Source organism: Lissotriton vulgaris, unplaced genomic scaffold (assembly GCF_964263255.1).
Source record: "Lissotriton vulgaris unplaced genomic scaffold, aLisVul1.2 SCAFFOLD_439, whole genome shotgun sequence".
In the NCBI taxonomy this organism is placed as follows: domain Eukaryota; kingdom Metazoa; phylum Chordata; class Amphibia; order Caudata; family Salamandridae; genus Lissotriton; species Lissotriton vulgaris.
In genome coordinates this window covers 1,156,572-1,385,684 of record NW_028252890.1, presented here as the reverse complement: position 1 = coordinate 1,385,684, position 229,113 = coordinate 1,156,572, and the positions used below count along the sequence as shown (strand labels likewise).

The 229,113-nt window shown below is 47.3% G+C and overlaps 1 protein-coding gene across 1 annotated transcript; it reads left to right on the top strand.

The window, feature by feature from the left end:
- The first annotated feature begins 21,884 nt into the window (after window positions 1-21,884).
- LOC147661221 (nuclear protein localization protein 4 homolog) lies at window positions 21,885-198,505 on the top strand. The gene is made up of 8 exons (XM_086951227.1): window positions 21,885-24,872; window positions 51,540-51,666; window positions 95,026-95,186; window positions 142,843-142,914; window positions 143,670-143,765; window positions 165,428-165,544; window positions 192,424-192,526; window positions 197,858-198,505. Exons 3-8 carry the CDS (start codon window positions 95,079-95,081, stop codon window positions 198,013-198,015), a joined length of 654 nt encoding a protein of 217 aa, XP_086807353.1. The 5' UTR covers window positions 21,885-24,872; window positions 51,540-51,666; window positions 95,026-95,078; the 3' UTR covers window positions 198,016-198,505.
- The last annotated feature ends 30,608 nt before the right edge of the window (window positions 198,506-229,113 follow it).

Here is a 229,113-nt window from a genome sequence, read left to right as displayed (position 1 = left end):
CCTTCTCTCTCTCCTTCTCTCTCTCTCCTTCTCTCTCTCTCCTTCTCTCTCTCTCCTTCTCTCTCTCTCCTTCTCCTTCTCTCCTTCTCTCTCTCCTCTCTCCTTCTCTCTCTCCTCTCTCCTTCTCTCCTCTCACCTCCTCTCTCTCACCTCCTCTCTCTCACCTTCTCTCTCTCACCTTCTCTCTCTCACCTTCTCTCTCTCTCTCTCTCTCTCTCTCTCTCTCTCCAGCTCTCCTTCTCCTTCTCTCCTTCCTTCTCTCCTTCTCTCTCTCTCACCTTCTCTCTCACCTTCTCTCTCACCTTCTCTCTCTCCTTCTCTCCTTCTCTCCTTCTCTCTCTCTCCTTCTCTCCTTCTCTCCTTCTCTCTCTCACCTTCTCTCACTCCTTCTCTCCTTCTCTCCTTCTCCTCTCCTCTCTCTCCTTCTCTCTCTCACCTCCTCTCTCTCACCTCCTCTCTCTCACCTTCTCTCTCTCACCTTCTCTCTCACCTTCTCTCTCTCTCTCTCTCTCTCTCTCTCCTTCTCTCTCTCTCCAGCTCTCCTTCTCCTTCTCTCCTTCCTTCTCTCCTTCTCTCTCTCTCACCTTCTCTCTCACCTTCTCTCTCTCCTTCTCCTTCTCTCTCTCCTTCTCTCCTTCTCTCCTTCTCTCCTTCTCTCCTTCTCTCTCTCCTTCTCTCTCTCCTTCTCTCCTTCTCTCTTTCTCCTCTCCTCTCTCTCCTTCTCTCTCTCCTCTCTCTCTCCTTCTCCCCTTCTCCCCTTCTCCCCTTCTCTCTCTCCTTCTCTCCTTCCTTCTGTCTCTCCTTCTCGCCTCTCTCCTTCTCTCTCTCTCTCAGGGGGTTAGAGGCGGCAGACCGGAAGCTGAGATCGGCCCTGGACCAGGGTTCAATTCCCCGCCTCGGCGGGTCTTGGGCTCGAAATTGCACGGACTTGACAATTCTCGCTCCGGTGCCTACTCGACTCACGGGTTCACACTCTGCGACTCTGGGCAATAGCTTGCTTAATCTCCACAACGGCCCCTCGCGGTGGGATGCCTGGCTTTCACCTTGTGGATACCCTGCCGGGGCTATCTCACAGGGGAATACCAGGACGGGTTCCCTAAGCAAGCGCATAGATACCGGGTCGGTGATTTGCGCTATATAAATACATGTACATCTCTCTCTCTCTCTCACCTTCTCTCTCTCTCTCTCTCTCTCTCACCTTCTCTCTCTCTCACCTTCTCTCTCTCACCTTCTCTCTCTCTCTCACCTTCTCTCTCTCTCACCTTCTCTCTTCTCTCTCACCTTCTCTCTCTCTCACCTTCTCTCTCTATCTCTCTCTCTCTCACCTTCTCTCTCTCTCTCTCTCTCTCACCTCTCTCTCTATCTCTCTCTCTCTCACCTTCTCTCTCTCTCACCTTCTCTCTCTCTCTCCTTCACTCTCTCACACCTTCTCTCTCACCTTCTCTCTCTCCTTCTCTCTCTCCCTCACACTCTCACCTTCTCTCCTTCCTTCTCTCATTCTCTCTCATTCTCTCTCATTCTCTCTTTCTCTCTCTCTCCTTCTCTCTCTCTCTTCTCTCTCCTTCTCTCACCTCTCTCTCCTCTCTCTCCTTCTCTCTCTCTTCTCTCCTTCTATCTTTCTCTCTCTCCTCTCTTTCTCCTCTCTTTCTCTCCTTCTCTCTCTCTCTCTCCTCTCTCTCCTTCTCTCTCCTTCTCTCTCTCCTTCTCTCTCTCCTTCTCTCTCTCCTTCTCTCTCTCCTTCTCTCTCTCCTTCTCTCTCTCTCCTTCTCTCTCTCTCCTTCTCTCCTTCTCTCTCTCCTTCTCTCTCTCCTTCTCTCCTCTCTCTCCTTCTCACTCTCACCTTCTCTCTCTCACCTTCTCTCTCTCTCTCCCCCTTCTCTCTCTCCTTCTCTCTCTCCTTCTCTATCCTCCCTCTCTCTCCTTCTCTCTCTCCTTCTTTCTCTCATTCTCTCTCATTCTCTCATTCTCTCTCTCTCTCTCTCTCTCTCTCCTTCTCTCTCTCCTTCTCTCTCTCCTTCTCTCTCTCTCTCCTTCTCTCTCTCCTTCTCTCTCTCCTTCTCTCTCTCTCTCTCACCTTCTCTCTCCCCTTCTCACTCTCTCCTTTCACTCTCCTTCTCTGTCTCTCTTTCTGTCTCTCCTTCTCTCTCTTTCTCTCCTTCTCCTCTTTCTCTCTTTCTCTCTCTCTCTCCTCTCTCTCCTCTCTCTCTTTCTCTCCTTCTCTTTCTCTCTCTCTCTCCTCTCTCCTTCCCTCTCTCCTTCTCTCTCTCTCCTTCTCCTTCTCTCTCTCTTCTCTCTCTCTCCTCTCTCTCTCCTCTCTCCTTCTCTCTCCTTCTCTCTCCTTCTCTCTCTCTCTCCTTCCCTCTCTCCTTCTCTCTCTCTCTCTCCCCTTCTCTCTCCCCTTCTCTCTCCCCTTCTCTCTCCCCTTCTCTCTCCCCTTCTCACTCTCTCCTTTTCACTCCCCTTCTCTCTCTCTCTTTCTGTCTCTCTCTCTCTCTCCTTCCCTCTCTCCTCTCTCTCTCTCTCTCTCTGTCCTTCACTCTCCTTCTCTCTCTCTCTCCTTCTCTCTCTCTCCTTCTCCTTCTCTCTCTCCCCTTCTCCTTCTCTCTCTCCTTCTCTCTCTCCTTCTCTCTCTCCTTCTCTCTCTCTCCTTCTCTCCTTCTCTCCTTCTCCTTCTCTCCTTCTCCTTCTCTCCTTCTCTCTCTCTCCTTCTCTCTCTCCTTCTCTCTCTCTCTCCTTCTCTCTCTCCTTCTCTCTCTCTCCTTCTCTCTCTCTCTCCTTCTCCTTCTCTCCCTCTCCTTCTCTCTCTCCTTCTCTCCCTCTCCTTCTCTCTCTCCTTCTCTCTCTCTCTCCTTCTCCTTCTCTCCTTCTCTCTCTCTCCTTCTCCTTCTCTCTCTCTCCTCTCTCTCCTTCTCCTTCTCTCCTTCCTTCTCTCTCTCCTCTCTCCTTCCTTCTCTCTCTCCTTCTCCTTCTCTCCTCTCTCCTTCTCTCTCACCTTCTCTCTCTCACCTTCTCTCTCTCACCTTCTCTCTCTCTCTCTCCTCTCCTCTCCTCTCCTCTCCTTCTCCTTCTCTCCTTCTCTCTCTCTCACCTTCTCTCTCCTTCTCTATCTTTCTCTCTCTCACCTTCTCTCTCTCCTTCTCCTTCTCTCCTTCTCTCCTTCTCCTTCTCTCCTTCTCTCCTTCTCTCCTTCTCTCCTTCTCCCTCTCTCCTTCTCCTTCTCTCCTCTCTCCTTCTCTCTCTCTCTCTTTCTCTCCCTCCTTCTCTCTCTCTCTCCTTCTCCTTCTCTCTCTCCTTCTCTCCTTCCTTCTCTCTCTCCTTCTCGCCTCTCTTCTTCTCTCTCTCTCTCAGGGGGTTAGAGGCGGCAGACCCGGAAGCTGAGATCAGCCCTGGACCAGGGTTCAATTCCCCGCCTCGGCGGGTCTTGGGCTCGAAATTCCACGGACTTGACAATTCTCGCTCCGGTGCCTACTCGACTCACGGGTTCACACTCTGCGACTCTGGGCAATAGCTTGCTTAATCTCCACAACGACCCCTTGCGGTGGGATGCCTGGCTTTCACCTTGTGGATACCCTGCCGGGGCTATCTCACAGGGGAATACCAGGACGGGTTCCCTAAGCAAGCGCATAGATACCGGGTCGGTGATTTGCGCTATATAAATACATGTACATCTCTCTCTCTCACCTTCTCTCTCTCTCTCACCTTCTCTCTCTCTCTCTCTCTCTCACCTTCTCTCTCTCTCACCTTCTCTCTCTCTCTCTCTCTCACCTTCTCTCTCTCTCTCTCTCTCTCACCTTCTCTCTCACCTTCTCTCTCTCTCTCTCTCTTTCTCTCTCTCTCTCACCTTCTCTCTATCTCTCACCTTCTCTCTCTCCTTCTCTCTATCTCTCACCTTCTCTCTCTCCTTCTCTCTCTCTCTTCTTCTCTCTCTCTCACCTTCTCTCCTTCTCTCTCTCATTCTCTCTCTCCTTCTCTCTCTCTTCTCTCTCTTCTCTCTCCTCTCTCTCCTCTCTCTCCTTCTCTTTCTTTCTCTCCTTCTCTTTCTCTCTCTCTCCTCTCTCATTCTCTCTCTCTCTCCTTCTCTCTCTCTCTCCTTCTCTCTCTCTCTCCTTCTCTCTCTCTCTCCTCTCTCTCTCTCCTTCTCTCTCTCTTTCTCTCTCTCTTTCTCTCTCTCCTCTCTCTCTCCTTCTCTCTCTCTCACCTTCTCTCTCACCTTCTCTCTCTCTCCCCCTTCTCTCTCTCTCTTTCTCTCTCCTCCTCTCTCTCCTTCTCTCCCTCCTTCTCTCTCTCCTTCTTTCTCTCATTCTCTCTCCTTCTCTCCTTCTCTCCTTCTCTCTCCTTCTCTCCTCTCTCCTCTCTCTCCTTTTCTCTCCTTCTCTCTCCTTCTCTCTCCTCTCTCTCCTTCTCTCTCCTCTCTCTCCTTCTCTCTCCTCTCTCTCCTTCTCTCTCTCCTTCTCTCTCTCTCTCCTTCTCTCTCTCTCTCTCCCCTTCTCTCTCCCCTTCTCACTCTCTCCTTTTCAGTCTCCTTCTCTCTCTCTTTCTGTCTCTCCTGTTCTCTCTCCTTCTCTCTCTCCTTCTCTCTCTCCTTCTCACTCTCTCTCTCTCCGCTCTCTCTCTCTCTTTCCTTCTCTCTACTCTCCTTCTCTCTCTCTCTCCTTCTCCTTCTCTCTCTCTCCTTCTCTCTTACTCCTTCTCCTTCTCTCTCTCCTTCTCTCCTCTCTCCTCTCTCTCACCTTCACTCTCCTTCTCTCTCTCTCTCCCCTTCTCTCTCTCTCTCGCCTTCTCTCTCTCGCCTTCTCCTTCTCTCTCTCCTTCTCTCCTCTCTCCTCTCTCTCACCTTCACTCTCCTTCTCTCTCTCTCTCCCCTTCTCTCTCTCTCCCCTTCTCTCTCTCTCCTTTTCACTCTCCTTCTCTCTCTCTTTCTGTCTCTCCTTCTCTCTCTCCTCTCTCTCCTTCTCTCTCTCTCTCTCTCCTCTTTCTCCTTCTCTCTCTCTCTCTCTCCTCTTTCTCTCTCTCTCCTCTCTCTCGCCTTTCTGTCCTCTCTCCTTCTCTCTCTCTCTCTCTCCTCTCTCTCTCGCCTTCTCTCTCTCTCACCTTCTCTCTCTCTCTCCTTCTCTCTCTCCCTCCTTCTCTCTCTCCCTCCTTCTCTCTCTCCTCTCCTTCCTTCTCTCCTTCTCTCTCTCCTTCTCTCTCCTTCTCTCTCCTTCTCTCCTCTCTCCTTCTCCTTCTCTCTCTCTCTGTCTCTCTCTCTCTCTCCTTCTCTACTTCTCTCTCTCCTTCTCTCTCCTTCTCTCTCCTTCTCTCTCCTTCTCTCTCCTTCTCTCTCTCTCTCTCTCTCCTTCTCTCTCCCTCCTTCTCTCCCTCTCTCTCCTTCTCTCCCTCTCTCTCCTTCTCTCTCTCTCTCTCCTTCTCTCTCTCTCCTTCTCTCTCTCTCCTTCTCTCTCCCCTTCTCTCTCCCCTTCTCTCTCTCCCCTTCTCTCTCTCCTTCTCTCTCCCCTTCTCTCTCTCCTTCTCTCTCTCTCTCTCCCCTTCTCTCTCTCCTTCTCTCTCTCCTTCTCTCTCCCCTTCTCTCTCCCCTTCTCTCTCTCCTCCTCTCTCTCTCCTCCTCTCTCTCTCTCTCTCTCTCTCTCTCTCTCTCTCTCTCTCTCTCCTTCTGTCTCTCCTTCTCACTCTCCTCTCTCTCTCTCTCTCTCCTTTCTGTCCTTCACTCTCCTTCTCTCTCTCTCCCCATCTCCTCTCTCTCTCTCTCCTTTCTGTCCTTCACTCTCCTTCTCTCGCTCTCTCCTTCTCTCGCTCTCTCTCCTTCTCTCTCGCCTTCTCTCTCTCTCTCTCGCCTTCTCTCTCTCTCCATCTCCTTCTCTCTCTCTCTCCCTCCTACTCTCTCTCGCTCTCCTTCTCTCTCTCTCCTTCTCTCTCTCTCCTCTCCTTCTCTCTCTCTCCTCTCCTTCTCTCTCTCCTTCTCTCCTCTCTCTCTCTCTCTCTCTCTCTCTCTCTCTCTCTCTCTCTCTCTCTCCTTCTCTCTCCTCTCTCTCCTTCTCTCTCTCCTTCTCTCTCTCTCTCCTTCTCTCTCTCTCTCTCTCCCCTTCTCTCTCCCCTTCTCACTCTCTCCTTTTCAGTCTCCTTCTCTCTCTCTTTCTGTCTCTCCTGTTCTCTCTCCTTCTCTCTCTCCTTCTCTCTCTCCTTCTCACTCTCTCTCTCTCTCCGCTCTCTCTCTCTCTCTCTTTCCTTCTCTCTACTCTCCTTCTCTCTCTCTCTCCTTCTCCTTCTCTCTCTCTCCTTCTCTCTTACTCCTTCTCCTTCTCTCTCTCCTTCTCTCCTCTCTCCTCTCTCACCTTCACTCTCCTTCTCTCTCTCTCTCCCCTTCTCTCTCTCTCACCTTCTCTCTCTCGCCTTCTCCCTCTCGCCTTCTCCTTCTCTCTCTCCTTCTCTCCTCTCTCCTCTCTCTCACCTTCACTCTCCTTCTCTCTCTCTCTCCCCTTCTCTCTCTCTCCCCTTCTCTCTCTCTCCTTTTCACTCTCCTTCTCTCTCTTTCTGTCTCTCCTTCTCTCTCTCCTCTCTCTCCTTCTCTCTCTCTCCTCTTTCTCTCTCTCTCCTCTCTCTCGCCTTTCTGTCCTCTCTCCTTCTCTCTCTCTCTCTCTCCTCTCTCTCTCGCCTTCTCTCTCTCTCACCTTCTCTCTCTCTCTCCTTCTCTCTCTCCCTCCTTCTCTTTCTCCCTCCTTCTCTTTCTCCCTCCTTCTCTCTCTCCTTCTCTCTCTCTCCTTCTCTCTCCTTCTCTCCTCTCTCCTTCTCTCTCTCTCTGTCTCTCTCTCTCTCTCCTTCTCTACTTCTCTCTCTCCTTCTCTCTCCTTCTCTCTCCTTCTCTCTCCTTCTCTCTCTCTCCTTCTCTCTCTCTCTCTCCTTTTCTCCCTCTCTCCTTCTCTCCCTCTCTCTCCTTCTCTCCTTCTCTCTCTCCTTCTCTCTCTCCTTCTCTCTCTCCTTCTCTCTCTCCTTCTCTCTCTCCCCTTCTCTCTCCCCTTCTCTCTCTCCTTCTCTCTCTCCTTCTCTCTCTCCCCTTCTCTCTCTCCTTCTCTCTCTCTCTCTCCCCTTCTCTCTCTCCTTCTCTCTCCCCTTCTCTCTCCCCTTCTCTCTCCCCTTCTCTCTCTCCTTCTCTCTCTCTCCCTCTCTCTCTCTCTCTCTCTCTCTCTCTCTCTCTCTCCTTCTGTCTCTCCTTCTCACTCTCCTCTCTCTCTCTCTCTCTCCTTTCTGTCCTTCACTCTCCTTCTCTCTCTCTCCCCATCTCCTCTCTCTCTCTCCTTTCTGTCCTTCACTCTCCTTCTCTCGCTCTCTCCTTCTCTCGCTCTCTCTCCTTCTCTCTCTCCTTCTCTCTCGCCTTCTCTCTCTCTCTCGCCTTCTCTCTCTCTCCATCTCCTTCTCTCTCTCTCTCCCTCCTACTCTCTCTCGCTCTCCTTCTCTCTCTCGCCTTCTCTCTCTCTCCTCTCCTTCTCTCTCTCCTTCTCTCTCTCTCTCTCTCTCTCTCTCTCTCTCTCTCTTCTCTCCACTTCTCTCCTTCTCTCTCTCCTTCTCTCTCTCTCTCTCTCTCTCTCTCTCTCTCTCTCTTCTCTCCACTTCTCTCCTTCTCTCTCTCTCTCTCCTTCTCTCCTTTCTCTCCCTCTCTCTCCCTCTCTTTCTCTCCCTCTCTCCCTCTCTCTCTCCTTCTCTCTTTCTACTTCTCTCTCTCTCTCTCTCTCTCCTTCTCTCTCTCTCCTGCTCTCTCTCTCCCCTCCGTTTTGTTGTGGTGGCTCCGCGATGTGGCGTGGAAACATTCTCCGGAGGAAACTGATGTCAGCTCGCCCGAGTGGGGCTTATGCGACCTTGCTGAAGTCACGCCCGCGGAGGACGACGGGCGTAGTCGCATGGCACCGCCCCCCCCCCGCCCCCCCCCCCCCCCCCCACCCCCCTCCTGGCGCGCAGGGATGCTGGGCAAGAAAGTTTTCCAGGTCCAGTCTCACGCCTGGGGAATATTCTACGTTAAGGAATCTGCTGCTAGAATTGTCTCTACCAGATACATCTTTACCGAAGGTAAGTAACTAGTACTACAAATCTGGAAACAATAAATGATGTTCAAAATCTATGAGTGGCTACAGGAAGCTTTTGATATCCTGATACCTCTCAAAACCACACAAAAGAACAAAAGAAAAAAAGCGCCTTGGAGAAACAGAGAAATAAAAGACATAAAAAAAACAATTTAGAAAGCTGCAACTCACCTGGCTCAACATAAACGCCAAACCAGACAAACTTCACCTAAGAAAATTAACAGATTATACAAGGCGGCTATCAAAAAAAGCTAAGAAAAGGTACTATTCAGCTAGAATTCAAAATGCTAAATGTGCAAATAAAGAATTATATAAAATACTCAATGAATTTTGCAAACCAAATTCCCTAGAAGGAACTACTCCTGTTACTCAAGATTTCACTGACAAACTGGCATGTCATTACACGGATAAAGCAGACACATTGAACTCGTACTTAAAATAGAAACAAAGCACCAGCACTAACTCTTGCACAGAACAACAATCCAAGAATACTCTAACTCAGCCTCTCCGTTCCTTCCACCACATCTCACACAATGAATTTATGGACCTGATCAAAGCAAGCAGGCCTGCCGGCAGCCATTTTGACCCCTGTCCACCATAAACTTTCAAGACCATTCTTTTAACAACCTCTGCTGCCAGGCCAGTAAGAAGAATCATCAACGATTCCTTAACTACCGGAATATTTCCAGAAGAACTCAAAAAGTCACACATACGCCCTTTACTGAAGAAAACAAACTTGGACCCGCTGAACCCTGACAATTACAGACCCATTACAAATGGACCTTTCCTGGGCAAACTGATAGAAAGAGCAGCGTTCGCCCAGATGTCACAATTCATTGAAGAGAATGACATACTTTCAGACTTCCAAACAGGATTCAGTCCGAGAAGAGGCACTGAATCTGCCCTCCTTGCCAACGGGGATGACCTGAAGAATACAGTAGACCGCAACGCGGTTTCAGCGCTACTACTCTTGAACCTCATGGCTGCCTTTGACTCGCTTGACCATGACTCTCTGAAACAAAGACACTATGAAGCGGGCATAGAGGGATCTGCTCTAGACTGGATCGCGTACTACCTTTGAAACAGTACTGTCATCCATAACCCACCTTTCTCGTCCAAACCATACTCCACAAAAGCAGGGGTCCCTCAAGGGGTCCCTCAAGGCTCTATCATCTCGCCCATGCTTTTTAACATCTACATGAAGTCATTACCAGAACTGATCAATCAATTTCACCTCACGTGCTATAACTATGCTGATGACACGCAAATACTCCTTCAACTGGAATACCCCAAAGCCATTGGAAATTTCCCAATTTTCAGTTCTCAGAGCCGTGGATCACTTGGAGCCATCTCTAATTAAATGCTTCCAAAACGGAAATACTCTTGTGCGGCGATTGGAAACATTATGACCTGCTTGCCGCCTGGCATGATTAACTTGTATCACTGCCTAAAGTATCGAAGGAAGTAAGAAACCTCGGAATGACCATGGACTACAAGCTGTCGATGAATGCCCAAGTGGACAAACTAGCAAGATCAAGCTTTGTCACTATAAAAACGCTGCAACTAATTTTCCCTCATTTGGGATTTCCGCAAAAAGTCTAAGCTACCATCTCCCTTGTTCTGTCCAAACTCGATTACGCCAATAGCCTCTACCACGGATCACCTTTAGCGACCATGAAAAGACCACAATGTACTCAGAACTCGGCTGCCGGACTACTCTTGCATATCAAACCACGAGACCACATCTCACCTACCTTGAAAGCCCTGCATTGGTTACCGGTGGCCAGAAGATCCACGTTCAAGCTACTTTGGATCACCCACAAAGCAATACATGGAATGGGACCGCTCTTCATCAGTATTAAAATCATTAAACAAAGGAATCTCCACTCTAGAGGGGCATCTTGCCTCAAAATCCCAAGATACAAGAATAAAACCATGGGTGGCACATCCTTCTCTGTTCAAGCAGCCAACATAAGATCCACCGACAACCACCTGATCTTTAGAAAACGACTCAAGAATTGGCTCTTCCCCACATAAGCACCATACACAAACAGAAATGTACAGCACATCCCTCTGTATATAAACATTTATTTTCACTATAGATATGTACCTAACTTTGAGTATTGCTTTGTATAAACATGTAGAATAATTGTTGTTAAAAAAAATAATTCATCTTTGGTATACATGTACTTGCTTCCATTGTGCATCTATGTACCTCCATGTACTTGGATCTGTGTGTCTGTTACTTTTCTCCTGAAAAAGCATATCCAATGCACTACCCTATTTCTTATCCTGTACATCTATCAATATATCGCCTAGTCCAACTTTCAGACTCATCTCAAACTTCTTTCTGCTACTCTTTCCAACGCACTACCCTATCTCTCACCCTAAGCATCTATCAATATATCCTGTACATCCACTCTCTCATTTATCCCAAACCCCATACCACTACTGTGATCCCCAAAATAACCCTTTCTAGACACTCTCCTACTCCCTTCATGCATCATCTGACATTACTATACTGATGCCCAAAAACAAACCTTTCTTAACTCTTCTCTCTTAACTCTTCCCCTCCAAAAACCGTTTTTACTCATCCAATAGCCTTTTTCTACTGCTATGACCTAAAAAATAAAATAAAGATAAATAAGCAACCAAATCCTTCACTCTTCTATCCCTTCACTATCCTTTTCAATCAAAATAACAGACTAGCATGTACACTTCTCAAATTCCATATTCCACTATACTAATTAATCACTAATTCTTTATGGGTTCCAGAGTAGCGTGCTACTCGCCAATAAAGCGTTTCAACACCCCATCAAGGTTACAAGCGCTATGTAAATGCAAACCTTTTTCCCTTTTCTACCCCTCCCAAACCCTTCTCAATCCAAATAACCGACTAAAATATCCACCACTCAAATTAATTTAATGTTTCACCATACTAATTCAACACTAATCCCTATGGGTTCTGGAGTAGCGTGCTACTTGCCAAAAAAGCGCTTCAAAACCCCATCAGAGGTAGCCAGCGCTAATATAAATACAAACCTCTTTCCCTCTTCTGTCCCGCCACCTACCCTTCTCTATTCAAATAACTGAATAACATATCCACCACTCAAATGATTTCATGTTTCACTATACTAATTTTCAACACTAATCCTTTGTAGGTTCCGGAGTAGCATGCTACTCACCAGAAAAGCGTTTCAACACCCATCAGGGGTAACAGGTGCTATATGGATGCATACCTTTCTTCCCCTTCTATCCCTCCGCTATCCTTCTCACTCCAAATAACTGACTAATTTCCACCACTCAAATTACTTTCATATTTCACTATACTAATTCACCACTAATCCTTTACGGCTTTCCTGAGAAGCGTGCTTAAAAACCCCATCAGGGGTAACAAGCGCTATATAAAAACATACCTTTTTTCCTCCTCTATCCTTCTGCTATCCTTCCAAATCCAAATAACTGACTAACCTATCCACCATTTAAAAGTTACTTGCATGTTTCACTGTACTAATTCAACACTAATCCTCTATGGCTCCCGGAGCTGCGTGCTACTCGCCGTAAAAGTACTTTGACGCCTTGTCGGGGGTAGTAAGCGATATACAAATGCAATTACAATACAATACAATGAAGGGATTTCTGGTAATGTTGAGAGGTGGGGTACTGAAACATTTGTTGACCACAAAGCCAGTCTTGGAATTTGCCACCAGTTGGCTCAATGTCATTTGCAATTTGATGAAAAAGGAAATTGGACTCTAGAGATTTCAAAATAACAATACACCCCTAAACGTTGCTTTCTCTGTGAACACTTCTAGTCAATAACGCCTGCTGTCATATAGACCATAAGTAAAATTAGGAGGCTTTTTCCATAAGGAAACCTGCTGCAGACCTTCTCATTCTCATGGAAACCTGGCTAGTTCCAACTTACTAGATCGTTAGATAATACCGTCAGCACAAGCCCTGAAGTCGAATCACCATCATATTCAAAGATTCAATCAGTTCACCACCTACACGAACAAGCCCACCAGCTACATGGAATACCTCACGTTCAAAATATGCATCATAGCCAACATCTCCCTCGTATACAGACAACGAGGACCCCATACCAGTTTTGTCAATGACATCGCTGACTTCTGTGCACCGCTCATCCCCACCACCTTCATCCTCTTTGGAGACCTTGGGTTTCACCTAAAAGACTGCACCAACCCAAAACTCTATGGCCCTTCTTGAAAACCAATGAAACCATGGCCTTCAACAGCAGGTTACTGAACCCACCCACACCGCTGGACACTTATTGGACCTGATTTTCTCCCTAATCAATAGCATCACAGCCGCCAAGCCAGCAACTATGATCTGGACAGACCACGCCTTGTCAGTTTCAGCATATCCATGCTGCACCATCTCAGATCTACCATCACTGGAACCACCTGCCACAGCTGGTAAAGCATCTGAGAAGAGGAGTGGGCTTTTTCCCTCTCCGATCAGCGTCCCGAGCACCCAGGCAAGTTTTTCAAAGCCATCAAAAACCTCAACAGTTGGATCACCTCATGCACAGACAGTCTGGCTCCCTAAAGTGCAACCTAATGGCAAGATCCTGACCACTGGCTAACTAGTACGCAGAGGAACTCCAGCTAACAGAATGCCACTGCAAGCAACTGGAGTGCGAAAGGAGAACAAGTCTTCAAATCAACCCTAAAACGCTATCACCAGCATATATGTAACACCAAGCTTGAAGCTCTTTGAGATCGCAACAACCTCAGTACTACCAGCCGCAAGTAAAACTTTGCCATCATCAAAGACTTCACTACGCCTCCTCCAGCGACATCACCCCCCACAAGACCTTTACAACAAGCACTCATAAATCTTCTGTAACAAAAACACCTTTATATAAGCAACTTCGACCCTAAACCGGACCGAGTCACCATAGCCACTCAAGTTCCCATAGCAGTTGATGAATGAGCCCTGACCTCATGGCCTGCCATCACCAATGTTGAAATCTCTGCTAACATGAAGACCATCCACCCCGGGGTCTCCTTCTTACCTTGCCCCTACTACTCCTTCACCAAAGTACTCCTACTGATCAGTGAAGCACCATCACCCGTCCTCAACACCTCCTTCAACTCAGACACATTCCTGCAAACATGCCATCATCATGCCCATGCTCAAGAAATTATGGGCTCACCCAGCTGTGCTTTCCAACTACAGACCCATCTCCCTCCTACCATACTTTGCAAAGTTCTTAGAGATGCAAATGTGACGACACCTCATGGACCACCTCAGCAACAACCAGCTCCTCTGCACTATGCAGCCTGGATTCATGCCCAATCACAGTACAAAAAGAGCACTCCTCACTGCCACAGACGAATTCCGCATGATCCTTGACAGTGGAGACACGGCAGCCCTCATTATCCTGGATCTCTCTGCAGCATTTGACACCGTCTCACACCCCATCCTCATCAGGCACCTGCTCAATATTGGCATCCAAGGACCTGCTCTCTGCTAGATCTGCTCCTTCTTAATGGATAGAACACAAGCTGTCATCCTGTCACCTTACTTCTTGGAAGCCCTGCAAAATTAGAAAGGCTGTCACTCTTTGCACTGGTCGCCAGCAGGTTTGACTTTGGGTACACCCTCTATGCCAGACTCACCAAGCAACTCAACTCACTAGAAGACTACAAACTAGCCAGAACTCGGCAGCCAGGTTCATCCTCAACCTCCCACACAGAACTCCTGTTACACCCCTTCTCGGGGAACTACAGTGGCTCCCAATACACAAGCATGCTCAATTCAAACTTCTCACTTTCACATTTAAGGCACTACACAACTCGGGCCACACCTATGTGAACAGTCCCATCTCTTTTCACAAAGTATCCAGACTCTTGATATGATTCCTACTTGCACACTATCCATGCATATACAGAACTAGATCAGGAGGACTGCCATCCTCTTACATCATCCCTTAAGCAACCTACCTTAGGCGGGGCTAGGCGCACACAGCTTCTCAGCGGCACGATACCCTTGTGGGTAATAGTGCACTTTACAAATACACATAACGTTCCAAAGTAATGTTTGCAAAGACAGTCCTTCTGGTGCTCCACCTGAAACTTAGAAAGCAACCAACTCGATATTTTGGGGAAAAGGTTGCTCCTTGGATACAAATGCATTGAATGTGACCGCTGCCATTTTAATTAAGTTAGACATGCGTAACTGAGATAACATAGGTCCGTTTTTTTAATACATCCTAGAGGCTATAGATGCTATCACTGGTTGTTGAGGGTCATTCCATTTTAATTCGACCAACAACAATATCAGAGGGTTCTTCAGGAGATCTCATTTTTGGTTTCTATATGCAGAGGGATCTACAAAGGTTCCCATGTTAGTGGTCCTGGAGCAGATATCACATATTGCCTTTGTATGTTTCTGATAAAACGCCTCTCTGACTCGGTTTCAACGGTTCCAATGGCCTAGGTGCAGGCAACATCATCCCTGTTACAAACCTACTTCGGTATCCAGTTCAACAGTTCGAGAAATAACCGCTACCTCTGCTGCCTCTAAACTAACATAGATGCTAAGCAGTGACTTTATTTAGCAACTCTCTTCACTCAGGGAAGGAAATATTGCCTTTCAGCTTAGAAATAAATTACAGCTGGCTGTAAAGTGATAGAAATGTGCAACCGCTTCTGTTAGAGGATATATTAGAATAGCTTCACCTTCAGTATTACAGGAAATAGGTGATCAAGGCATATGGGCTGCAGACCAAACACTGTTGCATTAGATCACCATCTGGTGGTTGGCCCGGATGATTACACTTTGTTGTTGTCTTGTAAGAGTCTTTGTCTGCTAGGTAACTCCTCCCTTAGACCGTAGTGCGCATGGGCATCGACTCCATCCTCAGATTCTTTTTTTCTGCCATAGGACTCTGTTGTGTTCATCGTTCGGTCCCGTTACCGATCTCTTTTTGAATCCATAAATCAATCTACAACATCTATATCGTCTTCGACACTGATTCCGGTCGCCTGCATCGAAGAAAGGATCCACTTCTCCATTCCAGCGCTCGTCGGGGCCGTTGGATCCAACTGCGCCAATAGGACTTTGGCTCATGGAATGAACACCGTTCAAGAAGTGCCCTCAGCGTGAACACAAGTTTCTCCACACTGATCTGCATGAGGTTTGCAACTTGTATCTGTCCCCAGGGCACGAGAGTTGAGACTGAGAGGCCTGCGCGTCGTTCCTGTCCGAGAAAACAATCAGGGACCGCTGAGCTCGAAGAGCCATGGAGCAGTCTTCATCGTCGACACCAGACCTTGTCATAGACGAAGCGCCAATCTCGATTGACTTCGAAGAGCAGCAAGAAAATATCGCTTCCGAAGCTGAGGACTCTGCTTCAGGAGCCGAGGATCGATCGGAAGATGACTACCTTATTCCAGCTGGTCAACAGGTCGTAAGTAAGAGCATCGACCCTGTTCACCCCCCTCCATACTGGTACAGGCTTCGGTTCCACCCCCATCTTCGGGTCCGGGTGCACACCGATCGAAACCTTCCGACGCCCCGCCTTCAGGCTAGGCAGCAAAAAGTATTATAAAGCCTCCAGTCGACTCGGGCTCGAGTCAGTCTGTCGGTCCCAAAGTTAACACTGGCACCGAAACACTCATCGATACTGAGTTACCGAACCAAAACCAAGTTCGGCACCAAAAGAGGTTCCGAAACCAAGTTCGGCACCAGAAGAAGTTACCAAGGTTACCGAAACAAAGACAGCTCCGGTAACTAAAAAAGCGGGCCCAAAAGCAGTTTCCATACCGAAACACACTTCGGCACCAAAGGCAGACGAGCCTAAATACTCGGCAGCAAAAACTTCGGATCCAAAAAGCACAGATCCAAAGAAAAAGCAAGAAAAGTCTTTGAAACCAAAACCAAGACCTGTTCCAAAGATAATAGGCACTGTGAAACCTAAACCTGTCGGCTCCAAACAAGGGAAATCGGCGCCGAAAACAAATTTACCAATAGAAGAGCTTTTCTAACCTGATGTAAGGCAAAAGACTCTAAAAATTCATCCAAAGACTGTAGCTGTGTACACAGTGCCTGAAAAAAGGAAAATGGAATGTCCTAAACCATCACATGTTCCTCCAAAGAAGCATGTTCAAACTTCCCCTATAAGACTTCCTTCACCAGAAGTAGAAATAACAGCAGATATTTCTCCTGTACATTCACCAGCTAGAGCACATAGCTTTATACCACAGGAGGGGGATTATGGGGATACATACTCACAGCAGAGTTCTAATCAAATAGATGATATTAATGACCCAGATGATATAGCTGGGCCATCAAGTGACCCAAGGGAAGATTACAATGCGCCAGATATACCACAAGATAAGGCATACCCGTCTAGGCCATCCCCACCAGATGATACCATTGGGTTCACACAACTCATCCATAGAGCAGCCACTTTCCATGGAGTAGATTTGCATACAGATCCAATAGAAGATTTTCTTATGGATACACTGTTACCGTCACATACAACCACAACCACACTTCTAATACTTAGTGGAGTGGTAAGACATGCACCAGAAATATTTAAAGACCCAGTCAGAGCCAGAGTAATTAACCCTAGACTGGAAAAGAAATACAAAGCGGCTCCCTTGGATCCAGCGTATATTAAGGGACAACTACCACTAGACTCACTGGTAGTGTCAAATGCGAGGAAAAGAGCCAACTCGCAAACATCAGGGGATGCTCCACCCCCTGACAAAGAATCTAAGCTTTTAGATACGTCAGGGAAACGCACACTCTTACAAGCTGCTAATATATGAAGGATTGCTAACACTCAAACTCTGTTAGCAAGTTATGACAGAGCTCATTATGATGAGTTAGAGTCACTCATGCAACACTTGCCAGAACAATATAAGGCTAGGGCTGCTGACTTGATACAAGAGGGCAAGGTTATAACTAATACCTCCTTAAGATGCACGCTAGACACTGCAGACACAGCATCTCGAGCAGTGAATACAAGGGTACTGTTGCGCAGACATGCATGGCTACGAATCTCTGGGTTCAAACCAGAGGTACAAGCCAGTATATTAAACCAGCCATTTGACCGACAACATCTTTTCGGTCCATATGTAGACCGTGCACTCGAAAAAATGAAGAAGGATACTGATACCGCAAAATCAATTGGAGCTTTACAAACGCAAGCCCAGCTTCCGTTCGTCGTTCCTCGTATGGGGCGCCTCTAAAGGTTTCCAAACTGACAGCACCTCCTCTGCTTACAAACCGCCCAACCAGACCTTGTCCAGTAAGGGATATTATATAGGAGGGTATAGAGGGAACAACAATAAGGGCAGAGGCAATAACAATCGCAAAGCCTCTACTCCCAAACAGACTTCCCTTCCATCCCTTCCATCCCCCCAGACCATTCCACTCCGGTCGGGGGAAGATTACATCAGTTCCTACCTGTCTGGAACTCCATCACTACAGACAGGTGGGTGAGACAAATAATTCAGTCAGGTTAGTGCTTGGAGCTCACTTCCAACCCTCCAACAATACCACCAAGACAACATCCCATGTCACAGGAACACCTCTTACTATTAAAACAAGAGGTGGAATCACTACTGCAAAAGAATGCAATAGAACCGGTACCAAAAGAACATCAGAACACAGGGCTTTACTCCCTTTATTTTCTCATACCCAAAAAGGATGGGTCTCTCAGACCAATTCTAGATCTACGACCCCTAAACATGTACATACATTCAGACCATTTTCATATGGTCACATTACAACAGGTTCTACCGTTGTTAGAGAAAGGCGACTTCCTTGCCACATTAGACCTCAAGGACGCCTACTTTCACATTCCCATTCATCAGTCTCACAGAAAGTACCTAAGGTTCGTACTAGAAGGTCAGCACTACCAATTCAAGTTGCTCCCCTTCGGAGTAACAACAGCACCTCGAGTGTTCACAAAGTGTCTAGCAGTAGTAGCATCACACTTAAGAAGGGACAACATTCATGTCTTCCCATATCTCGACGACTGGTTAATAAAATCCAAGTCATACAACCAATGTGTACAGCACACACACAGACAATCTGCCTGCAGCACAAGTTGGGGTTTACAGTAAATCAAAAGAAGTCATATTTACAACCGTCCCTATCTCAGCAGTATCTAGGTGCCACAATATATACTTCCAAAGCAATAGCGTACCCCAATTTAGTAAGAATACAAGCTATGCAGAATCTCATCACAAAATTTCAGCCACAACACTCACTACAAGCATGCAGCTAATAGGAATGATGGCATCTTGCATTTTGATAGTGCCATACGCAAGACTACAAATGCGCCCCATACAAGAATGCTTAGCAGGTCAGTGGAATCAGGCTCAACAAGAGATAACCGATCTGGTGGTGGTAGACGACCGGACGCATCGCTCTCTGCAGTGGTGGAACACCAAAAACATTTCCAAGGGCCGGCCGTTTATAGAACCGGTTCCACAAATCATACTGACCACAGACTCATCTCTCACTGGATGGGGAGCGCATTTACTAAGTCACACAGTGCCAGGTATGTGGACAATGGAACAAAAAGTACTCCAGATACATTATCTGGAGTTACTAGCAATCTTTCAAGCTCTAAAATCGTTCTAACATTACATAGCAAACAAAGCTGTACTAGTCCGGACGGACAATATGACAGCAATGTATTAGATTCAAAAGCAAGGAGGGAGACACTCCCTACAGCTCTCCCGGCTGGCGCAGAGCATTTGGAGATGGGCCATCCCTCAAAAAAAAAATTGGTTAGCAGAACATCTACCAGGAGTTAACAATCAATTAGCAGATCTGTTAAGTCGTCAGAGACAACAGATACACGAATGGGAGCTTCATCCTCAAGTTCTTCAGCCATTTTTTCAACGGTGGGGACAGCCAGGGATAGATTTGTTTGCCACACACCACAGCTACAAATGCCCAAGCTTCGCCGCCAGATACCCACACCCATTATCCAAAGGCAATGTGGTCTGGATGAACTGGTCAAACAAATTTGCGTACGCTTTTCCACCTCTCTCACTAATTCCATTAGTGGTACGCAAACTAAGGCAACATTCTCTCACATTAATTCTCATATCACCAACGTGGGCCAGACAACCATAGTACACAACGCTATTACAGCTCTCTGTAGTACCACATCAAAAACTAAAACTCTCCCCACATCTACTAACACAGAACCATGGAGAGATGATGCATCCAGACCCAATGCAGCTCAATCTAGTGATATGGCTCCTGAGGTCTTAGAGTTTGGATATCTGAATTTACCTCCTGATTGTATGGATGCCATTAAGGAAACAAGACGTCCTACCACTAGAGCATGCTATGCAGCAAAGTGGAAAAGATTTGTTGTCTATTGCACAAATAACAACGTTAACCCATTAGATGTTTCTATACAAAACATCATATGCTATCTTTTACGTCTACAAAGATCTAATTTGGCGTTCTCCTCATTCAGATTACATCTTGCTGCTATAGCAGCATATCTTCAAAACAGACAATATTTGTCATTGTTTAGAGTACCAGCAATCAAAGCGTTTATGGAAGGGCTTAAACAAATAATTCCTCCCAGAATACCACCTTCTCCAGTATGGAATTTAAATATTGTTCTCACAAGACTTATGGGTCCACCCATTGAACCATTGCATAAGTGTGAGTCACAGTTTCTTACATGGAAAGTTGCTTTTTTAGTAGCAGTTACCTCACTAAGGAGAGTGAGTGAGGTCCAAGCATTAACAATTCAAGAACCATTTATACAACTTCATCATAAGAAAGTGGTTCTTAAAACAAAGCCAAAGTTTCTGCCAAAGGTCATTTCAACGTTCCATCTTAACCAATCAATTGAGTTGTCAGTATTTTTTCCACAACCCCAAACTGTTGCGGAAAGAGCTCTACACACATTAGATGTAAAAAGAGCAATTCTATACTACATTGATAGGACAAAACGTTTTCGTAAGACTAAACAACTGTTGGTGTCCATTTCACCCCCACATAAAGACAATCCTATTTCTAAATCAGTCATTGCTAGATGGATTATTACGTGTATTCAAATGTGTTACCAAAAAGCAAAACGCACTCTATCCATTCCTTCTAGGGCTCACTTTACCCGTAAGTTAGGAGCATCTATGGCATTCTTAGGAAACATACCATTAGATGATATCTGCAAAGCAGCTACATGTTCTACTAAGCACACATTTACAAAACACTATTGTGTAGATGTGCAGGCAAAACGACAAGCAAGTGTGGGCCAGGCTGTACTTAAAGCATTATTTCAAACTACTGCAACAGATGTAGGCGACCGCCGCTAAGGGAGAAACTGCTGTGCAAGCTATGCAACAGTGTGTGGTCTGCAGCCCATATGCCTCGAACGGAAAATGCTACTTACCAGTATGCATCTGTTCTTGGCATGTAGGGCTGCAGAACCACACACGCCCACCCGCCTCCCCGGCAACCTATATCTGTTCCAGTATTATTTATTTATTTATTTTGAAAGTTTTATAGAGTGCGAACAAGATCCTTGCGGATATCAGAGCGCTTTACACACATAGAGGTTATACAAATCCCTAACAATTTCCCCCACCACAGCTTCCTACATGTATCTGTCCAGTCCCCTCCCACCAGAGTTGCAGTCTTCACCTTCCTCCCTCTGGCCATCATCAGACACTGATGTGGGGTGTCTCAACATACCCCCTCCTGTGGAACGCATCTAGCCAGGTGCACTTCTCCCCCGCCTCCGGCAGTATCGAATACCCACAGAAGGAGAAATAGTTCTTAACAATAATATCTGAATTGATGAACAAGGGCGTAGTGGAGGAGACATGTGGCAATATCTGTAACAGTCCCATTATTCCGGTTCTTAAAAAGACCAATGGAGATGCCCTCTCCCCTAAAATTTACAGATTCGTGATTGACCTGAGAGCCCTTAACAAAATAACAATCTCCCAATACCCTGTTGTCCCCGACATTACAGCCCTATTAACGATGGTCCATTCTGAGGCCACGCATTTCTCTGTCATTGACCTGAAAAATGCCTTTTTCAGTATTCCTATACATCCTGACAGCAGACATTTGTTTTGGTTTCTCCCTTGGTGGACGGAGCTTTAGATTTTGCCGCGCCCCTCAAGGTTTCACTGAGACCCCCAGTATCTATAGTCAAGCCCTAAAAAAGTCAACTAGATTCCTTGGAACTCCCTGATAATTCTACACTATTACAATATGTTGATGACCTCCTCATTGCTGCAAATTCTGCCCCAACATGTAAAAAAGCTACTCTGTTTGTTACGCCACTTTGCCCTACATAAACACAAAGTCTCTTTGAAAAAGCTTCAGTTTTGTCAAGAGACCTATTTAGGTCATCTCCTCGCGAAGGAGGGAAGGCAGTTCACCGCTGATCGTGTAGCCATTATCAATGCTATGACAGCCCCACGAACACAAAAGCAGGTGCGAGCCTTCATAGACCTAACCTCATACTGTAGACAGTGGAATTCCAATTTTTCGGCCATGGTCAAACCTCTTCTTGCCCTCACCACTAAAAACATATCAGACAATTCCTTTCCATGGACTAGAGAGCATCCGCAAGCCTTCCAAGATTACACATCAGCCACCTATTCCTTCACGACATTGGGGTTGGAAAGGTACAGTTGGTACACCCTCAGCGGCACAGGGGCAGCTGGGTGCAGAGATAGTTAGGCCCAATGTTATCCAATGAGAGGCAGGGGGCCTTCGGGTGGTGGCTGCTGGCTAGCAGGCCACGCGGCTGTGGGAGCTGGGCTCCTGGTCACTTGCTCAGGGCAAATGGGGAAGTAGAATCTTATTTAGATACACAATCCATGGTCATCCTTATCTGTACTGATACAACTCCATCATTTGCCCAATGGCGAAAACAATCTGAGGATGGAGTCGATGCCCATGCGCACTACGGTCTAAGGGAGGAGTCACCTAGCAGACAAAGACTCTTCCAAGACAACAACAAAGTGTAATCATCCGGGCCCACCACCAGATGGTGATCTAATACAACAGTGTGTGGTTCTGCAGCCCTACATGCCAAGAACAGATGCATACTGGTAAGTAGTATTTTCCTTTCTGCTGCCTCATTCTTGTAAACCAGAATGGATCAGACCTTCATAAAAGAGCCACCTTGATGTATTGAGACAAATTATTGTGGAAAGTGGTTTCTTCCAGTTTCTTTCTTGAATGGAGTTAATTTTATGATTTCTCTAGATCTCCAGGATGATACATTTTCAAATACTTTTTAGACGAACACAAAAGCATTCATATATTTCATGGTTGAGTTTAAAAGAATTAACAGTTCAGGGAACTTTTTGAGATTAAAGTATCCTCTGAGAGTTTAATCTATTTAATTCATTTAAATGTACTCTAAATGTTAGCCCCACTGGAAATCCCTGCCTTTCTCTTCATGGAATGGCCATCACTTCCCTGAGCAAGGACGGCAGTCTGAATGTCTACCTTGCTTGCAAATAGGGGGCATTTCTGATTGGTGGAAGGGTGATCAGTCAGACTGTTTTCCAGTCTTGTTGGTTGCAGTACTACTGATCAGTTAAGGATAATCTGATTGGCCATATTATTTATTATTATTATTATTATTATTATTTGTGTATTTTATAGAGCGCGCAGCTACCCCAACGGGGTGTCCCGGCGCTATTGCTCAGACTACTAGATTGTACCAGAGGAAGCAAATTAACAAAAGAGGAAGGTTTTCAGGGATTTACGGAATGCTGGTTCATCTTGCATTTGGCGTAGGGAGAGCAGTAGTTTATTCCACCGGTAGGAAGCACACACTTGGAATGTCTTTCCACCCGTGCGCACTTTTTTGAATCTTGGGATGACAAGGAGCAGCTTGAAATTGGAGCTCAGAGTTCGGGAGCTATAGTAGGGTCGGAGACTCGATGAGATGTAGGCTGAGCCGATACCTTTTGTTGCCCGTTAAGCCAATGTCATGGCTTTAAACTCGACCCTTTTGTGGACCGGAAGCCAATGTAACTTTGGCAAATAGGGAGAAATATGTTCTCCGAGTGAGATGCCACAGACTTGCCGAGCTGCAGCATTTTGAACTATCTGAAGTCTGTGGCACAAGCCTGATGGTAAACCAAGGTACAGGCCGTTGGCATAGTCCAGGTGAGATGTAATAAGAGCCTGGACTATTGTTTTCCTGGTGCTACTAGGCAAATAATTGATAAAAAATTTTATCATTCTGATTTTTGAGAAACAAGCTGCCGAGACTGTGTGGATTTGGTTATGGAAGGAGAGACACTTGTCCCATCTGACACCCAGATTTCTAACTGAATCCTTGGGGAGTGGGGAGGGGCTCAGGTCTACCGGCCACCAGAGGTTCGAATCCAAAGGGGAGGGTTGATTGAAAAAGAGAACCTCGGTCTTTCCCGCATTCAATCTCAAAAAATTGAGGTCCATCCAGTTTGCAATATCTCTGAGACAGTTTTTCAGTGGGTCAAAGGTGGCCAGATTGGAATCGTCGTAAGAGAAAAGGAGCTGGATGTCGTCCGCATATGATGTCATCTTAATTCCCGTCTGGGATATCAATTCAGCCAGGGGGGTAAAATAAACATTAAAGAGAAGCAGGCTCAGTGAAGAGCCCTGCGGCACTCCCCATTTAAGTGGGCGACTAGAAAAAGTGTAGGGAGGAGTATACACTTGTTGTGTACGGTTAGTCAGAAAGGAGGCGATCCATTTAAGCGCTGTGCCCTGAAGGCCTATGGCTCGAAGGCGGTTGAGAAGGATCGGGTGAGAGACGGTGTTGAATGCTGCCGAAAGATCCAGCAGCACCAACACCGCCCTCAATCCCCGGTCCAAGGTCCACCGCACGGAGTCTGCCATTGTTGATCTGTGAGTCCCAAGTCACTTACTAGAGAAACGTCCTATACTTCAATGCATGGCATGGGCCTTAGCATAGTTCTTAGCTCCACTCCTACCTTTGATGCAGTGCCAGAGTTGAAAAAATCGAGTAAAGGTAGTTTATTGCCTCATAACAAAAGTACTCCAGTAAGGGTAGCCTATCCATACACATAATTGACTCTCCCTTCATTAAATGCTCACTATATAATTGCATAGTAAGGAAAGAAGAATTGATTTAAACAGTTTCCTGGCTGTCATGATTTCGGAGCACTTAGTAGAAATAAATCTTTTTAGAGGCATAGGCACTCAAGACACCTGATGCTACCATTTTAAATACAGAAATAGTTAAAAAAAAAATAAGGTGTTTCTAGGGTCCAGTCTGTAGATCGATAATTACTCTGAGGTTTCGAATCTGAGGAAAGTACTTAATAGAGCATTATTAATTTATGTAAGGAGCTTTTGACTAATTCATGAACATAGATCCCTATTAGCCTATCTTTTGTAAACATGTAATTGTATTTCTTTTTGTTTTGTGAAAGATCTAAAACAGTATCACGCTTATCACATTCTCTACTTTTTGATCCTAGAAATTGTTCTTCATGCACTTAACAAATGTGTGTGTATCTTTGAACTGATGGTTGTTTCCATCATATGTTTACACAATTGAAGTTGTCCATGGTTCGGAAAGCATGCAATATTTCCATTGGTCCTCTTGTATTGTGGTCTTTTACCTACATTCAGTTTGAATCCTATTCAATGTTTTGATGCATTAAAGCTGCTGGCAATTTGAAATTTACTCCTTATAATAAAGTCTTATTTGATTTGTTTGCACAGGTTGGTTGGATATTTACTGATCTTGTCTCAGAAGATACTCGAATAGGTACTGTTAAATACAGCAGAAACAAGGTAAGTAAAGGATTTTATTGGACTGATCTGTAGTGTGCATACCATACAGAACTTCTTAGTAAAAAAAGAAAAATTTATTTCTTCCGTGCATCCTCAGAAAAGCAGTTTGTTAACCTTGTGGCATATGAAGGGATGAAAAATGGGCTTTTACTGAAGCCAACCACCCAGACAAAATGCTATACTAGAGTATCTATGTAAACTCCCAATGGCACATATTTTCTGTTCTTCTCACGCTCCTCCTGTTCAAGACTCTCATAGGACTGTCAGTGTGTTAACCTCTCTTATGCATTTCAGGTTTTTTCACCATTGTCTAGCAGGTCAGTAGAACGTTCAGTGTTGGGTTGTGGACCCAGTGTTGTAAAGTGGGCTCAGCGACTAGGGACCTTCAAAGTGAGAGTGGATGCTTTGATCCTCCTCTGTCTTCTCAGATTGTGACCTTGTGTGGATCTCTTTGTCATGTCCCAGAACTCGACACAGCCGCTGAGAGAGAGTCAGAACCTCCATCCGTACCGCTCGGCTAAAACTATAGATGCGACGGGCCAAAGAGCCATACAAGATCAATCTGAGGAACCCCTGCTTTGATCTTGAAACTGTCCTTCCCATCCTGTCTTGAGAAAGACCCGCCGCGACCACCCACAGGGGCGCACTAGGGTCGAAACGTCGACGCATACATAGGTTCAGAATCACCAGGATCCCCACAGAATCCCTGGTTGAGATCAAACCATCTTCTGGCCAAACTTGAACTGTACTTGTATATACACCTGTATAGATTTATTTACCCACACTGTATATACTATCACGTTCACTGAGCACTTCTTCACAAAAAAGTCACAAATTTGCACACTTGTATGATGGTCTTAACATGTATTCAAAATCTATCCATGAATGAAGTAATTCGGATTTGTATGGAAGCAATTAATACGTATAATACAATGCTTTGACCTTATGACTTTGTTTTTTGGTGTTTGAGCATTGATTTCTCACTAAACACAAGTCCTTGTATCAGAGAGCTGATTTGTTTTCATCTGCATCTATGAGCAATGTTCAAATAATCTGTCTTACCCAACAGAACCAATTTCTTGTTTAACTGTTAAATACCCAGGTTCTGAGGGACACCGGGTCACCCCTTTTTTGTAAACCAGAACAGGATGTGTCCTCAATTGTGTGCCATACACTTCCCTTCGAATGGATTCCTGCCTTCAAGTTTATGCACAGTTGATTGGGATTCCCCAGTCTGGGCTAGGAGGATTTGATAGGTTGATCATGTGGCAATCTGCATTCAGCTCCCTTTTCCTCCACAAATGCTGCTGCGTGCACTGAGAGTAAGCGGTGGCAACTAGAGTACTCCTTCTTGGCATCTGAAGTGGTAGATCTAATCTCAGCTGCCAAAACAACTGGCATAAAATCCATTTATGTGGGTTGCAGGAAAAAGTTTGTTCAGCCGTACGAGTTGGAAGCCCACCTTTCTGATGTTTTGCTTTTTGCACTGCCTGTAACCCAACAGGGCTAGCAGTGGCTAATTTTCAAGGTTATTTAGCCACTCTCTCCACCTTTGTTTCTTCATGACTTGTGTTCTCTGTTTTAGTCACCAGTAGTGGTGCTTTTTCTTAAAGGTCTACTGTATTTGTTTCATCCCACTCTGACAACTGTTGTTGGTGCCTATGACTTCAGCTCAGTGTCAGAACTTCCTTCCCTCTCAGTTTGTTCACTATTCATTGTAGGCAGGCATTAACTCTCCCATCTTTCTTCCCACCCCTCCTTCTCATCAAGGAAGAGAAACAGCTGCCTGTATAAACCAGACCACATGCATGTGGTAACCCTATTTCCTCAATCACACTCAACAACACAGAATGGACGAACTTCTCTTTGTGGTATTTGCCAAAGCCAAGAAGGGCAAGGTGGGGACGAAATGCACCATTTTGTGTTTGGTTATTCTCTGTATCAAGAGATGCTGTGCATTGGCCAGGAAAAATCTTCCATCATGCCCATTCGATCTAGAACATACAGCTTCCACTACTCTTACCAGAGGTGTTCTGATAGTTAACATCTGTTGACCGGCCACTTTTTCACTTTTGCATCCTTTTTTTGTTTATTGATTTTCTTCACATAAGGTACAGAACCAGTCAACACATGGAAAATTTATAGTGCAGTAAAATCATACAGATTAGTGGTCATTATCATGTGTGTTAGGTAGAGGCCATCACAGGTTCGCATCAGCACCACATCATGTTAGAAATGTACCCGTAGGGGTCCTCCCACAGTACAGTTCTTAATGGCAGGCTAGAAGTAGAAATACAGTGTCAGTATCGTTTGTGCCGTTACAGCATACAACATCAAATCAGCATTGAAGAACTGTAAATGATCGGAAGAAACCGCTAGTGCATGTAGTAAGGACACAGCATGTCGCAAGCGCGTCAGTCATGTGTGTTAAGCATTAGTCTGTGTAATCATGTATACTTTGTGGCCCGACACAACCACGCCGAATCACCCCGTCCAGTCTCAAAAGTCATGCCGGGCTCTATAAAGCGGTCTCTGAGGAAACAACATGGCAATAGTCTAAGGAGTGTCTGTGTCAGTGCGTGAAGTTAAATAGCACGTAATGGGTGCCCAAATATCTGTTGGTCTCGAGGTGGGTGGCAGCAGCTCAGCGTAAGTCCCCAATTGTTCCTGACAGTAGACTAGGTCATTTAACCAATCCTTAAATTTAGGCGCCCTTCCTCTACCCCATCTACATGCTACACGCCTTTTGGCCAGGAGCAGCGCGAGTGCGGTGTATTTGCGGTGTACTGCTTGGATGGGTTCCACATATCCCAGGAGTTCTAGAACTGGCAAGGGAGCAATCTCTTCATTATTCATGTCAGATAGCGCAAAGACATGCACCCAGTAGTTCTGCACCCCCTCACAGGCCCATGCTAAGTGTAAAAAATCAGCACCCGGCGCATGATATCTATCGCAAGTGTCCGAGTCTCTTAGGCGATGCCTATGCATGCGTGCAGGAGTAAAGTACAGCATGTGAAGGAACTTATAGTGGATAATTCTGAGCCTGCTGCTTGCCGATATGCGCTCTGTTTGTTGTGTGCAAAAGTTCCATCGCCTGTCCGATAGGTCAACCCCCAATTCTTGGTTCCAGTTTGCCCAAGCTCTTGGAGGGTCAAATTCCGGTAGCCCATGGACTGTTTTGTAAATCGTCAACACCAACTTCTTGGCTGTTCCCACCAGCAGAATCCTATGTAGTGGCATAAAAATCGGAGGTTCATTGGGAAAGTCCGCCGTAAGCGCGCGGAGCCCTTGCCGTAGTCTAATATATAAGAATATATCTAACGGAGTATGTGGTGTACCCATGACCAGTTGCTCACGGGATCTAAACGCACCTTCATTATAAAGATCCCCCCAGGTCTTGATCTTGGTGCGTTCCAGCAGTCTGTGAAAGAGCACCTCCTGCAGTAGTGGAATGGAGGGGTGGTAGATAGTGTAAGAAGGTTGTGTCAAGCATGTCACCCATACGTGACCAGGCGGAGGTACTTATTACAGTGGACAATGTTCTGTCCCTACCCAGTAGTGGGAGAAACAGTGCGCCCTCTATGGGGATTGGGTGCGCTAGCCAGTGCTCCGTGGCTATTTGAGGCATATACCGGGGTTGATATATCCCAAAAAATGCGTAGTGCGCTTGCGCGCTATAGTAATAGAGCTCAAAGTCGGGATTCCAAACCCTCCCTGCGCATATGGCCATGTCAGTCCCTCCCATTTCAATCTCGGGTTTCTGCCACCCCAAACTAGTCGAATCAACTCCGACTTCAAGCCTTGAAAGAAGTATCTTCCAGGATAAAAGGGAATGTTAAGGAATAAGTATAACAGCTTGGGTAGCAGTACCATTTTTATCAGTGCCGCTCTGCCTGCCATAGAAAGAGGTAAAGTAATCCAGCGAGTAATTGAGTCTGAAATGTGGGCCATAGTCGTCCCATAATTTGCTCGCATCAGTTCCTCTCTATCCTTGGTAATACGGATCCCCAAGTATTTAAACTCATCCGTACTCCAGGGGATGAGGTAACCCATAGGGAATTTAGCCGTCGCCGTTGTGAGGGGGAAGCAGCACGATTTGCTCCAATTAATTTGAACTCCAGAGAGTCTGCCAAATGTAATGAATCCCTGTGAATGGGATTCATGTTCTGTTGGGGGTTGAGAATATATAAAGTAAGGTCGTCAGCATACATGGAGACTAGTATTTGTCGGAGATTGCACTGCAGGGCTTTATCATTATGGCGTTGTCTCAGTTTTGACGCTAGTGGTTCCACTGCGATCGCAAAGAGTAGGGGAGATAGTGGACACCCCTGTCTGGTGCCTCTCGTTATGGGTATGTCCTGCGATAATTTGCCATTAATAGCCACTTCTGCCACGGGGGCGTCATACAATAGCCAGATCCATGCAAGAAAGATAGGGGGGGAACCCCATCCGATTCATGACAGCAAACACATAGTCCACTTTTGCATCCTTTGATAAACATTGCTGCCTCACAGCCAAGCGCACATTGACAGGTGATTTGACTTTGCTGTGCTGCATGATTTCCTTGGTTAACCTGCACTACTAGGAGTCATTAATTCATATAGTGAGGATTCTGCTGCTGTTTATACATCAGACGCACCTGAGGTTTGTAGTGTAAAATATTGTCAATTGTCCGACCTCCCTTTTGGGAACAAGTTGGCTTTGAAAATTTTCACCAAAGCCTTTTTGATGTGGCCACCACTTTGTTGCCAGTCTATTAATTTGCACCCATGTTTGAAAAATTGGTTGGTTAAGGGGACCACATTCCGTTGGTTCCAGGTTTAAACCAAGGCAAACATAGTTTTTCATTGACCTTAAGCACACTGTATTTTTCGCAATGTAACCCTAAATTCCAAGGTATTTATTTCATGGTTTTGAATCATGATGGCTTATTACCAGGAGAAACTTTGTAGTTATTAGTCCACCTTATATTTCTTTCCAAGAGCATCAGATGCTGGAGAAGTACTAGTGCAAGGAATCTTTATATCCTAATATTCTGGCTCCAGAAAATGTTGAACTTCATTTAGTGTGGCAGTCATGTACCTCTTAGGACTTGTGGGGTGTGCTCCCAATGATGTCAGTCAGGGAAAAGAAGGCCTCCATGTAGAGGCTGGTTTTCAATTGTATTTTGAAAACTGCTGGGTCTTCTTGGTTCCTCGGATCTACACACAGAGTTTTGTAGCAAGTTCTTCCGCCCATTTGAATATTATGGCTATGTCACCATGTGTGAGTACAGGTTCCTTCTGCAAAAACTACAGTCAGTCCTCCTGTACTGGCTGCACCAGCTGCAGAAATTGGTCTTGGGAGGAACTAGTGCTGAACAGACTGTTTGATGACCCACTATTGCGTGCCCATAATGGACACGAATTCCCCATTTTTCGAGCGTTCATGTGCACACTCTTATCTGTAAAGAGTGTCTTCAAGGTGATTGACATTGATGCTGGCAGTATAATAGGCATTACACAAGATTGATTTGCACAAGCATTATGGTGAAAGTTTGTTGTCTGCCCAGGTGTCAGAGAGTTTTGGACATTTGCCTCCGAATTCCATATAAAACACTTGTATATCCTATCAGAGTGGAGTTTGGTAGATATAGTAAGCAGAAATCACTGTGTTATGCATGGGTGGAAGATGACTCGCGCTTTAAAGAGGTACATCAACATGTGTGGCACACCATCTATACATCTGTTTGCCATAAGAAAAACTGCAAAATGCCAGAGCTTCACCTCCAGGTGTCTAATGCAGATGTGCTATAGATACATTGATTAGTGAAATTTGTGTATGGATTTCCCTAATGCTTATCATGATGGGCACAGCACTTCTAATGAAAATGTCTAACACTTCAGAAAACTCCCCGTCAGAACCCTATGCCGAAAGCCACTGGGCAAGTAGGAGCTATTGAGCCCAACGGTGGAGGTTGAGTCATTTTACTCCTGATGTCCCGGGGCCTGTCCTACAATGGGTCCTGAGCAACTGAGCCAAGTACCCCTTCAGCGGTTGACTCTTAGGAAAGGCGTGGTCCAAGCAGCCCAATACCCCTCGGGGAAGAGATGGATACAGGGGAATGAACACAAGCTCACAACTCAAAATACGTGCAGCAGAAGTAAATTATTGTCCAGCTAAATACTTACTTTTATGGTAAAATAAGTATTTTATTTTAAAGCGATCCGCACGAAGGGAAATGCGACATACACAAACAACTGCACAGTCCCCCTGAGCTCTAGTATTTCATAGGTTGTTCCCTGACCCCCACTCCCTCCTTGCTCTAGCGATAGTAGTTATTCCCCATTCACTATAGGCAATATCCAGGGCAAGCTCCACTAGTAATCCGAGTGTCACTCCGACTTTATCTTAAAGTCAAAAATGTTGCTGCACCGCAGTGCTGTCTAGCAAGCAAGTTCCCCCAGTGCCAACCGTTCCAAATTCAGTCTTTCTCGCACCTGCAGTATACGAGTGTTTGGAGTTCCTGATCTCGTCCCCTCTGCAGAAGCTAGAACAGCAGCGGCTGGTTCTTGTGAGTTCACTCCACATTGCCCAGGCAGGCTGCAGTCTGTGATCCCTGAGTAACTCAAACCTGGTTGCACTCCCACAGCAACCAAAAGTTTCTTGCAGCCCCCCTGATAGAGTAAGTCTTTTAGTTTCTCCCTTGAAGGAGAGAAGGTGGCGCAAACTTCCTGCTGCCCAATGTAGGTGCGTGTGGGATCCCACAACTATCTCACTCCTCCGGCGACTCTCCCTGTCAGGTTACACTTTTTGCTCGTTCTGGTGATGCACTCTGGCATATGGGATCCTCCTACTTATATTGTACACGGGCACCAACATGCACAGCAGCTCCTCCTGGACTACAGGGTTGCAGGCTGTTCACTGCATAAGGCTACAGCTCACTCAACTCTGCAATCCATCCATAGTGACCTCTCTAGGCATACGGCATCACTGAGCCCTCACAGCACATGGGCTCCAGGCCGAACGGGACAGGAATACTTTGCGGCGGCCCTTCCTGCATAACGACTTGCGGACGCCTCACAGCACATGGCTCTGGCCCGATGGGTACAACAAAGTTCATGGCTCACTCCACTGGGGCCCTCCCCTAGCATACAGAGGTCCACAAATTTGTTCTGCCGCACGGTCCACGACCCAATAGGTGCAGCAACTGTTCCTAACACCTCGCTATGAGGATCCATCCGACAGGATTCCCCACTGGACCTTGCCCCTTAAACGCTCTCCTCTTCACAGGGCACACTACTGGTCCTGGCAAGCAGACAGGCACTGGTGCTCCAAGCTCCAGGACTGGTGTCCTTTGATTTCCTGAGTGATGTCACTTCACGCACCAGGGAGACTAGCAGGCAATGGACCACCAGTCCTGGTCTCAAACACTGAAGTCTTGCAGAGCTTCTCTTCCTCTCACAGTCTGACTGGCTGCTTGACAGTTGACAGTTTTTGAGGTCTCATGATCTCCTTCTTAATGTCCAATTCCAGACACCAAATGTGATTTAGAGTCAGAGTCCTTTGACGTTTATGTTGGGGGCCTGTTTCCTTTTGAAGGTTCCACTCCTTTACCCTCTCTTCCTCTTGAAAGCAATCTGTCACAGAAGGAGTGACTCCAAAGCTGATAGCCCCACAACACAGGCCATGGGAGTAAATAGTCACACCTGAATGTCGGCCACAGTGATACATGTATCAAAAGGTGCACAACACTGTATCCTTCATGAACTGATCAAAAACTAGTTGTTAACCTCTCCACTAGGACCCCGACCAAGGATGAAAAGTAGCTTCTCCAGAAAGGCCTGGGATTTGTACCTGTCCAACTTGAAGAACCCTTTTGTTTGACCAGTGATCTTCACCAGTTCTATCGCAAAATCCACCTACAAGTTTTTTTAAAGACAAAACCACCCCTGATCACAAAGTCTCCGGATTACGCAATCCATCCAAGTTCACACCAACCATGGCAATGACTCTGAGTGAAGTTCTCACTTTTGAAAAAGCCATGCTGAAAGATGTTGCAAAAACAACAAGTGATGGACCGAATGTGGATCAATGTCACACATTCCCCCAGTCAAAAGATCTGGGCCCAAATCCATCGTTTTTTTGCACTCCACACCACCCTGGGTTAGACAATGGCGATATGCAAATCAGCTCTGACCCTGTTGCCCCATGGGAACAGTCCAGTCCGAACTACAAAAGCCATGTCCTTCCCAGAACGGAATCAAGCATCCGAGGACCGGACCGGTTTCGAGGTAACACCTCTCATCAGCCCGGCTAGCTTGACTCCAAGTGGTGTGGAGTGCCTGGGACCCACGTCTGGGCATCCCCAGCGCACTTAGGGCGGCAATTGCAAAAACAACAAGTGATGGACCGAATGTGGATCAATGTCACACATTCCCCCAGTCAAAAGATCTGGGCCCAAATCCATCGTTTTTTTGCACTCCACACCACCCTGGGTTAGACAATGGCGATATGCAAATCAGCTCTGACCCTGTTGCCCCATGGGAACAGTCCAGTCCGAACTACAAAAGCCATGTCCTTCCCAGAACGGAATCAAGCATCCGAGGACCGGACCGGTTTCGAGGTAACACCTCTCATCAGCCCGGCTAGCTTGACTCCAAGTGGTGTGGAGTGCCTGGGACCCACGTCTGGGCATCCCCAGCGCACTTAGGGCGGCAATTGCAAAAACAACAAGTGATGGACCGAATGTGGATCAATGTCACACATTCCCCCAGTCAAAAGATCTGGGCCCAAATCCATCGTTTTTTTGCACTCCACACCACCCTGGGTTAGACAATGGCGATATGCAAATCAGCTCTGACCCTGTTGCCCCATGGGAACAGTCCAGTCCGAACTACAAAAGCCATGTCCTTCCCAGAACGGAATCAAGCATCCGAGGACCGGACCGGTTTCGAGGTAACACCTCTCATCAGCCCGGCTAGCTTGACTCCAAGTGGTGTGGAGTGCCTGGGACCCACGTCTGGGCATCCCCAGCGCACTTAGGGCGGCAATTGCAAAAACAACAAGTGATGGACCGAATGTGGATCAATGTCACACATTCCCCCAGTCAAAAGATCTGGGCCCAAATCCATCGTTTTTTTGCACTCCACACCACCCTGGGTTAGACAATGGCGATATGCAAATCAGCTCTGACCCTGTTGCCCCATGGGAACAGTCCAGTCCGAACTACAAAAGCCATGTCCTTCCCAGAACGGAATCAAGCATCCGAGGACCGGACCGGTTTCGAGGTAACACCTCTCATCAGCCCGGCTAGCTTGACTCCAAGTGGTGTGGAGTGCCTGGGACCCACGTCTGGGCATCCCCAGCGCACTTAGGGCGGCAATTGCAAAAACAACAAGTGATGGACCGAATGTGGATCAATGTCACACATTCCCCCAGTCAAAAGATCTGGGCCCAAATCCATCGTTTTTTTGCACTCCACACCACCCTGGGTTAGACAATGGCGATATGCAAATCAGCTCTGACCCTGTTGCCCCATGGGAACAGTCCAGTCCGAACTACAAAAGCCATGTCCTTCCCAGAACGGAATCAAGCATCCGAGGACCGGACCGGTTTCGAGGTAACACCTCTCATCAGCCCGGCTAGCTTGACTCCAAGTGGTGTGGAGTGCCTGGGACCCACGTCTGGGCATCCCCAGCGCACTTAGGGCGGCAATTGCAAAAACAACAAGTGATGGACCGAATGTGGATCAATGTCACACATTCCCCCAGTCAAAAGATCTGGGCCCAAATCCATCGTTTTTTTGCACTCCACACCACCCTGGGTTAGACAATGGCGATATGCAAATCAGCTCTGACCCTGTTGCCCCATGGGAACAGTCCAGTCCGAACTACAAAAGCCATGTCCTTCCCAGAACGGAATCAAGCATCCGAGGACCGGACCGGTTTCGAGGTAACACCTCTCATCAGCCCGGCTAGCTTGACTCCAAGTGGTGTGGAGTGCCTGGGACCCACGTCTGGGCATCCCCAGCGCACTTAGGGCGGCAATTGCAAAAACAACAAGTGATGGACCGAATGTGGATCAATGTCACACATTCCCCCAGTCAAAAGATCTGGGCCCAAATCCATCGTTTTTTTGCACTCCACACCACCCTGGGTTAGACAATGGCGATATGCAAATCAGCTCTGACCCTGTTGCCCCATGGGAACAGTCCAGTCCGAACTACAAAAGCCATGTCCTTCCCAGAACGGAATCAAGCATCCGAGGACCGGACCGGTTTCGAGGTAACACCTCTCATCAGCCCGGCAACAGGGTCAGAGCTGATTTGCATATCGCCATTGTCTAACCCAGGGTGGTGTGGAGTGCAAAAAAACGATGGATTTGGGCCCAGATCTTTTGACTGGGGGAGTGTGTGACATTGATCCACATTCAGTCCATCACTTGTTGTTTTTGCAATTGCCGCCCTAAGTGCGCTGGGGATGCCCAGACGTGGGTCCCAGGCACTCCACACCACTTGGAGTCAAGCTAGCCGGGCTGATGAGAGGTGTTACCTCGAAACCGGTCCGGTCCTCGGATGCTTGATTCCGTTCTGGGAAGGACATGGCTTTTGTAGTTCGGACTGGACTGTTCCCATGGGGCAACAGGGTCAGAGCTGATTTGCATATCGCCATTGTCTAACCCAGGGTGGTGTGGAGTGCAAAAAAACGATGGATTTGGGCCCAGATCTTTTGACTGGGGGAGTGTGTGACATTGATCCACATTCAGTCCATCACTTGTTGTTTTTGCAATGCTGAAAGATGTGGCACATATGTGGACCCCTCAAATCTAAGACTTGTCATTCAGACAGCACCAAACTTAGGGCCCTCACTGAAGAATTTAGGGTGACTATCAAACCGGCAGATAAAGGCGGGGCATTTTGCTCTTAAACACTACAGGCTATGACCAAGAATGCCTACGACAGTTGGCGGATGGAAGATCCTACCACCCAATTGAATCCAACGCTGCGGAGAAACTCTCATCTAGGATTCGATCATTAGTGATAGCTGTAGAAGCCCTGGACTGGATCACCAAACATTAAGTAGACGTATTGGTTAATCCATCTCCACGGATACCTTACTTTTATGTCTTACCCAAGATACACAAGGGGGTTCAACCCCGCCCCCCAGGAAACCTATTGAGGCTGTGCTAGGCCCCCTATTGGAGCAAATAAGCAGATTCTTCTTACAGCCATTGGTCAATAAGACTACATCATTCTTGAAAGACACGAGGGATGTCTCAAACCTGATTGCAGATACCAACCGTCAATAAGACATCGACCTATTTGTCACACTTGTCGTGGAGTCGCTCTAAACCAACATTCTCAAAGATGTCACCATTGAGGTAATTGAGGTAAACTTACAAGCTGAGGTTTGGACTTCAGCCACCCCCATTGACTTCGTCAAATGTGCATCTATTGCACTGAAGAACAATTTCTTCAAGTTCAAAAGTCAACTCTACCACCAGATTTTAGGGACGTCCATGGGAAGCACCTTTGCCACAAGTCTAGCCTGTCTGTATATGGCTAGTTTTGAAGGAGACCACATGTACACAGACAGAAGTCCCTACAAGGCAAACATCCTGTCATGGCGACACTACATTGACAATTTATTTATTTTATTTATTTAAATTTGTATAGCAGCGCACAGCTACCCCAAGGGTTTCCCAGCACCAACAGAGAACAACAAAGGGAGAGCGGGCCTATTGGCTGAAAAGCCATGTTTTAAGGGATCTGCGGAAAGACAAAAGATCGGGTTGTAGGCGGAGAGACAATGGAAGAGCATTCCATAAAGTGGGGCCAAGATGAGAAAAGGAGCGCCCTCCCATGCGAGGAAGTCTAATTTGCGGAACGCAGAATTTCTCTTGAGTAGAGGATCTGAGAGTGCGTGAGGGAACATAGGGGCAGGCCAGCTGTTGCACATAGTCTGGGGCCTTAGCATGCTTAATCCGGAACATGTACATGAGGGCCTTAAACTTGACCCCCTTCTCTATTGAGAGCCAGTGGAGATCGAGCAGCGACCTGGATGTGGATGCCATTTTGGGGATTCGACATAGTAGTCTAGGGGTAGAATTTTGTACTCGCTGCAGTTTACGTGTGACCTCTTTGACACCCAGAAAAAGAATATTCCCGCAATCCAGCCTAGAGGTCACCAAGGCCTAGACCACGGTTAGCTGGGCATGTAATGGAAGCATCCACACAATCTTCCTTAACCACTTCAAAATGACGAAGCAGGTGGCAGCAACCTTGGTCGCTTGCTGACGCATGGAGAGAGAATCATCCATAATGAAACCAAGGTTGCGCACCTGAGTGGAAGGCTGAGGTAGCATACCCATTTCTGGTGGCCAATATTGAGGGCCCCAGAGAACACAGTCCTTGCCAAGGATCAGAACCTCCGTCTTATCACTGTTAAGTTTAAAAAAGTTGGCATTCATCCAAGCCAAGACTTTACTAAGGCCAGATCTAAGTGCCGAGGGCTCAGATTGTTTGCCAGCTGAAAGAGAGAAGAGGATCTGGGTGTCATCAGCATATGAAAAAAGCGACAACCCCGATTCCTCCACTAAAGCTGCCAGTGGTCTGATGTAGATATTAAATAATAGAGGACTAAGGGTTGAACCCTGGGGAACCCCATATGGCAAGTGATGAGGTTTGGTTTTGGAGGTAGATGAAAAAACCCGAAAAACGCAATCGCCAAGGAACGAGCTAAGCCAGCTCAAGGAAGTCCCAGTGACGTCTGCGTGACGGAGGGCCTTTGAAAGTACGGTATGAGAGACCGTATCTAAGGCTGCGCTCAGGTCAAGTAACACCAGGGCCATGGTCTTGCCCTCATCAATGTTGTGTCTGAGCGCTTCTGTGACCCCAAGCAGCGTAGACTCGGTAGAGTAGCCTGGCCTGAAATCGGATTGGGTAGGATGTAACAGCCCATTTATCTCAATAAATTTGGACAGATGTCCATTAATGTGTCTCTAGTGAATCTTTGAGAGAGCAGGTAAGAGAGAGATTGGGCGAAAATTAGAGGGAAGAGAAGGATCAGCATTAGTTTTTTTTAACAATGGGACTACCATAGCGTGCTTCCAACTCAGCGGAACAGTGGAGGTTGTTAGAGAAGTATTGAGCAATTGGAGAACATAATTCAGAGAGGAAGGGTAAATTTGTCGCAAAACTGAAATGGGCAGAAGATTGCAGGGAGATCCCGATTTAATCTGGCTGAGATGATGTGTAAGTGCCCTATGTCCAAAAGTGGCCAGGATTCGAGGGTGGGCACATTTAGCAAGTCAGTGCAATTTTCATAAGAGGCGGCAGAGCAATCGACCGCCATAGTGGATAAAAGGGAGGAAGAAGGGGTGGAGCTGACCAGTGAGGAATAGATGGTTTCCACTTCATGGTAAAGACTAGATCCAGAATTCAGTTGATACTAAAACAAAACTATCTGGACTTTACCCCATGCCACGTGTCATTAACCGTGGGATACTTGTGGGGTTTGCCATTTGACCAAGTGTACCAACAAGATCCAGCTGAACCAAGGACGGCCTTGGACGCAAAGGCACCACACTAACTACAATACGCAAAATTGTGTCCATCTTATAACATGCTCACGTGACCTACAATATGTGTGCATGACTACGAGACCAGATAAAAGTAGGAGAATGAAACACGCAACAATATCCACTGTAAGCACAACAGAACAAAAGTGTCTGCCCACTTTTGGGATCTCAATCACACACCTGATGACTTAAGGCGGACCATTTTCGAAGCTAACAATTTATGGAGTAACACAACACTTTTTAAAAGATAACAACAGTGGGTGTTCCGACTGTCCACCAACATCTTAGGTCTGAACGATGATATACCATGGTGCGAAGTGTAACTATGTGTAAATCTTTTACATCTACAAACCATCCCTCAGAAGAGGTTTTGACCTATTGATTATCGCCCCATTAACATTCATCAGTAATGTTACTGCCCCCCTTTCTCACTATAATGTGTGTTGGATTATATTAGTGCAACATCTTCAGATACTACTCTGAGAACATACACATACTTGTGAGCCTTCCCTTACCGCTGCCTTGGACATACCTTAGCTCTGAATATGCATGATTTTGAAATATTACACACCAGACTGTGTGTTGCACCTTCCTGTCCTCTCCAATATGGTGGCAGTATCCGGACCTTTGTGTCTGTTTCTCAGTATGTTTCAGGGTACTTACATGGGATATACCCATTGACCAATAAGGTATTCCTGCCTGAATAGAAGACCTATTGCATTAATCACTCAAGATACCTGAACCTCCATACCCCGAGTTTCCACCACAACTGTAACCTGGGCAATTGTACCCCCACATAAGCGTAAATTGGGCCCTGATTCTGTTGAAGTTTTTTCTTTTTCAGAGGAACAACTTGAGTTTCCGTTGTGAATTTTCCTCTCAGTGAGTCTTAGATTGCTTGCCTATAGCACCCGGCAAGTCCAAAATGGTCGTCCAATTGCAAGTATTTTCAGACCGCATACGCATATCCACACATGCAGTGATCGAGCTCCTCTTGCATCAGTGCATTAGAGGACGACGATTGGTCCAGGTTATGACGCTCACCATCCACCTGACAGCAATTGTCAGGGTTATTACTTTGACCAGCTTACGATGACTGTGTGAATTGGCTCAGCCTTCTTGACCTCTCACTCGCCTGCTTTATTACCGTTCCAGGCAAGTAGGTGAAGGGTAGGCCACATGAGTACTGACACTAATTTTGTACTTTTTAAAGATGTGCTTTTCCATTGTACCGAAGTACCTCCCACACCTACATGCTGAGACTTCCTTACCGAGCCTTTCAGTTGTATAACAGTGCTACCCTCTGCTTTTGACCTAAGGGTCTACAGATGAATTCCTATGGGTAAGATCCCTACTTTCACATATGGGGATTTCACTGTCCCATATTTATTTACTTTTCATGTTGTACTGTTGCAAGAATTCTGCTCTGGAACAAAATTATGATTGGTACCATAGAACAAAAGTATGTAGGGACTGAGTCACTAAACAACCTCCGTATCCATGAGTCCGACCACGTATAGTGCCACACTTGCCCTCCTAACCTACCCGGCGAATCAAGTGAATTGGCACCCCAAAACACAACACACAGGGATCGTGGTAAAAGGACTCGCCCTTTCTCCCTCTCATTCGTACTGTCCACAATAAAATAACCAGGAGACACAAAGGAAGTTTAGAATATTTAAACTATCGGGCTCTGAAATGCAGTATACGTGCCACAACGAGAAAACAAATTAATACAAAAAATACAGTTAGTATGGTTAATAAACCATATAGCATGAAAAGCCCTGTCTTTTATAAGACAGACTAACTTAAACCCCCATCCCTTTGCTAATGAAGCTAAATAATTATGTATCCAAGATTACTGGCAGACCCCATACCTTAGCATACACAGATGGATGTTCTACATCTCAGAAGACCCAGTGCTCTTGTCTCAGAACTCTTGTTCGATGTGTCTGATTTTTGCTCATGTGCTCATTTATATGATAGGGCATGTGGGCTCACAAACATCCGCTGCACTCTTGTATGATGTCTAGGTGCTAGTGCTTGGCCAGAAAGAATAACATGGGACATTGTTGTTTGACCTGGTCTATGGTGTTCAGACTAAATCCCAGGAAAAGAACGAGAAAACATATGCAAGTTCCATGTGAAAGTACAATGTGGCGCAAAGGTGATTATAACGTAATGTGTTCAAAGGAAAATTAGGCCTAAACGTGCTTAGTTAGGCTAGCATAGGGAAAACTAAAATGGGCCGTACAAGAAACATACAAGAGTAAGTCTTTTTCTTGTTGTGTGTTTTTACACGTGTGGTCACTTGCCTTCTGTATGTGGGCATACTTATCATTTAAAGGCGACTTTTAGCGCCCTCTTTAAGCAGGAGTATGTCTACCATGAGGGGACTGGAGCAATGCACCACATTAAGCAATGCATATCTACTAATGCTAAATACACCTGTTCTATTATGTTTTCTGCTTTCCATCTAGGTTGGACAATCATACATTGAGGTTGTTTCTTAGTAGGGGAGTACCTAACATTACACACTCTTTCTAAAGTGTAGGGTAGGGATCTTTTAGGTCCTGAAGAAATTCCACAGACCCAGATGGACATCTAGGCTTTAAACATGTCTACAGCATCTACACATTAGGATATCTTATTCCATTGAGCACTTATGATAGCCGCCTTCTTTTTTTTTATCTCTGCCAGTGGTGCCATATTAAAACTTTTTGGTATCCCTTTGACTGTTTTAATCTAGCTTATTTTTCACTGTAGCCACAATCACTCCACCCTACCCTCCTCTCTCCCTCTCTTGTTATTACGATGGAAAATGAAAAAAAGATTTCCGATAGAGCCCTCTTGCGGTGCCCATAGGGCATTGCAGCATCAGCCCGACGAGGAGCACACCCTATGATAGAGCATGAAATCCATTTGGATGTGGGGGGGGGACCAAGTAATAATCTTAATCATTCCTCTAGGTTCTAACCGTGTGCCCTTTTCTCTCTCTTATGAACAGCATCTCCTAGATTTATTTATCAAAAGGTTAGCCCAGGGCCCCAGCCATACTCTTTATGATTCTCTTATCAGCCTTATCTTTCCAAAAAAGGAACCCATAGCCTGCCATGTTTGTATCACAGGCATTCATACAAATAGTACATGCATTTAATATTCGCACAATGCACAGCACTGTATCCTTCATGTACCATACTAATCACAGGCACACATACACCCAGCGCATGCATTTAGTAAGCACGACCTGCAGAACTTCAGAGACTCAGTTTAAAAAGGAACTGTTCACTCCTATTGATCACTACAGGGTATGCTGCCACCACCGTCCTGCCTAATTCCTGGTATAGGCAGTAGCCTTTAACCACTTTTAAGGCAGTGTTTTGGGCACCACTCCCTGGCCACCAAGGCTACAATCGGTGAGGCAGGCTTATGTCATGGCGCACATTTATGATCTGTGTTTGCCTAAGACAGCAAAAATTTGTATTAAGGATCCAGAAATCTGTACACTTGGGGAACTCAGGGCAGGGTTGCACATACTTTACCATGCATAGGATTTTTCCATCTCAACACTCCCTCTGCGTTTCAGGTTGCTTGACCAACAAGCAGGCAATAACTTGCATCCCAAACAATAGTGGCTCAATTTAACAGTTGAAATCCCAAGATTTGGGTATCTTAAACTGCCGAGTGTATGGCCATAATGAAACTACAAATGTATAATGTGGAAATTCTGTGCTACTCGGTGCAATTCTAGATGTATTCACCCACTTCAATGTTCAGAAAATGCATTTTTCAATATTTAACTGTTACTTATACAGTTCGGGCTAACTTACCATTAGCATATCTTTTTTGCAATAAACAAAAGTCAGTTTGTGAATCATAAGTCATTTTGTGACCAGTTCTGAATCACCGATAGGATCAGTTGTAAATCCTGTCTTCATCCTATTTGAAAGTAAAGATGGTATGTATAAGTGGTTTGCAGCAACAGTTCATTGATAGTGGACACAAACCATTTATCAGTTTTAGACTGTATGTAGTTGATGTTGGCTTCAGGGTAGCAAGTGGGATCCATTGAATGCTCTCCCAATGTTTTCTGTGCCTGGAAAGATTTTTTTAAACCATCATCTATGCCTGAACTGTTTTCAGACAGACAGTGTAAACGTTGGGGTGGTGGTCCGCTGTTCCTTACAGGCCCCCATACCTGCATTTGCAGCCAGTTTGCCATGGGTCTCAAAATGCCTCCTGCCTTACTAACAGTTATGAGACAGAAGGTTTTAGGGACTCCAGCAAATCTACTTCTTGCAACATTAGTTGCATTTCAAAATGCAGCCCCGTTCACAATCCAGTTGTGGTACATCTTCTGGTTTGAGAGTAGGGCTTAGAATATTCACATGTGATCTCTTTTCGAGAGCCCATTAATGAGTGGCATGTCAACATTCATTCATTCATTCATTCATTTATTTATTTATTTATTTATTTATTTATTTATTTATAAAACTTATAAAGCGCACTATCACCTTGCAGGCATCCTGGCGCTGGTGGCTACATGAGAGAGGCAGAGTGTATATCGGGTGAGCACAGGAGACTAGGACATTTTCTAAATGGGAGAAGTTCACTGATTTGCCTGATCTCCAATGGAAGGCTGTTCCACAGTTTAGCAGCTGCCACCCTAAAAGATCTTCCCCCTGACCTAGCTTTCCTAAACCTAGGTACTCTCACCAATCTAGCGGATGAAGAGCGGAGCACTCTAGTGGGAGAGTACCAGACACATTTTGATTGCATAGCTAGGGCTCCTAGCCCGTGGAGAGCTTTGAAAACAAGGCAGAGGGACTTTAATTGTACTCTCCGCCTAAGGGGGAGCCAATGAAGTTCAGCCAAAGCAGCTGATGCGGACGATCTTCTAGGCAGCCCTTATACTAACCTAGCTGCGGCTGATTGAATTCTTTGAAGCCTATCCAACAGGAAGCTGGGGGAAGCAAGTAAGAGGGCGTTACAGTAATCGAGCCTGCTCAAGATTGTGCATCTCGTCACCAGAGCGCGCGCATGAGTGGGTAATAGGGGCAGAATCTTCCAAAGGGACTTAATGATAGCAAAGCAACAAGTTGTTTTTTAGCAACCTGAGCTTCCATGGTGAGTCTATTATTCAGCATAATGCTCAAGTTACATACAGTTTCAACTGGTCGGACAGTGACCGATGTTTCAGGGGGCCAGAAATCGCCAGGAAAGTGGCGAGGAATCCTGCTCCATGCACAGAAGAGCACCTAGGTCTTAGCAACGTTAAATTGAAGAGAGTTGTTCTGTAGCCAGCCGGCCATATCCCGCAGACACTCATGAAAAACCTCCAACGATCCGTAATCAAGGGTTTTAGATACAGATTGATCAAAATAGGGCTAATTGCCGAACCTTGAGGGACCACATACGGCACAGGGGAGAAAGCGGATTGGAAAGGGGGGAGGGACACCGCCTGCTGTCTACCCTGCAAAAAGGATCAAAACCAACGCAAGGCGCAGCCTCTTACCCCTGCCTCACTCCATCTACGCAATAGGATTTCGTGGTAAACCGCATCAAAGGCGGCAGACAGGTCGAGCAGGATCAGGGCAACTGCCTGTCCCCTGTTTGCGCGCCTTTGAAGCTCGTCCATAGCGGTCACCAAGGCTGTCTCGGTCCCATGGGCCGCCCGAAATCCAAATTGCACCTCCTCCAGCAACTGATGCTGCTCCAGATGTTTAGAAAGGGATACGCTAACCATGCATTCAACAAGTTTGGCAGGAAAAGGTAGTAGGGAAATAGGCCTGTCATTTTTTTCACATTCCGGATCCAAGGATGTTTTTTTTCAGCAGCGGGGATACCAGGGCCTGCTTCATTGGTATAGCCTATCAGTGACAAATGGTCTGTCTTCTCACCTTGGTGAGATGTAATCTGGACGATTTACTTTAAAGATATCTTTTTTGTTGATAGTTATAGGAGTCTTAAGTTTGTTGGGTATTACCAGAGGTTGAGTTGTGGTGTTAACAGAGTCATTTTGCTTGCGTCTGTGTTTATGTATATCAACTGAAGATATTGGCAGGTACAGCAGAACCCTGATAGCCATCTACTTCCTTTTCTGGATTTTTTAAAGAATTGTATAAAGTGTTCTATTGCATACAGGTGTGGGCGAGTGATGTCGGCATATTGGTAACTATGAAAGTGGTGCATCTGTTCAGTGTTTAGCATTTGTTGTATTGTCTTGTAGGATTCTGTATGTTATTTAGTAGTAAGTGCTACTGCAAACACATTGACTCCCAACTATGTGGCCTGTTTGTGCTGTTGCTTGTACACAGTTCAGTCTGATGTGCTCCGCAAAGAATACACTGATACTAATTACTATTGAGGCGTTGTGTTAGCCCTCTGAAGCATATCTAATCTGATATGTGTTGTGCAATTTTGTGTCTGTAATAATGTTTTCAGTGTACTGTGTGGCTGTGCTATTGAGTATCACAAAGAAAAATTCTGATGCTCTTAATAGTTGATTTTGATAGGTTATTAGAGCAATAATGAGAACTATGGGCCAGATGTAGGTAAAAAACATTTACCGATTTTAAAATACCGAATTGTACCGATTCGGTATTTCAAAATCGGTAAATGGTATGTAGGTCCCAACATCTGGATTCGTTACCGAATCCTTAACAATTCTTTAATTACCGATTCGGTAAATACCGAGTCGGTAATGCCCATTCATTCCTATGGGCTTTGAAGCCCATAGGAATGATTAGGCATTACCAATTCGGTATTTACCGAATCGGTAATTAAAGAATTCACAAGGGTGCAGGGGGTGTCACTTTGACACCCTCTGGCACCCCCAAAACAGGCACAGGTGCCATGTGGCAGGCATACCTGCCCTAAGGGCAGGTCTGCCTGTCACATGACATAGGTGTGCATGCACACATGTGCATGCACACCGGAATCGGTATTTTACCATGAAGTTGGATTTCATGGTAAAATACCAATTCGTTTAGGCCTTTGGGACTCAAGAGTCCCACCTACATATGGTATTTTACCGATTCTGTAAATGTAGATTTACCTTCATGTGGCCTTGGATTTAGGCCCCTACATACCGATTGGCCATTTACCGGTCGGTAAATGGCCTGCAACGGCCACCTACATCGGGCCCTATATGTTCAAGGCATATGAGCTGCAGATTTTGTGCTGAAAAGTTCTTTGGAAGTCACGAAATGGGTGACTCCTCCTCTGGACCATACTGCGCATGGACATCGGCTCCATCCTCAGATTGTTTTTTTCCGCCATCGGGCTCGGATGTGTTTCCTGCGCTTCGGTTTGGAACCGAATTTCCTTTGGCGCGCAATCCTCACGCAGGTCGACGGTATTGTTTCGATCGCACTCCACATCAATGCAATTCTTCACCACTTCGAAGTCTTTGATTCCGGTCATCAACCAAGGCCTTCGGGCCTACGCAGGCCTTACTCTCTGGCTCATGGAAAGGACGTCATTCAAGAAGTGTCCTCAATGTGCATCTCACCGGAGCACAAGGCCAAAGACTGTTCCGCCTGTGCCTCTTTTCGCTCCAAAAAGACGAATCGGGACCGACGAGCTCGAAGAACAATGGCTCGCTCGTCAGCGTCGATTCCCGATGACATCTTCGAAGAAGGCGCTGACGTACCAGAACATCAGCAAGCCGAAGAAAGTGCCAGCTCTTCTGATGCCGAAGACTCAGATGTCGAGGACATCACTCCAGCTTAACGGGTCTTAAGTAAGACCGTCGACCCCAACCCTTCCGCGACACCGTCAAAAAGGCTTCGGTCACACCCTCACCTTCGGGCCCGGGTGCACACCGAGAGACTGCTTCCCACGCCCTGACTTCGGGCTCGGCAAAGAAGCCTATTAAGCCTTCAGGCGGCTCTGGCTCGAGTCAGCCTATTCCCGGTGCCGATCCTATACCGACACCGAAAAGAAGCCATCTTCCTCAACCACCCCGACCACTGCTTTGCACCTAAGCACTCGGTGCCGAAGACTGGCACGGCTCATCGATGCCGCAACCGCACTCGGAGCCGAGTAAAAAAACACCTGAAGGTCCAGACTCTCAGGCTTCGGAGCCGAAAAAATACCTGGAACCAAAAAAACACGTTCCGGTAAAAGACATTTCAAAAGGTTATACTTCTAAGCCAAAAGACTTTAGACCAGCTACCGAGTCAGTGCCGAAGAAACCTCCGGATCTGAAAACTTTGACGCTGAAGGATTTTCCAGATCCTACTCAAAAGACTGTTATAAAGGATCCTAAGACTGGAAAACTAGCTCTTAGCTCCAAGAAGAGACCAGTAGAGGCACCTGCATCTCCTCCTCCCCCAAAGAAGAGAGACATTGCAACCTCTCCATTAAGGGTCCCTTCTCCACCACCTACCCATACTGTTCCTCCTCCTACACCTCCTCCACCACATCATTCGCCTACACCATCCACTAACCCAGATGATGATTTAGATACAGACTCTGATGACATTGGTGGGGGTGCACCTCAGTCATCTAACCCAAGGGATGATTATAACACCCCTGATGTGCCTTACGTCCCCCAAGACGATGTATATCCTTCCAGGCCTTCCCCACCAGAGGATACTATAGGTTTTAACCCCTTCCACGCTGATGACGAGCTGGGCTCGTCATGGCGTAGCCTCCTCGCACGCTGATGACGAGCCCAGCTCGTCACGTAAAGTGCGTTTTCGCAAATCCCAGCGTGCGAGCGGAATTCCGCTAGCGCGAATGGTGTTAACCTACTTGTCCAAAGAGCTGCCCAGTACCATTGGGTTGACTTACAAACCGAAACTGTTGAGGAAGATTTCCTATTGGACACTTTTGATAACACACAAAGGTCCACTGCCATTTTGCCAATGCTTAAAGGGGTCATGACGCAACAGAGGTATTTTAAGATCCTGTCAGGGCTCGGGTCCTCAACCCTCGCATTGAGAAAAAATACAAAGCTGCCCCTACAGACCCAGTTTACATTAGAGGTCGAGCACCATTAGATTCTTTAGTAGTATCCAATGCACGTAAACGTGCTAATTCACAGACATCAGGTGAGGCCTCACCACCAGATAAGGAATCTAAACTCCTTAACGCCTCTGGTAAGCGCACTGCGTCACAGGCAGCTAACATATGGCGAATTGCCAATACTCAAGCGTTGTTGGCAAGATACGACGGGGCACATTATGATGAACTAGAATCCATAATGCATCATCTACCAGACAAGTATAAAAATAGGGCCAATGAAGGTAACAATATTACTAATACTTCAATTCGTTGTACCCTAGATGGTGCAGACACTGCCTCAAGGGAAATTAATACTATTACCCTTTTGGGTAGACAAGCATGGCTACGTATTTCGGGTTTTAAACCTGAGGTACAAAATTCAATACTCAGTCAGCCATTTGATGAAAAACATTTATTTGGCCCTAATGTCGGTGTCTTCAGAGAAAATGAAAAAAGACACTGACACAGCAAAATCTATGGGAGCCTTCCAGCTGCAAGCTCCCAGATGTTCTTTTCGTCGCTCATCATATCGAGGCAACGGAAGAGGCTACTCCTCCGAAAGCCCTTCCACTTTTTACAAGACTCCTAGCCAATCCACATTCACTAGGGGCTACCAGAAAGGGGGTGCCTCCACCCCTACCCAATGACTTTCCTCCGCTTCCCCCCCAACATTCCACTCCTGTGGGGGTAAGACTAAAACAATTCCTTTCTGCCTGGATCAACATCACATCAGACCGGTGGGTGCGACAAATTATTCAGTCAGGTTACTGGCTAGAACTAACATCTACCCCCCCAAACATACCACCCAAACAGCGCCGAATGTCACAAGAACATCTATCACTGTTAAAGCAAGAAATAATATGTTTGCTAAAGAAAATTACATTAGAACCAGTTCCTCTGCACCAACAAAACAAGGGGGTTTCCTCCCTATACTTTCTTATCCCAAAGAAGGACGGCCCTCTTAGGCCTATTCTGGACCTCAGACCGCTAAACATATACATCCAGTCAGACCATTTTCACATGGTCACACTCCAACAAGTCCTTCCTCTCCTATTACAAAACGGCTTCCTTGCTACTCTAGATCTCAAGGGCGCATTCTTCCACATTCCCATTCACAAAGCTCACAGGAAGTATCTCAGATTTGTAATAGACGGGCAGCACTATCAATTCAAAGTACTCCCATTCGGAGTCACTACAGCACCAAGAGTATTCACCAAGTCCCTAGTAGTAGTGGCAGCACATTTACGAAGACAGCACATTCACGTCTTCCCGTACCTCGACGACTGGCTCATAAAAGCCAGCTCATGCAACCTGTGTGTAGAACACACCCATGCCACAATTCAACAGCTCCACAACTTGGGGTTCACAATAAACCACACCAAGTCTCATCTGCAACCATCCAAAGTACAACAGTACCTCGGTGCTTCAATAAACACCTCAACAGTGCTAGCTTATCCCACTCCAATAAGGATAGCCAGCATGCAAACTCTTCTCACAAAGTTTCAGCCACAACACTCCCTTCCAGTACGAGTGTTTATGCAGCTTATAGGGATGATGGCCTCTTGCATTTTCATAGTGCCCCATGCAAGACTTAAAATGCGTCCTCTCCAAGAGTGCTTATCACGTCAATGGAACCAGGCTCAAGGTCAATTAACAGACCTAGTGTTGGTAGACGGTCAGACTCATCGCTCTCTGCAGTGGTGGAACACCAAAATCCTTTCCAAGGGACAACTGTTCCTAGAGCCAGTTCCTCAAATAATCTTGACAGCGGACGCATCGCTCTCCGGCTGGGGGGCCCACCTACTGCAACACACCACGCAAGGCAGGTGGACAAAAGTTACTCCACATCAATTATCTGGAGTTACTAGCTATATTCCTGGCACTGAAAGCTTTTCAACAGCAAGTATCAAACAAAGCTGTGTTAGTCCGCACGGACAACATGACAGCCATGTATTACATTCAGAAACAGGGAGGAACACACTCCCTGCAACTCTATCAGCTAGCACAGAACATATGGCGGTGGGCTATACCTCAAAACATATTCCACTTAGCCCAGCATGTCCCAGGAGTTCACAGATCCACGAGTGGGAACTTCATCCGAAAGTTCTTCAACCATTCTTTCAGATGTGGGGACAACCTCAGATTGACCTCTTTGCCACCCACGAAAACGCCAAATGCCCAAGCTTCGCCACCAGATATCCACACCCACTGTCCAAAGGCAATGCGATATGGATCAACAGGTCAAACAAATTTGCGTACGCTTTTGCACCTCTACCACTCATGCCACTAGTAGTACGCAAACTACAGCAGCATTCTCTGACCCTCATCCTAGTTGCTCCAACGTGGGCCAGACAGCCGTGGTACACCATACTGCTAAAACTGTCTGTAGTGCCACACAAAAACTATACCTGTCTCCACGCCTTTTAACACAGAACCGTGGAGAGATCAGGCACCCGGACCAAGCTCAGCTGAACCTTGCGATCTGGCTCCTGAAATCCTAGAATTCTGATATCTTAACCTTCCTCCATACTGCATGAATGTTATAAAAAAAAGCTAGACGCCCAACCACTAGAGCATGCTATGTAGCTAAGTGGAAACGTTTTGTAATATATTGTCACAACAACAATGTTCATCCTTTAGACGTGTCTATTCAACACATCATAGGATACTTACTGCACCTCCAAAAATTTAATTTAGCCTACACATCTATTAGACTACATCTTGCAGCCATAGCAGCATATCTTCAAAACAGACAGCATCTATCTCTCTTCAGAGTGCCTGCTATTAAAGCCTTTATGGAAGGCCTTAAGAGAATAATTCCTCCCAGAATACCACCTTCACCAGTGTGGAATTTAAACATTGTTCTCACACTGCTAATGGGACCTCCCTTCGAACCTTTACGTAAATGTGAACTACAATTTTTAACATGGAAGGTTGCGTTCCTAGTAGCTATTACTTCTCTACGGAGAGTTAGTGAACTACAAGCACTAACCATTTAAGAACATTTCTTGCAAATGCATCAGAATAAGGTTGTTCTCCGTACTAATCCAAAATTCCTACCCAAAGTAATTTCTCCCTTCCACCTCAATCAATCTGTGAAACTGCCAGTTTTCTTCTCGCAGCCACAAACAGTAGCAGAAGAGCTCTTCATACCCTAGATGTCAAAAGAGCATTGCTATACTACATTGAGAGAACACAACCGTTTCGTAAAACCAAACAACTTTTTGTGTCTTTCTCACCACCACACAAGGGTAATCCCATATCAAAATCTGGGATAGCTAGATGGATTATCAAATGCATACACATTTGTTACCACAAAGCTAAACAAACGTTATCTGTTCCTCCCAAAGCCCATTCTACAAGAAAAATAGGGGCTTCAATGGCATTTTTAGGCAACATTCCCCCAGATGACATCTGCAGAGCAGCTATATGGTCTACACGCACACATTCACAAAACACTATTGTGTAGATGTGCTAACCAAGAAACAAGTTAATGTGGGCCAGGCTGTTCTCAAAACATTATTTCAAACTACTGCAACAGATGGGGGTGGTCGCCGCTAACGGTGGGTACTGCTATACAATCTATGCACAGTGTGCAATCTGCAGCTCATATGCCTAGAATGGAAAATGCTACTTACCAGTATGCATCTGTTCTTGGCATGTAGAGCTGCAGAGTTGCACACGCCCACCTGCCTCCCCGGCTACCCTTGTCTGTTCCAGTATTATCTTAATTAGATACAGTTTACACAGACATCCTTCCTTTTCTTGCAAAACGTCGTCCTTTCCCTAATGGCGCTGCCATGCGCAGTATGGTCCAGAGGAGGAGTCACCCATCTCGTGACTTTCAAAGAACTTTTCAGGACAAAAACAAACTGCAAACATCCAGGCCCAACACTAGGTGGCGATCTATGCACAGTGTGCAACCTATCCGCTCTACATGCCAAGAACGAATGCATATTGGTAAGTAGCATTTTCCATTACATTCCACATGTTAACTTTTTGAGTCAGATTAGTATGATCAGTATTCCTTAAAGATCAGTGGTGATCTATTACTCTGAATGCTTCTTACATTTATTATTCCTTTCTTTCTTCCAGGATGCCTATTTTCTCAGTGCTGAAGAGTGCATCACTGCAGGATATTTGCAAAATAAGCACCCAAACTTCTGCCGGCTCTCACCTGATGGCCACTTTGGATCTAAATTTGTGTCTGTGGTGGCAACAGGTAAGCCCTGAATGCAAGTATCTGGCTCATTCACTTTGTCCTCAAGTGCGGTTACAGACCTGCAGAAGCACTGCAGGAAGCTCTGACATGGTCCAGATTTCAGAGGGAACTGTGAAAGGTCTGCAGCAGTGGCTGATGAACTATGATTGGGCCTGTGGAAAACACCTCTCCCTTCCCTAACCAGAGACAACTGTGGGGTGGAGATCAGAGGACTCTGTTATTTGGTAGAGTCCAGGCTCTGCAGCAACTTATGGCGCTCTAGGCAATTTGCTTGGCAGTGAAAGTCTTTCTTCCTTCGATCAAGGGGAGGCTGGTGCTGTCGTTCCTTGACAACACCACCGCCTTGTGGTATTACAATAATAAACGGGGTTGGATGGGGTTGTGGAACATGTGTCAAGATGAACAATTCAAAACAAAGGTAACCAGGTATAGATTCAGGCGCACAGCATTATTACAGGCAAAGTAATCCTATAAATGTTTCAGGTATATATAGGTGCTTCCAAGCGAGAAGGATAGGTTCCCAATCTATCCCACAGGACCCAAAAAACACCCGGGTTACAACAAAAATCACAAAATTCTCTCTGAGCACTCCACAGTAAAATAATTTTTTTCTTATTTAGAGTATACAATTTAGTTGTAACGTCAAAGTCCAAATACAGGGATTATGACCATCTGATTGTTCTTGTCGAGATAATATCCACTCGATTAGTTTCCTGAAGTGAAAAGACACCGGGGCTCAAAAGTTCAATCCTGGTAATATATCCAAACGATATTTATTGATTATTCTCCTAATGAAATTTATTATTTTCAGCCCATGCATCATTGACTTCCTCAGGGCCCTAGAATTAATCCATGTGTCATATTAATACATATGGTCACTGGTAGAATAAAGGAAACCTACGTTTATTAACGAATATGCTACTTACCAGTATGCATCTGTTCTTGGCATGTAGGGCTGCTGACATTCATATCTGTGCATAGATTGCCGTTTAGTGTTGGGTCCGGATGATTGCACATTGTTGTCCTGGAAGAGTCTTCGAAGTATCACGAGATAGGTGGCTCCTCCCCTGGACTACAGTGCGCATGGGCATCCTCTCCATCCTCAGATTGTTTTTCGACATTGTGGCAGAGATGGAGTGCAATACAGTGAGCGATGTCCATGCTAGATAGTAATTCTGAATGCTACAGCTGCTACAGGCGCCGGGGAGGAGGGTGGGCGATATGAATGTCAGCAGCCCTACATGCCAAGAACAGATGCATACTGGTAAGTAGCATGTTCGGTTCGAGGCATGTGGGCTGCTGAATTCATATCTGTACATAGATTACATAGCAGTCCCCCCTGTTAGCGGCGGCTGCCCGTGCCAGCTGCAGCAGTCTGAAAAAGAGAACAGCCTGTCCTACAGCTGCCTGCTGTTTAGAATGCACATCTACGCAGTAGTGTTTCGTAAATGTATGTGTAGTGGACCAAGTGGCTGCCTTACATATCTCTTCTAAAGGAATATTCCCCAGGAAAGCCATGGACGCTCCTAACTTACGTGTGGAGTGTGCTCGTGGTGGAATGGTTAGTGTGCGTTTAGCCTTGGCATAGCAAATCTGTATATATTTAACGATCCACCTGGCTATCCCTGCTTTGGAAATGGGGTTGCCTTTGTGTTGTGGAGAAAAGGCAACGAAAAGCTGTTTTGTTTTTCTGAAATCCTTCATTCTGTCTATATAGTACATTAGAGCCTTTTTGACATCCAACGTGTGTAGGGATCTCTCTGCAACATTTTCCGGATTGGGAAAGAAAACTGGCAGTTCTATGGTCTGGTTCATGTGGAACTGCGAAATCACTTTAGGCATAAATGTAGGGTTAGTGCGTAATACCACCCTATTTGCGTGGACCTGGATGAATGGTCTTGGATGGTGAGTGCCTGGAGTTCACTAACTCTCCTCAGTGAGGTAATGGCCACTAGGAAATCAACTTTCCAAGTCAGAAATTGAAGCTCACAAGAGTGTAGAGGTTCAAAAGGTGGTCCCATTAGCCTGGTGAGGACTACATTCAGGTTCCAGACTGGCGACGGTGGGTGTCTGGGAGGGATCACTCTTTTAAGTCCCCCCAGAAAAGCTTTAATGGCAGGCACTCTGAATAAGGAGAGGTGCTGCCTGTTCTGAAGATAGACTGCTATGGTGGATAAATGTATGCGAATGGAACTGTACACTAGATTACATCTGTATAAATGCAACAAATAACAGATGATGTTTTGAATAGATGCATCCAGTGGGTTAATGTCATTGTTGGTACAATATATGACAAACCTTTTCCATTTAGCCGCATAGCATGCTCTGGTTGTGGGCCGTATTGCCTCCTTGATGATATTCATACATTCCGGCGGCAAGTTGAGGTAGCCAAATTCTAGGACTTCAGGAGCCAGATCGCCAGGTTGAGCTGTTGCGGATCTGGATGCTTAATGTCTCCATAATCTCTGTATTTGGACTTTGATGTTACAACTAAATTGTATACTCTAAATAAGAAAAATATTTTTTTACTGTGAAGTGCTCAGGGAGAATCTTGTGATATGTGTCAAGATGATATGAGTCTCTGGACATGGCTGGAACACTAGGGCATTTCCCTGGTGGTTCAACACATGGCAGAGTCTCTAAACGACAGGGCAGACAAACTCAACCTAAGGTGCCTAGCGGAGCACGAATGGTATCTCCATCTGGAGGAGGTGCAAGACTATGTTATTTAAGTCACCTTTTCGTGTTTAGGTTTCTTGAAGGCTTGCAGCACATGTTCCCCCCCCCCTGCAATCCGTCATGCCCCGGTGGATTCTGAATCTGGTTCTCTCTCTCTTTCAAGATACTTTATTTCGATTAAAAACTTTCAAAAGCTGTACATAGATCAAAAAAAGCATTCAGTATCACACATATATATTGTTATAATAGCCGCAAAGTGCATCAAAGCATGGGAGGACAGGAGGAAAAAGAAGTTCAGCAGAGATTTTGAATCAAGCATAGGCCAATGACAAAAACCTAGAAAACAGTCTACGTTGTTATTGGACTATGCTAAAGATCTACCGGTAGAACTTATGGACCTGATGTCATAAAGAATACCCTCCTCGTACCCAACATGAGTGTGTGACGATCGATCAGTAATAATGCAACAAACTGTACAAAGCACAACTGACACAAATAACATACAATAAAAAATATCACAAGGTGCATGCGTTATATAAAGTAATATGTAATGTATATACTAATATGTACATATTAAAAGATAGTATAATTACTGTCAATAAAACATCAATTCAAAGACCTCCGCATATGCTAAAACGAATTAGAACATTTGAATTTTGGGAGCTCCATTGAAAACAATGGAGTGCTCCCGGTTTTTAGATCCCTTGCTCACTTTGCCACTGGATTCAAGCAAGCCGGGCTGAAGACGGCTAGAATGCCAGAAACCGGTCCTCGGAAGCTTGTTTCCGGTCCAGGGAAGACATGGCTTGGCAGTTCGGGCTGGACTGTTCCCATGAGGCACAGGGTCAGACTGATTTGCATATAGCCATGTCTGAACTGGGGTGGCAGAGTGGGCTAAAGAGCGGTGATGGATTAAACCCAGATCTTTTGACTGGGTGTGAGTGTTTGATTGATTCAGATGCTCCGTTCATCACCACCCCCCTTTCGTAACGCTTTTGGCGGCCATAAGTGTGGCAGGGTATGCCCAGACGTGAGTCCCTTGCTCACTTTGACACTGGATTCAAGCAAGCCGGGCTGAAGACGGCTGGAATGCCAGAAAGCGGTCCTGGAAAGCTTGTTTACGGTCCAGGGAAGACATGGCTTGGCAGTTCGGGCTGGACTGTTCCCATGAGGCACAGGGTCAGACTGATTTGCATATAGCCATGTCTGAACTTGGGTGGCAGACTGGGCTAAAGAACGGTGATGGATTAAACCCAGATCTTTTGACTGGGTGTGAGTGTTTGATTCAGATGTTCTGTCCATCACCACCCCCTTTTGTACCGTTTCAAATAAAGACATCACTCCATTGGGCAAAGGCGGGTGCATGTCCCGCCTTTGCTCCGCCCATGGCCTATTGGTGTCTGTTATCCGCACAGGCCACATCTGATTTCAATTATCGTGCCCAGACACGGGCGAGATAATTGCAAACAGATCGCTCGCTGTTGCGCGCATGTGCGCACTACTCATTTTCATTGAATGTATAGTGCGCAGGGAGACAGATGGGAGCGATACTTCATCTATATGTTTTTCATGTGGATGTAAACGATTCCTTTGGGGATCAAAAAAAGGGGCAAAAAGTTGGCAGTGGCAGGGAACTTTTCTTGTGTTTCTGTACTTTCCTGAAAGGGGCTGATGCGATAATAAAAGGCAGGCATTATTGTCAAAAAGTAGTCTTTCTTTCTGTTTTATGACGCACCAGAATGGTACACCCATCTGCCCTGGGCTGGCATAAGGGAGCGACTCGCAGTGCCCCGGATTCCTGTGATAGTGCCCTTACTAAGGGGTAAATTTGCCGGGGTGGTAGAATGAAAAAAAATATATATATATATATTTATTTTTTATACCGCTGCTAAGGTACGTGTGCGCCAGTGAGGTGCTAAGTAACTGTGTCTATACATGTTGTGATAGGGAAGCGCCTGGCCGCACGTGGGCTCTGCAGAAGCCATCAGGGTTGGCACTGCCCAGTCTCTGCTGTCTGTGCCCTCTGACCCGCGCGGGGGGGGGGGGGGGCTGCAGAGACGTGTTTATAACATGGCACCGTCTCCCTGCCAGGGAGCTGCGCAGGCACCACAGGTCAGCTTGGCCAGTGTGCCTTATCGCTTGTTTATCACGGGGGTGGGAGCTACACTTTTCAGAACATGCTTTTTGCTGTTTTATGCGCCAGCTTGGCATGTGTCTCCTTCGCGTGGCTTTGATGGAGACACTGGGTGGCACTCTTTGGGCACTTTTGTGATGATCTTGGGCTCATCACACGCTACTGCCAAGGTGGGCCCCTTTTTGTCAGTTGTCTTTCTTTTGTGTCTAGAAAGCGTGCTCCTCACCTCCTCCGCAAAATATATATTTTAGGGTGGCACTGCCAATGCGCACAGTCCCTCGTGGTGTGGGCATGGCCTTTGCAGACCGACTCCACGTGTGTCTGCCTAATGGCACTACTTGCTTCACCCTGGCTGTTCATACGAGGACAACTATTGGCACTGCCAGGGCACACATGACGGAAACGTGCATTTTATTTGGGGTGCTGCTGAGGGGTAATACTTCCAGAATGTGGTGCATGTCTGGCACGCGTGTTTCAGCCATCTCTCTTGGTCTGCGGGGCAGGTCCGTTCAGGTTGGCAGTGCAACCGCATTTTGGGAAACGTGCGTGTGCACTTTGTGTGCAGTACGTGGGCACTGCCCATCTAGCTCGTCTGTGCCCGCCAACTAGTCAACCCTCCCCTTCGCGGCCACCACTGCAGCCTGGCAGTGCCAACCAAACTTTTTAAACACTTTATTTCAGTAAAATATATTTTGGGGGAGTTTATTCCAGATTTATGGCGTTTTGTTTTATGTGTTCTCACCCTCGGACCGTTGGCCATAACACTGCCATGCCCCTTGGCACCACAGCTGCACTTGTATTTTTGGCTTTTTATTTAGGAATACTGTTGTTTAGGAGAGGCGTTTTATTTTATTTTGCGGCCCTTTTGCCCGCACTCCTTTCCTATACGTTGTGAAGTGTATAACGCTCTGGGCACTGCCAGTGTCCGCAGTTTATTTATTACCTAAGCATTGCCCGCCTCCGTCCGCCATTCAACAGGCCTCGGGGTGTTGTGTGGAACCGAAGGTTTCGATTTTTGAGGCATCGCTCTGTGGTCACACACTGTGCCCTTGACAGTGAATTCTGCCAGTCAGTTGGCACCGCTGTCACCTGATCTTTAACAGTAGTGGTGGTGCGGGTTTTTGAGGGTACACAGCGGGTTATTTGCTGAAACTGTGCCCACTTCCTGTATGGCGGCTGATGTTTCTTTCACGAGCACTCTGTCTACAGTAACCCTCTGCCCATGGGCACCGAATCCTGCAGAGAGACTGGCACACCATGGCACTTGCTTGTTTTGGCCGATATTATATTTTTGCAAAAGGGATGGGGTGGTTTAAGAAAGTGGATGTATGAAGTGCGATGCCCCCACAAGCTTCTGAAACGCACTCACTACACTATATGACGCCGCCCGTCTCCTCTTTTAGTGTTTCTCGGTGTTGAATTGTTTGGGGGGAAGCGATGCTAAGTCTTTAGATAAGTTGTCTTCAATATGCCATGTGCTAGTTACCTTCCACCCTGCTCAAACCCTCCCCATGTGGGTTTTATAGCGCCTGGTCGCCCACAGCGCTAGAATATATATCTGGTTCTAATTGTGATTTCTATTGTACAAAAACGCAATGCACACAAGCCCCACGCCCTGTCTGCCACTGTTCAGAGTTGGCACAAGTGTAGGGGGAATGTGTCTTTTTAGGGGCAGTGCGTTCTTTTGATATATAATGCATTTTTTCACCTATGTTTTTGCTACCCAACCCTTCCTTCATTATCTGCCCAGCCGCACTTGAATCCTCCCCACACACCCACGCCTCGCAGTCCGACGGGGCTGGCACAGGCCTGAGGGAAGGTCAGCGTTGCCCAAGGCCCCGTGAAATGCCCGGTATGTGGTGGTTTTATTTCACTGTAGCCCCCCCACCCCCTTCCAGTACCTGTTCTGCATGGCACAGGTAAACTGACACCGCCAAAGTGCCTCCTTACATTTGGCCTGGGTAGTTTCTATGGATAAACTGTTGTGCTTTTTGAATGGCACCTTTCCCGGCTCTTTTTTTTTTTTTAATCCTGTAGTCGTGGGCACACAGCCCACCGCAGCCCAGGCACACTGTGTCCACGTGGAACAGTTTTAATTTTTGTGGTTTACATTTCACCTTCACCCTCTTGCTACCTACCCCAGGTCTGTACGGTGGTTTATTAGCCCCCCACACACAGATTGCAGTGCGAAGGTGCAGGGGGCCTGAAAAGCTTATGTCGGATTTCACCCGTGGGGAAACAGCTGGGATCGGAGTAGGGGCCTGCTCAAGGCAGCAGAGATTATATTCACTGAAAAAACCATAGGTTTCAGGGGCGTTATAGTTAGCTGGACATTTCTCTTGTTCAAAACCATAGAAATTCCCCTGTTATAGTTAGTTCAGCTAACTATACCTCGCACGCCCGCAATGCATTGCTGATGACATCACATATTACATCACTCATGACCTGGTCACTGATTTCACTGATGACATCTCAAATGACATCACTGATGACATCATCCATTGAATGTGTGTTTTTCTGAAAATTAAATATGTTTCATATATGTATATCTCAAGCTCGATGGACAAATAAATGGGTATGTAAGTGTCTAAATGGATGATTTTTTTAACGTAAAATTTTTTGTATAACTGACTGATTAAGTGTATCTTTGTGAATACATGGGTTTGTTAGTAATGTTTAAATATGTACATATCTGTATCAGTTTCTCACTTTGTGTACAAGTGGCTGCATGGGTTGGTGAGTAGCTACATGAGTGTCTATATGGGTTATTAGTTTTTTTTTTAGTACAGTATGAGTGTCTGTATGGTTCTGTGGGGGGTATTACTCAGAGCATAGATGCATGAATGAGTGACTCATTGTTTGTATGTGTTGAAGACAGCATCTGTGTTATGTTGAAGACAGCATCTGTGCAGGACTGTACGTGGTGGATGTGTGTGTACTTTTCACGACGCTTCTGTTCTGTATACTACAACCAGCGCCAAGACGCCTCGGCATTTGAGCGCTTAACAAAAAACAAATCTCATCATCATTATTTATGAGTGTGTTAGTGAGTGAATGACTGTCTCAATAGTGTCTTTATGAGTAACTACATATGTTTTAAACTAGTATATGTCAATATTTTTGTATATGTGAGTATATGTGAGAGTGAGGGATTGGAGGAGTTCCTGTATAAATAAGTATGTTTTTTAATAAGTGATGGTTTAAGAGAGTAAGTATGTGTAAGTTTCTGTAGAAGTGTGGTGTGTGTATAACTGTATATGCAAGTAAATTGATGTTTGATACTTTGCATGTGTGACTGTGTGTGAGTAACTCTATGGATGAGTGTCGGTGTGTAACAGGGTGTATAGGTGTATGAGTACATATGATGAGTGAGTACATGTATGAGTGACTGTATAGGACTGTTGGTGAATGAGTGGATGTGTGTGTAGAATTATTGAATAGGTCTGTTGTAAGTGGTATTGGTATGTCCATGGTTTTGAAAATGTTCGTTTCTATTTTTGAGTGTGTGAACTAAAGGTTATATTAGGGTGAGAGTAGGTCTACCACTTTATCACAAGGATGATGTCATCGGAGATGTCATTTAAGATGTCATCAGTGATGTCATGAGTGATGTCACTGACCATGTCATGAGTGTTGTAATATGTGACGTCATCAGTAGTGCATTGCGGGCGCGCGAGTTATAGTTAGCTGAACTAACTATAACAGGGGAATTTCTATGGTGTTGTACGAGAGAAATGTCCAGCTAACTATAACATGCCTGAAACCTATGTTTTTTTCAGTGAATTTCGAAGGTTTTTTAAATGCTAATTTCTAATTATGCCTACAGATGTAGGAAACATACAAAAGAAAAAAAGGAAATGCAGAAAGAAGCAACAGAAGTCCACAAAGACAAAGAAAAGTGCAGGAAGAAGAAGAGATGTACAGAAAGAACCAACAGATGAGCAGAAAGTCCTCCTGTAACCACAACCTATGTTTTTTCAGTGAATTTCAAAGGTTTTTTAAATGCAAATTTCTAACTATAACATGCCAGAAACCTATGTTTTTTTCAGTGAATTTCAAAAGTTTTTTAAATGCTAGTTTCTAATTATGCCTACAGAGGTAGGACATGTGCAGAAAGGAAAAATCGCACCTAAAGAAAAAAAAGAAGCAACAGAAGTCCACAAAGATGAAGAAAAGTGCAGGAAGAAGAAGATATGTACAGAAAGAACCAACAGATGAGCAGAAAATCCTCCTGTAACCACAACTTTTCAATATGGGTACTGATGGTAACTGAATCTGACTAACCAGGCCTAGAGCCAGTGCCATGCTAAAAGACACTTATAATACAGTGAAAACACCTACATACACTAGGGAAGACTATGCGTTGGGGTACCTCTATGATTACCATGTCCTCCTCTGTAAGACCCTAGTACATAATAGGGCAGGGGGATTAAAACTACCTCTTAAATTCGCCACAGGGCGCATTTGCACACTGGTGAAGGGAGGGGGTGCCTTTGGTGACTTGTGCGAACACGCCCTGTGGCCGGTTCGGGATGAATTCCCCCTGAATCATGAGGGTCCCTAGGGTACAACTTACCCACTAGGTACCTCCAGTAAGTCCCACAGAGCTGCGTTGCAGAGAGGTGTAAATGGGGGAACGGCCTGGACCCCCTCTCTGCAACACAGCAGGGACCCTCAGGATTTTAAGGGGAATTATTTCCCCAACTTAAAACACGCCACAGGGCGTGTTTGCACACGTCACCTCAGGCCCAGTCCCCTCCCTTCACCACCATGTAAACACACCCAGTGGCCGTATCTGAAAGAAACAGGTTTGTGTTAGATTCCTTACCTTAGAATATTCCCAGGCTTCAGACTGGCTCCGGAAAGTTTTGCGTAGCAGTACCCCTGCGCGTCGGTAGGCATAGTCTGCGGCTCCGCATTCGGCATTGAGGTCGCCGGGATGACATCGTCGGAGTACTTAGATGCCGTCCTCGCGCGCTGACGTCAGATCTTCTTCTTTTTTCCGCGCCATCCAGTGCAGATCCGGGAAGAGCAGTACTCCTAGTCAATTTTTTACTAACTTTTTCGATCTCTTTTGGATCTTCTCGAGTCGATTCTCGACTCCGGTGCCGATCCGGATGCCCGGGTTCAAACCCTACGACGACTGTAACCGCATGATATCGGTTACCGACGGCCACCGTCGGTGCCTTTATTGCCTCAGGCCGACCACGATGACAATTCGTGCCCCGACTGCCGGGCCTTGACGTCGAAGGCTAGGCGTGTGCAGGCCCGTAAGCGCCTCGAGATCCGGCAGTCGGCCCGCGCCGCTCGAGGTCCCGGTCCAGGAGGAGGTCGAGGGACTGGTCGCGGGGCCACAGTCATCACAGCTCGGTGAGTCAACACCACTCGTCGGGCTCCAAGTCCTCCGGTAAGTCGAGGCACAAGAAGTCGAAGAAGCTCTTCTGACTCCACGCGCGACACGGCCGGGGTTCGGACGGCTCCGCCGGAGCAGCAAGCGCCGCGTCCAACTCCATACCCGCCGGTCCCTGGGCAGCACGCGACACCGGGGGAGATCAGCTCCTTCCTCACGGCCATGAAGTTGCGCTTTCCTCCGTGGGGTCCCGCCGAGGTGCCTTCGGTCCCCGTGGGTCCGTCTGGGAGCCCATGCGGGCCAGCAGCTCCGGCACCGGCGCTGCCGACAGGTTCCTCAGGATCCAGGCCTGGATCTGTGAAGATGCTGGTCGACCTCACGACCCCTCCACCGGCGCCGTCACCAAGGGTGTCGCAGCCGACGCAGTCCCTGCACGGCGCGTTCCCGATCCCCACCCCGGTCCGGATCTGGAGTCGGACCGGCGCCGTCATACCCGCCGGTCCCTGGGCAGCACGCGACACCGGGGGAGATCAGCTCCTTCCTCACGGCCATGAAGTTGCGCTTTCCTCCGTGGGGTCCCGCCGAGGTGCCTTCGGTCCCCGTGGGTCCGTCTGGGAGCCCATGCGGGCCAGCAGCTCCGGCACCGGCGCTGCCGACAGGTTCCTCAGGATCCAGGCCTGGATCTGTGAAGATGCTGGTCGACCTCACGACCCCTCCACCGGCGCCGTCACCAAGGGTGTCGCAGCCGACGCAGTCCCTGCACGGCGCGTTCCCGATCCCCACCCCGGTCCGGATCTGGAGTCGGACCGGCGCCGTCTTAAACGCCGATTGATGAGCCCTTCACCGACGACCCGGCTCCATCATTTATCCCTGACTTTCAGGAGATGGTTGACGAGGGGGATTGGGAGGGGTCTGAGGACCCTCTGCCACTGCAGTGCCAGTTGAGCCAAGACTTGGCAGACGAAGTGGGGGAAGCCAGTGGTCTGGACACTTCGACAGACACTGGATTTGTCTCTCCTCCTACCGGGGCTACGGAGGAGGGGGCTTCTTACAGTGTGGTGTTGACTAGGGCAGCCAAGGCCTTGGCTCTTGAGCTCCCGGTCACGGCCGTGAGGACTAACCCCCTCACTGAGGTGCTCAAGCTCCTCTGAGCCTCTCCTGCCGTTCAACGAAGCTCTCACTGACGCTCTGTTGGGCACCTGGTCCAAGCTCTCTACAGGCCTCCCTGTAGATCGGAACGTGGCCCGATGCCACCACCCGGCTATGGGCGACCCCACCCCTGAGAGCCTGGTGATCCAGGCCTCAACCTCCCAGACAGCATTCCCGACCAGCCCTCCGGACTGGAATCGGAAACGGGTGATTCTGCAGTTGGTATAAAAGGCGGGGGAGCACCACCATTTTAAAAATTGCCAATCTCCCAAACAGCGTCAAAGGCATGCGAGACCAGGACTTAATATCTGCCTGCACCCTTTTCCACACAGGTACTACATTACGCTCCCAGGCCACTGTTGGTACCTCCGAGAGCACTACCCCCAGGTACTTCAATCCCCCGGCCACAGACTGAAACTTGGACGCCCACGAACCCAACCACGTCCGCCCGCCCAGAACCCATAGTGAGGATTTACGGGGGTTCATATAGAGACCCGATGCCTCCCCAAAAATCTGCATATTACGCAGCAGCTGTGGACCCGTTCTATCCATAGCCGTTAAAAAGAAGAGAACGTCGTCGGCGTATAGAGCTAGTCTATCAGAGAGACCCGTGGCCCACTCAAACCAATGCACCTGTGCATCTATGCGCACCCAAGCTGCCAGGGGCTCCATATCCAGGGCAAACAGGTATGGTGACAGGGGGCAGCCCTGCCCCGTACCCCTCTGAATCGCAAAAGTGGAGGAGGCCGCGCCTGCTACCCTGACTGACGCTGTTAGGCTGGTGTATAATAACTTTATGTAAGAAAGAAATTGCGGGCCCAGGTTGAGCCTAGGCAGCAGGGCAAACAGGTAGACCCAGCTCAGGGAATCAAACGCCCTATCCATATCGGCTAAAAATAAAGCCGCCGGATCGCCGCAACCGCCACCTGTGCACTTCAGATGTTGTGTCGAGTAGCCCGCTGGGGCATAAATCCCGCCTGGTCTGGGTGTACCAGCGATGCTATGTGTGGCAGCAGCTGATTGGCCAGTGCCTTTGCCAGAACCTTAGCTTCTACATTTAAGAGGGAAATGAGGCGGCAGGATGCATGGCTCTCCGGTGGGCACCCGGGCTTATGGAACACCACCACCTCCGCGTGTCTCCAATCCGGGGGAAGCACCCCCTCGTCCCGCGCCTCCTCCACCACAGCCCGGTAATGGCGAGCCAGCTGCAAGTTGTAGCGACGGAGAAATTAGCTCGGGAACCCGTTAGGTCCAGGCGTTTTCCCGGGATTCAGTGCTCCCAGGGCCGCTCCCAGTTCCTCCTCCGATAGGGGGACCTCCAGCTGGTCTCGCTGGTCGCCCGACAACGCCTTGGGCGGCAGATCAGCAATGAACTTAACCGTGGCCGCCTCTAGGCACTCCCGAGGAGCGTAGAGATCGGCGAAGTACTCGGCAAAACTCTCCGCTATGGCCGAGGGGTCTGTAATGGGATCTCCAGCCGAATCCAGAATTCCCGGTAGAGCCTGAGCATGTAGGGTGCCCTTGCACAGACGGTGCAACGACTTGTCACCCCATTGGTACACCCTACTGCGCGTTGCCAGCCAGGCGTGATGCGCCTCTTCCATTAGCAGGGCAGCACATTCCTGTCAGGCCAGAAACAATGGTCTCACTCCCAGCTCGCTCCCTGACTCTCGATTCTGCCTCTCAAGTCTATCTATGTTCGCCTCTGCACGGGTCAGTTCCTCTCTTCATTACCTGCGAGCCGTTGCACACCAGAATATATCCACCCCCGCAAAGTGGGCTTCAGCTCCTCCCACAGCGTGGCCGCGTTTGACACAGTGCTCACATTCTCCGTCAGATACTGGGCAATGGATTCCCCCATATGAGTGGTATATTCTGCATTTTGAAGATTCCACACCGCTAGACGCCAATGGAACGGCTGCCTATTCCGCCCAGTGTCTAACTTTATAAATATAGGGGAGTGGTCCGAGAGACCTCGTGGCAGTATCCCCGCCGTCACTACCCTGCCCGCCCTAGTCCTGGGGACAAATATATAGTCTAGCCTGGAAAAGAACTTTTGAACTGCTGAAAGGTATGTGTATCCCCGAGCCGCATCATGCGCCCGGCGCCATGTGTCAACCCAATCCATTCCCGTCACAAATGCATACAATTTCGTGGGCAGACGCCCTCTAACGCCGCTGCCGATCCCTGACCTATCCTGCACCGTCTGCATGACATCATTCCAGTCCCCACCCAATACTGACATGACATCTGGCATATCCGCCCGCAGCGACCTCAGCTTTTCAATGAGATTCCATTGCAGTGGGGGTGGAGCATACACACTACCCAATATCAGAGGGTCCCCACCAATCCCGCCCCGGATAACCACATAGCGCCCCTGTAAGTCGGACCATTGTTGTTCATGTGTATATGAAACCCTTCGATGCACCAGTATGGCCACTCCCTGTGATCCCCTAAGAAAGCTTGCGTGAAAGACCTGTTGGAAGCCATAGCGCTGCAAGCACAGGGCCCTCGTGCCCATGAGGTGTGTCTCCTGTAACAGAAGAACATCTGCCCACGAGCGCTTCGTGTGCTGAAGTATTGCCCCCGCTTGACCTTGTCTAGCGCCCCTCGGACATTCCAACTTAGGATACGAAGACCACCCTGCAGACCATGTCGTCCCCCCCCGGAAGGGCTAGCCATTGGGGAGTCCCTTGCCATGAAACGCGGATATTAAGCCTCAATGGTGTGTGTGTGTGGACCATGTCGGGCCTGTGGTAAAAGTGCGAACTTTGAACCAAAACTTCCCCAATCCAACCAACCCCAACTCTGAAGCATCTGTCGCGGTGGGGCTGATCCCCAGCCCCCAACATGGGGATGGGTTCCGCCCCAACCAATGGATCCACAACTCACAGCCCATAAACATTCAACAGGGCTCTCGCCAGTTCACTCCTATCTGAAAGAGACATGTTAGTGATAGATTCCTTACCTTAGAATATCCCCAGGCGTCAGACTGGATCCGGAAACCTTTGTGTAGCACTACCATTGCGCGTCGGTAGGCGTCGTCTGCGGCTCATCCGTCCGTCGTGGGCGCCGTGATGACGTCGTCGGAGTACTTAGACGCCGCCTCCGCGTGCTGACGTCAGTTCTTCTTTTTTCCGCGCCAGCCAGCGCAGATCTGGAAAAAGCAGTAACCCTAGTCAATTTTTGACTAACTTTTTGGGATAATTTTTGATCATTCTTCAAAGTCTTGCGACTCCGATCGGTGCCGTAGGGATACCTGGTTTCAAGCACTGCGAGGATTGCGACCGCACGATCTCGGTCACGGATCCTCACCACCTGTGCCTAACTTGTCTAGGCGTCGACCACGACGACAAGGCCTGCTCCGACTGCCGGGCTCTCTCTTCGAAAGCCAGGCGGAAGCGGTCCCGCAGGCGACTCGAACTCCGGCAGTCGGCCCCGCCCCGCGTGAGGTCTCAGTCCCACGGGAGGTCGAGGGACAGGTCGCGGGGACGGAGCCACCACAGCTCCGTGAGTCGGCACCACTCCTCCGGGTCGAAGTCGTGGTCAGGTAAGAAGCACAAGAAGTCGAAGAGGCGTCATCGCTCTTCTGACTCCCCCCGACGCTCGCGCGATGCAGCCGGGGGTTCGGGTGACACTGCCCACGGGGGTCCTTCGGAGTCGCGGGCGTCGCGACCCGCCCCACACCCTCTGGTCCCTGGGCGAGATGCGACGCCGGAGGAGATCGAGCGCTTCCTCATGGCCATGAGGTCCCTTTCTCCTCCGACGGGCTCCGCAGCGCTTTCGGGCCCAGCGGACCCGTCTGGGGCCCCTAGCGGGTCGGGTGCTTCGGCCCCGGCGCCGCAAGGTCAAGCGGTCCCGGCGCCTTCGGCCCCGGTGTCGCAGGACCCCACTGGACCTTAGTCGGGCTCTGGATCGTCACCGGCGGACCTTACAACCCCCCTGATGTCGGTCCGTATGGTGTCACCCCCGGCGCCGGCCCCGATGCCTCCCTTGCTCCTGTTCCGGCCCCGCTTTGGACGCCGTATGGAGATTTTCACTTCTACGAACAGGCCCCATTGATTGACAACCCTGAGTATCAGGAGATAGGTGATGAGGAGGATTGGGAGGGGTCTGAGGACCCTCTGACCAAGGAGTGTCAGTCTTATGAGGACTGGGCAGGAGACCTTGGGGAAGCCAGTGGCCTGGACACCTCTCCAGACACTGGTCTTTTCTCCCCTCCTACCGTGGCTTCGGAGGAGGGGGCAACGTATAGTGTGGTGTTGACGAGGGCTGCCAAGGCCTTGGGCCTTGAGCTCCCCGTCGCGGCCGCGAGGACTAACCTCCTCACTGAGGTCCTTAAACCGCAGTCAAGCTCGACCGAGCCTCTGCTGCCCTTTAATGAGGCCTTGACGGACGTTCTTTTGGGCACTTGGTCCAGGCCCGCTACGGGTTCGTCCATAGATCGGAACGTGGCCAGACGCCACCGCCCGGCCCCTGGCGACCCATGTTACTGTCCGCCCACCCCACCCCCGAAAGTCTGGTCATCCAGGCCTCCAATTCCCAGACCGCATTCCCGTCGGCTCCGCCTGACAGGGAATCCAAGAGGTATGAGAATTATGGAAAGAAAATGTTCTCCTCCCTTCGCTTGGGATTGTGTCTTCCAACACCGCATGCCTCTTGGGACGCTACACCCACTCTCTGTGGGAGACGGTGGCGGAAGTGCTGCCAGAGTGTCCGTTGGAGGTACGGGCCAAACTCGGCCAAGCCCTTGTGGAAGGCCGACACGCAGCCAAATATTCTATCTGGTGTGGGCTGGACACCACCGACTCGCTAGGCAGAGCGAGGGCAACGACGGTGGCGGTGAAACGCCACGCCTGGCTGAGGTCCGCCAACTTTTCGGCAGATGTCCAGAACACTCTGATGGACATGCCGTTCGATGGCCGTCGCCTATTTGGCGACAAGGCAGACCATGCGCTTGAGCGCTTTAAGGTCTCCAGGGCTACGGCCAAGTCCTTGGGCCTCTCGGCCCCGCGCCAGCAAATGGGTGCCTTTCGCTCCTTTCGTGGCCAAGGAAGGGGCGCCCCCACACGTGCTGCCAGCCGCAGACTAACATCCAGCGCGGTGGCGACCGTGGAAATCGCCGTGGAGGCAGACGGGGACAACGGCGAGGCCAGTCCACACCTTCCCCCGCAGCATCCGCCTCTAAACCCTCCTAGTCCGTGCTTCTCGGACCATGTGACGCCAGTGGGGGGCAGGGTTCGCCATCACCTCTCTCACTGGCGCACTGTCACTTCGGACAGGTGGGTGCTGCAGATTGTCCGGAGGGGCTACTCCCTCCCTTTCGAGACGACCCCTCAAGCCATGCCACCGCAATACCACAGCGTATCGGGGGATCACTTGCGGCTTCTGCAGGAGGAAGTTTCGGCCCTCTTGGCCAAGGGGGCCATCAAGCACGTTCCTGGGCCAGAAGTAGGACGTGGTTGCTACTCCCACTACTTTCTGGTACCCAAGAAGGGCAAAGGGGGCCTACGCCCTATCTTGGACCTGCGGAACGTCAACGGCTTCCTCCGGAAGGAGAAGTTCAAGATGCTGACTCTGTCTCAGTTCTTAGCTGCCCTGGACCCAGGAGACTGGATGGTAGCGTTGGACTTGCAGGACGCCTATTTCCACATCCCCGTCCTGCCAGCCCACCGGCGTTACCTGCGGTTCACGGTAGGCCACGAGCACTTTCAGTTTACCTCGCTCCCCTTCGGCCTTACTAGCGCCCCACGGGTGTTCACGAAAGTGATGGCAGTGGTCGCAGCTCATCTGCGCAGGTTAGGGGTTTCAGTCTTTCCCTACCTCGACGACTGGTTGTTGAAGGCGGGCTCGCCCCAGACAGTCGTCAGCCACCTCCAGACGACGGCAGACCTCTTGCACCAGCTGGGGTTCTCCATCAATGTGCCAAAGTCACACCTGTGCCCCTCTCAGATGCTCCTTTTCATCGGAGCGGTTGTCGACTCGGCGCAGTTTCGGGTTTACCCAGCCGAGCAGCAGGTTCCGGATATACAGGCTCTGATTCCAATCTTCCAGCCTTTATCCCGGGTTTCGGTCAGGTTGACACTGCGGCTTCTGGGGCTGATGGCTTCCTGCATCCTTCTGGTGCATCACGCCCGGGGGCGGATGCGGGCTCTGCAGTGGGACCTTAAGTTTCAGTGGGCCCAGCATCAGGGCAACCTGTCCGACCATGTCCTGATCTCGGAGGGCACTGCGAGACAGCTTCAGTGGTGGCTCACGGACCGCGATTGGGTCAGCGGCATATCCCTCTCCCTTCCCCAACCAGAGCACGTAGTTGTGACGGACGCGTCCCTCCAGGGCTGGGGAGGCCACATGGGAGAGGCGGAGATCAGAAGCCTCTGGTCTCCTGCGGAGTCCCGGCTCCATATCAACCTGTTGGCGCTACGGGCGATTCATCTAGCACTGAAGGCATTCCTCCCCTCTGTTCGGGGGAGTGTATTGCACTTGTCGACGGACAACACCACCGCCATGTGGTACTGCAACAAACAGGGCGGGGAGGGGTCGGGGACCCTCTGCCAGGAGGCTCTGCGCCTCTGGCAATGGCTGGAACATCAGGGCGTGACTCTGGTGGTTCAACACCTGGCAGGTTCTCTGAACGTCGGGCGGACGAACTCAGCCGCCGGTGCATGGTGGATCACGAATGGCGTCTGAACTCGGACGTGGCACAAGGTCTCTTTCAGCAGTGGGTAGAGCCTTGGTTAGATCTATTCGCCACCGAAGAGAACGCGCAATGTCATCAGTTCTGCGCGTTGGAATTTCCAAGGCGGCACTCGCTCAGAGACGCTTTTCGTCGCGAGTGGAGTTGCAGTCTGTTGTACGCCTTTCCGCCTATACCACTTCTGCCCAGAGTGCTGAAGAAGATCAGGCTCGACCGGGCACAAGTTATCCTTGTGGCTCCGGACTGGGCATGAAGGTACTGGTATCCCGAGCTACTCAGTATGTCAGTCGATCCCCCGGTTCGTCTGCCTCTTCAGGAGAACCTTCTGTTGCAGCAGCAGGGGACGGTCTCCACCCGAACCTGTCCATTCTCCACCTCCATGCATGGAGATTGAGCGGCAACAGTTGAGGCCATTTGACTTGCCTCCTGAAGTTTGTAACATCATTCTGGCAGCCAGGCGTCCCTCCACAAAGTCGGTATACGCCTGTCACAATCTATCACTTTGCCCACCTTCTTTCCGCCTCCGCATCCCGAGAGAGAGAGAGGAAGAAAGGCTCCACCGTCTGGACCCAAAACGTACGCTCTCATTTTATTTGGATCGCACACGCCAGTTCCGGGTGGATGACCAACTCTTTGTTGGTTACGTGGGCACTAAGAAAGGGAAAGCGGTGCACAAGCGGACCATCTCGCGGTGGATTATCTTGTGCATCCATGCGTGTTACTCCTTGGCTAAGATGGAACCCCCTGTGGGGCTGAGGGCTCATTCCACTCGAGCCACAGCGACTACAACTGCCTTGGGCCGAGGTGTGCCCTTGCAGGACATTTGCCAGGCGGCTACGTGGGCCTCACTGCACACGTTTGCACGACATTATTGCCTGGACAGTCAAGTCCGGAGGGATGGCTTCTTTGGCCGTTCCGTCCTCCAGGACTTTCTGGTGTGATTATTGGTTCGCAGACCCACCACCACGGGGTTGGTATTGCTGGGGTATCTATTCTAAGGTAAGGAATCTATCACTAACGTGTCTCTTTCAGATGCACAAGTTACTACTTGTGTAACAATATATCTGTAAGAGACATTAGTTAGTGATAGATTCCTTACCGACCCACCCATCCTCCCCGTTCTGCGGACCGATATCTAGGGTTAAGGTCATCCCCTTTCAGGGCCCTAGTTTCATGGCACCAGGGTTGGTTTTTGGTATAGCTCTGCGTTTCTGGCGCGGAAAAGCTGTGTCTAAGAACTGACGTCAGCACGCGGAGGCGGGGTCTAAGTACTCCGACGACGTCATCACAGCGCCCACGACGGCGAGCCGGACGCGGAGCCGCAGACGACGCCTACCGACGCGCAAGGGTACTGCTACGCAAAAGTTTCCGGATCCAGTCTGACGCCTGGGGATATTCTAAGGTAAGGAATCTATCACTAACTAATGTCTCTTACAGATATATCGTTACACAAGTAGTAACTTGTGCGACGGTAACTCAAGCCCAATTCAGGACAATCTGGTATCTGTCAAGTGAAGCTCTGCGTCACAACCTCGGCACCCCCTGCTATGGCTCCATAGTCTGTTCTTCCATGGCCGGCCCCTCTCGGGAGGCCGTATCACTGGACTGGTAATACCTCCTGGACCTTGACCGCCGATCACCGCTTCTCCGCCGACCACTGGGACCCCCCGGGCCAAATCCCTCGCGGAGGGGTCAGAGTCTCTTCGCGGTGGGGTGTAGGGCCTCACCCGCACTGTCTCATCCGTCCATCGAAAAACCTCTTCGGGACTGTCAAAGAAGTGGGTGCGCGACTGAAAAACCACCTGGAGGCGCGCAGGAAACAACAGGGCGAAGGGGAGTTTAAGCGCCCTCAACCTCGCCTTAGCGGGCATAAATGATTGACGTTACTGCTGAACTTGCCACGTGTAGTCAGGAAAAATCAGGATACGAGCGTTGTTATATAGCAGCGGTTCTTTGACCCGGGCCTGCTTCAAGATCATGTCCCTGTCCATGTAGTTTAGTAGCTTGGCGATGACAGGCCGTAGGCGGGCCCCCACCGGAGGCTTCTGCAGGAGTGCTTGATGGGCCCGCTCCACTACAAAACACCTAGACAAAGACCCAGGCGGCAGCCAGCTCTCTAGCCAAGTGGTGAGGAAGCGCTCCATGTTCCCCTCCTCAAAGCCCTCCAGAAACTCAACAAAGCGGAGATAATTGCGTCGGACCCGTCCCTCCGCGTCCTCCACCTTCCGCTTAAGTTCCGTAACATCATCCTCCACTCCCGATATGCGGGTCTCAGCCTCGGTAATGCGGGATACTGCTTTGCGCAGGTCCTGACGCAATAACATTGCGTCCGCTCCTACAGCCCCTATCTTTGCGTCCAGCATGTCCCTGGCCTGGGTGATGGCGGCCATGAGGGCCGCATTGTCCGGCACCACCCCCTGCTGACCCCCAGATGCTCCAGGCCCTGCTCCCGGACCAGTGTACTTATCTATAGGCCCTTGTTTAGTCGAGCCGCGGCCTCCTTTGTCTCTGGTCATGGCCTCTCCACTGGCCCGCAGGCCCGATCCAGCTCTTCCCCCACCTGACCGGGCACTGCCACCCCTCCGCACCTAGTCAAACCACACTGTCTCGCTCAGGGCCCCTGTGTCTCCCGGGTGTACCAGTCGGCCCGCGCTACCCGGCAAGGTCCCCACGCCGTCCCCACCAGTCCTTAGACAAGGCCGAACTCCTGCCTCACACCCAGTCCAACAAGCCCCGGCTATCACGAAGGGTTGCCCCAGGACGTGTAACGCAATGCGGGCCAGCAATCCTACCTTCAGGGCCTGGCTTCTGAGCTCAGCAACGCCCTGCTCTCACTGCTGCTCCTAAGCCTCACCAGGCCCAGACAGTATCTCCGGAGTGGGTGCCTTGGCCCGCACCCCCCACGTTGCCAACAACACAGTCCATGGGGTGGGAAAAACCAGGCTGCAGACTGCAACTCACAGGCCCAGCGGAGATGGCTCTCGCGCACAGGGAGGGGCCGCACAGCTGCCACAGTCACATGGGCCCTCACTCGGCCCGACCAGACCCCCAGACGCCTCCGATACCAGCCCGGGGGGAGGGGAGGGGCAGGGGGCCCTCCTCGCCGCAACCGGACCCCCAGGGGTGCCACCAAACTCTCCAGTCAGCTAGGAGAGGAGTGCAGAGACAAGACCACCAATTAGTACCCCCAAGGGCCCCACCCGCAGCCTGACAGCGCCGCAGATCCCCACAGCCACCCCAAGGGGAGACTCTCTCGGGAAGCCAGGCCTGCCAGCCCTCTCGCCGGCTGCCCGGTCCCGCTCACCTCACCCGCCCTCTCTGAGCTCCCGGGCAGCTCCAGACGCAGCTCCACACCGCCGCGGTCCGATGTGACCGCCGGGCCTCCGGCCACTTCGCAGCTCGCCCGATCTAGACTCCGGGTTCCCCCAGGGCATGGAACCACCGGACAGTCAGCTAGCCCCCCCGGCACCACTCCGGACCGCACACCACCTGCCGGAGCGTCCGACAGCCCGGCCCGGCACCGCACTTCACTCCGGATCAGGCGCAGCCTCGCCACCTCTCTCTCACTCTGAGCCTTAACTCTTTGCCAGGCCGCACGTCCGCCTCCACCAGATCTCCGCTCCACGGCGTTCCCTGCTGCCAGGAAGGGTGCCAATCTCAACGGGGGAGCCAGCGGTGCACGCAGATCTGTAGTATTGCAGTTTTAGCAATACCAGATTGCCAGGATGATCGTCGGATGTTCAAAGGGCTGGATGGAGCTGGCTCAGAACACGTCCGCCAAGTTGGCTACCAAGCCAGAATGCCCCAATATTTTTTAATGATTTTTTGGATTCTGTTAGTCAGAGGTGAGTGTCGTAACACCCGTGAGGGTGTCTGTAGTGCTTCTTTGGTTCTGCTCTAGCAGTGCCTCTCTGTTGTTGTTGTTGTTGTTGTTGTTGCATGCCTGCTTTTTTGGTATGTTGATGCTGTGCGAAGGGTAATCATGTAGCCTCAAATTGTGTGCCAGCTGGTCAGCCTTGATGTCGTAATCACGTAATCAGAGACAGTTCTACAGTTATGTTGTAGCCGCAGAAACTGTCCGAATGGTAGGTTGACTCTTAGTGCTTTGGGGTGGTGACTACTGTATAGATGAAGTCTATTGCAGTCAGAATAATACCACCTAGAGTTCCACCTGCACCTGTTTAGAATCTTAACATTGTTTTGACAAGGCTTATGGTTCCACCCTTTGAACCATTACATAGTTGCCAGTTACAATTTCTTTCATGGACAGTTGCCTTCTTAATCGCCATCACTACACTCTGCGCTTTGGTGAGTTAGCGGAATTAACATTCGAAGAACCCTTCTTTCAGTTACACAAAGATAGTGGTTCTTCGTACAAATCGTAAATTCTTACCAAAAGTAGTTTCTGCTTGTCATATTAATCAGTCAGTGGATTGAGTTAACTGTGTTCATTCCTCAGCCTGATTCAGTAGCAGAACGGGCATCTACAAACGCTTGATGTTAAAAGAGCACCACTATACTATATCGACCGGACAAAGAGTTTTCATAAACAAAACAGCTTTTTGTGCGTTTACTCCACCTCATAAAGGAAATCCAGTTTCAAAATCTGGCATATCTAGGTGGATAATTAAATGCATTCAAACTTGTTAAGTTAAAGCTAAAATAACGTTAACTATTCCTCCTAGATCGCATTCTTCTCACAAAATAGGAGCATCTGTGGCATTTTTAGGTAACATTCCCATAGATAACATATGTAAAGCAGCTACATGGTCACACCACACACATTTACAAAATATTGTGTGGATTTCTTAGCACGTAAACAAGCTAATGTAGGGCAGGCAGTGCTAAAGACACTTTCAGATAACTGCAACATCCACTGGTTAGCCACCACTTTGAGGAATACTGTTATTTAGTCTATGCAACGCATGTGTATCTACAGCACAGATTCCTCAAACTGATTATGTTACTTACCCTATAAGCATCTGTTCATGGCATGTAGAGCATTAGATTAACATGCGCCCTCCTTCGTCCCCGGACACCTGTGGTTGGTGCAGTTCCTACTATTCACAATACATAAGCATGGGCATCTATATAGTACACCTAATTACTCCCTTCCCATCCGCTTGCGGGAAAATAATATTAATAATGGAGTCGATGCCCATGCAAAGTATCACCGAAAGGAGGAGTCATCTTACCTCGTGACTAGGAAAGACTTTGTCGAAGAAAAACAACTTGCAAACATCCGAACCCAACACTACATGGCAGGAGTATGCAAAGCTTGTGAATCTACATGCCAAAAACAGATGTTTAGAGGGTAAGTAACATAATCCTTCTAGCGGTTATAAATTCATCCAGGAAGGATTACAGGAGCTCTTGGCACACCCTCCATACACCACCTTCTACCCAGACAAGTTGGTTCTCCGTACACATGCCTCCTTCCTTCCGAAGGTTGTGATTCCTTTCCATGTAGGCCAACACATCACTCTGTCTACCTTCTTTACCCTGCCTCATCCCTCTAGAGAACACGAGAGACTCCATCCTCAGGATCCAAAACGAGTGGTGTAGTTCTACTTAGACCAGTGGACAATCAACTCTTCGTGGGGTATGTAAGAGCTAAGAAAGGGAAGGCTGTTCAGAAACTGTCCATCGCAGGATGGATAGTGATCTGCATTAAAATCTTCTGTGCACTGGCTAAGAAGCAACCACTTGATGGTTTGCGTGCTCCTTCCACCAAAGCTAAGGCTGCAGCCCCTGTGGTAGCCCAGTGGGTTCCTGTCCTGGAGATCTGTCGGGCAGCAAGGTGGACATACTTTTACCAAACTCTACTGCATGGACACTCACCTGTTCGGTCATACAGGACTTTTTAATTTAGAATTGGCTTCACAGACTCACCAATGGGGAAGGCAAAGCTTGGGGTATCTATTCTAAGGTAAGGAATTTGCAGCTAGAAGTCGCTATCAGATGAACAAGTTACTTACCTTTGGCATCACCTTCTCTGGTAGAGACTCTATCTAGCCATAGATTCCTTACCGACCCTCCTAACCACCCCGCTCTGCCAGTTGATAGTAGTATCTGGGACACCCTTCACAAAGTCTTTGTTTTGCCACACCAGTGGCAAGTTCCTATCATAGCTCCTCACTCCTGGGATTGAAAGTAGTGAAAGTAGCGTGTCAGCGCACCTGGTCGGCGCTTATATAGGTACAGTGTGTGTCCCTTCCAGCGCAGCCGACGCTGAGCCAAATGATGCCACCTACCGGCACGCCCGGGTACTGCTCAAAAATTTCTGGATCCTGTCTGACGCCTTGGGATATTCTAAGGTAAGGAATCTGCGACTAGGTAATCTCTACCAGATAGGGCATTACAGAAAGTAAGTAACTTATTCTACAGCACTGCATGTCATGTTATGTTATATTATGTTACAATGGGTTTTATAAAGCACTCATCTACTCAGGCAGAGTGTCCCGGCGCTATCAGACCTAGAGGGCACAGATCAAGAAGACCTGATGAGATTATTGTCCAAACAGCCATGTTTTAAGTTATTTCCTAAGGCAAGGAGGCTATCTGTCTTCCGTAGTGACAGAGGCAATTTGTACCAGAGCTGGGGTGCCAAACGTTTGAAAGAACACCCCCCAATGCGGGCTCGCCTAATTACCAGAACCGTCGCCAGAGCTAATGATGCATAACGTAATGATCTAGAAGGGAGGTAAAAACCTATTCTGTTCGAGGCATGTGGGCTGCGGAATTCATATTTGTGCATAGATCGCCGCCTAGTGTTGGGTCCGGATGATTGCACATTGTTGTCCTGGAAGAGTCTTCGAAGTATCACGAGATAGGTGGCTCCTCCCCTGGACTACAGTGTGCATGGGCATCCTCTCCATCTTCCGATTGTTTTTTTCTGCCATTGGGTTTGGATGTTACTATCTTAGCTCAAGTTAGGAAAACTTTCTACAAAGCCAAAAGGCTTTCGATAGCGTCGGTATCGTTTCGTTCGGTATCGGTGCCTTTCTTTCTAGAGGACATCGAGGACTCAACAAGTTTTCTTTCCATACTCGACCCGATCTTCGATCTCAAATGGAAAGGAGTCCATTCAAGAGGTGTCCCCTTTGCAACGCAAAATACCCGCACATCGATGTCCACCCGGTGTGCAACAAGTGCCTCTCCTCAGACCACAACGAGGCCAACTGTATGGCCTGTGCCCGGTTCAGGTCGAAGAAAACTCTCAAGATTCGACGCGCTGTCGATTGGAGTCGAAGCAGTCAGCGCCTGTTCCAGAAAACATCTTCGGGACCGAAGACGAAGAGGTCGTTGATCTGGGGGATCAGGAACACTGCTCCGATCCGGCTTCGGGCCATGACTCCGAGTATGACGCCGAAGACGAGAAGGTGCAGGACGAAGAAGAAAACATCGTCAATGAGGTAGGAGACAACGTGGAGGCCCTTGGGGCCGTGGAAGATAGCTATGGCGAAGAGCTAGGCCAAACCGGCTATACGGGGGCCGAAGATGACGCACTCAATAAGGCTCAGGCCGAGGGATCGCGACTAGGCCTTACCCAAGATCTACAATCTCGTTCTACAGCCCCACATAAAGGCCCGGCTTCGAACATTACTAAAGAGCCTTCGGTTTCGAAACCGCCATCGGTCGATACAAAGAAATCGAAACCAACAGCATCTTTGCCGAAACCGAAAGTGCAAGTGACTCTAGTCGGTTCCAAGGCCTCAAACCCCTCGGAGCCGAAGAAAAACAAAATGGCCGTCTATGCCGGGAAGCTCAAGAAGGTCGTCGAGCCGATGGTTGATGCGCCGAAGACCAAGGTCAAGGCAGTCGAACCACCAAAGCCGGCGCCGAAGGGAGTCGATTCGCGCAAAAGGCTCGAACCGAAAGACGGGATCGATCCTCGGTCGAGGCCTACGGACAAGTCGAAGACTGGCTGCAAGGACCCTGTCGAGTCGACGCGCCCCAGTCCGTTCGTAGCCAAAGAAGTGTCGGAGTCGCTCCAACGCATCAAGGAAAAGGCTACATCGGTCGGACCGAAGAAAGCCCCGAAGCCGAAGCTGGTCGGGCAAGTTCAGACTACGTCGACACCTATCAAATTCGGGTTACCACCCTCGGTGCGTCCGAAGATGTTCGAGCCGAAACAGTCTATCGGCGCCAATAAACATGGGTCGACGGAAATGGAGGCTGCAGAAGAGCCTAAAGACCAGGGGCCGAGACAATTCATCGACTCAGACACTGGTAGACTGTCCATATACAAACGAAAATTAATGCCAGAAACTTCCAGGGAATCATACAAGATTCCCTTGAAGAAGAAGAGAGTTTCTACAACTTCTCCAGCTCTTGTGGAACCCCTCCATCACTATGGACAGGAACCTCAAAATTTTTCCCCAACATACTCGGATGTGGAGGCAGGGGATCATGAACATGAGGATGACCTCTATCATGTGGACACTGATCCTGATGATCAAGACCAACAATGGACGGACCCTGCTGACTCAAGGGATCCGCAGACTGGCCCGGACACTCATGTCTACAGTGTGAAAACGTCTCCTACTGAGGACACTACTGCCTTTAATGCCCTTATTGAAAGGGCAGCCAGTAATCATGACGTCGAGCTCCATGCTGACCCTGTGGATGAAGACTTTCTGGTCGACACTTTTTCACCTTCAGAAAGGGCAGTCAAAACCCTACCCATGCTCAAAGGGGTCCTCAAGCATGCTGGTGACATTTTTTAAAGACACCACTAGAGCCAGGGTGTTAAACCCAAGGATTGAGAAGAAATATAGGCTGGCCCCTGTGGACCCTCCTTATATAAGGGGACAGTTGCCATTGGACTCATTGGTTGTTTCTAATGCACGTAAGAGAGCAAACTCCCAGACTACAGGTGATGCTCCTCCTCCGGACAAAGAGTCAAAAGTTATGGAAACTTCAGGAAAGAGAGTAGCTGCGCAGGCGGCTAACATCAGGCGCATTGCCAACACTCAGGCACTCTTGGCCAGATATGACAGGTCACATTATGATACCCTTGAGATACTGTTGCAACACCTACCTGATCAGTACAAGGAGGGGGCAGAACTTCTCATCCAGGAGGGGAAACTAATAACCAATGCTTCCATCAAGTGCGCTCTAGACTCAGCTGACACTGCAGCCAGGGCCATCAACACTAGCGTTATGTTAAGGAGACACGCCTGGTTGAGAATTTCAGGATTCAAACCTGAAATTCAAACTTCTATCCTCAATCAGCCAGTTAACCCAGACTTCTTATTCGGACCTGAGGTTGACACCACCCTTGAAAAACTTAAAGACACAGAGACTGCAAAGTCTATGGGGGCTCTGCAGTCACAGCAGTTTCGGGGTGGCTCCTTTCGTCGCTCCAATACTAGGGGCTCCTCAAGAGGCCAGTCAACACAACAGACACAATACAATAAGGGAGGTACACAATCCACCTACAATAAGAACAACCGGGGTAGATATCGTGGAAACAACATCAAGGGCAGAGGCAGAGCAAACACCAGTTCCAGATCCTCTGCCAATACCAAACAGTGACGCCCTGTCACTCCCCTCGACCATATAACACCTGTCGGGGGGAGACTACAACAGTTCCTGCCGGTCCTGAAGTCCATCACCACAGACAGGTGGGTGAGAGACATTGTACAGTACGGGTATTGTCTGGAATGAACGTCCACTCCACCCAACATCCCACCAAGACACCGTCCTATGTCCGCAGAGCACTTACACTTATTGCAGCAGGAGGTCGTCAGCATGCTGCAAAAAGGGGCCATAGAGCTCGTGCCTGTAGAAGACCAAGGGTCAGGGGTGTACTCTCTGTACTTTTTAATACACAAAAAGGACGGGTCTCTCAGACCTATGCTGGACCTCAGACCTCTAAACAGTTACATTCTGTCAGAGCATTTTCATATGCTCACCTTACAGCAGGTTCTGCCGCTACTCAGTCAGGGAGACTTCCTCGCAACACTGGATCTAAAAGATGCCTATTTCCATATACCCATTCACCCATCACACAGACAGTATCTCAGGTTCACTATTCAACATCAACATTATCAGTTCAAAGTCCTCCCTTTCGGAGTAACAACGGCACTCAGGGTGTTCACAAAGTGCCTGGCAACAGTAGCAGCACACCTCAGGAGACAGCACATACATGTCTACCCTTATCTGGACGACTGGCTTATTCAAGCAAAGACGGCCCAGCAGTGTGCCAGCCACATGTCCCACACCATTCATCTTCTTCACAGTCTGGGATTCTCACTGAATTATCCAAAGTCACATCTTCAACCCGCCCACGTGCAACAGTACCTGGGCGCGACTATAAACACTCTGGCAGCCAAAGCTCAGCGAGAATAAACACCATGCAATTGCTGATACAAAAATTCAGACCTCAACACTCGCTTCCAGCGAAAGTGTTCATGCAGTTGATAGGCATGATGGCCTCCTGCATTTTCATAGTCCCGCACGTGAGACTACACATGTGTCCGCTTCAGGAGTGCTTAGCACGTCAGTGGAATCCGGCTCAAGGACAGTTAAAAGACCTAGTGTTGGTGAGCGGTCGGGCATTCAACTCTGCATTGGTGGAACCCACGAAACCTTTGCAAGGGCCAACCGTTCCAAGAGCCTGTGCCACAAATTGTACTGACGGCGGACGTGTCTCTCCAGGGATGGGGAGCTCATGTACTCCACTACACAGTGCAGGGACTATGGACAGCACAGCAAAAGAAGATGCACATCAACCTCCTGGAACTGATGGCAATCTTCATGGCTATCAAAACTTTCAAGCTACACTTGTGCAACAAGGTCGTGTTGATCCGGATGGACAACATGACTGCCATGTACTACATACAGAAGCAGGGAGGAACACACTCTCCACAGTTGTCTCATCTGGCTCAGAGCATGTGGAAGTGGGCCATTCAGAGGAACATCTTCCTCATGGCGGAACACCTCCCGGGCAAGGACAACCAGATGGCGGATCTGCTCAGCAGACACAGCCACCAGATGCACGAGTGGGAGATACATCCATCAGTGCTCCAACCGTACTTCCGAAGGGTATACTCCGATGTGAGTCCCTAGCTCATTGCACCATCAGGAATCAAGCAAGCCGGGCCGAAGACGGCTGAAATGCCAGAAACCGGTCCCCGGTAGCTTGTTTCCTTCCCAGTATAAGAATTGCCTTGGTAGTTTGGTCTGCACTGTTCCCATGATGCACTGGGCCAGGGTCAGACTAATTTGCATATAGCCAAGTTCTGAGCTGGGATGGTGCAGTGAGCTAAAAAACGGTGATGGATCAAGCCCTGATCTTTGGACTGGGTAAGAGTGGTCTGCTTAATTCAGACACTCTGTTCATCACCACCCCCTTTTCTGAATCATTTTTGTCCACCATAAGCGTGGAAGGGTATACTCAGATGTGAGTCCCTAGCTCATTGCACCATCAGGAATCAAGCAAGCCGGGCCGAAGACGGCTGAAATGCCAGAAACCGGTCCCCGGTAGCTTGTTTCCTTCCCACTATAAGAATTGGCTCGGTAGTTTGGTCTGCCCTGTTCCCATGATGCACTGGGCCAGGGTCAGACTAATTTGCATATAGCCAAGTTCTGAGCTGGGATGGTGCAGTGAGCTAAAAAACGGTGATGGATCAAGCCCTGATCTTTGGACTGGGTAAGAGTGGTCTGCTTAATTCAGACACTCTGTTCATCACCACCCCCTTTTCTGAACCAACCGTACTTCCAGCAGTGGGGTCATCCACAGATAGACCTGTTCGCCACAAGGGAAAACGCAAAATGCCAAAGCTTCGCAAGCAGGTTCCCACATCCACAGTCGCAGGGCAATGTGATATGGATGAACTGGTCAGGCAAATTTGCGTACGCTTTTCCCCCAGCACCTTTGATACCGCTGGTGGCGCGCAAACTACGGCAACACTTGATGACCCTCATCCTGGTTGCTCCAATGTGGGCACGCCAACCATGGTACACCACGTTTCTAGAACTATCCGTGGTACCGCATCAAAGGCTACGCCTCACACCCATGCTTTTGACGCAGAGCCATGGCGACATTCAGCATCCAGATCCGCAACAGCTCAACCTGGCGATCTGGCTCCTGAAGTCCTAGAATTTGGCTACCTCAACTTGCCGCCAGAATGTATGAATATCATCAAGGAGGCAAGACGGCCCACAACCAGAGCATGCTATGCGGCTAAATGGAAAAGGTTTGTCATATAATGTGCCAACAATGACATTAACCCACTGGATGCATCTATTCAAAACATTATCTGTTATTTGTTGCACTTATACAGATGTAATCTAGCGTACAGTTCCATTCGTATACATTTATCCGCCATAGCAGCCTATCTTCAGAACAGGCAGCACCTCTCATTATTCAGAGTGCCTGCCATTAAAGCTTTTCTAGAAGGACTTAAAAGAGTAATCCCTCCCAGATACCCACCGTCACCAGTCTGGAACCTGAATGTGGTCCTCACCAGATTGATGGGACCACCTTTTGAACCTCTACACTCTTGTGAGATTCAATTTCTGACCTGGAAAGTTGCTTTTCTAGTAGCCATTACCTCACTGAGGAGAGTTAGTGAACTCCAGGCACTAACCATTCAAGAGCCGTTCATACAGGTCTACTCAAATAGGGTCGTATTACGCACCAACCCTACCTTTATGCCTAAGGTGATTTCGCAGTTCCACATGAACCAGACCATAGAACTGCCAGTTTTCTTTCCTAATCCAGAAAATGTTGCGGAGAGATCCCTACACACGTTAGATGTCAAAAGGGCTCTAATGTACTATATAGACAGAACAAAGGATTTCAGAAAAACTAAACAGCTTTTTGTTGCCCTTTCCCCACAACACAAAGGCAACCCCATTTCCAAAGCAGGAATAGCCCGGTGGATCGTTAAGTGTATACAGATTTTCTATGCTAAGGCTAAACGCACACTGACCATTCCACCACGAGCACACTCCACACGTAAGTTAGGAGCGTCCATGGCTTTCCTGGGGAATATTCCTTTAGAAGAGATATGTATGGCAGCCACTTGGTCCACCACACATACATTTACGAAACACTACTGCGTAGATGTGCATTCTAAACAGCAGGCAGCTGTAGGACAGGCTGTTCTCAAAACTCTTTTTCAGACTGCTGCAGCTGGCACGGGCAGCCGCCGCTAACAGGAGGGACTGCTATGTAATCTATGCACAGATATGAATTCTGCAGCCCACATGCCTCGAACCGAATATGCTACTTACCAGTATGCATCTGTTCTTGGCATGTAGGGCTGCTGACATTCATATCGCCCACCCTCCTCCCCGGCGCCTGTAGCAGCTGTAGCGTTCAGAATTATTATGTAGCATGGACATCACTCACTGTATTACACTCCATCTCTGCCACAATGGCGGAAAACAATCTGAAGATGGAGAGGATGCCCATGCGCACTGTAGTCCAGGGGAGGAGCCACCTATCTCGTAATACTTCGAAGACTCTTCCAGGACAACAATGTGCAATCATCCGGACCCAACACTAGGCGGCGATCTATGCACAGATATGAATGTCAGCAGCCCTACATGCCAAGAACAGATGCATACTGGTAAGTAGCATATTCGTTTGCTAAGAGAGCGGGCGCCCGTACCATGGAGAGCCTTAAATGCCATGGTTAGGGTCTTAAAGGAAATGCGTTTGCGTACAGGCAGCCAATGGAGAGATTTAAGAAAGGCTGCGATGTTGGACCTCCGGCTACGGCCGAAGATGGCTCGCGCGGCGGAATTTTGAACCGCCTGAAGGCGTGAAAGAAGATATTCTGGAAGGCCAAGATACATTACGTTGGCATAGTCCAGCCGTGAACCTATCAGGGCCTGGACCATGGCCCTCCTGTGAGCAAGAGACAGAAGTGGGAGAAATTTCCTCAGCATTTTTAGAAGGCCAAAACACTGCCCCACTAAACCTAGGATCTGAGATTTAAAAGTAAGTCCATTGTCCACTTTTACTCCTAGCTTCTTTGCCACAGAAGTGGCAGAGGAGGGAGGAAACATAGCCGCCGGCCACCAGGATTTCCAACAAGCGTCCTGGGGGCAGCCAAAAAAGAGGACCTCAGATTTGTCTGAGTTACATTTAAAGTGATTCAGTTGGAACCAGGAGAAGACGGCTCCTAAACAGTTCTTAATACTCTCTCCATTAAAATCAGCATTCTCTTCACATGTGAAAAGAAGCTGTGTGTCGTCGGCGTACGATACAATCCGGGCGCCATGGGACTCCGCCAGTGCCGCCAACGGGGACATGTAAATATTAAAAAGAGTGGGGCTTAGGATCGACCCCTGAGGAACTCCCACCTCCAGTGGCGGCACTAGGGCTGAGTACGGAGGGGCCCAGATTGTTTGTTGCCGGTCAGATAGAAAAGACTCGAACCAACTAAAAGCCGTCCCCCCTCAAACCAATCTCATAGAGTCTTGAAAGGAGACGGTTGTGGGGGACGGTATCGAAAGCTGCCGAAAGATCAAGCAACACCAGCATCGCCTTTCCTCCAGCATCCAAGTCCTCCCTAATGGATTCCGATACCTCCAGCAGCGCTGTTTCCGTGCTCATGTTTGCACAGAACCCTGACTGGGTATGGTGGAGGATATCGTGTGTCTCTAAAAAATTAGAGAGGGAGGAATGAACGTGTTTTTCCACAACCTTAGCAAAAGCCGGGAGAAGAGAAATAGGTCTGTAGTTATAATGGATGCTGGGGTCAAGGTTAGGTTTTTTCAGGAGAGGAAGAATGAGAGCCTGCTTCCAAGCATGAGGAACAACTCCAGTATTGAGGGATTGATTTAAAACCGGGTTAATTAAAGGATTAAACATGTGCTATTTTAGCAAGAAACTTGGCAGGGCAAGGATCCATCGGTGAACCCGATTTAAGTTTGGAAAGAAGATCCAGCGAGGCCAGTGGGGAAAGGGACGGGAAATTCGAGAGCGAGTGCCCCTCAGGGACAGAGGAAGGTGAGAGGAGAATAGAATTAGAAACCAGGACCGAATCTGACGGCAAAAAGGACGCCTGAATGTTTTTGATTTTACTGGCAAAAAAGTCTGCCAGTTGCATAACCCAAGGTTCAGAATGAGAGCACTTGGATATAATGGATGAGGGCGAAGTAAATTCCTTCACTATGGCAAAGATTTCCTTACTGGTGTTGACAGCAGCTTCAATTCTCTTGGCAAAATAAGCTTTTTTCCCAGAATGATATCTTTGTGATACATCTTAGTGCACTCCCATCATAGTTTCGCCGCCATGCCCTCTCTGCTGTCTTACATAGCCTTCGACTTGCATTGAGTGCAGGCGTGAACCAGGGAGCTGATGCACGTGTAATGTTTTTGCGGGCAGACGGGGGAGGTGCCAACTCGTCAAGGCGCTGCGCGAGCCAAGTCTGAAAAAGATCTAGATCAGTTTCTAAAACGCCTGTGAGCAGGCAAGGATGTAGCGTCAGAGACTGTACTAGCATGTCGGATGACACGCAATGAAAGGCACGCGAAGCCGGAGACTGACAACTAGAACCAGTAATTGTCGATCGGGTTACCCGTAAAATATAAAAATTCAACAAATAATGGTCTGACCACAACACTGGAACAGGTGTGGCAACGACGATGGGGGAAGTGGAGAAAATTTGGTCCAAGGTGTGGCCCTTGTTGTGAGTAGGGGTGGCAAGATAGGGGATCAGGCCCAGAGGATTAGTGATGTCCAGAAGCTTGATAGTATCAGCAGCATCTGCCGCATCCATGTGAATGTTGAAATCGCCCAAAAGCAAGCAGTGTTTGAGATTCATGCTTAGAGATAACAGTATGAAGCTCCTCATGAGATGAGCCAATCGAACCGGGGGGGCCTATAAACCAAGAGTCCAGCACAGGAGTGGTGAGGCGAAAATGACAAGCAGAAGCCCAGGGACTCTGCCCCCTGGATATCTTCCGTAGGAACAATAGAGCAGGTGAAACGTTTGTCAATCACCAGTGCAACACCGCCCCCCTTGCCCACTACACAATCCTTCCTTATCATGAAGTAGTTTTGGGGGAGGGCAATGGCTACGTCGGGACCCGAAAACTCACCGAGCCAGGTCTCGGTCAGGAAAAGACATGCAGGTTTAGACTCAAGAAGAAAATTAAAAAGATCTGAAGCATGTTTACTTAAAGACCGTGTGTTAAGGAGCATACAGGTAATATTATTTTGCGAATTCCCCACGAACGGATCCTGATTGAGGAGCTTCTCTGCTCGGGAGAAGCCTTCCTAGTAGAACCGCTGGCCAGTGTCCAGCCACAACTGGGGCAGCAACTGTTGCCCTTAGAGTTAATGGGAAAAACTGGGCAGCAGCTCTTAATGTTACCGCTAAGTGCTGTTAGCTGTGCGGATGCATACTTGAGCACCTTACCGGGGGAAAGAGAGGAAAGGTCTTCCACCCGTCCGCCTCCGGGACGCTGACGGGCGCAGACGGGCTTTCCTTAGGCGCGTGGGTGGCGCGATTGCTGTTCGCGTCCGCTGCGCGGAGCCATGACCGTCTAGATTTATAGCGTCAAAGCGCGTGCCAGCAGGACTAGTCCGCCAACCAGCGAGCCTGCCTCCCCCAAGATGGCGGCCGCTGAACTTGCAGGCAGCCTCCTTGTCCCAACGTACAACTCAGCTCCTATTCGACTGAGATGGGGCAGAGGCGGCGAAAATGTGGTGCGAGTTTTAAAAAGGTATCAGAAAATTTACAGTTCACAATTTACAGTTAAAAATCTCTACAAGTGCAAACTAGGAACTCCCGGCTTTCCGCCTCAGGAGTAGTGCAAAAAGTGCAAGGTCTGATGCAAGCAGCTCCAAGACACTAGATTTATAGCGTCACAGCGCGCGCCAGCAAGCCTAGTCCGCCAACCAGCGAGCCTGCCTCCCCCAAGATGGCCGCTGAACTTGCAGGCAGCCTCCTTGTCCCAACGTACAACTCCGCTCCTATTCGGCTGAGATGGGGCATAGGCGGAGAAAATGCCATAAGTTCCTTCATGTCATTATGCCAGAGTGAGACATTTGCGTACAGTGTTGCCAGCTAATTACTCGTGTCTCTTTGAATAACAGACCAACATACCTGACTTTTTTTGTTGTTTTTAGATCGAGCCTAGCGGCAGCGCTCATGCTCTGCTCGCTCTGCAAGGCATGCTGTATTAGGGTGTGCAATAGCAGCCCAGCCCACTCTTTGCTCATATTTCTCATTGGCTTTGTTTCATTGTCCTTCTTAAATGGTGGCTTCTGATTCATAAATGGGCTTTTTAGTCCCGCCTTGCTTTATTTGGCTTGTTACATGGCCTGCTTTGTCTAGAGGGTGAGCCCTATTTTTGTTATTGTCACTGATGGGTACAATGGCGCCAGTTTTTTTTTGAGAATTTGCATAATGATTGCGGTACCCCCTTCAGGCGCACAGGGATTATTTTCAATTTTAATTTTATTTATCTTTCATGTTGAGCGTCCACTATTGGGAAGTGGGAGGGATCGCTGGACCCTGAAGAATACCAACCTTATGACTCCTTGGACTGGTGTGCAGATATGGGTGAAGCCAGCGAATTGGATACTTCTACTGGCATTCTTTCTTCCCCTACCGCGGCTACGGAGGAGGGAGCGTCATTCGCAGTGGTGATGCGGAGGGCGGCTGAGGCCCTGGACCTTGTCTTGCCCTCGGTGGCAGTCGAGGCTAATGTTTTGATGGAAGTGCTGCTGCCAGGAGTGACCCCTTCTGAATCGCTTCTCCCATTTATTGAAGCACTTAACTGATGTTCTTCTTTGCACCAGGTCCAAACCCAGCACAGTGGCTACTGTGAACAGGATTATTGCCTGTCGCCAACGCCCCGCTCCAGGGGACCCCAACTTTCTTACAAAACACCCTACCCTGAAGAGCTTGGTGGTCCAAGCCTCCACTTCTAATGTAAATCCTGGCACATTCCAAACCTCCACTCCGGATCATTAACTCAATAGGCTGGACAATTAAGACAAGGAATGTTTTCTTCCACCAGCCTGACATTGCAATCGATGAACACCGCATGCCTTTTGGGCTGCTATTCCCATGCCCTGTGGGATACGGTTGCACAGGTGCTGCCAATGGTCTCGGAGGAGGCTGGGCCATACTCTCCCTGGCGGTTGCCGACAGGAGGGATGCAGCTAAGTTCACCATTAACTGTGGACTAGACACCATTGACTCACTAGGCAGAGCGATTTTCTCGACAGTGGCCCTGCGAATCCGCGCCTGGTTGAGGACTACTGGCTTTTCTGGGGTTGTCCGGACATCACTCATGGACATGCCCTTTGATGACTCCCATCTCTTCGAAGACAAGGCAGATATGGCACTTGATCGCTTTAAGGACAGCAGGGTTACAGCCAGGTGCTCTGCCTTTCTATGACCCCTCATCACCCTAAGTCCACCTTTTGCTCCTTTCATGGCCACGAAAGGACATACACACCAGTCCTTATCTGCCCAGCCACAGCGGTGCACAAGCTTTCTTGCCTCTGCGTGGCGGCGGTACCTACCTGCCCCATGGGTTAGATGGCCAGAGTTCACGTCAGTCCACCACCCCCCAGCAGCCTCAGTCTCCAAACCCTCCCTTTTACTATCAAGCAACCAGTGGGCAGAAGGATGCGCCTTCAGCTGCCCCTCTGGCAATCCATAATATCGGACAGGTGCGTTTTGCAGATTGTCCAAAGGGACTACTCCCTCCCCTTTGAGACTAGCCTTTCCTCTATACCATCTACTTAAGACAGGTTGACTATGGACTGCCTATTTCTTCTCCACCAGGAAGTGATGGCTCTTTTTGCCAAAGGAGCCATAGAGAGAGGGCTGACGCCAGAAGTAGGTCGTGGTTGTTCTTCCTGTTACTTTCTGGTGCCCAAGAAGGATGGTGGCCTTCATCCTATCCTAGATCAACTTCTTCCTCAAGAAGGAAAAGTTCAAAATGCTCTTTCTAGCTCCGGTCCTCTTTGCCGTCGACTCAGGAGACTGGATGGTAGAGTTGGACTTGCAAGACATGTATTTCCACATTCCCGTCCTGCCTGCCCACAGGCTTTACCTGCAGTTCACAGTGGGCCAGCAGCACTTTCAGTTCGCTGTTCCCCCCCCCCTTTTTGCCTCACCAGCGCCCCTCGGGTGTTCCACAGGTGATGGCAGTGGCAGCAATTTATCTGCAGAGATCAGGTGTGCCAGTCTTCCCCATCTCGCCAACTGTTGAAGGCGGGTTCGCCCCAGGTTGTTGTCTCTTACCTCCAGACTTTGGCGGAACTAGTGCATTTGCTGGGGCTCACTATCAACGTGCCAAAGTCACACCTGGCTCCCTATCAGACACTCCCCTTCACTGGACCCAGTTCCATTTTTGGGTCTATCCTCTAGCTTGGCGAGTTTGGCATATTCAGGCTATGATGCCGATGCTTCAGCCTCTGTGCTGGATTTCGCTGCGACAGACGGAGACTGCTGGTCCTCATGGCCTCCTGCATCCTGCTGGTGACACATGCCAGTGACATATGCGGACTCTGCAGGGGTATCTGAAGGTCTAGTGGGAGCAGCATCATGGGAATCTCTCCAACATGGTCCATATCGCAGAGGAAACCGCAAAAGATATACAGTGGTGCTTAACGAAACGTGATTCTGTCAGCAGTAGACCCAGCTCCCTTCCCCAACCAGATCTCACAGTAGTGACAGATGTGTCAATCCTGGGATCGGGTGGCCATCTGAGAGAAGAGGAGATCTAAGGACTCTTGTCTCCGGTGGAATCTGGACACCACATCAACCTGTTGGAGCTTCGGGTGATTTGATTGGTATTGAAAGCTTTTCTACCCTCCACCTGGAAAGGCTAGTTCAAGTGTTCACGGAAAACACCACCGCCATGTGGTACTGCAACAAACTGGGTGGGTTCGTGGACCTTTTGTCAAGAGGCCCTGTGTCTCTGGGTACGACTGGACCAGCATGACATACATATCCTTGGTGGTTCAACATCTGCGGACGAACTCTGCAGAAGATGCCTCACAGATCAAAAATGGCTTCTCCCTCTGAAGGTGGTGCAATGTCTTTTTACGCAGTGGGGAGAGCATTGGTTAGATCTGTTTGTCACTGATGAGAATGTGCAATATCAGCAGTTCTGCATGATGAAGTTTCCAAGGCGAGACTCGCTCTGAGACTCTTTTTGTCTCGAGTGGATCTCAGGACTCCTGTGTGGCTCCCCGCCAATTCCACTTCTGCCCAGAGTTCTCTAGAACATCAGGAACGACCAGGCCCAGGTCATACTTGTGGCTCCGAATTGGGCACGGAAAGTTTGGTATCTCGAGCGGTTAGCGTGGTCATCGGTCCCTCGATCAGGCTGCCCCTTTGGGAGAATCTTCTTTCGCAGCAGCAGGGGAGGGTCCTCCACCCCAACCTGTCAACACTCTGCCTTCTTGTGTGGGGATTGAGCAGCGGTGGTTGACCGCTTTCGACCTTCCTTCCAAAGTCTGTAATGTTATCTTGGCAGCAAGACGTCTCTCTACTGAGACTGTTATTCCTGCTGTTGGGCAAAATCTGTGGCATGGTATACAGAAAGACAAATTGATCCCCTTGCTGCCCCCCTTTCTGCCCCCCTTTCTCAAGTTCTCCTGTTCTTCATTTCTCTTGCCCAGCAGGGCTCTACTCTGGGCACTGTTAAGGGATATCTTTCTTCAATCTCTGCTTTACTTAGGTTGCCTGACCAACCTTCCCCTTTTTGCAATCCCCTATTGTACATATGTTTTTGAAAGTTTTACAATATGTTTCCTCCCTCTCCTTTCATTATGCCTCATTGGAACCTTAATCTGATCCTGACGTTCCTGATGTGCGCTCCGTTTGAGCCCTTACATAACTGTTCTCTCAAGCTCCTTACCATCAAGATGGCCTTTATAACAGCAATAACATCTACTCGGAGAGTCAGTGATCTTCAGGTCTTGTCATCCAAGCCTCCTTATCTTAATATTTACCCAGAGATACGGGTGCTTCATACGAGAGCTTCCTTTCTTCCAAAAGTGGTCACTCCATTTCAGGTAGATCAAAACATGACTAAGCCTACTTTTTACGCTCTGCCTCATCGCTACAAGGAAGAGGAGTGACTTCACTGTCAGGACCCAAAAAGAGCATTGTCATTCTACCTTACTGCACACGAGTTCCGGGTGGACAACCAACTCTTCGTGGGGTATGTCGGAGTGAAGAAAGGACGGGCAATATAGAAGAGGACCATCTCACAATACATACTTCTCTGTATAAAAATCTGCTGCACCTTGGATAAGAAGCAACCCCCTGAGGGCTTGTGTTCTCATTCCACCAGAGCTAAAGGTGCCACAGCTGCATTAGATCGCAGAGCTCTGGTCCTGGACATCTGTCGGGCAACAGCGTGGGCTTCCCTGCACTCGTTTACCAAACACTACTGTCTGGACAGTCAGATCCATAGGATGGGCACTTTGCCCGTTCGGTCCTGCAGGAGTTTATTGTGTGAAATTAGTCTGTAGACCCACGTCTGGGAAGATATTGCTTGAGCATCTATTCTAAAGTAAGGAATCTAGGGCTAGAAGTCTCCATCAGATGAACAAGTTACTTGCTTTCTGTAATGCCTTATCTGGTAGAGACTATCTAGCTGCAGATTCCTTACCAACCCACCCATCCTCCCTGCTTTGTGAATGGATTTCTAGGGACAGAGCTTTTCCCTTTCTGTGTCTTGTTTTTCCATACCAGTGGTTAGTGTACTTCGTGGTTCTGTGCTTCAGGCAAGGAAAGTTGCGAAAAGTAACTGACGTCAGTGCACCTAGGTGGCGCCTTTACAGACACCGGAAACGTCCCTTCCAATGCGGACAATGCCAACAACGTCAGGCGCAGGCGGAAAAAATCCTGATTCAGTCTTACGCTTGGTGATAAATCTAAGGTAAGGAATCTGTAGCTATATAAAGTCTTTTCCAGATAAGGCGTTACAAAAGATAAGTAACTTGTTCTTTGGGTTGAGGTTTTGGACATACCCTACCCGAGATGTGTTGGTACAAAATATGCGATTCACAATATGGAGTCCGCATTCTCCTACTATGACTCAACCACCTTTTCATATAAGACCCTGCCAACATGAAAACATTGTTCTTCCCTCTGTGTTATTACTAGATCATCAGTATGCTATTGTATCCTCTCTCTCCTTTTATTCTCTCTGTGCCCCTCGATAGTCACAAAATGAATTTTATTTCTTCTTTTAATGGCTGGCAAATTTCAAGATTGTGAAACTCAACTAAACATTTTTTGTGCTTTTTCCCCGGCTTATTTGGGTTATTTTTCAAACTTTTTTTTCTAGCCATGGTTATTCATGACTACTGTACTCCTTTCTATTTCTATTGAGTTTATAGGGTTTCACTCTTGTGGTTATATTTCTAGCTGGGTTTTTTTTTAACAAGCAAAGTCACTTAATTGTGACTCTATTAATTGTCATTACTATTTTTTTTTTTGCAACTTGTTGCCGAGTCCTAAACATCTAATTCCTTCCCATTACACTTATGACCCTTTGAGGGGCCATGCCAGGAATTAGACTGAATCTATGGTTTCCACTGGGACTCTTCTTGTTTATGGTGCACTGGCACCTCTTGGTTGTCCTCAATGAAATGCTTCTTCAAAGTCACCCTGGAGAAACGAGCTCATTTGTGGATGTGTACTACTCTGCTTCATTGGGGCCTTCCATTTAGTCTAGGCCCTCTGAGATGGGCGGGTGTCACCTTTTCAAGAGCAATTAAACAAGTGAACAGTTTTCTGGCGAACGGTGGTTAGGTAATTCACAAGCCGTGTTTTGCTTCTTTGGTCCTCAATTTGTGTGCATAATTTCACAAATGATTGTGTGAGGAATGCTGTCAGGTTTTGCAGGACAATTATTCAGACAACTTTTGTGTTGTCTACCTTCATCCCCCTCCCACCCCTCAAATAGTCTTTGGGTATCACAAAAACTTTGCATAACCATAGGTTAAAGGGAAGACTGTGTTACTTTTCTGTAACTAAAAGTGTACATTCATAAGCATTTTTAAGTTGTCTTGTATTGAGACATTTTGTTACGTTATAGCGGGTTTGGAGCCTACTACTTACTTACCATTGCTTGGCATCATTGTCACTCATTTGCTTGATCTAATTTGTTAGCTTATGTAGGCTTTCCTTCCCCTTCGTATGTGTGCCTTCACCCTGGAGCATGAACGCATTACTGTGTAGTCCACTGCTCACTTTTTCAGGTAATACTTTGTTCTTTTTATTTAAGCACCCTGCAAGAAGTCATGTATTTTCTAGCTCTCTCTCTCCTGTCTACATCTACCCATTATGTGCTCCTCCCCTAATCTCCTCCTGCCCACCCTCCGTTGTCCATGTACTTGCTCCAGACCCTCCAGTCTACCCTTTATTGTTTGTGTGCTTACCCAAGCTCCTCCCTATCGTGTGCTTGCCCCAGTTTCTTCCACCCACCCTTTGTTGTACATGCGCTTGCTCTAATCCTTGCCTCCCACCCACCTTGGGTGCAAATCATTTTATTAACCTTTTGCCTTTTTTGTGAAGTTCCAAACACTATTTTGTAAACCGATGTTTGGGTCTTGATAGCTTGTCTTGTACCGCATAATGATGAAATTTGTGCATAAAGTAGTTATTCTGTGCGAGATTCAAGAGTGATCATCTGCATATGCAACAAAGGTTGCAGTTTCCAGCCAACATGGGTGTGCCTATTGTTATGTTAAATCCATTTGTAAAGTGCATCTTTGAGAGTGGCTTTTTGCTGCAGAACTCGCAGAAATAAAGATCACTTTGGCGCCATTGTTTGAGTGACTGTCTGAATTGACTGAAATTGGTCTAATGAAACAGAGCTCACTGGACAGAGTTTCAAGGTCTAGTATTTAGTGGAAAGCTATATCTGACTCGGCCAACACTCAAGCAAACGTATACTTAATATTAGCAATGCAAAGTTTGCAGATTGAACCACTATGGGCATTATCTCTTAGCCAAGCAGCTTTCAACAAGGCTTGAGCTCAGTGGTTAAAAGATATTCCATGCTGATGGTTAAGGAGCTGCTTTCGAAAAGATCAAATGCCTGGATGACGATTGGACCTTACAGTTTCCTAAAACCACAGGACTAGCTGGGAGAACCTTTTGAGCTCAAGACAAAGTTGCAACTACTGGGCTCCTTCACCACTCTGGGAAATTCCCCAATTTGGTTAAGACCATTCACCGAGTCTGCTTTTGCAAATACGTAAGACAGGACATAAACCACATCTTATGAATATGCCCAGTGTTGAAAACGGCTATTGAAGTATTATTTCATTAGAAAAGACGTGGGTACTTTTTACGTTCATGGGCTTAATTGATAACACAAATGACTAACAGCACAGCCTCTGCTAATGCAGATGGTCTAACGGCATGCACATTTGACGAACTTTAAAGATGTTTTTTTAGTTTACAGTTGCAAACAGTGAGGCTGAACAGGCGAACTTCAATCAATCAGGGTTTTATAAAGCGCGCTACTCACCCGTAAGGGTCGCAAGGCTTGAGGAAGGAAAAGATGCATTTTAAACTTTCTGAGCGCATAACTTGTTGTTTCTTGTCCCCAATTAGCACTGTGGTTTTTTTTAACTTTGAAAATAGGCGCAACTCAATTTTAGAAGGCTCACACTTGTAGTTACTCTTTTGAAATTGCACTTTTTTATACATAATAAGCACTTGAAAACTGCAAGCACTTTTAAAATCTTTTGAAATCTGGTACTTAAGTGTCATCTCATGGCGTATTTGCGCAGGTTATGTTTAACACCAACACATCTGCTGTTCACACTGTTGCGTGTCAATAAACGTAATTCGTCGTTACTAGTATTTGATGTACTGAATGCTGATGTTTCAAGGTGGATTTACTCATGACTTGTTTTTAAGACGTCCTTTTATTGTTTGCATTGTCTTTCGCCGAAAAACATGTTTTGATGTCAATAACTTGTGATGTAACAATGGTACTCTTAAAGAACAATAAACTGAATAGCGGTTTTTATCTGAAGGAGAAGCTGTACATGTTTTTAAATTGTAAAAGTTTGAATCCATTGACCAATAAAGTTATTCATTAATTCATTCCAAGGTCTGCAAGAAAAAAAAACACATTTCAATCCTTTTATTTCACTCTGTTAAATTAGAAAACAATTAGCAGGATCTCTGTGGTACTATATGGAGTTCTTGGTAGAATGTATTTTAAAATGACCGGTAATGAAAGCAGAGGCTTGTACATAGAGCGTTTGATGGACTGTATAAAGAATTAAAGAGAAGACATGCAGATATAATCATGATAGAGAGGCTGCAATGAAAGATGTCTTGGAAACTAGTTTAACAATTTCCTTTGCTTCTCAGGTGGACCAGATAATCAGGTGCATTTTGAGGGTTACCAAGTCTCCAACCAGTGCATGGCATTAGTGCGTGATGAGTGTTTGCTGCCCTGTCGTGATGTGCCAGAGCTGGGCTATGCCAAGGAATCCAGCAGTGAGCAGTATGTGCCTGATGTTTTTTACAAGGTGAGCAACAAATCCCAGTGCTGCCCACTGAATCAGTGCCATCATCGCCATGATGAGTCCCCTGGGAGGCAGTTTATTGGGACAGTACCCATTTAAACATTTCACGAAGGTATGCAGTGCAAAGAAGTTGTGTTGCAGGCTATTTGACACTGAAGAATGTTAATGGTTGAATCAAAGTTTCGTTATAACCGGTGTATTCAGCATGTTTCTTTACAGCTGGTGTATTCAAAGATAAGGTGGGGTGCAGGTCGCGATGGCTTTATGATTGGTGCAGCTGAATTTGTGTAGCCAAGAAGTCTCCATCAGGTTGGGGGTGATGTGATCATATTTTTTCAGGCCTTGGATGACATGATGCTGTGTGGTTGCCCTTAATCAGACCTCCCCTGGATATAGCGGCATGGATTCGCAAATTTAGCGGCACAAAAATGGAAATTTAGCGGCACAAATATGAAAATTTAGCGGCAATTTTGTGGCATTTTATTTGGCCATATTTCCTACAACAAAAACAGATATCTTAGCTTTTTTAGTTATTTAACAACATGAAGCTATGTATATTTGGTTTAATTACAATGTAGACACTTTGTTTCCCTCGAAAAGCATGTACAGATATTCGAGTGTATCTCTGGATATGGTTGGGAATTCTCAACGTGTGAAATCCTGGTGCTGGTCGTGGGGAAATGAAGTGGTGAAGTATTCCAGGGGCGTGACGTCATTGGACAGTCCGCACCATTGGTCTCTTGAAGTGTGTGCTCTGCTTGTTGTCGAACCAGACCTGGAGTAGGTGATGGCGTGACCGAGCGAGATGTCAAATGCAGAGTTCACCCGAGTCCACAGTGATGCACACCCTTTGCCTCACGGCCCTACTTATGCCTCATCGTGATGCACGGTGCACTTTCGGTTCTCTGCAGCTATATGTGTACTGTGAATGCCTCTCCTTTTTTTGGTATTTTAATATGCTTCCTGCGTCTCGGACAGGGACATTTTGGCGCTATGTAATACATACAGATAAATATAAACAGGAAACCTGATTGCCACAGGGCCTAGGCCAGCTCAATGTGCCTGGACTAGGCCTCTGTGGTTCCATTTCTTCCTGCGCTTTCGTGTGTACCCTCTTCATTCATATAAAATGGAGAAAGAATAAAGAGAAAAGTAGGAAAGAAGTCACAAGATGGCAAAGAAGGGGTGAAAAAGAACATTTAAGAGTTAGATAAAGAGAGAAAGTGTAGGGTGGCGGAAGAAAGAGGCATTGATTTATTGAAGACTAGACACCCTTAGTATTCTTCAGAAAAACAGACAGGAAGTGTAGGGGTGGAAGAAAAAGGCATGAGGTGGAATCAAGACCAGGCAGCCTCAGTATTCATGAGATAAAGAGACAGAAAGTGCAGGGCGGTGGAATGAAGAGGCACGAGGTGGAATCAAGATCAGGCAGCTTTGGTATTCTCCAACACTGGCAGCAGGCTACATAAAACAATTTTGGGCCCTTGCACTGGTTTATTTATTTTTTTACAAATTAAATAAATGCTACCCTTATCCTTGACCTGAACCCTAATCCTAATATCATTCCTTGCAGCTCCCCTTATGCCTCCCTCTGCACTTACGCTGGCTGATTCCCTGACCTTACTTAACCTTAATGAACTCTCTAACCCTGTCCTCCACCTTGACAAATACCTCACCTTTCCTATTTTGAGACGAGACCTTTTGTGGCACAATGTTTTTTTGTGTGTTTTTTTTACTGTGAAATGAATGGTCATGAGGCCTCTGTTCAGGATGTGTCACCACCTCATACCTGCTAAGTTTTCATTGTCCTTGCTGTGAGGTGCACGTAAGATGTTGTTTCTGTGCTCCATCAGTCCCACCCCCGCACCCTCCCCTCCGAGACTCCTGCATCCTGCCTGTGCACACGGGCACCTGCTCCCCACAGCCTTGTTTCTCGCTTCCATTAGACTCTCACACCTCTGCCTGGCTGCTGGGCCCCTCCCCCGCCCTCCGTGGTGTAACATCTATGAGGGGGTGCTAATGAGTCGTCAAGTAACAATTGTTCTTCCCAGGCGTCGGCTGCTGCCCCTCAGTCAGACCCCCCAGGATGTGGCATGGATTAGCTTTTGTAAAAATACAGCGATTTCTACAAAAGTGCCGATTTCGCGGGCACTTTTGTAAAAATCGCGGCATTTTTATAAAAGTGCCGATTTCGCGGCAAATCGCGATATCCTGGAGGGTCTGCTTAAAAAGGGGTAGGATGAGGCAGTATGGAGTCTTCGGAGGCCATGGAGCAGGGTGTTTTAACCATCCAGATGTGAGACTATGACAGTGTGAACAGCAGTTCTGAAGTTGATTTCTGGGTGGAACAGTATCACTTTTTTTCAGTAGAGAAATGTGGTACCAGGCCATTTGTCTTTTCTTGGTAATGTTCATATTCTCTAGTCGTTTAAGCTAACAGAAGAGCTGCAGGTCTTTCGTCGACAGAATGGTAAAAGGAGCACCTCCACAGCTAATGAACTCACTAGACCATTCACACCTACATGCAAATAGTAGCTTCAAATATAACCCAGCAAAGATTGTTTTTTATGCCATGCTTGGAATGTTATTCTGATAGAAATATCTTTCCCCAAATTACTCACCTTATGAATTATTCTTCCAGGTACAAAAACATTTCTCAATCAGTAGCGCTGCCTGGTGGTATCATGTGGCGCTAGCCGCAGCTCCGCCTTCAGACTCAACAACACCATACCTTATTAGGTGCCAAACAGAGCTCTGGTGTCAGCTCCATTTTTTCTGAGCCACATCAATGCTGGTCTGGATCTCTGTTTTGGTATTTCACCAACAAACTTCTTCAGCATTAGACAGCGACTGGATCCGATATCTCCTCCAAAACTTTCAAACTTTATGCTCCGTTGCAGATGTTAGTGATGAGATTTATAGAGCGCTCAGCTACTCACAAGTGTACTGGTGCTATACAGTCAAAGAAACGGAGGAAGATGACAATTACTGTGAAATGAGCCAGGTCTTTAGCTTTTTCTTAAAAATAGATTCAGCCTTAGTTTGACAAAAGTCTAAAGGGAGGTTGTTCCAACCAACTGGACACAAAAAAGAGAATGAGCGAACGCCTGCTGTAGCCAGGTGAGCTCTAGAATTTTGACCTGATAATTATTGGATGAACGTAGCACTCTCGCTGGGCTGTAGAAAGCAACCCTGGAAGATATATAATCAGGTCCTGACTGATGGAGCGCTCTATGCATTAAGAAAGCGGAATTTTAAAAAAATTTGTTTTTCAATGGGGGGCCAGCGCAGATTGTGCAAATGCCTAGAGATGTGTTCATGTCTTATGAGACAAAGAACCAATTGAGCTGCAGCATTCTGAACAGTCTGTAGTAAATTGAAAAGATTCTTTGTCAGGCCTGCATATAATGCGTTGGCGTAGTGCATTCTAGATATGGCCACGGCTAATACAACTGTGATCTTGTTGTAAATGAGAGGAGGTGCTGAATTCTTTTTCCCAAGCGTAGAATGGCAAAACACACAACAACCACCGAGATGATTTGATTGTGGAATGACATTTTATTATCAAATTTAAACCCTACATTTTTTTACAGAATCAGCTTTGGTGTCTGATTGGGGCTCCCATGCAGGCCAGTAAACATCCAAGTTCAAAGCAAAGCTATGTCGAAAGCTAAGCACCACAGTCTTCTCAGTGTTACACTTCAAATGATTTTGAGACATCTATTTTAAAACAGCCGTGAAACAGTGTTGAATGGCATCCAGATCAGTAGGCACCCCTTTGCTAAAAGCAAAGAAGATCTGGGTGTCATCCACATAAGAAATAATCTGCACCCAAAATGACTCCACCTCCTTGGCTAGGGGGGTCATATAGATATTGAACGTAGTGGGGTTAAGTGCTGAAACCTGAGGGACTCCAACCGAAACCCTTCGGCTGACAGAGGAATAAGGAAGTTGCCAGACTTCTTGACTCCTATCCTCAAGAAAGGACATCCACCGTTTCCAGGCATTATCTCTAATGCCTATCTCAAGGAAGTGTGCAAGCAGCCTGGCATGTGGGACCGTGTCGAAGACTGCAGACTGGTCCAACAACACCAAGACTGCCCTACCACCTGCATCAACAGTACTTCTAATAATATCAGAGACATCCATCAAGGCAGTCTCAGTATTATTCCTAAGTCTGAATTCTTATTGGCTCGGATGAAGAAGCCTATTGACCTCTAAATAATTATAGAGCTGATGATTCACAGATTATTCAGCTAACTTAGCAAGCGCAGGAAGGAGGGAGATAGGCCTATAATTGCCTGGTGCATCCGGATCTGCACTTGGCTTTTTTTTAGTAGAGGGAGGATTTTGATTCTCTTCTAGCATAAGTGAACTGTGGCAGTGGTTAAAGACTTGTTGAGCACCTCATTCAGAGTGAGGTTGATAACATCCATACCTAATGCTAAGATGGAAGCCCTATGTCGCAAGATGTTCTCAGTGGAGCCACATGATCTAGGTATTTAGTTCCTGGATCAGAGTTCAACACGTCTGCCTGCAGTTTTTTACTTCTGAAATTCAAGCTAAGGAATACTGTGGCTTGACGGTTGTTAAGGAAATTGTATAAGCTATAGACCCTTGGCTGTAATCATCAGCCCTGGGGCGCTCTTTACCTGTTTTTTTCCTTCCCTGTTTGTAGGCCTGGCACGATTGTCAGGCATTTGGACTGTATAATGGCCATGTTCTTTTTAGGTCTTGCATAGCGTCGCAGCGCATGCGCTGGTCGCTTGCGAGATCGATTGTCGTCGATTTTGCTTCGGAAGCGGGGTGGAAGCTCCACCCATGCTTTTCATTGGCACGCATCAAAAATGCTCGCTTTTGATTGCAAGAGAGGCATGTTTGTTCCCTCCCTGTCTCCTGTTTGCCGAGCACACCATGACAGGAGTTTGTGTACGCGCACTGCGTCTCTTCCGCCTTGTTAAACGTCCGATGATTCAGTTTGCTTCCTGCCCGGCGTTCCGGTTGACCAGGTGATTTCTGCTGTGTTGAGTTGCATGGCATTTGGTTTTTGGGCTATATGAACTTTTGGAATTCTGTTGCTACTTAACAAAGCAGGTGAAAGCTACAGATGGACGCAACGGGAATTCTCGACAGAGGAGTTTCAGTTGTTCCTCTTAAGTCATGGTGCTAACGACTGAATAAGGGAAAACACACTTTTCCACTTGCGCTATCTGTTCAGTTGTTTCCAGGAAACACACATTGTGTTCGCCCACCCTCTGTGACTCCTAGCCCCTACGTGTTAGCAGAAAACTAGAGATAAAAGCACTGCTGGGAATTTGCTATAACATGATGCAATGAGTGGCGATATTTTTAATGTCCTTGCCTAGGTACCTTCACTCGTGTCTTGGCAACAGTCTATATATATATTGTCCACTCCAGTGCGACTGTCTGATTTCTGCCACACTAGCTTTTAATAACAAGCATTGAAAATGCAATAGGTCTCGCCTTTGATTAAGTTAAAGCCATTTGCTTTGCTAATGGTATTGTATAGCAAAGCAAATGGCTTTAACTTAATGAAAGGCAAGACCTATAGCATTTTTAATGCTTGTTTTTTTTCTGCAGTTGAATCTGTGGCTCAATGTCGTAGTTTTACAAGCTTTAAAAGGCACAGGGTGTCCGATCTATGACCTGGAAGCTAGAACCGACAATTCATATTATGAACTTACACTTATGTTTATGTGTGAAACAGTCCCCTTATACTGAGGCCACACACGAATCATGACTAGGTACCCAAGGGCGACCAAACACAACCTAATGCCACTCAACCAACCAAGTTTAAAAACACTCTCCAAACTCTATCCACAAGAGGATTTTATTCGATCAACCTCCTGAATTTCAACGTGGTGGAAACAGATGATGTTATCATTAGCTGAACGGCCAACAGTGTAATTAGACCAGCGCGTTATAACCAATAAAATATAATAATAAAAAATTAAATGACAGTGCTTCAACCACATCAGAATTCTCTTCTGTACCATGCGAACCCTATCGAACAGTCTTGGCATTACATGTTTGTGCTTTCAAAATGTCTCAAATGTTACCAGCGCTATAATAACATAACGCTGTTTCCCCCCCCCAAGATGAAGTATATCAAAATAAAAAACACTATTATTAAGACCTTTTTTCCAACGACATATGGATCTTCGCATTTTAAATGCCTTCTGGTGTTAGAGTGGTAACAACACGAGTGTGTCTGCAGTCGGAAATTAAAACACAAAGGGGCCCAGATCTGGTGTTTGAGCCTTTTATTCTAATGCAATAAGCAGTGTTGACGGGCGGTAGTTGGGGGAGATGGCCTGCATATTGTGTGGGTCATTGTGGGTAGCTTAGTGTGAAAGGTTGTGTGTGCGCTTACTCTAGAGCTGAGACAAATGAATGGTGTTTTCTCTAAGGAGATGGTGTGTTGAGTGAGGGGGACAATAGGCAGCTGTGGGAAGGCACTCTGGGGAAGGCTACGTGTTGAGGAGAACTTAAAATAATGTGTAAAGCTTGGGGCACTCCTTGTTGGAGCCATGTCTATGTTCCTGTTGGGAGGGAGTCTCTTTCAGAGGTAGAACACTGTAATACCAGTTGCAGTGTGTGGAGGTGGGCTGAAGACAGGATTTCAGGGATGGGCACTTATTGTTGACGAGGTGAAGAAGCCTCTTATAGAGAGGTAAAACACAGTGGTTACAGGGGGGGGGGGGGTAAGGATGTGTGTGGAGGTGGTATGGAGGTGGACCATGGTGCCAGCCTATAGTTCTTTATGTTGGTTGGCTGCCACTACTAGATGAACAGGGTGGTACCTGGGGCTGTGGAGGTGGTGGGGGAGGAGGAGAGGCAGCACTCCTAGTTGGCGAGAGGTATTTTTCCTGTGTCTGTAGTGAGCCTCTTACACACGTCGAACCGGGTGGTGAGGGGTGCTTCGAGATGTGGGTCATGGGTACAGCAAGGGGTGGGGGTTACAAATGTATGAGGGGGCAATGGAAGGCTCTTAGCTGTGTGAGACATGGACACAGTGGCATTGCCCGCCTTGGGCTCATTGTAAATTACCACATTGGTGGCGTTCCTGCGGATGGCGTTGAAGACCTTTTCTTTAAAAGTGCTGCCCTCTCGGGCCATCAGCGCAATCCAGAACCCGTCAACGCCCTCCTCTTCCTCGCCGGGGGGAGGTGGGGCCGGGTGGCGGCCCCAGGCTTACAGTACTCGGTGTCTGCAGCACAGCATTCCATGTCTTCGGGGGGGCGCCTAGGGGGCCAGCGCGGCCTTCGGGACCCCCACCTGGCCCTGCACACACTCCTTGGGCGAGCTGTCCCCGTAGCGGCCGCTCTCTATGCTCCACAGCACCGTCAGGTTACTGACAGGGTCCGTGTAGGCCGTGTTCACCAGCGCCGGGTACCACTCCAGGGAGCGGTTCTGGCAGGGCGCCGAGCAGCCCAGCACAAACAGCACAGTGGCCAGGGGAGCCCGCACCCCGCCATGGCCCTCGGTGAAAGGCCAAGACTCCACCAGGCTCGGGGTGAAGGGAAGCAGCGACCCAGGTACAAGGCAGAAGATCGTGGGAGGAAACCACCGGTGCCGGATATGTGAGGCATGGTGAGACCAGAACAGGTGAAACCAGAGAAAGGGAGCAGGAAACACACAGCCAAGCACCGCAGGAGCCGGGCACCGGCAGCCTAAACGGAAAACCTGAACAGGAAGCTTCCTGCTGTCCGAACAAACACACTGCACACAGGGGGTGGAGACGTGAAAAGGAGAGGCCGGTGTACAAGCCTGGATGCAGGCATGCACAGGTTGAGAGGGAGGGAAGGAGAGAGGGCACAGGGGGAGAGGAGGAGACATGCAAGGGGGGCTGCCGCCTGAACGTTTTCAGTGATAAGTAGAACAAGCTGTGGAATATCTGGCAGAAGGGAACATTTAAGGCACACAGAAAATAGACCTAAAAATGAGCTGACAATGATGGAACATAAAAGAAACAATCTACCATGTGTCCAAACCGAGTTCATCACATGCATAGCTTGCTTTGGTATGTAAATTATAACTAATTATAAATGAATCATCTACTATATAACCCATGCGTCTGGAAACATATTTAGTCATAACAATAAAGCTTTTTTGTGTACAAGTCAAAGAGCGCCGGGTTGCAGTTAATTCATTTGCTGGTCCAGACACACTCTAAAGTTGTTTGCAAGTTGCATGTAATGCAACCTCGCATTCATCACCAGTGAAACGCAAAAATCAAAATATGTCCACGAGGCCGGCTGCCACCGAAGCGAAGGTCTCCTCCAGGATGAAAATAAAGAAGCGCCCGCCTTTTTCATTAAGGGCAGCATTCCGGGAGTGGAAATAAAGACGTCCACACAGCTGGCTGCCCCCCTGCAAACCGAAGCGAAGGTCCCCTCCAGGATGATGAAAAAAAGCACCCGCCATTATTCATTAAGGGCAGCATTCCAGCAGTGTTGTGTGCGGGCCGCCATGTGTAAACGGAAAGCGCATGGCCCGCTGAAGAAATAACGAAAGTGAAAGCATGCATGGTGCCGCACAGAAGAAAAAACAAGCTCCGATCTCTTGTTTCTTCTGCGAGGCTCCATGCACGATCTGCCCACGCTTGAAATTCACGAGACGGTTGAGGCGAATTTACAGTTTACAAATATTAATACATATATAATGTGGAAAATTGATATAAATTACGTCAATAACCGCCTTCCAACCCCGCTAAAATGCTTAACGTTTAAAACCAGATCTGTTGACTGGGTGTGAGTGTTTGATTGGTTCAGATGCTCCGTCCATCTCCACCCCCTTTGGTACCGCTTTGTTCGCCATTGTGAGAAGTTGGCCTGATATATAATGTTCACTATTCTAGTGAGCACTTTGTATCAGTCCAAACAACCCTTATTGATGATTGGTTGTAAGTCAACCGTAGACCAGCTATCCTAGTAGCATGGACAAGAGCAGTCTTTAGGCTAGACTCTAGAGGGCGTGTTAAGCCAGCTGTTATACCATCACATATACCCCTTGAACACCAAGTGAAAGGACACCACACAAGTTGTTATGAAAATAAAAGGATATTTATTTAGAACACAACAACCCTGGACTCTTTATGAGGACAGGGTGCTAAGCACAATACAAAGCTCTTAGGAAAATACTTTAAGTCGCACAAATTACACAAATGCCCGAGGGGCACAAAAAACCATATACTCTAAAAGTGGAATGCGAAATTACTAGCAGGTAAGTACTTCTCTAATAGACTTTAGGATCGCTAGGACTGGACTACTGAACCTTAAGATTACTAGCAGGAGGCCTAGGGGGATCGGGTGCAGAGTGTGCACTCTCACGCAGGATGCGGGACAAAGTCTATGGATGCTAGGTTTCGTAAAGTTAGTGTTATCGGACGAATCCGACTAGGTAGAGCTGAAACGAAAAAGGATCTGGACACTTAGATAGTTAAGCTATGCTGGAGCACCGAAATGCTCAGGTTACCTAGCCCAGGGGCTGCGGCTGCATATGTCTGAAAAGACGTCGGGAATCCTCGTTGCAGTCTATGGAGCCTGAAAGAAGTTGTTGCTGGCAGGCGACCAGTGATGAAGTTCGAAGGGATCCAAGCCTGGATCGGTGATGGAGGATACCTGTAAGCAGAGGGGACCAAGTTCTGAATCACTAGCCATTGATTAGATGGGCACCAGGATGGCACCGAATGGAGTCACCTCGACCAGGTGAGTGGGCGACGCTGGGCTCTGCAGTCTCTCGGACCAGGAGGCGTTGTCGGCGACCAGGATGGAGGTGCGAGCTGTCCCACAAAGGTATCTGCTGTCGACGTCGCTGGACCCAGGATTGGGGCAACAAGTCTTGGCAAATGCAAGCCCACGCGGTGGACTTAAAATGGCGTCTGGAGTGGACAAGGAGGGTCCGGGGTGCTCCTCTGTTAGAAGGGAGCAAGAGGCCAGTCTGGAGCAACCAGACCAGCGGTGTTGTCGTCGTGGTGCGTCGTCAGGAGGGCCACAAGCCAGCAGGCAAGTAGCCGGACAACGCGGTGAGCAGCAAAGAGCAGAAGGGCCCCACGCAGATCTCGTGGATGCTGGGGGGCTGGACTTCGGTGCTGGAGCTGCTCAGGGTTAGGGCTTCTCAAACCCCAAAGCACTCACTCGAGGATCCCTCGGCGGTCGTGCTGGATAAGCGTTGTGCAGGTCTGAAGATGGCCGGTCCCTCAAGGTCTCGTCACACCCACGGATCTCAGCTGAGCTGACGATGTAGGTAGAGGTCAGAGGTGCCAGGGAAGCCGGGTCTCGTCGTGCTGGTCGGTCTGGTTCCGGAGGAAGGACTTGCAGCAAACCGCAGTGTTCTTAGTTGGTGCCCGCAGATGGAGGGTGACTACTCCTTAGTCACAAGGGAGAAATCTTGAGAAGAAGTCTTGAGTTCCTTTCATAGAAAGTAGTTTCAGGATTCAAAGATGATCTAATTTGGAAGGGGGGCCCGCTCCTATCTTTATACTAAGAAAAGGGGCTGGCACGCGACTAGGTCCTGCCCATGGGTGGGACCAGGAAGGGGGGGTGGCTACACCCCTCTCCCATGCCGGACTTTCCCCAGCTCAGGGGCTGGTGTGCCCCTGGAACTGGTTCTAGCCGGCCTATGCATAGTGAGCACCGGGGTGCCACTTGCAGTCACCTTCCTATTCAGCCCTGCCTACCCAGGATACACAAAACCCTGTCTGGGATGGTGCTAGCACCGCCCCTGACAGGAAACCCTTTGTCCAAGCTCTCCTCGCTGGAAGGACTCCCAGCAGCAGGAGGTCAGGCTTGTGTCTGTGGTGGAAGCATCCATTTTGTGATGCTGAGGCTCGAGTTAACTTTAACCGGGGTTCACAGTTACATACATGTCGTGTCCCTCTAGAAGGGTGGAATACTAACCCCGTCGCCAGAATTGGCGAGGGGTTAGTATTCCAATTCGTATGACACCTTACTCGACATGTTTTGATAAAGCGATACCAGAGTTGGCATATAACCGCGAGGATTATAATGCACTTAAGAGTATATGGTACGCGTTATCATGGAACAGCTATTAGGACTTGGTTCCGCAAGCTGCAAACGGGCTCAGCTCATGCCAGAGCACCATCTCACATGATTCCAAGCACTCTGCCTTCAGGATTGTTAAGGCCTGCCATAGGAGTGACTGATAGGAATCGATGTGTCCATTTTAGGGTTATATATAGGTATACTATATCTAAAGCAAAGGGTGATTACACCACCTTGCCCCAGCTGTCGTGCAGCCAGTTGTGTCAGATTTAGATGGCCAGCCAGGGGTGGCATAATACGTGCTGCAGCCCCTGGTAGGCCCTGGGTACACCTATGCCCTGAGTTACAGGGTCTGATAAGGTGGCCCAGTACCAAATGGTAAATGCACCTAAGGTACACGTGTCAATTTAGTGAGAGAACAGCTAGGCTGTGGGTCTGATTAGCAGGCCCACAACCAGGGAAGTCGTAAACCAGTGAAGCAAAATGCAAAAATCTGGGGTGATCATAGGATTGCAGACCCTACTCTCCTACAGCCATAAGTTGGCAGGGTATGCTCAGACGTGAGTCACTTGCTCACTTTGCCACTGAATTCAAGCAAGCCTGGCTGAAGACTGCTCGAATGCCAGAAACCGGTCCTAGGAAGCTTGTTTCCGGTCCAGGGAAGGCATGGCTTGGTAGTTCGGGCTGGACTGTTCCCATGAGGCACAGGGTCAGACTGATTTGCAAAAGGCCATGTCTGAACTGGGGTGGCAGAGTGGGCTAAAGAACGATGATGGATTATACCTAGATCTGTTGACTGGGTGTGAGTGTTTGATTAGTTCAGATGCTCCATCCATCACCACCCTCTTTTGTACTGCTTTGTTCGCCATAAGTTGGCATGGTATGCTCAGACGTGAGTCGCTTGCTCACTTTGCGACTGGATTCAAGCAAGCCTGGCTGAAGACGGCTGGAATGCCAGAAACCGGTCCTAGGAAGCTTGTTTCCGGTCCAGGGAAGGCATGGCTTGGGAGTTTGGGCTGGACTGTTCCCATGAGGCACAGGGTCAGACTGATTTGCATATGGCCATGTCTGAACTGGGGTGGCAGAGTGGGCTAAAGAACAGTGATGGATTATACCCAGATCTGTTGACTGGTTGTGAGTGTTTGATTGGTTCAGATTTACTTAGTAGGTTGGATGGCGCACCGCCTCGCAGCATGTCCCAATCTGCCACGTGTCAAGGCCATGTATGATCAAGAGAAGCTGCCCTAACAGACAGGTAGCCTGCACCAGGTTCAAGCCGCATGGCCCAATCCGCCAGCCTGCACCTCGATGCACGGCTCATGCCAAATCTGTGCGAAATGTGTGAAGGCCTGCCAGGGATCGTGGTGTTTATGATGTGGCCCTCCAGTGTCGCTCACCAACATCAGGTCAAAGCCCTGAATGAGTGCCGGCAGAAGCACCGCTCAGGTAATTAATGGGCCTCTGGTCCCTGCCCGAAGGCCGTGTCCCTGATTCAGTGCCCACCTGGTCAGCGCTTCCTGCAGGCTGGTCCACTTTTCAGAGCCAGTGCCTGCTGTTGGTAAATCAGCATTTCAGGTAGACTGCTACAGGCCGCACATTTCAGTCCCCACCAGTCTGTTGCTGCCAGTGGCTCTCCACTTCTCACTGTAGTTACTTCTTTCGCTGCTGGCTTTTTCTTGTTGATTTGTGGCAAAACATGGTTCTCAGGTCAGATTAATGTGCTCAAAGGAGCTTCAGTAGTGCAGGCATGCTCCATCCCACAAACACCTTGTTTTCAACACCACACTACATTTACACCAGTCCCCATTGGGTGGGAAAACAAGTCATGGTGCATTATAGACCAAGGGATGAGGCATAGCAGTACTTTTGACTTTAAACAATTTTCAAGAAAATCAAGTTTAAAATGTCCATGCCCAATACTAGATGGAAGGAGTATGCAGTACATGTGTATCTACAGCATTACACTTTACACACAGCTGGTTCCATGGCAAGGAACATATTCCTTATACACCTCTTGTATGATTTGTAAAAGAGTGACATAACACCGGACTTCAATTGTGTAATAACAGAGGCTGTTAAATCTACTCCTTATTTTAGGGGGTGCATTGAAGATGCATGCCTCGATCTCCGTTGACAGAGGCAAGTGGCTTAGGGAAAGTTTAGCAACTCCTAATTCCTTAATGCACAATTGTTTTGGAGCACTGAACATGACAGATTTGACTTCTTGTTCTTTGCTGTCAAAATCTTTTAATTTGAAGACTTCTGATGTTTCACTGATGAGAATAGACATGGAGTTAGATGGGTGTTACAAATATTTCTACATGTTCAATCAATCAATAAAACTTTATTTCGGTTTTGTTTGAAAACCATAAAAGTACAGGTACTGTAATACAAAATTCATTGTTCTTTAAAAAAAATAGACCATATTAGGATACAGAAAGTACAAAATGCAAAAGGCTTCTACTGTATTTCTACATGTTAAATCTTTGAAGAGTAGATTAATTCCTTGTCGAATGTGCACCATGCATTAGCTAGTGCAGACCCCATCTTGCTTGAGACGCTTTGGTAAGCGTTTCAGTGCAGGAAGGTTTTCATAAAACATTTCAGGATTTTGTTTTCCCACATATTCTGGTGTCTGCTTTATAAATGTATGTTCTCTTTAACCTTCATTTATTGTATACTTGGTGAGTCTCTGCTTCTTACTCTTATGCAGACCAAGCATGACATAACCAGTTCATATACCTTTCTATCGGATATAAATGGCCAGTGACTCTGTTGCAGGACCAGTTACTTTTGACATTTCTCTTGTAATGCAATAAGTGTAGGGGACCCAGCATGTGTTACGTGAAGTATAATAGTTGAGAATAAATTACATTTCAGTGGTTAAGTTTGCATCAATATGATGTATAAATATTCATGTTAAGACAAGTTTATGCACTCACATCCATCAGATTTTGCTTGTTTTCAGTTACGAGACTGTGATTGGCAATGAGTAGAATTGGAACCCTTTGTGGTTGTTCAGGTGGGAGACATGAACGTCAACTCACCAAAATGCTAGGGTAGCAGACAATTCACATCACTACTTTTCTTTCCTCCACACCGCATGCTTACAAGTACACACATATTCACAAACCAGCTGTCACAAAACACTCTAACATGGAAGCACACACACAACCTACATTTAACAAAACTTTTGATTTACCTCCACTGCCATCAAGAGTCATATCTGCTAATTGTATCCCATTCTTTTTATATTGAATAATTCTCAAATAATTGTTCACTATTAGTGTAATACAAAATTGACAGAAAGCAAGGAAATTGAAGCTCAAACTGACATCCTTAAGGAGGAGCTGCACTTCGTTGAGTTCCTGGCACTGATTTTGCCTGGAGTCACAAGGGGCAAGCCAGAGGTCGCTGCTGCAACCCCTAAATGACTTGAATGTTGGAGATTGTTACCCAATGGCATTATTAGTGTGATGTGGATGTGTTAGGGAGAAAGGCCTTGCAGTGGTGATGGGGAGAATACTAGCTATAACTACTAGAATGATGACCTTCAGCTTATTTCCTGCATTCCAAAAGTTAGATAAATGTTTTGTTGGCAGTTTCCAAGGAGCAAAGCCAGTACTAGAGTGAGTGACATCCCTTGTTGTTTAGACAGCATTTAGGGGCTAAGGGGAGAGGTTGCCTGTGATTTAGATCAACCTTTGTTGTCCGAAGACTGGGAACCTCTTTGCAGAGCATGCAATGTGTTGGCTGTGTACTGTGTTTTCTCCAGTATTGGGGTGTCTTTCATAGATTCACATGCTTGAATATTCCCCGTCGTCGAAGTGGGAGCCCACGGTAAATAAAATAGCAATAAAACAAATATCATACATGTATATAAAATATAATTACATACATTCTAAAAACCCTAAATACTCATAAGTACCATAGGTTAACATTAACACACAGAACAACATTAAAAGAAAAAAGTACTTCAGTAGCATATCCATGTCGTTATGATAGTCCAAACTACAGCCAATCAGGTGCAAGCACCCTCTAGAACCTTCTCCCCAGAGGCTCAGGCCCTCAGATTATCTACCGCACGTTGTGTGCAGGGAGTCCCCTGAGTTCTGCTCAGTTTTCTTCTACTTCCTGTTGGCTTTCGAAGCTTTTTAGGATGTCTTCAAGTAAGAAATCTCTCTTTCGGCCATGTGCTTCTTGTGGGAAGTTGCGGCTCTTTTCAGAGGACCCTCACAAGAAGTGTATTTACTGCCTCTATCCTGAACATGAGGTGGCAACTGTGTAAAATATGCAGGACTTTCTCAACCAAGACTCTTAAGGACAGAGAAGGGTGTCTCCTTCTCTGGTTACAGAGTGGCGTCCAAGGCACCTTCACTGCATGTTTCCACCAAAAAACGTGCCAAATCGTCAACAGGACCGTCGACGATCTGTCCACCGAGATCTGCTGTTTCTGGCTCTTCGACGACAGTGACGACGACTTCCAGCAAGTCTTCGACGGCGGATGCTTCGACGTCTTCAACGTCGACGATGGTATGTGTGAGGCTCAAATCAGTTTCCACTAAAATTCCTATCACCTCGTCAGCATCTAAAAAAATAAAATTTTCTCTACGACCAGGTCTTCGTCGACGTCTTCTATGAAGAGAGCCTCTTCGTCGGTGGGTGCTCCATTGACGACGGCTTTGTCGGCGGTGGTCTCGTCGACAGAGGCCCCGTCGATGTCGTTCCCGTCGATGGTGGTAGTCTAGACCGGCGGCGGCTATGTTGACAGTGGCTTCGTTGGTTGTCCCATTGACGTCGGATCAATCGTCGACGACTACTTTCACATCACTACCTCTGGTACCAGTTTCAACATCTGGCTCCTTGTCAACTGCCTTTGACCCTCTGTTCCAGCGTCACCATGTTTCTTTGGATCAGCTTCCACAACAATCTCAGCCTCCATCACAGCTGTTTGCCTCTTGTTCGGACCATACCTCCGGTTCGGATGAGGAGGAAGATAAGTTCTGAGGGACTTCGAGCTGCCCGGAACCTTTCATCAAGTGTCAGGATTATGATGACGATCAGGAGGATCATCACTTTCACAAAGAGGAACATTCTACTCAAGTTCCCACAGCACAAATACCGCTTGCCCTCATTTCTAATCTCCAGTACATGTTGGAGGATTATAACAGACGTTTTCCTCCGTCTCACCACGGCTCTCCTCAGCCTATGGCGCCTGCCACTACACTGCTCTTACGCCTCCTGCAGCGCCGGGGCCTTCTGCACCTTCAGTTCAGTTACCGGCAGCTGATAAGGATGATGATGACGTTCTCCCGGATCGGGAAGACGGCGATGTGGATGATGATGATGGGACTATGGCGGATTGGGACAATTACCAAATACAGACACCGTTGCCACCTCCTTCGGTACCTTTGGATTCTCCTCCGGTGGATTTCGCCAGTTTTCACCAACTTATGGAGAGGGCGGCACGACATTTCAAACTCCCTATAGTCCTATGGGATGAAGATTGTTTCCTTTATGACTTCAAGAGTCAGCCTTTTAAACAAGTCCATGCGGTGCCCATAATTGACTTCATCTGTAAGGAAGGCGTCAAACTGATGCAGACTCCAAATTCCAATACGGCTCTTCTTCCACGTCTGGAGAACAAATACAGGGCGCCCGAAAATTCTCCAGCTTGCCTTGTATCGCAACCTAAACCAGATTCTGTGATTACACAGGCTGTGCAGCGCCGTTCCAGTAATCCGTCTTCCCCTATTTCCCCACCACCTGACCGTGAGGGACGTCGTCTTGATGCCATTGGGCGTAAGTTTTCCACCATGGCTTCTACCACCGTGAGAGCTGCAAATTCACTGGCCATTCTGGTTCGTTACGATCGCCAGATGTGGTCGGACATGTCCTCCTTTATCGATCTCATTCCTGAGCCTTCCAGAGCGGATGCTCTTAAGGTTCTTCAGGAGGGCGAAAGAGCTTCATCGGAGATTGACTGCTCTGTGGACATTGCATGCACTGGTTTTCGTCAGCTAGCTGGGACAGCTGTTTTGCGTCGTCAGGGCTAGCTTGGTTCCACCTCATTTCGCCAGTAGGTTCAGGCGAAAATCCTCGACATGCCCTTTGACGGCGAATCGCTCTTTGGCCAGCATAAGGACGACGCACTGCAAACAATTAAGAAGGACATTGAGACGGCTTGTGCCCTAGGCACTTTGCAGTTTCGCAAGCAGCCTTTTCGTGGTGCTCGCGGACGCAGCACCTCCTCCTCTTTTCGTGGCGGTTCCAGCCAGTACCGCTCCTATCATCAAGGAAACCAAAGATATTCACCTCAACAATCTTTTCGACAACAGTCCGCAAAGTCTTACAGAGGAAAGTCTTCCTACAGAGGCTCCGCTTCTAAGAAACAATTACTTGCCTTCCCCTCTCAAAGTTGGAGGTCGAATCTCTCTTTTCTGTTCCAATTGGTCTTTAATCACTTCGGACCGTTGGGTGCAGGACATTGTGTCAAAAGGTCATGCTTTGGAATTTGTCAAGTTACCTACATACACTCCTCCAACTATTCCACCTCCAGCTCACCTCAAAGAGCTATTTCAACAAATTCGACTCATGATTCAAAAAGGTGCCATCAAAGTGGTTCCCAAATCTCAGAAGGGGCTAGGATTCTATTCCCGTTTTTTCCTGGTCCTCAAGAAGTCCGGCAAGTGGTGCCCGATCCTCGACTTACGGGCCTTAAACAAGTACCTGAAATGTCAATCCTTCCGCATGCTCACACTCACGGAAATCCTCCGCCTTCTCTCGAAGGATGACTTCCTGACCACCATCGACGCCTGTTTCCACGTGCCGATACTGCCAAGACACCGGAAGTACCTTCGCTTCCGGTTAGGGCGCAGAGATTTTCAATTCAAGGTTCTACCTTTTAGCCTTCGTTTCGCCCCTCGCGTTTTCACGAAAGTCCTAGCCCCAGTAGTGGCATATCTACGTTTGCGGGGTGTTCAAATCTTTCCCTACCTGGACGACTGTCTAATCAAGTCGCAGTCTCGTCGTCAGGCGTCTCTGGACACTCAATTCTGTCAGACTCTATTTCACTCCCTAGGTCTGTCCATCAACATCAAGAAGTCTCAGGTCGATCCAGCTCCTTGCAGAACCTTTCTAGGCGCCACTCTAAATACCTCCCTGGCAAAGGCATTTGTGTATCACGAACGTCAACTGCGAATTCTAGGCCTAGTGGCTCTCATCCGTTCAAAAAAGTCTATTTCAGTTTTTGTGTTGAAATCATTTCTCGGGATGGCGTCCTCCTGCATATCCCTGATCCCAAATTGCAGGCTCAGGAGTCGTCCAATTCAGTAGGAACTGGACAAACAGTGGCGTCAGGTCGCCGGCTCTTTCAATGATCTGGTCCTGGTGACCGCTCGAATGAAGTCAGCTCTCCGCTGGTGGGCTCGACCTTCCAACATCGCTGCCAGTACTTCTTTCCTGACCATCGCTCCAGAGCTCGTCCATACCACAGATGCCTCCCTGGAAGGTTGCGGCGCTCATCTTCAGGGGCTATAGGTCAAGGGCTAGTGGAACCAGTCTCAACGTTCCTGGCACATCAACAGACTGGAATTAATGGCCATTTTTCTTGCGCTAAAGTCCTTCCACCTTCTGCTTCAGGGAGAATCAGTGCTCATTCAAACAGACAATACCACCAGTATGCACTATCTTAACAAACAGGGCGTCACCAAGTCACCGCTCCTCTCTCAGCTGGCACAGAGCATCTGGAATTGGGCACTCCGTCACCACATTACCCTTACAGCGGTTCACCTACCAGGCATCTCCAACATCCTGGCAGATTCCCTCAGCAGGTCTGCGTCCTCGACCCACGAGTGGGAGTTCATATTTCAGCGGTGGGGTTGCCCAAATCTGGATCTTTTCGCAAGCCCTGTGAACCGGAAATGCCCGTCTTATGCAAGCTGGCCTCCCCACCGCGGGTCGTGCGGGAATACCCTTTTGATGGATTGGTGCAATTTATTTGCCTATGCTTTTCCGCCGATACCTCAAGTGTTGTGGAAAATGCAGAGGCAACCGTGCCACATTCTCCTGATCGCTCCCAGATGGCCTCGACAAGCATTGTTCTCGAAACTGCTACTCATATCACAGTACGAGCCCATCCTCCTTCATCCTCAGGCGGATCTCCTCACAATGGACAAGCATCAGATCTGCCATCCGGAACCCTCTTTTCTCAAATTATCGGCCTGGATCCTGAGCACTTTGAATTTGCCCACTTGAATATTTTGCCAGCATGTAGAGATGTTCTTGCCAATGCGAGAGCTCCGTCCACAGTAAAGGCTTACAAGCTAAAGTGGAAAAGGTTCTGTCTCTGGTGTGCATCTGCCAACATCCACCCCGTGAACTCTTCTCCTGCCGTTGATTCTGCAGTTGGCACAATCGGGACTTTCCCACTCCACTTTGAAGGTCTTCCTAGTGGCAATATCTCGTTTTCGGCAGGACGGGTCTTCTTCTCTCTACTCTTCCAGAGTCATTCGGCAGTTTTTCAAGGGGCTGATCAGGATGTTTCCGCCCATTCGGCGGCGTCCTCCTACCTGGCATCTCAGTATTGTTTTGGCGCAACTGATGAAGGCGCTTTTTGGGCCCATCCACAAAGCGGATTTGACATTTTTGACCTGGAAGGTTTCCCTCCTTCTCGCACTGGCCTCTTCACGTTGCGTTAGTGGTATCTGAAAGAGACACGTTAGTGATAGATTCCTTACCTTAGAATATCCCCAGGCGTCAGACTGGATCCGGAAAATTTTGCGTAGCAGTACCCTTGCGCGTCGGTAGGCGTCGTCTGCGGCTCCGCGTCCGTCGTCGGCGTCGTGGGCGCCGTGATGACGTCGTCGGAGTACTTAGACGCCGCCTCCGCGTGCTGACGTCAGTTCTTCTTTTTTCCGCGCCAGCCAGCGCAGATCTGGAAAAAGCAGTTCCCTAGTCATTTTTTGACTACCTTTTTGGATCTTTTGATCTATTTCGAAGTCTTCACGACTCCGACGGTGCCATTAGGGATGCCCGGTTTCAAGCACTGCGACGGGTGCGAACGCCTCATGTCCATTACGGATCCGCACCGCCTGTGCCTGACGTGTTTGGGCGTCGACCATGACGACGAGGTCTGCTCCGACTTTCGGGCCCTCTCGAGGAAGGCCAGGCGGGAGCGGTCCCGCAGGCGACTCGAGATCCGCCAGTCGGCCCCGCGCCGTGTGAGGTCCCGGTCCCACGGGAGGTCGAGGGACAGGTCGCGGGGGCGGAGCCGTCACAGCTCCGGGAGTCGGCGCCACTCCTCCGGGTCCAAGTCGTCAGGTAAGAAGCATAAGAAGTCGAAGAGACATCATCGCTCTTCCGACTCCCCCCGACGCTCGCGCGATGCGGCCGAGGGTTCGGGTGACACCGCCCACGCGGCTCCTCGGGAGTCGCGGGCGCCGCGTTCGGCTCCATACCCCCCGATCCCTGGGCTGAACGCGACGCCGGAGGAGATAGAGCGCTTCCTCATGGCCATGAGGTCCCTTTCTTCTCCGACGGGTTCCGCGGCGCCTTCGGGCCCAGTGAACCCGTCTGGGGGCCCTAGTGGGTCGGGGGATGCGAACTCGACGCCGTCGGGTGCTTCGGCCTCGACGCCGCCGGCGTCTTCGACACCGGCGCCGCAGGGCTCCACGATCCCGACGCCGCCGCTGCCCTCGGGCTCGGCGCCGCAGGGTTCACGGTCCCGGCGTCGTCGGTGCCTTCGGGCCCGACGCCGCAGGGTGCCGTTCGGCCCTCGTCGGGCGCTGGAACGTCCCCGGTGGACCTTACGACCCCGCCGGGGTCGGTCCGTGTGGTGTCCCCTCCGGCGTCGGCCGACGCCGTCCCCAATGCCTCCTCTGTATGGGTTCCGGCGTCGGGACGGAGCCTATCGGCGCCGATCTCGACGCCGATCTCGACGCCGATCGGGGATTTCCTTCCCTATGATCCATCCTCATTCACTTACGACCCTGAGTCTCAGGAGATGGGGGAAGAGGAGGATTGGGAGGGGTCTGAGGACCCTCTGACAAGGGAATGTCAGTCTAACATGGACTGGACAGGAGACCTTGGGGAGGCCAGTGGCCTGGACACCTCTCCAGACACTGGATTCGTCTCTCCTCCTTCCGTGGCTTCGGAGGAGGGCGCAACATATAGTGTGGTGTTGATGAGGGCTGCTAAGGCTTTGGGCCTTGAGCTCCCCGTCGCGGCCGTGAGGACTAACCTCCTCACTGAGGTCCTTAAGCCGCAGAATACCCTCATGGACATGCCGTTCGATGGCCGTCGCCTCTTTGGCGACAAGGCAGACCACGCGCTCGAGCGCTTTAAGGACTCCAGGGCTACGGCCAAGTCCTTGGGCCTCTCGGCCCCGCGCCAGCAAGTGGGTGCCTTTCGCTCCTTTCGTGGCCAAGGAAGGGGCGTCCCCACGCGTGCCGCCAGCCACTCGCCGCAAACTGTCGTCCAGCGCGGCGGCGGCCGTGGAAACCGCCGTGGAGGCGGTCGGGGAGGCAAGCGGAGCCAGTCCACACCTGCCCCCGCAGCATCCGCCTCTAAACCCTCCTAGTCCGTGCTTTTCGGCCCATGTGACGCCAGTGGGGGGCAGGGTTCGCCATCACCACTCTCACTGGCGCACAGTCACTTCGGACAGGTGGGTGCTGCAGATCGTCCGAAGGGGCTACTCCCTCCCCTTCGAGACGACCCCTCAAGCCATGCCACCGCAACACCACCGCGTATCGGGGGATCATTTGCGGCTCCTGCAGGAGGAAGTTTCGGCCCTCTTGGCCAAGGGGGCCATCGAGCGCGTTCCTGGGCCAGAAGTAGGTCGTGGTTGCTACTCCCACTACTTCCTGGTACCCAAGAAGGGCAAAGGGGGCCTACGCCCTATCTTGGATCTGAGGAACGTCAACGGCTTACTCCGGAAGGAGAAGTTCAAAATGCTGACACTGGCTCAGGTCTTGGCTGCCCTAGACCCAGGAGACTGGATGGTAGCGTTGGACTTGCAGGATGCGTATTTCCACATCCCCGTCCTGCCGGCCCACCGGCATTACCTGCGGTTGACGGTAGGCCTCGAGCACTTTCAGTTTACCGTGCTCCCCTTCGGCCTTACCAGCGCCCCACGGGTGTTCACGAAGGTGATGGCGGTGGTTGCAGCTCACCGGCGCAGGTTAGGGGTTTCAGTCTTCCCCTACCTAGACGACTGGTTGTTGAAGGCGGGCTCGCCCCAGGCAGTCGTCAACCACCTCCAGACTACGGCGGATCTCCTGCACAGGCTGGGATTTTCCATCAATGTGCCGAAGTCACACCTGTGCCCCTCTCAGAAGCTCCTTTTCATCGGAGCGGTTCTCGACTCGGCGCAGTTTCGGGTTTACCCGCCCGAACAGCGAGTCCGGGATATTCAGGCCCTGATTCCGATCTTCGGGCCGTTATCCCGGGTTTCGGTCAGGCTGACGCTGCGGCTTCTGGGGCTGATGGCCTCCTTCATCCTTCTGGTGCATCACGCACGGTGGCGGATGCGGGCTCTGCAGTGGGACCTGAAGTTTCAGTGGGCCCAGCACCGGGGCAACCTTTCCGACCATGTCCTGATCTCGGAGGGCACTGCGAGACAGCTGCAGTGGTGGCTCACGGACCGCGATTGGGTCAACGGCAGATCCCTCTCCCTTCCCCAACCGGAGCACGTAGTTGTGACGGACGCGTCCCTCCAGGGCTGGGGTGGCCACTTGGGAGAGGCGGAGATCAGAGGACTCTGGTCTCCGGCGGAGTCCCGGCTCCATATCAATCTGTTGGAGCTGCGGGCGATTCGTCTGGCACTGAAAGCATTCCTCCCGTCTGTCCGAGGGAGTGCAGTGCAGGTGTTCACGGACAACACCACCGCCATGTGGTACTGCAACAAACAGGGCGGTGTGGGGTCGTGGACCCTATGCCAGGAGGCTCTGTGCCTCTGGCAATGGCTGGAACATCAGGGCGTGACTCTGGTGGTTCAACACCTGGCAGGTTCTCTGAACGCCAGGGCGGACAAACTCAGCCGTCGGTTCTCGATGGATCACGAATGGCGTCTGAACTCGGACGTGGCGCAAGGCCTCTTTCTGCGTTGGGGAGAGCCTTGGTTAGATCTATTCGCCACCGAAGAGAACGCGCAATGTCATCAGTTCTGCGCGTTGGAATTTCCAAGGCGGCACTCGCTCGGAGACGCTTTTCGTCGCGAGTGGAGCTGCGGTCTGTTGTACGCCTTTCCGCCTATACCTCTTCTGCCCAGAGTGCTGAAGAATATCAAGCGCGACCGAGCACAAGTCATCCTTGTGGCTCCAGACTGGGCACGAAGGTACTGGTATCCCGAGCTACTCAGTATGTCAGTCGATCACCCGGTTCGTCTGCCTCTTCAGGAGGACCTTCTGTCGCAGCAGCAGGGGAGGGTCCTCCACACGAACCTGTCCAGTCTCCACCTCCATGCATGGAGATTGAGCGGCGACAGTTGAGGCCATTTGACTTGCCTCCTGAAGTTTGCAACATCATTCTGGCAGCCAGGTGTCCCTCCACAAAAACGGTATACGCCTGCAGGTGGAACAGATTTGTGGCATGGTGCACAGCAAAGGCTGTGGATCCTCTCAATGCCCCTCTCTCTGAGATTCCTCTCTTCCTTCTTTCTCTTGCCCAGCAGGGCTCTGCTCTGGGCACTATCAAGGGCTATCTTTCGGCTCTTTCAGCCTTTCTGAGGCTGCCTGACCAACCTTCTTTGTTCAAGTCCCCTATTGTAAACAGATTTCTGAAAGGCATCACTCATACCTTTCCTCCTGTTCCTTTCGTGATGCCTCAGTGGGACTTGAACCTGGTTCTAACATTTCTGATGTGCGCTTCCTTTGAGCCACTTCATAACTGTCCACTTCGCCTTCTTTCTTTGAAGACTGCCTTCCTGGTAGCCATCACCTCTGCCAGGAGAGTGAGTGAGCTCCAGGCCCTCTCTTGTAAGCCTCCTTTCCTTTCAGTCCATCCGGACAAGGTTGTTTTGAGGACTGGGCCCTCCTTCTTGCCTAAGGTGGTCACGGCCTTCCACATGGGGCAGTCCATCACATTGCCCACCTTCTTTCCGCCTCCGCACCCGCACCCCTCGAGAGAGGAGGAGAGGCTCCACCGTCTGGACCCAAAACGTGCGCTCTCGTTCTATCTGGATCGCACACGCCAGTTCCGGGTGGATGATCAACTCTTTGTTGGGTACGCAGGCGCTAAGGAAGGGAAAGCGGTGCACAAGAGGACCATTTCTCGATGGATTATCATGTGCATCCAGGCGTGTTACTCCTTGGCTAAGAAGGAACCACCTGTTGGGCTGCGGGCTCACTCCACTCGAGCCACGGCCACTACAACTGCCTTGGGCCGAGGTGTGCCCTTGCAGGACATTTGCCAGGCTGCTACGTGGGCTTTGTTGCACACGTTTGCGAGGCACTACTGCCTGGACAATCAAGTCCGGAGGGATGGCTACTTCGGCCGTTCCGTTCTCCAGGACTTTCTGGTGTGAATATTGGTTCGCAGACCCACCACCACGGGGATGGTATTGCTGGGGTATCTATTCTAAGGTAAGGAATCTATCACTAACGTGTCTCTTTCTGATGCTCATGTTACTACTTGTGTAACGATATATCTGTAAGAGACATTAGTTAGTGATAGATTCCTTACCGACCCACCCATCCTTCCCGTTCTGCGAACCGATATCTAGGGTTAAGGTCATCCCCTTTCAGGGCCCTAGTTTCTTGGCACCAGTGTCGGATTTGTCATGGCTCTGCGCTTCTGGCGCGGAAAAGCTGTGGCTAAGAACTGACGTCAGCACGCGGAGGCGGCGTCTAAGTACTCCGACGACGTCATCACGGCGCCCACGACGCCGACGACGGACGCGGACCCGCAGACGACGCCTACCGACGCGCAAGGGTACTGCTACGCAAAATTTTCCGGATCCAGTCTGACGCCTGGGGATATTCTAAGGTAAGGAATCTATCACTAACTAATGTCTTTTACAGATATATCGTTACACAAGTAGTAACTTGTGCATCTACGCCTTCACCATTCAGCCTCCGTTCCTTCAATTCAAGTCTGACTGTGTTGTTCTTCGCACCAACCCGGCATTCATGCCTAAGGTGCCAACTGATTTTCATCTCAATGAATCAGTGTTCTTAAAAACTTTCTCTGTTGTAGGCGTGGTTGTGGTGCACTGGCCACCTTCATGCACATTATTTGGGAGTGTCACGCGGTCGCTTCCTACTGGAGGCGTGTCCACGCGGTAATGTGTGAGGTGACTGGAGTCGACCTGCAGGCCGAAGCCCGACGTTGTTTACTGAATGTGTGGGCCCCACGGACTACAATAATGCGCAAACCCAATGGGTCACACTGGGAAACATGGTGGCAAAGCGTGACATCGCTCAGAAATGGGGCGCTGCGTCGCCTCCCTCTGTGGAATTGTGGAAGACCAATATGGACTGGTGCATGGCTCGTGAGAAGACAGTGTACGTGGCCCGGGGTAGACCCAAGAAGTGGCATAAGATTTGGGGGGCCTGGAACGAATACAGAGGAGATATCTGTCTCCCACCCGACATTGCCCCATTGGAAGTAAGACTTTCCCCTTAGCCTGTAATTCCAACTCAAATGTTATTATATTGCACATCCTGTACTCTTCCCCTCCCGATATCGTCCATTTTGTACTGTTCATGTTTGTACTCTTTGGGCTCAGGCCCAGCCTTCCCCTGCGCTGGGTATTGTCGCACTTACGTACTTTTGCCTTGCCTTTTTCGCACTGGTTTTGGTGCCTTTTTATTGTGTTACAAACTTTATTTTGTTTTCATCATTTATAACATAAAACTAAACCTTTGTACGATTTTTTTATCTGCACTGTGTGCACTCATCATCATTCCTTTATTATGCTGCCTAGCCTCTGGGATGTAAGGCTGAATAGCTGTGTACTTTGACTCGTAAATAAAGGTTTTCCAAAAAAATGTTACAAAAAAAAAAACTTTCTCTGCTAATCCCCGATCTTCGGCGGAGCGAAGCTTACATTCATTGGATGTCAAAAGATGCCTTAAATTCTACATCGACAGAACAGCACCCTTTCGTTGATCTGATCAACTGTTTGTTGCTTATGGACGCATGCACAAGGGGCATTCTGTTACCAAGCCAACTATTGCACGTTGGATTTCCTCAGCAATCTCGTTTTGTCATCAGAAGGCCGGCAAGCCTCTTCAATTTACAGTAAGAGCTCATTCCACCAGAGCGATTTCATCCTCTACGGCCCTGTTTGCTGGTGTGCCGATTCACCAAATATGCCGTGCAGCTACGTGGTCCAGCAGGCACACCTTCACAAAGCACTACTGCTTAGAGACGATCAACAAAGCTGATACAGCAGTGGGCCAAGCGGTGCTTCGCAATCTTTTTAAATGAGGTGAGCCTCTTTTCTACCCTGCTCCTGTATGGGTTGCTATCTGTCTAGCAGTCTTATGTTACATCATTGCATTTTATGCCAATGCACTGCTGTTTTTTTCTTCGGCTACCTGTTACTGCTCACTATTCTATTCAAGCATGTGAATCTATGAAAGACACCCCAAGACTGGAGAAGAACAATTGTTACTTACCTGTGGTCCTCCACTACTTCCATACATTCACATGCGACCCACCCACCTCCCCTCAGAGGCTCTCCCTCTCTCTTCTCCTCCTAGACTCTTTTGTTACTCTTGTGCTACGAAAATCTGAGGGCCTGAGCCTCTGGGGAGAAGGTTCTAGAGGGTGCTTGCGCCTTATTGGCTGTAGTTTGGACTATCATAACGACATGGATATGCTACTGAAGTGCTTTTTTCTTTTAATGTAGTTCTATGTGTTAATGTTACCCTATGGTACTTATGAGTATTTAGGGTTTTTAGAATGTATGTAATTATATTTTATATACATGTATGATATTTGTTTTATTGCTATTTTATTTACCGTGGGGCTCACACTTCGACGATGGGGAATATTCAAGCATGTGAATCTATGAAAGACACCAATACTGGAGAACCACCGTTTACAGGTAAGTAACAATTGTTCTTGTGTTGTGTGCAGGTACTGGAATTGAGGGGTTGCAGTTACTCTAACTGCCGTACCTGTAATTGTAACAGTTGATTTATCAGCATCCGAATAACCCTAAGTTCCAAACTGATTCTGCTAACATTTTAATAATTGCACCTGTATGGTACCATCAGACTCCGTGTTGGCTTCATCCCGCCTCTGAAAGTGACATTGTGGAGCCGGGTATATAGGCGCCACCTCTTCGCGTTTACGCAAGTTCCTTGTTTTCTGTGTCGGTCCACATGGATCAAGCCTTCTTCTTCTGAAGTATTGTCAGTGCTCTGTGCCTTACGTATTGTCTGTGCTTAATGACTTTCAATGCAATTTTTTTTGTGATAGTGTGCTAGGGATGTGGCCCCTGTAGACACTAGGCTTCAGACCATGTCACACCTGCAGGAAGCACATTTTGGTTACAGTCCTCTGTGAGCTCTATCAAAGCATGATTCAAAGTCCTCTCAGGGAGGGGGAAACAAGTTGTCCAGGAAGGGGAGGCCCCAAAATTAGTTCACCGCAATATAGCTTCATTGCGTTATGCGGACGATAATGTGATTTTGGACTGAACTCCTAAGGGGCTACAGAGACACTTGGATTGTCTGCAGAAGAAAATGATTATCTTTAATGCTAAGGGAAGTAGAAAGCTGAGAAATTTAAAGTGGTGATTGGGAACCCAGGAGTTGAATGCATTAATACATATCCTTATTTGGGCAACATGTTCTCTGCCAATCTTTCTGTGAAATAACCTATTTTGCATTTATCCGGGAAAGCTATGGCACATGCCAATGCAGTCCTCACTTTACTGGGCTGTAGGCCGCAGACATCCACTTACTCTCTGTGTATAATGTAAACATCTCATCGGTTTTACTCGTTCCTTTTAAATTTGGATTTGAAATATTGGAACTTTCTAAATGGAATGGAGGGAAAAAATATTTAGTAAAATTTGCAATATAAATACCCTTGCTCCGGTTGAAGTCTTGCACCTAGAAATGGGACTCCCAACCACTTATGTTAAAGAGCTGGCCACCATCTTTCGATATGGCCACAGGCGTTTGCTTAGCAAAAATAATTCCTTTAGAACTTAAAAGCATTTGACAAATGCAGGACTGCCAACACCCTGCTTAAGAATTTTAATAATGCACTTTGGTCTAAACAGGGCTGAGTTTACGGAAATGTTCTGCTTCGCACTTAAGTATGTTTTAAAACACAGCATCAGGATTACTTCAAGGGAACAAGATATGATTTCATATAGGAAAAAGGGGAAATAGTTTTCACATGTTCTCAAGTTCACACTCAACCATATTTTATGTGAAATTTAGAACTTGGTATTCGTTAAAAAAAATATATATATTGTTTTAAATTCATATTTTACTGTTAAATATTAATACAGAAGTATAGTTGGGCGTAGTTCCGGAGTTTAGATTGTGTAAACTCCACACAAACCTTAGAGCATTGCATAATAATAGCTGTCACCTGTTGAAAGGATTGTTTTTGAACCACGGAGTTTACTCCTCAAAAGAAGCTTTGTAACTTTTATGTAGTCCAGTAAATGAAATGATGTGTTTTAAAATCTTTACCTTTTTTAAATGTTTTTTTAGATTTGTATTGATTAAGTAATTTGTAAGCTATGCAATGTGGATCTGTGGATCTCATTGTAGCTCTGTATCTTATAAATAACATGAAGTGAAGTATGTTGCCAAGAAGAAGAAACTGTCCCTTTCCTGGTCGGAGTCCCGTTCCTCAGACAAGTCTTTATCTCTCCTGTTCCAGGTAGAGATCGCACAGTTGACAATCTAAAAACCTTGAAATTCCTTGCCTGTCCTCAGCCTCAATATGGAGGCCTTGAAGGAGGCAATTCTGCAGCTTTTCAGGATGAATCTGGTCCCTCTGGAGTGCCTCTGGACCACCTAGTCAGACTTTGCGATGCAGGTTCTGCCCCAGTGCTTAATACCCCATTAGACCTCCTCCAGCCCTTCACTGGCCACGCCTTCACTACTTTGCTAGACACCGGAATGGCCCCAGTCTTTGTTCTAGCTGTTCCTGGCCCCAGATCCGTCCCCAATATTGGTCACTGATCTAAAACCAAATTGGGCTAGATCTCAAACATTGTTTTGTTGTGAGATTATAAAGGCTCAGCCAGTTGGGTTAGAAGACTCTCCAGCTGTGCTTTAGCCTCCGCGTCAATCACTTCATTTACTTGAGGCCTTTTTTGGCTGCGACTCAGATGCCGTACAGGGTCCTCAGAATGTTCCACTTGATGGCATTGAAGGATTAGATGGTAGGCAATTTGTTGTTAACTTGAACCCACCAAAATGCCAGTGGGCTTGATACCTCTCCAGAGACAAAATTGGACTCCCCTTTTGGACCACCACTGGGGAAATTGCCTACTTTGTTGTGGTGTTACACAGCCAGCAGGGGAGTTAGAACTGCAGTTACCAACAGTGTTGCTTGAGCATGTGGTAGATGTCATTGTGGATGTCATCTTGGCATGTCACTGCCGGCCCACAAAATCAGTCTACTCTGGATGATGGGCAAAGCTTGTGGCCTGGGGCAGGACCATCTGGTTGATTCACTATAGACTACATGTATATTTCTGTTTGTCTTGTCTCTAGTCCAGCATGGGCACTGTTAAACCCACCTTGTTTAAGTCACAGGGTGTGATCTTGTGTTTTTTTAACGGTTTTCATGCATACTCTTGCACCTTTTGTTATGCCATAGTGGGACCTTAAATTGGATCTTTCTATTTGATGTGCATGCCTATCAAGCCTAATCAGAGTTGCTCCTTGATGATTCTGGCTTTCTCATTGCTATTACTTCTGCTTTCCCTGTACGTTAACCATATACCATCTTTTTGCCTGGCAAGCGGATGCTTTAGAGTCCGACTTTATTTCTGCCAAAAATGGTGTTGTCTTTCCATGTGGGACAGACCATCGCTCTCCCTGTTTTTTGCTCTCTGACACATTTTTTAAGGAAGTGGAGAGATTGCATTGCAAGTTGGTGATCCAAGTGGATTATGTGGTGCTCTCTTGTGGTAAGCAATGGAATGGCAGTCCAGAATTGGACCTTATCCAGATGGATTAACTCTGCACCAAATTGTGCTGTCTTGGCCAAAAAGAAGCCTTGAGGGCCTTTAGAGTCACTCGACCCTAGCTAAGGCTGACACTGACACTGTCTGGTGCTGGACATCTTCCCGGTGGCTACTTTGGTGTCCTTCTATACCTTCACCAAGCATTAATACCTCGAATCTCAGGCTCACAGGAAGAGCCATTTCATCCATTGCAGGTTTTCCTTATCTCACACCCACTCCTCAGACTATTCACCCTTTGGGAGGTACTCTATTGCAACCTATTCTAAAGTGAGTAATCTGCAGTTAGAAGTATCGATCACAAGCATATCTTCTGTGGATTGGCCTCTGCAGCAGACATCATCATTGCCATACCCAAAGGCTACATTATAACACACCGGGACCAAACCAACAAACACTGAGGTGGAATCACCATCATTCACAAACACACCATCCACTGCACGACATCCCCAGACGACCAGACCCCGATAATGGAACACCTCAACTCCAACTACACACAGACGGAAAAAGCATCATCAGAGGTACCCTTGCGTACAGACCCCAAAGATTACGCCCAGCCCAGACCTCGTCACCCAGTTTGCAATTGACTTCTAGCACTACATATACTTTGGGGACCTCAACTTACACCCTGCCGACCCCAGCGATGCCAACACCACGGACTTCCGGGAGAGCATGAGGGACATTGGCCTCAAGCAGCTTGTCTTCGAACATTCCCACATTGCAGGACACATGCTCGACCTCCAGCTTTACCTCCAGCGACCGAGTCGGGTGCACCCAAGCAACACAACTCATCAGGTCCTACCACAACAGCGTCCACTTTACCATCTCAGAACCCACCTACGCTGGCACCACACCCCCCAGATTCACGCACAGAGATTGGAAAAAGTTATCAGAAGACCAGTGGAATAACGTTCTCTACTCCCATCTTCCTGACACTAGTCACTACCAGAACAAGCATCTAAAAACTTCTTCCAGTGGATCACAAAATGCGCCAACACCATCACCCTCGCAAAGACAGCCAAGGTCAAAGGAGAAATCAAAAGAGCAAGCTGGCTCACTGAGGAACTGCACTCCAACAAATGCAACTGCCGGCAACTAGAAGGGAAGCGGCACATCAGCAAAAAGATGGCAGACTGCACTGTGAGCTTGTTTCTTGTCCAGGTAAGACATGGCTTGGCAGTTCGGGCTGGACTGTTCCTATGAGGCACAGGGGCTAGACTGATTTGCATATAGCTGTGTCTGAACTGGGGTGACGAGGCGAGTTAAAGAACGATGATGGATTCAACCCAGATCTGTGACTAGGTGTGAGTGTCTGAAAAGTTTCAGCACTATGTCCATCATTTATTTATTTTTTATTTTAAAAGGTTTTATATAGCGCTGGCTTCACCCAGAGATATCCGAGCTCTTTACATGAGTACCAGATCATGGTTGCAGGTTACATCGTTACAAATGTTATGCAGTTATTACAGCCTGGCAACATAGTGACAAATAGTCGCGACAGACCAAAAGGAAAAATATGTAAAGAAAAAAGCAGGCCAGGGGAGAGATTCAGGGGAGGCAGGGGAGGGGAGCAGGGGGGGGGGTGTAAGAGCAGGGGAAGTAGACCGAGAACGGAGGAGGGAAAGAGGAGGGTGAGAGACTTAGCATGGAAAGAGGAGGGGGAGGGGGACATGGACACACACCGGTAGACGAGTCAGAGCTGCGTCCAAGTCCTGTAAGCTATGATCCCAGTGGAAGTGGTATCATTTACCCATCTCTGTTGCGAGAGGCTCCCTAAACGCTTGGACTCTCTCAGAGGGGTCTCTGAGACTCCAAGGCCTACATACTGGATACTTCCCCAAAAAGGGGATAGGGAGTGCTTTAGCAAGGGATGCCATACCATACCTCAACTGTGAGTTGAGACTCCAGAGTGTAAATATTGGATCCTTCTCCAACAAGGGGATAAGGAGTGCTTAGTCAAAGGGCACAAAAGGATAGGGGGCTAAGCGGTCTAGCGGGCAAGGGGAAAGATTCAGGTGAGAGAGCTTCGGAGCAAAGGAAGTAAGACAAAAGAAAGAAAGAATGCTAAGTGGGAACAGATAGATCGATAAGAGACAAGGAAAAAGCAGAATTAAAGAAAAATGATGAGGGGGGGTGGGCGAGACAGTGAGACGGGGAGAGAAAGTCCGGCTGTGTAGGTGATTGTCAGGGGAAGAACCATGGCTGATCTCCTCAATAGCTGTAGAAAGCAGCCTCCGAGCGTCAGACATAGTGCTCAGACTCCGCTGTCAAAGGCTGTTCAGCAATTGTTATATAGGAAACCAGTATATGTCTAATAGCGACACCCCCAAGTTAATCAGAAGCATGGACCTGTTTTAGCATACAGCCCCTCCCTAATTGGACTGGCTGGCCCAGGAAAAGAGCAAGCGCCATTCTCTCTCCAATTGCTGGCGCAGAGTGTCAAGCAATAAACCCACCAGCTGTTAGATCAAAAAGTAGTGTATTTAAATGATGGGCTAGACTCTTGTGAATGTACCAAATCAAGGACAGGCAATAGACAGCCTTGCTGTAGTGAAAGCTGCAGGACTACGCCCCATGGAAGCAATCCAGATTGAAGAAATCAGCACTCCCAAATCAGCATGCCATGCCCATTTCATTTATTAGCAATAGTTTTGGGTTCTGTAATCAGCAGTCATTATGTCCGGTGCCTCCATGCACAGTCCTTACTCCTACTTGACTCCCCGCCAGCACCGCTCAGTCTCGCCCGGTGTATCGTGATCACACACTTGCCTGTACTTCACCTGAAGCTCATCGCTGGTGTCTGGGGGAACGATCAAAAAGCTGTCTCTGCAGGAAGCAATCACACAAGGCTGTGGATGGGGTCGGCGGAAAATAAATGCAGTTTGGTAGCGGAAACACCATCATCCCTTTCATACCCAGCATACTGTGGGCCAGGCCCTGGTGACTTCCGGGCTGGATTACGGTAATATTCTTTAGCTAGGGTGTCAGTAAAGAAATATCTCGTAAACTACTGCGAGTACAAAACTCTGCCGCTAGATTGCTCTGTCGAGTCCCTAAAATTGTCTCAGCCTCCAGGTCTATGATCGATCTCCACTGGCTTTCAGTGGAGAATCGAGTCAAGTTTAAGGCCCTCACGTACATGTTAAGCATTAAGCATGCTAAGGCTCCCGACTGTGTACAACAGCTGGCCACCCCCTACGTTCCCCCCCGTACTCTCAGATCTTCTACTCAAGAGAAATTCCAAGTCCCGAGAGTCAGACTGGCTCGTATGGGAGGACGTTCGTTCTCTTACCTCGGCCCCATTTTGTGGAATGCGCTTCCACGGCCCCTCCGCCTACAAACTGACCTTCTGTCTTTCTGCAAATCTATCAAAACTTGGCTTTTCAGCCAATAGTCTCTTTCAGCCTCTGTTGTTCTTTCTGTCGGCGCCGGGAAACTCCTTGGGGTATCTGCGCGCTGTTATATAAATTTAAATAAATAAATAAATAAAAATCCTGTTCCAGCTACACTGCTGTATTGCTCCGTTTTGCCCTCCCCTGCTGGCAACAAAGAATCCTATCACCAGGTACAACAAGCCACCATTTTTAAGTCAGGCTGGGTAACGCGACAATCGTAAATTAACCCTTTGGCATGAAAATAAATAGTGGGTATTTCCACCAAATCTCACCAAAAATTGTAGCAAAGTAAAGCCAATCTTCGGTATGGTTCAAGGTGTCCTCATCTGTCCGCAATGCTTTCCGTCCGAGAAGCCGCTCCATCCGCCATTTTGGGTCGCCGCACCGGGAATTCAAAGCACAGCCAGATGTCGTGAATATGCTGCATTTAGGACTGCATGAAAGCAGTATTAGGTGCCGGGATTGTTCCGATCACGGATACCATCATCGTCCAGTCTGGAACCCCTCACCATCGTGGGTAATCAGGCACTGAAGTTCCGCCCTAAGTTGGCATGGTATGCCCACTGGTCCCTTGCTCATTTTGGAATTGGATTCAAGCTAGCCTGGCTGATGAGGGCCGTTAGCCCGAAACCGGTCCCAGACATGGAGGTCTGCTAAGCCCAGCAGGCCACCATCCCTGGGAGGGCCAGCCATTCCCAATGGGGTCGGAAATTGCGAGTGCCTCATGAATATTGATGAGGCTACCCCATTTGGAATCGCAAACAGTTTCTCAGATACTATTGTGCCTGGCATTGAGCACAATTTGCGAGTCGCAAATTGTCATGGTCGTACATCTGGTCCAGGATTTGGGAAATATTCCAGTATTAATCATTTCATTGTAAATGGGAGTCAGCTGAGTAGGAATTGTCTCTGCGACTTGTACCCCCAATTGGCATCTCTTTGACCACATGTCAGTTCCTTGTAAAAGGTACCATGGGTACCAAGGGCACTGTGGCCAGGGAAGGCCTTTAAGGGCTGCAGCACTTATCGTGCCACCCTTAGAGACCCTGTACCTTTACACACACACACACTGCCATTGCAAGCTGCGTTTTTGGTGCAGAACAAAGTGAAATGTCGACATGGCACACCTTCCTGTGTGCCATGCCTACAACCCACTGCCCTGGCATAGGTCAGCCACCCCTCTAGCTGGGTGCACTATACCAATGGTGAGGCTACAGGTGAATGAGACCTACATTGTCTAGACCAATCCTTAGACATTGTAATAGTACAGTTATGCTATTAAGAGTATATGGTGCTGGGAGTTAGTCATTACGAACTCCACAGCAACATAACTGCTTTAATGAAACCTGGGAATTTTCGTATCAAATTTCTCAGCACATTTAACCCACACTGATGACAGTGTGAGACTTAATGAAAAATGCACTCAGAGGGCCCCCTGAAAAACGACCAGCCCCTGGTGGGTTCCCTGACTGGTACACACCAGCCTGCCACTAGAAGACATGTTTCTGGACCCCTGGGGTGGGAACCTTCACTCCTGAGCCCAGAAAAAAATCCTTTCCTGGATGCAGGTGGTCACTCCTCCCCCAGGAAGAGCCATCTGTGGCAGGGGAGCTTCAAAGGCCTTGCCACCTTCGTAACACGACCCCAGCCTCTCCTGCTATCAGCAGTAGGCCCCCTTCCTGTCTCTCCTCCTTTTCGGCGGGAAAACCGGCGAAAAAAATTTGCACAGCCCAGAAGGTGTGCCCACCTCTGCCAACCCCACCCCTCAGGTGAAGGATGCGAGGGGAAGCCCACTTTTCAGTGCCTTTCATCTTGCAGATAGCATGCCCTCTCCTATCAGGATTAGGGATTGTGCCCACTCCCCCTCGTGGGTTGAGCACACAAAGGGTGTAGTAATCCTAAAGTGAGTAGCCCCTTGGCGACTCGTCTCGAGACCCCTAAAACGCCCCCTAAAACAGTATTTAAGGGCAGCCTCAACCAAGAAGTCAGATTCCCGCAACCTACAAAGAAGACGCCCAGCAGAGGAGACAGCAGAAAAGAACTGACTTGGCCCCAGCCCTACCGGCCCGTCTGCAGTATCCAGAGATCCTGTATCAAAAGTCACCTTGTCCTGCAGCGAGCGACCTAGAGAACCCCTGGGATGATAACAAACTCCGGATCTCCTGTGAACAGCAGCTCCGTTCAAAAGAAACAGCCAAGAAAGACTAGGAGTCTGCTGAAGACAGAGAACCCAACGCCTGGAACCACCACTGCACCCAACGCCTACGGTCCGAGTCCAAGTAGCCAACTGGTCCCTGCTAGTTCCCCCAGCGTACCAGAGTCCGAGTCCACTGTGGGTTGACCCCTCAAGGACTCCCCGACATCACCTGCAGCCTCTGCACCTAGACCCCCCCCCCTCCAACCGTGAGTGGGTCCTGTAAGTTGAAATCCGACCTCAAGACTCTCCTGCATCCAGCCGCACTGCGCCCTGGAGAAAAGAACCCGAGGTGCACCTTTGTCCCTGAGCCCTCCAACGTACCTGCCCATCTATTGGTTGCTCATGGAAGTGTTCCTTGAATGAGCCTGAAGCTAAAAAACAGCAGGGCACCCAACGCCAAAACAGCACCTTGCACCCGGCTGCCCCTGTGGCGCTGTGGGTGCACTTTGTATGCTAAACCAGACCCCCTTTGCTTTGAGCCTAACACCAGGAGCTTTGCTCCCACAACTTTGTGGCCTGCTCGTGAGCGGCCACCAACCAGAGGCCCTTATCCTACCTTTGGATAACATTGGGCCACAGCACTCTGCACCTGGCCACCCTAGTGCAGCTGAGGGTGCTTTGAGAGTGCGTCCTTGACCCTGGAGGAACCCTGGTTCTAACCACTACCAACTCTCACAACCAAGTACTTACCTGTTAACCGATAACCACAAATTCTCCTTAGGAATACATAGACTATTTCCTTGAAAATTGTTCTGTGGAGTTGGATTTGTATGAGAACTTGAAAAACTGCAAATAATTGAAACCTACTTTACTTACCTTTCCTCTAGGAAATGTCCCAGTTTGATATCTAGACATATCACACTGATTACAAAAAGTAATCCATAAAGTAATCTGCAAAATAATCAAAAGTAATCGAACAGTAATAACCTCTGTATTAAAATGATTTACAAACCTGTAACAAAGACATTTTCATTTAGCTTGCTTGTATTGTTCAACCTGCCTTGAAAAGTACCATTTACACTTACCTGTACTAGGCTTTCTTGGTTCTAGAAAATAAATATAACTCAATAATATTTTTGATACAAACAAATTGGTCTGAGTTCAACCTTTGAGTGTGTGACATCATTTGCTGCCTGAGTGCATACAACAAATGCTTAACACTACCCTTTGATAAAGCCTTACTGCTCACCCGCATTACTACAAATACAGTAAGGTGCTATCTACTTTTACCTCTGCCTACCTTTGTGGTTCTAATTGACTCTGTGCACACTATACCTCATTTTGGTATTGTATATACAGGGCCAGCTTCCTACACTAATGAATTTTAGAAGTTGGGTTTTGTTTGTTGGAGGATAGTAGACGAGGATTCCATTAAAAGTATTTTTTGCATTTAAGTTTAGTTTAAATGTAAATGCTTCGAAGTCCTTGTTATAGGGGAAGGGTGTTCTGTTGATGGAATAGGTTTTGTTGAAGGTAACGCCGATGCCACCTCCTCTGCTCACAGGTCTGGCTAGCCTAAGTATGGAGTATTCAGAAGGCAGGGTCATGTTAATATCTGAACCTGCCTCTGGGTTTAGCCAGGTTTCCGTTAAAAATGCTACACTGATTTGATGTTGATCGATAAGAATTTTAAACTCTGTTGTTTTTCACTAGCGATCTGGTGTTAATGAGTGCACATTATATCGGTTTGGCTCGTTGTCTATTGACAAACCCTTTGTTGAGCGGAGCTTTATCCTTTATTATTTCTTTATAAAGGGTGAGATGGAAAGCCTTGTTGTTAGTTATCACCCAGCTGCACTATTTATTTATTTTCAGAGTTTTATAGAGCGCGGACAAGACCCTTGCGGGTATCATAGCGCTTTACAGTACATGGGAATATTGATAACCTAAGCCCAAGAAGAGTACATAATGCCAAAGGGCAATCATAGAACAGGGCAGTAGGAAGTGACCTGATGAGTGAAGGTAATACAGTCCAGGTAAGTAAGTGAAAATAAAAATAACATCATTGAGAATGACAAAAAGAGGAGCAAAAAGAAGATGATAATAACGAACTGAGGAGAAATGGTAACGACGGATAGGTTGCTTAGGTGGGCTAGATTGATACCATGTACATATGTACTTGCGGAAAACGAAGCTCTGTGTTTAAGAGAATTTAGCCATAAGAATCCCTTTTACTTCCCGATTCAAAGCTGCAGTGGAAGGGTTCAGTCTAGTTTCCGGGGGGGAGGGCATTCCAAATCCTGGGCGCCATTCCAGAGAAGGAGCGTTTGTATGTTTTTTTCTTGTTGAATCTTTGTGGCTTCAATAGGAGGTTTTCCGAGCTTCTCGTGGATCTTATTCCGCCGGATATTGTAAGTTTCTCTGTGAGATAGCTGGGTGCATTGTGGTGTATGGCCTTATGCGTCATGCATGCTATTTTCAGGTGAATTCTGGCTTCAAATGGCAGCCATTTTAGGGATTTAAGGTCAGGGGAGATGTGGGCCCTTCTTTTTGATCCAGTGATGAGTCTCGCTGCCGCATTGGTAGAAGCTCTTAAGGGGGCCGTAGTGGCTGTAGGGAGTCCGCAAAGCGTGACGCTTCCGTAGTCTAACTGAGGTAGAACTAGAGCGTGCACCGCCATCTTGAAGTAATTGGCCGGTAAGAAGGGTTTCAGTTTCCTCAGGGTGTTAATCTGAAAGTTTGCTCCCTTAGTTGCGTTACTAATGTGTTTCTAATGTGTTTCTGCATGTTGAGGTTACAGTCTATTGTTAGGCCCAGTGATTTTGCTGAGTCCACAATAGTTGGTTGAATGTTGAATGCAGTAAGGTGAATTATGGGGACTTTGGCAGGTGGGGCTATTAGGAGGAATTCTGTTTTTGAGGCATTCAGTTTGAGGTGATTCTCTGCCAGCCCTGTTTGGGTGGTCTTAAGGGTAGTGTTAAGCAGGTTGATGTCTACAAGAGTGTTGATCTTAAGGTAGAGTTTGGTATCATCAGCGTACATGTGGAATTGCACGTTGGACGTTTGTAGCAGATCTGTGAGTGGTTCCATGAATAAGTTAAAAAGTGTTGGTGATAGCGAGGATCCTTGTGGGACTCCTAGCGTAACTGGCACTGGTTTAGAGAGGGTGTTGTTGACCTTGAATTTTTGGGTCCGGTTTTGCAGAAAAGAGGTAAACCAATTAAGCACTGATCCAGATAGGCCAATTCTACAGTTCAAAAGATCTATCAAGTTCTTGTGTTTGACAGTATCGCAGGCTGATGAGAGGTGTAGGAGGATAAGAAGGCATGATCCGTTTTGATCCAGTATTTGGAGAGCATCGTCAATGATGTGCGTCATGGCTGATTCTTTGCTGTGATCTGCTCGGAAGCCGGATTGGTCTTTGTTGAGAAGGTTGAAGCGATCAATGTGTTTTGTTAATTGGTGTTGAACACATTTTTCCAGGAGTTTGGCCAACGTGGGAATGTTGGTGATAGGTGGGTAGTTGTTTAGGTCCGTAGGGTCAGCTGTGGGTTTCTTAAGGATGGGAGAAACCTGCCCCACCTTAAGGGAGTCAGGAGTGCAACCTTGTAGGAGTGAACTGTTGATGGTTTTGGTCCAGAGAGGGAAAGCAATGGGGTGAGATCTTTAACCGCATTTGCGGGGAGAGGGTCAGTGAGGTGATTAGAAGGCTTCAGGGTATTGAGAAACTTGCCTATAGCGTCTTCAGAATAGGTGTTAAAGGAAGACCACACTGCATCTTTTTTTTTAAAACATACTTTGAAGGAGTTTGTGGTGTTGCATTTATGGATAAAGGGGAGGTTGTGGTGAGTGGACAGGTGTGAGAGATTAGATCATTGAGGAGGTCTTTCTTGATGTTCTCAGTCTTCAGTTTGAAGAAGGTAGAGAATTCTTCACATGTGGGTTGTGGTTGAGATAGGTCTTGTGGACGTTGAGGAGCGTCCTTAGATTGGACTTTGATTAATTCAAAGAGTTTTTTTGGTCGATTTCTTGCTTGGTCAAGTTGGTGACTGAAGAGGTCTGCTTTAGTGCGCCTGATCTTACGGTAGTAAGCATTTCTCTTTTCTTTTAGAATCATGAGGTGCTTGGCGGATGGGACCGATCTCCAGTTGCGTTCAGCAGTTCTGAGAGAACGTCTATCATCGTTAAGTGGACCATTGAGCCAAGGTTTAGAGTCTTTCGTGGAAACTCTCTTTAATTTAAGGGGAGCAAATTTGTTGATTATGGTAGTCATGGAGTTAAGATAATTGTTGGTGAGATCATGTACGTTGGAGGCATCAACAGGGGGCAAAAGTCGGTTGTGACTGGAAATGGGTAACATGTTTGGGTTGAGTTTTTGTCTAGACTTTGGGTTTTGTGGATTGAGGCAAGTGTTAACTGTTTCATTGATAAAGAAGGTGATGATCTGACCAGTCACGGGGTAGGATCGATTCCAGGTGTGTCGAATCGCTCTTGGAGATAATTAGGTCCAGACTTGCGCCTTTATTGTGTGTAGGGCTGTTGCAAATTTGGTGAAGGTCTAGGGCATTGAGGACGTTTTTAAGACTGTTGACTAGAGTATTATTGAGGTCGTTCCAGTGGAGGTTGAAATCACCCAAGAAAATGTGGGTGTTTTGTCGTCCAGTGTAGGTAGTGATCATGTCCATGAGGTGTTCTATGAAGATGAGGTTGTCACCAGGAGGGTGATAGATGGTTTGTAAAGTACACAAATCAGGTTTGCCATTACTGTTGATGTCCAGGCATATGTATTCGCAATAGGGGAGTGCAGGGGATATGGCTATGTTTACGGTGATGTTACTCCGGTGGATGCAAGCAATTCCACCTCCTGTCTTGCCACTCCTGTCCAGCCTGATGATGTCCTAGTTGGGTGGAACTAGGATGTCAATGAGAGACGAGGAGGATTCTGTAAGCCATGTTTCAGTGAGGATTAGTAGATCCAGGTCAGTAGAGATGATGAGGTCTGTTAATTGGGTTGCGTGCTTAGAGGCCGATCTGCAGTTCAGGACTGTGCATTTAAGCTGAGGAGTAGCGGGGGTGGTGTGATCCTGCGTGATTGGGACTATACTAAGATTGTTTTTGTTTATTCCTCTTTTGTTGTGGGTAGAGGGCCTATTAGGGTCGGAGAGGATAGAGGGGTTGGGGATGTGTCTGGGGGAGGCGGGATTTGCGATGAAGGGTTCGTAGAAGAGAGCAATGATCGATCTCCGAAAGAGGGTTGGTGGAGCACATTGGGTGGGAGGATAGATTAGGGTAGGGTATTGATTTCCAACAGGGAACATTCCGTAGGGGGGTGATAGGTAGGTGGGCTGGGAACTTGCTAGGTATGAATGTACTGTAGAATCTAGAGAGCCATGGCTGTCTCCAAAGCATTGCTTTAAAAACAAGGAGATCCTCCTTGATTGAGTGAAGTGTGGACATGATCTAATCTGGTATCAGAATTGGTAATGATTGGGGTGGGAGGCGGTAACAACATAGGGGTGTGTGTCTGAGGTGTGTGCTGGACGGGTATAGGGGCCGGAGCCGGGGTGAGAGGGTTAGTAAGCGTGTTTGAGTGTGTGTGTGGGCTAGTTGTAAATGTGGGTGGTTGAGTAGAGGGAAGATGGTGGACAGGAGTGGTGTGGAGTGTGGTTGGAGGCGGCGCGTTTTCAAAGGGTGGACAGTTATTTGAGGAGTCAGGGTGTGACCTGAAAAATACAGGCGACTGAGTTGAGGGGGGCAGGTTGGCCTGGGTGGGGTCCTTGCTAGGTGTGTTATTGCGAGGAGGGGAAGAGATCGAGGGAGCGCTGATTGGAAGGGGGAGCTATGGTAGTTCCCGAAGTAGGTGACAGTGCTGTACAAGGGAGGCAAGTTACTTACTGGTTGAAGGAACAGCAACGCTTCTCTTGTGTAGGAGTATTTTATAATATTTATTTATTTATATTCTTATATAGCGCAGGACTCGACCCCCGAAGGGGTATCTCCGCGCTTGCGCTTTTAGTTAAGAATTGCCCAGTTAGGTCCATGATCTATAGGATGGTTGATAATTTATCATTTTTTTTAGAAAGTCGAGAATAAGTATGTTTTTAATGATTTCCTGAAGGATGAATAATTAGTGGTTTGTTTCAGAGTGGGGGGTAAAGAATTCCAGAGGATAGGACCCTTTTAGGAAAGAGCTCGTCCTCCCTGCCTCGATCTCCTAATCCTGGGTATCTGAAGTAATTGTAGCTTATTGGAACGCAGAGAACGTCCCGGAATATAGAAATTAAATTTTTCAGACTAAAATTTGGGGCTAGTGCCAAACAGACATCGGTGTATAGTGCAGCAGATTTTAAATTTGATGCGTTGTCGCACCGGCAGCCAATGGAGTTTGTCCAGAAGGGGGCGTGAGGAAGTCCTGGGCAGGACATTAAGGACAAGTCTCGCCGCAGTGTTTTGGACTACTTGTAATCTGTTGAGTTGATCCTCATTGGCTGATAAGAGCAGACCATTACAGTAGTCCATCTACTGATCACCAAAGTCTGGACAAGTGTTTTCCTGAGACTACCAGGCAGGAAAGGAAAAACCCATCGTAGTAATCCGATGACACGGAAGCAAGATCCGGCAACTTGACCTACATGTTGTTTGAGTAGTAGTGCCTGATCTAGTCGCACTCCCAGGTTTTTCACTGTCTGTTTAGGGCTTGGTGCTGGTCCTAATTCCAGAGGCCACCATTCAGGGGACCACAGAAGCGTGGCCTCCCCAAACAGCATGACCTCTGTTTTGCCTACATTGCACTGGAGGCAATTTAGGGCCATCCAGTCTGATACTGCCCTCATTCCGTCAGCAAAAGATTTTTTAATGCGGGCGTAAGAGTCTTAAAAGGGAACAGAAGTTGAGTGTCGTCAGCATACGACACCGGGGTGAACCCATAAGATCTTACAATGCCCGCCAAGGGGGCCACATACAAGTTGAACAGTGTTGGGCTTAGGCATGAGCCCTGTGGCACTCCCCTGGTGAGCTCCCTAGAGATGGAATGATGGGAGCCCAGCCTGACTTCTTGTGTGCGGCCTGAGAGAAAGCTCTCCAACCAGGACAGCGCTGTACCTCCTAGGCCCACTTCCCTTCGACGACCGAGAAGTACCTCATGTGACACTGTATCGAAGGCGGCGGATAAATCTAACAGCACCAGAATCATAGATCCCCCTCCATCCAGTTGCATCCTGATGTTGTCGGTCACTGAAAGGAAGGCTGATTCGGTGCTGTGATTAGGTCTGAACCCAGATTGAGAATGGTCCAGACCTTCCGCCGCTTCCATATATTTAGATAGATGGGTGTTCACATGCTTCTCGTTCATCTTACTGAGGTATGGCAAAAGGGAGATGGGTCGGAGATTAGAGAGGTCTGTCCATGAGAGCGCCGCATTCTTTCGGATAGGGTTCACCACCGCTTTCTTCCATTCCGAGGGCACTAAGTGAAAGATTTATGACTGATTGGATCAAAGGTCCAAGCAGGGTGCTCAGGGGTGCAACCATTTTGGCAGGCAAAAAATCATCAGGAGACCCCGATTTTATATGACTGAAAAGGGGAGGAAGGTCTAAGGCACAAATTGCTGGAAAGGACATTAATGATTTCTCTCTGCATGCAGGCAGATTAGAAGTGTGGGGGGGGGGGGATATTATTCATTTTACTGGAGGCCACCATGATTTTATCATAAATCAAATTTATCTTGTTTTAAAATTAACATGAGATTTCATCGCAAAGAGATTGAGAGAATTCGTCAGGGCTCTCACAGGCTACCGGTTTTACGAAAGCCAGTAAAATTTTAAACCGCTCCCTCGATGAATTGCCTGCCTCTACCAGTTGCTGAGTGAGACTGTTCTTCCTGGCCAGTTTTATGTTTTTATAGTAGTTAGACTGAGCCTCTTGATGTACTTTCTTGCTCTCCTCAGTTCTAGTAATAGGATCTGATGTGAAACGAACAGGGGGGCTGGTGCTGGTTGCGTTCCGATCACTGATGGGCACAGACAGGCTTGCCGAAGGCACGCCAGCAGCGCAGTCGTCATTTTGAGCAGCCAGGTAAAGGAGGCGTGGTGAGCGAGGGGAAAAAATACAAAATGGGTGACCATCAACCCCTTTGTTGCCTATTACAGGCTCCCCTGCTGGTAGGCAACTACTGGTAAAATAAACAATTAAATGTATAGGGAGTAACAGTACAAAGCATAAACGGAATAAAAATGACCAATCAGTCAGGAAGAGTATCCTGCAATGAAATAATCCGAATTGAAGGTGTGAGGGCTCTGGATTTAGTCCAGGATTTTCTTTATGTGGTAAAGTAAATGCAGAGGTGGGAGAGCAGTTGCTGTGGCTTTGAAAAGGGTTGTTGCTGGATTGGTTGATGGTCAGGGTGAGTACTGTATTGCATCCATGGTGGAAAGCAATATTTTAATAGGCTGCTTTCCTGGTTTAGATGACTCTGCTTTGCTGGTTTGTGAGCACAGAAGGATCCCAGGAAACAGGAAAAATTGTTGAACAATCATGAGTAACTGCCATTGCTGAAAATGTTGAGGCTGAACATTCACAGGTCTCTGAAAACAATTCTAGTTAAAAAATAAATTTAAAAAACATGTTTTGTGGTTTAAGAACATAAAATTACCTTTGGGATCATCTTATCTGTGAACTCACTGCCATGAATGACCCCAGGCAGTGAACTGGACAGCAAGCTTATCATAAATCCGATTTAATTAGCTTTTGCTGATCACAAACTAGAGCAAAACGAAAAATTGATGGACAGAATGCAGAACAATCCCATACATTCAACCCATTACAGAGATATGGGCCTAAATCCATAATTTTTCTCACCATGCCCTTCCAGTTCGAACCCAGCCATATGCAAATCAGTCTTGACCCTGCGCCCAATGGGAACAGTCCAGCCCGAACTGCCAAGCCATGTCCTCCCTGAACTGGAAACAAGCATCCTAGGACCGGTTTCAAGGTTTCACCCTTCATCAGCCAGGATAGCTCGACTCCAGTGGCATGGAGAGCATGGGACTCCCGTCTGGGCATACCCGTCCCACTTGGGGTGACAAATGCAAAAAGAACAATTGATGGACGGAATGCAGAACAATGTCATACATTCACCCCAGTAGAGAGATCTGGGCCTACATCGATAATTTTTTTGCTCACCGTGGGAGGATCTCGTTTGGCAGTTCGGGCTGAACTGTTCCCATGAGGCTCAGGGTCAAAACTGATTAGCATATAATCAGGTCTAAACTGGGGTGGCATGGTGAGCAAAAGAATAATGGATTTAACCCAGATCTCTTGACTGTTTTGATTTGTTCTGCATTCCGTCCATCAATTGTGTCTTTTGAATTCTTGCGCTAAGTGCGCCGGGTATTCCCAGACGTGGGTCCCGGACTCGCTGTGCCACTGGAATCAAGCTATCCTGGCTGATTAGGGGTGAAACCCCGAAACCGGTCCTAGGTTGCTTGTTTCCAGTCCAGGGAGGACCTGGCTTGGCAGTTCGGCTGAACTGTTCCCATGAGGCACAAGGTCAAGACTGATTTGCATATGGCGAGGTCTAAACTGGGGTGGCATGGTGAGCAAAAGAATGAGGGCTTTAACCCAGATTTCTTGGCTGGGGGTGAATGTTTTGATTTGTTCTGTATTCCGTCCATCAAGTGTGTGTCTTTTGCTGATCACTGACTAGAAGCAGAATTTTTCTTCTTAATTAGATATCCACATTCCTTTGTTAAACTTAGTGGAACAGTTCAGGCCCGCTACTCTCTGGATTTGTTTTTCGAAGCCTGTTACAGACGTTTACCACTGACTGGACAGGAATCCCTTTGGTGCCTAATGCGCAGGTACGGGTCACCTTTACCATATGGATTCCTTCAAATGTGGTATTGCAGTTCAAAAACCAGATTCCTGGTTCACCATCCATCTGCTGCATTAGTCATATTAGCAGGCATGCGCAGATGAATAGAAAACATGATCCCTGATATGCACTTAAAGCATTCTTAAAGAACTCTAAATGACTTAGTGCTGCGATAATATAGCAAATATAACAATAAGTATGAGTAAATAACTTGATCATCAGACAGGGAACATATGGAGTTCATTGATTGAATGGTAACGTTGTGTTTTGCTAGCCAAAAGGAGCAGCTGTGGCAGCAAACCTCTAACTTTTCAGATTAAAAAACATGTTTTTATCCTTTGTGATCCTCCGTCATGAGATTGAGTTAGTTACAACTATAGGGTTAAGTCAACTGGACCTTTGAAAAACACATTATGTAGCCCTCCCCAAAACATTACAAATATAACTCCTCTCTGGTACAGAATAGAGCAGCAAAATTATGCCAGACCTTAGAAATTTGGATCATGCGTTGCAGCCTTATCCTTACCCAACTAGCACCAAACAAAAGAGATCATGATATATTTAAACACCTCTACCAAGTCTACAAAGCACACTGAATGTTCAGGCCCATAATTACCTCTGTATACTGTTCCTACAATATATGCCCAAAACTGGGCGTAAGATCAGTTGCTGAAGATAAAATGTCACCATTTATCCTAGGTCTGATCTCTTAATTTGTTTCCTAAATCAACTCTTCTAATTCCTCTGCCCTCTCAGCAGTGTGTGCACAGCACATAAATACCTTAATTGCACTGTTACTGCTAGTTTGAGACCCAGTGGCACTCGTGTTGCCTCCAGGCCCACAAGTGACGCCCTTTGTAGATGATTGGAGTGTTTTGTGTTGCATGCAAGAACGACGTTGCCAAGTTTTGAGTGGATAAACAATATCCAGATAGCGGATTGGGATGAAAGAAATGTATAGGCATCTACTACAGAAACTTAAGTTAATAAGGATGATGGAGTATTGGCTAATTAAATGTCAGTTCTTAGAAAGGAGCGGAGAAGGGTATCTGAATGGCAAACAAACAGTACCTGTGTGGGAGCGTTTCAGAGAAGTACAAGGTTGTCTGAAATGTATTTTATAGTTTTGGTGTTTGTGTCAGTAAAAGGATACCTAGTATCCCCCAGGATGCCTTTGCTTTGAGGCCTCATAAAGCTGTACCCAGTGCTTCCCTTACAGGCGAAGTCCCTAATTGCACAGAGTCCATTATTGTAATTCTGTTCTCCTTTAAGCGCCCGACTACTTGGTTTAGAGGCTGCAAAGAGTGAAGGTAGCTGCGACTAAACTAATGCTAAACAGTTCCCGTAGATCCTCTGCATCCAACACTCCTGCAGAGCAGAGGATCTTTTTGAAGTCTATGTGCATTGTGTTAAAGCTCTTCAGAATAAGGGCCCGATACCATTGCAACGTAGATTAAAAAGATACGCCTGAGAAGGCCACTACGTTCTGCAACAGCAAATCTCATTCAGGAACATAGATTCCGAAGGGTACGCCAAGGCAGACGAGTCTTTTCAGTTAAGAGGCTCAGTTTTGGAATAAGCTGCCATCTAACTTAAGATCACACACGGACCTGTTGAAATTTAGAAAAGCTCTGATGCCCTGGTTGTTCCCAAAACAATAAAGAGCCTGCTATTGATGTCATCATTCCCTGCTTCACACACCTGGACAAGTGTGGCCTAATTTCCAGGATACCAGACTGGTCACAGCGCACTCTACAAATACTATAAATAAATAATAAATAAAACCTTCATGAAAGATATGTGTTTTATATTATAGACTGGTATTTGCCAATTACTTTCTGATCATTGGAGCAGTTTATTGTCTGGCTTAGGCAGTGGGCCAGGAAGTGAGAATGTTACATTTAATTGCCTATGGGTCCACTCACATGTCATCTTAGTTATGTTCCTTCAATAAACAGTGACATTTTCAATGGAGATATCCTCGCTTGAAATGCTCAATAAGGATGTATAGTCAATTTCACTGGGATTTGTAATATTAACCACCTGCTTCTCTCCTTTCAGGACATAGACAAGTTTGGCAACGAGATCACACAGTTAGCTCGCCCTCTGCCTGTGGAGTATCTCATCATAGATGTGAGTACTGCTAAAATGTGTGAAGCTGGGGTTTTGTGCAAATACAGGGATCCCTTCTCTCCTACACCTGTCCCATGCTCTATATGGGTCTGGGCTTTGACTCCTTTGGGTGGCCTGGATATGTTTTATTCACCAAAGGTATCTTCTTGACCTGCACAGATTTGGTGCTAGATCAACTTGTACGGCCTTTTTTTTTTGTGGTTAAATCTGTGATCTCCATCCACGAGTATCCTCTAGACCTATATGTAAAGGCAGGCCCCTCTTTTTTGGTGTTGTTTTTTATGTTATCTTCTCACGTTTGTCTTCTAGGCATGCCTGTATAGCCAGCTCTTCTTTTTGGGGTTTCTCGATAAGTGATCTTCACCTTTGTGTATTTTGCACACTTACATGCATGGCTGGCCATTCTTTCCGGAACCCTTCTGTGCTGTCTCTTTTTCCCTGTACCTTCTTTGTTGGTTTTTAGCATGGACTGCACCAAAACTCCCGTAGCAGGCTACTTACTGCAAGTCATACGTCGCATTCAAATGACCAAGTTCAACTTCCCTCTGAATCGCATGTGCATAGCATTTTTTATTTTGATTAGAAAGAGACCTCTTACAGTAACTAGAAAGGCCCCCTGAAAAATGCAATGTAAGCAATGGTGATGTCAGGTGCCCTACCCTAGCGCAGGTTCAAGAGCTTACCTCAGAACAAGACCATCCAGTGTAATTTTAGGCTTCTATTGCACTGACTTTGTTGTTTTGTTTTACTCTTAGATCCCCACCACCTTCCCCAAAGATCCAGTGTACACATTTTCCATTTCTGCAAATCCATTCCCCATTGAGAACCGTGATGTATTGGGAGAGACTCAGGTAAGTGTACAAATGAGAAGTTTCATGTTTGAACAACTGATAGAGCATCAGAAGTCTTTGAACACCTTTGCTGATAATGCAGTATCAGAAGACAGGTTTACCTCCGTGTTTTATTCATCTCCCTTTTTGGGAAACTGATTCGTTGGGACTGTCGATGGTAACGGTGTAGGCAAAAAGTAGTTATAGGTACAGGCAGAGCGGGTAATATTGAATTCTACGTACTGGTTGTGTACTAGTGATTGAGTTCTGTTACTGAAAATACTGACCTTATTACAAAGAGTTCATCACAGCATTTAGTATGCTAACTGTGTGTGAGTAAATGTGCCCCAGAATTGAATATAGAGTGTGTAAGTAATACTTCCTCTATTCGGCCGCCGTTACACAGTAGGAGGCATTGCAGACATTTTGCCCAGCATAAATGGAGAGTAAACTGGAGATGCACAATATCCCACCAACAATATACCCTCAGGATTTCATTGTAAGGCTGTTCTCTCTGCTTAATGAAATTGGGCATGTGGTTGCTCAGCACACATAAACTGTATGCTAATATTTTTATTTTGTACTTTACTGGTATTTTTGTTTGAGATTTCCTGATTCATGGAGCTTGGTTGACCTATCTAGTGATAGCCACCACCTTCAAGGAGTGCTGGGACTGCTAGAATGGTTGGGCAGTCCTAACATCTGCACCATTGCTCACTCTCTGATTCTCTTTCAGTGTGGACTACTAAGAACAGACTTCATCTGTAGAAAAGTTTAATTTATTTCTGTTTATATTCATCTCCCCCACTGAACTTACAGTCCTTGGTTTGCCAGAGGCAAATGCATAAAATATTAAATAACCTTTATATTAGTAGAATGTGTTGGGTGCCGATATGCATGATATGCATCTAGTCTTTGCCTGAACTTTGCAAGTTGTTTTTCTCAAGAAGCTTTATGCGTCGATTCTCCTCCCCCTCGAGGCATTGCGCATGTCAAAGTCTTTGTTCCTCAGAACGTTTTTTTCCGCCATCACATTCTGACAGATCACACCGAATCTGTTCAAGATTTGGCGCCACAGGGTCTATGTAAAAAAACTAATCACAAGAATCTAATTCTACACCTAGGAAGGACTTCCCGAATTCCGAATACACTCAACCATCAACAATGATAGTCTTCGGGTGATGTAGGCGAAGAAAGAATTCTTCAAACGATGTCCTCGGGGCGGAGTCAAGTCAATCAATCAATCAGTACATTTGTAGAGCTCGCTACTCACCTGTGAGGGTCTCAAGGCGCTAAGGAGAAAGGGGGGGGGGGGGTGCTGCTACTGCTCGATTAGCCAGGTCTTGAGGTGTTTCCTGAAGGTGAGATGGTCCTGGGTCAGTCGTAGGTGTGCGGGAAGGGAATTCCATGTCTTCGCTGCAAGGTAGGAGAATGATCTTCCTCCGGTGGTGGCTCTGCGAATCTGTGGGACGGTAGCGAGGGAGAGGCTGGAGGAGCGGAGTTGGCAGGTGGGGGTGTGGAACGTGATGCGGTTGTTGACGTATTCTGGGCCCATGTTGTGGAGCGCTTTGTGTGCGTGGGTGAGCTGCCTGAACGTGATCCTCTTGCTGACAGGGAGCCAGTGCAAGTTTCTCAGGTGGGCGGATATGTGGCTGTGGCGGGGGATGTCGAGGATGAATCGTGCGGAGGCGTTCTATATGCGCTGAAGGCGTTTCTGAAGTTTGGCTGTGGTCCCTGCGTATAGGGTGTTTCCGTAGTCCAGTCGGCTGGTGACGAGGGCCTGGTGACAGTCTTTCTGGTTTCGGTGGGGATCCACCGGAAGATTTTTTGGAGCATGCGCAGGGTGTTGAAACACGAGGACATCGTGAGAGAGGAGTCGAGGATGAATCCCAGGTTGCACGCCTGGTCAGTGGGTGTCGGTGGGGTGCCCAGCGACGTGGGCCACCAGGAGTCGTCCGAGGCGGAAGGGGAGTACACACACACTGACAAACATGACGTCTGTAACTTACCACTCTCTCCGAAGCACGAAAAAGAACCGTGCGCTGCCTGCGCATTGTTAAAAATAATAAGACTCTTTGATCACAATGGTATCGATGGCACATATAATGGAGCATGCAACTGAGGCCGAGTTCAGCCACAACAGCAAACCCAGCGCCACAACATCAGGTGGGATGGTAATAGCCAGCCCACACTACTCCACGTCCTAATTATCTTCTGGGGAAGAACTAACTCCAGTACAACTCAAATCCCTGAAGCTGACCACAGACTCTAGGCCAAGGACCAAAACAACACCACGTACCTTGAGTACTGCTACCCCCCCATAAAAAAATTATACATTCGCCACCACCGATACCCCGACATGGTGCGCCGCAACCTTCCAGTTCAGGCCGACACCATGACCAAGCCTCAGAACCAAGAAAGGACGAGAGTATTCTCAGTCCTGATCAGGTGGTCCGACATCAAAAAGGGGAAGGTTCCGAAACTATTATGGCACTGAAGACCACGTAGACTCAGACCAAACCTTCGGCTCAAGGCATCAATCTGAACCAATAAGTACATTGCCACCAAAGAGCTCCAAGATACACACATCGGAGCCGAAAAAGCATTCGAAGTCGAGTGGATCGATGTCTCTTCTAAAAACGAAGAAAAGCCATGATTTCAGTACTTAAAAACAAAAAGAATAGATGGTGGACGTAATGCTGAACAATGCAAACATACAACTCCAGTCAACAGACCTGGGTTTAATCCATCGTTTTTTTGCCCACCACGCCACTCCAGTTTCGACCCAGCCATATGCAAATCAGTCTGCTCCTCATGGAAACAGTCCAGCCCTAACTACCAAGCCAGGTCTCCCCTGGATCAGAAACAAGCATCCTGGGTCCAGTTACGGGTATCACCCCTCATCAGCCAGGCTAGCTTGAATACAGTGGTGCAGTGAGCATGGGACCCTCCCACTTAGGATGACAAAAGCAAAAAGAACAGCTGATGGATGTAATGCTGAATAATAGAAACATTCACCCCCAGTCAACAGACCTGGGTTTAATCCATCAGTTTTTTGCCCACCTCGCCACCCCAGTTTGGACCCAGCCATATGTAAATCAGTCTTGATCCTACTCCTCATAGGAACAGTCCAGCCCTAACTGCCGGAAACAAGCATCCTGGGAACGATTTCATGGTTTCACCCCTCATCAGCCAGGATAGCTTGACTCAAGTGGCATGGAGAGCACAGGACTGATGTCCAGTCATATCCGTCCAATTTGGGGTGACAAATGCAAAAAGAACAGATGATGAATGGAATGCTGAACAATGCAATCATTCACCCCAGTCAACAGATCTGGGTTTAATCCATAGTTTTTTTTCCCACCACGCCACCCAAGTTTGGACCCAACCTTATGCAAATCAGTCTTGACCCTGCTCCTCATGGCAACAGTCCTGTCCGAACTGCCAAGCCAGTTCCTCCCGGGACCGGAAGCAAGCATCCTGGAACCGGTTTTGGGGTATCACTCCTCATCAGCCAGGCTAGCTTAAATCCAGTGGTGGAGTGAGCATGGGACCCACATCTGGACATACCCTCCCACTTAAAGCGACAAAAGCAAAAAGTTCAGATGGACATCCCAGATCTCTGTACTGGGGTGAATGTTTGACATTGTTCAACATTCTGTCCATCAATCGTTCTTTTTGAGTCGAATACTTCTAGGGCACAGTCTGTTTCTAAAACTACAACAACTCCACACAAAAACATAAAACAGAAAGTACTAAACCCACTGAAGAGCAAGGGGTAGTGTTTGAAGGACTACAGCAGTTTGTGCTAAAAAAGAGAAAGGAGACTACAAGAAGAAAACTAGAAGAGGGACAACTTTCTGAGCCTCCACAAAAGATTATACTCCAAGAAGGTTGAAGCGCCAGCCCTATAGTTTTTAGTGTACCTGCTTCATCTCACGCTCGTTCACCATCTCCACAAGGAGAAGAAGAGGGAAAAATACAGGACACTGATTGCCAGGTTACACACAATACTGATCACACACCTGGCCCATGGGAAGACTATGATATGATGCTACCAGATTATGACATAGACCCACATGTGCTTACAAAACATTCTCCCCCTAATGACACTTCCTCCTATTACAGTGTCATTCAAAGAGCTGCTGAGTATCTTAAGCTCCCCATGCATTCTACAGATGAGGAATGTGTTTTTTTGTGGTTGAAACGCAATCAACCGCGGAAAGAACTGTCCAATATTTACCCATGAATGGAACCATTCTAAAAGTGGCTAAAGAGGTGTTCAATGACCAAGTAAAATTAAGAGCCTAACACCACGTATTGAAAAGAAATATAAAACCTCTCCAAACGACCCAGTATATATTATAGGCTATCCACCTTCAGATTCACTAGTTGTCACTACTGCAAAGAAGAGAGCTGCTGCACAAGGCACTGGAGAAGCACCTCCTCCAGATAAAGAAAGCAAAAGAATAGACACTGCAGCAAAAAGAGTTGCTACAGGCCATGCAAACCATTGGAGAATAACAGAGCTACCTGGGACGAGATACAGGTGCAACATCTTCCAGAGGAATACCGGAAGAAGGGGTAAGATCTCGTTAATGAAGGGAAGATCATTTCAAATACTACCTTTAAATGTGCCTTAGATGGAGATACTTATATGATGCCCAGAAGGCATGCAGGGTTACTCCTTTCTGGCTTCACACTTGAGACACAACAACATATCTTAAATATACCTTTTGATGGAGAACATCTTTTTGGACCTACAGTGGATTATCAGCTAGAAAAGATTAAAAAGATTGTCAAAGAAAGACGGAACCCTAAGACCTATTCTGGATCTACAGCCACTAAATCCCTACATACTGTCAGAACATTTTCACATGGTAACATTACATGATGTAATACCACTACAGCAAAAAGGCGACTTCATGGCTGCATTAGACCTGAAGGACGCTTACTTCCACATTCCAATCCATCCAGCACACACAAAGTTTCTAAGATTTGTGGTAAGTGGACATCATTATCAATTCAACATACTTCCCTTTGGAGTAACGACTGCACCATGGCTATTCACAAAATGTCTACCAGTAGTAGCAGCAAAAGTAAGAAGAGAAAATATTTGTGTTCCTTATCTAGTCGATTACATGATCATGAGTCCAGACAAACAAATATTTCGCAGACACCCAAAAGAAAATACATTTACTGCATCAATTGGGTTTCTCAATCAATGTGGGTGAGGATGTAGTGTACGGCTAGTGTGGTCGGCCACGAAGCTGGGGAACCAGGTTCGAGTCTCTGCAACAACACTCAACATCCAGTGATTCTGGCCAAATCACTTAATCTCCCCGAACCTAACAAAAAGGAATGCGTCCATCTGTAACGAAACTGGTGCTTATGTATAGCGCTCTGATACCCGATGTCTCTGGTCTAGTTCACGCTATCTAAAACTCCCAAAAAGTATTTTTTTTTTTTAAAAGTGACAAAATCACATCTCCAACCATCTTACATTAAACCTTATCGGGGGGTCAATTCTCATTGTCATTTTGGGGACAGCTTACCCTAATCACCAAAGGGTTATGAATCTCCAGAACCAACTGGCTCTTTTTCAGTCACATCATCACCTACCAGTAAAAACAATGAGACTTTTAGGAATGATGGTTTCTTGTATAGCAATCTCGCTTTCTCGCCTATACATCAGACCCCTCTTGGAGTGTTTAGCATCTTAATGGTGAAAGTGGGAGGAAATCTGGAAGGTCTATTGTTGGTTTCAGCCACGGTTCATCAGGCTATATCATGGTGAAACAATCACAACATTTTAGCAGTTAGAGCCTTCAAGGATACAATCCTGCAAATAACAATCACAACAGATGCACCACTTCTGGGATGGGGAGCTCATATGAGGGACAGTGTGGTTCAGGGACCCTGGAAACCACAACAACAGTTTCTACTCATGAAGATGTTGGAGCTATTAGCCATTCCATGGCTCTCAAAGCTTTTCTTACAAACATAACGGGAGACCGTCCTTCTACGCACAGACAATATGACTGTCATGTATTACATACATAAACGGGGCGGGGGCATTCCATGCAATTGTCCCACTTGGCATAGAAAAACAGAAATTAACCTACAGTCACAAGATCCATTTCCTAGTGCAATACATGCTAGTAGAGGAGAACAGCATAGCAGGTCTCCTCAGCAGAACACACCAACAGGTGCTTGAATGGGAGATACACCGTCCATTAACACAAACATACTTCCAAAGGTGGGGAATTCCCACAATAGACCTCTTTGCAAAGCAGCTTTGGCCTGATTGCAGTACTGCACGACTCTGTCTGTGAGCTTCCACTGAGGCAAGGGCAACCCCACATTTATGTTCGAGACATGTGAGCTGTGGATCACATGCTTTGCATTCTCCTGTCATCTAGTTTTGGATCCGGATGTTTGCACTTTGTTTTTCTTTGAAGAAGTCTTTCCAGTCACAAGGTAGGTGACTCTTCCTTTCGGTGATAGCGCACTCAATTGTTAGATTGTTTTTTTCCGCTATCGGATTCAGACGTGAATTGCTGTCCTCCGGTTCAACAACGTTCTTGGGTTCCCCTCGGTGCGAAATCCACTTACCCTCAATGGTATTGTTATTCGATCGCGTTTTCCATTCTCCAGCTATCATATTGTTCAGAAAAATCTCTTTCGATCAGAAACTTCATGGAAGGCTGTTGGGCCTAGCCACGTCGGGCCAGCACGCAGTCGATGGAACTGACTCCATTTAAATTCTGTCCTCGGTGCCATGTCAAGTACTTGCGCACAGACTCGCACAAAGTGTGCAACTTGTGCCTCTCCCCGTACCACGATGAACAAGACTGCGGCGCTTGCAGATCCTTCCGATCCAAGAAGATGCTCTGTGACCGTCTGGCTCGAGGTCACGAAATGCAACAACACCACAGCGGCTCCGCTCCGGATCTCTTCAGAGAAGATTCCGAACAGGTCTTCAAAGCTCAAGGAGCTGAGGAAGAAGAACACATTTCCCTGTCAGAATACGACTCCGACATGGACAAAGACATCCCGTAGGGTCAGCGTACTACTGGGAGTACCGATCCTCTCCTGCCCCAAACTCTACTTCTGCCCAAGAAAAAGGCTCCGGTCTCTCCTCTGCCTACAGGCTAAGGTCGTCTCAGAGACCATGTTTCCGACGCCCTGCAACCGAAACAAATATTCAAGCCTTCCTGCTCGGGAACGAGTCTGCCGCATTCGGACACCAAACCGAAACAATCGGCACCAAAACCGAAGTACGTTTTGGTAACAATCCCTTCGCAACCAAAATCATCTTCCAATCCAAACACTTCGACGCCGACGCCAAAAATATTGGCACCGAAACAAAAAAACGCTCCTACTCCATCAAAGGAGCATCGTTTTGACATCCCGCCTTCAAACCCAGACCCGAAACAAACAAACTGGTCATCAATCCCAAAACTGGACATATTCACACAAAAATTCCATTAAAACGCAAACTAGAAACGGAGGACACTTACCACATTCCTCTTAAGAGAAAACATGTTGGTACTAATCCCTCTCCTCCTCTTTCACCTCCTTCCCCACCTAACCCTAATTTAATAATAACACCCACAAATTCACCACCACCACAATCACCTGACAACCAGGATGATGGGGATGGGGTAGACTAGAATAGTCCTGATCCATGGGATGATTATAATACATATCCAAACGCAGATAACGATTCATACTTGGACATAGAGTTCAGCTTCATGAAGAGTCCCTTGAGGAGGATTTTCTCTTTGAAACACTAAGCTCTTCCCAGAGGTCCACTAATACACTGCCTATGCTTAAGGCCATGCTAAAACTTGCGGACAACATTTTTAAAGATCCCGTTCGCTCAAGAATTCGTACACCAAGTGTAGATAAGAAGTATAAATCTGCACCAACATATCCAGTTTATATCATGGGTCAATTACCATTAAATTCCCAAGTGTTTTTTAATGCCAGTAAACTGGCAAACTCACAAACCCCTGGGGATGCCCCTCCTCCAGACTTAGAATCTAAACTAATAGTTGCCTCCGGAACAAGAGTAGCTACACAGGCAGCCAATCACTGGCATATTGCCAATACCCAGGCTCTCTTAGCTAGATACGACAGAGCTCACTATAATGAATTGGAACAATTGCTCTAATTTCTTCCTGATGAACATAAGGCTAACGCACACTACCTTAGTCAGGAAGGGAAACTAATTTCAAACACTTCTATTAGATACGCTTTAGATGCAGCTGACACTGAAGCTCGTGCAATCAATACCAGTGTCTTGCAAAGAAGGCACACCTTGCTTAGGATTTCAGGGTTTTAACCTGAAGACCATGCTTCTATCTGAAATCTACCTTTTGATAAAGAGCATCTCTTTGGTCCTATGGTAGACCCTTCCTTAGAAAAGATGAAGAAAGACGCAAACGTTGCAAAATCTATGGGAGCCCTGCAGTCACCATCCAATCGGGGTTCCTTTAGTCATGCCTTCTACAAAGGGGGCTCCAAAAGCATATCTACAGACACCTCAACATCATATAGAGGTAACAGTCAGTCACCCTTTTCGAGAGGTTACTTCAGGCGGATTTAGAGGCAATTATGGCAAGGAAATAGGTAACGGTTCCACAGCCTGCACCTCCCCTCAACAAACAAACAAACAGTGACTTGCCTCCTCTTCCCCCGATCACTTCACACCTCTCTCTCTCAATTCCGCCCCGTCTGGCATACAGTAACTTCAGACAGATGGGTCCTAGGAATTATCCAATCTGGTTATTGCCTGGAGTTTACCAACAATCCCCCAAACATTCCTCCACGCTCACACAAAATGCCACCAGAGCATCTATACCTCCTCATCAGGAGGTTCATTCTCTTCTGCAAAATAGAGCTATGGAGCCCGTACATTTACAATATCAAGGATCCGGCGTGTACTCCCTATACTTTCTAATACCCAAAAAGGACGGCTCTCTTAGGCCTACACTGGACCTCAGAGAGGTAAATCAATATATTCACTCAGATCACTTTCACATGGTGACACTTCAACAAGTGCTCCCACTCCTACAGCAAGGCGAATTTATGTCTACTCTAGACTTAAAGGACGCATACTTCCATATTCCAATATGGGATATGAGGGATGCTCATCTCAAATATATCAAGTTTGTGGTAGTGGGACAACACTACCAGTTGAAAGTGCTTCCATTCGGAGTCACCACTGCTCCCAGAGTATTCACCAAATGCCTTGCAGTAGTCGCTGCTCACCTGCGAAGACAACATATTCATGTCTTCCCATAGTTAGACAATTGGCTCATCAAAGCCAGTTCTTACCCAAAGTGTCTACAGTACTCTGAAATAACAGTACAGTTACTGCATGATCTCGGGTTCACAGTAAATGTGTTGAGGTCCCAACTCCAACACGCAAACATAGTTAGGAGCCACTATCAATACTCAAAAAGCTCTAATCTGTCCCAATTCAGCCAGAATCTGCAATATTCAGGCTCTAATTTCACAGTCTCAGCCCAACCAGTCATTACCAGCTTGAGTATATATGCAACTACTGGAAATGATGGCGTCTTGCATCATGATAGTTCCCCATGCAAGACTTCAAATGCGTCCCCTTCAGGAATGCTTCCTGAGTCTGTGGAATCAGTCTCAAGGTCAATTGTCAGATCTAGTGTTGGTAACAGCTGCACCCATCACTCTCTGCAGTGGTGGAATCCACAAAACCTATCCAAAGGGCGACCCTTCATCAACCCAGTTCCATACAGTGCTAACAGCAGACGCATCGCATACTGGTTGGGGAGCTCATCTCCAGACTCACCCAATTAAAGGTTTGTGGAGGCAAAAGCAACTTAACTCCTTGCATGCTGATGATAAGCTCAGCTCGTCATGCAGCAGGTGGCCGTGTGCCGGTGACGAGCTGAGCTCGTCATGGCGTCCGGGAAACGCCCTCGCGGGGATAATTACCCTGCTGTGCTGGACGTTCCATTGAGCGGGCGTGGCCATGACTAGCTCAGCTCGTCATCAGCACACGGTCACCGTGCTGCATGACGAGCGAGCTCGTCATCAGCACCGCAGCGCCGTGCGCGGCCCCCCTCCCCCCGCACCGCGGGGGAATTAGCCACGCGGCGATGGTGTTAATATAAATCATCTAGAGCTGCTAGCAATATTTCTAGTGCTCAAAGCCTTCCAGACTCGCCTTGTAGGCAAAACTGTCCTGATACGCACCGACAACATGACAGCCATGTATTACGTACAAAAACTAAGGGGACGGGAGGGCTCGGGGACACTCACCAGCTGTCAAACTTTGCGCAAGCCATTTGGAGGTGGGCCATACCTCACAAAATGTATCTCCTGGCAGAACACCTCCCAGGAGTAAACAATCAAATCGCAGATCTTCTCAGCAGGCAGACACAACAGATTCACAAGTGGGAACTTCACCCTCAAGTTCTCCTCCCATTGTTTCAAATGTGGGTTTTCCACAGATAGATCTTTTCCCAACACACCATAACTCAAAATGCTCAAACTGCACCTCCAGGTATCTACACCCAATGTCCAAAGCAATGCACTATGGATGAACTGGTCAGGTATATTTTCCGAAACGCTTTGGCGCCTCTCCCACTCATTCCGCTACAGATACTAACGCTCAGACGAACATCCCTTACACTGATCCTAATAGCTCCCACATGGGCCCGTCAACCTTGGTTCACTACCGTGTTGGAGCTCTCAGTAGTTTCATCAAAAACTACATCTCACACCCAGTCTTCTCACACAGAGCCATGGAGAGATAAGACATCCTCATTCCAAGGAGTCAATTTAGCAATCAGGCACCTGAAATCATAGAGTTTGGCTATCTGAACCTTCCATCAAACTGTATGAATATCATTAAAGAGGCCAGAAGACGTACTACAAGGGCTTGCTATGCAGCTAAATGGAAGCTGTTTGTTTTATATTGTAATAACAGCCATATTAACCCACTAGATGTTTCCATTCAAAATATCATTTTTTATTTACTATACATACAGCAGTCAGGATTAGCTTACACATCCATATGCTTACATCTCACTGCGATAGCTACAAACCTTCAAAATAGACCGCATCTGTCCCTTTTCAGAGTACCTGTTTTCAAGGCTTATATGGAAGGGCCCAAAAGAGTTATTCCACCAAGACTTCCACCTGCACCAGTTTGGAATCTTTACATTGTCTTTACCAGACTAATAGGTCACTCTTCAAGCCATTGCACAAATGTGAACTTCAATTTCTCACTTGGAAAGTTACTTTCCTCATTGCTATTACATCACTGAGGAGAGTGGGTGAACTTCGGGCAATAACCATAGAGGTACCGTTTTGTCAAGTCCACCAATACAAAGTGGTCCTTTGCACTAACCCCAAATTCCTACCCAAAGTGGTATCTGCCTTTCACATCAATCAATCTGTTGAGTTGCCTGTGTTCTTTCCTCAACCATATTTAGTGGCAGAACGAGTTCTACACACATTAGATGTTAAACAAGCATTATTGAATTACATAAAAAACAACAAAACCATTTAGCACAACTAAACAGCTCTTTGTGGCTTTTGCTCCACCACACAAAGGCAATCCTATTTCTAAATAGGGTATTGCTTGGTGGATAGTGAAATGTATTAAAACATGCTATGCAAAAGCAAAGAGGACTTAACCAATACCCCCTAGGCGCATTCCACCCTCAAACTAGGGGATGCTATGGCTTTCTTAGGAAACATCCCCATAGCTGGCATCTGTAAAGCTGCAGCCTGGTCTACACTGCACACATTCACCAAGCACTATTGTGTGGCTGTATTAGCGAGACAACAAGCTAATGTAGGCCAAGCAGTACTTGGAACACTCTTTCAGACAACTGCAACAGCTACAGGTTAGCCACCTTTTTGGCAGAATGCTGCGGTAAAGTCTATGCAAAGCATGTGATCTATAGCTCACATGCCTCGAACAAATAATGTTACTTACCTAATAAGTATCTGAATGGGTGCTGGAGTGTGTGGGTGTATTTGTAGCTCTGTGACTGGGTCAGAACAGAATCTCACCTGCCCCTTTAGCCTACAAACGTCCACAGTTTTGCACAAAATGTCTACCCAACTAGTGTACTTTGTATTGCTAATTAGTAAATGCTACCTAGTTTTGTAAATGTGTAGTGCATAATCTACACTACAGCTGTGTAGTGGACCGTGAGGAAATGTCCCCAGTGACGTGTGTGCATGTAATTTAGGAAATGTGGTTGTTCCTTGAGGTCTTGATCCACAAATGTATGATCAGATAAATCCTTGCTAGAGAAGAGGTCGAGACTACAAATAGGGAAAGTCCACTTAACAAGTGTATTTCCTCTTAACTTTATGAAGTGAGGGCTTCTTTATTTTGTGGCGATGTCCTCATATTTCTCTGCATCAAGAAAACAGATAACAAAAAGGGCTATTGCTGGTCGAAGAGCTACATGTCTGCCAAATGTGGTGTAATTCCGTCCAGCGGTTCAAGCTTTAGTCTTTCTTAAAATCCTTGTGGGAAATTGCAGAGGATAAAAGCGCTTTGGAACCCCTCCCTCCCCTTATTCTTGGGCCTGCTGAAGAATTACCCCAAGACTTTCAACAGCAGCTGAACTGAGTGGTATACTAATTTGGAACATTTCATGAATATTAATCAAATGGCACCAAAGTTATTGGCAAAATAAAAAATACTTTTCCTATGGAAAGTAGGTCCTAAAGATAATTATCTACTGGTTACAGCCAATAGCTAATATCTGTATATTACCTACTGGCAGTTGCCAGTAGGTAGTTATATTTAGGACACAGGGACCCCACCTGTGGCAAAAACCTTTTTTTTCTTTTGCTGTGAATTTTTGGAAGGTCAGCTGCAAAATTTTATTTTAAAAAAATGCACGGTCTTCCGCACTTGTTTTTTTTTTTATGCAAGCTGTGTGGGAACAATATATGTATTTGGTTTACGTGTGTAGGTCTGAACCGAACTATAACGTCCTTATAACCTTTGTTTTTTTTCTTCCAGTGAATTTCTACTGTTTTTTAATGCAATTTCCAAATTATAACGTCCCTCTAACCTTTGGGTTTCGCCAGTAGATAGTTCTAATTAGGTCTGCTTTTCCATAGAAAATGTGATTTTTGGTTTGCTTATAACTTAGGCCCCATTAACGAATCGTTCCACAGTAAAAGATCATCCACCTCAGCTTCTTCCTGGAAAGTTTTGGGGTGATCTGTCAAGCTGGGCCTGAAGAAAAAAAAATAGGAGGGGTCCCAAAACGCAAAGTCCCTATGCATTTTTCATAGACAGCTTAAAGATGGGCTACAGCAAAAATTGCTGAACAGAATTACTCCAAATTTGGCAGGAAGCTAGATCTTGGTCCGCAGATTGTGCTTTTTGTGGAATCCTGTTCATAGTTGTTAAGGAATTAAGGGTAAAAAAATATAGATGCGTGCGAGAATCAAGAGGGAGAGAGAGGACCAGATAGCTAGTCCAGATCCCCGGATTATATGTACACAAATCAAAAGGAGACTAGCTAGAAGGGGTTAGTCTGACATTATTTTGTTATTGTCATAGCGACTCAGTGTTGTTGGCGGTGGCACCTGTTGGGTGTCTTTAGAAAGCCCTCACCCACCAACCTAGTTGGTGGCATGCTTCATCATCGGGCCCACCCAGTGACACCTAGCGTATCCCGGGTGTGCTACGACGCCTGATTACAGCGGAGCAGGTATGTCACTGTGTGTGCGGTGTGGGGTGTTGTGAGAAGTGAGGTTAAAACGGCTTGGCGGATGGTCCCTGGGGTGAAAAGACTTTATTAAAAGGGCCTCCGTCAGCGGTTAAAAATAAGGCTGAGGGACGTTAGAGGCGGGTTACGACCTCCTACGTCCTAGGTGTGTCAACATGTTTCAGCCAGTGCCTTATATTAATCTGGCTTTCTTCAGGACAATAAAAATTATGTGTAGATTAAAATAGGGTAAGTGTAGTGTAGTCTATGTGTCTACACGCCCTAAAGTGTATATAACTGTGAGAGGGGGGATTCCCTTCTCAAGATCACGGTTTTTTAGGCTTGCTTGTACTCCAAGGCTATTGAAGAGGCAAGGGGTGGCCAGGATTTCTGGTCAGCTCCAGCGTGGGACCTGTTGTGCCTCCTTCGCATAACAGGTCCCACGCTGGAGCTGACCAGAAATCCTGGCCACCCCTTGCCTCTTCAATAGCCTTGGAGTACAAGCAAGCCTAAAAAAGCGTGATCTTGAGAAGGGAATCCCCCCTCTCACAGTTATATACACTTTAGGGCGTGTAGACACATAGACTACACTACACTTACCCTATTTTAATCTACACATAATTTTTATTGTCCTGAAGAAAGCCAGATTAATATAAGGCACTGGCTGAAACATGTTGACACACCTAGGACGTAGGAGGTCGTAACCCGCCTCTAACGTCCCTCAGCCTTATTTTTAACCGCTGACGGAGGCCCTTTTAATAAAGTCTTTTCACCCCAGGGACCATCCGCCAAGCCGTTTTAACCTCACTTCTCACAACACCCCACACCGCACACACAGTGACATACCTGCTCCGCTGTAATCAGGCGTCGTAGCACACCCGGGACACGCTAGGTGTCACTGGGTGGGCCCGATGATGAAGCATGCCACCAACTAGGTTGGTGGGTGAGGGCTTTCTAAAGACACCCAACAGGTGCCACCGCCAACAACACTGAGTCGCTATGACAATAACAAAATAATGTCAGACTAACCCCTTCTAGCTAGTCTCCTTTTGATTTGTGTAAAAAAATATAGATATCTGTACAGTTGGCCCAAGGAGCTTTATTTCCCTTGAGCCATCTTGCTACAGCTGTAGTCAGACTCCTGCGAGAGTGAGCTCTCTAATTGACTGCCAGCAACATGAAAAATATGTTGCTGGCAGCCATACTAGGACACGGAAACTTTCTCCCCTGTCCTGAAGTTGCAAAATCTATATATGTTATATAAGGGGGCAGGGTAAGGGATACCTTGACCCCTAGGCCCCATGGGGATGGAGACCCAAAAGGATGCCTTTGGGGCCAACATGGAAAATTAACTGCAAAAAATGCTGCAATGCTGCAATCCTGCAATACTCTTGCAAAATCGGCAAAAATCAAAACAAAAATGGCTGGCAGACCGCACTAATTTATTATAAGCCCCTGGGAGCCTAGCCTGGGTCGATGTTCATAAAGTTGTGGGGGGTTGTGTGGCCTTCCTCCCTAAGCCGTCACAGGCCGTATGGAGCCCACCCCCAGGCCAAAATTATCATATATGGAACCTACAAAAGCCCCATGGAAACCACCCCTGGGGCCGAAATTTGCTTAAATGAGGGAGGGGGCCGGGCATTCCGTCTCCCCGTGACTCAAAATGCCCTGGGCCCAACATTCAGAAAATGGGGAGGAGTGCCCTGCAACCCCCTCCCGAAGCCATAAAAGTTCCTGGGATGCACACCCACAGGGCCATTTCCTTTACGGGTGCACCCTCCCTCAGCTATTAAGGGTCCGGGGGCCCCATCTGTTTAGTAGGTGTTGGGCTATTAATGCTCAAACCTGAATAGCTACCTCAACCAGTAAGTGATGGCAGCCAACTTAAGACTCTGTCCAGAGTCCTAAAATAAAAAGAACTCAAGGCATGGTAGGGGGGTCCTGGAGGGACACCGCCTGGTACCAAAAACTTGTTTTTTTTTTTTTTTTATTATGGCGCCAGTTTGTGGCAGATCCACGGAGGTCCGAGAATCTGCAGCAAAATTACATATAAATAAATAAAAACAACCAGCACAGTCTCCCACACGTGTTTTTTAAGCCCCTTGGGGTGGGCCAGGCCAGGCCAGGTCAGGTTTTAGGTGGAAATATTGTTCATCTTTAGGGGGAGGTGATGTGTGTGGCCACCATGCCCAGACCAATTTCGGCCCTAAAGACCTCATCCCCCGGCGACCAGCCCAATTTCCTGAAAGAGGAGGCCACGCACCCCTCTTCCCCAGGCCAATTTTGACCCAGGGACCCTGCTCAATTTCGTGGGGGAGAGGGGCCTGCTGCTCCGTGGGCCGATTTAATCCACAGAGACCCCACCCCAGGGCTGCAAAAACACTGAAAAGGGTAGCGCACCCCTTCCCCCATCCCTCCACTTATATCCCCCTCTCCTCCCCAGTGAGCATTTAATGACCTGAAGTCCCTATTCCCCAGGGCCGGATCACAGGCTATGTCTTCAGGAGCCCACCCCCAGGACATAGCGGTTTCCCTGCCCCCAGCGGCGCAAGCAGGGAAATTTGTATTTGCTCCTGCCTGACTGAAGCATTTTCAAAACTCCCACCATACAGGTGCGAACACAGTCTGGCGTGAGCTTTGAAAATGCTCCAGCTGGCTGGGAGTAGATTTTTGTTTTCCCTCCCCGCACTGGTGGTTGTGGTTGATTTGTTAATGTGAACTATTCTAGCTGTAGTGTATGGTACAGGGTTAGTGCTGCACATAATGCATGATTTCTACACCTAAGGGAGCTGTATCTGTGATGGCAGTAAAAATAGCTGATATTTTCCCTCTTACTGCCAGGCCTTAATGCCACAGTAATTTACAGAGCAATATGCTGGAAAACGAAGCTTGGATGACTTCAATAATGTCATAGAACATGTCATGAGTGATGTCATATGTGAGTTCATAAGCAGTGAATGGCGGGGGCACAAGTTCTAGTTAGTGCTGCTAACTTTAACTGGTGAATTTCTGTTTTTTTTTTTGTTAAAAACTTTAAAGTTTGTCATTGACAAATTCACCTAACCATAACGTTACTTTAGCCTTTGTATATAAATATATAATATCAGGCTATGTTACACTGAATTTACGCAATGAAAAGATCTGTACCTAGTGACTAGCCGCTCTTTGGGGTCTCAAACCATTTCATGGGAGACCTCAGTAAGCAAGTGTGATTGTTGTGTTCACTAAAGAAAAAAACAAAACTCTAAAGATTCAGTCAGTGTCTTCCTTATCAGTGTAAAGCAGAGCAGAGGGGCACACCCTCCAGAGCTATGCAGGTTAACTCTACATGCAAATAAAGAGCCACTGCAGCTGTAGTTGTCCAAGCCACTAACTGGTTGATGTGGTCAGCAAAGCAGCTACTTGAGCAGCTCCAGATGTGTTTTGTACAGCCCTTGATTGTGGCTCCAGATCAAATGATACTCATTTCAACCAAGTCATGTTATATAGCTCCTAGACGCCTTTGGGTTGTAGTGCGCTATATAAATAAATACACAAATAAAATAAATAAATAATACATATACAGCTAGGAACACTTATTGTCTTGTACGTCACCACTTCCTGTAAGGAGATTTGGAAACATTTCTGGAGGAAGGAATGAAAAAGGCAGACAAACAGTAAAAAGTGATAGTGGCTGACAATAAAGACTCTTTCTTTCAAATACTATGGGGGGGGGGGTGTTTGTGTGTGTGTGTAAAAAAAAAAAGAAGAAGCGAAGGCATGGATCTCAACGTCGTTCTTCGAAGGGTAGTGCTTCGAGGTAGACTTCTCCTGCTAAGGATGTCGTCTCGTTGTCACCTTCTCCACAGGCAACTCCGACCTATTCGCTGAGGGTTTCTCGGGCGCCCAGAGAGTCTTCTCCTGTTTCTGAGGCTTCGCCTGTAGAGGATTCGATGTCCCCTGCGCTGCAGCCACAGCCCTCCACGTGGCCTTGATTGGATCCAGACCCGGTGGTTCCAGATCCTTATCCACCCTTTCCAGGTCCAGGGTCGGATCTGTCGCATTGTCTCAATGCAATGTTTGACATGTTTGTGATACCTCAGTCTACGACACCATCTGATGTTGGGCCGACACCTTCTTGGCTTTAAGCAGCGCCATTGCCCGCTTCAGAGGGTCCTTCTTCAACGCAAACATTGATGTCTTTAGTTTCGGCACCGCCGACCACGATTCTGAAAATTTGCTCCAGGAGAGAAGCCCAAAGGCTTCTGGAGGAAGAGGAGTACCAGCAGGATCAGACGGAAGGAGGAGAAATCCTCGACTCCGTTGATGAATTCAAGGGCCTAAGGGAGACCAGTGGCTTAGACACTTCCCCTAGTGGGAGCTTTTATCCCTGAAAACCTTCACAGGATGTTGAACCATACCATGCGGTCATCAGAAACGCTGCTGACCTTTTGGACCTTCAACTACCCACGGCTGAGATCAGGTCAAATCTACTTACTGAGATGTTGCATTCTCCATCTTCTGTTATGGAACGTCTGTTGCCTTTCAATGAGGCTTTGACGGAGCCAGTTCTGGAGGTGTGGCACAAACCCTTATCTGCCCCTGCTGTTTCAAGGACTGTGGCAAGCCTGCTTCTGGTGATCCTGCTTTCCTTACTGCCCATCCTTCGCCGGTAAGCTTGGCAGTACAGGCTTCTTATTCCAAGCAGTCGGCTAGGTCTTTCCCCACCACTCTGGGAACAGAGACTCAAAGAAATTGGAGCAGTCGGCCAAGAAGGTTTTCTCCTCGGCAAGTATAGCGTTAAAGTCCACTAATGCCACGTGCTTTTTGAGGCGGTATATCCATGCCTTAATTGACTCTGCTAAACAGTTGGCACCTAAGTTACCAGAGGATGACCGTGGTTCCTTTTTGGAAGTTTTGGCAGACACGGAGGCTAAAGCCCGTCAGGTAATCCAGTTGGGCTGGATACTACATATTCTGTAGCCAGGGTGATGGGCTCCTCCGTGGCTACCAGGAGGCATGCCTGGCTCAGTTCTTCAGGGTTCTCTCCGGATATGCAGGCTACTCTTCTTGATCTGCCTTTTGATGGGTCCCTTCTCCTTGCTGCAGAGGCGGATTCAGCTCTACAACGTTTCAAGGACAGTAGAGCTACTGCAAAATCCTTAGTACTGCAGTCCCAACCTAGGGGTTTTGGTTATAGGAGGTACCAAGGTTTTGGGAAGACTGCTTCCTTTAGAGGCCATCGGCAGCAGCAGAACCCTTTGTACAAATGGTACAGAGGAATAGGGTAGAGGTCATCTGTGGGGGGCCTCCCGGCAACAGTCCTCCTCCTCTTCTTCCTCCCCTGTCCCCACCATTGATACCACAAGAAAAAGCTCTAGATCCTCCATCTTGGAGCATGTTGGTCCTGTACGGGGTCAGGTGTCCCATTTTCTAGAAGATTGGAAATATATTACATCAGACCTTTGGGTTTTGAATCTTGTAGAGAATGGGTCAACCCTACCCTTCCAAGAGATTCTAACTCCTAACCCTCCTCGCCAGGGTTGGTGTTCAGAGAACCATTTACTGCTCCTGCAGCAGGAGGTTCTTGCCTTACTGCAGAAAGGTGCAATAGAGGTGGTTTCAGAGCAGGAAAGGGGTCAAGGACGTTACTACAGTTATTTCCTGATCCCCAAGACGTACAGCAGTTTGAGACCGATTCTAGACCTCAGGGTCTTGAATTTTTACCTCAAGCAGGAGAAATTCAAGACGTTGACCCTACCTCAGGTTCTTCTGGCACTGCAGCAAGAAGACTGGATGGTGTTGATCGATTTACAGGATGCGTATTTTCACATCCCCATCCTGAAGTCGCATCGGAAGCCACACCTCGGGTCTTCACAAAGGTGATGGCGGTGGTGGTAGCTCATCTCAGAAGTTCGGAGATTCCCGTTTTCCCCTATCTGGACGACTGGCTGCTCAAAGCAAAGTTACCAGAGATGGTGCTGCATCATCTGCAGGTAACAACAGAGCTGTTGTTCGACTTGGGCTTTTCGATAAGTGTACCCAAATCTCACGTGGTGCCCTCTCAGCGGAGCCTGTTCATAGGGGCAGTACTGGACACTACTATGTGTCGAGCTTTCCCGCCTCCTCACGCAGGGGATTCTCTACATTCAGGAGATGTTTCCTTTGTTTTACGATGGAGCAGTAGCTCCAGTCCAGAAAGTCCCATGCCTGCTCGGTCTGTTCGCTTCCTGCATACTGTTTGTCAACCATGCCCGCTGGCACATGAGGGCACGCCAGTGGTGCCTCCGTAGGCAGTGGTATCAGCGCAATGGAGATCTCAAGGAGATGGTCAGAATCACCATAGACACTGCAGCTATTTATCTGATGTACTTGGTTTTTCACTTTCCTTGGCCCAGCAAGGGTGTGCTATGGCTACGGTTAAGGGTTACTAGTCGGCCTAGTCGTCTTTCCTTTGTTTGCCAGACCAGCAGTCTGTATTTAAGTCACCCATTGTCATGTGGTTCATTAAGGGCCTCACTAATAGGTTCCCTCCCACTCCCTTTATTATGCCTGAGTGGGATTTCAATTTAGTACTTACATTTCTGATGGGATCTCCTTTTGAGCCTCTTCATAGTTGCCCTTTAAGGCTTCTTACTTTCAAGACATTTTTTCTGATTGCTATTTCCTCCACCAGGAGGGTAAGTGAACTTCAGGCTCTTAGTTTTAAACTCCCTTTTTAACCATTCATGCAGATAATATGGTTCTCAGGACCAGGGCTGCTTTCCTGCCTGAGGTGGTTACTCTTTTCCATCTTGGTCAGTCTATTAACTTATCTACCTTCTATCCTCCCCCACACCCTTCCAAGGAGGAGGAGAGACTTCACGGCCTGGACCTAGAAGGGCAGTCAGCTTATATCTGGACAGAACTAAGGACTTAAGGCTTGACGACCAGCTCTTCATTGGTTATGTAGGAAGAATGAAGGGCAAAGCTGTGCACAAACGAACACTCTCCGGGTTCATCATCTTGTGCATCAATATCTGCTAGCCCTTGGCCAAGAAGGAGCTGCCTGAAGGTATTAGAGCTCATTCCACCAGAGCGAAGTCATCTTCTTCTGCTTTGGCTAGAGGTGTCCCTGTTGTAGACATCTGCAAGGTGGCAACTTGGGTCTCCCTCCACACTTTTACAAAGCATTACTGCTTAGATTCTGAGTTTAGGAGGGATGGCCATTTTGCACGTTCTGTGCAGCAGGATTTTTTGGTATAGGTAGGTGGACACCCTCCTCCGGGAGAGGAACAGCTTGGGGACTCAATTCAAAAGGTGAGCAATCAACAGGCAGATGTATCCATCAGAAGAACAAGTTACTTACCGGTAAAGCTTTTTTCTGGTGGATACCTCACTGTCCCACCCGGCTCCCCATTGTCCACCTGCATATACCGAAAAAAAGTTCTTATTGTTTGACATTGTTGTTTTTCATGTCATTTGTTCGCCATACAGTTTGTTGTTAGGAAATGCTTTGATTTTTAGCTTTTTCTCTTAACCTATATACTGTATGTATTTGTGTACATATATTTTGTATACTGTGTATACTTGTATTATGTTGTCGGTCCGCCCGTTTGTCTGGAGGGCATGGAAAAATTAGGAGGAACTAACGTCAGCAAGCTTCTTATGGCTCTGATAACGTCACGCGGAGTCACGGGCGGAGCCGTTCCATTCTGATGTTCTCGTCTAAGTGGGAGAACTAGAAAAAGTTTCCATGAAATGCTGGCTGAGGTATAATTCAAAAGGTGAGGAATCCACAGGCAGATACTGTATCCACCAGAAAAAGCGTTACCAAAGGTAAGTAACTTGTTCTTTCGTGCCAATTGTTGTCACCAAACCTTGAGGGCTGTGAATACTGAGATCTGTTTTTATGAATTTGTACCAGTTGTGAACATTTTACTCACCAGAATGTACTGTCTAATTAATCTTGTTTTTCTGAAGGACTTCCACAGCCTATCCACCTATCTGTCCCAGAACACGTCCTCTGTTTTTCTTGACATCATCTCAGATTTCCATCTGCTACTTTTCTTGGTCAGCAACGATGTGATGCCTCTCCAGGTACGTAACCAGTCTAATAAAAGGTGGAAATCTGGTGCAGTAAGATGTACTATTGTGACTAAGTGGCAAGCACATTTATGTCCATTAGTTGCCTTGTATCAAGTAAGCCTAGTTACTAGGAAAGATTATGTTCAAAGATTTCGGGTGTTATTTCAAGTTTGGTGGATGTGGGCATCTGCCAGTTCTTCTAGGATGTTTGGTCCGCAGTATCAAGATTGCATACATGGTTTTCGGCTGCAGCACAAAACAAGTAGTGATTGCTACAGCTTGATTGCTGTCCTTTTACTTATTTCACTGTCTTGGAGGAACTACTTTTATTTTTTCATCTTCCCTGTTGTACTTGTTGAATCTCTTGCCATTTGTTGCTATGTTACACCTACTTCAAAGAAGTCTGTTTCTCCTTTGAAATAAATGTTTATTGTGACAAAAAAAAGGATTGCATAAATGAGCATAAACTCTAAATAGTGGGTGCCCTATCTAGAATATACTCATGCAAACATTGGTATACAATGCAGATAGGGCAGGCAGGACATACGGGACACCTCTAAATAACCCTCTTAGTGTTTTATGGTAACATGCTAGAACTCAATAACAGCATTAAATCTTAAGAACCATCTCTCATTATGGAAACCTTAAAAATAACATTAAGGACCTACTCACTCCTTGTCCGTGCCTTACTCATTTCTCACATGCACCTGCTGTGTGTTCCGCTACAATCCTGTAATGAGATGGCCTGAACATTGACGGTTATTACAGTTTCAAATGCTCGCCTTTCTTCCTGTAAAGTTATGTCTGTTTACCCCTTAAGACTGTTCTCAGAATGACACTTCTCAAAAGGACACATTCATAATGCTGTGTGCTTTAATGTTGAACTTAAGAATTTAACATTAAGCCTCTAGTCTGGACTTCCCTTCCATCAAATCTTTGAAGTATGCTGAAGGAATCTTCCACTCATGCCCGCTTTTCCTCTCACTAGTTTTGCGTATTTTCCCTCATACCATTTCTCATAGATACTCTTTCACTCACTCCGCTTCTGCCATTTCTTTCACACTCAAATGCTCCCCCCTCAGCATTCACACCCTGTGCATAGTTTTTAGTTGCACCATCTGATTCAAAAATAATATTTGAGAAGGTATTATACATGTATGTTGCAAGGATTTACTCCCCTTTACTTGCCAATCTTTAGTGCCCCAAATAGATTTTAGGTCAACAGTGTCCTTCCAAAAATCATAACCCTTCAGTGACACATCATCTATGAAAGATGAAGCATACATTAGGAAAGTCTGTGTAAGCATATATTTGTTCAATCTAGGGACACTCAATTCAAAATAATATGATGCTGGGTCAGATAAATTGTAACCCGAAAAATATTTACATTTATTTTTCTGTGTAACTAAACTTTTGAGATGGTGTCAGACAATGTTCCCATTGTGTGTAATTGAAAGTGGGTCTTTGAGTATTGGATTTATGAAGGAAATGATTGCCATATAATTTGTACCAAAAGAAATCTGCATAATTTGCCGAAATCGAATACAGATCTTCTGTATCAAAAACAATATAGTATTGTAAATCAGAAAACAAAGAATTAACAGCACTGACATCCCAATCATCTGAATGCATTCCAGGTAAAATAACATCCCCCAAAGAGACACAGAACCTATATGGAATTTGCAAGGTCTACGTCCGACCATAAACAACGAAAGGCACTTTGTCCCACACAATGCCATCAGCGATTGGGACTGCTAAAATATTAACTAATGTTTGGTCTCTTTTCATTTTATGCAAAGAAGTATGTGGGGCCAGTACTCCATCAACTAGTTCCACAGCAGAGCCTTCAGGTAAATAGTGTCCATTGATCAAAAGAAAGAAGACAGTCATGAAACCAATCCTCATGAAAAGGAACACTATTGACAACACGATCCAGATGTAAGTCCAAGCCGGGACCAGGTACGTGGTCTTCAACCATGAGAAGGAAACACAAATCCGTGTTGGACGCACAGCAATAGACAAAGACAATGAAGATGTATCTAAAGAAAAGTTATCCTGGTCATGGTGGTAACCGCTAGAACTGAGCTGGAACAGTGGAGCTTGTTCACCATTAGTATTCGAATGTAGTTCATTTAGCGGGGTATTCTACTAATTTTCCAGTGACACAGTCATTGAAGGTAAAACAGACGCTAAATCAATTGAAGACGCCAGCTCCCCTTCAATGTTTCTGAGAGATTCAAGAGAAACAGCATTAATCTGCTGGAGTGACGCATTCCCACTTGGAACACTTCTTGGCATGCTATTGAGAATCAGCCATATGATGTGGTTTGACATGTTCCACGGAATTGAAATGGTTATTCTTGCATCCAGGCAATGGAGGCAAAATTGCGGTTCGAGTGCCCTTCAAATCCGGAGGGTCCAAATTCTTTCTTGTTTGCCACTTTTTCCCAGACCAGATCTCCAACTTTAGGAAGCCAGCCAGAAACAGGAACTTAGACTGCTATATCAGTCGGCGAGGGCAAATGCGATTTTGCTAGAGCATCTCAATTCTTTTGTAGATCCTGTAACATAGTAAAGTGGTTATCTACGTCAAATGTTACGGCAGCCGCCACAACGTCTAGACCATCACGGTCAGGCACAAAGAACTTAATGCCAAAGAGCATTTTGTACGGGGTCCGCCCACCCAGAGACCTTCGAGGGAGATTGAGTGCACGTTGAACCCCATATAGAGGAGTTAACCAGCTCCGGCCTGTACTTAATACCCTTGCTGTTAAATTGCTACAAGTTACGGTTCATCCGCTCTACAACTGTAGGGCCCTCAGGCTGATATGGAGACGAGAAATGCACCTGCACCCACACCGACTTCATCGAATCACGGTAAGCTTTATAGGCAAAATCCGGACCTTGAACTGAGTGGAAGGTGCTACCGGCATATGTCCTTACAAAGACATGCACATTTTTTATAACAGTACGAGCATCAGCACAGCGCTACTGCCAAAACCCAGAGGAATCTAGTTCACAAATCCACTGCAATCGAAATGTATTTGAAAGCATTGTCAGAGGACAAGGGACCGCAGTGATTAAGATAAATAAACTGAATGGCTGATTAGAAATAAAGTTGAGTGTGTACCGTTCGCGAGACAGTAGAAGGTTTAATCTATTGACAAATGTCACAGGAAAGTACATATTTGCGACTTGTTTATATAATCCGCCCCACCAATAACTTTGCTGTAAAAGAGAAATTATGGCTGCACTCCTGCTTGCACAGAAGCCATTCCTTCATGGGCAGCCACAGTAAGAGAAACCCTGCGGTCCTCGTTGGGAATCAAGAGATCACCAACTGAAGGGATAGTTACAAATGGAACCTGATCAGTAGTTAAATGATGGGTATAACGAGCAGGGAAACCCTGGGGAAAAGGTGTCCCCTCCTTCGTCGCAGTTATAGCAGCCAAAATATCATCAATTTTAGTCATAGATCTTGTAACAGCTGCTACAGTGCAAGTAGCTACTGCAGATTTGGCTGCTTCATCAGCTATAGAATTACCAACAGCGTGTGCTACCACACATTGATGGCCTAAAGTATGGATTACATGTCAGTGCAAACGTTCCTTAAGAGCGGCCATCTGGACCCAAAGCGTTTTATGCTTAATTGCGCTACCTTGAGAATTGCGAAAATCATTCTGTTTCCAAAAGAATAGGCTGTCATTAAAGGATTGTACACAGTATAAAGAATCACACACTACAAGAGTAAGCACTTCAGGATTGGCAAACTCAAGGTCTAATAGTAAAGCACGAAATTCGCCAATTGCACCATACAGTCCTCAAGGGATTATGTGTGAACCAAGGAGGATGTGAAATCACCGTCCGCTATCGTGCCTGCCACAATAGCGCATGCTGCAGAATAAGCATGTTTAGAACCAATAGCGGACTGTGCAGACCCATCAGTGTAAATTATACATTTATACTGATCAAGAGGGAGTAAGGATAAAGGAAGAGGATGAACATGTTTATATTGTAAAAACTTTTGTGTCTGCAAAGAAGGATCAAAAATGAAATTGACATCAGCCAACGTCGATGAACTAGCCCATTATATCCAACAGGGATGCAGAGCCATAGAATTGGGCATGCTCGCCTTAGTGACAGCTTCCAAAGCGTGCACTGGCGAGACCATAAAAATACTTTTGCCTGAGAACGTTCTTTAAGAATTGCCTTCTGCACCGCTGTCAAACGTTTTTGATTTATAAACAAAGGGAACCGTGTCCCCTTCATCAAAAGTCACGTAGGTGAAACCTAATGTTCCTGGGACAATCCTTTTAAGCAAATTTGTAATACTATCACATGTCAACAGATACCGAGTAGCAAGCAGATCCGACTGCAAAGACCGCAGTACTGCGGTGTGTTCCGGAAGCCAAATGGAAGACGAGAAAGCAGGTTGTATCAATGCATATAGCGGTTTGATATGCTGGGCATAATCTGAAATCTAGGCTCTGCCAAAATTCAAGAAACCCAGCAAAGGCTGGGGTAGACAAAGGTTGCAATTGAGCGCATTTCTCCAAAAAGTGGGGTGCTAAACCCCTAACGTCATTATTCAACTCATAACCGAGAAAAATAACTTCCAAGAAGGCAATATGAGTTTTTGCAAAATTTAATTTATAGCCTAGTGTCGAAAAATGTGTAATTATGCGATCCACACGCATAAGATGATTTAATTTATCGTCTGTCAATTAAATATCGTCTACATAAAGCATCCAGCTCAATTTCATGTAAAATCATTGAAATTGTACACTTTAATTTATTTTCCTCTTCTTTTGCCTCATGCCACAGTCCTTGTTAAATGTGGATATTTAATTTACTCACTGTGCCAGAACACAAGTGCCTCAACTTCTCCCGTTCCCTAATGTCCACAGTGTTTGTTTTTTTGTTTGTTTGTTTTTAAACTTTTTATTATGGGTAATGACAATGGACACAGCTCAGTGCCTACAACCACGTAGTGGCCGGCAGCGATATAAATCTGATACATGACAACAGTAAGAAAAGCAAGGAGAATTGTATGTTTCCACAGCAAGCCGCCTACAACCACTAAGGGCCGGCCGCGAATTGTGTAGGGTATCTGAAAGCAATATCGGGCATTTGGACAGCACAAAAGTAACAAGTGATGAAATAAACAATAGTATTACATGATAGCAGGAGGTTACTGTTGACCATTGTGGAGCTATGCATCCTATACACTCAAAACGAACAACGTGTGACATGTTTTAGACAAGGCCAGAGGAGCCCTAGAGAATAGGTTATGTAAGTCATAAGAGTTGCATCGTGTGTGAACTGGACCCATCATATATGGTGAATACCTAAAGGTAGATGAAAAATCAACAATCCCTTAGAACAAAAGGTTAAGAAAAAACCAAGCAACTTAGCATCAGTCAGTGCACAGACATCAATTTTGCATACATGGGGACAAGCAGTATCTAGCATGGATAGCGTATAAGAGGTACAGGGCGTCTACATACAAACAAAACATATTGAAATTGGACAGGGAAGTGCCATGGGGGTGAACATACAGGGGTCACCTTCGATCAAGGGGGCATCGGAGACCTGGTCACGGAAGGAGCCCAGCCTATGATCCCATGTTAGAGGGGAGGGACCGACCCAACCGGGGCATCACAATGTTAATCATGAATAGTAGCAATCTAAGGGGCCCGTTCCACCCTATCATCCTGTGTCGAGGACCCAGAATCTGAGGCGGGGGAGGCCGCCCTGATCGCCGCCCACTCTATAAAGGGCTCCCAGATTTCACGAGGTCGAGAGGCAGCAGGCATAGACTCCCAGTAGACACCCAGCTGAGTGTGACCATAGGTAACATCCGAAAGCCAGTCTGAGATCTTGGGCAGCCTGCGTCTTCCCCACTTAAGTGCAATCTGTCGTCTAGCGTACAGCAGGAGTAAAGCATGCAATTTCCTCCTGTTAGGCAATGTTTCATTTACCAACCCCAGCAGGCCCAGATGTGGGGATGGTTCGTCAGTTCTGCCAACTATCTGGTTTAGATATCAAAAGCGTGTACAGAGTTCCCCACACGAAGTGGAGTAAAATGAGGGAGTGACTCTCTCTCTGAAAAATGTTGGTCGTGCAGCAGGGAGTAAGGTAATCCCTTGACGGAATTAAGGATGCCTCACACAATTAAAAGGCTGGACGACTGTTGCCATCCTACCCGATGATTGTATTGTGTCATCATTGGCCTCCTGCTCCAGCGACAGGCTGGCGGTGCAATGCCTGCCCGGTAGCACTGGGTGCTACTCTTTAGCGGAGTTCTTTTATTCCTAGGCCAATAGATGCGTGTGTGTGAGGGGCCTCTCACCAGCCGTACGTCACCCCCAATCTGCCTTTGAGTCGCGCAAGCTCCCCAGCATCTGTGTGGCAGAGGACACTGTACCTACAGACCTTGTAGGTCAGGTAGCAGCAACTCCAAGGCCTTCTAATCTGCTCCTTTATGATCTTGGCACCCGGTTGGCAGCAGCATTCGCCATCACCTGCCCACTGGCAGTCTACAACATCGGATCTATGGATCTTGCAGATTGTCCGATGGGGCTACTACCTCCCCTTCGAGTCTACCCCTCCTCTCATGCCACGTTCTCACTACCTGCTAATGGAGGATTATCTCTCCCTTCTCCATGAGGAAGTGACTGCTCTCTTAGCCGAGCACCGATTCCAGAATATTATACTGATCAGCCACTATCAGGGGTTTCAGTGAAACTGACTCTGAAGCTGCTGAGCCTCAGGGGGCTCCTGCATACTGCTAGTGACACATGTCCCACTGGCATATGCGAATTCTGCAGTGGAACCAGAAGTTCCAGTGGGCGCAGCATCAGGGGAATCTCTCCGGCACAAAGGGAACTGTGAAAGATCTGCAGTGGTGGCTAACAAACTGCGATTGGATCAGAGGCAGATCCCATCCCTATCCCCTACCTGATCAGACAGTAGTGACAGATTAGTCACTCCTGGGAAGGTGTAGTTCCGTAGTTCGAGGATCTGTGGTTCGGTGGTTCCGAACCCGTTCAATAAAGGTCGTCGGAAATAGACGATTTTGGTGTCAGCGGACCGCAAATCATGAGTGTGGTGTGTACGAGTGTTTTCGTCTTAATCAATCAATGAGAACATGACGTATTCAGGGATTTCGTTTGAACCCTCGGGTTCCATTTTGTGTACGGCAGCCATTTTGTGTGGTTGCCCTCACATAGGCCGATGACTGCGGCCGAGCGAGTCCTTGGGACACGTACACCTTAGCTGACTTCTGAATGACCTGGCCGAACTGACTCCCTTGCCCGAGGCTGACCTCGCTGAGCCAGTTCCTTGTTAAGCAGCTGGTCAGATAAAGATCAGAGAGCAGGACATGCCGAAGTTTACAGTACACTACACCCACCTTTCTATCTTGCTTCTAATCTGTTTCTGCTCCTTCCTTTACGACATAATCACTGATTTGGGTTGAGGTTTTATGATGGGTTTGTCCGGCCTGATCCGACAGGATATTGGAATGTGCTTGGTCATTTCTGGTGGGCTGGACAACGGAAAATGGGATTGTCGTCATGCGCTACTTTTGAAATGTCACACTGTGATTGGTTAGTTTGTATGAAATTGATGCTACTTTGGAATGTGATTTTTGGCATAAAAGACCATGCTCCGCTCATTGAAATTGTGCAGTCTCTAGCAAACCACCCGTGTTGTGCTTCGTAGATCTCTGTTCCTGGTTGCAGCCAATAAACTTTGGTCTTTGACGTCATCGAGAAGTGTCCCGTGTCTCTGTTTGCCGAGGCAGGGGAATCCGAAGATTTTGAGCGTTTTCCCTGGCGCTGCTGGGTTCTAAAACCCGGTTCTTCAAAGGGGCAGCCATCTTGGAGAGGTGGAGATCATAGGACTCTGGTTTCCAGCAGAAACCCGTCTCCACATCAATATGCTGGAGCTCCGAGCGATCCGACTGGCATTGAAAGCCTTTCTGCCCTCCCTTCAGGGAAGGCTGGTTCAGATGTTAACGGACAACACCACTGACATGCAGTACTGCAGCAAACAGGGCAGGTGGGGCCTTGGACCTTTGGTCAAGAGGCCCTGCATCTCTGGACATGGCTGGAATGCCAGACCCTATCTCTGGTAGTTCAACATCTGGCCGGATTTATGAATGCCAGAGCGGACAAACTCAGACAAAGATACCTAGCGGATCACGAATGGCCTCTCCATCCAGAGGTGGTGCAAAGTCTCTTTCAGCAGTGGGGACAGCCTTGGTTAGATTTGTTCGCCACCACTGAGAATGCACAATGTCAGCAGTTTTCTGCACTGGGGTTTCCAAGGCGGCACTTGCTCAGTGACCCTTTTTGTCTCGAGTGGCGCTCAGGCCTCCTCTACACATTTCCCTGCATGCCACTACTGCCCAGAGTTATTATTATTATTTATTTTGAATATTTATAAAGCGCGGCTGATACCTTGCAGGCTTCCTGGCGCTGGAGAATACTTCTGCTGAAGATAGACCGGAGTAACTAGCAGGCGGGTAGAATTTTAGGGGAAAAGCCAGGTCTTGATGCGCTTCCTAAATGGAAGAAGTTGTGTGATCTGGCGTATGTCAATGGGCAAGCTGTTCCATAACTTGGCCGCTGTGACCCTGAAGGATCTTCCCCCGGTTCTGGCTTTGTTGAATCTGGGCACCTTTACCAAACAGGCTGAGGATGATCGTAAGTCCCTGGTGGGAGTGTACCACAGAAACAAAGCTTGCAGGGGTCTGGGCCCGAGCCCATGCAGAGCCTTAAAGACAATGCATAAGGACTTGAATGCCACACGCTGCTTTAAAGGTAGCCAGTGTAGCTCGGCCAGGGCTGCTGTGGCCGAAGACCTTCTCGTCCAACCAAGAGCCAGTTTGGCGGCGGCAGATTGAATTCTTTGAAGTCGGTCCATCAGCGTGACTGGCGACTCAAGGAGCAGGGCGTTACAATAGTCAAGGCGACTAAGTATTGTACACCTGACTATCGACGCCCGGGCTTGTGCAGGGAGAAGTGGCATGATTTTACGCAGGGAGCGTAGCAGGGCTGTACAGATCCCCACTGTTTTTGCTACCTGGGTTTCCATACTCAGCTTGTTATTGAGCATGGCTCCCAGGTTGTGGACCGAGGAGACTGGCAGAGGTTTGTCTCTAGTCTCTGGCGGCCAGAATTCACTCGGGAACTGGCGGGGTCTATCGGTGCCCGCACAAAACAAAACCTCTGTTTTGGAGGAATTGAATTGGAGGGAGTTTCTGTGGAGCCACCCAGCCGTCTCTCTTAAACAGTCATGGAAGGTGGTTAAAGGAATGGAGTCTTCTCCTTCCCAAGAGAGTATGAGCTGCGTGTCATCAGCGTAATTGATCGTTTTTATCCCAAAAGACTTAATTAACGTAATCAGCGGGATGAGGTACACGTTAAAAAGAATGGGGCTGATGGAGGAGCCCTGGGGAACTCCCTGAGGCACCGGTGCGAAGGTGGATTGGAATGGGGGGAGGGAGACAGCCTGTTTCCTGTCCCGCAGGTAGGAGTGAAACCAGAGCAGCGCTGTGCCATCCACACCTGCTTCACCTAGTCTCTGCAGCAGCGTTCTGTGGTTGACCATATCGAATGCGGCAGACAGGTCCAGCAGTATCAGTGCTACTGACTGGCCCCTGTCTGCACGCATGCGAAGGTCCTCCATGGCTGTCAGGACCGCTGTTTCGGTGCCGTGGGCAGGACGGAATCCGAACTGGTGATCGTCAAGAAAGTTGTTCTGTTCTAGGTGACGGGAGAGGCAGGAACTGACCCATCGTTCAGCGACTTTCGCTGGAAATGGCAGCAAGGAGATGGGCCGATAGTTAGATAGACAATCTGGACTAAGGGAGGGCTTTTTTAAGAGTGGGGTGACAAGCGCCTGTTTCCACGGGGTTGGGACATAACCACTGTGCAAGGACTGGTTACATATTTGGCGCATAGTGCCAAAAAGTTCAGTTCCAAAGCTTTTCCAAATCTTTGGTGGCAGGGGGTCGAGCGGGGGGAGCCCGTGGTGATTCCAAGCGCCAGTCTTTCAAACTCGGAGACCGGGATAGGAGGAAATTCCCGTAGTCTGGCCGTCAGGCCGGAGCCTATAGGCGTCAAGTTTTGAGAACTGGTGCTGGGTCCCTGAGTGTTGGGGGCTCCCAGAGAGGGGGGTGTTTTAAGGTTTTGAATGATGGTGTTTATTTTGTTGATAAAGAATGCTGCGAGATTATCACAGAGGGCTTGGGTGGGGGGTTGCGTAGAAGTGACACAATCTGGATGAGTTAAGCTTTTAAGAATCTGGAAAATACTTTTCGAACTATTGGTGGCATTGGCAATGGTGGAACAGTAGTAGTTGGCCTTATTTTGGGCAATGGCAGTTTTGTACGCCCGGAGGTTATCTTTCCAAAGTGTTTTGTTGGTGTCAGAATAGCCTTGCCTCCATCTTCTCTCTGCTTGTCTGCAGGCTAATTTGAGAGCTCTCAATGAGTCATCGAACCATGGGGCAGGTACTCGTCTCTTTGGTTTGCCCTTTTTCTGAGGAACGAGGTGTTCGGAGATGTTGGAGGTCCTTGTGCAGAGGGACAGATAGTTGTCCTCTACCGACTGAGCGGTGGAAAAGCTGTCTTCCACCTCAAAGACCGGGCCGGTCAGTTTTAGTATATCCAGAGCTTTCCAGTCTCTAAACAGAAGATCGGGGCCAGAGCTGAGTGACGGTCTGCTGGCCCTGCTGCCGGCTATGTGAAATTTAATAAGCGCATGGTCGGTCCAGCACATAGGCAGAATGTCGCTCAGGAAGGCTAGCTGGGGCGAGGAAAAGATTAGATCGAGCTGGTGCCCTGCGGAGTGTGTGGGTTTATTAACCAGCTGGGAAAGTCCCATACCTTCACAGGAGAGTAGAAGATTGTTGAGAGCGGAGTCTAGGCTGCCATTAGGCCATAGGTTAAAATCGCCCAAGACGATTAACTTATTATGAGAGGTAGCCATGTTGGTAAGGGTGGTGAGGAGCGACTGCTGCTGAGTGGAGTTGAAGGCTCCCGGTGGGCGGTAACAAATCACAGCCGTAAAGATTGTTCCGGAGTGGCAGTCGATTGAGAGTCCAAGTATTTCCGTGCCGGCCATTGGGTCCATATCAAGGATTTTTATGGACCAGGAGGCTCTATATATTATGCCGACTCCACCACCCCGAACCTTAGGTCTAGGGAGATGCAGGATTTTAAAGTCTTGTGGACAAGCCCAATCCAGTTCTATGTTGCAATCGGAGTGGGTCCAGGTCTCCGTCAGGAATAGAGCGTCAAGATGGTGATTGTCGATAAGCTGAGAGATTTCATTAGCGTGTTTAGGCAGTGACCTGACATTCAGCAGGCCACCCGACAGTAAGCCTTTGCAGGCAAAGTCGTGCAGGGGATAGGCGGTGTCCGAGAAGGACAAATGTCCTTCATGAGCGCAGTCTCTGAGACGGAGTAAAGACTCACGCGTCAGAAGCGGAGGGCTAATGGTGGACAGGGGGACAGGAGCCTCGAGGGTCGCTCCGGGCGCTGCCGAGGCGCGGACGAGCGCAGACGAGCTTGCCTTATGCGCGCCTTCGGCGCGCATTCGTCGCGCCCGCTGCGCTCGTCCGCTGCGCTGCCTGCAAGAACTCATGATTTGTAGTGGAGGTCAGTGCGTAGGGGGGGGGCGTGGCCAGCCGCAGTGGGCGTGTCTGGCGGGTCCCTCGAGCAAGGGAATGGCGGCATGACGCGATCAGAAATCGAAGCAGCAAGCTGTCTGCCGCTACGTTCCAGACAGGTGATGCCAAGAGTAGTTCTTAGTGCAGGAGTGTTAAAATCACAACAATACACTGTAAAAACGATCACAATTTTTAAAAACTAGCTGCTCCCGGCTTCCGCCTCAGGAGTGATTCTCAGAGTGAAGCACTGGCGCTTTGGCGCTCTGTTTATACCGGAAACTAGGAGGGGGGGCGTGGCCAGCCGCAGTGGGCGTGTCTGGCGGGTCCCTCGAGCAAGGGAATGGCGGCAGGACGCGATCAGAAATCGAAGCAGCAAGCTGTCGGCCGCTACGTTCCAGACAGGTCATGCCAAGAGTAGTTCTTAGTGCAGGAGTCTTAAAATCACTACAATACACTGTAAAAACGATCACAATTTTTAAAAACTAGCTGCTCCCGGCTTCCGCCTCAGGAGTGATTCTCAGAGTGAAGCGCTGGCGCTTTGGCGCTCTGTTTATACCGGAAACTAGGAGGGGGGGGGCGTGGCCAGCCGCAGTGGGCGTGTCTGGCGGGTCCCTCGAGCAAGGGAATGGCGGCAGGACGCGATCAGAAATCGAAGCAGCAAGCTGTCTGCCGCTTCGTTCCAGACAGGTGATGCCAAGAGTAGTTCTTAGTGCAGGAGTCTTAAAATCACAACAATACACTGTAAAAACGATCACAATTTTTAAAAACTAGCTGCTCCCGGCTTCCGCCTCAGGAGTGATTCTCAGAGTGAAGCACTGGCGCTTTGGCGCTCTGTTTATAAGAGGATCAAGAACAACCAGGCCTAAGTCATCCTTGAGGCTCCAGACTGGGCACGGGGAGTCTGGTATCCTGTGCTACTGAGCATGGCTATCGATCCTCCGATCAGGCAGCCCCTTCAGGAGGGGCTGCGTTGGACCTTGGAGGTGCTGGAGTCCGTGATCACCCTGTGGTCGTAGCAAGGTGCCCGTTCTGTACCGGACCTGTGGTGGTTCTACTGCGGAGCTGCGCACCGCTAGACATCGTTGGAGCTGCCTGTGATCGGCTACTGCTCTGGCGCTGCACACGGGCGCTGGACGTTGGTGCAGCTGGAGTCAGGGATCGCCCGGAGGTCGGAGGGCTCCCGTGGCCACACCGGACGGTTCTGCAGGGGAGTCCCGCACAGCGAGTGCTTTACTGCCCGCGGGAGGGCTCCTGACGGTCTGGGGGCCTGCCCATCACAGCCGGAGCGGTCCTGAGGGGCGGGAGACGCAGGAGGGCTCCCGGGACTTAACCGGACTGGGAAGTCTCGCGTCGCTGGCCACGCTTGGAGCCGCGAGCCCTGTGCTGCCCGCGGAAGGGCTCCTGGCTGCGGGGGATCTGCCTGTCACCACCGGAGCGGCCCCACAGGATTCGCGGCGGGGGGTCGAGAGAGGCCCCCCCGGCCATCTTAACTGAACGCTGGGACTACAGAGCACATGCTGAATAGAAAGCTGGATAAGGTATTTACTTTGCCTTACTCGTTTTTTCTATTTTGTTTTTCATTCTCTAAAAACTCCTTTGTTCAAAATGGCGGGGGCCATAAAAATGAGCAATTAATCCCCTCATATACCGCCTGAGCCCACGAGGCCCCTCTACAGTTTCACCTAAGATAACAAAAAAAGAGAGATAAGACTCTCCACAGCAAGCAAGACTCTGAGCCAGCCGGAATAGAATCTGAAACTGCTCGTCCCTGCTCTCAAAACAGCAACAACTAAAAGAGGACTAATGGCGCCATCCCCCCTACTTTGGCGGCCATGTTAGACTATTCTTTCTCTTTGGCGGCCATCATGGACTAGTCTTTCTGACTATTTTTGACTATCGGTTCAAACTTTCCTCCCATGCTCTAAAAGCAACAACTCTCAAAAGAGAGCTACCGGCTATTTCACCTACCTCAGACTGTATATAACTAAGTATCTATATAGACTTTATATAATAGGTATCTTTGTGTGATTAAGTGTCTGCCTTCTATTGCAGTATTATACTTCTACTGGTATTTTATACACTGTATGTAACCTGCACCCATTTTCACTTTTGCATCACCGGTGGTGCACGGATCGCTACCTCATATGCTACCGGTTGCTCACTAGTGTCATGTTTGTCTATTGCAGCCTATTGTTTGCACGTATATTGGTTCCAGTGTTTCTTTAACATTTTATTGCAGTATTATACTTACACTACCGATATTTTATACACTTTATGTAACCTGTACCCTTTTTCACTTTTTCACTTTTTCCTCACCGATAGTGCACTGATCGCTACCTCATATGCTACCGGTTGCTCACTAGTGTCATGTTTGACTATTGTAGCCTATTGTTTGCACCTATATTGGTTCCAGTATTTCTTTAGTATTTTATTGCAGTATTATACTTTTATTGGTATTTTATACACTTTATGTAATCTGCACCCATTTTCACTTTTTTCTCACCGGTAGTGCACTGATCGCTACCTCATATGCTACCGGTTGCACACTAGTGCCATATATGTCTATCGTAGCCTATTGTTTGCCATGCCAATACTGGTTCCAGTATTTCCTTAGTATTTTATTCCTATTTGTATACTGTATACTCTGTAAGCTGCACCCATCTCTCCTTTATCCTTATTATGCACTGATTGCTACCTCATATATATTTTATTCAGTCCTGTAAGCTGCACCCATTCACTTTCTATCCCTGGATTACACCGACGCTACTTCTTACATTCTGGTTATTTTTTTCTGGCCATTCACCAGTGTCACTTTGATTCCATTTAATTGATTGTTACCTACTATATCTTGTACATTTGGTAAGCTGCGCCCACTCACTGTATGTTCCTGGACTGCACCGATTGCTACCTCTTATATTTGACCACTCACTAGTGTCTCTCCTGTGCCATGTAACCTACGGTTGACAGTTGTTCTTTGTATAAGCGTATCCTCCCATACCTACCTATTCAGCCAGCCCAACATGGAGCTCATCGGCAAGCACACATATAGAATCAACTACCCATCCACTCTCACCAAAAAAGCCGCTAAACGCTTTAAACACAATTTCCTGACGTCCCACCCTGAAACCCCCTTTGCCGACACCTACTTCTCACCGGTCAATGGAGCCCTGAACATTGATACCATCTTCCACACCCCACGCAGAGCTCAAAGGAAAAAAGCGTTCCTCACCCTACTCACCGTCTCCACCACCAGGAAATCCGCTCATGGTCTAACTCTCTCCATCACACCATCCCAACTCTTCCCTGGCAGAACCACCATTGCTATTTACAATAACGGGATTGTCCTAATTCAATCCACAGACAAGAACCTGGAACTATTAGACAACCTGTTCCCCAAGTTCAAAGAGCACCTTTCCAAGCCGCGGACCTCCACCCATGACTCCTCCAGCACTATCACTCCTGACGTCACAGCCCTCACCCACAACCACTCTAACCTAGCTCAGCATCAGAACGACACGCACCTCGCCTCTACCCCTAGCACCCTAGTCAATCACCCACCTGCTGTTACCACCCCACACACTTCACTCACAGTCACAAATCTCTCCCCCTCATACACTAGCCCCCCCTCTAACACTAACCGTTTGACCCCCTCACATAACACTACCACTCCCACTCCTCTCTTCCCTAACATAACTCCCACCCACAACCCCTCTAACTTAGATCAGTACCAGAACGACACGCATAGCGACAAATCCCACCCTTTGTCCCCCCCCACTCTCAGTCCCCACTACCTAATAAAGACATAAAAAATGCTGAAGAATTATTTATAAATAATTCTTCAGCATTTTTTATGTCATTATTAATCTTGAATGTATTATTACTTGTAACTTGTTTGATCTATATGCTAGTATGATTTATATGCCTTGTACTTATTGTGTTTGAAGTCTGTTGATGATTTTTTATGTACTATATTTTTATTGTATCATATAGTCTGACTTATGTGTTTGAGTCTCTATATGATTTTTATCTATGTTAATTAAATATATATTTTTTAATATACATTTCATATTCGACATTCCTTTTCTCCACTGGTCTTAGACTAATTGTTCACGCACTCAGCTGATGGCCTAGGATTTTTTACCCACATTGGAATCGCATGCATATACAGGAACAACCTTGCTGTTATGAAAGTCTCCGCATCGTCCCTACCCTCCCCAACTTCCTACGAATACATCTGCTTCGATATTATCAGTGAGGGCAAACCGACATGCTCTCTTCACGGCATTTACCACCCACCCAGAGACAACCTCTCCTTCGTCCAACAAATCATGGACATGATTTCAATCAACGCTGGACGAGAGCTTACCCAAATATACCTTGGTGACTTCAACCTCCACTGGAACGATCTCAATGATGCGGTGGTAAATAGTCTTAAAAACTTCCTCGACGCACTGGACCTCACCCAAATATGCAACAGCCCGATCCACGAGAAAGGCTCTATCCTCGACCTTATCATTGCCAAAGAGGAAGCTATCCAACTTGAGTCTATCCAACCATGTGACTGGTCAGACCATCATATTGTCACATTCTTCATCAACGAAAAAGTCAAACTCAACACGGGACAACCCTCCAGACTTAAGTATGGAAAAGAGATCTGAAAAAACTCAACCCATACTCCCTACCCCTGATTAGCCGCGACCTCCTGCTCCCTCCTACGGGCGCTACAGATGTCCAATCCTTGACTGACCACTATCTCAACGCCATGACCTCAATAATTAATGAGGCTGCTCCCATACAGCTAAAGAGTCTCCGCTAAAATCTCCAATCCATGGTACGACGGGAGTCTCAATGAAGATAGACGAGCCATGCGAATGGCAGAGCGCACCTGGAGAACAGCTCCCTCTGCACTGCACCTGAAAATCCTGAAGAAAAATAGAGACACTCCTACTTCAGGAAAATAAAGCGCTCAAAAGCAAACTACTTCAGCCTCCAGCTCGACCAAGCAAAAAACCGCCCAAGAAAACTGTTTGAGCTAATCAGAGCACAAGCCAAGGAACAACCCCAACCTCTAAGTACTTCATGCGAAGCTCCCTCCTGTGAAGACTTCGCCGCTTTCTTTACCCAAAAAACTGACAACATAAAGAGTGATCTCCGCACTGACGCAAACCTCTTCGCCACACCCAATTGCATAACACCCTCCGAACTAAAAAACAATGCTACATGGTCTTCCTTCGACACCTACTCCGAAGAAGAAATAGGCAAACTGCTCAGCACCTTGAAACCTTCCAATCACCTCACGGATCCCCTCCCTGCTAATGCGGTCAAAGATTTCACCCCATTGCTCCTACCACTCTGGACTAAAATTATCAACAGCTCGCTCCAACAAGGAACCTTTCCAGACTCCCTCAAAGTTGGGCAAGTCACACCTTTACTAAAGAAACCCACCGCCGACCCATCCGACCTGAACAACTACCGTCCCATTACCAATATTCCCACTCTCGCCAAACTATTGGAAAAATGCGCACAACTGCAACTGACTAAACACATTGATCAGTTTGATCTCCTCAACCCGCATCAATCAGGCTTCCGAGCAGGACACAGTACGGAAACTGCTATGACCCACATAATTGACGACGCCCTTCAAATCCTAGATCAAAATGATACCTGCCTCCTCATCCTTCTTGATCTCTCTTCAGCATTCGACACTGTTAAACATGAGAATCTACTCGATCTTTTGAACACAAGAATGGGTATATCTGGGACTGTTCTCAAGTGGTTCTCCTCCTTTCTACATAACAGGACGCAGAAATTCAAGAGTAACAACCAGATGTCCTCGCCAATACCTGTTTCGTTAGGCGTCCCCCAAGGATCCTCCCTATCACCAACTTTGTTCAACCTAGTTGTGGAACCTCTCACCACCTTACTACAAGCATCCAGTTTACTCTTTCACATGTACGCAGATGACACTCAACTATATCTCAAATTACAATCCCCCAATGACATTTCACTCCTGAACTCAACGATCAGAAACACCCAATCCTGGCTTGCCAATAATCATCTCAAACTCAATGCTCTGAAAACAGAGTTCCTTCTGATCTCACCTCCCGCGAAGATCTCTACCACTCAAACCTGGCTTAAACAGCTAACTGCACTCAATGTCCAGCCCACCTTAGTGGATTCAGCAAAATCTCTAGGCATAACTCTCGACTCCAATCTCAACATGCAGCATCATATCAGCAAGGCTACTAAAGGAGCGAACTTCCAAATCAACACCCTGAGGAAACTTAAACCCTTCCTGCCAGCCAAAGACTTCCAAACTGCAGTACAAGCACTAGTAATCCCGCGAATTGAATACGGCAGCATCGCCCTCTGCGGTCTCCCGCTAACTACTACTGCACCCTTAAGAGCTTCTCTAAACGCTGCAGCGAGACTCATCACAGGGTCAAAAAAACACTTGCATATCTCCCCTGACTTGAAATCCTTGAACTGGCTGCCGTTTGAAGCCAGAATACATCTGAAAATAGCCTGCATGACACACAAGGCTGTACACCTGAGCTCCCCCGGATACCTCACTCAGAAGCTGTCAATCTCTGGCGGCTCTAGAAACACTAGAGGCACAAACAATCTTCTGCTAAAACCTCGAAGATTCCGGAAGGAAAAAACCTATAAACGCTTTTTCTCAGGAATGGCACCCAGGATCTGGAACTCACTCCCTCCTGAAACCAGACTCATCTCCTCCTTCACACTTTTTAAGAAAGAAGTAAAAGCTATTCTCATGGCCAAATACACTTGACCTATTAATGTTGAGCTGTAAAGATTCTGCACCAATCTGTATTATTCTGTTCGATTCCTAGGACTATGTGTTGTACCTGTACTATTGGCCTACCTGACTATCTTTGCACACATTTATCTGTAATATTTGCTTTATTGTTGTATCGTTGCTACTTTACTCCTTAATGACCTGCTTTTCATTCTCTTGTTGGTATTCCCTGCATTGTAAAGCGCTCTGATCTCTGCAAAGATCTTGTTCGCGCTATATAAAACTTTCAAAATAAATAATATAAAATAAATTTTCTGTCCACCCGTACCTGTACACTCCTGCCTCCTTGTGTGGAGATTAAGCAGTGACAGTTGACAGCTTTTGACCTTTCTTGAAAACTCTGTACTGTTATCTTGGCAGCCAGGCTTCCCTTTACCAAGACGGCAGCATACGCCTGCCATTGGAAGAAATTTGTGACATGGTGTGCTGAAAAACATGACGATCCCTTTTCTGCACCCTTTTCTGAAGTCTTATTCTTCATTCTTTCTCTTGCCCAGCAGGGCTCTGCTCTGGGCACTCTCAAGGGCTATCTGTCTCCTCTTTCTGCCTTTGGCTACCCAACCTTCATTGTTCAAGTCCCCTATTGTGGGTAGGTTCTTGAAAGGTCTAGTTAATCTCCTTCCACTTTCGCCATTTATTAGGTCTCAGTGGGACCTTAATCTGGTTCTGACATTTATAACGTGTGCTCCTTTCGAGCCTCTCCACAATTGTCTCCTCAGGCTTCTCACATTGAAAACAGCATTTCTTGTGGCAATTGCATCTGCCCGCAGAGTGAGTGAGCTGTAGACCTTATCACCTTAGCCGCCTTACCTCCTTAGCACAAGAGCCTCCTTTCTGCAGAAAGTGGTCAATCCATTTCATGTAGACCAGGGGTACTCATAGTACGGCCCGCGGGCCGGCAAGCCTTCCTTGGCTGCCCGCGGACCTTGCAGACATCATACCTGCATTTAAAAATACAAATTAAATAGTGTTAGCAAACACCGCCGCAGCAGCGCTGGACTCAGAGACTCTGCTCAATTTCGGCCGGGGGAGCAGTGATTGTCAGAGTAGAGATGCGTGGCGCTAAGAGGTGAATACAACAAAGCCTCTGCTCTGTGGGGGCCAGGGGAGCAGTGATTGTCCGAGTAGAGATGCGGGGCGCTAAGAGGTGAATGAAACAAAGTCTCTGCTCTGTGGGGGACGGGGGAGCAGTGATTGTCAGAGTAGAGATGCGGAGCACTAAGAGGTGATTACAACAAAGCCTGAATAACATGTAAATGGTCTTTTAACCCCTTGACCGCGGCGAAAATTTTGCCGCGGTGCGGGTGATTTATGGTGTGGGCGTGGTTCGGACGGCCCCCGGCCGTCCTCCGCACAAGCCCACCGTGACGTCGGACGGACGGCAGCCGTCCGACGCATGCAAGTGGTTAAAGACCTGGGTACGACTGTTTGTGCGCGCTGGGGAAGCTGTCTCAGCCCAGGCTGAAGGCTGACACTCACACACAGACAGACAGACAGACAGACAGACAGACAGACAGACAGACAGACAGACAGACAGACAGACAGACAGACAGACAGACAGACAGACAGACAGACACACACACACACACACACACAGACACACACACAGGTAAGATGACAGAGGGAGAGAGGGGGAGGGAGGATGACAGAGCGAGGGAGGCCGAGAGGGAGGGAGGGAGACAGAGGGAGAGGGAGACAGGGAGGGAGATAGGGATGGAGACAGAGGGAGGGAGAGAGATGGAGAGGGAGGGAGACAGGGAGGGAGACAGAGGGGGAGGGAGACCGAGGGGGAGGGAGACAGAGGGGGACGGAGACAGAGGGGGACATGACGACAGAGGGGGCGATGACGACAGAGGGGGCGATGACGACAGAGGGGGCGATGACGACAGAGGGGGCGATGACGACAGAGGGGGCGATGACGACAGAGGGGGCGATGGACGACAGAGGGGGCGGAGGACGACAGAGGGGGCGGAGGACGACAGAGGGGGCGGAGGACAGAGGGAGGGAGACAGGGACACAGACAGAGGGACACAGGCAGAGGGACATAGGCAGAGGGACACAGAGCGAGGAGGGCGACAGAGAGGGAGGAGGGCGACAGAGAGGGAGGAGGGCGACAGAGACTGAGAGAGGGAGACGGAGGGAGGAGGAGGAGGACGACAGACTGAAGGAGGGAGACGGAGGGAGGGGGAAAGAGAGGGAGAGGGAGAGAGAGAGAGGTATGTATGTCGGTTCTGTTGGCTCAGTGGATAAAGGCGTCTGCTGCAGGGACCTGTGTTAAACCTTATGGTCCCAATTTTTTTTTTTGCTTTAGCCCCGCCCCCTTTGTCCCCAACCCCACTGGTGCGGCCCTGGCCACAAACCACACTAAATTTGGCCCCCGAGAGAAAGTTTGTGAGTACCCATGATGTAGACCAATCCATCATCACCCTGTCTACTTTTTACACTCCTCCTCATCCCTCTAAAGAAAAGGAGCGTCTCCACCGACTTGACCCAAAAAGAGCATTGTCGTTCTACCTTGACCGCATGAAAGAATTCCGGGTGGACGAACAACTCTTCGTGGGGTATGTTGGTGCAAAGAAAGGTCAGCGGTGCATCTCTAGATGGGTCCTACTCTGCATCAAAATCTGCTACGCATTGACCGAGAAGCAACCACAGTTTTGCAAGCTCATTCCAACAGAGCTAAAGCTACAACCACTGCGTTAGCGCGCGGAGTTCCAGTCCTGGACATCTGTCAGGTGGCAATGTGGGCATCTCTGTACACGTTTACCAAGCACTTTTGCCTGGACTGTCGGGTCTGTAGGGATGGGCATTTTGCCTGTTCGGTCCTGCAGGTCTTCCTTGTATGAAACTTGTCTGCAGACCCATCCCTTGGGATGGTATTGCTTGGGTATCTCTCCTAAGTTAAGGAATCTGTGGCACGAAGTCTCTATCCAATGAACAAGTTACTTACCTTCGGTAACGCCTTATCTGGTAGAGACTATATCTAGCCGCAGATTTCTTACCAACCCACCGATCTTCCCCACTCTGCCCAAGGATTTCTAAGGAAAGGGCTGACCCATTTTAATGCCCTAGTAATTCACACCAGTGTTCAGTGCACTTCATTGCTCTTCGCTTATGGTGTGGAAAACTGACGTCAGCAGCTTGGGCATCGCCTATATAGGTACCGCAACGTCACATCCAGCGATTACACCGCACGTGGAGCCATTCAATGGCACCTAAAAGCATGCAGGAGTACTGCTCACGAAAAATCTTCAGGATGCAGTCTGACACCGGGGGAAATTCTAAGGTAAGAAATCTGCCACTAGATATAGTCTCTGCCAGATACCGAAGGTAATTGGCTTTTTAGGTCTTGCGACCTATCAATGCGCGCAAGCGCATTGAGCGGAGCGAGAATTCAAGTGCTCAAAATCTTCGTGAAACCAAGGGTTTCGTTTGTGCGGTTTTCTTTGAGATCACGTGACCAAACAAGCACGCGCATCAGCCTCCCTCCCGCCCTCCTAATTGCATTTTTTCACGGCCGCACAGCACATCAAAGGGCTTCTCCCAGCGTGTGCTGTGCGGCTTCTCCTCCCCTAATTATACATGGCTGGCCGGTGGCCGTCCGTACTTTCAGTTTCCCGGGCGCCTTTGTTCCCCCATGCATATCAATTCCCAGTCTCGTTTAGGTCTTCACATATTAAAGAAACCATAGGTGACCAGATACTTCCTTTACACACCGTCAGTCATTCTATTTCGGGGTCTGATACTTGCTTTCCCCGTATCGCTCAAAATATGGCATAACGAGATTAGGTCTTACGCTCACTAATTCCATAACGAAAACCACCCAGCTTTGCCTCATAGTCAATGGGTCCGACAATAGCCCAGAGGTTTGAACGTACCGTCAGTCCTTTTGATATTTGGAAGTTCGATCCCCGCTTCCCCACCACCTGGGTGAATATTATTTTTATTTTATTTTTATTTTCATTAAGAACAAGCGAGCATAGCAACATTTTAGAATAATGAAAGTGATATTTGTACATGTCATTGCAGGCATGATTCAGTGTAGCAACCTCACTCTTTATTACATAGCGTACAAACCAAGCACATTTCTGCTTTAAATAGCCAAAGCCGCGCCGGGCCTCTTTCTAATCTTTCACTTTCAGTTGTGTGTGTGTGTGACACCATAACATTTTCATTTCTCCCAGGCATGGCGAGCAGAGCAGATCGTGTGACAAGTTGGAGAGAGGGAGAGACTTGGGTGCCCCCAATGTTTCAGATAAGCTCCCGGCTTCCTCTGGTTGTTGTTATTTTCTCCATTATGGTTTAGACTAGGGACTTTTTGCTACTTTTATGCATGTGCCAGCATTGGCAGATACATGTTTCTCTTCAGTCTCTTCCTTTTCATTCCTTGCATTTTTACTCCTCCCTCCATTCTGTCTTCTCCTTTCCCCATCGATGTGTCTTTCCCGTTCCCCTGTTCTTTCTCTTCTCTCCTGTTTCACCCTCTCCATTCCTTGCCTCTCTCTTCCTCCTTTCCTTCTTTCTCTTCTCTATCTCCCCCTTTCTCTTCCTTGTATCCTTCTACTTTCCGTCATTCTCCACCTTTCTCTTTCCTTAAGTGTTATCTCCTCCATTCCTTATTTCCATTCTCTGCAGTCTCCCCCTTCATTGTGTCCTCCCCTCTCCCCTCCATTCTTTCTCTTATCTTCCTTAAATTACCCGCTCCATTCCTTCTTTGTCCTCTCTGCTGTCCACCTTTCCATTCCTTGCCTGCTAACCTTAACACCTCTGCTCCTGCACTCCCATCACCTTCATTCTTTGGGTCTCCGCACGTGCGCTTTGAGGATGTTATGGTGTGTCTCAAACTGATTGAGCAATGCGCAAGGGGTTAATATTCTGAAAATGATTCATATGCCCCAGAAATCCAATCCCCTATGAGTGGACTGTTCACCCCTTCCCTAAATGCACTCCCTCCCCCCAGCATAACATCTGGTATGCTAATAAGGCCTGCCCCTCGGTGGCATGGTTCAGGCTGTTCAGTCTGGACAGAGCCTCCATTCAGTGCCCACTGCTCAGCCCGGCTGCCCCCAGAGCACTTCTACTGGGCACATCTGCAAATAAATCATAAACCATTTCCAGAGGCACTCTCTCTTGGGAGCATCCTTTTCAGCTATTCTATTAATTGCAGAATAACACTGGGCTTTAATAAAATGTAAATGTAATTCCAGCATGTGCATTAACGACGTGCACCGTAGTACATAATGCCACCAGATTATGTTTTTAAAGATTTAGCGCTAGAAGTCTGCTCAGGAAAGGCGAATGCACAGGCAACGAGCCTTTGTAGCACAAATGATATGAAATGGCATTTCTTTAACAAAGACAATTTATTGTGGCCTTCATCAGATACCAAACAAGCTACAAGCTCGTAACAAAACAATATATTACTAGACACATTCCTTAATAAGCATTGGCAAAGTCAATAGGTCTCGCCTTTGTGACCAATTTACTTTGCCAATGTATTATAAACACACTGCAAAAAATCCCTGATCCTGTGCAAGATGGATAAAGTTAAACAAGCATTTGTAATGATATAGGTCTCGCATTTTCGAAACTTTCACCTATTGGTATTATAAATGACAATGTCTTGTATTTATGTGCACTTTGTACTCATAGTTGTTGTTTGTAGAATTTCAAAACACATAAATAAAAGGCATTGTCATTTACAATGCTAATAGCTCAAAATCTCGCAAATGCGAGACCTCTATTCAATTCAAAAGGTAGGTTTATTTTGACCATCGGTCATTAAACAGCATAAAAACATTAAAACACAAACTTTGATTAAAATTGTAAAAGAGCCATTATTAAAATACAAAGGGATTATTACAAATTCATTGTCTCCTTACAACAGATAATGTAATTATCCTAAAATCACCCTCAATTTTGTTAAAACAAATACATACTTAATTTATGGGCACAATTTTGTGTCTCTATATAGGTGGGTGTTACAGGAGTCTCTATATCTGCTTGTATTTGTGTGTATGTAGGTGGGTGTTGCAGGAGTCTGTCTGCTTGTCTTTGTGTGTCTATTGATCCAGCGCTCCTAATGACAATCACTGGCGTTGCCAATAGGTTTCGCATTTGGAAAGTTGGAGCTATTGGTTTTGTAAATGACATTTTATATTTATATATTGTTATTGACAATGCCAATAACGATATATATATATAAAATGTCATTTACAAAACCAATAGCTCCAACTTTCCTACTGCGAGACCTATTGGCAACGCCAGTGCTTGTTCTTCTAGTTAAGGAGCTGAGTGCAACTGAAAATGGTTATGGAGCCAGAGCTATGTCCAGTTTAATAAAGTATTTTCATACAACGTGCATAATGGTCATGGTGGAGCTGAGCTGCACCCATCAACTGTGGGACTGACAGTAGTGTGCTAGTTGATATGAAGAATTCTGTAAGTACTGCATTTTACAAAAGTAAAGGTCCTCAAAGCGCAGCTTGTTGTCAGGAAGCGTTGCAAAAAGATCCACTTATGAAACCTGGTGAAGTTGCACAATCGTATTTGGTTTTTCATCCTCTGTCTTGCTCTGATCTTTTAGGGCTCAGGCAGTGCGACCCTTTGGAGGCAAACTGAACTACACCTTTGAGACAACTGCTATTGATCTGTCTGAACTCCACATTTCGAAAATTGAAGGATATTCGGGCACACACACCACATTTGTACTCGGCACACTTCACTTCTAACTCACAAGACACCTGCCGAGCAGACACAGTACACACTCCGCAATACTGCATGGCCCATACATAGCTGACATCATACACAATCTTAATGCAGCCTTCTTCAGAGAAACATGGTTCCCCTGCATATCTGTGCAGATTGCTGATATACATCACAGTATAAGCACGGAGGCTGGATGTTGCCACATTATAGAACATTCTTAAGTCACTGGTTTCCTTTTTGCTGACCCCACGCTCTCACTGTCCTGCATAGTAGGCATTTTAAACCTCTGTTTCCGTGATCAGTGTGCTGTTTCCTACATTATTTTCTTTACATTTTAATCTTACCCCCCTTTTTTGCCACTTCATTTCCTTCTCATCCCGCTGCCTGGAAGGACCTCCGTTTCGTGCTGCCATTTTAATATTCAAATGTAGTATGACCAGCTTGCTTCACTTAAGTTTTAACCAAAAATTTACAGATTTTCGATACACTGAACCAGCTGTGTCTCTGTATAAGTGCTGAATAAATAACTTTGCAAAACCTCTTTAAATCCCCATTTATCTAATAACTTAAATCATGCGAGCATAGGTTTGTAGGACTAAGCATCAAAATAATGCTGGAAGACTGATCCCCCTTCTCAGTGTTCCAGTACACAGTGTAAAGATCTGCGTTTTCCTTCAACTTTTAAGTCTTCTAAACCTAAAAGGTAAACAGGTTGATCATGCAAGGTTGCATGAACCTAGATAACTTTTCTCTAATCCCCTGGCTGGCCTGTGTTTCCTCCACAATGAAAAGTTTAGGGACACCAGAACTTTGTCATGATCCAAGTGGTATTGTTCAAACCGATAAAAGATAGTCAAAGAAGCATTCAGAGATAAGATGACAGGAGATCGGGAGGCCGTGGCCCAGATCAAGCTTCTAGCACTTCACGCACTTTTAGTCAAAATAGTAAGCGGCTTGGAGCCGTACCTTATCTTGGACGTGCCACGTCAGCATCGACAACTGCTGACATTTTTCAGGCTTAATCTATTCCCGTGGCTTGTGCCTTTTTAATCGTGGTTGTTTTAATGATGCTGTGTGCGATTGTGAAAATGTTTCCACTAATGATGCATTGTACATTGTTATGGTCTGCTCGAAATACAACTATTTGCTTTTTACATATATGCTTCCACTTTTGAAAACAATGAATTTTAACCAAGCGACAGACAACTGCTTTACTGTTTCTCCAGTTCTTAAGCACTCCCACAGTGTGCTGATTTTTGTCTCGCTATCTTTCTGGCATATTGAAGTCAACATAAGGGTATTTTATCTGATTTATATTCTTAATGAAATGTATTGTTTTGCTTTTGACTTTTATGATTCTATCCCTTAAAATCGAATAAAGATATATTTTTTGATTGACTAGTAAATGTTTCTCTCACTTAACTCACTGTTATTGAGAAACCGCCTCTTTAGTTAATGAAAAGGTGAAAATGAAAACGTGCCCTGAAGTGCCACAAAGAAGGTATTATATTAAAGAAATGGATACATTTGTATCATTAACATCATTTGAGCTGGGATCTTGACGGTGAAACTTGGAAGATTCTTGTTTTGAAAATTATGCCGTTTTTTCTGAGGGCTTACCCCTGTAGCATGTCATTGGATTTTGTTTATTTAGGCAGGTTTATTTTGCTTTACCCAATAGGATAGCATCAGCTTGCTTCTGGATGCCGTAAGATTGAAGAATGAAGAACTAGCCCAGACCTGGAAAAAGTCAGAACAGTGGGCAACAATCGAGCAGCTCTGCAGTAAGTAATATGCCGGGTCTTGCTGGCATGCTTTGGGACCATCTCTTTAAATACATCCTTCACGATACTGATGAGTGGTTAGATGTAATGCTAATCAGTTTATGATTGTCCTTCCCCTTCTATGGCATGAAATTGTCACTTGCCATAACAAATGCCACTAATTCCACTCTCACTGCACGACTGTGCTGCCTTTTTCACTGTAAAAAAGAACATCACAAATCCAGTACTGGACGTCACTTAGACTTATTAAAGCCGACCTTTACGAAAATAAAGCATATAGGTCCGTCTATTAATTCATGTCACTAGTTTATTCATTAATTTACTCACTAGTGGAACAATACTTTTATCAACACTTCAGTTTTTTGTTTGCATATGTACAAATATAATACATTTAATACAACACATAACTAATTCAATACAATTTACAAATTTACAACACATCCAACTCACACACTTATACATCCACAACATACAAAAATGTGCACTTAAGACCTAATGTCAATGGTAGATTCTCTATACATGTAAATGATAACAGTTTTCACAATTATTTTTTCCCAAATCTCAACAGTTCTTTTTTAGAAATTATCCACTGGTTCCGTAATTTACACTGATTATTTAAAATTGACAAAAAGGCAACAAAAACAGGTCGACGCGTTTCGAACCCCCCTGATGCGGGGTTCTCCTCAGGACCAACACTTTCTAAAAAACAAACAAATATTTCTGTCAGTACGATATCTGAATATCCAATATATTCACCGCAATGACACCACCTATCAATGCCTGAGTCCTACCTCAATCACTTGAGAAACAATCCGAGTCCAAATGAATAGATGTGAAAAGGTACTCTAGACAAAAAGAGACACAAACAGTATCTTAGCATACAGCCTCGTGTGCCTGGTGTACTTTAATTGACAAGGGGGAGGGGGTCGCACTCACAGAGAACTCACCTCAGTTAGTAGTGCTGCAATGTAATCTGGGGGAGGAGAGGAGCAACGAGTAAGCGAATAGCTTTGAGTAAATAGAAAAACTCGATTGTGGGTTAACCCACTGATAATGCTCTTACCGCATTTGCGGGCGAATCCATATTTTAAATGTAGATTGGCAGTCTGCGCTTTTTTAATACGAGTGCTTTCAGATTCACTTCCTGAAGGAATGGAAAGAATGCTAAATTAAAAGCCGGCGGCGGTTCTGACCGAGCCTTAGATTTAACTGGCCAATGCCGAGTAGAATTACCTCAATGGAGTTAGTTCCGCGTCTCAAACAATCCCGATTGTTGAATGTCTGTTCCGGTTTTGAGTAAAGCTGTGTGTTATTGGCGTGTGGCGTGGTCACGTGGTGCGCCAATTGTCGAAAGTCCACGGAGACTTAAAGTGACAGTACACAAAAGCTGGGGATACGGAGGAAAATAACTTTGATGGAACCTGAATCTGACAGGGGTGATACTAATCAGCAAGGATAGAATAAAGTTGGAATAACAAGCCATATTGGTCTTTGGGGTGAATTAGGCAGCACTGCGGTGCAAATGGTCTTCAGGGGACAGACTCAGCTAGATGTATTTTGGATGCAGAGGTACACTTTCATGTACTAATTTTAAAGATTTCCGACATCTCGTTCAGTCCTGTGATTGCGGTGTTGTATTTCATTATAAGCAACGCTTCACGTTGATTTAATGTCCCTTCAATGTCTCCTCCACGAGGGTCCTTTTGGACTTTCGAGATTATTGTCCACCTTAGGTCATCCTCTTTGTGTTTATTTGTAACCCAGTGTAGCACCAAAGGGGCATTGGGTGTCTCTTTACGTATTCTGGACTTGTGTTGCGTCATCCTGTGTCTGACCTCCTGTGTAGTCTTTCCTATATAGAGTTTAGGGCACGGGCATATGATCCCATATACCACATTTTTGGTTAGGCAATTTGTGAAGACCTCGTGCTTCCAATGAATGCCATTGAACGTGAAGACAGACCCTTCATTTGTCTGTCCACTACACAAGCCACCACCAGAGAAGTTTAAAGCAAAATCAGATTCAGGTACCAACAAAGTTATTTTCCTCCGTATCCCCAGCTTTTGTGTACTGTCACTTTAAGTCTCCGTGGACTTTCGACAATTGGCGCACCACGTGACCACGCCAATAACACACAGCTTTACTCAAAACCGGAACAGACATTCAACAATCTGGATTGTTTGAGACGCGGAACTAACTCCATTGAGGTAATTCTACTCGGCATTTGCCAGTTAAATCTAAGGCTCGGTCAGAACCGCCGCCGGCTTTTAATTTAGCATTCTTTCCATTCCTTCAGGAGGTGAATCTGAAAGCACTCGTATTAAAAAAGCGCCCACTGCCAATCTACATTTAAATGATGGATTCGCCCGCAAATGCGGTAAGAGCATTATCAGTGGGTTAACCCACAATCGAGTTTTTCTATTTACTCAAAGCTATTCGCTTACTCGTTGCTCCTCTCCTCCCCCAGATTACATCGCAGCACTACTAACTGAGGTGAGTTCTCTGTGAGTGCGACCCCCTCCCCCTTGTCAATTAAAGTACACCAGGCACACGAGGCTGTATGCTAAGATACTGTTTATTTCTCTTTTTGTCTAGAGTACCTTTTCACATCTATTCATTTGGACTCGGATTGTTTCTCAAGTGATTGAGGTAGGACTCAGGCATTGATAGGTGGTGTCATTGAGGTGAATATATTGGATATTCAGATATCGTACTGACAGAAATATTTGTTTGTTTTTTAGAAAGTGTTGGTCCTGAGGAGAACCCCGCATCAGGGGGGTTCGAAACACGTCGACCTGTTTTTGTTGCCTTTTTGTCAATTGTAGATAATCAGTGTAAATTACGGAAACAGTGGATAATTTCTAAAAAAGAACTGTTGAGATTTGGGAAAAAATAATTGTGAAAACTGTTATCATTTACATGTATAGAGAATCTACCATTGACATTAGGTCTTAAGTGCACATTTTTGTATGTTGTGGATGTATGAGTGTGTGAGTTGGATGTGTTGTACATTTGTAAATTGTATTGAATTAGTTATGTGTTGTATTAAATGTATTATATTTGTACATATGCAAACAAAAAACTGAAGTGTTGATAAAAGTATTGTTCCACTAGTGAGTAAATTAATGAATAAACTAGTGACATGAATCAATAGACGAACCTGCATGCTTTATTTTCGTAAAGGTCGGCTTTAATAAGTCTAAGTGACGTCCAGTACTGGCATTTGTGATGTTCTTTTTGATTGATTAGGCTTAGCCTTGCTGGTTTTGAGCCATGACCCTGTGTCGTTTCCTTGCCTTTTTCACTGTGACATCGGTATGGCTCAATTTCTTCTACACTTTCAGATAATGATACACCTCCAGCCGGCCCCGAATCCCCACTGTTTTTGTCAGCACTAGTCTCACACAAATGTACCTAAAAGACAAGTTCTGGTGGGGGTCCTCTGAAATGTTCCAATCCTTTCATTGTGCGACAAGCTAAACAGAATCTCTCAGTGAGTGTTTGGGAAACACAGGGTCAAAACAGTAAATTTTCCACACAATTGCATTGAATACTGAGCTTTTCTGAGGGTTCTTTGATCCTTGCTGAGGACTTTCATTTTGTAAAGGATGGAGCAGTTATTAGATATACCAAGGCAATAGATCTTCTCCCATCCCTTATGCAGCTGGCTCAAGCAAGATGCTTGACTCACCTTACTACATTAAACGCATAGAAGGCCTTCAACAGCTTGAGTTAGTCCTTTATGATTGAGGTTATGCAGAGGTTTGGACCTGAAAATACTTTTATTGACAAGGTTCTGGCAAGGGTGCCTCGGGATCTGTGGAACTTGGCATAGGAACTAGGTAGGAGCGAAGTCTGTCCTCCCTGCTGTTTGTCTTATTAATTGAACCCCCTGGCCATGAAGGTACTCATGTTGAACTTTCACGTGGCATCCCCTTTTGGAGGCTCCGAACATAAAGGGGAAGGAAGGGAGCCCCCTTTGTTTGGTGGGCTTGTCTGATTTTAAGGATTACCTGGAAAGAGACGTTTGCATCTGTACAGTCCTTAATTAGCTTTACAATAGAAGTGGAACATCCACTGCCGTTTTAGGATTGTTTTCCCCTGAGTGGGAGGAAATCTGCCCCCAAAATATGGAAGTTCTTCTCCAAATTGCTGTTGGTGGCCAAGGTGACTACCACAAGACAAGGAGTTAATGGATGTACCGAGGTCGTTTGCTCAAGTCAATAAGGAAAAGAAAGACTTCCGGGCTGGTGGACTGCTGGTCCTTCAGTACATGGGCAGAGAAGACAGGGAAAGCATCTGTTCATCTAAATTAGGAGTTTTGAAGATATTAGATTGATAAGGTAGGGTAGCATGTTAGACTCTTATGTACAGCAATATCCAATATGTAGACTTGACAATTTACATAACTGAGATCTGTGTTGCTCAGAAATGGGAATGTGAGTATGCATTCTAGGTTGAGGTGCCGTGTTTGTTATTCTGTCAGATGTGTCCTACTGTTCAGGGAGTTTCGCACAATTTAAGGATCTTGTACTAGCTGTCTGGTGATTCGATTCAGTGCTTAATGTGAGTTTGTGGTCTGGACATTGTGCTTCAGCTGATTAAAAATCAATAACATCGTTTTTGCAAACAAATTGCAAGGCAATAAGTTCTATCACCTAAATACACTTTAGAAACAGTATTTAAGTATAAATTTTGAAATTACTTAAAGAATACCTCTTCCTACATCAGGTATACACTCGCAGATTTCTGATATCATCCTTGATTCCAGCATCCTCTAGCAGAGAGCTCCAGTTTTCTAAAAGCAGCATTAGAAGACAGTTTCGACCCCTTTCTTGCTTCTTCTTTACTTAAATCGATTAAGGGGAAGCTCCCAGTAATTTGAAGTTGTGTGATGGCAAAATCCTCCACAGTCTTTAATAAACCTCCCCAAGTCACATAGTTCTCAACACATTTTTACATTACGTCAATTGGGAAAAGAATAGAGAATAGTGGGTGAGCTAAAAAGATGTAAGGTCCATAAAGGAAATATTAACACTTTGGAAATTCCACAATAATCACTCCCCGTTCATCTTTATATCTCGTTCCTTGAAACTTGTCACAACCAATCCTGTGCAGTGATTCCCACCATTACAGGAAGAGCAGAAACTGGTGCCATGTAAAACCTGTGTTAATAAATTCTTGTGTTTTTTCGACATCAGATACATATTAACATTAGATAAATATCCACATTAAGCTACCCTTAGGCACTTCTTAGTTAATGTCTTTGCCACATCTCAGTTTATTTTTTATTGGTGATCATTTCTTTCCTTTTTGCTTTATTTCCCATAGGTACAGTTGGTATTCAGCCCTCCGGTATTCAGGAATATGGTGCTGTGGGCACGTCTGTACACCCTGCCCCGTCTGCGATGTGGGCCTGTCTGCACTGCACCTTTATGAACCAGTCTGGGACAGACCAGTGTGAGATGTGCCGGCTCCCGCGAGCCTAACACCGCTTCCCCTGTTCATCTGTTATTCTGGGGTATAGCAGACTTAACACACTTGCAAATAGTACCTGGAACAAGGATTCTTTCTGCTGCTCAAGCTTGGTTTTGGAGAATGTTGGCATAGCCACCTTTCTGCTTGTCTGATAAAGCTTTGCTGGACACTGCAGCGGACGTTCCCCAGCTTTGGTAGCTACTGCCCATCTTGTTGCAACCGAATTCCAGCCAAAAATGAAACCCCAATGGTGTACAAGACTGGACCCTATAACAAGAGACTATTTTGCTGCAAGTTGATGGTTCTATTAGTGTCTTTTTTTCTATCTACCCAGCTCTTCGTAATCCATGGTTACGTACCATTTTATCACATACATACACAAGGTGCAAGTCCTTTGAGATGCCGCCGCTTTGTTGGGTCCAAATGAATCTGAAATTTGCTGACTAATCTGATTCCTTCACCCTGGTTACTCATCTTAAAGTTGTCTTCTGGCTGCATTGTCCCACCAAATATAATCTCATTTGTATCAATCCTTTATGGCACTAAATTTCATCCATCCTGTTCCAAATAATCTCTGCACACCAGTGTCAGCTCCTCTCTCACTGTGATCTTTCCTTTAGCTGTGGGTGGTCTTCAGCAGCGCCACATCACCAGTTTGAGCAGATGGGTTCCCACTTTAGTTCCACCATACCTTTTAAGTAAAGCTGCACCCCTTCAAACATTGGGCCATTATCGCTAGCCTATTAAGCAATGTGGTCTTGTTTTTATAAACTGTGTGGCCTGCTCGTATTCATGCCAAATGTTATTTCACTCCCTGACAGCACAAATGCTTCTAGGCCTTGTTATTTAAGAAATTATGAAATGGGAAACGTTCCTAACCGTGTGCTGGCAGTTTGCTTGGAATGAAGTATGCTGTGCTTCACTTTGATGAGGGGCTTAGGATCTGTTCTTTTTAAAATGCTGTGACCATCTACCTCGTAGAGCTAGTCAGATGACCTGCATGCGTTTCCTGACAGTGCCATGCCATTGACTACCCCACGGAAGTGTTATCAACTTGGTAGACCTCAGGGGAGGTGTTTATAGGTTTTTAAGATGAACAGTCGTACAGTACAACATTTTGTTGTCGGTCGAGGATGAGGATTCATTTATCACGTTCCAAAAAGTGAATTCCTGTTTTGATGTGAAATACTCATTTTTCAGTCTGTGTCTTTATCGAAGTGCAGAAAGCTATAACCTTGGTATTATTGGCTGCCGAAGACGTCGCTTAAAGCAGTGATGGACTTGAGAGCTTGTCTTCTATTAAATTGGCCTTCCCTACATTCCTGACTAAAGAGCCAAAAATAGAGAACGAAACTTCAGCATTACAGGCCAGTGTTATACTGCCAGGAGTGAAGATGTTGGAAAATGATTGCTTGGCGATCCCAGCGCTGTAAAGTATAGGAAGGTGGATCCCGCTTTCTGTTGGCTATGGTACCCTGAAGCCATGGTTTGTGACTTGCTTCGAGCTGCCTCTGGTGCTTATCTGAGCTCCCTGTTTTTGTGCTTCTTTTTACTGTTTGAGGTAGAGCAGAGGAGGTGGCGGGTATAATTCCTCAACAGTCTTTGAGATACGTATGTTAAAGACCGCTCATTTCAGAGTCTCCATAATGTAATCGCTACTGCCTGCTGGGCTAAGTGGTCTTGGATCTTCCTGGAGTATTTTTTTATTTTTAGTTTCTGCAATTAAATGAACTATAAAGCCTTATGCTCAGCGAAAGCCTTGATTCATGAAATAGTTTGAGTGCTCTTCTGGGGCACTGCACACACACAATAACTCTGTGGTGTGGTCTGTACCATATAAGGTAGGTGATAACTACATCCACCTCCTCCTATGCTGTGCGTTTGTTAGGTAAGGTGGCTGCATTAAATGGAATGCTGCTGGTTAAATGTCTTCCTTGAAGAGTGGTTGTGCAACAAATGTACATGCACTACAAACAGTATCTTCTCAACATCAAATTATGGAATATCCTCAACACATCCCTGTGACTTATGAAACATAGAGTGAGTAGTTCTGATTGTTCTTAACTACATCAGTGGGACGTGTTTGTGTGTTCATAAGGTGAACGAAATGTTGCTAGAACAAAAGCTGCTCATGTTTGATAGAATTGGGACCATTATATCAGTTTGCAAGGGACATAATGATTTTCAAAGATTTTGGTAGTGGTTCTTTAGCATTCGACATGCACTTGAACCTTGCCCTATCTCTTTTGTAGAAACCTTTTCTACACCTCCCATGCAAGGTGTGTAGAATCGGGATCTGCATCCCTTTTCAGTGTAGCCTCTGGCACTGCAATATGCAAGGAGCAATTATTAGTTTCGGTTCAGTCATAAAAATGACCCTTTAACATACAAAGAATCCTGCTTTGTCTCATTACCTTTTCTTGCCATTCAGCCTTCCTTGCTAATTCTTGGACGGGTGATTACTCGCCCTTCCTTGTCATCAGCCATGGTTGTAGTGCCAGCAAAACCTTAAGAACACGCAGACTGCTAGATCAGGTCGAGACAGGCTGCAGTTTTCTGGCTGCTTGTGATACTGAGAGCATTTATAAATTGAGAAATCCTTTCAGCAGGGCGATGCAGCTTGCTCTCAAGGAAAGAGGTCATGTCTTTTTTTGTTGGCCTGTGAGCAGAAATCAAGGAAAGACATTTAGACAGTTGCTTTTATGGCCCAGAGTAAACAAAATCACCCTTGTGGTGCTTCCAACTGATTGCTCAGTCCACCACCACATCAAAGCGGTTTTGCGGTATGGCTTAAGAAAATTCAAATTGGGTGCTGGTTGAGCAAGTCATCCAAGATTAGAAAGTCGCTCGGTAAGCTAACTCATGTATACTGTCAGTGTTAGAATGGACATGGTATACTCACAATAATTATGCAAGCCTGACCCAGGAGTACATGAGTGCAACACACAATGGAAACAGTGAGAGTGTGGAGGGAAAGTGCTGATTTGAGTATAATGTAAATTAAATACTTTGTTCAAGTAGTCACAGGAACAAATTGTGATGTTTTATTGATAGGATTTGACCCAAGCCTTGACTGAATGCTGTGATCATTAATTGGCATGTGCACCTCAGCCTTGAAAACAGAAAATTTTAACAAAACTACATTAAAAAAAAAGTTAGTGGTGGTTGAAACGAATGCTGATAGTGAGCGAGGCACATCTTTTAGCTCACTCTCCAGTTAGCAAATAATATTGCAAAAATGTACACGAGGGCCACCGTAGAGCTATATTTTAGCTTGTACTCTTCTCAAGAATCGCGCGTCTGAGTTCAAAGCTGGCTACATTTGTTGCTTCAAAAGCCTTTCATGCAGCAGTTAACACCTACACTGTAAAATCTTCACTTTTGTTAATTTGTTAAATATAATGACACCAAAAGTATTTTTTTCCCGAATGTTTTCACACACGATTATTAAATTTGCCACTTTGAATATTGCGCTCAATCTTCTTCATACCGAGCAAACACAGCAAGTGATTTAGTTGCGGGAATAGGACAGGGTTGCCTTCTACTGGTTTTGATTGATTGCTGCAGGCCTGTGTAACAGTCATTGGTTCAACAGAACACTCGTGAGATGGTTGATGGGAGCGAACTTTCCGAATCATTAAAACCACCTTCAGCCTCCGTTTTCAGATTTTCAAAGTGCCCTTAGTCATAGTCCACTCGCATACCAATTTCTTTTCTTCAGGTATAAACACTAACATTTAAACAATGACAGATTTGAGACAATTGTGCTAATATAGTTCAAAATGACATTAGTGTTGTTTGGAAAATTCATAGGATAAAATGGTGCTGTGGAACAAAACGGAAAATAAACGCTGTGTGTGTGGTGCAGTTTGAGCAGCCCAGATTCATAAGTGTTACATTTACATTCTAGTTTAAGTTTCCAGCTAAGCACTCTTTTTATGAAAACAGGGTAGGCACTTTGTGCTGGGCCAAAACTGAACATCTCAAGTTGGGCTAGATCCTGGAGTGGGATGTTTGTTCTATAAAAGCAGCTTGGTAATGTGGCTGTTTACATGACATGCAAAAGCACCTAGGCAAACGTTTCCTAGCACTGATTTGTAAACCAGCTCTGTAAAAGCACTAGTTGAGCTCTCGGCAGGGACATACTATAAATAAATAGGTCTTTGGTCGCCATTAAGGATATCTTGAGTTAAATCTCCTATTTTCACAATCTCTCAGTAGCTTTTTATCCCATTTTATTACATATACGGTCAGTTTGAAAAGTCCATCCTAACTGTGCTTTCATCTCTTATGCTGTTTGAGGCACGAGCAGGATTGCGCTGAAGGAGCCTGCCTCCAACATAAGTAATGGAAGGTTTGTGCTCCTGGATGTCTATTGCGGCCACTCTGAGCATTCCTGCTCTGATTTCTTGAAACAGAAGTATTTTCTTCAGGACAGTGGTGGTGGTGTACAGCCATAGCTCCTTTGCGGGCATACGGTAGTAGGCCACAGCAGGCAAAGCATGAAGTTTACTTACTGTTTGATATGTTTTGGACTGGGGTCTTAAATGGCAACTGCTGATGTTTAAAGGAATCCCAAATAATCTTATACCTCCTATATAAGACCAGCTGAAGTCCGTAGTCTGGAATGATTACATTATTGTTTGAATCACTGGACTAAACCAGATACAATGTCCACGGTGAGGTTTACATGATAAAGTATTAGTTTCGTTTATTGGTGAGGGAAGAAAATGTCTATGTTGCCCAGCTCTATTTTTAATTAACGTGACTTTTCAGAATTTTGCATGCCGGTTCACAACTCATTGGCCACAATCCCTATTTCGAAGTCTGCTTTACAGCAAAGTGCCGTTTTCATTCTGGGTTGAAAGGATTTTTGCCTTGACGGTTGAAAGTTTTATGGCAACTTGTTTCTATTTCTTTCTCTTTCTGTGGTTATGCCTTGTGTAGCAGTCCTCGTTTCCATTCTTTTACCCACATTTTTGGTTATTTTCTTCTAGCTTGCAGATGTCTGTGTTGGGGCTGGAGTGTTTTCGTTCCAGACAAGCAAATGAAACCAAATAAAAAGCAACTGAAAGACATTTGCGTCCAATCGATTTTTTTGCATTGTAATCCATTGAGTGTGGTATGTGACGGTCGCCTACAGCGTCCTGTTGTGGTAGCATTGTTGTATAGGAAAGCAATTGTCCAAATCACTTAATATAAATCCCCCTGTTATGCATTATCTCTGCCATATAACTTGTTTAGAGCTGGAGAAAAGGGTGTTTCTGGGAGGGTAAATGCTATGTAGTTGGAAAGTGACAGATGTTGCACATCTTCCTCATGGATATATATGTATCTGTGTATATATATATATATATATATATATATATATATATATATATATATATACACACACAAAATCCCCTTTCCTCCAAGAAGACCGGGACACTTCACCGGCGGTGCGACTCGGGCTGGAGGTTCCCGATATTCATGCAGTTTCACGTACTAAACTAGTACCACGCACTCCGCACAGGAAATAACGATTAATACTCCGTCTGTATGGTCATATTAAGGTTTTATTCATAAAACCATAAGCCAACAAAGAAACCCTACGCGTTTCGGCGGGTAACCGCCTTGCTCACGGGTAAAGCATTACTGCATGGCCATTGCTTATATTTAGTGCACGTGATTACACACATAAACAAACAACACTGAAAATGGACTAACACAGTTTTTCGAGTCGACCATGTTTGAACGGGTTGTGGTAACTCATAATCCACAGAAACAGCGTTTTAAATCGTTATAAATTACAATAGGGCAAAAAACAAATTAATTGTTCCAATTACTCATTGGGTGATAATACATTGTTGATAAACAATAATATGAATGTCTTAAAACTGGTTTTTGCATCAGCTACAAAACAAAAAGCATATCTATTGATGCACATTAAACCCGAGCACATTGTACATTTGACGCGAAACAACATGTTCTAGTTGTACCTAAATTGTCAAAAGGTTAATCAGATGCCCGTTGACTATTTAAATAAAATTATATAGACCTTATTAATTCGGGCATGCACGTTTTGTATGTGTGGTATACATAGTACATCGTTCCAGTTAGTCACCCAAACGAACAAATTAACAATGCATGTGCCGTTCTGTTACTAAATCTGTCAGTTTCTGACAAATACTGGTGAGTCTCATTATCGTGGGCTTTTTGGTATATCAATTTCATGGGTCCCAAGTGGGTCAACAAGAGGATGGGGCCTTAGAACTTGATATTAATGCCAAGTGGCAGACCTCGATAATAGGAAGAAAGGCAAAATATATATATATAGATATACCAACAAGCCCACGATAATGAGACTCACCAGTATTTGTCAGAAACTGTGACAGATTTAGTAACAGAACGGCACATGCATTGTTAATTTGTTCGTTTGGGTGACTAACTGGAACGATGTACTATGTATACCACACATACAAAACGCGCATGCCCGAATTAATAAAGTCTATATAATTTTATTTAAATAGTCAACGGGCATCTGATTAACCTTTTGACAATTTAGGTACAACTAGAACATGTTGTTTCGCGTCAAATGTACAATGTGCTCGGGTTTAATGTGCATCAATAGATATGCTTTTCGTTTTGTAGCTGATGCAAAAACCAGTTTTAAGACATTCATATTATTGTTTATCAACAATGTATTATCACCCAATGAGTAATTGGAACAATTAATTTGTTTTTTGCCCTATTGTAATTTATAACGATTTAAAACGCTGTTTCTGTGGATTATGAGTTACCACAACCCGTTCAAAGATGGCCGACTCGAAAAACTGTTAGTCCATTTTCAGTGTTGTTTGTTTATGTGTGTAATCACGTGCACTAAATATAAGCAATGGCCATGCAGTAATGCTTTACCCGTGAGCAAGGCGGTTACCCGCCGAAATGCGTAGGGTTTCTTTGTTGGCTTATGGTTTTATGAATAAAACCTTAATATGACCATACAGACGGAGTATTAATCGTTATTTCCTGTGCGGAGTGCGTGATACTGGTTTAGTACGTGAAACTGCATATATATATATATATATATATATATATATATATATATATATATATATATATTCATATTCTGCACCAAAGACCCCTCGGTCAGGACAGCACTCAGACGGGTGGTATGCAAAGCATTTATTGGTCAAAATGCATCCCCAGACAGAACGCCATCACAGTTCAGTGCCAGTTAGGACAGCCGACGCGTTTCGAAACCTGTTTGCTTCATTTTCAAAGGCTTAACTTCTGCGCTTTGTAAATACCACACCCTTCGATGGGCTATGAATTATGGTCCTTGTGGTTTGTCAAGTTTTTGGAAACCTGGATGGGTGCACTCTTCTTTTTTCTGTACGGCAAGAATTTCAGCCCTCTGATGGGCCTCCATCTCAGGGGTGCATTTAACATCCAATGCCACTCGTCCCACGAACAGGCAGGGTAGGATCCTAAGCCTCGCTGCACCCAGTGGTTGCGGGTTGGTGCGTGTCCTCGCGGCAAGAGGACAGCACTCATACGCTATATATATACAACTTGCACATGCCCAAGCACAACACTAAATGGCAAAAGTATGCACAGCATGTGTATCTACTGCTATATATGCCACAGATTTGTGTGTGTGTGTGTGTATATATATATATGTATATATATATATATATATATATATATATATATATATATATATATATACACACACACACACACAAATCTGTGGCATATATAGCAGTAGATACACATGCTGTGCATACTTTTGCCATTTAGTGTTGTGCTTGGGCATGTGCAAGTTGTTTTTCTTTGAAGAAGTCTTCCATTCACGTTGCATGGTGAATCCACTTATGTCTGGTAATGTGCAAGAGCATCAGCTTCATTTTTAGATGGCTTTTTCTTACTGTCTCTCACCATGCTCTGGGTCGACGCCTTGCTATGATGGTCTTCTTGCCACTCTGGATTCTGCAGACTCTCTGGCAAAACAATCACCACACATACTGCCCTTTCGTAGTCATCAACCTATCCTGTATGTCTTGACAACCATCAGGATCTCTTTGAAGGCCCCATCCAGGCCTTACTCCATCGTCTTCTGCGCTGAAAATATCCAATCCGTAGTGGAAAGGACTTCATTTCAGAACTGTCCACAGTGTCGAGTCAAATATCCCTGGGCAGACCTCCACCAAGATTGTGTTATTGCCAAGATCGACCCCTCACTAGACAACCTATGGTGCAGCAGCTGGTAGACATCAGCCCTGATCACTTTGGGAACCAAAATGTCAAACAAGAACCACAGCCAGTGCCTTTATCCAACCAGCCATTACATATCTGAAAGAAACAGTTAGTTATAGATTCCTTACCTTAGAAATAGCCCCCAGGCGTCTGACTAGATCCGGGAAGATTTTCGTCAGCAGTACCCCTGTGCGTCGTAAGGTGGCGTCAGTCAACTATGTTTTCAGCGTCATGGTCGCCGGGATGTCGTTGCGGTAGGTACATAGACGCCGCCCTCTCGGAGCTGACGTCAGTGCTTTCTTTTTCTGCGCCAGCAAGTGCAGATCCAGTGAGAGTGGTAGCTCCCTTCACTTTTTGACTGACTTTTTCTCGACTTTTGTCGACTTCGTTTTTTGAGCCCATCGACTACTGATGCATAAGGAATGCCTGGCTTCAAGGCTTACAGTTCCGGTAACCGATTGATGTCGGTGACGGATCCGTGCCTCTGCACCTGTACTGCCTGGAGCACGACCACGACTCAGAGTTGTGCTCCTACTGCTGGACCATGGCACCGAAGTCTTTGCGGGAGCGATCCTGAAAACTACTCGCGGCCCTGCAGCCGGCTCTGCATCCCTCGAGGTCCCGGTCACGTAGGAGGTTGAGGGACCGGTTGTGGAGCAAACACCATTCTTCATTCAAGTCGAAGAATCATCTTCGCTCTTTGACTTCTTCCCTTCTGTCGGCCGACGTGACGAGCAATGCTGGTGGTGCCCCTCCTGCGGCTCCCCATGCGGAGCCTGAAGGGTCGGCTCTGGGTTTCCCCCCCTTCCTGGGACTGGAACGGACCTCTGCCCAGCTTTGTTAGTTTTACAAAGCGATGCACGCCATCTTTGGGCAGCCTGACTCCGCCGGCGGGCCCTAGGACTTGGCTGGGGGCCCTAGGCGCTATGGCGGCTTCCGCGCCGCAGGGTCCACTTGGTTTCACGCCTGGATCGGAGCGGTGCCGGTCGACCTTGTTACTCCTCCACCGGCACTACGTCCGCAGCCGGCGTCTGCTGTGTTCCCAGCAGACGTCGCCCCGGCCTCCACCTTGAGGTAGACACGGAGCTGGACGGATCCGACGCCAATGGGTATTTTTGTGCAGCCAGAGAAGGTTGAGGACGACCAGGAGGGGTCAGGGAACCGACCGGTTAGGTTGTGAACCGGACTGGATAGAGAACTGGGGGAAGCCAGTGGTCTGTATACCTCCCCAGACCTTATGTTACGCAGTGGTGTTGCGTAGGGCGGCTGAAACTCTCCACCTCGCGCTACCTGCGGTGGCAGTCAGGACCAACCACCTGACAGAAGTGCTTCAACCGGCAGCAAGCTCTTCGGAGCCCCTGCTGCTGTTTATTGAAGCCCTCACGGACATCCTTTTGAGCACCTGGTCCAGGCCCAACACAGGGGCTTCTTTGGACAGGATGATTGCCCAACGCCACTGCCCGGCCCTGGTCGACCCCACTTTACTCTCCCAACACCCCACCCTGAGAGCTTAGTGGTCCAAGCCTCCCCCTCCAAAGGCGCATTCCTTAACGCACCACCCGATAGGGAATCCAAAAAGCTGGACCACCTTGGAAAAAAATGTTTTGTTCCCCCAGCTTGGGATTGCGGTCGTTAAGCACCACATGTCTGTTGGGCCGTTACACTCTGTGTGCGATACGGTAGCGCAGGTGCTGCCGCAGTGCCTGGAGGAGTCTTGGGCTATGCTCTCCCGTGCAGTTGCAGAGGGGAGAGACGCAGCAAAGTTTACCATCCGCTGTGGGCTGGATACTGCTGACTCATTAGGAAGGACAATTTCCACGTCAGTAGACCTTTGACGCTACACCTGGTTGAGGTTGACTGGTTTTACCCAGGGATGTCCAATCCACTCTTATGGACATGCCCTTTGATGGGCGTCGCCTTTTCGGTGACAAGGCAGACAACTCGCTGGAGCGCTTTAAGGACTCTCTGGCTATGGACTGGTCCTTGAGCATCTCCACCGCCCACCCTGCACAGTCTGCCTTTCGCCCCTTTCATGGCTACGGAAGGGGTGCCCCGCCATGTCCTGCCCAGAGCCACAGGCCGGAACAAGCTGTTCAGCCTCTGCGCGGCCGGGGACGTGGGAACCAAGCACCGTGGTTCTGGGGGCATGTCCACCACAGCCCCCTCTGCAGCAGCCTCCAAAACCTCCTACTCTGACTTTTCAGGGCCACCAAACGCCAGTGGGTGGCAGGATTCGCCATCACCTCCCTCTCTGGCGCCTCATCATGTTGGACAGGTGGGTTTTGCAGATAGTCCGAAAGGGCTACTCCCGCCCCTCTAAGACTACCCCTCCCTCCATGACACCGCCATACCATCGTATATCGGAGGATCATCTGGCCCTTCTCCAACAGGCATTTTCGGCACTCTTGGCCAAAGGAGCCATTGAGAGCGTTCCTGTCCCTGAAGTAGGTTGTGGTTGCTATTCCCACTACTTTCTGGTGCACAAGAAGGACAAAGGCTTGCATCCTATCTTGGATCTCAGGAACATCAACCGCTTGCTCCGGATGGAGACGTTCAAAATGTTTACGCTCACTCGGGTCTTGTCTGTCCTCGACAGGTGAAGAAGCCTGCTGGAGCAATTTGGTAGACCAGGTGTAGCGATTTCATACCCGATCACCACCCATCAGGCTATTCACCGTTATATGTCTAAACTAACTCCCAGGCGTAAAAACACGAAAAAGCCCCCTGAACTATAATTCCCAGCAAGCATTGGGGCGAGTCAAGGTGAGGCAAAGGGCGGGCCGAATATAAGCACCTCCTCCGCAAGAGGAAGGTGCTTGGCAATCACTCAGAAGACAGAGAATGGCAATGGTATTCCCTGCCGGATTCCAGCGAGAAGAATTGCAGCTTATCCAGTATTAGGGGTGTCTTTCATAGATTCACATGCCTGAATCATTCCCCGTCGTCGAGACGGGAGCCTCCGGTACATAGAAAAGTAATGTCCTATAGACATACATAGAGAAAATAGGCCTAAGGGCCTCACCTTAGTAGCCTATCCTTGTCCTTATGTAAAAAGGACCAAACTCTTAGAGCCAGCCAATCAGCTATGACCTCCCTCTAGAACCTTCCTGGCAGGAGCCTCAGTCCCTCAGATTTTCTACCGCACGTTGTGCTAGGGAGTCTCCAGCCTGAGTTCTCCTCAGGATCTCTTCAAAACCAACTTCTTCACTTTTAAAAGTGGTTTCTTCATTCTACATCTCGTCAAGGATTACTTCAGTCCACTTTGCTCTGCAGTAAGTGATTTATTTCTACTGCATTCTGCAATGTCTGAGTCCCAGAAGAAAGCCCTTTTCAGGGCCTGCTCTTCATGTGGGAAGAAAAGGCTACATGTGGAGGATAAGCATGCCCTGTGCTTATATTGCCTTTATCCAGACCATGTCCCTAAAGACTGCAAAATATGTAGGTCTTTCCCCAACAAGACCTTGAGGGACAGAGAAGGTCGCCTGCTCATCTGGCTTGACAGGCTCAAGGAGAGAGACAATGTGGAATCTTCAGAGGGTAGCGTTTCAAAGACCTCAGAAGTCTCTCTAAAGAGGCCAAGGGTAACTTCCCCTGGCCCCTCAGACACTCCTCCTAGGAAGGCACAAAAGAAGTCTTCAGAGGCAAGATCTACGACATCTTCAGTGTCTGCCAAGGATACCCAGACTTTTAAGAAGCCTGCACAGTCATCTAGCAGGCATGCAACTGCTTCCTCGCAAAGAATTACTACAGCGACGACGACTGTGTCGACGACGACGGCGTCGTCTGTTTCCCCGTCGACGACGACAACTCCTTCATCGTCGTCAGCAGGTAAACCTATTCCATCTATTATCCTGCTGAAACCGTCATCGACGTCGAAAACCTCGTCGACGACGAAGATCACGTTGACGACAAAGGCGTCGACGAAGGCGCAGACGACGAAGGCGCCGACGACAAAGGCGTCGACGACGAAGACGCCGACGACGAAAACTTCGACGACGAGCTCGCCGTCGACTAGCACGCCGACGAGCGCATCGTCGACGAGCGCACCGACGTCGAGGACATCGTCGACGATCAAACTGCCGTCTACGGAGGCACCGTCGACGAAGACTTTACCGTCGACGAGGACACCGTCGACGGATGATTAGTCGTCGACGTTGGCCATTTCTGACCCGTGGAAGAAATCCAAGCTGGTAGAAATGTCGTCTCTCACACTGCCACCGTCAACGACACCAGCTACGACGGCAGGGGCTCCTGCAACAAGTTCTGCGTCTGGCAAGATTGCCAAGCAGCAAATTACACCGGAAACAACGTCTCCGAGTAAAGTGCAAACTCATTTGCCTTCAGAAATTTTCCAGAGTGAAGAATCCGAAGAAGAGGAACTCCTGGATCCAGCTACTTCCATTTCGGACCTTCATGTCAAATGCCAGAGCACAGACGAGGAACAGGAGGACATGACTTACCATGAACACTCTGTCCAAGCTCATGTTCGCACGGAGGTCACCCCGATGGTATGCCTGCCGGCTTCTATTGTTAATGACCTGAAATACCTTATCCAGGATTACAAACAACGTTTCCCGGAAACACCGGCAACGGAAACTGGGGGCCAGACGCCTGCTATAAATAATCCAGCGGCAGCCCCAAAACAGACTCGGCCTCTCCCTCAAGTCCGCCATGAGAGAGTCCAACCTCAGGTGGTAGTGTCATCAGATGAGGACGATGATGAGGAACTGGAAGAAGGAGAAGTCCAGGAAATCCAGTCGGACCATGAAGAGGAGGAAGAGTATGTAGCGTCTTCCCCAGCTTCACCCCAGCCGCGCCAGGCAGATTCGCCACCTGTGGATATTGGCGGTTTCCATAAAATAGTGGAAAGGGCGGCAAAGCGATTCCATATGGTTATGGAATCGATTGAAACTGAGTGCTTCTTACACGATTTCAAGGAGCAGACACAGAAAACAACGAAGTCTATTCCGATAATAGAATTTCTCTGGGACCAAGGCAAGAAACTAATGCTGACGCCAGCTTCTGTACCTGCGGTTGTTCCGCGCCTGGACAAAAAATACAAAGCCCCACTTACAGCGGCAGCTTGCCTCAATGGACACCCGAAACCGGATTCGGTTGTTACACAGGCGGCCCAAAAGAACTCCCGCAACCCTTCCTCTCCTCTATCGGCCCCTCCGGACAAGGAGGGCCGGAAGTTGGACACGATCGGGAAACGATTTACGACAACGTCGGCCATGACCATCAAAGTGGCCAACTCCATAGCTCTGTTGGGGCGTTAAAATCGCCAACTCTGGGAAGATATAGTCCCCTATTTAGCGGAACTACCTGACACAGTTCAGGGGGAAGTCAAGGCGCTGCTTACGGAGGGTCAAACCTCAGGAGCTGAAATAATTGACTGTGCCATTGATGCAGCCATGACTGGCTTTCGCCAACTAGCTGGAGCAGCAGTCCTGCGCCGTCAAGGATGGCTTAAAGCAACGTCGTTCAGACAGGAAGTGCAGACGAAAGTGCTGGACATGCCCTTCGACGGCCAGCACCTTTTTGGTGACAAGATTGATGAGGCGCTCCAAACGATAAAGAAGGACACTGATACGGCCAGGGCACTGGGTACCTTGCAGGCACAGAACCAGTCCTTTCGAGGCAACAGATCTAGAGGACAGTCCTCTTACAGAGGTTCCTATCAAAATAGGTCCTCGTATTCCTACCAAAATAAATCTCAATTCCAGCAGAAGCAACAACAGAGTCATCGGTCTTCTTACGGAAGGTCAAGCTTCAGGGGCAAAAATCAGAAGAGGGGCACTGGCGGCCGCCAGTGACCAATTACTCCAGCCAGTCCAGCCACTATATCCCTCATTACAAATTGGAGGAAAATTGACCCATTTCCTAAACAATTGGCATCTCATCACCACGGACCGGTGGGTACTTCAATTAATACGATTCGGCCATTCCCTAGAATTCACCACCATCCCTCCTACAACACCTCCCCGCAGACTGCCACACAAACATCTACGCCTGATTCTCCAGGAAGTATCTGTGATGCTGAAGAAGGGAGCAATCGAACGAGTTCCATCATCTCTAAGAGGGAAAGGCTTCTATTACCGCTTCTTTCTCGTATGCAAGAAGGAGAAAAAATGGAGGCCCATTCTGGACCTCCGGGTGCTCAACTCTTTCCTAAGAAGCCAATCGTTCAGAATGGTGACGATCCAAGAAATACTAGGCATGCTGGAAAAAGGAGATTTCATGACCTCTTTGGATCTCCAAGATGCCTACTACCACATCCCAATCCTCAAGTGTCACAGAAAATTCCTGAGATTCGAGGTCGCAGGACAACATTACCAATTCAAGGTCCTGCCGTTTGGCCTCAAGTCCGCTCCGCGGATTTTCACAAAGTGTCTTGCACCAGTGGCAGCTTTCCTGCGTCAAATGGGTCACCAAGTCTTCCCCTACCTCGACGACTGGCTGGTAAAGTCACCCTCAGCTGCGGGCGTGACCGAATCCTCCAACGCCTGCACCAATCTTTTTCAACGGCTAGGATTAACTCTCAATCTCGAGAAATCCTGCATGATCCCTACAAGAAACATCACCTTCCTCGGGGCAACCTTGAACATGGAGTGCGCAAAGGCATTCCCTTCGAGGGAAAGGACAAACAAGATAATATCTCTAGCCACGGCTGTGGCGTCAAGAAAGTCCCTAAAAGTTCGAACCTACAAGTCACTCCTAGGCATGATGTCTTCTTGTATACTCCTCATCCCTCACTGCAGACTCAGGATGCGCCCATTGCAAGAAGCCCCCACGAACCAATGGACACAGAGTACAGGTTCTTTCGAGGACATTGTAAAGATTACACCAAAAATATCCAAGAGTCTGGACTGGTGGAAGAGTCGCAAGAATCTATCTATGGGACTGCCGTTTCTACTTCCAGCAGCACCTCTGGTGAATACCACGGATGCCTCCCCGGAAGGCTGGGGAGCTGTCCTCCAGGACCTTCGAATAAGCGACAAATGGACCACTCAGGAGAAGCAACTCCATATAAATCTTTTGGAACTGAGAGCTGTGTATCTGGCTCTACAGGCCTTTTTACCACGCATCCAGAACTCCCAGGTGCTCGTCAGAACGGACAACACCACGACGATGCACTATCTCAACAAACAGGGAGGAACGCGTTCGCTCACTCTATCACGCGAATCGCAAAAGGTCTGGAACTGGCTTGTACTCCATGGAATCACGCTCAGGGCGGACTATGTTCCGGGCAAGGACAACACCATTGCGGACGCCCTAAGCAGGCAAAGATCCCTCTCCCACGAGTGGGAGATCGACAAGAGCACGCTGGATCACATATTCTCAGAATGGGGAGTCCCGGGAATCGACCTGTTTGCCACCAGGGGGAACCCCAAATGCCCAAACTACGCAAGCTGGCATCCCCAACGAGGGTCACTCGGAAATGCTTTTTCCATCGGTTGGTTCAACGTATTTGCGTACGCTTTTCCACCATTTCAGATGATCCCAAGAGTCCTCAGGAAGATGAAGGCGGAGCCTTGTACCCTGATCCTAATTGCCCCGTTCTGGCCGAGACAGCACTGGTTCTCGGATCTTCATCGCCTCTCCATCAGGACACCGATTCCTCTACAGCAGCACCCGAACCTACTGACAATGTCCAGCGGGCAGGTACAACACCCGAACCTGCAATCGCTCAGGTTATCGGCCTGGCTCCTGAGCACAGAGAGTTCTGTGACCTGAACATCCCACAGGAATGCAGGGACGTACTGGCGAAAGCGAGAGCAGACAGTACCAACAAAACATACTCTCTCAAATGGAAAAGATTCTGTATTTGGTGTTCAGAGCAAGGCCTGCGGCCACTACATATCACACCCGAACAAATATTGCCATATCTGCTGCATTTGGCACAGTCAGGTCTGGCGCATGCATCCATAAAGGTTCATCTGGCGGCTATCTCACGATTCACCAGGACTTTCACAGGACCAATTCTGTGGTCCAATAGGCTTGTCAAACAGTTCCTGAAGGGACTTTATAGATCCTTCCCGAGACCTCGGAGGGTCCCTCCGACATGGCATCTCAACCTAGTCCTCAACCAACTCATGAGGCATCCTTTTGAGCCCATTCATCGAGCATCCATCAAGTACGTCTCATGGAAGACAGCTCTGCTACTCGCTCTAACATCTGCCAGGAGAGTAGGCGAGCTACAAGCTCTATCCATTCAAGAACCCTTCATGCAGTTCAAACAGGACAGGGTGGTGCTGAGGACAAATCCTAAGTTCATACCGAAAGTGCCTTCAGACTTTCATCTCAATGAACCGATGGTTCTACGTTCTTTCTTTGCAAACCCTTCCACTGCAGCAGAAAGAACGCTGCATTCTTTGGACCTCAAACGGTGCCTAAAGTTCTACATAGACAAAGCTAAGACTTTCAGAAAATCATCACAACTATTTGTGGCCTTCAGCAGACCAAGGATGGGTATGCCTCTCACGAAACAAAGCATCTCAAGGTGGATCTCCTCAGCCATAGCATTCTGCCATGACAAGGCCGGACGGCCTTTGAGTGCTCATGTTGCAGCGCATTCCACCAGGGCGATGTCCACATCAGCAGCACTGTTCGCTGGAGTGCCGATCTTGGACATATGCAGAGCGGCGACCTGGAAGTTACCGCACACTTTCTCCAGGCACTACTGCCTGGACATTGAACTTCAGAAGGATGCAGCAGTGGGCCAGGCGGTGCTTCGCCATCTATTCTAGTGAGGTGAGCCTTCCAACATCCCGCCATCCTGGTATGCAAATTATTTTGTTTTTATGGTATTTTGTGTTATGCTATCGTTGCAATGTTGTATGATAATATGTGTATTATCTAACATGACTGTATAGCAACATTACATCAGAAATGTGCATAATGTATTGCTGACTACTCTGATTCAGGCATTTGAATCTATGAAAGACACCCCTAATACTGGATAAGAAACGCGTTACTTACCTGTAACAGCAGTTATCCAGTATTGGTGTCTTTCACAGATTCACATGCAACCCTCCCGCCTCCCCTGGAAGGACTCACATCTCTCTCTAACTGTATTACGCCTACCTAGCTGGGTGCGTACGAAAATCTGAGGGACTGAGGCTCCTGCCAGGAAGGTTCTAGAGGGAGGTCATAGCTGATTGGCTGGCTCTGAGTTTGGTCCTTTTTACATAAGGACAAGGATAGGCTACTAAGGTGAGGCCCTTAGGCCTATTTTCTCTATGTATGTCTATAGGACATTACTTTTCTATGTACTGGAGGCTCCCGTCTCGACGACGGGGAATGATTCAGGCATGTGAATCTATGAAAGACACCAATACTGGATAACTGCTGTTACAGGTAAGTAACGCGTTTCTTCTATCCTGTATTTCGCGTGACCATTGTTCAACCTGTTTCCCGAGTGTGCCCCCCCGGGTTCAGGTATACTCACGGAAGGAGTGCGGGATCGCTTCCTTTGTGTGCCCGTGTTTGGTGTTTCCTGAATATTCGAGCCGCGGTAACACAAGAAGCTCTGGAGCGCTTTATTGTTGAACGCGCCTCCATTACATTTATATAAGCTCGTTTGCATCGCGGTTGCAAAAAGAAAAGCCGGCGCGCTTTCCTTTGCATCCAAATAATCAGTGGTCAGTTCTATTACAACACCGATGTCAGCTCAAACCATTAGCGTATCTCTTTCTCCGCAGTATTGGCATTTATTATCGTACAAAGAATATTGGAAGAGGCTTGCCTTTGACTTTTGACTTCCACTGGAGGTGTGCCAATTCCTATGAGTTTGTAAGCTGCTCCCCACCTTGCTGTGGGAGGATTAACTTTGAATCTTTAAAGCATTTCTTTTCATAAATAGAAAGATCATCATTTTTTCATGACAGTGTTTGTGGGTGACAGGGCATTGTGAACTACTGGAGAGACTGTGATTCAAACAGTTCATTTTGTTTTCTTCTCTACATATGATTTGAGACAATCACATTCCCTGAGCTTTTGGATTCCTATTCAGTAGTGTGTTGTTCTATTATTGAGCCTTGATGACTTTATTAATTTTGTATCTTAGCTGCAGAACTACTGGTGAGTGGGTGTAGAGAGCTGTTTATCTAGCTATCCTATGTGCCAGACCAAAGAGAGAGCTACTCGTGCTTGTTGTGTTGTCTTCCTGTCCTGCAGGGTCACCTATCTACAGGTGTTGTACCATCTCCTAGACCAGACCCTGAAGAGACCCAAGAACTTACAGCTAGTTTATTATTTTATCCACTTCCTTTTTCCCCTGGGCACATTCTCCCGCAGCAGGATTTCTTCCTCTGCTGAGGGTTACGTTAAAGGGAATTAGGGGGATTTACATCTGTCATCGTCTCTGCTGGCCACAAGTGAAAGGTTAGTGGTGTTTCATATATTCTTGTACTACTGACAACCTGACACCAGGCCCCAAATCTTCGTGACCCAGGCAGGTCTTGCAGGGACTACCTTCACTTCCCCAGTGGCAATGCATTTTACATGGACATTGTTTTGTAAAGCCCGGACTTTCTTGAGTTCCTATAAAACAGCCAAACATTTATTGATGTCAAATGGTGTTTCAGCCACCACTGTGCTGAAACACAGTGGTGGGGCTGGTACCCACATTCTTACACCAAACAGGTATACGACCCCCTAGGGATTTTCTTGGCAAGTTAAGTGCTCTCTGGATCCCATATAAGTTATTCGCCCAGCTGCCACCCGAGCCTAATACCCTCACTGTCATGGTTTTTCCTCTCAATGACCGGATTTCCCTCGGGATGGAATGGGGAGGAGCACTGCAAGGTCACATCCAAACTTCCCGTGGCTTCTTTGTAAGCCGTGGAGATAAACGCCAGACCCTTGTCGGAATGTAGTGTGCCAGTTGCGTATGACCTGATAAAGACACGCAAATTCTTTATAACAGTTTGAGCATCAACTGAGCGCTGTGGCCAAACCCACAGGATTCTGGAGCATGAATCCACCGCCATCAAGATATACTCGTAAGCCCCATCTGATTGTAAGGGGCTACAGTGGTCCAAATAAACACAAGCCAAATGCTTGTCTGAAATCAATAGAGGTGTCTGTGCTGGACGTGCTACGGTGGAGACTTTCATCTGTTGGCAGATGTTGCATTTAAGGACAAAGTCAGTGGTCTGTTTTGATAGACTTGGTCACACATAGCAGTGCTTTAGTAATGGAACTGTAGCAGTAATCCTTGTGTGAGCAGAACCCAGTCCCTTATGTGCAGCTAGTATTAGTCCTAATCTGCGATCAGTGTTTGGTATAACTCTATCCCCCACTCCTGGAATCTGAGTGTACGGAATGTTTTGTGCGTCTAACTTGTAGGAGTACTTAAATGAAAAGCCATTTGGCAGGGTTGTTCCGTTGCACGTGGCATTAACTGCCACCATAGTTGTTCCGTCTATACTCTTACTTGAGCGAGTTATTGCAGTAACTGCAGCAGTACGAACTGTTCCCTTGGCAGCTTCATCCGCCATTGAATACCTTTCAACATGAACGCCTTCATGTTGATGAATCAATGTATGTATGAATGAAATGAGCCTGTGACTGGGCTTCTTACAGCTTTGCTAATTGTTCCCAAAGCAACTTGTACTTCACCGTGCAAACTTTAGAATCTCTCTAAATCCATTCTGGCCCCAATAGTGTAAATATTTGATACATGACTTGACGCAGTAAAATGATTCATACACCACGAGTATGGGGAATTCATGTTTCGTATTTTGCAGTGCAATTATCAGAGCTTTTAAGTCCACCAACTGTGTCGTACAGTCCCCTAAGGACTGAGAGCTAGATGTACGAACATTTCATTTAGCGCCTTGCAGTTTGCGATAAGTTGCAAATTGCGAGTCGCTAAATGAAAAGTACAACAGTGTGTTTGACACTGTTTGCGATTCCCACTGTGTTCGCAATTTGCAAGGCTTATTAATATTAATGAGCCTTTCGCAATTTGCGAGCCCATTGAAATGCCAGCCCTCCGAGGGATGGTGGCCTGTTGGGCTCAGCAGACCACCATGTCTGGGACTGCTTTCAAACTAAGCAGTATTTTCTTTTTAAATGCATCCAGTTTTCCTTAAAGGAAAACAGGATGCATTTAAAAAGAAAAAAAATTTGAAAGGTTTTTGTTTAATTTTCTAAGGGCAAGCATTGGTCCTTGGGACCACTGCCTGCCCTTAAATAATAATTTTTCATGCATTTGCAAAGAGGAAGGGGTCCCCTGGGGACCTCTCCCCATTTGTGAATGCATTACCACCTACTTGAAGTAGGTGGTAATTGTGAGTGTTTTGCGACTGCAATTGCAGTCACAAAACATTTGTACATGGTTTTGAGACTAGCTGTTTGGAAGGGAACGCCCCTTCCAAATAGCGAGTCTCGGAACCTATTTAGCTTGCGACTCGCTAAATAGGCCATGTACGAGGCCCAATAGGTTTTTGCATGTGCAAACTGGTTCGCAAACTGTTAGCTTTGCAATTTCCATCCCTGCAATCAAATTTGTCCCATGCTATATTATGTTAGTAGTGCATGGCTAAATAGATGTAATTTGTATTCATGTTATGCAACCCGCTGAGTTATCCCCATAATGTGCAGGCCTCAGTTAGCGAGTGTGACCCCATTTTGCATTTTGTAATCCCTATTAGGCTGCCTAGACTGGGCTTGAGTTAGACCTTTCTGCTCACATTGCTTGCCTCAGCAGAACACTGTATTTTGTTATTATTTTTTCTTCTACTCAAGGCTGTTTTCTGACTTACTAATGAATAGGCCATTTTGCCCTGGCACACTTATCTGAATGTGTAGTTTCTGCTCCCACGTTATGAGATGCTGAGACCCAGCGCCGTGGCCTTGAGGCCCTGATAACGTTACCCAACTAGCAGTTGTTAGCTCATCCTACTGTGCCTCTTAGGGCCAGATGTATCAAAGGGTTTTACCCATTCTGTGTCTATGGGAAAATGTGTTCGTACATATGGCCCTTAGTTCATGTTCGGCTCAGGCCGCTAGGTTTCCATTATGGGCGTGGTTGAAGGCTACACGAGAGGAACTGTAGACTGTTGGTGGGGTGGTCAGTCCCTCTGCAGACATCTTAGGGTGCAGGTCTGATTGGACTCCTCTGCAGAGTATTGGCAATAAACATTTAAGTTTGTATTCTCTACTGTCTGACCGACTCTTCATTCTTGGGATGGCATAGCAGGTGGTTGTAAGAAACCAGAGAGGCCCTTAAGGGCCACTTACTTCAAAACCTGTTTGTGCATGCAAAAACAGGTCGTACAACTGGCTCGGAGTGTGTGTTTTCCCAGGACGGAACTTTCTGTCATGCATGCTCCCTTTTACAATTGCACATGCCACTGAATATTGCTATTTTGTTCCTATGGTCGGCAGGGAAGAACCATTGGTATAATCGATGCATTCATATCAATCTAGAGGCCTAGTTTAATTCAGCAGAGAATAGTCTGGACATTTCCTCATCAAAATTTTAAAGTAACTGTTACTCTGGCTGAAAACAGCACTGGGCTATTCTTATACCCCGGTGGTAATTGACAAAATTGGCTTTGAGAACCTAGCCCTGAGAATACTGTAAAATATCTGCTTCAAGGTACTATATTTTGGCAGAAAAATCCATTTGAGATGTCTAGTGTTATTTTGCATTGTTCCCTCTGTTGTTATTCATCAGTGTGGCACTATGTGCACTTTTTACTGTAAATGTACATGTGGATGCGTTTGAATGTCTGTAATCTAAGATTAGGCTATATAAATTATCGGGGTTCATTACAGGAAACCAGGGATTATTCTTAGATAAGATTCAATTCTCTATCACAACCTTGTACTCAAGTTGATCTAGGATCTCCCTGACTTGTTTCTTTGCCTCATGTGTAATTGGGTATTGTCTCCGTGGTTGAGGAATCTATTTTAATGGGATTTGCAACATTATTGCGTTATGGTGTCGGAGCTGGGGCTAGCACCCACTCCTGCGCATATACAATTTTAACTGATTCTGGTACGAGGTCAGAGAAAGCAGGTAAACTAACTTCTTCCCCCATTGGGCTATCTACCAAGAAAATCAGGTGGCTAATCCTTTTCCGCCAAAATAATGTTGTAATAATATGTCAGGTTGTCCCAAAAGAGACCCTTGACTCGCTTGGATATGTTGCCCTCCATTTGAAGTGTTATTTCGTATAAACGATGAGGGACACTTACCCTTGTATTAGGTGTTTCCACTGTTATATGCTCACTCAGCACTACTACAACCAGATAATCCATCAGGTTCTGGAGAGCTTTTGTTCTGTAGTAGGGGATCTCTGTGTATAGTCCTATTCTAGTGAATGAATAGTCCCGCTCATGTGCGGGGACCCCGGAGCAATCAAAAATATTCTCTTAAACTGTCTTTTTTGCAGTACTGCATAGGCACTTAAGAGAAAATGAAAGACAAATAATGCAGCCTATACATGCAAGGCTACACTGTCCAGTACTTCAACTAGAAATGCAAGTATATTCCACAAATATCACACTTAGATCTGTCTGCCAGGTTTCACAATGGAGAACACTCCCCCCCCCCCCCCCCCCCCTTCACCAAATCCTTGGAATGATAGAGCGGAAGGACAGGACAGACAAGCCCCCATAGGCTGCCATTATGTGGCTTAAAAAGGGATACTGTCTCTTTAAGGAAACTTTCCAGAACTCTCCTGGTATCCCAGAATGCACAGCAACTCCCTCCACTTTCAGTTCTTTTTTCCGGCTCTTGCTAGCAGGACCCTGGAGCAATGAGCTCTCCCTTTTTTGTTTTTTTCTCTACTATTTGTGCACTTTTAAAGTGTTAGAGTGTGTTCACTCAACGTGTTTTGCCTTGTCTCATCTTTGCTGGAGTTTCTCTGGTGTTTTGGCTGCTCTTTTTATCAAATATGCCTGCATTATTTGATAAATGTCCTGAGTGCTCCAGGATAAGGCAAAATTGGATCCTCACAGGGTGTGCATCCCGTGCCTGCCTTCTTCTCATGTTCCTGAGGAGTGTGATATCGGTCTACAGTTCCCTGAAAGGACCCTAAAGGACAGGGAGAAGACCAGGCTCCAAGGCTTGGAGCTGAGAAGGCAGCAAGGACAAGGTGGGTCTGGGCATGAAGGGGCTCCTTCCTCTGCCCGTGCGTTGGCTTCGGGGGGGTTCCCCAGTAAAGAAAAGGCCTGAAAACGCCACCTGTCTCAGTCGACGTTGATACCCTCGACGTCTGCGTCGAAAGGAATGACCACAGTCTGTTCCCTGTCTCCCCAGGGCTCTGGGTCGAACCGCCGTCTACGTTCGACGTCGAGAGGACTGACGTCGAGACCTTCGACGAGGTCGACGTCGAGGACTGGTTAGTCGTTGAGCTATCGTCGACGTCGAGAGGGGTCCAGACGCCAGCGCTCGCCATCGAGGCGACACCCCCGGTCACCGTCAACGTCGACACGTAAGTCAGCGACGTAGAGAAGATCAGCGTCGAGACGGAGGTCGTCAACACCGAGGAGATCACCGTCGTCGAGGAGACGATAGACGCCGAGGCACCGACCGACGACGTCGAAGAGACGGCCATCGATGCCGAGCAGACGCTAGTCGGCGTCGAGACGACGTTCGTCAAGATCAAGGAGACGCTCGTCGACGTCGAAAGGACGCTCAGCGTCGAGGAGGAATTTTACAACACACATCAGAACCAGCCAAGATCACAAAATTGGGGCCGCTACAGAAACAACCAGCGCGTCACTTTCTCTGTTTCATCAAACAGCTCAGGAGACGAAACCGTTGCCACTACTTCTGGTCCACAGCCATTACTTCCCCCCGGTTTTTTAGGACGAGGCCGAGGCCGTGGCCAACATCCACAACCACAGAATCGCCAGACGAGGGCGAAACAATACCAACCACCAGTACCAGGATACAGACAAACTCGCAACCGATACTACCAGTGGGGTCAACCCCAATAATGGACGAGGAAACTACGAATGCCATAACGTCCATCCCTATCTTCAACCTGTCGGACCATAATTTGACATCCACAGAAACGAAACTTCTGTCGCGTGGTCTGTCCTTTGTGCCTACGGCCAGAACTAACTTCTTGGATCTTCAGGCCAACCTCCTGAAATTCTTCAGAAGAATCCGACTAAAATACTTTTTCTCCGACAAACCAGACACCAGTTGGCAAGAGATTTCCCCTTTTCGGCCACCCTCCACCTTCAACCCTCCAGCGCATCAAATGCCACCGGAAATTCTGACTTTTGAAAGACTTGTTCTGAAAGAAGTAATGGAACTAAAGACCACACCACGCTACGTCCCCTACAACCTACCCTGGGAAGAGAAAGAAGCACTTACCATCCTGCAAAACAACCCGGGGATAGTCATTAAACCCGCGGACAAGGGAGGTGGGATTGTTGTCCTCAATAACACTGAATACGACAGAGAGGTGGAGCGACAACTTACCAACCACGACCATTACCGTGCTCTTACAAAAGACCCTCTTGCAGACATAAGACAAAAAATTCTATCTATAACAACTGCAGCAAGAGATAACAACGTTATCAACAAAAAAGAATTTGAGTTTTTGAACAATCCACACCCCAGGACGCCTATCCTTTATGTACTTCCCAAAATACATAAAGACGCCAGAAATCCACCTGGACGCCCGATCGTATCGGGCTGCGGTTCCATCTTGGAACCCCTTGGAAAATATGTGGACTCCATGATAAAAGAGTTTGTGCCCATTACGGACACCTACATCCGTGACACTATGGATCTAATTAATACCATTGAAGATCAACCCTTCGATATGGATAACCAAATAATGGCAAGTTTAGACATTGAGTCCCTCTATACAAACATTCCCCATTGTGAAGGACTCAACGTAATTAAAAATCTACTGAACACCAGACCACAACCATCCAAGATTCCGACTGATTTCATTATGGACCTCTTAAGAGTGGCACTACAAAACAACTACTTTCTATACAAGAACACATACTACCTGCAAATCAAGGGAGTAGCAATGGGGGCTTGCTTTGCTCCAAACTTTGCCATCCTTTACGTACATGCCCTTGAAAAGTCATTGTTCCTTAACCCAATCAATCCGTATCGACCCCAAATCCATCTGTGGCGTCGATACATCGATGACATTTTACTTATCTGGAATGGTACAGCTAACTCTTTACAGCCATGCATTGATTGGTTAAATTCTTCCCAGGAACACCTTAAATTCACACATGAAACCAAGCCAAATGACCTACACTTCCTGGATGTCACGATACATGCGGAGGAAGGTAAAATTGGAACTGTGCTCTATCGCAAGCCAACTGAACGGAACACGTTGCTGCACTACTCGAGCAACCACCCCAGAGGTCTACGCGATGGTCTCCCCTTTGGCCAATTCCTCCGCATCCGGAGGAACTGTAAGTGGCGCAAAGATTACTTCAGGGAGGCGGACATCCTAGTCTCCAAATTGATCAACAGAGGTTACCCACAACGTCTGGTTAAACAGGCTAAGAAACGGGCATGGTACAATCACCGGGAGGACTTACTAAGACCTAATCAAAACAAAAATACTTTGAAAAGGATCCCTTTTGTCTCAGTCTTCAGCCCGGACAGCAACAGAGTTGCCAAAATAATTAAAAAGAACTGGACTGTGCTACGATCAGAAGAACAATTCAATGCGCCTCCTCTGTTCTCCTACCAGAGAGGGAGCAACATCGCTAACCACCTTGTCCGTGCCATCACCTGGCCGACCATCAACACTGAGAAAAATACCATCACAGCAGCATGGGGCATGCCCCCTGTCATTGGACATTCCAAATGCCAGTCTTGCAGTGTATGTGAATTGACACTTAACACTAAAGAATTTAAATTCAAGGGACAAACACACCAGCTCACTCATCAAACTAACTGCAAAACTCAAAACGTGATTTATGCTATCCGATGCCCCTGTGACCTGATCTACATCGGCCAGACAACACAAATGGTGAAACAGCGGATCATACAACATAAAAGCAGGATCAACTGCAAGGTACTTACAGCACCTCTGGTCTCACATTTCATAGAGCATTCTCATAAGGACACGGACCTCAAATGGCAGGTCATTGAGAAACCTACCCTACCCCTCAGAGGGGGTAACATGACTGCTCTGCTCAACAGAGCCGAATGCAAATGGATCGCCAGGGTTGACTCGGTTAACCACGGGCTCAATACCCTTGATGAATGGACCAGTACCATCTCCATTTAACCCTGTTTCCCTTACTCTCTGTCCTTCAGTTCACGCCATACACCTACTGTATAACAATTACACTGTTGATAAAATCTGGACCAGTACTATAAAATGTCCCCTTGTATCCCCCGAGTTTTACTTCCACCCTGTAAACTAACCACCCGGTTTTATACCTACAACTCTGTTTTCAATGTTTAACACATGCTTAATTATGATCTGTTTTCCTTTTACATTGCAGCAGTATACTTATTGTATTATGGTAAAACCTGCACGTGTATCTTTTTGTCCTACATGTTCGCCCATCACGTCACTTTAGACATGTGACCATTACACATGCCTCCAATTGGCTGGACATCTCACCCCAGTGCGGCCGCCCGCCTGTATTACGTTCTGACTCTGCATTTCCCTGTTTACTCCGGTTTCCTTAGGAACCACTGCCCACGCCCTCTTCCCCTTCCCTACCTTTCCTACTCCCGCCCCATGCTCCTTCTTGCGCCAATCGCCTCGCGGCACCTCCCACACACCCCGCCCCTGACCAGCGTCCTCACTCTCGCGGCAGCCTGGATATATGCCAGAACACAGGGAAGACGCTGTCTGTTCCCGCATTCACTGCCGAATAGTCCCGCCAGACGAGCTCTTGCCTTCTGTGCCATTCCTTCATTCAGGTAAGAATCTACCTCTGAGACTGCACGCTTGGATGCCTGCTCGATCACGGAGATATAATCAGTTAAACTTACCGCTCGTTCTCCTCTTTCACCCAGACGCTGCCCAACTACGTGAGCATTCCTAGGACGTACCACTACCAGGTATTGACCTTTTAGACCTCCCGGCAATCGCCTATTATTCTTGCGGTTCTTGTACTAAATGCCGTAATTAACTTCTTTCCTCAGTAACTGGCCTCAAACAACTGCCGTGTACCGCCAGCCACGCATCCCTGCTTGGCTCTTTGTAAGTGTACACCCTATTTCTTATACGTGGACCACCTTTCCACCAAGAGGTTTATTGGACTACTTGCCAACCTTCCACACTAGTCACCCCCAATTTGCACTCTCTCTCCCTGTCTGGCCACCACCCCAGTCACTTTTCCCTCATTCACGATATACCTGATGCCATTCAGTCAGAATGCATGTTCATCTACCCCCCACCCGTCACTTCCCCCTGCCCGCCCCTATAGATTGCCCCGCTCACCACTCCTCCCCTTTTTCCACAGCACTGTACTCATCGACAACCCCGTCCTGATGACGATCCCAACCTAAGGGGATCGAAACGCCGTCGACCACACAGCCTGATTCATATGACGCATATCGCACTTAAAGCTCTTACCAGAAAAATAATTGTTTTTCCAAGTGATTATAACTTGTTTTGTAATTGAAGCTTTAATTGATGCATATATTTTCTTTTATGCGCCACCTATGCTGTTTTTAAAGCACTTGCACTTTTTACCTCACCTTAAAACTGTATATAGCACCTTGCACCAAGTGCCACTGGGTTGTCACAAGATCTAATCTTTACAGTGCTGTTTTAACTGTATTTGCTTATTGAATGCCCTTTGTCCTTGGTGAATAATACCACCACGCCTTCCAAACTTTTGACTCCTTGTTTTCTGTTCTCAGTAATGCCTGGTGCATACGCAATTGAAACTGTCTTTCAATAATACCTGTTGGGAATTGTTTTTGTTTACAGCGTCGAGGAGGAAGCATAGATGTTCTAGGACTAGGACGGAGTCCTCGGCTTCAGCGAGCATGCGGTCGCGGCGGCGCCGTCGCTCGTCTACGAGGGGTAGGGCCTCTAGATCGCCCCCCTCTGGTCAGGAGAAGGAGAGTGGGACAGTCTCCGGGCTCAGAGTACTCTCAAGTCTACTCACCCTCCAAACCGAGGTCGCCTACACCTCCTCCTTTACCCGTGGATCCTCCTCCGCGTACCCCCACTCCTCCACAGCCTCCTATGCCTCCACCACCTCCGGTTCCTCCTCACCGCCCTCCTCCACCGGCTCCGCCGAGTGGTCTCGCTACCTCATTTGCTGATGCTGCCTACGGGGCCTCCACAACCTAGGCTCCCGGCTCAGCCTCCACAGCACCCTCCTTTCTGGCCCGCAGACCGTCCAAGGCCGCGGAGATCGAGGTCTTGCTCAAGACGGAGAGAGAGGTCCACGAGTTGCCATCGCTCGTCTACGAGGTCCAGATGGCGCCATAGGAGGGACAGATCTAGATTTCGCCACACGGATTCGTCCAGTGCCAGGGACTACACGCCGACCCTGTCGGACTCCCCTCGGACGAGGGTGTCCCCGATAGATGACATTGTCTCCTTCCAGGAGGTGTTGCTGCGAGGAGTGGCTAAGCTGGGCATCACGCTCACTACGCCCACGCCTTTGACCTCCGTCATTTTCGAGACCCTGCACAAGAAGCAGCTGTCTCCCCCCTTGTTGCTGTTGGTGCCAGGGCTCTTCCTCACCCCTGCAGTTACGAAATCACCGCCTTCCAGGCTACAAAAGAAGTTTCGGGCACCTGACTCGGATCCTGCTTTTCTTCGCTTGGACCCAGCGCCGGATTCGGTGATTGTGACGGCGGCAAGGAAGCAACACGCCACCACCCAGTCATCGACAGTGCCTCCTGACAAGGAGAGCCGCTGGATGGATTCAGCAGGCAGGAAGGTCTGCGGGACAGCATCCACGTCTGTGAAGGCCACAAGTGCCTCTGCCTTGTTGGGACGTTATCATCGGTCCCTCTGGGAGTCCCTAACACGGTTCGTGGAACGCCTTCCCCGGGAGGATAGGGAAGATTTCCAAGAAATCCTTAATGAAGGACTGATGGTCTCCAACCAGGTGATCAGTTCGGCTGCGGATTCCTCCCTCCTGGCAGCGCACGGATCCTGCCATGGGGTCAACCTGAGGCGCCACGCCTGGCTGCGTCTGACGTCCTTGAAGCCCGAGGCGCAGCAGAGGGTGGCCAATCTACCCTTCTCTGGTGAGACCCTGTTTGGAAAACATGCAGACGAGGATATGGCCCGCATGAAGGCGGAGGCGGAGACCTTGACGGCTGTCTGATTGGAAAAGCCGAAGGAACAGAAGAACACCTTCTGCTCGTTCCTGAGACAGTAGGGGGCGCAAGGTAGAGGGCAAGGTCGCCAGGATGGGCAACAACAACAGCAGCAACAGCAGCAGTTCCAGCGGCGCCCGTTCCAAAAGCGCCAGAGGGGCCGTGGTGGTCAGCAGGCTTCATCCGCTACCAAAGGCCCGGCTGGGTTTAGGCCCTGAGGTGCTTCTTCCCCCACATCGGTTACCCGCTCCGATGGGGGGAAGCATTCAACGTTACCTGGCAGAGTGGAGAAACATTATTCAAGACAAGTGGGTGCTGAATATTGTTTGCAATGGATACAGTCTTCGCTTCACCAGCCCGCCTCCAGCAATTCCACCGGTTGGCTCGCAGTTCCAACTGCGCGAGCTCCAGGCGGAGGCCAATACCCTGTTAAGAAAAAATGCGATAGAAGGCGTCTCTCTGTCTCAAAGGGGAAAGGGTCTTTACTCACGCTTCTTCCTAGTACAGAAGAAGGACAAGAACGAGTTCAGGCCCATTCTGGATTTGCGACAAGCAAACAAGTGGATTCGCAGGGAAAAGTTTTGCATGCTGTCTTTGCACCAGATCTATCCTCAGCTGCAGAGAGGAGACTGGCTGTGCGCGATAGATCTGAGCGATGCGTACTTCCATGTGCCCATTGCACGGAAACATCAGAAGTTACTGCAATTCCTAGTCGGCACCAATCACTATCAGTACACCGTACTACCGTTTGGACTGAAGTCTACACCCAAGACTTTTTCAAAATGCATGGCTGTGGTAGCAGCGCACCTGAGAAAGAACAAGGTGTTTGTCTACCCGTACCTGGACGATTGGTCGATCAAAGCCTCCACCTTCCAGGAAGCCAGTTGCACTTCAACAGGACGGCTGTCCTGCTGAACCGTCTGGGTTTGCACATAAATCTGTCCAAGTCTGTCCCGATTCCTGTGCAGTGCCTGCAGTACTTGGGAGCCTCCATCAATACATTGTCGGCAAGCGTGTCTCCTTCGGAGGAGAGACGCTTATCCATCCTTCGGAAGGCTCAGGCTCTCATAGCTGCTCCATCTACAACAGTGAGGATGGTGTCTTCTCTACTGGGATCGATGGCCTCTTGTATCTTCCTCACTCCAAACGCGCACCTACACATGAGGCCGCTACAGGAATGTTTGGAGGACCAGTGGGACCAGAGGAAAGGGTGTTCGCACGACTGTATTCAGTTGTCTCTTCACGCCCAACAGTCCCTGAAATGGTGGTGCTCGGCAGAGTCTCTACTCAGAGGGGTTCCTTTCCACAAGGATATCCCGACTCGGACTATCGTGACGGATGCGTCTCTGCTGGGCTGGGGAACGCATTCAGACCATCTACAGATCCAAGGACAGTGGTCTCCGGCAGAGTCGACGTATCACATCAATTTCTTGGAACTCAGAGCTGTTCACTTGGCACTGAAGGCCTTTCTTCCGTCCTTCCAGACCAGCTCCTTGCTTGTACAGACAGACAATACGACCACAATGTATTACCTCAACAAGCAGGGGGGCTCGAGATCACGCACACTGTCACAGGAGGCGCAGGCGATCTGGAACTGGCAGCTAGCCAG

Excerpts from the sequence above, each read along its gene's own strand:
- LOC147661221 (XM_086951227.1), top strand. The coding sequence starts at position 95,079 with ATGGCATTAGTGCGTGATGAGTGTTTGCTGCCCTGTCGTGATGTGCCA. Across the intron at positions 165,545-192,423 it reads ACGATGTGATGCCTCTCCAG|GATAGCATCAGCTTGCTTCT; the intron begins GTACGTAACCAG and ends TTTACCCAATAG. Across the intron at positions 192,527-197,857 it reads AACAATCGAGCAGCTCTGCA|GTACAGTTGGTATTCAGCCC; the intron begins GTAAGTAATATG and ends TATTTCCCATAG.